The 210,082-nt window shown below is 40.0% G+C and overlaps 2 protein-coding genes and 1 pseudogene across 4 annotated transcripts; 1 reads left to right on the top strand and 2 right to left on the bottom strand.

Annotated features, from left to right (window-relative positions):
• Window positions 1–49,698: 49,698 nt before the first annotated feature.
• RAB39A (RAB39A, member RAS oncogene family) lies at window positions 49,699–84,658 on the bottom strand. The gene is made up of 2 exons (XM_061144147.1): window positions 84,305–84,658; window positions 49,699–55,009 (listed from the first exon to the last, which is right to left on the bottom strand). The coding sequence occupies exons 1-2, from the start codon at window positions 84,529–84,531 to the stop codon at window positions 54,583–54,585; spliced, it is 654 nt and encodes a 217-aa protein (XP_061000130.1). The 5' UTR covers window positions 84,532–84,658; the 3' UTR covers window positions 49,699–54,582.
• A 354-nt stretch (window positions 84,659–85,012) lies between these two features.
• SLC35F2 (solute carrier family 35 member F2) lies at window positions 85,013–206,720 on the top strand. Of its 3 annotated transcripts, none has more exons than XM_061144125.1 (8): window positions 85,013–85,342; window positions 191,781–191,956; window positions 194,517–194,644; window positions 199,591–199,750; window positions 200,598–200,754; window positions 201,314–201,366; window positions 202,415–202,569; window positions 205,740–206,720. In XM_061144125.1, the coding sequence occupies exons 1-8, from the start codon at window positions 85,335–85,337 to the stop codon at window positions 205,923–205,925; spliced, it is 1,023 nt and encodes a 340-aa protein (XP_061000108.1). In that variant the 5' UTR covers window positions 85,013–85,334; the 3' UTR covers window positions 205,926–206,720. The 3 variants fall into 3 exon arrangements, with proteins under 3 accessions (XP_061000108.1, XP_061000118.1, XP_061000098.1); XM_061144135.1 differs by lacking the exon at window positions 85,013–85,342 and adding an exon at window positions 145,173–145,504; XM_061144115.1 differs by lacking the exon at window positions 85,013–85,342 and adding an exon at window positions 145,595–145,743.
• LOC133064480 (uncharacterized protein C14orf119-like) lies at window positions 171,767–172,491 on the bottom strand (annotated as a pseudogene).
• Window positions 206,721–210,082: the final 3,362 nt, after the last annotated feature.

The following is a 210,082-nucleotide window of genomic DNA, read 5'->3' as shown; positions in this document are numbered from 1 at the left end:
TGAATCCATGCACGAACGTGTTAACTATTAATATTTGTACTCAAGAGGGCCTGGCACTGAAATAACCTCTAAGAGCTTGATCAGGTATAACAGAACATCCTATACCCTAAGACCCCTAAGCTTTATCCCTTCAGACCTCAAACCACTGGCCAAATAAAGGGAATATAATTTATATGTAGAACCTACAATATACCTAGTATTGTATTCTACACGTTTCCGAACTGTTCATTCATACATAATATGTGAGAAGTTAGAGCTATAGAGTAAAATAAAGCAGAGAAGAGGGATGCAGTTTGCGGTTTTAAACAGAGGGATCCAAGTAGGTCTCACTGAGAAGATGGCATTTGAGCAAAAAGACTTGAAAGCGGTGAGGGAGAATGCCAGGACGTATTTGGGAGGAGCGCATTCCCTATAGGGGGGAGCACAGGTGGCAAGTTGCCCAGAGTTTCAGAGGGACAGTTAGAAGGTTAGTGTGTTTAGAGCGGAGAGAGAGTAAGAAGAACAGAAGGCCTTATAGGGCCTTGTAGACCACAGCCAAGACTGGCTCTTATTCTCAGTGAGATGGGCAATCATTGCAGGTTTTTGAACAGAGGAGTGATCAGACTCCCATTTAAACGTGATTAGTGGGTTGTCTTCAACCCTAGTCCAACTCTACTGCTTTATTTGCAAAGTGTAAGTTGATTAATTTATAACTATGTACCATTAAAAAGTTAGGCAACATACTGTAATAGAGCAGTTGAATAAAGAATTCATTATTAAGTAGTTAAGTATCTAATGCCTGTTCAAGTGTCTTGTTATGTACTAAGCACTGGAAATCTAGGATTAAAGGAGACAGATAAGACCTCTGTCCTCTTGGAGCTTATAGTCTAATAAGGGAGCTAGATGTTAAGCATAGTTACATGAATCAAATGTTGCTGAAATGGAGTTGTGATAAATACCACAAGGGTAAAATACAATGTGTTGTTCCGAGCATGTTGTTTGGAAGGGACTACTATCCTGTACTATTCCTACGATCACACTCTGAATCTTATGACTACTTCTGAATTTTCAGTTTCATATATCCCACTGTCTAACAAGACATTCCTTTCTCCAAACTTGCTTGCTCTGGAATCCCCACTGCTACAGTCTGACCTCAAATGAGTTCTTCTTTCCATTGACCCCACTACTTCCTTGGTCTCTATCATTCCCTCCTTTTTCACTTTCTTCCTCACCCAATTTAGCTTCTGTAAACCATCATTATTAAAATATTTAAATATTTTATTTATTTAAATATAGAGAACACAATCACATAACATAAAATTCAGAAGGTACTAAAAGGATTACAGTTAAAAGTAAGCCTCCTTCCCTTTCCTAGCGTAATGTTCTATATTGTGGTAGGTATTTGGTTTACTCAGGTGTATTGTTATTGTGTTGTTGTTTAAGAAGTAAGCCATGTTCGACTCTTTGTGACCCCATGGTCTGTAGCCTATTAGGCTCCTCTGTCCATGGGATTTCCCAGGCAAGAATACTGGAGTGGATTGCCACTTTCTCCTCCAGGGGGTCTTCCCAACCCAGGAATCAAACCCATGTTTCCTGCTTGGCAGGCAGATTTTTACCACTGTTTATTTGTCAAAACCCAGTCAGTGTACCATTAAAATTTTTGCATCTCATTCAAAAGAAAAAGCAGAAACAGCATTTGAGTTTAGTTAATGATATTCAGGCTGAAGAATTTAGGGATAACTGAAGTTATGCTTACCATTTGCTTGGAAATGTATCAAAAAATAAGATGGATTGATGGTTGCATAGAAAAGTTGACAAAGCAATTATAGTAAAAAATGTTAATGGCAGAATCTGAGATGGATTAACTAGTGTCGTCTATGTAAAATCTTTCAGTTTGTCTATATGTTTAACATTTTTCATAATTAAATGTTGTGGGACATTTTTTTAATAGACCTCCTTTCCTCCACAGTCCCTCAGGCAACTGTTGTCCCTTACTCAGAAATAACAATTATAAATTTCTTGTGAATCCCTAGGACATTTGCTGCATATATAAACATTCATACCAGTTATACACTTAACATCTTTTTTCCCACTCAGCTATATGATATAAATCTGAAAAATATATTTGTGTTTATTTTTTTCACACTTCCTTATAGAAATCCAAGCAAGACTGGCAGACCATAAAGCACCTGTTACTACCAGGAAGTTTGGGATTGTTACTCCCAAAATAGGCTCTTGAAGTCCATTTTTAGCACAACAATAAATTCAAAGCTTTTCATTTGTAAGAAGAAAAAACAAAGCTTTGTACATATAAAGGTGGTGTATGAAGCTTAATCAACAAACTATTAGTTAAGGACTTCCCTGGTGGTCCAGTGGTGAGTCCACCTTCCCGTGCAGACAACGTGGGTTCAATCCCTAGTTGGGGAACTAAGATCGCACATGCTGCCTGGCAACTAAGCTCTCATGCTACAACTACTGAGTACACTTGCTTTGGAGCTCATGAGCCACAACTAGAGAGAAGCTCGCATGCCACAAAGAAGATCCTGCATGCCACAACTAGGCTCCAACACAGCCAAAAAGAAATAAATAATTAAAAAAACAACAACAAAAAACCTGTTGATTAAATAACTGGTAAAACACTAGATGGAGCATCAAGGGTTTTCAAGATTTTGGAATGGGAGAGAGGGGAAGATAGCCACTGGGGCTTCCTAGACCCTCTGGGTACTACATGGAGAAAAAGAAGAGTTCACCCCAAAAAACTGTATGACTGCCTGGCACCAGGAAGACCCACAAAGCCAACCCTAAACCCAACCATAAGCCTAACGGTAACTGGAATCTAACTATATTCCTTATCAATTTCTATCCTTATTCCTAAACCAGAAACTCCTTCTTTGCTGTGCCAGAGGATGCCACACATTGCCAGTGCGGACAGGTGTATTAGTTGTATTTGTTGGGGGAGACTATCTCAGAGGCAGCAGCCTTCTCCATATTGCCTGTTGGCAATCACCTGTACCTTAAGTCTGCTCAGCCCACAGGACTACTCTATTTGGATGTCTTCCTCTTCCATGGCCCCAAACACCCTGGACGAGATGGGTGGCTGGAGAATAGAGAGGTAAGGAAGTGAAATCCCTACTAGCAACTTATGAAACTGGAGAGAACCATCCTAAGATTTTCACCCATGTGACAATGGTCAGGAGTGAAATTCCCAGTCTAATTTATACATGTTAAATAGTCACTTTCTTAAAAATATCTGCAACAGCCTAGTCCCTTTTCTCCTCTGTCATACATAAGTAGTAAAAACAGAACCTTTCAATAAATCCTCTCTGTCTTCTTCATGCCTACACCCAAGTAGCTGAGCATTGCTAAAGAAGCTCAAAACTGGCTTGAGTGATTTTACTTTGGACTCAGACTCAGAACTCAAATGGGAACTTAACACTACCCAACAGTCCTGTCCTATTTTTCTCTAGTAGGCTTGCTCTTCCATTCCATTTCCTAGTACACCTGCTTTATTTTATAAGCACTTACTCCCCTTCCTCCTCCTCAGTGAATTACCTCCATCTCTACTGTGTTGCAAATATAAATGGCATCTTTCTTTTCTTCTCCCACGAAATCTTCAGTCTGAGGCAGGAGATAGATGGGCTTCGGGCAAGATGCTTAAAACTAGCCCCCTGTTTGCATTTCCTGAGACAGGAGGTAGGTGAGCTCCAGGTTAGGCATGTACAGTCAGCCTCCTATTTGCACTTTGAAATAGAAATAACAACAGAAACAGTATAAAAAACCGGGCTTTGTTTCCTTTGGACACTTTGAGATAATAGTTATGGCAGGGACAGAGAGGGGCTAATCCCTGTTTGAGTAAAAGATCAAGAGGTCACCTATTTCCCCTCCTTGAGGCAAGGGAGACATTTCACATGCCCAGGAAGGCCCCCCCATAGTAGACCTCTGGGCTGGAATCCTTCTTGGAAAAAATTTATGTGTGCATGTTGGGAAGGGTTCTTCTAAGGTGGGTCAGGTGTGGAAAAAGAAACAGACAATTGGCCAAAGGTAAACAAAGACCCAGAAGAACTGCCCTATGTAAGTGGTTTAACTGCCTGTTAGTTGCACTTCTCATTAGGGAGGATGCCCCATCCCTGCTCTTTGCCTTGCTTCTGTCTTAACTGAACTGTTTCTCTGTGTGCTTGCCCACTTGTGCTGTGTCTCTAGTAATGACTTTGTACCTACTTTTACAGTCTTGCCTCCTTGAGAAATGCATTTTTCAATGGAGACAAGGGTCAGAGGAATTTTACTTCCAGCCTCTACCCCCTGCTAGACTGGCGGTTAGGATTCCTGGTTTTTATCCAGGCTACCTAGATCCTACTCCTGGGCAGGAAAGAACTAAGATCTCACTTCAAACCACTGTTTACTGCTGTCTCTTCAAAATCAAAACTTCTGTCCTTCCAGCTTTTAAGCCCTTTCTCTTACTGTGCTATTGGCCAGGGTCCCCCTCCAGCCCAGAACTTCTACTTGTATCCGAGATCCTATCTCAAGAACCATCCATCCCTCACCTTTTCTGTATTATCACTCCCCCCGCCTCCTATATTATTTCATTCATATATATATATATATATTTAAAGTTTAGAAGCATCTTTCATCTCCAAAGAAAAGAATCCTTCCTTTAACTCCCTCATCAGTTCTAGTTGTCACTGCCCTTATTTTAATTCTCAACATCTTTTAGTGCAGTTTTCCACTTTCCCTTTCCTGAAACACTTTCCTCTCTTGACCTTCATGATACCAAACTCTCCTGTTTGGTACATTGTGGTTATGTCTCTTTCATATTGTGCCCTTGTCCTCTACTTAACCTTTATTGTTATAGTTCTTTGGAACTCTATCTTGGTCCCTCTTTTCTCTATATACAATTTCTCCTTTAGTTTCATACCAAGTCCCATAGTATTAAATATCATCTGTAACACTGAGAACTTTCAAATATGTATTTCCAGACTTGAACCTCTCCCCTGGATTCCTGACTCGTATACCCAGTCACATGCTTGTCCTCTCTACTTGGGATCTCACAAATACCAAGTATAACATGCTGACACTGTTAATCTTTACATGAGCCCTATGCTCCTAGAAAACAATGGCAGGTAATCCCCCTACCAAACTTTGTTTTCCAGAGACAGCTTACGCCAAAGAAAGACCCATCTGCATATGGCTTAGACTATCCATTCTTTCTTTTTGTTTATCTAATTATTTTTCTTTTATTTATTTATTTATTTTTGGTTGTGCTGGGTCTTTGTTGCTACACGTGGCTTTTCTCCAGTTGCAACGAGCAGGGTCTACTCCCTAGCTGTGGTGTGTGGGCTTCTCGTGTGGTGGGTTCTCTTGTTGCAGAGCATGGGCTCTAGGGTGTAGAGGCTTCAGTAATTGTGGAGCATGTGCTTAGTTGCCCTGAAGGATGTGGAATCTTCCTGGACCAGGGATTGAACTGCTACTGAGTCGCAGCTCACTCTGCTCACCATACAACAGGTCAGTGAATCAGACACAAGGTGTTGAGGCAAGGAAATATGACTTTATTTGGAAAGCTAGCAGACCTAAGAAGATGGCATGCTAGTGTTTCCAGAAAACCATCTTATCATGATCTGGATGCCAGGTTCTTTTATAGAATAGAGAGGGAGAGGAGGTGAGAAAGTAAAAAGGTCATAAGTCTTGCAAATATTTCCTGGAATGACCAGCCTTGGGGAGGGAATGTGTTAACTTTTTCCACCCTATAGCCATCTACTAGAAGACAGAGTCCTAAACCATACTTTTGTTTAACTTTAAGGGTTCCTCAAGGCAGGCCATTATGGACAGAATAGACAGTATGGACATATGTCCATATGTATGGACAATATCCTTTTAGTGAACAAAACCAATGGGAGGCAAAAGTTAAAGTAAGAGAAACATGGAGTCAGTTCTTCCCTGTAACAATTCCCCACTGTCAATGTCCATTCTACAATCTTGTGGAAAAGCAGGAGATGACCATTCTAATTGCTTCCTGTTGTATCTTGTCAGATGGATCTCTCTGGGAATGTCCCAGCATCCATGCCGGTGTTCCAAATGTTGCTTCTTTTGCTCCTATGTGGAGAGTATGTACTTTACATCTGTAGACTTTAAAAATATTCACAACCTAAAAGTTAAGAGTTATGTTTTATTCAGTGGGAATTTTTGAGGACTTCAGACCCAGGAGGCAGCATTTCAAGTTAAAGAACTTAGCACTTTTCTGTATCCCATACAGAAGCAAGTGTCAGGGATGACTGAAATCATTCCCGTGATATGCACCTCAGCTATCTAGGGGCCTGTATTCTCATATCCTGAGTTTCTTCAGAGCTCACTATACATAGTGGCTGCAGTCTGATGGCTGCTAGATGGCAGGTATTATTCTCCTTCCTGAGTTTCCTCGGGTTTCACCAGCTCACATTGGAGGGCTGCAATTGCTGATGGCTTATAGTGGCAGAAAACATTCCATTTCTCAGATCCTCCCCTCTTGATAAGGAATTTGACCAATATTTGGGAGATATTTTGTGATCAAATTTTGTCCCATGGCAGTGGGAGGCACATCCCAGATCAGGTGAAAATTCTTGATATATTAATCCAAGTGTTAATTTTTGGATTTGGAGAAGGAAATGGCAACCCACTCCAGTACTCTTGCCTGGAAAATTCCATGGATAGAGGAGCCTGGTAGGCTATAGTCCATGGGGTCGCAAAGAGTTGGACACGACTGAGCAACTTCACTTTCACCTCTGGATCCTATGTCTAATTATGACCCGGGAAACATTTTCTCTTTTTGCTTCTTCCCATACATAGAATCACACTATTACCATTATTTTATGTTATAAATGTGATCCATTTCCTCAAAATGCTTAGCTATAAAAGTTTTGTTGGAGGCCTTATTACATACTGGGTACTATAAGAGACAATGATCTCATAAATTAGGGGGATACAAGTAATGCAGCTAGTAACATTGACAAAGACAGTACAGCAGGGAGACACAAAAGCACAAACAATTTGAAAACAAAGAACAAATTAAGACAATGATTAGTATGACTAGTAGTAATCCAGTTGCAATAATCGAGTGACCAAATGAGCCATAACTGATGAAATAAGTTATCCACAGTTTCACTGTACTGGCAGTGCATACTTAGATACGTATGGCTTAATCTTTGAGGTAAGCATGTGCTACTGGCAGAATCAACCAGGTGAGGAGAAAAATATAAATGTTTCAATTGTGCTTACAAAGGTATAATTTACTCAATTACCGTTAAGTCATAATTAAAGGGGAAGGTTTTCCTTACACTTGGAAAACACAGATTTAAACCAGTAAATTTTTTTTTAGATAGAAATCATAAAGTTATACCCATATTTACCAGTTGACTAAGTGCTATGTAACTGACCCTTTTGTTAACAGCTTTATGAAGCCATCAGATTTTTCTATTAGAATTCTTCAGTTTCTTACCCAGTTCAGCATTATGATCTGAAAGTCAGAAACTTCTATTATCCAAAAGTCCTTTTTATAAATCTTCTGGAACAGGAGGCATTTTTACAAAGGCATCAAAGTGAAACCATAACTGTCTATAATGATAAAAGACTTAAGAAGTCATATTTAAATTTGATACAACACAATTGACAAAGTATTAATAACTCAGTTACTGCTGTTACATACAACACACTTCAAATATTAGTTTACTAGGGCATATCAGATTTTAGGAGCTCCATATAACCTCAAGAATAGCTAACATTTACCATACAATATAATCAAAAAAGATTTATTACTCATTTGACAACACATGGTATGTAATTTAACATACCATGTAGACCTAATTAGTTTAATATCTCCCTTTGTGGGTGTTTTAGGGGCTCTTTGAAGCATCCCAAAATTAGCTAGAGGTCAAAGGAACTTCATTATAATTTGACTTCAAAAAAATCAAAAGGGTTTTAAAACACAACAGGATGATAAGTGACTGTGAAACACTGATTGTTTACTTAGCCAAAGTGATAATAAAGATTTAAAAGGCAAATACAGAAGCAATCACTTAAAAGGAAAAGAAATTTAAAATCTGTTATCAAAGGCAGTTCAATATCTTAAGAAAACTTGTCTTTTTAACAGAGGGAAAAGCCAAATTCAAGTTTTGCACCAGTTTACTTTTAAATTTTATTTACTCAACTAAACTTATTTTAAACTTAGTCCTGATTGATCATGTACAAAACTCTTTTGTTGAGGCCCACTGTCCGTAAACTTTCCATGACTTAACTTACTTTAGTGCAATTCTAACTTTCAAGTTGTCAAATATCTGGAGAGACCCTAAAATATAATTATTTCTAAAAGTTCACCTGAATTGTTTATCTCATTTGCATTTTCTTTCATTAAAAGTTTCTTCACATCAAGTTATTTTTCTTGTGATAACTTTGTATCAATAAACAAACATTAATACCTGGTATTACATTAATATTATTTCCTAGTTCATTTAGCTTAATTTCTCTTGTGTTTAGAATTGTTTGGTTTGCAAGCAGTTACTTTTTAAAAAAAATTTATATTTTAATTGAAGGATAATGGCTTTACAGAATTGTGTTGTTTTCTGTCAAACCTCAACATGAATCAGATATACATATATCTCCTCCCCTTTGAACCTCCCTCCCATCTCCCTCCCATCTCCCTCCCAATCCCACCCATCTTGGTTGATACAGAGCCCCTGTTTGCATTTCCCGAGACATATAGAAAATTCCTGTTGGCTATCTATTTTACATATGGTAATATAAGTTTCCATGGTACTCTTTCCATACATCTCACCCACTCCTTCCCTCTCCCCATGTCCATAAGTCTATTCTCTCTGTCTGTTTTTTCATTCAGTTCAGTTCAGTTCAGTTTAGTCACTCAGTCGTGTCCGACTCTTTGCGACCCCATGAATCGCAGCACACCAGGCCTCCCTGTCCATCACCAACTCCCAGAGTTTACCCAAACCCATGTCCATCAGGTCGGTGATGCCATCCAGCCATGTCATCCTCTGTTGTCCCCTTCTCCTCCTGCCCCCAATCTCTCCCAGCATTGGGATCTTTTCCAATGAGTCAACTCTTCGCATGAGGTGGCCAAAGTATTAGAGTTTCAGCTTCAACATCAGTCCTTCCAATGAACATCCAGGACTAATCTCCTTTAGGATGGACTGGTTGGATCTCCTTGAAGTCCAAGGGACTCTCAAGAGTCTTCTCCAACACCACAGTTCAAAAGCATCAATTTTTCAGTGCTCAGCTTTCTTCACAGTCCAACTCTCATATCCATACATGAACACTGGAAAAACCATAGCCTTGACCAGATGGACCTTTGTTGGCAAAGTAATCTCTGCTTTTTACTATGCTATCCAGGTTGGTCATAACTTTCCTTCCAAGGAGTAAGCATCTTTTAATTTCATGGCTGCAGTCACCATCTGCAGTGATTTTGGAGCCTGAGAAAATAAAGTCTGACAGTTTCCACTGTTTCCCCATCTATTTCCCATGAAGTGATGGGACCAGATGCCATGATCTTAGTTTTCTGAATGTTAAGCTTTAAGCCAACTTTTTCACTCTCCTCTTTCACTTTCATCAAGAGGCTTTTTAGTTCCTCTTCACTTTTTGCCATAAGGGTGGTGTCATCTGCATATCTGAGGTTATTGATATTTCTCCTGGCAATCTTGATTCCAGTTTGTGCTTCCTCCAGCCCAGCATTTCTCATGATGTATTCTGCATATAAGTTAAATAAGTAGGGTGACAATATACAGCCTTGACGTACTCCTTTTCCTATTTGGAACCAGTCTGTTGTTCTATGTCCAATTCTAACTGTTGCTTCCTGACCTGCATATAGGTTTCTTCATTGCTGCCCTGTAAATAAATTCTTCAGTACCATTTTTCTAGATTCCATATAAATGGATTAGAATATGATATTTATCTTTCTCTTTCTGAGTTACTTTAGTCTGTATGATAGGTTCTAGGTTTATCCACCTTATTAGAACTGACTCAGATGCATTCCATTTTATTACTGAGTAATATTCCATTGTGCATATGTACCACAACTTCTTTTCCATTCATCTGTCGATGGACATTTAGGTTGCTTCTATGTTCCAGCTATTGTAAATAGTGCTGCAATGAACAGTGGGGTACATGTGTCATTTTCAATTTTGGTTTCTTCAGGATATATGCCTAGGAGTGGGATATACTGGGTATATTGCTGGGTCATATGGTGGTTTTATTCCTAGCTTTTTAAGGCATCTCCATACCATCTTCCATAGTGGCTGTATCAATTTACATTCCCACCAACAGTGCAAGAGTGTCCCCTTTTCTCCACAGCCTCGCCAACATTTATTGTTTGTGGACTTTTTGATGATGGCCATTCTGACCAGTGTGAGGTGATATCTCTTTATAGTTTTGATTTGCATTTCTCTAATAATGAGTGATGTTGAGCATCTTTTCATATGTTTGTTAGCCATCTGTATGTCTTCTTTGGAGAAATGTCTGTTTAGGTCTTTTTCCTACTTTTTGATTGGGTTGTTTGTTTTCCTGGTATTGAGTTGTATGAGCTGCTTGTATATTTTGGAAATTAATCCTTTGTCAGTTGTTTCATTTGCAATTATTTTCTCCCATTCTGAGGGTTGCCTTTTCATCCTGCTTATAGTTTCCTTAGCTGTGCAAAAACTTTTAAGTTTAATCAGGTCCCACTTGTTTACTTTTGTTTTTATTTCTGTTACTCTAGGAGGTAGGTGATAGAAGATCTTGCTTTGATTTGTTGTCGAGTGCTCTGCCTATGTCTTCTTCTAAGAATTTTATAGTTTCTGGTCTTACATTTATGTCTTTAATCCATTTTGAGTTTATCTTTGTGTATGGTGTTAGAGTGTTCAAATTTCATTCTTCTAACCTAGCTGTCCAGTTTTCCCAGCACCAGTTATTGAAGAGACTGTCTTTGCCCCATTGTATATTCTTGCCTTCTTTCTCAAAAATAAGGTACCCATAGGTGTATGGGTTTATTTCTGGGTTTTCTATCTTATTCCACTGGTCTATATTTCTGTTTTTGTGCCAGGACCATACTGTCTTGATGACTTTAGTTTTGTAGTATAATCTGAAGTCAGGCAGGTTGATTCCTCCAGCTCCATTCTTCTTTCTCAAGACTGCTTTGGCTATTTGGGGACTTTTGTGTTTTCATATGAATTGTGAAATTTTTGTTCTAGTTCTGTGAAAAATGCCATTGGTAATTTGATAGGGATCACACTGAATCTGTAGATAGCATTTTGTAATGTAGTCATTTTCACAATATTGATTCTTCCTCCCCAGGAACATGGAATATCTCTCAATCTGTTTATGTTGTCTTTGATTTCTTTCATTAGTGTCTTACAACTTTCTGTGTACAGTTCTTTTGTCTCCTTAGGTAAGTTTATTCCTAGATATTTAATTCTTTTTGTTACAATGGTGAATGGGATTGATTCCTTAATTTCTCTTTCTGGTTTTTCATTGTAGTATATAGAAATGCAAGTGGTTTATGTGTATTGATTTTGTAGTCGCAACTTTGCTAAATTCACTGATTAGCTCTAGTAATTTTCAGATACTATCTTTAGGGTTTTCTATGTACAATATCATGTGATGTGCAAACAGTGAGAGCTTTCCTTCTTTTTTTCTGATCTGGATTCCTTTTATTTCTTTTTCTCCTCTGATTGCTGTAGCTAGGACTTCCAAAACTTTGTTGAATAATAGTGGTGAGAGTGAACACCCTTGTCTTTTTCCTGATCTTAGGGGGAATGCTTTCAGTTTTTCACCGTTGAGAATAATGTTTACTGTAGGTTTATCATATATGGCTTTTACTATGTTGACATAGGTTCCTTCTATGCCCATTTTTTTGAAGAGTTTTAATCATAAGTGGGTGCTGAATTTTGTCAAAGGTTTTTTTCTGCATCTATTGAGATTATCATATGGTTTTTTATTTATTTATTTTTTATTTTTTTATTAGTTGGAGGCTAATTACTTCACAACATTTCAGTGGGTTTTGTCATACATTGATATGAATCAGCCATAGTATCATATGGTTTTTATCTTTCAGTTGGTTAATATAGTGCATCACATTGATTGATTTGCATATACTGAAGAATGCTTGCATTCCTGGAAGAAACCCAGTTTGATCATGGTGTGTGAGCTTTTTGATGTGTTGCTGAATTCTGTTTGCTAAAATTTTGTTGAGGCTTTTTGCATCTATATTCACCAATGATATTGGCCTGTAGTTCTCTTTTTGGTGTTGTCTTTGGTTTTGGTATCAGGGTAATGGTGGTCTCATAGAATGAGTTTGGAAGTGTTCCTTCCTCTGTAATTTTTGAAAGACTTTTAGAAGGATAGGCATTAACTCTTCTCTAAATGTTTGACAGAATTCTCCTGTGAAGTATCTGGTCCTGGGCTTTTGTTTTTTGGGAGATTTTTTTTTTATCACAGCTTCAATTTCAGTGCTTGTAATTGGGTTGTTTATAACTTCTATTTCTTCCTGGTTCAGTCTGGGGAGATTGATCTTTTCTAAGAATCTGTCCATTTCTTCCAGGTTATCCATTTTATTGCCATATAGTTGTTCATAATAGTCTCTTATAATCCTTTGCATTGTCTGTTGTAACTAACCTCTCCTTTTTCATTTCTAATTTTGTTGATTTGATTCTTCTCTCTTTTTTTCATGATGAGTCTGGCTAAATGTTTGTTGATTTTGTTTATCTTCTCAAAGAACCAGCTTTTAGTCTTATTAATCTTTACTATTGTTTCTTTCATTTCTTTTTCACTTATTTCTGCTCCTATCTTTATGATTTCCTTCCTTCTACTAATTTTGGGGTTTTTTTTGTTGTTGTTGTTCTTCTTTTTCCAGTTGTTTTAGGTGTAAAGTTAGGATGTCTTTTTGATGTTTTTCTTGTTTCTTGAGGCAGGGTTGTATTATTATAAACTTCCCTCTTAGAACTGCTGTTGCTGCATCCCATAGGTTTTGGGTTGTCATGTTTTCATTGTCATTTGTTTTTAGAAATTTTTAATTTCCCTTTTGATTTCTTAGTAACCTGTTGGTTATTTAGAAATGTGTTGTTTAATCTCCATGTGTTTGTGTTTTTTACAGTTTTTTTTCTTGTAATTGATATCTAGTCTCATAGCATTGTGGTCAGAGAAGATGCTTGACATGATTTCAATTTTTTTCAATTTACTGAGGTTTGATTTGTGACCCAAGATGTGGTCTATCCTGGAGAATGTTCCATGTGCACTTGAGAAGAAGGTGTATGCTTCTGCATTTGAATGGAATGTCCTAAAGATGTCAATGAGATCTATCTCATCTACTGTATCATTAAAGACTTGTGTTTCCTTATTAATTTTCTGTTTTGATGATCTGTCCATTGGTGTGAGTGGGGTGTTAAAGTCTCCTACTATTATTGTGTTACTGTCAATTTCTCCTTTTATGTCTATTAGTGTTTGTCTTACGTATTGAGGTGCTCCTATGTTGCATGCATAGATATTTATAATTGCTATGTCTTCCTCTTGGATTGATCCCTTGATCATTATGTAGTGTCCGTCTTTATCTCTTGTAATATTCTTTATTTTAAGGTCTACCTTGTCTGATATGAGGATTGCTACTCCAGCTTTCTTTGGCTTGCCATTTGCATGGAATGTATTTTTCCATTCTCTCACTTTCAGGATATATGTGTCTTTAGGTCTGAAGTGGGTTTCTTGTAGACAGCATATATATGGGTCTTGTTTTTGTATCCATTCAGCCAGTCTGTGTCTTTTGGTGCATTGGAGCATTTAATCCATTTACATTTAAAGTAAATATTGACATATATGTTCTTATTGCCATTTTCTTAATTGTTTGGGGTTGATTTTTGTAGATCGTTTTCTTCACTTTATTTCTTGACGATATAAGTCCCTTTAACATTTGTTATAAAGCTGGTTTGGTGGTACTGAATTCTCTTAACTTTTGCTCGTCTGAAAAGCTTTTTATTTCTCCATCAGTTTTGAATGAGATCCTTGCTGTACCCAGTAATCTTGGTTGTAGATTTTTCTCTTTCAGTACTCTAAATGTATCCTGTCATTCCCTTCTGACCTGCAGAGTTTCTTCTGAAAAATCAACTGTTATATGTATGGTGTTTTCCTTTATGTTACTTGTTTCTTTTTCCTTTCTGCTTTTAATATTCTTTCTTTGTGTTTAGTCTTTGTTAGTTTGATTAGTATGTGTCTTGGTGTGTTTCTCCTTGGGTTTGTCCTATATGGGACTCTTTGCACCTCTTGGACTTGATTGACTATTTCCTTTTTCATGTTTGGGAAATTTTCAACTATAATCTCTTCAAAAATTTTCTCATACTCTTTTTCTCTTCTTCTTCTGGAGCCCCTATAATTTGAATGTTGGTGCATTTGATATTGTCCCAGAGGTCTCTGAGACTATCCTCAATTCTTTTCATTCTTTTTACTTTATTCTGCCCTTCAGAACTTATATCCATCATTCTATCTTCCAGCTCACTGGTTCATTCTTCTGTTTCAGATATTCTGCTATTGATTCCTTATAGAGTATTTTTAATTTCAGTAATTGTATTGTTTGTCTCTGTGTGTTTATTCTTTAATTCTTCTAGGTCTTTGTAAATTGATTCTTGCTTTTTCTTCATTTTCAAGGATTTTGATCATCTTTACTATCATTATTCTGCATTCTTTTTCAGGTAGTTTGCCTATTTCCTCTTCATTTATTTGAACTTCTGTGTTTCTAGTTTGTTCCTTCATTTGTGTAGTATTTCTCTGCCTTTTCATGATTTTTTTTTAACTTATTGTATTTGAGGTCTCATCTTCCCAGGCTTCAAGGTTGAATTCTTTCTTCCTTTTAGTTTCTCCCCTCCTAAGGTTGGTCCAGTGGTTTGTGTAAGCTTCGTATAGGGTGAGATTTGTGCTGAGTTTTTGTTTGTTTGTTTGTTTGTTTTTCCTCAGATAGGCAAGGCTGAGTGAGGTGGTAATCCTGTCTGCTGATGACTGGGTTTATATTTTTGTTTTGTTTGTTGTTTAGATGAGGCATCCTACACAGGGTGCTACGGGTGGTTGGGTGATGCAGGGTCAAGTGGTTTCATTTGTGGGAATTCTCATTATTTGATACTCCCTAGGGTTAGTTCTCTGGTAGTCTAGGGTCTTGGAGTCAATGCTCCCACTTCAAAGTTCAGGGCTTGATCTCAGCATTTCATGCTTTAGGAGCTCCACATCAGTGGGTGTTAGGAATTCAGCCTCCCTCTAGCAAGTGCAGGAGAAGCACTCAGGTTCCATCTCTCTGGACTTGCAGCTCCGTCCACATGTGGCCGGCCTTACCCTTGCCTGGTGGGGGCTGGTCGTCCCCACATCGAGTGGCAATGACGTGACCAACCCTTCTGCTGCACATGCTGTGAGCCCCGTTTTGAGACTGAGGTTTGCCTGGGGAAGGGAGCTTGCAGAGCAGACCTCAAAGCTTTCTGGGGAAGGCGAGGGGCTGGGATGTTTTTGGCAGGGACAAGCAGGGTGGTGGGATGCTGAGGAATGGTAAAATGTGACTGGAAAGAGGAAAGAGCCCAGGGAATCATCATTCTCTGCTGGCCCCGCTGAGTTCCAGGTCCCTAGCAGGCAGTCTTCAGAAACAGTCAAGCACTTACTTTTCATTAAGCCAATTAAATAGAGCTCTTTAACAAATTATCCTCAGTGATAATATCCAAAGACAAAGACACATACTGAGCCATGCATATATCCATACAGACGTGGGAGATCTCATAGCTTCATTTTCCAAACTTAGTCATGAATTCATATAAACTCACTAGTTTATATGAAACTCACTAGTTTATAAATAACAGTTGGAATGAGAAAGCAATTTTAAGGGTTCCCCCCCCTCTTTTTATTAACATTTATGGAAAACAAGTCAAGTTTACCCTCCTTTTAAAATTTGCATTTTAAAAAGACAGACAAATAAGAGTTCCTGTGAAGACCAGATAGGACATTTGCATCTCAAAAATATGGGCAAGTTTCTCCTAGGATGACTTTGTTTCCCCTTTGTTTAATACTTACAAGCCTTTTAAGATAAACATGGAAGGTTTTGGGAGTGGTAAAAGGATTGGTGGGTTTAGGGTTATTTTGGAACCATACTTCTGGTCCTGTAAAGACTACAACTATAAAACAAGGACAGTTTTGTTTTTCTTTTTTAAAACAGAATTGAGTGGCTACCTCAGCCATATTTACCTATGTTGGAAAATTTTATTTTTCTTCATTTAGCCCATTTTGGTAAACTATTTACAAATACTTTTGAGGCAATCAGTCATTTAAAATTTTCCAAGGGGCTCCCAGGTCAGGGTGGAATCTTAGAGGAAGCACTTCCCATTTTGGCTTGAGCAGTTAGTACCAGATGTCTGTACATTACCAAAGTAACCAGATCAAACTAAAACCCCATCATCAAAAAGTCACACTCAAAGTCAAATGGCAAAAAGGCCTCAAACATGACTTCCCAGTCACATTAGTCCTGTGACCTTTGTCCAAAGTGCCGAATAGGATTTCCCTTCAGAGGAGAACTCCCCAAATTGGAACCAAAGCTCCCCAGATGGAACTGAAGTTCCCCCATATTCGAGCAAAAGTCAAAAATGCCCTGGTGGGACACTGATGTCAAACTCTTCTGGCAAAAACGTTACCTGAGCATTTAATTTACAAAGGAGAGTGGTGTCAGAGAGTCAGTCATCTTATTCCCCACTGTCAAAGTTACCCAGGGCTCCTGTGGTGAAATTAGAATCAGACACCTCATGTCTAGGGGAGACACCTGGCCTCATGCAGGATTTTAGCACAGAGAAATTGTCCTGCCATGGAAGTGGCTTCTGGTCCCAAGTGGGTGCCCTCTGACTTCTTTTCCTCCAGATGCAATAGCATAAATATTTCTATGTATGAGATCTCATTTCCTTTTCCTGTTCTTTTGCACAACACTTCTAACTGCAAGATTGCATAATAACTAATTAAGCCAGTTAGGGGCCATTGTTCTTCTGATCTTAACATCTCTAACATATGCCCCAAAGAGCTTGCCTTCAGAAGAGATGAAATATTTCCCATTTTTATAAGTTTGGTAACACCAAAATGCAAAAGACACAAACAAATTCCAATACAAAAGGCACAAATTTCAGCAGTGATGCACACAAAACCAAGACAAAAACCAATGAACTAGTCCCCAGATTGATTTTGTAAGCTTACCCTATAAAAGCCAATGAATTAGTTCCCAGTGAACTGGTTCCAATTCAGGTAGAGTCCAACAACAATTCCACTCTCCAACAGGGTGAGTGAGTGTGTGAGTGAAAGTCACTCAGTCGGCCGTGTCCAACTCTCCGTGACCCCATACAGGCCGGAATACTGGAGTGGGTAGCCTTTTCCTTCTCCAGGGAATCTTCCCAACCCAGGGATTGAACCCAGGTCTCCTGCATTGCAGGTGGACTCTTTACCAGCTGAGCCACAAGGGAAGCCTTTCCAACAGATTACTGCAACTAAATTGCCTTGTTCCATAAAGAAAAAGTCCAAACTGAGGGACGAATATGTTCCCGGTATCCACTGGAGTGACTTATGCTACAAAATTGGGTCCATTGATTCACAAACCAAGACATAACACCAACAAACTGGTTGCTGAATTGGGTAGACATACCCTACAAAATCGAGTCCATTAACTTGCCGAAGTTTGTCAGTTCTTTGCTTCAACTGCCAAGTTCTGGGGCAGACAGTGCTGCTTTAGGGAGTTTTGAAGGGGAGATACACAGGACAAATGGTCCCAGTACCTACTAGGGCCTTGTCCTAATATTCCCTGACTGGGGCTGGCTAGCCATAAGCAGCAAGTCTCCTGGTTGGCTCATCAGATTTGTTACCGATTTCAAACTTGCTCTGCTTGCTGCACGACAGGCCAGTGAATAAAAAACGAGGTGTTGTGGCAAGGAATACAACTTTATCTGGAAAGCCAGCAGTCCGAGAGAATGGCCAACTAGTGTCTCTGAAAAAACCTACCTTATTGGGGTCTGGATGCCAGATTCTTTTACAGAACAGAGAAGGGGAGGAGATGCTCCTTTGTCCATAGAATTTTCCAGGCAAGAATATTGGAGTGGGTTGCCATTTCCTTCTCCAGGGACTCTTCCTGTCCCAGGGATCGAACCCAGGTGTCTTGCACCTCCTGCACTGGCAGGCAGATTCTTTACCAGTTGAGCCACTGGTGAAGCCTCAAAAGATCATAAGTCTTGCGAATATCTCCTGGAATGACCAGCCTCAGGGAGGGAATGTGTTAATTTCCTCTGTCCTGTAGCCATCCACAGGTGGACAGGTTCCTGAACAAAGGCACTTTGGTTTAACATTCAGGCAGAGGGGCAGGGTCCTCTGAGGCAGGACATTATGTATGGACGGTATCCTTTTAGTGAACAAAAGCAATGGCGAGTAAAGGTTAAAGTAAAGGAAACAGACCCAACATGGAGTCAGATTTTGTTCTTCCCTGTAACAGAAGCCCTGTCCCCTGCATTGGCAGCGGGATTCTTAACTGCTGGACCAGCAGGGTCCATTCTTTTTTCATGACTCCCTGAAGACTCACAAGTGGCTGTCTCATTTACCTGTGATAAGGCCAGACATAGACACTCCAAGTTCACATTCTTGGTCTCATAAATGATAAGCTGAACTATTAGTCCTCTGTTGAAACTGTCTCTAGACACAGAGATAAACATTTTTTGCTTAGCTAACTAGTAGAGAGTCCCAGATTATAAAAACAACGCTAACTATAGTTACTGAATCAAACTTGGGTCTGCTCACTTGCACACAGTAAAGACGATCTACTTACACCAGGTTCTGATGAAAGAAAGAGCAGCATTTATTGGGTTGGCCAAAAAAATTCATTTGGGCTTTCCAAAAGAACTTTTTGGCCAACCCAGCATTTCAGGGCACCAAGCAAAATGTTAGGGACAGCTAGTGCTCAAAAAGCCCAAACTTCTGGATGAATTTCAGCAAAGCATTTTTTTTTTTTTAATTAATTAGTTAATTTATTTTTTCAGTGGGTTTTGTCATACATTGACATGAATCAGCAATAGATTTACACGTATTCCCCATCCCGATCCCCCCTCCCACCTCCCTCTCCACCCGATTCCTCGGGTCTTCCCAGTGCACCAGGCTCGAGCACTTGTCTCATGCATCCCACCTGGGCTGGTGACCTGTTTCACCATAGATAATATACATGCTGTTCTTTCGCAACATCCCACCCTCACCTTCTCCCACAGAGTTCAAAAGTCTGTTCTGTACTTCTGTGTCTCTTTTTCTGTTTTGCATATAGGGTTGTCGTTACCATCTTTTTAAATTCCATATATATGTATTAGTATGCTGTAATGTTCTTTATCTTTCTGGCTTACTTCACTCTGTATAATGGGCTCCAGTTTCATCCATCTCATTAGAACTGGTTCAAATGAATTCTTTTTAACGGCTGAGTAATATTCCATGGTGTATATGTACCACAGCTTCCTTATCCATTCATCTGCTGATGGGCATCTAGGTTGCTTCCATGTCCTGGCTATTATAAACAGTGCTGCGATGAACACTGGGGTGCACGTGTCTCTTTCAGATCTGGTTTCCTCAGTGTGTATGCCCAGGAGTGGTATTGCTGGGTCATATGGCAGTTCTATTTCCAGTTTTTTAAGAAATCTCCACACTGTTCTCCATAGCGGCTGTACTAGTTTGCATTCCCACCAACAGTGTAAGAGGGTTCCCTTTTCTCCACACTCTCTCCAGCATTTATTGCTTGTAGACTTTTGGATAGCAGCCATCCTGACTGGCGTGTAATGGTACCTCATTGTGGTTTTGATTTGCATTTCTCTGATAATGAGTGATGTTGAGCATCTTTTCATTTGTTTGTTAGCCATCTGTATGTCTTCTTTGGAGAAATGTCTGTTTAGTTCTTTGGCCCATTTTTTGATTGGGTCATTTATTTTTCTGGAATTGAGCTTCAAGAGTTGCTTGTATATTTTTGAGATTAATCCTTTGTCTGTTTCTTCATTTGCTATTATTTTCTCCCAATCTGAGGGCTGTCTTTTCACCTTACTTATAGTTTCCTTTGTTGTGCAAAAGCTTTTAAGTTTCATTAGGTCCCATTTGTTTAGTTTTGCTTTTATTTCCAATATTCTAGGAGGTGGGTCATAGAGGATCTTGCTGTGATTTATGTCGGAGAGTGTTAGCAAAGCATTTTTAAAGACAAAGCGAGGGAGGGGAATCCAGGGTACGTGATCAGCTTATGCACAGTTCTCTCATTGGTTGATGGTAAGGGGGTGGTGTCACAAGGGTTAATATTATCAATCCAAGCCACCAGTTGGTCTGGAGGCTACAGGCTCATAGTCCTCAAACGGTTAACTTCTTCCACGTGGTGATGGTGTAGCATCTGTTAAACAACTCAGGAAATATGCATCAGACACTATTATGGACTTACTTCAGAGAGGAGCCAAAGCAGAGGACGTGGGGGAGAGGTCTCTTCTGGGAAGGTCTGATAGGGTTCTGCTTAGTTACAAAATCACCTCACCTATAGTTTGCCTGCTCCTCCAGGCAAAATCAACCTAAGAAACTACCTTTAATCTTCGGGTTTGCAGTGCTCCCCGCATTGCAGTGGCCCCAGTAAAATCAACTACCTTACATGGTCTTTTCACCTTGACAATATGGAAAACGTAACTTCTCGTCTTCTTTCTTCTCTAAGAGCCATTACTATAACTTTTACTGGTCCATTTGTGTTTCTCTCTCATCTCCCCAAGGCTTTCCCATCTCAATGTATTTATTTTTACTTTTTTCAATTGAAGAATAACTGCTTTACAATGTTATATTGGTTTCTGTTGTACAACAACATGAATCAGCTGTAAGTATACTTATATCCATCCCACCTGCCCACCTCACTCCCCTAGGTCATCACAGAGCACCAAGCTAAGTTCCCTGTGCTATACAGCTGCTTCCTGCTAGCTATTTTACATATGGTAGCGATATATATGTCAATGTTACTCTCTCAGTTTGTCCGCTCCATCCTTCCCCTGCTGTATTCAAAAGTCCATTCTCTATGTCTGTGCCTCTATTCCTGCCCTGGAAATAGGTTCATCAGTACCATTTTTCTAGATTCCATATATAGGTGATAATATGCAATATTTGTTTTTCTCTTTCTGACTTATTTCACTCTGTAAAATAGACTCTAGGTTCATCTACCTCAGTTCAACTTACACAGATCCATTCCTTTTTATGGCTGAGTAATATTCCATTGTATATGTGTACCACAATTTCTTTATCTATTCATCTATTAATAGACACCTAGGTTGCTTCCAAATCCTAACTACTGTAAATAGTGCTGCAATGAACATTGGGGGGTACATGTGTCTTTTTTGAATTATGATTTTCCAGGTTATATACCCAGTAGTGGGATTGCTGGGTCATATGGCAGATTTATTCCTTGTTTTTTCAGGAATCTCCATACTGTTTTTCATAGTGGCATATTCCCATCAACAGTGCAAGAAGATTCCCTTTTCTCCACATCCTCATCAACATTTATTGTTTATAGATTTTTTGATGATGGGCATTTTGACTGGTATGATGTGATACCTCATTGTAGTTTGGTTTGCATTCTCTAATAATGAACAAAGTTGAGCATCTTTTCATGTGTTTGTTGGCCATCTGTATGTCTTCCTTGGAGAAATGTCTGTTTAGGTCTTCCACCCATTTCCTGATTGGATTGTTTGCTTTTCTGATATTCACCTACATGAGCTGCTTCTGTATTTTGGAGATTAATCCTTTGTCAGTTGCTCCATTTTCAATTATTTTCTCCCATTCTGAGGGTTGTCTTTTCATCTTGTTTATAGTTTCCTTCACTGTGCAAAAGCTTTTAAGTTTAATTAGGTCCTATTTGTTTATTTTTGTTTTTATTTCCATTACTCTAGAAGGTTGGTCAAAGAGGATCTTGCTGTGATTTAAGTGAAAGAATGTTCTCCTCTAAGAGTTTTATAGTGTCTGGTCTTACATTTAGGTATTTAATCCATTTTGAGTTTATTTTTGTGTATGGTGTTAGGAAGTGTTCTAATTTCATTCTTTTACATAGAGCTGTCCAGTTTTTCTAGCACCACTTACTGAAGATGCTATCTTTTTTGCATTGTATATTCTTGCCTCCTTTTTCAAAGATAAGATGCCCATGGGTGCATGGGTTTATCTTTGGGCTTTCTATCCTGTTATATTGATCTATATTTCTGTTTTTGTGTCAGTACCATAGTGTCATGATTACCGTAGCTTTGTAGTATAGTCTGAAGTCAGGAAGATTGATCCCCTAGCTCCATTTTTCTTTCTTAAGATTGCATTGGCTATTTGGGATCTCTTGTGTTTCCATTCAAATTGTAGTTTTTTTGTTCTAGTTCTGTGAAAAATGCCATTGGTAATTTGATAAGGATTGCATTGAATCTGCAGATTGCTTTGGGTAGTGAAGTCATTTTTCACAACATTGAATCTTCCAATCCAAGAACATGGTATATCTCTCAATGTTTGTGTCATCTTTATACTCTGAGAAAATGATAGTTCAAAAAGACACATGTACCCCAATGTTCATTGTAATAATTAGGACATGGAAGCAACCTAGATGTCCATCAACAAAGGAATGGATGAAGAAGTAGTATATATATATTAAAAAATTGTGTCATTTATAGTGATGTGGATGAACCTAGAGTCTATTTTACAGAGTGAAATGAGAAAGAGAAAAACAAATATGGTATATTAATACACACACACACACAGATATACGTAATCTAGGAAAATGGTACTGATGAACCTAATTCCAGGGCAGGAATGGAGGCACAGATGCAGAGAATGGACTTGTGGAATGGGTGGGATGAACTGAGAGAATAGCATTGACACCTATACACCGCCACGTGCAAAACAAGACAGCTAGTGTGAAGCTGCTTATAGCACAGGTAGCTCAGCTTGGTGCTCTGTGATGACTTAGATGGGGGGGATGTAGGGGTGGGGTGGGAAAGAGGCTCAGGAGGGAGCAGATACATGTACACATAGAGCTTATTCACTTTGTTGTACAGCCGAAACCAATAGAACATTGTAAAGCATTTATACTCTAATTAAAAATAAAATTTAAAAACTCATAGAAGGCTAATTACATGAGAAAATGCTCAAACTATACATGAAAATAGAAGATGCAAAATTCCACATATGTACTATGATTCTAACATAAAAAGAACTATAATTTTATCTCCTACTCTGAATAGGGAAAACTGTGAGAATGAATAAAACATAAAAATTATTTCAGATCTACCAAACACATCTAGATCTGAAAAAATTTTTACGTTTTATTCATTTAAAATATCTTGAAAATAACCTGCTCATTGAAGAAGATCTAATTGTTGTTGTTGTTGTTGTTCAGTAACTAAGTTGTGTCTTAACACTTTGTGACCCTGTGAACTGCAGTACTGCCAAGCTTCCCTGTCCTTCACTATTTCCTGGAGTTTGCTCAAACTCATATGTATTGAGTCAATGATGTTGTCTAACCATCTCATTCTCTGCCACCCCCTTCTCTTTTTGCCTTCAATCTTTCCCAGCATTACAGTCTTTTCCAGGGGGTTGGCACTTTGCATCAGGTGGCCAGTGTATTAACGCTTTATATTTAGCATCAGTCCTTCCAGTGAATATTCAGGGTTGATTTCCTTTAAGATTAACTGGTTTGATCTCCTTGCAGTCCAACAGACTCTTAAGAGTCTTCTCCAGTACCATGGTTCAAAAGCATCAATTATTCAATGCTCAGCTTTCTTTATGGTCCAATTCTCACATTTGTACATGACTACTGGAAAAATCATAGCTTTGACTATACAGACCTTTGTTAGCAAAATTATGTCTCTGCTTTTTGATATGCTGCCTCGGTTAGAAAGTGAAAGCTTTTTTTTTAATAATCTCCTCTCTCTCCCACCTCTTAAGAAATCAATCCACTGTCAACTTTTTGTTTTATTCTCATTTGTTTTCTGTGTATTCATTAGAGTTAACTCCTTCATATGAAGGGGTTTCTTAAATGTGGTCAATATATCAGTTACAATCAAAATAACCTAGTTCAGTTCAGTCGCTCAGTCATGTCCAACTCTTTGTGACCCAATGGACTGCAGCATGCCAGGCTTCCCTGTCCATCACCAACGCTCAGAGTTTGCTCAAACTCATGTCCGAGTCGGTGCCATCCAACCATCTCACCCTCTATCATCTCCTTCTCCTTGTGCCCTCAATCCTTCCCAGCATCAGGGTCTTTTCAAATGAGTCAGTTCTTTGCATCAGGAGGCCGAAGTACTAGAGCTTCAGCATTAGTCCTTCCAATGAATATTCAGGACTGATTTCCTTTAGGATTGACTGGTTTGATCTCCTTGCAGTTCGAGGGATTCTCAAGAGTCTTCTCCAATACTACAGTTCAGAACCATCAATTCTTCAGTGCTCAGCTTTCTTTATGGTCCAACTCTCACATCCATATATGACTACTGAAAAAACCATAGCTTTGATTATACGGGCCTTTGTCAGCAAAGTAGTCTTTGCTTTTTAACATGCTGTCTAGATTGGTCATAACTTTTCTTCCAAGAAGCAAGCATCTTTAATTAATTTCATGGCTGCAGTGCACAATCTGCAGTGATTTTGGAGCCGAAGAAAATAAAGTTTGTCACTGTTTCCATTGTTTCCCCATCTATGTGCCAAAGATGCTATGATCTTTGTTTTTTGAATGCTGAGTTTTAAGCTAGCTTTTTCACTCTCCTGTTACACTTTCATCAAGAGGTTTTTTAGTTCCTCTTTGCTTTCTACCATAAGGGTGGTGTCATCTGCATATCTGAGGTTATTGATATTTCTCCTGGCAATCTTGATTCCAGATTCATCCAGCCCGGCATTTCACATGATGTACTCTGCATATAAGTCAAATAAGCAGGGTGACAATATACAGCATTGTCATACTCCTTTCCCAGTTTGGAACCAGTCTGTTGTTCCATGTCTGGTTCTAACTTGCTTCTTGACCTGCATACAGATTTCTCAGGAGGAAGGTAAGGTCTGGTATTCCCATCTCTTGAAGAATTTTCCACAGTTTATTGTGATCCACACAGTCAAAGGCTTTGGAGTAGTCAATAAAGTAGAAGTAGATGTTTTTCTGGAATTCTCTTGCTTTTTCCAATGGATGTTGGCAATTCGATCTCTCTCTGGTTCCTCTGCCTTTTCTAAATCCAGCTTGAACATCTCAGTTCAGGAAGTTCTTAGTTCACGTATTGTTGAAACCTAGCTTGGAGAGTTATGAGCATTACTTTGCTAGCGTGTGAGATGAGTGCAATTGTGTGGTAGTTTGAACATTCTTTGGCATTGCCTTTCTTTGGGGTTGGAATGAAAACTGACCTTTTCCAGCCCTGTGGCCACTGCTGAGTTTTCCAGATTTGCTGGAAAATAACCTAGGGTGTTTATTAAAAAGGCAGACCTCCAGGCTTCATCCTGTGAAGCTTCTGATTTCATAGGCCAGGAATGAGGCCCCAAATCTGCCTATTCCAAGTATCCCAGGTGATTTTCATATGTACTAATGATGAGAACCCTCAAGAACATGTGCTTTAGAACCCAACAGGTCTGACCATATAGGAGCTGTGAGAGACTTTGGGTACATTACTAACCTTGTTGAGTCTTAGTTTCCTTATCTGTAAAATTAGGATAGAAATAGTAGCATCTGCATCATAGTTATTGCAGAGATCAAATATGATAATATGTATAAAGTATAATGTATTATAATATATTGCACATGTAAGCGCTCAATAAGTGTAATAAGACCTAATACATATATAATGCTTACTATATGTCAGACACTGCTCTGTGCACTATGCATAGATGAATACCACAGAACGGCCAAGGAATTCCCTGAAGAACAAATTTTAATAACTAGTTTGGGGCTAGTTTTCTCAAAGCAACTGGTGAATAGTCACCTGTTCTTTCAAGGTCCTTCATTAACAATTGCTAACTAATGCCTAAAGCTTATGCCTCAATTATATTCATAATTAAATAATCTGGGGTTTATCATTTTCAGCCACATGGATGGACATAGAGATCCTCACACTGACTGAAGTCAGTCAGACAGAGAAAGAGAAATATCCTATGAACTCCCTTATATGTGGAATCTAAAAAGAAATTATACAAATGAACTTGTTCACAAAACAGAAAGAGACTCACAGACTTAAGAGAACAAAATTATGGTCGCCGGGGGTGGGGTGGGGTGGGGTGGGGATGAGGGGGAAGGGATATTTAGGGAATCTGGGATGGAAAACATACACCCTTCTACATTTAAAAACCAACAAGGACCTACTGTATAGCACAGAGAATTCTGCTTAATGTTATGTGGCAGCCTGGATGGGAGGGGAGTTTGGGGGAGAATGGATACATGTGTGTGTATGACTGAGTCCCTTGGCTGTCCGCCTGAAACTATTGCAACATTGTTAATTGGCTATACTCCAACATGAAATAAAAAGTTTAAAAAATAACGTGGAGTTTATAATAGTCTCTTTATGGAACCAATATTCACCTAATGTTGAAAAAGAGCAAAAGCATACAAAGTTTAACAATATTGTTTAAAAAATACTGTAAGTCTTCACAATGATCAATTCTTGAAAAACCATCAGTCAGATATATGATTTTTAGAATCAATAGATATTTTAACCAACTTGTTCTGTTGACTAACTTGTTTGCTATGTACTTGCTTGGGGTCACATTCAGTTCAGTTCAGTTCATTTCAGTCACTCAATTGTTTCTGACTCTTTGTGACCCCATGGACTGCAGCCCGCCAGGCCTCCCTGTCCATCACCAACGCCCAGAGTTTACTCCAACTCAAGTCCATCAAGCCAGTGATGCCATCCAACCTTCTTATTGTCTGTCGTCCCCTTCTCTTCCCACCTTCAATCTTTCCCAGAATCAGGGTCTTTTCAAATGAGTCAGTTCTTCACATCAGGTGGCCAAAGTATTGGAGTTTCAGCTTCAGCATCAGTCCTTCCAATGAATATTCAGGACTGATTTTCTTCAGGATGGACTGGTTGGATCTCCTTGAAGTCCAACAGACTCTCAAGAGTCTTCTCCAATACCACAGTTCAAAAGCATCAGTTCTTCAGCTCTCAGCTTTCTTTATAGTCCAAATCTCACATCCATATGCGACTACTGGAAAAACCATAGCTTTGACTAGATGGACTTTGCCGGCAAAGTAATGTCTCTGCTTTTTTAATATGCTGTCTAGGTTGGTCATAACTTTTCTTCCAAGGAGCAAGTGTCTTTTAATTTCATGGCTTCAGTCACCATCTGCAGTGATTTTGGAACCCCCCAAAATAAAGTCTGTTACTGTTTCCATTGCTTCCCCATCTATTTGCCATGAAGTGATGGGACCAGATGCCATGATCTTAGTTTTCTGAATGTTGAGTTTTAAGCCAACTTTTTCACTGTCCTCTTTCGCTTTCATCAAGAGGCTCTTTAGTTCTTCACTTTCTGTCGTAAGGGTGGTGTCATCTATGTATCTAAGGTTATTGATATTTCCCCTGGCAATCTTGATTCCAGCTTGTGCTTCATCCAGCCTGGCATTTCACATGAACCACCAATAGCAGCTGGTTTTGTTGACTGACAGAACTGGCACTAGATCCAAGTCTTCAGATCTGTGATTTAATGTTTTTCTTGTCTGAAGGATGATTTCATTAAAAAAAAAAAAAAAAACAGACAAATACTCAAGGCATGTTTTGCTTGTCCTGTGAGGCTGAACGTTCACTCCTGGACCTGATTCTTAGCTCCTCTGCAGTTGCTTCACAGAAGGCTCGAACTCTAGTTCCTCTTTGCCTTCTGTCCACAGCAGTGACCCTCCCCTGCCCTACTCTAATGATGTACCCTAACTCTCTTCACATAGGAAACAGGGGGCTACTGCAGAGATGACTGCAAGGTTTTGAACTTTTTTGCTGGACCTGTTTTCTTATCCTCTGGACCTCTTTACTCCAGTGCACAAGTCAAGCTTATTCAATCTCTCTTATTCTCCCAATAAGTAGATGCACCAGTAGTTGCAAACTCTCCTCCATGAAACGAGAAGACAAGTCAGAGATTTTAACTCTGAGATCCTTAACCTTGCCTAACCTTGCCTTCTGGAGTCCTCCAGAAACCGCTGTTGGGCTTGTGGCAGCTGTGATGGAAAGTGTTCAAAACAGCATCTCCTGCTTCCCTGGGCTCCAGTGGTTAAGACTTTATGCTTCCAATACAGGGGTCATGTGTTCCATCCCTGGGTGGGGAACTAAGATCCCACATGCCATGTGGTGTGGCACAAACAAACAAACCTAAAAGAAACAGCATCTCACTATCTCTCCGCTAGTGGTATGTCAGCTAGCTACAGTGGCAGGAGCTGCCATAGGAGGTCACGTTAACTTTTCATCTTAAGGGATTTGTAAAAGACTGGAAGAAACACTTGGTGGCATCCCAGCACTTCTAATAGTTGTTTCATTAGACAGTTATCATTACACAGTTATTCACTTAACCAATACCGGGAAAGAACTTTATGTTGTCTAGTCAAATGCTAGGTAGAACAAAAATTAGCAGATGGTGGCCAGTTTTAACACTTTATTAATGCTATCACTTGGAGACTTAATCTAACCTGAATTGTATTTTTTAAAGTTTTATTTATTTAAAAAATGCCTTTGACCATGCCATGTGGCATGCAGAATTCTAGTTCCCTAACCAGGGATTGAAACTGTAACCTCTACACAGGAGTCTCAACCACTAGACTGCCAGGGAAGTCCCAGAATTTTATTTTTTAATTATATAATACTTTTAATTCAAGCAACTATCTTTTAAAAATCCTTATTTTTAAATTCTCAGTTTAGACAATTTACAAGATAAGAATGGACTATGAAAGTAATATTTTAGTAATCAAAATTAGAAAGTTACCTTCTACATGAAACTCAAATTTTTAATTGAATTATATATGAAGTGAATTGTCAGAGTATTTTTGCTGTGCCAAAGCAACCTAGTAATTACAGTACAATAGATGGGTCCTGCTGTATTTTTGGTTAGTAACTTATTTCTTGTAAAACTAAAATATTCCCAGGCATCACAAGTCTAAGCAGTGAGAGAACATCAACATTAATACCTAAATTTTGCCATTTCTTCCACTGGCCTTCACTTCTTCCCCCTCAGTTTTTTTTTGTTTGTTTATTTTGTTTTGGTTCAAAATGTTAGGAATCAATTCTGCTTGTGTTCTTCAGGTCCATCATTTAGTTGACTACTTACAATGTATTGGTGACTTCAGAGAATATATGTGCTTAGAAATGCTAATTAGGAACCAATTGAGAACAAATATAAGGAGACAAACATATCTTAAAATATTTAAATTATGGTGGTAAAGCTATGCTGGGAAATAAGTCTTGAAAGGAAGTTAAGTACTATATTCTCTCTCTCTCTCTCTCTCTCTCTCTTCTCTCTGAATAGAACTTGCCCACTTAGTTGTAGGTGGGGCAGTTAGAGAACTCCAGGCCTCCCTTAACTCTTGCAACTTAGAAGCGATGATGGCCCTGAATATACAAGAATCAGCTTGTACTAGCAGGGACATCCTGCTACATCTATCTTTTATGTGATTTTCCACAAGTTAATTTCTATATTCAATAAAATTATAATAAAATACATAATTTTTATAGAAACTTGACAAGCCAATTAAAATGTGTTTGAGAGATAAAAATGTGGAAGAACAACAAAAAATAATTTTAAAAAGCAAAGGAGGACTTGTCCAACTATATATCAAATGATTTGTTACTTTTTCAATGCTGGTTTTTCTTTTAAAAAAAAAACTTGTTATTAAAGAAAATTTCAGGAACTCCCCTTGTGGTTCAGTGACTAAGACTCCATGGGCCCAATGGGGGGCGGGCAGATTCAACCCTTGGTCAGGTAACTAGATCCCACATGCTGCAACTAAGAGTTTGCATGCTGCAACTAAAAGATCCTGCATGATGCAACTAAAGATTTTGTAAGTTGCAATGAAGACAGATGATCCTGTGTGCCACAACTAAGACCTGGTGCAGCCAAATAAATAGAAAATATCATAAGAGTAGGAAAAAGCACAATGAAGCTCCATGTGCATACTTTATTAGATTCCTGTTGCTGTTGTAACAAATTACCATGAATCTAGTGGCTTATAGTGGCATAAAACAATACAAATTTATTTTCTGACAGTTCTGGAGGTCAGAAGTCTAAAATCCAGGTGTTAGAAAGGCTGAATTTCTTCCAAATTTTTCAAGAAAGAAACTGTTCCTTATATTACTGAACACAAGTCTGTGTGCCTGACACACAGTGAGGCCAGTCAAAATGTCAGAGTTTGGGGCAGAGAAAGGTTCATTGCTAGGCCAAGCAAGGAGAACAGGTGGTTCATGCTCAAAAGCCCCAAACTTCCTGATGGTTTTCAGGGGTAGAGTTTTCATAGGCAAAATGTGGAGTGAAGGCTTCAGAGTGTGTGACTTTCTTCTGATTGGCTGGTGCTCCAGGAATCTTTTGCTCAGTCTGAAGTTGCCATCTTCCAACTGGATGGGGGCCTTAGTTCCTGCAAAAGAACTCAAAGACATTGTTATGTATACAGTTTTTCTTGAGGAGGAACCGAGACCTTTCCCCAAAGTTGCACTATTGTTTCTTTTTTATAAATGTCTTTTAAAAAATATTTACTTATTTTATTTACTTAGCTGTGTTGTGGTCTAGCTGCAGCATGTGGGACCTTTCATTGCAGTGTGTGGGCTTCTCTAGTTGTGGTGTGCAGGCTTAGTTGCCCTGTAGCATGTGGGATCTTCATTCCCCACCCAGGGACTGAACCTGTGTCCCCTGCAATGGAAGGTGGACTCCTAACCACTAGACCACCACTACTGTTTTTTGACCACTCTTCCCTTGATTCTGCATTCCCTCCCTTCCCTGATTAGCAACTGTTTGACTTTGCCCTTTGCTTTTTTTTGCTCTCTTTTTTGTTTTTCCTTTTATTTTTATTAGTTGGAGGCTAATGGCTCTGCCCTTTGGAACTCAGAGAAGGTCAAGGAAGCTGAATGAAGCCTATTTCTTACAATAAGAAGTGGGGGACACAGAAAGGATTTGTACCAGGGAGGTCCTACCATTTGTACCATAGGGCCTTACTCAGCTTCTCTTAGCTTTTCCATCTTCTAGTGGCTGCTCACCTTCCCTGGCTGGTGGCTCTTTGCTCAATCTTCCAAGCCAGCAACATGGCATCTTCTCCCTTTGACTCTGCTCCCTCTGCTTCCATGACCATGTGCTCTTTCTGTTTTGACTTTGACCCTCTAGCTTTCCTCTTATGACTCTTGTGATTATAATGGGGCCTTACATGGATAGTGCAGGATAATCTTTCCTTCTCAAGATCCTTAACTTAATCCTTGGCCTGCAAAATTCTGCTTGCCAAGTAAGATAGTATATTCACAGGTTCTGGAGATTGAAACCGTGCACCTCAGATTGGGACTTGAACCCATGTGCTGGGACTTGAATCTGGCCAAAACTCTGATTGGGACCTGAATCCAGTCTTGATTGGAATCACTCACCTGGTGTCTGGACTTACTGAGGTTTGGGTTCTTTATGTCTCGGTACAGAAGGAATTCAGCAAAAGGCAAAGTGATAGGCAAGAAGTAGATGTCTTAATATAGGACACGTGTGAGAGATGGGCTTCCCCGGTGGTTCAGATGGTAAATAATCTGCCTGCAATGCAGGAGACCCAGGTTTGATCCCTTGGTTGGGAAGATCTCCTGGAGAAGGAAATGGCTACCCACTCCAGCATCTTACCTGGAGAATACTGTGGATAGAGGAGCCTGGCAGGCTGCAGTCCATCAGGTTGCAGAGAGTCAGACATGACTGAGGGATGAACACACTTGTGAGAGAAGCAAGCTGACAGATGAAGGGGCTCTGCCCTGAGGATTAAGTGGGCTACAATTTTATAATCAAAGGAAAGTGGGGAAGAGGGAAAAGACCACTTTCTTTGGGTAGATGTCAGGCTTATATCACTAGCTCCTCCTTTGTATCGGGCAGGAAATTGTCTAACCCTATGAGGTCAAACTAGGATTATCACAGTGCTTATAGTAGAAGGGTGGTAACATTTTCTTTCACCTAATGACCTGGGGCATATCTTGTGCTTTTATTTATGGTTTTATAGTTAAGCAAGCCTGCTTTGTTCCACAATGTTTTGAGAGCTTTCTTGAGCAATCATAACTTACAGTGGTCTTCCAAAGTTTCTTAGGTTTCCCTCTCTATCCACAGTTCCCTACTGGGACTTCTACAATTACCTGTATACCTATCTTATTCTATCCCTATCATTTCCCCACCCCCCCCCCCCCGCCATGTTTTACCCTTTTATGCTTAAAGGGGAAAATGGGGTGATGACCATTCATTAACTACTTTCTGCTGTGACTAGACGTTGGCCTGACTAGGAAAGCAGAAAAACACTTGGCTAACTGTCCCTTCTCTTTTGGGAGGGCTGTAGGTGGCACTAGTGGTAAAGAATCCGCCTGCCAATGCAGGAGACATTAGAGATACAGGTCTGGTCCATGGGTCAGGAAGATTCCCTGGAGGACGGCATGGCAACCCACTCCAGTATTTTTGCCTGAAGAATCCCATGGACAAAGGAGCCTGGTGGGCTATAGTCCATAAGGTTGCAAAGAGTCAGATAGACTGAGGCAACTTAGCACACTCTGGCTAATGTTTTTAGCAATGTTGCTAACAAGGCAATGTTGCTCTGGTTAACATTATTTTTACAGCTATCATAGAGGTTAAATAATGTAGGATAAGTCTATAAAAAAACAGATCAAGAGAAACACAACAATGAACATCAAAGGAGTCATTAAGAGAGACTGTAATCATGATCTTGGGGACTCAAACCATTTCCCCAAAATAGTTCCTAAATCTGGGAGAGGGTCATTTAGGGCTTCTATCTGTGCATGTGACTCAGTAATTGAGATACATTAGCAGATTCATCTGGAATAAATCATCCTGGTGGAAGCCACAGCCAGATATTCCTGCCATATATTCACTGGGTGCTATTAGGAGCTATCCAGTATATTCCTGGTCTCCTCTCTCAATCTATTCCTAACCAATGTCTCTAAGGATCCAAATGTGGTGACAAGAGACCCTAGATAACCATCCCATGTTTCTAGCCCTGTTTTCCCAGAGCACTCAAGAATGGTTTCTCTGTTCCAACATAAGGGAGCACCTAGTTACTTGGTTGACCATATCCTGGAGTGAACCAAATGAATCCATCCCAAATTTGAATCAAATTGTATTCACACAGTCTTGTGTTCTTATCCTTGAGCATGGAATAAGCTATCTGATGGGCTTGGGTGACCATTTTATTATGTGAGAATTTCAAAGAATGCCCATGATTTTGTACAACAGAGGCTATATGCCAGTTAAGGGGGGTCCTGTATAGTAATTGACCTCTCCTTCAAAGTCAGGCTTGTATTTCTTTCTTCTATGATTAAATCTCTTAATCCCAGCCAATCAACCCCCTGGAATGGGAAAATCCACCATGGCAATCCAGAGGCACTGGAGAGGGGAAGTTGACCACATAGCCAACAACTGAAATTATTAATAAAATCCACATAAGCTTTACCCAAAGTCAGGAAAACAGAACATGACTTGGCCCTCGCCAAAGGAACACTGTATAAACAACCATGCACCATGGTATAGCTTTTGATATAGAAATTCTTGCTGAACACTTATCTGTTTCAAGGTGGTAACGTGGTCTCTTCTGATTCTCTTCCAGCAATTGTAATAAATCAGTATATCCAGGTAAGTGAAGGAATCACAGAGCAAGGAGCAGGAGAATCTTTCCGATCCATATTGGTATTCCAGAAGTAATCTGCATATCTTATCTAAGGCTGTCTTTGAACAAGAATTTAAAATTTTAGACAGGTTTACAAGAGTAAGCAGGTTCATTTCAAAAGAGTTACATAGTTTAACCCTTGAGATGTGAATTCAAGTGGGATGCCCCTCTATTTTCATTGTAGTGAGAGTTGATATCACTTTGTAAGAACCATGCCTTCTTGGTTCTAATTGATCATCTAGTGACCCCCCTCTTTCCAGCTTTTGATTAAAACACAATCTCCAGGGTTGTTGCTAACAGTATTTTGTTGAGTCGCTTTACCCATAATCTATGAGAGTCAGTTGTACTTGTCCTAAGTTTTCAGCATAATCTCTAATAACAGCTATTTCTTTATCTAATAAAAAGTCATTCATTAAGAAGGGTTTCCTATACATTAATTCATAGGGACTGAGTCTTAGCTTTTGTTTGGGGGCATCCCCTTATTCTCATTAGAGCAGTTGGTAGTATTTGGGCCCAGTTTTCCTGAGTCTCTTGGCATATTATTTATGGCTATAGTTTGCTTCAAAGTATCATTCATTTTTTCCACTTTCCCTGAGGACTGGGGTCTCCATGCTGCATGAAAGGAATAGTTTACGCCCAAGGTTTTAGCTACTTGAAGGGTAATTTTAGAGGTAAAGCCTGGTCTATTATCTCTTTGTATAGGTTGAGATATTCTGAAATGTGGGATTATCTCCTTAATCAAGTTCTTTGTTACCTCTTCTGTCCATGTGGGGAAAGCCTCTACCCATCCAGCAAATGTGTCTACCATTACAAATAAATATTTGTATTCTCTGGACTTGGGCATCTGTACAAAATAAATCTGCCAATTCTCCCCTGAGTAGCTTCCCTGGCATTGAATAGGTTTATCAATAGAGGAGAGAGTGGTGCTGTTTTAGGATATTTTGTAAACATGTGTCACATGATTTGGTAAACTGGGCCACAACCATTTTTATTCCTTTACCCACAAACAAACTTTGCAGTAAATTCCAAAGAGCTTCTTATTCATAGTGGATGGTTTCATGTAAAGCCTTGGTTTCTTTCTATTGCTGAGCTTGTGGAATCATAATTTTTTCTTTTAACATGTACCATCCCCTTTGATTTATTAACCCTCTGTTTTTAGCCCAATCCTCTTTTTCCTTGGTATAGCAAGGTTGTGGCATTTCCTCTATCAAGCCTGGGACTTTTAAAACCGCCTCTATTCTATCTGCTGGTATGCGAGCTGCTTTCTTTGCTTCTTGGTCAACTTGGGAATTTCTCTTTCCAATTTCAGACCCAGAATCTGAGCCTGATGTCCCCTGCAGTGAAAAAAGTGAAAGTCAAAGCTGCTCAGTTGTGTCCGACTCTTTGTGACCCCATGGACTAGTCCATGGAATTCTCTAGGCCAGATACTGGAGTGGGTAGCCTTTCCCTTCTCCAGGGGATCTTCCCAACCCAGGGATGGAACCCAGGTCTTCCACACTGCAGGCGGATTCTTTACCAACTGAACCACACAGTGAACTACAGCTATTTCTTGAGGATCTTGTCCTACCTCTAACAATTCAAGAATCTCTCTGCCAAATTTAATAGGGGAATTTTTTGAACTCAGCATACCTTTTTCTTTCCAGGTGGTGGCATGAGCATGGAGGATCAAGAAAGCATACTGAAAATCAGTATAAATTGTGGCTCATTTTATTTTGCTAGTTTAAGTGCCCTGGTCAATGCTATAAGCTCAGCCCTTTGAGCTGAAGTCCCATTGGTAGAGGTCCTGAGTCTATGGTATCATAAGCACTTATTATGGCATATCCTGCCTATCTTTTTCCTTCTCCTATGAAACTATTTCTACCTGTATTCCATTCAACATCAGGGTTTTCCAGGGGAATCTCCTTTGAGTCAGGCCTGCTAGAATATACTTGTTCGATTGCCTGTACACAATCACAAAGCAAAACTTCCTCTCCCTGATCGCCTCATACGTGCAAATTGGGCAGAAAAGTTGCAGGGTTTAAGGCTTGATATACATTCAAATCTACTTCTGGGTATCTAGAAGAAGGGCCTGATATTAGTGATGAATCCTCTGGTCATCCAGTGGTTCCCCTTTGCTTGCAAAACAGAAGCCACCTGATGGGGTGTGAGCACTGTCGTCCTTTGGCCCAGCATCAGCTTAGCAGTCCCTAATAACTGATAAGGCAGGTGCTGCCACTGCCCGTAGGCAAGGTGGCCATCTTGTTGTATGGTCCAGGCTCTTAGATAGATGTGCAACAGGCTGATATGTGGGTCCTAAATGCTGAGTTAACACACCAAGGGCCATACCCCCTCCTTCAGTCACAAAGGAAAAAAATGTTTTTTTCTAAATTAGACAATCCCAGAGCAGAGGGATCTAATAATTTTCATTTTAAGAGTTTGGAAGACCTGTTCTTCTATATCTCCCCAGTTTAGTGGTCATATAGTTTAGGAGCTCATATAATGGTTTGGCGTCTAGTCCATAACCAGCAATCCAAATCCAGCAATATTCAGTTACCCCTCAAAAAGGCCCTAAGCGGTTTTGCTGTTTTTGGTGACCTTAATCTCTGAATTAACACCATTCTATCAGCAGATATACACCTCTTCCCTGGGGTAAGCATGCATTCCAGATAATGAATCCTCTGTTTAGAAATTTGCATCTTAGACACTCCATAACCCTTTTTCCATAAATGAGTTAGAATCTTAACAGTGTTCTCATCTAATACCTTCTTTGAAAAGTTTGCTATTAAAATATCATCTACAGAACATTTATAAATTGTGAATGAATCTTATTAAGAATAGTTTACAATAAGGTATGCATTCTTTATAGTAAAGTATTACTACATTACACCTTATTTATTTTAGCAAATCAGTATATTTTCTGTATTTAATTATAAAATGTTAACTTAGTTTTTGAAGTTTATTTGCAAATACACTTTTTCCATTTGGCCTATGGTTTGTTGCCTACTTAGCTGAATATATAATGTCAGCTTATCCTAAGGCTGTCCTTAATTTACTTAAGAATTCATTGTAAGTAAAGTGCTCATGGTGTACAGGAATTCATATTTTGGAGGTGCTTGATATATCTACAAAGAAAAATTAGGAATTACTTTGTTATAGAATGCTCCTAGAAGTCTCTTCCCTAGAAGCCTTAATTGTGTTTATTTAAAAAAAAACAAAACTGTAATGTTAGACTCGTGTTCATGGAAGTAATTAAGGTACAACATTATTATAGTTTCAAAGTTGTACATGATAAGTCATATTTTGTTTTTACTCTGTGTTTTTACTGAATGATCTATTCCCCATCCCAAGGAAAGCATTAAAAAAAATTAGGTTAACTGTAGCATGTGGCATCACAGTCTATATTTCATCTATTTTATTGTATTGAATACTGTCTGGATCTTTGGTTATCCTGTTTGAAGACAAAGGACAAATAAAACACAGTCAGCAAAAAAAAAAAAAAAAATCATTTACATATTGCAGAATAACACCATCTGTTAATTTTAATTCTCTCAGGTCTTGTGCCAAGGCATTCCCCAAAATACGTGGGCTATCCCTAAATCCTTGGGGGAGTCAAGTCCAAGGATATTGTTGGGTTTCTTTTTATCTGGGTCTGTCCATTGGAGGGCAAAAAGAAACTAAGATTCTTTGGATAATCGAATGCAGAAGGCATCCTTTAAGTCTAGTGCAGTAAAATAATTGGTTTCTCCTGGGATCTAAGTCAGGACAGTATAAGGATTAGGCACAACAGGATAGAGGGGTTCCACTGCTTCATTAACAACCTTAGATCTTGTACAAATAGATATTCCTCAGTAGGTCTAAGAATGGGTAATATCAACGTATTGGGGCTTCCCAGGTGGCCAATAGGTAAAGAATTTGCCTGCCAATGCAGGAGATGAAAGAGATGTGGGTTTGATCCCTGGGTTAGGAAGATCCCCTGGAGAAGGAAATGGCAACCCATTCCAGTATTCTTGCCTTGAAAATTCCATGGATTGAGGAGCCTGGTAGGTTAGAGTCCATGGGTACAGTCCACTCAGACATGATTGAGTGACTAAGTGCATGCACACACACACAATATCAATGTATTACCTGGTGACTGACAGAGTTCCAATAAAACATGCAAAACCAGTAAACCATTCGAGGGTCTACTAAGGCTTCTAGCTCAGCTTCAGTTTCAATCTATTCCTTTCTGCTTTCTGTTAGAACAATTTGGTGATGAGGGTGGTTCCTTTGACCCTTGAGAAACAGAGTGGCCCCTAGCTTAGTTAATAAATCTTTTCCCATTAAAGAGATGGGACAATCAGGCACAAATATAAAGTAATGTAAAAACAGCTAACCATTGATGTTACACAAGAGGGGCTCCAGGAAAGTGTGCCCTTGTCTCTTGCCTGACAACCCCATTAAGTATTCCTTATGACTGCTAAAGTTTCCAATCCTTTGGGTTAAAGCTGAGAAGGTTGCACAAGGGTCTATAAGAAATTCTATTAAGTGGCCTGCCACATCGATGACCACCTGAGGCTTGACATTAGTTATGTAGATGGTATCTCTAGACAGAGCCGCTTTCAACCATAGGCCCCGTCAGTCTTCTGATTGCAAAAACATCAATGACTGTCACTCTGTGGCATCTGGGGCTTTCCCTCTGCCAATGCCCTGGCTATTTGCAAAGGGTGCGTCAATCACAATCCTCCCTCCAGTGCCCCTTTGTCCATACAGAGTACACTGGCCTTGTATAGGTACCCATGGGCCTTGTGGTCTGTCAGGGCCAGAGTGGCCTGGAAAAGCTAGCCTCCCAGTTGGTGGTCTCTGAGCAGACAAAGCCATTGCAATCATTTGGGCCTTTTGCATATTTCTTTGGGTGCATTAGACCTTTTCGGCCACATCCCTATTATTGAAAACCAAATAAGTCCATTGGAGCAAATTGTTCATTGGAATCTGAGGACCAGCAGTTGCTTTCTGAATTTTGCATCTGATGTCTGGGATAGACTGGGATATGAAATGCATAGCCAAAATGGCCTGTCCCTTGAGGGAGGAGGGATCCAGGTTTATACACTTCTTAAAAGCCTCTACTAGTCTCATTTGGAAGACTGCAGGACTTTCATCCTGTCCCTGTTGCACCTCTTCCAGCTTTTCATCATTAACAGGTTTTACTCTAAGTCTCTTCATGCTCTCTATTAAACAGATAATCATAGGTCCTGTCTATCTCTATCAATAGAACTCACCTGGTTACCCCACTGGGGATCTGCCTCAGGGACAGCATCATTTCCCACGGGACACACTACATGGTTTTATCGGGTTTGAGCTGCCAGTTGATCTGCATGGGATCTGGCCACTAGTATCACATGATGCTTTTCCTCAGGGGAGCAGCAGTGGGATAGTAAGATCTGTGAATCCTCCAAGGTGAGATCAAAAGATCTCACTAGTCAGGTAAACCCCTTTGTAAGAGGTTCAGGATCCTCAGAAAAACTTCCCAACCTGTCCTCTGCCATACTTAGAACATGCATTGAGAAAGGTACAGGGATTCTTATTGTTCCTTGATTTTCATCAGGAACTGCTCTCAGAGGCAAAACGGTAGGGGCAGTCAGTTGGTAACTTACACTGCTGCAAATGCTAGCTGGGCTAAGGATTAAGGATGGGCCTGTTGGGAAAACCAGGGTAAAAAGAAGAGGATCCTGAATATGGGGAGATATCTTTTCATTCCTAGCTGTGTCTTCCCCTGGGGAAACAGCCTCTGCTGGAGGGGGGCTCCCACCTGAGGTGTGGCCCTTGCTGGAGCCACAGCTGCTTCCGGTATAGCGGCCACCACCTGGTGATTGCGGAGTAGCTGGAGGAGCAGCGCCTCCTTGTAGAGGGTTTTATTATCTGATGGCCCTGTGGTGTAGATCAGGTAAAATGTCTTCTGTGTCCTTATTAGAATTATCACCCAAAATACATGTACCTTAAATTCCTTTTCAGTCTCAATGTCCAAATACAAGGCCATGAAAATTTGAACACTCAGAAGCTCATTTCATTTAAATTTCCTTCTACAATATGAAAGAAAGTGTGAGTTGCTCAGTCATGTCTGACTCTTTGCAACCCCACGGACTGCGGCCTGTCCATGGGATTCTCCAGGCAAGAATACGGGAGTGGGTTGCCATTTCCTTTTCCAGGGAGTCTTCCTGACCCAGGGGACCTTCCTGACCCAGGGGTTGAACCCAGGTCTCCTGCATTGCAAGCAGATTCTTTACTGTCTGAGCCACCACTGCAATACAGCGTCATAACTCAGGGACCTGTTTACTGGCCACTTTTCTTGGCTTCGTAACTCACACTGTGGCCAAACCTGATTACATAACCTCATGGACTGCAGCCTGCCAGGCTCCTCTGTCTATGGAATTCTCCAGGAGAGAATACTGGAGTGGGTAGCCATTCCCTTCTCCAGGGGATCATTCTGACCCAGGGATCAAACCTGGGTCTATCGCATTGCAGGCAGATTCTTTACCATCTGAGCCACCAGGGAAGCCTACATAACCTAATACGTTTCTTTTTTTTTTTCTTTTTAATTTCCATTGTCTGAACTTGTCCCAGTCTGGAGGATACAGCCCAGAGGGGTATTGGTTGGGGCTGATGCAGCCTGCCTCACTTCAGACCCAAACCTGAGATGATGTCTCTAACTCCCATGTTATCCAAAATTCCACTCTTAACTCAAAATCCACACAATTTGGTCAAGATTTGCACTTATGACTTTAGATTTATCCCTTCCAAAGTAGTCTCCCATCCAGGTGTTAGAGCCCAAAGAGCGCTTGTCACAGAGGAACAGCACAGCCCCGGCCGCCATCTTGGATGGCAAAACCACTTAGCTGAGGTGCTGGAGCAGCCATTCCACGGGAAGAACTCCGGTCTGAAGAGCAGGGCGTGAGGCCTCTGCAAGTGGCCCCCTGTGAGCACATTAAACCTGACTAAGCACAAAGGGGGAAAAAGGGCTTCTGGTTCAAGATGGCAGAGTAGAAAGATGTGCGCTCCTCTTCTCCTGTGAGAGCTCCAAAGTCACAACTAGGTGTTGAACAACCATCAACAGGAGGACACTGGAACCCACCAAAAAAAAACAAAAAAACAAAAAAACAAACATAGCTCCCATACAAAGACAAAAAACAAGCCGCAGCAAGATGGTAAGAGGGACACAATTACGATAAAAACAAATCCCATCCCTGCCAGGTGGGTGACCCACAAACTGGAAAACAATAATACCAAAGTTCTCCCACTGTTGTGAAGTTCTGAACCCCACATCAGGCTTCCAGCCTGGGGTTCTGACAACAGGGCTGGGAATCCCCAGGGAATCTGACCTTGAAGGCCAGAGGGATTTGATTTTAGAACTTTCACAGGACCGGGGGAAACAGAGACTCCAGTCCTGGAGGGCACAAACAAAACCTTGCATGCACCAAGACACAGGGGAAAGCAGAAGTGACCCCACGGGCGACTGAACTAAAACTACCTGCAAGTGTTGGAGGGTCTCCTGTGGAGGACTGGGTCTGCAGGGGCTCACCACAGGGATGGAGGTGCTGGCAGCAGCAGTCTGGGAAGGTCCCCCTTGGCATAAACCCTCTTGGAGGTTGACATTAATCCCACCATGGAGCTATCAGCAGATAATTGGATTAAAGCTTTACTGAGCAAGGCCCTGCCCATCAGAGCAAGATCCTGTTTTTCCCACTACCAGTCCATCCCATCAAGAAGCTTACACAAGCCTCTTAGCCTCCTCCATCAGAGGTCAGACAGAAGCAAGAAGAACCACAGCCCCATAGTGACTAAAACAAAAACCACATTACAGAGAGTTAATCAGCATGAAAAAAGAGGAAGCTATGTCCCAGATGAAGGGACAAGATAAAACCCTAGAAAAACAACTAAATGAAGAAGAGATAGGCAACCTTCCAGAGAAAAACTCAGAATAATGATAGTGAAGATGATCCAGGATCTTGGAAAAAGAATGGAGACAAAGATAGAGAAGATGCAAGAAATGTTTACCAAAGAACTAGAAGAACTAAAGAACAAACAGAGATGAATAACACACTAGAAGGAATCAATAGCAGGCAGAAGAATGAATAAATGACCTGGAGGACAAAATGGTGGAAATCACTGCTGCAGAACAAAATATAGAAAAAAGAATGAAAAGAAATGAAGACAACTGAATTTTATAATCAAAGAAAAATTGGGAAAGGGGGAAAAGATGGCCTTCCTTGAGTAGATGTTACTAGGATTATCATAGTACTTATTCAAATTAGTTGAAGGGTGGCAACATTTTTCTTTCACCTGATGACCCACAGAATATCTTGGACTTTTATTTATGGTTTTATAGTTAAACAAATCTGTTTTGTTCCACGACATTCTGATAGCTTTCTTCAGCAATCATAACTTACAGTGGTCTGCCAAATTTTCTTGTTTCCCTCTGTTCACAGTCCCCCACTGGGACTTCTACAACTACCTGTATAACTATCTTAGTCTAACCCTATCAAAGTTAGGACATGAACATCTGAGGCATTATTTTGTCTTCAGTTCACAGCAACAACTCACAGTCACTCTTGTCCCATGTATACTCCAATCCACTTCTAATCTATTACTTTGAGGCAAATTCCTGACAGCCTATTATCTCACTCATAAGCATTTTAGTATGTATCTCTAAAACATTAAGAGATCATTTAAAAACCATTATAATACTGTTGCAGGAAGGGGGACCCCTGCCCAGGGCCCAAGAGTGGGCTCTTGTCTAATATTCAGAAATTAATTGTTCGAGGAGACACCCATTCTGACAAAGCCAGAGACTTGGGAAGAGGCGCCCAGGCAGACAGCAGCAGGACAAGGAAATGCAGGAGAACTGCTCTGCCACGTGACTCACAGTCCCAGGTGTTATGGTAGTGGGGTTAGTTTCCAGTTTGTCTCTGGCCAATCATTCTGACTCAGGGTCCTACCTGCTGGTGCACGCATCTCTCAGCCAAGTTGAATTCCAGTGAGAAGGATTCTGGAAGATTGGTAGGACATATAGACTGAAGACTCCTCTCTCCTTTGGATCTTTCCCAAATTATTCTGGTTGGTGGTAGCTTGTTAGTTCCTCTTCCTTACCAGGACTTCCTATTAGAAGATAACTCATGCAAGTGGTTACTATGATGCCTGGCCAGGGTGGGTGGTTTCAGTCAGTGGTTCTACTAACAATATCATTATCACACCTAAAACTCAACATAATGTGTTAATATCACTGTTTCACATTCACCTTTGTCACAAAATGCTTCTTTACAGTTAAAACAGGTTCACATGATCAATATAACACATATGATTGATATATCCCTTAAATCTCTTTTAACTTACAAGTTTCTATGGTGGACATTGAGATATCCCATCCTGATCCCCTCTTGTGAAGGACTTATTGCACCAGCTCTGCTGTCCAACATTTCAGCAGACTACATTCAGTCATTAGTTCCCTCAGGAATTGCCTCAGTTGCAGAGCCACCTCACCCAAAGCTATACCCAAGGCCACACCTCTTCTGGAGGGCCCATCTCTGGCAACTTATCAACAAAAAGGAATAAAGGCCTCAACATCTCAGCTTAACTGTCTCACAGTCAGCTTCCTTTCTGTCTCACAGACAACTTCACCGTCATACATCCTGTGATAGTTGCTACCAGGAGGTTTTCAATAGAAGAGCAACTAAAATGAGGTTTTGAAATGGAATCACTTCTTACTAGTATGATAAGTACACCATCAAAGGTTAAAACTTTGCTGAGTGATGAATATATGCCAGAAGAGAATGCATCAGCTGGTGTGATATATAAGGCACTTGAGTAGTATGTGTTAACTATATGGGTAATTATAGTTAAGTATAAGGACAGTGGCATTGGGTGGCTATCATTTAGCACAAGAGTATGAAAATGCAAAGCTGAGAGTATTAATTGCCAATTGGAAGGTAAGTGTGAAATTAGAAGGTTCTCTGATATGTTACAAAGAGGCTTTCATCTCCTACAGTCAGATGATAGAGAAAGCCAAGACTTTAATCATTAGGGTAAATGGGCTTCAAGAGAGTTAAACTCCCTGTAAGGCAGGTCTTTTATGCCAAGGTCAGGCCCTGAATGAGAAAGAATGGACACATGGAGTGAAGTCATCTAGTTTGATGACTTAAAACGTCTTGAATTACCAGATTGCCCTGAACCTTCTGCGGCTGAGAAGTCCACACTTCCCTATTAAGAACTCACACATCTCCCTTGGCTTGTTGATGATATTGATTTTTTTTCCCTCATAAGGCAACATGTGCTGTGTTTCTTGGCCTTAACTAGGGTTAAGTCACAACATAACCTAGTCAAGAAGGTGCTGAGTCTGATAATGGAAAAAAGAGACTATATTCCAAAAAGGAACTGCAGGACTTCCAGGATGTGCTGTCAGGGTCTCAGGGATTAGACATACTATTGATGTCTAAAGGTGCTGGATCGGCAAGCCAGAATATAAGGTTGGGTGAGGAAATTTTATTGATTTGGGAACATTGTCACAGATATTGTATTTAATACTCTGGCAAACACCTCAGGAGGTGGTGCCAACTTTCTCCCAGGATGCCTTCTAGAAACAGAAAAAGTAACATCCAACACTTGCCATGGCTGATAGTAGAGAAAGGGATAAAAGTCTCAGAAAAAAGAGCATGCTGAAGTGGATATACTTTGTAAAGGGGAAAGTTCTCCGGATGAATGTCCTGGTAAGAAGGGCACCTATGTCACTAAGTTCAGTTTATAGCTCTTCTCTGTAGGCCAGGGCTTCTGGTAGGGAGGTCATTACAGAACTAGGGCTCCCAACAGGAATAGGGATGATAGCATACCACTGTTCCCCTTTGCCTGAAAAAGCAATGAAGCTGTTCTTTTCTACTTCACCCAAAACTCTGTCCCTGAGATTTGATTTGGCACAAATTCACAGAGGCAGTTTTCCACATCACACTCTGCAACATCTCAGAAAATGTACACAGTAATGGTTTCTCCATCCCTTCCTCCTCAAAACATACATCTATTTATTTGGGGGACTACGACCTGGGGAAAAGGGCATACTTATATATTTCAAGACCATTGGCCATGGGGGACGTAACATAGCAGGCCTGACTACTGTGTTTTGGAAGAGCTGCTTACAAGGTTGGCTTTGGTTAGCATCTGGAAACTTGGATTTCAGGAAGGTTCTCATTATCCCCAGAACTGATGAGTGGCTTATGATGCCAAAACTGTACAAATAAGTGGTTTATGCTGAATATGTGCCAGGCAGAGGCTGCCGATGTGATCTGCCCCAATAAAAACTCTAGGAGCTGAGTCTCAATGAGCTCCCATCATGGACATTTCGTAATTGTTGTCACAAATTTTTGCTGGGGGGATTAAGCACATGCTATGTGATTTCACCTGGAAAAGACCCTTGGAGTCTCATGACTGTTTTTCCCCAGACTTTATTCCATGCACCATTTCCCCTTGGCTGATTTTGCTTTACATCCTTTGCTATAATAAATCACAGCCATGAGTAGATTATCTGCTGAGTTCTGTGACTCTTTCTGTGAATTACTGAAACTGGGTATGGCTTTGGAGGTCCCCTTTGACAGGGACTGATCACTCATTGAAGGATAATCACACCGGACCTTTACAGTCATAAAAGGTATGGAGATTTGTCCACATCAGAATAGGTATATATTCTGGATATGGTTTCACCTTCAATGTCTGCAATGCTTTTGGTTTCATGGCCATACTTGAACACAAAAGATTCTCTTATAGCTTTGGGTCTAATCAAGGAACTAACATCATAGCAAAGGAAGTACAGAACTGGGTTCATGCTTATAGAATTATTTGGTCTCCCTGCTTACCTCATTACCCAGAAGCAGTTGGCCAAATTGAAAGGTAAAATGGCTTTACTGAAGACTCAGTTACAGAGTCATACAGTAGATAAAATCTAAAAGGATGAGGTTCAATATTAAAGAATGTAGTATATGCTTTGAATCTGTTCAGTTCAGTTGCTCAGTTGTGTCCTACTCTTTGCGACCCCATGGACTGCAGCATGCCAAATCAGGGATCATTATATGCCATAGTTTCCCTATATCCTTAGTACATGGGTCTGGGAATCACAAAATAGAAGTATGAGTGACTCCTTTCATTATACATTGAGTTTTTCTATCAATTTAATTCACAGATTTTAAAATATTTTACTACGCTATTATTCATTGTGATGCTCATATTGTCCCAGTTTTAGCCTCTTCAGATTTGTTTCTAAGTCCTTTTGCTATGTCCATAGTATTTTTTGATAGCTTTTTTACTTTCTGATGTGACAAGATACCCAGGGTCATTTTGTTTATTTCACACTCCAGACCAAGAATCAGGCATGTCCTAAAAGAGCCCTGGTTCTTTTCAGTGCAAAACAGTAACCAGAGTCTGGATGTTGGTGGATGTTGGAAGGACAGAGCAACTGATCTAGTCATTGTGACACCTATTATTTTTAAAGTTCAGTAAATGAAAATGTGGTATTAGCTCAACAATAGAACAATAATCAATGGAACTGAAGTCTGGAAACAAATTTTGTATAGACACAGACAGTGCTAAAATGTAGAAATATAAATCTATTTGATAAAGATGGCAATTCAAATGTTTGGACAAAGGAAGTAATGACATGGGAACAATGGATTTAGACTAAATATACAGAAATAAATTCCTGTGTCATACTATCATGTATAGGTAAGTTTTGATATGTAAAAGAATAAACATCAAAAGCAAAATGTAGGAGAGTATTTTATAATTTTGGGTCAGGGAAGAAATTCCTACCCAAGACAGAAATCCTAGAAAACACAAAAGAAAACAAAAATTTTACAACAAAAGATACCATAAGCAAGTAGTAACTGGTTGGAAGAAGGTAACTTCAACATACAAAACAAGGGACTTCTCTGGTGGTCCAGGATTAGGCTCTGTGCTCCCAGTGCAGGGGGTTCAGGTTCCATCCCTGGCTCAGGAACTAAGATCCCACATACTGTAGCTAAGCCCATGCCCTGCAACTAGAGAAGTCTGTGCCACAGTGAAGACCCAGAACAGCCAAAAGCAATTGAAAACAAATAATTTCCATCTGTACAATAGAAAGCTTTACTTAAAAAAGAGTAAGAAAAATTCTAAAAATCCAGTTGAAAAAGATTATCAGTAGGAAATTCACCAAAGGAAAAATCAATGATCAATAAATTTATGAAGGCTGCTCAGCCTCAGGACAGAAAAATGCAAATTAAAATCAGAAAAAAATTTTTTTCCAGCATTTAGTATTAATGAAGATGTGAAGGGAACAAATTTTTTTGGCTGTGCCATGCAGCTTGTGGGATCTTAGTTCCCCAACCAGGGACTGAACCCAGGGCCTTGCAGTGGAAATGCTGAGTCTGAACCACTGCTTCCAGGGAATTACCAACAGATGTTGTTCTATTTTCTTTTTTGAGATTGTCATTGACTTCTTTTTAAATGAAATTTGGTAAGTTACTGAAAAATGTGCAATGCCCTTTGACCCAGCAAAGACACTTTCAGGAATCTATCATATAAATTATCCACACATTTGCACCAAAATATGTTCACTAATATGTTCATTGTAACATTATTTATAGTAGAAAAATTGGAAGTAATATGAATTTCTACTATTAAGAGTAGATATGGTATTTCCCTTTATATTGTGGTACCCTATGAAGCTGTCAAAGAGAAAAATCAATGTATGTCAACAGAAAGAGATTTCCAAGATCCTTATTATGTGTAAAAAGCAAGTTACAGAATAATATAACCAAATTTCATTTATGTAGTCCCTCCTCCACTGTATGTGTGTGTACAGCATGGGTAAATACATAAGAAATGACATGAAGGATACACATAAAATTGTGAACGGTTATTTTCTCTCCAAGAATGGAACTGGCTTAGGATAAAAGGAGTCTTTCACTTTCTACTTTATGTATCTCCCTTCTTATTTTATATATATATATATGTTTCTGTTTACTAAGAAGAAATATATTAAATATTGACATAATTATTTTCAGAGGTGAGTCTAACAGTGATTTCTCCTGTCATCACTCTATTTTTCTATATTTTCCGAATTTTATACAATTAGCTAGTATTCCAGAGAAGGCAATGGCACCCCACTCCAGTACTTTTGCCTGGAAAATCCCATGGAAGGAGAAGCCTGGTAGGCTGCAGTCCATGGGGTCACTAACAGTCGGAGACGACTGAGTGACTCCACTTTCACTTTTCACTTTCATGCGTTGAAGGCAATGGCAGCCCACTCCAGTGTTCTTGCCTGGAGAATCCTAGGGACGGCGGAACCTGGTGGGCTGCCATCCATGGGGTCGCACAGAGTTGGACACGACTGAAGTGACTTAGCAACAGCAGCTAGTATCCATTACATAATGGGAACACTTCTGTTAAAATGTGTGTGTGTTTGTTGCTCAGTCAAGTCTGTCTGACTGTTTGCGACCCCATAGCCCTCCAGGCTCCTCTGTCCATGGAACTCTCCAGACAGGAATACTGGAGTGGGCTGCCATTTCCTTCTCCAGGGCATCTTCCTTACCCAGGGATCAAACCCAGGTTTCCTGCATTGCTGGCGGATTCTTTACAGTCTGAGCCATCGGGAAGCCCAAAATGATGGTACTACCTTAGAAATATTATGCTATTTGAAATAAGTCAATCATCAAAGACCACATATTACACTATTCCATTTATATGAAATGGGCAATATAGACAAACATAGGGACACAAAGTAGATTAGTGTTTGTTTAGGACTCTGATAGTGTGGGGTGGGGAGGATATTGGGAGTGACAGTTAGACAGTACAGAATTTCCTTTTTCAGGTGACACAAATGTTCTGAAACTGATTTCAGTGATGACTGCACAACTTTGAGTGTACTAAAAACCATTTAACTGTACATCTTATGTGGGTTTTGTATGCAAACTATGTCAATAAAGCTGTTGCCAAAATACCTTTTAAAAAACAATGCCGATAACCATTTTACATATAACTAAGAAGTCCAATCCTTTGACCTACAGTTCTTAGCACATAGCGCATGTGCACTAACTGTTACTGGTGACGATTTCCCAGAATTGCTATAGAGACAGGATGGCCTATGCTCATTCAAGCACCTGTCCATCTGGTCAGATGCTGCTAGGGATCGCCAATAATCCATGTTAAAGTGTTCTTCCCTGACTTCAAGAATCAGACCAGTAAGATAGCCATTATTAACAATCAGTTCCTGGCACATCACAGGGATTAAAACTGGCTTCATGGCAAGTTTGTAGTTAAAAGAATTATCCTAAAAATAAAATAAAAATTATAGATGACATTTATCAAGTGCTTACTATGTGCCAATCATTGTTGTAAATATTTTACATGTGTAACTGTTTATGCATGCTGAAGTTAAGAAAATTTTGTGTGGCTTAACAGCTCAATTCAAAATCTAGTAAGTTCCTACCATGTGTGAGGCTGAGGCATGACAAAGATGAACCAACTATAAAAAAGTCACAAATTCTGAAATATCTGTTAAAGCAAGGTAGATGATCATGTTCTCTTTTCTGCAATTCTGAAATCCAAAAAGCTCTGAAAATCTGAAATTCTTTTGATAATTCATTTGGCAGCAAAAATTTGACCTGATCTGGTTATTGATAAACTTGTCTTTTTAGTGTGAATATTCATACATTTTGCTGCATATATGTTAATGCTTGATTATACTGTTCTGCCCCACACTCCACCAAGGTATTATGTAATATATAAGAGATTTCAGATCTCGAATTCTTATTCATACCTCACTTGTGAATAAATACACACATGTATTTAGTAGTTTCTGCTTCAAAAGCACTGCTAAAGATGGCGCACTAAAAACAGATAATGTAACAATCATGTGACAATGAGTTCTCATTCTCATTCCTTTTATTCATTATTTAAAATCAAATAACATACTTCAAGAACTTTATGCCATATCTTTCTTCCATTTGCTGTCATTCTGAAAAAAACTGCAAGAGAAATTGTAGCAAAACATGTTTGTTCCTCCATGGAATATATAAACTAAAACTAAATATACGGATCCCATATTAAATAGGATTAACTCAGCATAATAATCATCAATTAATAGTCACTGATTGCCACATAGATAATGTTTTAGGCACTATTTAAAAAATGATGAAAAATTTACCGAGACATAACAACAAGGAACACCAGTTTTTTAATATCTTTAAATTTTTTCTTTTATATTTATTCTATATCATAATGATGTGAATTAGATTGTATAGTAATTGATTAGATTGTCACAGCTCATCACTCACACGTTATTAAGATTTTGGAAATACCAAGTCATGTAGCAGTTCACTCAGGTTCAGTAGAACAGTTTTTAAGTTATTTTAATCAGTTGCTTGGGAAAGTTTAGTGAGAAAACTGGAATTAAGAAAGATTTTGAAGCAGAAATGGTTGTTTATCAGCTGTGGAATATCCAAAAGTAGGTTCTGATTGGGAATGCATTCTACTATTTTAAAATACTAAGAATCTAACTTTAAAGCCTTCATAGTCTTTCACTGTTTTTTTCTTAATGATTTCCTTTGCATTTCCAACTGAATCTCTCCAGGCAGTTACAGGGCAAAAAAATGAGTTAGCTTATCAAACAGATCTTTAGTCTTTTGAATGCTTCTATGTCGTAACTAAGGAAATAGAGTACACTCTTTTAAGCTGTAGAACGACCTAAGAAAGAATTGTAGAATTTTATTTGAGCCGAATTTGAGAAATAAAACCTGGGAAGAGTATCTCAGAAAACTCTGAGAACTATTCCACCTGTTAAAGTCAAGGCACAGTTTATAAAAGTTTTTTGAGACAGAAGGCTGTACATCAAATGACTTATTAGTGACAGTTTACATAATCCAGGTCTAAGTGTCATCGTGGTGGGTTATGTGATCCTTTACAAGACCAAGAAAGAATGTTACCTTCCAAGGAGTTGTCTTTTTGATACTAGGCCAATGGTGCTCTGAATGATTGAGCAGGTATTCCTGCTGAGAGAGATTTGGTTGATGCACAGTGGGGGAGAGAGGAGGCCAAGGGGCAGAGAAGAATTCTTTTGTTTAAATATTTCTTATCTTGCCATAATTGTGAATTTTATTTCACAAAGTCAAAGGACACCGTGTTCTTCTTTTCATAATTTCATTTACGTATTTATTTTTGGCTGGCTAGGTCCTCATTACCATGCATGAAGCCTTCTCTAGTCACGGTGAGCAGGGGCTACTCTCTAGCTGCTGTGTGCAGGCTTCTCATTTTGGTGGCTTTCTTGTGGGGCACCAGCTCTAGGACGTAAGGGCTTCAGAAGTTGAGGAGCTTGTGCTCAGTGACTACGGCTCGCGGGTTCTAGAGCATGGGTTCAGTAGTTGTGGCACATGGGCTTACCTGCCCTGCGGCATGTGGGATCCTCCCCGATCAGGGATGGAACCCGTGTCCCCTGCACTGCAAGGGAGACTTTTTTTTTTTTTTTCATTTATTTTTATTAGTTGGAGGCTAATTACTTTACAATATTGTAGTGGTTTTTGTTGGAGACTTTTAACCTGACTAGACCACCGAGGAAGCCTGAAGCTTGGTTCTTAATTTAACCAATGGCAATATAAAATCTGACAAAAGCAGCACTAAGATGATTTTATTAATCCATAGATTCAGTTTTTTCATGATGTAAAGTTGGATAAAAAGACTGCCAAAGTTATCTTAACAATAATAGAAATGACTGCTTTGGTTGCTACCAAACCAAACCAACTAACCAACCAACCAAACAAACTGAAACTGCTTTGAAGCTTTGGAAAACCTAAAGTAAACTCTCAGGTTTCCAGGCTCAAAAACTCTTGTTTGCTACTACCGTGTATATAAAGGCCACATTTACACACTCCACACTCCAATTACATCATCATTTTGGCTTAAGCTTACCGTTTAATGAAACATATCACTACATGCCCTGAAAGTGTTAATAATACTCAAGATGAGCAATTTCTGTCAGGGACAAATTTGTTACATGAACGGATAGTTTTCATTTCTTTTTAATCACATCTAAAATATTTAATAATTAGCTAATTATTAAATTAGCTACATTGTTCATTTTAAAGATTTTAATTTAAGTAAGGTTTAAATTAAATATTAAATTATATAATTCTAATGTAAAATCAAGTATTTTTGATTTCTAAGAACCTTAGTCAAAATATTTTGCCTGGAGCTAATATCTTTACTACATTGGCATTATTATCCATATGCTACATAATGATGTGTAAGAAAATAGGTCAGTTACTTACATGTATAGGGAGATGGGCAGATAAATAAATAAAGGTATCTGGCTAAGGTTATAAAGATACTTGGCAATCTGGTATAAGAACTCAAAAATTTCAGCTCCTCTATAATATAATGATTTAGCCCAATTTTAGACTTTGTGGATTCAGTTAGATAACATTTCCCCTTTTATTCAACACACACACACACCCTGACACAGCATGATTACAGAAAGAATACCAACCAAGATGTAAGGATTACACTTCGATGCTTGCTTCTGCTCATGTGTGATTCTGCTAAGTGTCAGCTTTATGGGGCCCTGAATTCCCATTTGTTTCTTTTGATTCCTTAATTCGATTCTAAATCTTGGAACACATCATATCCTTTGACCAAACATGAGTGCTATCCCAACATTAGTATTACAAAGGGTATCCACTGAAAGTTAAATCACATTTTATATTTTAGCTGTTTAACTTTACGAGTAGCCACAAATAACTGTACTTTAAACTACTATTAAGTATTCACTATGTGAGTTGATGCTACTTTGAACTGATGGAAAATTATAAGACTTTAAATTGTAACAATAAAAACAGACTACTTCACATTTGGGGTGACAGTATTGTCTTATCTGGCCAGTTAAAGTTTGAACTTACTCAAGTAAAATTAATCCAAGGATATCAAGAAAACATTGTCAATATATTCAAAAAAATTATAGCGATGGTATAATTTATAGTCTCTACAGGCACTATAAAAATACTTACATTAACCTAGAAAGGTACTAGTATTTAAACAATCAAAGAGGCACAAAAACCACATTCAAACATGACTTTTGATTGAATTAAGTCTTGTGGGATTTTCTTGCCTATCATTTCCACTCTAGAAGAGTGAAGTTTCAGGGTAACAGTCTACAGAAATAAATCAAACCAAGAACTGCACCAGGTCCATGAAAGCATATACCTTCTTTGCTTCTTCTGTGTGGGAGTGAAGGAAAAGAACACGGGAAAAATTCTCATCCACTGTAAAAATTCTCATCCACTGTAAATATAATAGTATGCCCATCAGCAGTTGATATTGATCTCACATTTGTATAATTCTTTCTCCATTTACAAAGCTTTTCTACATGATTCACTGGATTCCCAAAATAATTTCATGAAATACAATTAATGAGGTCATTAGCCTTGTTTTACAGATGAGAAAACTAACAGAGGTTAAGTTACTTACTCATGTATGAATACTGGAAAGCAAAGGCAAGTTTAGAACCAGGTTTTCTGATTTCTTATTAAATATTCTTTCTACTATACAAATTTGGTTTTCAAACAAATGAAGCAACTACAGTTAAATAGTAAAGACCTTATGATTCCAAAAAGCAGTTTCTTTGTGATCAAGAATGGTTTACAGAACAGAATAGAAATGTATATTATAAAATATTTGACATTGTCATAAAAATGTCCCTTCCAGGAGGGGAATTTAATCAGCAAGTTAAAAATTAGAAAACTCAAACATTATCTTGTAGCCTTAACTCATTATTTTATTTTTACTTTTACTGATGATATTTTAAAATAAAATTTGAATGCTATTTCAAACATCTAGCCAATTTTCCTTGCCCAGAAAACTATTTTCTACACTTTCCTTGTATTGAAAATGGGGAAATTTGGAAATTCACTTGAACATAAAAAGCAATTATTAAAAATATTCTACACTTACCTATATTGATAATTTTGACAATAGCTCAAGGTAGGTTGGATTTACTTTCTTTGAAAATGTCATCAGTATATAAATTCATTTTTCTTATCTGATTAAGGACAGTATACTATAAAAACAAAACATTTGCTGACAGTGATCCTTCATTTTGATTTTTACAAATATTTATAGTGAAATATTTTGCTGAGACCCTTAGATGTCTCCATAAAACATAAAATTTTCAGGAGCAATAAATCAGAGAACAAAAATTAATATAAAACTTATGTTTTCATGTTCAGGCAAAATTAAGGGCGAATATTTTAGAGAATGCTTACAAACCTGCTACCTTAAGCAAGAAATTGTTATTTTAGGCCTACTTAATAACTCTGAGATTGTTTACTTTGTAAATGAACAGTGCACTTTTAAATCCACTTTACTATTTAATATTAATTAATAGTAGAGAATGTAATTCCTGATAAAATCTTTTCAATAGAGTATATGTGTGCATAAAACATCCATTTCAAACTATCAAGAAAGACGAGTAATATTGACATATTTGGATATTATGGTCAGTTATATGCTAACAAAATGAGAATGAAGGCAATTATGTAGACACTCCAGTTTTCAGAAAATGTTGTCTGCTTTGCTTGATAATTTAGCAAAATACCAATCTGGTAGTTTAACAAGTAAGCATATTGCTCTGAATTAAATACCTTACAAAACAGCATTAGCATGGGTTTATAACTTTTTAAAATGCTTTCATCATATCATTCTGTTGTTAATGTTGGTATTTATCCTGAAATGACACCCAATCTGTTCTTAATTCTTTGGCATGTTTGAAGTCAGCAGAAGCACTCTTTCCTGGGCTTTACTGCTTCCTCAGAAGAATGCACAGTATTTGGAACAAAACCACTTTTAACCCCTTCCCAGCCATCCTGAATACAAATCTCTCCCCTTTTAATAAGTTCATATATGTCTCTTGTCAAGATAGTGAAGGATTCCTCAACATTCGTAGCATCTTTTGCTGAGGTTTCTATATACTTCATACCACAGTCTGCTGACAGTTTTTCAGCTTCTTCCCTTGTAACTTGACGTTGTGAAGCTAAATCACATTTATGTCCCACTAGCAGAAACACAATCTGAAATGGCTGTACGTGCATTTTTGCTTCTTCCAGCCAATCTTTCACGTGTTCAAAAGACCGTCGGTTAGTAATGTCAAATACTAAAAATCCACCAACCGAGTTGCGGTAATAAGATCGAGTTATTGATCTGAAAAATAAATAGAAAAAAAGGTTGTAAAAGGACAACTTGTTCTATTTCAAGCAACGTAGCACCATAACAGAATCTGAAGATACTTTAAATGTGATTTAACTAGAGTTTATAAATCAAATACGAAGTGTCTTAAGTGCACAAAAAAATTCTATGAAACTAATATGCAAGCCAGTTTCATCCACTGACAATATTAGATATTTTCAGATAGATGAATAAGCACGTATATGTCATCTCACACTCAGGATTACTTTTATTTTTAAATGTCTGATAGGATAATTATCACATTACTGTGATTATAAGTATGTACACAGAAAGTTTTGCTTCAGGGCAGAAGTTACAATGATTTTAAGAATCTTCTCCTATCATTTAGGTCAACAAGCTACTCCTTATGTCAGTCAAGGAAGAGGAAATGAGGGCCAACTTGTCAGGTCAGTTAGAGGTTTAGTCCTGGGTTAGTTATACCTGTTCAAGAAGCAGGAAGTTGTTCAGACACGGGATATGAATATGAGATGTGTGTACTAATGATTGTTTGCCTCTGCGGATCTAGTCTCTGTTCTCCTGGCCTCAGAAAGCCAACCTTTACAGAAGCTTTCTCAAACCCCTTTGCCCTCTGGGCTGCAGTGGGGTTCAGCTAGTGGGAGGGGGGCCTGCTGGAGACTGGAGGAAAGGGAGGACAGGGTATTTACCCCTCCCTTTGTCTCTGCCAGGCTGGGATTTGGTAGTGGTTGTTTTCTTCTGCTTCTGGTTGACGTTGCTGGTGGGCAGTCCCTCTCCCAAGGCGATGCCTCTCAGCAGGTTCTGGCGGTCTCATTCCCTTTCCCTACCACTTCTGGCCAGGTCATTATAGCTTCCCACTGAATGCTTCACCATTATTTGCTGGTGCCCTTGACTTGGCCCACATTTCTGGAAATAGTCATTTTCATTAAACTCGTTTCAGTTAACCTTTCAAGTGTGCCACTTGTTTCCTGACTAAATCAAGATGCAAGATGGCAAGACCATACAATTTTATATTTTTTGCCTTTATGTATGTTGTTTTCTCTACCTAGAATGTCTTCTACACTTTTCTTTGCCTAGCAAACTCCCATTCTTCTTTAGAGAGTCAGTTAAAAAATCTTATCATATAAAAAGCCTTCCATGTCACTGTCTTCCCCTCCTCTCTTAGGTATTTCTCTTAGGTATCCTCTCTTAGGTATTTCTCTAGTAATGCCATTGAACCTTTGGCATACTGCCATTATTTATCAATTTTCATAATGTATTGATTGGATTTGGTGGTATGTCTTCAGTTTAATGAAGACATACCAACAAATATGTTCCTTCTTTAGGGCTAAACATATTCCATTTATGTATCTAACAACTGTCTGACAAGTGATGGATGTACTTTAATATTTGTTATATTGGATTAATTAATCTTATTGGAGAGGGAATGTATTAAATGTTGTATGAGTCAGAGATCACATAAGTGATCTCAGCTTCCAAGTTGTCAGTGATTTTTTTTTTCGGTCAAGCCACGTGGCTTGCAGAATCTTAGTTCCCTGGTGGTGGTGGTGGTTTAGTCGTTAAGTTGTGTGTGACTCTGCAACCCCACGGACTGTGGCCGGGCCAGGATCCTCTGTCCATGGGATTTCCCAGGCAAGAATACTGGAGTGGGTGGCCATTTCCTTCTCCAGGGGATCTTCCCGACCTAGGGATTGAGCCTGTGTCTCCTGCTTGGCAGGTAGATTCTTTACCATTGAGCCACCTGGAAAGTCCTTAGTTTCCTGACCAGGGATCAAACCTGGGACTCCTGAAGTGGAAGCATGGAGTCCTAAACACTGCACTGTTAGGCAATTACCCAAGTTGTCAGTGATCTTAAGCATTTAGATCATCCTTAAGCAAGTGTTCCTGTTACTTGCCTGAGGCACCAAAGATATTTGTGAAGGGTCAGTAACTTTACATACCTTCTTTATCCTTATTGCTGAAATCATAGCTCAGTTCAGTGTCTGGATACCACAAGTACAATTTGTTGAAGAAAGATTACCTCCCCTCTGCATATCTCCTGCCTGCCCTTCTCCTTGGAATTCCTAATAGAGAGGCTCTTAAGTGACTGCTTAAAAAAACCTCTTTCAAGGACTACCGTACCACACAGTTGGAGACAGTAAGGAAAAACTCTCCCTATCATTGTGTGAGTGCTAAGTTGCTTCAGTCACGTTCAACTCTTGCAACCCTATGGATTGCAGTCCACCTGGCTCCTCTGTCCACTGGATTCCTCAGGCAAGAATACTGGGGTAGGTTGCCATACCCTTCTCCAGGGGATCTTCCAGACTCAAGGACTGAACCTGCGACTTCTGCATTTGTAGGTGGGCTCTTTACCACTAGCGTAACCTGGGAAGCACACTCCTACTATCACTGACAGGCTATAAATAATGCAGTTCATTTAAGTTGTTGCTGTTCTTTTTTACTTTTGAGGGATAATGAATTCGTTGTTGTTTTGCTACTCATCTATATACACTGGAATTTAGGCAGATGTGCAGGGCTCCCAGGTGGCGCTAGTGGTAAAGAACCCACCTGCCAATGCAGGATACCTAAGAGAGGGTTTTGATCTCTGGGTCGGGAAGATTTCCTGGAGGAGGGAATGGTTATCCACTCCAGTACTCTTGCCTGGACAATCCCATGGACAGTGGAGCCAGGCAGGTCAAGGTCCATAGCATCACAAAGAGTCGGCCACAACTGAAGCAACTTAGCACATAGTGTCTTAAGGGAAACCTAAATAAGGCTGATATTAGACTGAAAGATTTCACTTACTCAGAACCAAGTTTGTATTACTCCCCCTTCGCCAATTAATTTACTACCAGTATAATTAAAAATAATATGCCTTTTAAAAACAATTTTATTTATTTATTTTTATTATTTACTCTTGACTCCACTGGGTTTTTGTTCCTGCATGTGGCTTTCTCTAGTTGCAGCAAGTCAGGACTGGGGCGGTGCATGGGCTCCTTGTTGTGGTGGTTTATCTTGCTGCTGAGCATGGACTCTAGGGTACGTGGGCTTCAGTAGTTGGGGCATGTGGGTTCAGAAGCTGCAGCTCTTGGGCTCCAGAGCACAGGCTCAATAGTTGTGGCATGCAGGCTTAGTTGCTTTACAGCATGTGGGATCTTCCTGGATCAGGGATCGAACCCATGTCTCCTGCATGAGCATGTGGATTCTTTGAGCCACCAGGGAAGCCCAAACCAACATGATTTTGTTGTTAAAAACTCAACACTGTTCAGGATCAGGGGACACGTGCACCTGTGGCTGATTCCTGTCAATGTATGGCAAAAACCACCACAATATTGGAAAGTAATTAGCCTCCAATTAAAAAAAAATAATTAATTAAAAAAAACTCAACACTGAAATGCTTGTCTATTAGGCAGAGGCATGTCTTACACTGTAGGAAATGCTACATATTCTAGTATCTGTATTTAATTTTGAAAACATATTTGGAATACAGTTGGCAAATCATTCTATAGAATAAAATAATAGCAAAATACATGTAACATATTCTATAAAACAGAATTATTTTAATTAGTTATTAGTTGAAACTTATTAAGTTATTAATAATTATTATAATATTAATGATAATTATTATTATTATTATTATAAGTTATTAATAATTAGTTGAAATAAAAGGCCTCAATAGGAAACCTGCCTTTTTCAATATAATAACTTGATCTCCAGTTTGTATCTGGATATTAGATTGAGAATTCTGATATAGTTAGGATTCAAACTCAGAATTAGTTGTCCTAAGAGGTAGGGTTTTCCCTAAAATAATTGAGTATCCCTGCTGTCAATTATATAGGGGGAGAGACAGGCCTCAAGATGGAAAAATAGAACTTGAGAGCCAGGTCTTACAGAGATGATGAGGGGGCATCTATCTTTCTCTGGAAGTTATTCTCTTGGGTTGAGACACCTAGGTGTTCAGAATGTCTTAAAGGTGCTTTAAGGAGGCAGGGAATAAACCCTAAAAGAACTAGGTAGATAGGTCTTCCTGTAAAGAATCCAAGAATTGCAAAGAATGAAGAGTAACTTTTTTTTTTAAGCAACAACATCTTTTGCATGTTATTTTATATCTACTTCCTTCTGGGCTTTGAAAGTCTCACTGAATGAATAAATGATTTAAAGAAAGCCTGGGGAAGGTTCCACTGGACAATTACAGGCATGACATTTTAGAATACAGACATGCCCACTTTGTCAAGAGCTATCATGCTTTTGAGAAATAGTTCTTGGCTTAAAACCTGGCTTTGATAGAGATTAACAAACAACAGCCGTCTGTGCAATCTGAGTGCTCATAAAGAGCTAGGTGTTCTGACTCATAGGCAGGAACTATGACATCAAACAGAAGTCATATACATAGGCAGGAATAGGGGTGGAACCTGAGGGGACCTGGAGCAACATGGCTCACACATCCAGCATGTCTCCTTCTGCAACCTATGGCCTCAACCTCCCTCAACCTATGGCCTCGTGTGGATTTCTCTTATAATCGAAGAGGAAAAAAATTCAAGTCTGCCTTACAGATGGCTCTAAATAATATGTTGGCATCAGTCAATTCCACTCAATAGTGGAAAGGACAAATCCTTCCATTTCTTCCAAAGGAGAAATTCCTCCATAATGAGGAACTTTTACCAGAGGAAGAGATGGAGAGATGTATGTTAAGGACCTACATGAATTCATGAGCAGAGGCTAAGGGTTATGCATGCTGGAAAAAACAAAATCAGAAGATTGATAATAAGGATGTTTGGGATGTGTGGATGGGTCTTGAGTATGCAAATACTGTATCCAATGAGAATACTTACCAAAAGCCTCCTCTGTGAAGGAGTTTCTTAATAATCGGCTAAACAAAATGTCCTGTCTTACAGTCATCAGTCAGTATTTTTATCCTATTTTGGACTCAAAGTGATCATGCTAGCAGGCTGACTAGGCTCAACATAGACTTTCTCTTATCTCAACTTCAATAGCTTAATACCCAATTTTCTAGCAGTTAATGACATCTTGAATATGGTACCTTACCTGGGAAAACCATCACAAAAGGGACACTGATATGTTCTCACTGTAAAAGACATTTAATGTGGACTCAAGCCATGCTAGCACCACCATCCAAGAACTTGTGGAATGCCTTATACACAGTCAAGATATCTCACACTTTGCTACAGACCAAAGGTTTCAGTTCACAGAGGAAGAAATGAGCTGATTCCATAAGATTCAATGATCTTATATCACTATCACCTAGAGGCATACACCTATAAAACTGGGTTATTAAGATCCAGTTATGTTAACAGATACACACACACACATATATAAAGATGTTTAGAGAAACTTCCCTGGTGGCACAGTGGATAAGAATCTGCCTGCTAATGCAGGGGACATGGGTTCCATCTCTGGTCCAGGAAGATTCCACATGACGAGGAGCAACCAAGCCCATGTGCCACAACTACTGAACCCACGTGCGGCAACTACTGAAGCCCATGTACCTACAGCCTGTGCTCGGCAACAAGAGAAGCCACTGCAATGAGGAGCCTGTGCGCCGCAGCAAAGAGTGGCCCCTGCTTGCCACAACCAGAGAAAGCCTGGGCAAAGCAACGAAGGCCCAGCACAGCCAAAAATAAATAAAACATTCAATAAACATTACAATAACCTAAGTGGAAAAGAATCTGAAAAAGAACACACACACACCGCCCCACCCACACACACACAAAAAAACTGAATCACCTTGCTGTACACCTAAAACTAACAGAACACTGTAAATCAACATTACTTCAACTAAAAAAAAGATTCAGTTATGCTCATGCCCAGGAGTTGACACCCTGTAAAATTTTGGCATGATCCTCAGGATGTATATGTTCTAAGCTAGTGAGGAATATAGTAGGTGGTGACTTTTTCCCCATAAAAAGATGCTGTGGTATGGGAAACAAAGGGTAAAAGTGGGGTGATGGTACCTTTCACAATTACACTTAATGAGTCACTAAAATTTTTTTGTTGCTTCTAATCTCTGTGACTCTGAACTCTGCTGATATAAAGGTTTTAGCATCCAAGGGAGAAACGCTTTCACTAGAGAACCTCGTGACACTTCTATTGAATTTGTAGCTGAGACTGCCAACTGTCCATTCGGGGTTTCTTATGGCAATGGGTGAAAAGGCAAAAAAAGGTCCCCATGACAGTATCATGGGGACCACACTGGCCTCCTATGGTTCTCACCCTGGGATCTCTGGGTTCATTCCAAGCCTGGTCCCCAGCTATCCTGTCAAGGCTCTGTGACTCAGACATGCTTCCAGTAGCTTTTGTTTTTTATTAAAGTCCTCAAATTGATTTGCTGCTGGCAACCAAAGATCTGATTGACAGAGCCTACAGATAATTTGTAGGAAAGAATGATGCAAAATAAAGTTATAAACATAAACTTTCAACAGTTTTATGAAGCCAAAATTCATTCATTAAAAAACAAATTGTGGTAAACATGAGATTTACTCTCTTAACAACTTTAAAGTATACAGTATTGTTAACTATAAGCACAATGTTGTACAACAGATTCTCTACAACTTTTTCATCCTGCATGACTGATACTTCCATTCTCATTGAATAGCAACGTCTTATTTCCTACCCTCTCCCCCATGCCCAGCCCCTAACAACCACCATTCTGCTTTCTGCATTTGTGAGCCTGACTTCTGCAGATACCTCATGTAAGTGGAATCATGCAGTATTTGTCGCTCTGTGACTGGCTTATTTTGCTGCAGGAAAATGGGGAGCGAGAGGACAGTCATGTCCCAGGTCTCAGGTGAGTCCCTGAGGCAGGCCACCAAGTAAGGGTCCTTGGCGGGGAAGAATTCAAGAGCAAGCCATAGTAAAGTGAAAACAAGTTTATTCTGGCAGATACACGCTACAGAGATGAAGTGTGGGCCATCTAAAAGTCAAGAGGCCCTGATAAATGGGGTGGTTAGTTTTTATGGGCTGGGTAATTACATATGCTAACAAGTAGGAGGATTATTCCAGTTCTTTCAGGGAAGGGACAAGGATTTCCAGGAGTTGGACCACTGCCCACTTTTTGGTCTTTTTATGGTCAGTTTGGGAATTTTCATGGCCCCTGTGGGTATGTCATTTAGCATGCTACTATATAACAATAAGCATATAATGAGGCTTAAAGTCTACTGGAAGTCAAATCTTCTGCAATCTTGGGCCCAGCTGGTTTCTAACCAGTTTATGTCATCTCCTCAATGACTATGTCATTTTTTTAAAGATTGTGACCTGCCCACTTCCCTCCTGTCTCAATTTCACTTATTAATACATAATGCTCCCCAGATTCATCCATGTTGTAGCATATGACAGGGTTTCTTTTTCTTTTTTATGGCTGAATGAGTTTCAATTATATGTATATACCACGTTTCCTTTATCCATTCATCTCAAAATTTATTCCTACATGTATATTTATTTTAGAATAGAAAAGGAAAAAGGTTGTCTTATTATTAAACTGTTTAATCATTCTAATTTCTTTTCCTGAAATATATATAGACAAATGAAATTGAGAGCACTGGAGTTTGCTTACATTTATAGAGTTACTTAATACACGAGCAACGCAACCAAGTGCGAATGAGATCTTACATGTTATGAACTTTATAGGATGTGCACTAACCTCTTACAAAAGCAACAAAACATAGAACACTTGCTGACTTTACTTGGGTAAAATGAGCCAGTTGTTCCATTCTGGAAATGCCCTTCCTGTGGCTTTGCCAATTGCCAAGTAGGCATTTGGAAGATGGAAGTACTTTGATGTCAAAAGGCTGTTGGCAGCAAGCAGCCTACAAATGCAATAGCTTTGGGAGTGCCTTTTTTCACCATGACATTACATTCCTATTGCCCTTCTGGGAATAGTCATTGTACTGATGCTCTATTTACCTGCTTCACTTGCCTTGTAATCCAGGCCCTTAGGACTGCTTTCAAGAGACCAAAACACATCTCCCCCACTCCTCTTACTACTACTGACTTTAATAGCCCCTGCTTTTGCCTTCTGAAATGTGTTAAGTCGCTTCAGTAGTGTCCAAATCTTTGCAATCCCATGGACTATAGTCCGCCAAGCTCCTCTGTCCATGGAATTCTCCAGGCAAGAATGCTGGAGTGGGTAGCAGGTCCCTTCTCCAGGGAATCTTCCTGACCCAGGGATCGAACCAGGGTCTCCTGCATTGTAGGAAGATTCTTTTTTTTTTTTTTTTTTAAACAAGTGAAGTCGCTCAGTCATGTCTGACTCTTTGCCACCCCATGGACTGTAGATTGCCAGGTTCCTCTGTCCATGGGATTTTTCAGGCAAGAATACTGGAGTGGGTTGCCATTTCCTTCTCCATACAGGAAGATTCTTTACCATCTGAATTATCAGGGATGACTTCTGAAACTTGGGGCTTATAACTTAGGATATCTTTTTTCATACATATAAATATTGAAATTCTCTTTCTTTGTATAATTCCAAGGTCTTTTCATCAAAAATCAAATTTGTGGTTTGGAGGCTATATGTAATATTGACAATACACAATGGCCACATTCTCTCTTTGGATATGGGAATTAATTTCCCTGTGACCATCTTTTTTTTTTTCCCTTTTACCAGAGATCATCATTTTATGATAGTGAGGCCTTCTTATCACCCTCCCCCCAAGCATGCTCTATTCACCTTGTATCCTCTATTTTCCTCTGTAGTAATTAACCCATTCTAATGTCTATATAATTTTTCCAACTTATTTGGTTATAGCCTGTCTCCCCTCATTAGAAGATAAGCTACACAGAGCAAAAATTTTTTTCATTTTTTGGTGCATTGTATCCTAGTGTCTAAAACAAAACTGGGCATGTGTGAGGCCTACTGTGAGTTGTAAATAAATAAACAACTGAATTAATAAGTTCAGACTCTGTAAGGCTATCCCTAGGCAGCATGCGAATAATAAGCAAATGGGAGACTAACAGAGGCAAATATAAAAGAGCTTATGTGCTTTTTATATTTATAGTGGGGATTCATGAAATAGGCCAAATAACAAAGAGGAGAAGAAGGCTGAATAGCAGCACACACTATAAACATATAGGTGAAATCATTCACCTTTTCTAAAGAACTACTGTATTTAAATTCAATTGTAATTCAAATTGTCCTCTGTAGTCAATTCTAGATGGCAGACATGTCATGTGAAAATCCAAATAATTTATTTAGAAATTAATGAGAATTTATGAGAGATGTTTCTAGCTTCACCATGTTTCTGTAAGGTAATAATGAAAGATGCTTATTTTCCATTTGATATGGTACCAGAAAGTGTAGAAAAGACTAGCGCTTATTCTGACACCTTCTGGCATCCTTTTGCAGAACAAAAATGAGATGATGACAGCTTCTCATGATATTTGATCTTCCATGTAATATAATGCATTATGTGATTTAATGTAAGTAAAGAACATTTTCTCTTGGGTTATAATCCTCCTACCATTTTGTGACTTCTGTTTCCATATGACTCTCTCAATATTGTTTCATTTCATGTGGCTTTGTATATCTCTCCACATTTTATAATTTATGTTGGTGTTTATCCTTTTCTCATTTCATTCTATATCTGAAATTATGCAGCTTTTATTTTCAAATTGTAATAGGTTGTTCTTTTCTATTCTTTTTCTAAATTCATGTTTTCATCAATGTTTACTGTGTACTTATAGAACATCCTTATTTTTCCCATTCCCCAAACCTGCCAATACTGTATCATTATATCATAATTGTAGAAAGGTCATTTCTTGGCATTTAGTTATTGTGACCATGTAAACTTTTCAGTGCTGAGCCCTGAAATAAACTATGATTTATTTTCCTTAGAGTTGATAATTATCTTGCATATTAGCCAAGATAGACCAGGCTATGCTACAGTAAGAAATAACCCACCTCTTGATAGGAAGAAAGTTAAAAAAAATCTGGGCTGTATTTTAAAATTATCACATGTGAGTTCTATTCAAATCCATTGGCCAGAAATAGTCATATGATTCTAAGTGCAAGAGGGAAAGGAAATATATTTCTCCCATGTGTCCAGAGGAAAAGAAGCATCAGATAATGAGTAAGCCCTCTCTACCACATTTTTTTCCCTTCCTTTTTTTTTTTTTTGCTAAGTTTTCCATGCAGTCCTCGATAATCCAACCCCAAACTCTGCCAGTTGCCATCTTTTAGAAAGTTCATACCTGTTAGCTTATCTGTCAATTTCACCTTCTTGAGGATTCTCTCCTACAATCTTCTGCCCTGCTCCAATCAATCAGGCCTGGTTGTCCTTGGTATCTGGGGCAGAGATAGCATCCTAGATCTCCCTTCACCATTTTCTAGGGCATTTCCTTTGCTTTTCTTTAGAAGTAAATCTCTTGTTCCTCGTAGCCCATGTCTTCATTCCTAGTTTATTCTTTTACATGCATGTGTGTGCTTGTCTGTGTTTATATATAGAGAGAGATATACAGCACATCTTCAAGTACCTTCCTAAAAAAGATGCATGAGGGAGACTGGCTCAAAATGGCGGAGTAGAAGGATGGGTGCTCACGTCCTCCTGTGAGTGCACCAAAATTGCAACTAGCTGTTGACCAGCCATCAACAGGAAGATGCTGGAACCCACCAAAAAAGATATCCCACGATCAAAGACAAAGGAGAAGCCACAACGAGATGGTAGGAGGGTAAAATCAAATCCCTTACCCACCAGCTGGGAAACCCACAAACTGGAGAACAATATTACCAAAGAAGTTCTGCCACTGTTGTGAAGGTTCTGAGCCCTGCGTCAGGCTTCCCAGCCTGGGTATCCAGCAAAGGGACTAGGAGTCCCCAGTGAAGCTGACTTTGAAGGCCAGCAGGGTTTGATGACAGGACTCCCACAGGACCAGGGGAAACAGAGACTCCACTCTAGGAGGGCACACACACAAAAATCCTGTGTGCCCCAGGACCCAGGGGAAAGGAGCAGTGAGCCCACAGGGGACTGAACCACGCCTACTTGTTAGTGTTTGAGGGTCTCCTGCAGAGGCGTGGATCAGCAGCGGCTCGACGCAGGGATGGGGGCACTGCAGCAGTAGTCCTAGGAGGTGCCCCTTGGTGTGACCCCCCCTTGGAGGTCGCCACCAGTCCTACTATGGCAGCTTCTCAGGTGGCGCTAGTGGTAAAGAGGCCGCCCGCCAGTGAGAGAGACATGAGAGATGTGGGTTTGATCCCTGGGTTGGGAAGATCCCCTGGAAGAGGATATGGTAACCCACTCCAGTATTCTTGCCTGGAGAACCCCATGGACAGAGGAGCCTGGCAGGCTACAGTCCATGGGGTTGCAAAGAGTAGGACATAACTGAGGCGACTTAGCAAACAGGCATGCATGCAGGGCCTTTAGACCCCAGGGCTGGGTAACCTCAGGCCAAACTAATGAGGGAGTGCAGCCCCACCCATCAGCAGATAATTGAATTAACAGCACAGCCCTGTCTACTAGAGCAGACCCAGTTCTTCCCACCATCAGTACCTCCCATCAGGAAGCCTGCACAAGCCTTAACCTCATCCATCACAGGGCAGACAGAAGAAGCAAGAAGAACCACGATCCCAGAATGGTTAGAACAAAAACCACATTACAGAAAATTAATCAGGATGAAAAAGCAGAGAGTTATGTCCCACATGAAGTAACAAAACCCCAGAAACACAACTAAACGAAGTGGAGATAAGCAATCTTTCAGAAATAGAAGTCAGAATAATGATAGTGAAGATGATCCATGATCTGAGGAAAAGAATGCAAAGGATGCAAGAAATGTTTGCCAAAAACCTAGAAGAACTAAAAAGAACAAACAGAGATGCATAATACACTAGAAGGAATCAATAGTAGAATAACTGAGGCAGAGGAACAGATAAGTGACCTGGAAGACAAAATGACAGAAATCACAGCTACAAAAGAATATTACAAAACAAACAAAACTTAAAAAAGAGACGAAGACAGCATAAGAGACCTCTGACACAACATTAAATGCACCAACATTCATATTTATAGGGGTCCCAGAAGGAGAAAGAGAGAGAAAGGACCTGAGAAAATACTTGATGAGATAATCAGCTGGAAACTCCCCCAGCATGGGAAAAGAAATAGTCAGCAAATACCAGGAAGTGCAGAGTATCAGGAAAGATAGACCTAAGAAGGAACATGCTGAGACACATAGTGATCAAACTGATAAAAATTAAAGACAAAGATAAACTATTAAAAGAAATAAGGGGAAAATGACAAATAACATATAAAGCCAACTCCCATAACTTTCAGCTGATTTTTCAACAGAAACTCTCTAAGCCAGAAAGGAATAGCATGATACATTTAAAGTGATGAAAGGGAGGAACCTACAGTCAAGAATACTCTACCCAACAAAACTCTCCTTCAGATTTGATGGAGAAATCAAAAGCTTTCCAGACAAGCAAAAGTTGAGAGAATTCAGCACCACCAAACCAGCTTTACAATAAATGCTACAGGCACTTCTCCAGGCAGGAAACACAAGAGAAGGAAAAGAAAAAATAAACTCCAAACAATTAAGAAAATGGTAATAGGATCATATATATCAATCATTACCTTAAATGTAAATGGATTAAATGCACCAACCAAAAGATACAGACTGGCTGAGTGGATACAAAAACAAGACCCTATATATGCTGTCTACAAGATACCCACCTCAGACCTAGGGTCACTTACAGACTGAAAGTAAGGGGATGGGAGAAAGTATTTCATGCAAATGGAAATCAAAAGAAAGCTAGAATAGCAATACTTCTATTAGACAAAATAGACTTTAAAACAAAGACTGTTATAGAAAAGTAGGACATTACATAATGATCAAGGGATCAATCCAAGAAGATATAACCATTATAAATATATATGCACCCAACACAGGAGCACTTCAATATGTAAGGCAAATACTAACAACCATAAAGGGAGAAATCAACAGTAATATAATAATAGTGGACCACTTTCATCAATGGACACATCATCCAGACAGAAAATTAACAGGGAAACACAGGCCTTACATGGCACTTTACACCTGATGAACTTAATTGGTATTTATAGAGAATTCCATCCAAAAATAGCATACTACACATTTTTCTCAAGTACACATGAAAGGGTCTCCAGGACTGACCATATGCTGGGCCACAAGGTGAGACTTGGTTAGTCTAAGAAAACTGAAATCACATCAGGCATCTTTTCTGATCACAATGTTATGAAATTAGAAATAGAAGGACTGATGCTAAAGCTACAATACTTTAGCCACCTATAACCAAATAATCCCACTCCTGGGCATGTATCTGGAGAAAACATGGTCCAAAAGGATACATGCACCCCAATGATCATTGCAGCATTGTTTACAATAGCCAAAACATGGAAGCAACCTAAATGCCCATCAACAGAGGAAGCGATAAAGAGGTGGTACATATAAAAAATGGAATATTGCTCAGTCATTAAAAGGAATGAAATAATGCCATTTGCAGCAACATGGATGGACCTAGAGAGTGTCATACTGAGTGAAGTGAGTCAGACAGAGAAGGAGAAATATTGTATGACATCCCTTAATGCAGAATCTAAAAAGAAATAATACAAACGAACTTACTTACAAAACGGAAACAGATTCACAGACTTAGAGAATGAACTACGGTTGCCAGAGGAAAGGATGAGGGGAAGGGATAGTTAGGGAGTTTGGGATGGACATGTACACACACTATATTTAAAATGGATTATCAATAGGGACATAGCGTACAGTACAGGGAACTCTGCTCAGTGCTATGTGGTAGCCTGGATGGGAGGGGAGTTTCGGGGAGAATGGATTCATGTATATGTGTGGCTGAGTCACTTTCCTGTTCACCTGAATCACAACAGTGTTAATCGGCTATACCCTAAAAAAAAATAAAAAGCTTTAAAAGATAAAAAAAAAAGATGCATGAGGAAAAAAAGATGCATGAGGTAATATTTTGAAGTTTTGCTTGTTTTTATTCTGTTTTCACAGTTGAATGGTCAGACACAGAATTCTTTCAGAATTTTGAAATCTTTCCATTGCCCTCGAGGTTCAACTGTTGTTTACAGGAAGTGTGAAGTCAATCTGATTCCTGATCTTTTTCACTTGACCTATTACCTATTATCCATATCCCTCCCCTGCCCTACCCCGGAAGTTTGTAGGAACTTCTCTGTGGACCCAGGGTTTAGGATTTCATGACAATGTCCCTTAGAATGTGTCTACTTTCATTTATTGTGCTGGGCTCTTCTCATCTGAAAACTCAGGTCCCTACACCTTGGAAATATTTTTTAAATTGCTTCACTGATCATTTCTTTCCTGTTTTTTCCTGTTCCATTTTTCTGGAATGCCCGTTGCGTTTTTATTGAACCTACTGGAACAGTCATCTAACTAAAGAAAAAAATATATATATATATATATATATTTTTTTTTTTTTTCCTATTTTCTAAGTCTTTGTCCTTTTGTCCTATTTTTTGAGAGACTTCCCCAACTTTATATTGAGTGTTTTACTTTTTTCTATTGTGTTTCCAAAAGCTCTTTTTTTCTCAGACTATTCTTTTGAAAAAACAGTATTTATTCTTCTTTTATGATTGCAATATTTTCCTATTTTCCCTCTGAGAAAGTTAAAGACAGGGATTTTGGCGGTGGGGAGGGGTTGTACTTCTGAAACATTCCCTTCTCCCTCATCAAATTTGTTTTTCTGGTTGCTTTTGGCTTCTGTTTATTTCAGTCTCTAGATTTCATATTTTGGATTTCCTAATATTTCTTGCAGTCTTTCATTGAGACTAAAAGCCTAACTCATAAGATGATCAGGATGGATCATTTAGTTGAGGAATTGCTAATGTTGGTATCTTAAGTCTTTCTTCTTGGCCTGGTCAAATTCTTCTGAAATGATTTCACCAATGTTCTGTTTGAAGGGTGAAGATCTGATTGTCAGCATTCTGGAAGCTAAGACAGGGAAGAAAGCTAGACAGTCTTAGCATACAACATGCACACATTCACTTAAAGTCCTTACTTTTAATAAGGGATCCCAACCTCACTTATGCCTGATCATTTCAGTAAGAGATTCTATGTTTAACTTTTTCAAAGAATAAATTTCTAGTTTTTTGCCGATGTGCGGGAAGAGGAAGTCAACTGTTGCATGGAATGGTGGAGGGGATGTGAGGACCCAATCTTTCTTAAACAGATTGACAATCAATGATCCTTATTTTAGCATCCCTAATTCAGAACTATCTGGTGTCACCATTTCCTGGGTCTTTAGAGGACTCAATGATATATACTGGTTTGGTTTTTCGCTTTTCCTACCCCCTAGCTTAGAAGCTAATTTTCTTTAAATTGCTAATTCATGTATCATTCCTCCATCTGCTTCCTTACTTCAAATTTTTTTTTTTTTTGCTGTTGTCTTGTTACCTATTCTTGCTAGGATCTATGGCTAAAAAACAAAACTATTGTTACTTTAGTGAGGTTTCAGAAAAAAAAAAAAAAAAAAAGGCATAGGTATTCAATCTGCTGTCATTACTGGAAGCCACTTCTTCCAGTCTATTGTTATTGCTTCCTATTGTTATTTCTCTTACTACTGACATATCCTTCACGTCCCAGCAGCAAGGACCACATTCTTTCGGATACATCCTCTGAAACAAGCCCTCACCCTACACACAGAAGACAATTTCTCCCTTTGTTCTGCCACCAGAACTTATTTTAGTACTTACCAGCCTTTATTCCAATTATTTATTACCTTTCTTTGCTATGAGCCTGTGAGAAAGATCTCTAATTGTCCCTCAGGGTCTATTCTCCCTGTCTTCTTTTAGTAATAGAACTCCATGAGTTTTTGCTTGTACACAGCAACTCACATAGAAACTATATTTCTCCAGTTTTCTTACAGCAAGTTTTGGCATATCACTAAGTTTGGATCAATGGAACATGGTAAATTACATGTACGGTCTGAGGTTCATCTGCTTAGAGAAGCCATTTGCCCTAGGCTGCATCTTTCTCCTTCTTGCCTGTTAGGAATGGCAGTGACTGGAAAACCCTGGAAACTGAAGCTGAGGCATAGTCACCTAGATAGTCCAGAACTGCTCATGCTGGACTATCAAGACAGGGGAGAGAGAAACAAAATTCTGTATCATTTAAGATACCATATTTGGTCAGTTTCTGGATTGCAATATAGTCTGTGCTCTATCCAGTAGAGAGACAGCAACGTGAGACTACATCTTATTTATTTTTACATCTATTTTTGTATCTAGTGCCGTGTACCCAGTTAATTTAAATAAATGCATAGATTTCCACAGGTAAATCATCATTCTGATGGATTTCAGTTTCTCTCGAAAAAAGCAGAAAGCTAGTTCATTGTACTTTTGAAATGTTAGGACACCGTAGCCAGTATTTGCTTGTAGCTTTGCTTAATACCCAGTATCTTTCCTTGCTTATCAAGGCAAAAAATGTCATATAAATTCTTCTGTTGCAGTGGGTTGGGGTCATTCCTGTTACTAAGTGTGGCTGTGCAGTCGCTGAGTACTGCATGCAGGGGAAAGTTGGTTGTCACTGCAGCCACAAGTGTTTGCTGTCAGTTATCAGCACCACTTCTATTGTGTAAAGCTATTTCTCCTTTTGTTTCTGAATAGACCAGAAAAATAATGGTTTGCGTAGACACAGTAATTAACTTGGATCTAGAGATGGGAGTGGGGTGGGGTTGTACACAAAGTATTTTTCAGGGTAGAAACCACATGGAGGTGAGGTGAAAGTCACTCACTTATGACCGATTCTTGGCGACCCATGGACTACATGGACCCATGGACTACACAGTCCACGGAATTCTCCAGGCCAGAATACTGGAGTGGGTAGCCTTTCCCTTCTCCAGGGGATCTTCTCAACCCAGGGATCGAACTGGGGTCTCCAGCATTGCAGGCGGATTCTTTACCAACTAGCTATCTGGGAAGCCGAAAAGTGAAAGTGAAAGTCGCTCAGCTGTGTCTGACTCTTTGCCACCCCATGGACTATACAGTCCATGGAATTTTCTTGGATTTTATTTTCAATTCAACTCTCACTGATTTACCTTGCCTCCAACAGTTCTCTCCTACACAATTAGTTATACCTTCTCTTCCACTTCTGATTCTCTTTTCAGAGTCTATCCTCCAGTCCTATCAAATATGTCTTAAATTTCATCTATTTGCTACACTAACTTTTGATTTCCTACTCCCATAACCTGTCTGTAGCCCTTAAAACAAGTGAGTGTACCTTTTAATTTTGAAACGGAGACCTGACGAAGTCACCTAGAAGCACCAGCAAAAGAGACAGAGGGCTTCCCTGGTGGCTCAGCATTAAAGAGTGCGCCTGTCAGTGCAAGAGACACAGGATCGATCCCTGACCCAGGAAGATGTCACATGCCGTGGAACACTAAGTCCGTGTGCCACAACTACTGAGCCTGTGCTCGAGAGTTTGGGAGCCACAACTACTGAAGTCTGCACACCCGAGACCCTGTGCCCTGCAACAAGAGAATCCACTGCAAAAGAAGCCTGTGCACCACAACTAGACAGTAGCCACTGCTCATTGCAATTAGAGAAAAACTGTGCAGCAACGAAGACCTAGCACAGTCAAAACTAAAATAATAAATAACTTTTAAAAAGAGACAGAGAATCAAATGAGAGAAGAAACCATGCGAGGTTCTCAAATACATTCTAAAATTTAGGGAATTGCCTACACTTTTTCTTTGACATGTTCTCATCTCTCTACTGATTCCCAAAATCAGTTCAGTTCAGTTCAGTCAATCAGTTGTGTCTGACTCTTTACGACCCCATGGACTGCAGCACGCCAGGCCTCACTGCCCATCACCAACTCCCCGGAGCTTACGCAAACTCATTCATGTCCATCACGTCAGTGATACCATCCAACCATCTCATCCTCTGTTGTTCCCTTCTCCTCCCGCCTTCAATCTTTCCCAGCATCACAGTCTTTTCAAATGAGTCAGTTCTTCCCATCACGTGGCCAAAGTATTGGAGTTTCAGCTTCAGCATCAGCCCTTCCAGTGAATATTCAGGACTGATTTCCTTTGGCATGGACTGGTTGTATCTCCTTGCAGTCCAAGGGACTCTCAAGAGTCTTCTCCAACACCACAGTTCAAAAGCATCAATTCTTCATTGCTCAGCTTTCTTTATGGTGCACTCTCACATCCATACATGACTACTTGAAAAAGCGCAGCATTGACTAGATGGACCTTTGGTGGCAAAGTAATGTCTCTGCTTTTTAATATGCTGTCCAGGTTGGTCATAGTTTTTCTTCCAAGGAGTAAGTGTCTTTTAATTTCATGGCTGTAATCATCATCTGCAGTGATTTTGGAGCCCAAGAAAATAAAGTCTGTCACTGCTTCCATTTTTTCTCCATCTATTTGCCATGAAGTGATGGGACCAGATGCCATGATCTTAGTTTTCTGAATGTTAAGCTTTAAGCCAACTTTTTCACTCTTCTCTTTCACTTTCATGAAGAGGCTCTTTAGTTCTTCTTCACTTTCTGCCATAAGGGTGGTGTCATCTGCATATTTGAGGTTATTGATATTTCTGCTGGCAATCTTGATTCCAGCTTGTGCTTCTTCCAGCCCAGCATTTCTCATGATGTACTCTGCATATAAGTTAAATAAGCAGGGTGACAACATACAGTCTTGATGTACTCCTTTTCCTATTTGGAACCAGTCTGTTGTCCCATGTCCAGTTCTAACTATTGCTTCTTGACCTGCATACAGATTTCTCAGGAGGCAGGTCAGGTGGTCTGGTATTCCCATCTCTTGAAGAACTTTCCACAGTTTGTTGTGACCCACACAGTCAAAAGCTTTAGTGTAGTCAATAAAGCATTAAGTAGATGTTCTTCTGGAACTCTCTTGCTTTTTCAATGATCCAGTGGATGTTGGCAATTTGATCTCTGCTTCCTCTGCCTTTTCTAAATCTAGCTTGAACATCTGGAAGTTCACGGTTCATATACTATTGAAACCTGGCTTGGAGAATTTTGAGTATTACTTTGCTAGTGTGTGAAATGAGGGTACTTGTATGATAGTTTGAACATTCTTTGGCATTGCTTTTCTTTGGGATTGGAATGAAAACTGACCTCTTCCAGTCCTGTGGCCACTGCTGAGTTTTCCAGATTTGCTGGCATATTGAGTACAGCACTTTCACAGCATCATCTTAGGATCTGAAATAGCTCAGCTGGAATTCCATCACCTCCACTAGCTTTGTTTGTAGTGACACTTCCAAAGGCTCATTTGACTTCGCATTCCAGGATGTCTGGCTCTAGGTGGGTGATCACACCATTGTGGTTATCTGGGTCATGAAGGTTTTTTTTCGTATAGTTCTGTGTATTCTTGCCACCGCTTCTTAATATCTTCTGCTTCTGTCAGGTCCATACCATTTCTATCCTTTATTGTGCTCATCATTGCATGAAATGTTCCCTTGGTGTATCTGATTTTCTTGAAGAAATCGCTAGTCTTTCTCATTCTATGTAATGGGACTCTGGGTTGGGAAACACCATGTATGTCTTGGGTGTTTACAAAGTATATTAGAAAGTTAGTATTATATTAAAGCTCGAGAAATCTTGCAAAACCCCAGCATTTTTAACAATATTTGATCAAGGAAATTTTTACTCAAATTATACCTATTACTTTGAAAAATGCTACTCTGAGGAAAAATGATAAGCAATACCTAGAATTTGAGAATCTATACTCTCTTTTTTTTAAAATGTCTTCTCTTATAGCCAAGAAGTTCATAATATACATTAACTCCCATTTGCAGTATTCTCTCTTGATCTGTCCTCAGAGAAGAGGGTTCAGTTCGGGCCACACACTATTCTTTTATATTTCTGAGGCAGATGTCTGTTATTAAGGCTGTCATTTAGCCTTATCTGTTTCAGGCCATATCACACTATGTCCTACAAAACAGAAATACATTTGGAAAGGTTGAAGAATCAGATGAAAAACCACTTTTGACACAGGAAGATAATTTAGACAAGAGATTCTGACCAATTACACAAAAAGTAGGGAAAGAAATAGGCATATGCATGCATGCTTCAGCTGTGTCCAACTCTTTGTGACCCTAGACATTGTAGCCCACCAGACTCCTCTGTCCATGGCAGCATCTCCAGATAAGAATACTGGAGTGGGTAGCCATTTCCTTCTCAAGGGGATTTTCCCAACCCAAATATTGAACCCGGGTCTATCTGTTGCAGACAGTTTCTTTATGGTCTGAGCCACAACAGAAGGATAATATTTTGCCAAGAAAAGTCACTGATAACTTTTGGGGCCTGGCTTGCTAAAGACCTTTCTCAGGTGACTCTAATGCACACATTATACCTGTGAAGTGGAAATAAACCTAAGAGAGAATTCTGTCTCTGTTACCTTACCAATTCTTTTGGCATTGTGACATTTTTGATGGTTTATTTATATCCTAGATATTGGTATGAGTGGATGGTCTTAAAGACGTACTACCAGTAAAAAAATAATTTTATTTAGCATGTTATTCCTCAATTAAAAATGAATCATTACCATAGGAAGGAAATAGAAAAAACAAAATTCAGTACATTTTAAGAATGTTTTAAAGAACACTAAGATTTTAAGCCAAAATAAACTAATATGCCACCAAGCCATCGACAGTTACTCAGTCATGCTTATATACAGAACTGCTGCTACTGCTGCTGCTAAGTCGCTTCAGTCGTGTCTGACTCTGTTCGACCCCAGAGACGGCAGCCCACCAGGCTCCTCTGTCCCTGGGATTCTCCAGGCAAGAACACTGGAGTGGGTTGCCATTTTCTTCTCCAATGCACGCATGCATGCTAAGTCACGTCAGTCATGTCTGACTCTGATATACAGAACTACTATCGCTATTTTGAAACTCTTTCACAGCTTAAACTAAAAATATACTTTTAACTTTGAAGTGTACTGGACCTCTGTTTCACATTTTTCTGGAACTCCTATAGCTCAGAATAGTACTTCATTACATGAAGTGACTCCTTTCAGAAAACAATGGGTTTTTAATGATATTTATTTCATGATAAGTGAGGTAGACTGTGTAGGGTGATAATTTTTAAATGAACTCTGAATTACATATTGTCAGAATTGATTAAAAGTTACTGACATTTGGAGGCAGATTTATTGGTATCATAAAGTATAGGCTTTGTAGGATTTCACTTCAGAAAGAATGCAAATATTTTATTAAAGTAAAATCTGATGTTCTCTGGTGTGTGTGTGTACCTTAGTATTATTTGAGTGGTTCACCTTTCTTTTCCACCACTTCACAGAACAGACTGGAGAATGCAGATTTCTTCTAACTCAGTTAGGATAAGAATAACTGGCTCTTTAAAACATCAGAATAAATAATCTCATATCATTCCAAGAAGTTGCTCTTTAAACTTTAAGTAAAATGTCTATGGAGGCTAAGTTGTTAAGAAATCTTTATATGCTATTGAAACTGACCAAGAATGGGTAGCAATTTATTCTCTCTCTGAGACTAAGCAAAGCACTTTTCTTCATAGGAAAACTTTACTGAGTGATCCATATACTGACAACATTACTAATTTTTCTTCTAGCCGTTTCCTTGAAAGCTAAATGTGGGGCCAGTGTGTCAGAATAGGTGGTCATTGATGCAGCACGATGAGAGGAAACTCCAACACCCTTCAGCCACAGATTCACAACTCCACCAACAGGGAAACATTACTTCAAAATGATACCAGGTGGTCATTCTCTTTTAGAATAGAAATACTCCTAGAAGAACCCTATTCTTTCAATATTTTTGTATCTCTTGGTCTTCCAGCTACTTCTCTCTCTGAAGCTAGGATGCAGAATTAAGGAATGGCTTTTCAACTGAGATGTGAAAGGAAAACAGAAGAGTTGGTCAAGATCTTACTATTCAAAAACAGAAGGAAAGAAAAAGTAGGAAAGCACCAAAGGCCCTAAGAATGCATTCCACTTAACTTTGCAATTTTGCCTGCTGCTGGCCTAGGCTCTTCAAACACTGAAGTACAATATTTAGTCTACTTTATTTACAATATTTAGTTACTAAAGAGGATGTATAATAACCTTCATATACCAATATGTCATTGAGGTTATGGCTACATAGGCAAAATCAATTGATTCACTGAAGAAAAAGGAAATTAAGAAAACCAATCACAGCGTTTTGAATTTAATGGCTAGCTTCTTAACTGTACTGACTATGCAATCACTCAAAATGGTCTGACTGTTCTGAATGGACAGCAAAAATAAACTTCAGCATATAAAAATATACTTGGCTACAAGGGTCATCTTTCCACATTCTGCTACACTTGTTAGAAATGATGCAGGCTTCTTTTTACATATCATTTTACTCTGAAACATGAGAAAGTATACTTTTTGGGGTGACTGTTCACTTTTTTCTTCTGTGAATTTCTCTTTCCCAAAAAGTAGACTCTTACAGATTCATTTGCTTTGTATGACTTATAAAACATATCTCGAAATTTGTATAATTCCATTGTATTTTATGTGTATATTATCTTAATAACCCAACCTTAGGGGAGCTGACTCACTGGCCAATCAAAAATCAATGATATTTTTTCTTTTAAGAATTTGAATAAGAGGCTCAGAGACTGAGACAGTTGGGCGCTGACAGCACTGGATAATGGAAATAGACTAGAGAGAAAATCCACAAACACATGTTGTTAGGACACCTGTATGTTCACTGACATTTTGCTTCTCATGAAATCAGTATCATTTGTAATTTATCCCCTATATCTAATCTAATTCGGCTTTATTTCTGTTACAACACAGATAATTTTAATCAAAACACTGTATTATCTGATCACTCAATACAAATAGAGCCCAGCTTTCTATTGTTTCTAATAACTTGGAACTACAGCAGACTGCAATGATTATAGCACTTAATTGCAGACAATCTTTGTTCCGTTACCTATGTAATTATGAGCCCACCAATCCGCTATCAGAAAATCTCCATTGACGATCATGAACCACAGTAAGGAGGGTGGAGATCAAATAAAGATTCCTTAAAAAAGAAAAACAGGACTTCCAGGGTGGTGCAGTGGTAACGAATCTGCCTGCCAATGCAGGGGACATGGGTTTGATCCCTGGTCCGGGAAGAGTCCACATGCTGCGGAGCAACTAAGCCCATGCCGCCACAACTACTGAGTCCGTGCACCCTACAGCCTGCGCGCAGCAGTTTCTGGCCTGGAGGGGTACAACTACTGAAGCCCACCGCCTAGAGCTTGTGCTCCTGCAACAAGGGAAGCCACCACAACGGGAAGCACGTGCAATGCAACGAAGAGTAGCCCCCACTTGCTGCAATGAGAGAAAGCCTGCACAAAGCAAGGAAGACCCAGTGCAGCCAAAAATAAATGATTAATTAAAAACAAAAGAAAAACCCATTTAGTTTAGAAATCTTAAATGATCTCTTAAGGAAAAACAGAAAATGTTCATGATGCTTACTCTTAAAATTATGAACAGAAAACAAATGACTTTTAAATATTTACTTCATATGAATGTTTTGAAGTGACAAAGGAGAAAACAGAGACATAAGTGAAGCAGAGGGATAAATACGGAGAAATAAGCTAAAAAGAAATGAGATAAAAAAAGACACATTAAAATGAAATGAAAGAAGATAAGGTGGGAGGAAACTATGAGTAGAAACTGACAGATGAAGAGGGTAAAGGAAAATTAAAAAATAAGGAGTTTAAGGAAGGGTAAGACACATAAGGAAGAGAAAGATACACAGTAGAAAGGAGCTAGAGGAAAAGGTTAACCAATATCTGCAGGTTTTCTGTTGCTCCAAACTTCAAAAGTTTACTTGGTTCTGCTCAAGGAATGTGACTAAAGCAATTCATCAAAGGAGTTTCCCCCAAATTATACTACTTAGAACACTACTAATCATAGATTTTCATATTTTAAGAATAGCCCTTCAAATAAATGGTGAAAATGCTAGTTTAATCAAAGGTAAATAGGTTTCTTTACTCAAGACTTCTTGGCGTCTTTGATATGAATTTTGTAAGAGAGAAATGGAATACAAGGATTTTCAAACTTATTTGATTAGAGAACCCATCCTTTAAAAAGAATCACATGGTATGAGTGTTCTGCAGAACACACTTTGAGAAGCACTGCACTAGGAGGACATTATTCTCTGAGCTTTACAATCTCTGGCTGTAATTATAATACCCCAAAGGCCAGACAACATGAAATAAAAGGCCAAGTCTGGCTTTTCAGACTTTCAGATTTTCTATCCCCACAGCTAATGTTGCTATATCTCATTTTATCTTCATATTGCCTTAAATGCTTTTCATGAGAAAAATTCAAAATTTATATTTTTACATTTGGTGCTCTCTATATATCTAGTCATATTTACACTTATTTATCCCTATTAATACTGTTAAACAATATTTTTGTTTCCTTTCCCGATAAACTTCTTCCACTATGATGATTAAAAAATAGAAGTGGTGATTGCTAGTTTCACCCAGTGCCTACAATGCCAAATCCATCTTTCCTTTCCCCCGAGCACATGGTAGCCCTGCATAAGTGTGGCCTTATAACCTATTTCTCCTCAATGAATTGAGAGCTGAAGGAATCTGCACCACACTGGCCTCGCCTGCTTAAAAGAAACATTGCTTGGTTTAGATCCTTTCTTTCCCCTCTCCCCGAACAGGCACACAGTGTGCCCACACCCAGCTTTGTCCACAGAGATGATGACAATGTTCTAGGGATGGTAGGAAAGTAAGAGAGAATGATCTCTCTCTTGAATGACGGCCTGGATAGTAAGCGAGTAAGAGAGAAGCCATCTGAATGATGATCCTGAATGATGGACCACTTACCTTGAGACTGTTAAACAAGAGAGAAATGAACTATCATTAAATAAGGCACTGTAATTATAAGTATCCTTAATACAGCAATTTAACATTTATTCTGACTAAAACACAGCGTTAATAACAAAAACTTTAGCAATTGAGTATTATGCTACGATTTACAGATGCTCACATGTTCATCATTTTTCTCAACTTTGATTTTGTTCTCTTTTTTTTTTGTGACTAGTTACTGGCTACAAGCATATTAATATATGCTCTGAACTTTAAAAACTAAGGCTTTATCAATTATTACTTTAATAAAGTTGGGTAAAAAAAAAGATGGGTAAAAAAAAGATGAAAAGTGAAAGTTGCTCAGTCCTGTTCTGACTCTTTGCAACACCATGGACTATACAGTCCATGGAATTCTTCAAGCCAGAATACTGGAGTGGGTAGCCTTTCCCTTCTCCAGGGGATCTTCCTAACCAAGGGATCGAACCCAGGTCTTCCACATTGCAGGCAGATTCTTCACCAGATGAACCATGAGGGAAGCCTGCCCCCCCCCGCCCCTCCCCCCGAAGAAAAAGATAACTTAAGGCTATTTATATCATAATCATAAGCTCACTACTTTGTTGTCCTATAACATATTTGTTTATGCTTTTAAGCTATCTCCTGAACTGTCTAAAACTGATTTGTTTTTGTTTATATCTAATCACCAACAAACCTCCAAACAGAATGTAAATGGAATGTTTCCCACAAATTCCTGATTACAGTTAAACAGTATGATTACAACTAATGACAGGACTATACATTCATGAACTAAATAGTGCCTTTCTATGAAACAAATGCACTTACTCAAAATAAGTATCTGTATTTTCTTAGAGGAAGGTACAGAATGATTTAACAATAACTGTTTAATGCAATTTTATGGAGAAATTGTTCTGCTAAATGAGAGAAAAGCAAGTATTTGGAGGCAGCCACTGATACATATATATAAATTTAGGAATACATCTTTGGTAAAAAGCCAAACAAAATATAGTATGACTCACTGTCAGTAAGTGTTCCCTAAATGTCCTTGCATTATTATGAGTGTTACTGTCTGATTTAAATGTGTGTGTGTGTGCTCAGTCATGTCTGACTCCTTGTGACCCCATGGACTTTAGCCCACCAGCCTCCTGTGTCCATGGAATTTTCCAGGCAAGAATACTGGAGTGAGTTGCCATTTCTTACTCTAGGGGAATCTTCCCTAACCAGGGATCAAACCCTTGTCTCCTGAATTCGCAGGTGGATTCTTTACCACTGGGCTACCTGGGAAGCCAGTTTAAATAGTACATATAAAATAAATGTACATTCTTCTTAAAGGCAATAAAAAACAAGGATGTATTTAGCAGAAAAGATCTTTAAAATCTAACAATTTAACCATCCCTTACAATAAGTTTAAGAGCTACTTTTATGGATTAAAGACCTAAATGGAAGACCAGAAACTATAAAACTCTTAGAGGAAAACAAGGGTAGAACACTCTTTGATGTAAATCACAAGATCCTCTATGACCCACCTCCCAGAGTAAGGGAAATAAAAACAAAAATAAACAAATGGGACCTAGTTAAACTTAAAAGCTTTTGTACAATGAAGGAAACTATAAGCAAGGTGAAAAGGCAGCCTTCAGAATGGGAGAAAATAGCAGCAAACAAAACAACTGACAAAGAATTAATCTCCAAAATATAAAAGCAGCTCATAAAGCTCAATACCAGAAAAACGACCCAATCAAAAAGTGGGCCAAAGAACTAAATAGACATTTCTCCAAAGAAGACATACAGATGGCTAACAGAAACATGAAAAGATGCTCAACATCACTCATTACTAGAAAAATGCAAATCAAAACCACAATGAGGTATCATCTCACACAGGTCAGAATGGCCGCCATCAAAAAGTCTACAAACAATAAATGCTGGAGAAGATACGGAAAAAAGGGAACCCTCTCACACTGTTGGCGGGAATGCAAAGTGGTACAGCCACTATGGAGAAACAGTGTGGAGATTCCTTAAAAAACTGAGACTAGAACTACCAAAAGACTCAGCAATCCCACTGCTGGGCATACACACTAAGGAAACCAGAATTGAAAGAGACACATGTACCCCAATGTTCATTGCAGCACCCTTTACAATAAATAAGACATGGAAGCAACGTAGATGTCCATCAGCAGATGAATGGATAAGGAAGTTATGGTACATATACACAATGGAATATTGCTCAGCTATAAAAAAAGAACGCATTTGAGTTAGTTCTAACGAGGTGGATGAAACTGGAGCCTATTATACAGAGTGAAGTAAGTCGGAAAGAGAAACACCAACACAGTATATGACAATCCTATGTGCAAGGCAGCAAAAGAGACACAGATGTAAAGAACAGACTTTTGGACTCTGTGGGAGAAGGCGGGGGTGGGACGATTTGAGAGAATAGCATTGAAACATGTATATTACCATATGTAAAATAGAGGACCAGTGCCAAGTCCAATGCATGAAGCAGGGCATGCAAAGCCGATGCTCTGGGACAACCAGAGGGATGGGGTGGGGACAGAGGTGGGAGGGAGGTTCAGGATGGGGGGACACATGTGCACCCATGACTGATTCATGTCGATGTATGGCAAAAACCACCGCAGTACTGTAAAGTAATTAGCCTCCAATTAAAATAAATTAATTAAAAAAAATATTTTTAAAAGAGTTACTTTTAAGGAAAGCATTTTAGACTCAAGAAGATTTTACTACCTATACTTCTTAACTATCAGTAGTTGCTAGACGTTTAAGGTATAAAGTAATGGTATAGAAGTTAAGGTATAAAGAACATGTTTTCACTATATTCACTTTAGTGGCTCAGAGGGTAAGGAGTCTGCCTGCAATGCGGGAGACCTGGGTTTGATCCCTAGGTTGGGAAGATCCCCTGGAGAAGGAAATGGCAACCCACTCCAGTATTCTTGCCTGGAAAATTCCATGGATGGAGGAGCCTGGCGGGCTACAGTACATGGGGTTGCAAAGAGTCAGACATGACTGAGCAACTTCACTTCACCTTAGAGGGTAGAGCAAGAGCTATAGTAAATACTTTTTACTGACCATGAAATATCTTAACGTTCATCTCTGATTGAGATCATAAGTGAATGAATTTGCTGTCAACCTTACAATGGTAAAACTGTAATGAATCTTAGAGATCATAATGACTCCATTTTATAGATGAGGAATTAAGAGTTTGGAAAATTATTTTAAAGGAGGCTTTTTCTCTTTTTCTCAGAGAAGTAGGCTGATCTCACTCAGAATGGGTGTTGGATGGGGGGAGGGGGAGCCATGTTTGGGAAGTATGGTTAAGAAGTACCTATCCCAAAAGCAGAAGACTACAAAATGTTTGCTTTAATGAGTTCCAGTTGATAATAGAACCTTGAAAGAGTCCCGAACACTATAATATATCAGATCTCTTACCTTCTTCTAAAAAAAAAGTTCTTGAATCCTAAAAATTTTAAATGTGCTTCATATCTGATTCCATCTTAAATATCTAGGAAATGCATACAATTTACATTTAGTTTTTATTTGGCAGTCACTTTTGTGAAATCCTTCTGGGTTTCAATGAGCATGTAGAATGAGACTATTTACTTGTATTCCTCCTCCATGTTGAAAAGTATTTTCTGATCTTTTATCACCCTGGAACGTTAAGTATCTATTATAAATAAAATAAAGGAAAAGTTCCTAACAAATCTCAGTATGTACATCTCTCTTTTCTCCAACAAAGCACCAGTGATGACAAACTTCTAAAGGGAACTCAATCCTTAAAAAACAATAACAATGAAACACAAAAACTCAGCTGTGTCTGTGTCCTTGGTTGCTGTACTAGACACACTCTCACGGGTCCTGGCCCTGTATTTCTGATGACCACATTCGGTGCTGTGAGATGTTCAGACCATTACCGCATTCATCTCCGTCTGCACGGTGCCCAATGAGCTCATGCTGTAATCTGGGCTGGAGCACTGCTTGCTGTGAAGCTAAACGGATCAATCACGAATCTGGGAATCCTTCTATGCAGTTCTCCGGGGCCGCATAGATGGGAAGCTGCTCGGTCAGAGGAGGAAAATTGGAGCTTGGAGAAGGGTGGCCAGGTCAGGGCGTGAGAAGCGAGGGACGCTGAGTTTGGGGAGAAGGCAGCGGGGGAGCCGAAGAGTTGGGGATAAAAATGCCAGCAGGGCCAGAGTGCTGGGTAAGAGGGGCTGGTGAGGGTGACCTGGGTTCAGGCGGGAAAGGAAAAACGGAAAGGGGGCGCAGGAAATGGGAGCCAAAGAAAGAAGTGAGAAATTGCGGAGGAGGAAGTCGTCCCTGGAAGAGGAGGGGCAAAGGGGAAGCGAGAATGGAGTGTTTGCACTTTCGAGAGGGAAGGGCCAGAGCTACTCCCGAGTCGGGCCGGTGCGGACAACGCTTAGGGAGGGGGCCCCAGGCGGACGGAGGGGGCGGTGCGGTCCCTGGGTGGGGGGGTCCCCGCGCCGGGGGTCCTACCTGAACCGCTCCTGTCCCGCCGTGTCCCAGAGCTGCAGCTTTATCCTCTTGCCGGGCTCGATCTCCAGCAGGCGGGAGAAGAAGTCCACGCCGACAGTGGGGTCGCAGGCTGGGGAGCGCAGCCCGGGGAAGCGGCCCTGAGTGAAGCGGTGCAGGAGGCACGACTTTCCCACGGTGGAGTCCCCGATGACGATGAGGCGGAACTGGTAGATCCAGATGGTCTCCATCGCTCACGTGCCCAGCGGACTCCAAGGCCGCCCCACCCTCCTACCCGCCGCCGGGCAAATAAAGCGGCGGGAACTGTCCGTTCAGCACCTCCCCGGCGCCCGCCAGCCGGCTTCCAGCATATTCCTGCGGCTGCGGCCGCCACTAGGTCCCCGCCCTCTCTGGACGGAGAGGCGGGGCCCGGCCGGGGAGGGGGCGGGGCCTCAGGCCGGGGGGCGGGGCAGGGCCGTGAGGAGGAAGCGGCGGGGCGGGCGGGGGGCGGGGGGCGCGGAATTGTCTAGCTGCTGGCGAATTCCCGCCCCCGACCTCTGTAAATCACTTTTTCCCCAAAGCTCACTGGGCGTTTTGGGTGTGGTGGAAGGACGTGACGGCAGCGATGACCAATGAAAATGAAACAAGGGCTCAACTCTGGGAGGGTCAGCCAATGAAAAGTGAAAATCATTTTCTTTTACAGGCGTCAGGGCGGGCTTGTCAGATTCCGGCTCTGATTTTTGAAAATGTGGTTTCCACCTTCGTCGGGTTTGATCAGCTCTGTGACCACTGTTGCCGAACCAGATATCTTTGCGGCTTTCTGCTCTCCATCCTTGTTGACTGCCACCTCCCGGGTGTTCTAAGGTGAAGGAGTTGAGAGCAAAGTTGAAATAAATTTGCAGAGCAAGTTCTGGATGCTTCAAGCAAGGACTTTGGCCGTTGCTCATGCCACGACCATCTCTTCATTATTGCTTTCATTACTACGGAAGAATGAGAAAATTGCCAATCGCCTCCATCGGGCCTTTCAGTTTGGGGAAGGAGAGAAGGAAAGAAAATGAAATGGTGAGATATTCATGAAAGCTCCCATTCTTCTCAGTCTCTGTTCTTCATGTCGGAAAAAATCCCATAGTGGTCTCTACTTAGCTTGTTTCTGGTCAGGAATCTAAGTAAACAAAGCAGACCTGAATTCTGGCGAGATTCTCATGCCTTTCTTCAGACTGTTTAATAATGAATGCAAGGTTTATCTTTTAAAAGTTCAGCAGTTTTAAAGTGTATTTTTGTTAAAATAGAATTTTAACAATTCAACTTCTTTCTTGTCCACATCCAAACTTATACTTTTGTTATTCAGCTTTACTTCCTTTCTTGTTTAGGAGGAATAAGTTTTGTTTTCAACGATATGTTTAATCCTCTTTTTAAAACTTTTTTTTTTGTTGTTGAAAGTAGTCTTTATTTCATGACATTTATCCCTCAAATCTCCCCCTTTCCAATTGTTTGTACTTCCAAAGGACACACTCAAATAATCACAATCCTGAAACCAAGCAAAACATCTTTCTATTGTGTCTTTTCTTTAGATTTTTGCTTTGGCTATTATTCTCCTTTTCAAATGTTAAAAAAGAGCTATCTATTCCCACTTCTCACCCACCAGTTAGTCTTCAGCCTGCTCCATGACCAATATGTACCTGACATTGGTTCTGATAAGGTTGCCAGGGACTTTGCAACTACCAAATCTACTCCTCCTCACCCTGAAATGGAGCAGGACTTTATGGTCCTTGCACCTGCTCCATCATGTCCTCTGCTTGCCTGTTGTCTGTGAAAAACTTTAGCCAAGGAATAAGTTTAATCAGAGAAGTGAAAAATGCTGAAACAAAGGAAACTAAATAATAATAATGTAGTCATTAAGAATAGTCAAAGACTGTTAGCTCTTTCTCAATGGCTATAGATAATATCATGAGTCATATCCTGTGAGCTCTCTTATAGATACTAAAACACCAGGTGGAAAAGTTAGCTACATGATGACCAGCCTGTACCCAGGACATGACCTGCCATAATTCCAAGAACTGGCCCCAAAGAAATGGGAACAAGTGAACCTGGAACTGAATATTTAGTTTAGTTCAGCTCAGTTCAGTTCAGTAGCTCAGTCATGCCCGACTCTTTGCGACCCCATGAATTGCAGCATGCCAGGCCTCCCTCTCCATCACCAACTCCCGGAGTCCACCCAAACCCATGTCCATTGAGTCAGTGATGCAATCCAGCCATCTCATTCTCTGTGGTCCCCTTCTCCTCCTGCCCCCAATCCCTCCCAGCATCAGGGTCTTTTCAAATGAGTCAGTTCTTCACATCCGGTGACCAAAGTATTGGACTTTCAGCTTCAGCATCAGTCCTTCCAATGAACACCCAGGACTGATCTTCTTCAGGATGGGCTGGTTGGATCTCCTTGCAGTCCAAGGGACTCTCAAGAGTCTTCTCCAACACCACAGTTCAAAAGCATCAATTTTTCGGTGCTCAGCTTTTTTCACAGTCCAACTCTCACATCCATACAGGACCACTGGAAAAACCATAGCCTTGACTAGACAGACCTTTGTTGTCAAAGTAATGTCTCTGCTTTTTAATATGCTGTCCAGGTTGGTCATAACTTTCCTTCCAAGGAGTAAGCGTCTTTTAATTTCATGGCTGCAATCACCATCCACAATGATTTTGGAGCCCCCAAAAAGAAAATTTGACACTGTTTCCACTGTTTCCCCATCTATTACTTTGGAGTGATGGGATCAGATGCCATTATCTTAGTTTTCTGAATGTTGAGCTTTAAGCCAACTTTTTCACTCTGCTCTTTCACTTTCATCAAGAGGCTTTTTAGTACCTCTTCACTCTCTGCCATAGGGTGGTGTCATCTGCATATCTGAGGTTATTGATATTTCTCCTGGCAATCTTGATTCCAGCTTGTGCTTCATCCAGCCCAGCATTTCTCATGATGTACTCTGCATATAAGTTAATAAGCAGGGTGACAGGCCTTGACATACTCCTTTTCCTATTTTGAACCAGTCTGTTGTTCCATGTCCAGTTCTAACTGTTGCTTCCTGACCTGCATACAGGTTTCTCAAAAGGCAAGTCAGGTGGTCTGGTATTCCCATCTCTTTCAGAATTTTCCACAGTTTATTGTGATCTACAAAGTCAAAGGCTTTGGCATAGTCAATAAAGCAGAAATAGATGTTTTTCTGGAACTCTCTTGCTTTTTCCATGATCCAGAAGATGTTGGCAATTTGATCTCTGGTTCCTCTGCATTTTCTAAAACCACCTTGAACATCTGGAAGTTCACAGTTCATATATTGCTGAAGCCTGGCTTGGAGAATTTTGAGCATTACTTTACAAGCGTGTGAAATAAGTGCGATTTTGCTGTAGTTCGAGCATTCTTTGGGATTGCCTTTCTTTGGGACTGGATTGAAAACTGACCTTTCCAGTCCTGTGGCCACTGCTGAGTTTTCCAAATTTGCTGGCATATTGAGTGTAGCACTTTCACAGCATCATCTTTCAGGATTTGAAATAGCTCAACTAGAATTCCATCACCTCCACTAGCTTTGTTTGTAGTGACGCTTTCTAAGGCCCACTTGACTTCACGTTCCAGGATGTCTGACTCTAGGTGAATGATCACACCATCATGAGTATCTGGGTCGTGAAGATCTTTTTTGTACAGTTCTTCTGTGTATTCTTGCCACCTTTTCTTAATATCTTCTGCTTCTGTTAGGCCCATACCATTTCTGTCCTTTATCGAACCCATCTTTGCCTGAAATGTTCCCTTGATATCTCTAATTTTCTTGAAGAGATCTCTAGTCTTTCCCATTCTTTCCCATTCCCGTTGTTTTCCTCTATTTCTTTGCATTGATCACTGAGGAAGGCTTTCTTATCTCTCCTGGTTATTCTCTGGAACTCTGCATTCAAATGGGACTATCTTCCCTTTTCTCCTTTATTTTTCGCTTCTCTTCTTTCACAGCTATTTGTAAGGCCTCCTCAGACAACCATTTTGCCTTTTTGCATTTCTTTTCCATGGGGATGGTCTTGATCCCTGTTTCCCGTATAATGTCATGAACCTCCGTCCATAGTTCATCAGGCTCTCTGTCTATCAGATCTAGTCCCTTAAATCTATTTCTCACTTCCACTGTATAGTCATAAGGGATTTTATTTAGGTCATACCTGAATGGTCTAGTGGTTTTCCCTACTTTCTTCAGTTTAAGTCTGAATTTGGCAACAAGGAGTTCATGATCTGAGCCACAGTCAGCTCCCGGTCTTGTTTTTGCTGACTGTATAGAGCTTCTCCATCTTTGGCTGCAAAGAATATAATCAATCTGATTTCGGTATTGACCATCTGGTGATGTCCATGTGTAGAGTCTTCTCTTGTGTTGTTGAAAGAGGGTGTTTGCTATGATCAGTGAGTTCTCTTAGCAAAACTCTATTAGCCTTTGCCCTGCTTCATTCTGTACTCCAAAGCCAAATTTGCCTGTTACTCCAGGTGTTTCTTGACTTCCTACTTTTGCATTCCAGTACCCTCTAATGAAAAGGACGTCTTTTTTGGGTGTTAGTTCTAAAACGTCTTGTACGTCTTCTTAGAACCATTCAACTTCAGCTTCTTCAGTATTACTGATTGGGGCATAGGCTTGGATTACCGTGATATTGACTGGTTTGCCTTGGAAATGAACAGAGGTCATTCTGTCATTTTTGAGATTGCATCCAAGTACTGCATTTTGGACTCTTTTGTTGACCATGATGGCTACTCCATTTCTTCTAAGGGATTCCTGCCCACACTAGTAGATATAATGGTCATCTGAGTTATTTTTTTTTTTCCATTTTTTTTAATTAGTTGGGGGCTAATTACTTTACAATATTGTAGTGGTTTTTGCCATACATTGACCTGAATCAGCCATAGATTTACATGTGTTCCCCATCCTGAACCCCCCCTCCCACCTCCATCCCCACCCATCCCTCTGGGTCTTCCCAGTGCACCAGCCCTGAGCACTTGTCTAGAGGTGACTCACTGTTTGCAGATGACATGATCCTCTACATAGAAAACCCTAAAGACTCTACCAGAAAATTACTAGAGCTAATCAGTGAATATAGTAAAGTTGCAGGATATAAAATTAACACAGAGAAATCCCTTGCATGCCTATACACTAACAAAGAGAAAATAGAAAAAGAAATTAAGGAAACAATACCATTCACCGTTGCAACAAAAAGAATAAAATACTTAGGAGTATATCTACCTAAAGAAATAAAAGACCTATACATAGAAAACTATAAAACACTGATGAAAGAAATCAAAGAGGACACAAATAGATGGAGAAATATACCGTGTTCATGGATTGGAAGAATCAATATTGTCAAAATGACTATACTACCCAAAGCAATCTATAGATTCAGTGCAATCCCTATCAAGCTACCAATGGTATTATTCTTAACAGAACTAGAACAAATAATCTCACAATTTGTATGGAAATGCAAAAAACCTCAAATAGCCAAAGCAATCTTGAGAAAGAAGAATGGGACTGGAGGAATCAACCTGCCTGACTTCAGGCTCTACTACAAAGCCACAGTCATCAAGACAGTATGATACTGGCACAAAGACAGAAATATAGATCAATGGAACAACATAGAAAGCCCAGAGATAAATCCACATACCTATGGACACCTTATCTTTGACAAAGGAGGCAAGAATATACAATGGAAAAAAGACAACCTCTTTAACAAGTGGTGCTGGGAAAACTGGTCAACCACTTGTAAAAGAATGAAACTAGAACACTGTCTAACACCATACACAAAAATAAACTCAAAATGGATTAAAGATCTAAATGTAAGGTCATCTGAGTTAAATTTACCCATTTCAGTCCATTTTAGTTCATTGATTCCTAGAATGTTGACATTCACTCTTGCCATCTCTTGTTTGACCACTTCCAATTTGCCTTGATTCATGGACTTAACATTCCAAGTTCCTATGCTTCTTCGGTTAAGGATGGCCAAATGACAGAGCTATGATCAATGAGACATAAAGCTTTTGCTTTCCTGATAATAAAACCCTTACTGGCCATCACTTTGTTGCCTTTCTTTTTCCATCCTACCTGGAAGATGTAACAGCCATGTGTGACCATAGAGGTGAAGGCTAGATGCTTAAGATGGTCATAGGAGAGAGAGCAGCAACCTGAGACCCTGATGGACTTGTTGATCTGTGGTACCAGTTCTGGACATCTTCTTGTTTGAGATAAATTAATCAGTACCTCTTTAAGCCAGTGGTGACTGAATTTTCTATAAGCATGGCCTAAATGCTTTTATTTCTTGGTTTCTACAGAAGCATTCTTTCTTAGTTTCTTGTTCCTTTGATCCATATCTCACATATTAAAGTTCATAAGAGGTCTGTCTTTCCTTTCTTTACCCTTTCCCCCTGTTTTCCTTCACTTTGAGCTGTTTCTCATGATTTAATCTACTCTAGTGACTTCAGTTACTCCCTTACCAAAATCATATGTCCTCCCCCAACCCTTGCTCTGTATTCAGATTCATCTTTCAAACTACCTCTCCTCTTAGATGTTATATAGACATTTCACAGTCGACTCTGTGTTGGTTAGGATTCTTTGAAAAAAGTTTTAGTTAGGGTGATATAAAAAGATGAGTGTGCTTATCATAAGAGTACAGAGGTATTTTCACAGAGTCCACAGGCTGGTGTGCAGCTGTTATCAGGAAGGGGTTGGAACCAGGAAAGGGAAAGATCTAAAGAATCCAGGGAGCATGTGTCCCTGTCTCTCTTATATTTCTTTCTGTTTGACATCTGCTTAATCCTTATCTCCCTGCAAATCAGCTTTTCCTGCTACTTAGTCCCTATGGAAAACTGTAGTTGCTTCAGTTTCAAAGTTAGATATTTAGACACATATGGAAACCAATTTCAATTTTTCTGTACAGACAGTCAGGTTGACCCAGTTCAGAATATGTGTTCATATCAAAGAGATGTGGTCAGGGGAAGAGGAACAACAGCACGTCAATCACTTTTTATGGGGTATGTGGGATATTAGCAGTCCTGGAGGAAGGATGGTTCAGTGCCTTCCCTTTATGTCAAAAATATATTCTCTATAATATCCAATAGTGAACTCAGTGGCTTAAAAATTTTTTTTAAATTTTTATTGGAGTATAGTTGATTTACAATGTTGTATTAGTATCAGGTGTACAGCAAAGTGAATCAGTTATACATATATATATATATATATATATATATATATACACATGTATCCACTATTTTTTTTAATATATTTTCTTTTCCCATATAGGCCATTACAGAGTACTGTTGTTGTTGCTATTCAGTTGCTCAGTCATGTCCGACTCTTTGCAAACCCATGGACTGCAGTACGACATGCTTCCCTGTCCATCACCATCTCCTGGAGTTTGCTCAAACTCATGTCCAATGACTCAGTGATTCCATCCAACCATCTCATCCTCCCTTGTCCCTTTCTCCTCTTGCCTTCAGTTTGTTCCAACATAAGGGTCTTTTCCAATGAGTCACCTCTTCATATCAGGTGGCCAAAGTATTGGCGCTTCAGCTTTAGCATTGGTCCTTCCAATGAATATTCAGGACTGGTTTCCTTTAGGATGGACTGCTTTGACCTCCTTGCAGTCCAAGGGACTCTCAAGAGTCTTCTCCAACAGCACAGTTTAAAAGTATCAATTCTTTGGCGCTCAGCTTTCTTTATGGTCCAACTCTTACATCCATACATGACTGCTGGAAAAACCATAGCTTTGACTATACAGACCTTCGTCAGCAAAGTAATGACTCTGCTTTTTAATACACTATCCAGATTGGTCACAGCTTTTCTTCCAAGGAGCAAACTTGTTTTAATTTCATGGCTTCAGTCACCATCTGTAGTGATTTTGGAGCCCAAGAAAATAAAGTCTGCCACTGTTTCCAATTTTTGCCCATTTATTTACCATGAAGTGATGGGACCAGATGCCATGATCTTAGTTATTTGAATGTTAAGTTTTAAGCCAGCACTTTCACTCTCCTCTTTCACTTTCATCAAGAGGCACTTTAGTTCTTCTTCACTTTCTGCCGTAAGGGTGGTGTCATCTGCATATCTGAGGTTATTGATATTTCTCCCAGAAATCTTGATTCCAGCTTGTGCTTCATCCAAACTGGCATTTCTCATGATGTACTCTGCATATAATTTAAATAAGCAGGTGACAATATACAGTCTTGACATACTCCATTCCAAATTTTGAACCAGTCTGTTGTTCCATGTCCAGTTCTAACTGTTGCTTCTTGACCTGTATACAGATTTCTCAAGAGGCAGATGAAGTGGTCTGGTATTCCCATCTCTTGAAGAATTTTCCATAATTTGTTGTGATCCAGACAGTCAAAGTCTTTAGTGTAGTCAATGAAGCAGAAGTAGATGTGTTTCTGGAATTCTCTTGCTTTTCCTAAGATCCAGTGGATGTTGGCAAGTTGATCTCTGGTCCCTCTGCCTTTTCTAAATCCAGCTTGAATATTTGGAAGTTCTTGGTTCATGTAGTGTTGAAACATGGTTTGGAGAATTTTGAGCACTATTTGCTAACATGTGAAATGAGCACTATTGTGTGGTAAGGCATTGCCCTTCTTTGGGATTTGGATGAAAACTGACCTTTTCCATTCCTGTGGCCACTGCTGAGTTTTCCATATTTGCTGATGAAGATGAATTCAGTGGCTTTCTTGCTGTTTTCTTTTACTGTGTATTACAATTTGGTTAATGGTGTTAGTGTCTATCCTAGCTCCTTAGACACATGAAAGCTTTTGGTACTGATTTGGGAGGCCAGGAGTTTGTGTTGCATAAAGGGGAGAGGTGAAATTGGTCTAAAGGTGGCAGAATGTAGAGCTAATTATTAGTTAATAATCTGATAGATAGTATCCAGAACAAAAGTAAAATGGAAAGGAATTTAGGCAGGCCTTAGAGTAATGGGTAGAAGGAGCAGATATATATAAGTTAACAGAATGAAAACTGGGGAATCCATCCCAAAGAAAGGTTTGTATGAGATGTCAGAATATGGCTTGGTTAGATACCACCAGTCAGAGGAAAAGCATGCGACTTTTTATAAGGTCCTCAACCTCAGGAGAGATCTAATGAGGACAGTAAGGAAATTTAGACACCACATTCAGTTGATTAAGATAGAATAAAAACTTCATCTATCTTGGAATCTTCACTCTTCTTTGTTGTATTCTACCAATCATTAAGTCTTGTTGCCTTTACTTCAACAGTATCTTATAGATTTATGACATTTCTGAACTTCCCACTATCACTGTCTGTTCATTTCATTCTCTTATCACTTTAGGCTACACTGCTCAAGGGCATCTCTGTTAGTTTCCTAGGCCTGAAGTAAAAGACTACCATAAAAGGAGTGGCTTCAAATAACAGAAGAGGAATGGCTTAAAATGCTGGACTGGATAAATCACAAGCTGGAATCAAGATTGCCAGGAGAAATATCAATAACCTCAGATATGCAGATGATGCCACTCTTATGGCAGAAAGTGAAGAGAAACTAAAGAGCTCTTGATAAAGGTGAAAGAGGAGAGTGAAAAAACTGGCTTAAAACTCAACTTTCAAAAAACGAAGATCATGGCACCGGGTCCCATCACTTCATGGCAAATAGATGGGGAGATGATGGAAACAGTGATAAACTTCATTTTCTTAGGCTCCAAAATCACTGTGGATGGTGACTGCAGCCATGAAATTAAAAGACACTTGCTCCTTGGAAGAAAAGCTATGACAAACCTACACAGCATATTAAAAAGCAGAGACATTACTTTGCCGACAAATGTCTGTATAGTCAAAGCTGTGGTTTTTCCAGTAGTCATGTATGGATGTGAGAGTTTGACTGTAAAGAAGGCTGAGTGCCGAAGAACTGATGCTTTTGAGCTGTGGTGTTGAAGAAGACTCTTGACAGTCTCTGGGACTTCAAGGAAATCAATCCAGTCAATCCTAAAGGAAATCAATCCTGAATATTCATTGGAAGGACTGATGCTGAAGCTGAAGCTCCAGATGCAAAGAGCTGGCTCATTGAAAAAGACCCTGATGCTGGGAAAGATAAAAAGCAGGAGGAGAAAGGGACGACAGAGGACGAGATGGTTGGATGGCATCATCAACTCAATGGTCATGAGTTTAAGCAAGTTCGGCAAGATGATGAATGGCAGGGAAGAGTGGGGTGCTGCAGTCCATGGGGTCGCAAAGAGTCGGACACAACTGAGCAACTGAACAACAACAATAAAATAACAGAAATTTATTGGCTTATAGTTCTAGTGCTAGAAATAAAAAATCAGGGTGTCAGTAGAATTGGTTGCTTCCTTAAAAAAATTGTATTTATTTATTTGGCTGTTTTGGGTCTTAATTGACATATGTGGGGTCTTTCATTGCAGGGAGTGGTCTTAGTAGTTGCCCCACAGCATGTGGGATCTTAATTCCCTGACCAGGGATGGAACCTAGGTCTCCTGCATTAAAAGGTGTGTTCTCAATCAATGGACACCAGGGAAGTCCCAGCCTGATTCCTTCTGAGGGCTGTGAGCAAGACTATATTCCATCCTTCTTTCTTAACTTCTGGTGGTTTACTGGTGATCTTTGTTTGGAGTTACTTGGACTATGGATGTATCACTCCAGTTCTCTACCTTCACATGTCATTTTCCCCTAGCCTCTTCACATAATCTTCCGTCTGTACATGTCTGTGTCCGTTTCCAAATTTCTCCTATTTTATAAGGACACTAGTCATATTGCATTATGACTGAATGTGTGCTGTCACTTCAGTTGTATCTGACTCTTTCTGATCCTATGGACCATACCCCACCAAGCACCTCTGTCCCTGGGATTCTCCAGGCAAGAATACTGGAGTGGGCCCTCCTCTAGGGGATCTTCCCAACCTATGGGTCAAACCTGCATTGGCAGGCAAGTTTTTCACCACTAGCACCATCTGGACTGAATGGCCTCATCTTAATTTGATCATCTGTAAAGAGGGTTTACAAATAAGATATACGTCTAAAGTACTGGAAGTTAGGACTTCAAAACAACTTAATCCATAGCAGACCCCCATTCTGTGTCTACATTGCTTCCAAAATTATTTTATTGGGGTTTCCCTGATGGCTCCATTTTATTAAACAACTCTAATGACTTATTCACCCTAGGATAAAATCTAAATACCTAATAGCATCATGTATGACAGATAATAATGTGACATCTGTAATCTAATCAGTGATTCCTCTACATGACATGCTATTTATATTATACTAGCTTTTCCCCCCATGCTGCTCTCCCTTTCCTTATCTTCTTTACCAGATGAAAATATGGTTAGCAAATTTCTATTTATCTTCCAAGGCTCCTTTGTAGTCTTTCTAAACCATCTATGCTCTTCAAGGAGAATCAATTTGTCTCTCATCTGTGTTACTAAAGCAGGTAAGCAAAGAGTACTCTGTACTTGTACAATATCTCTTATATCTTCTATAAAATATCCCACTGAATCATGGCTATGGTTTGACTATTTCTTGCTAGATTGTAAGTTCCTTAAGGCTAGAAAGTAAGTGAAAGTGAAGTCGCTCAGTCATGTCCAACTCTTTGTGACCCCGTGGACTGTAGCCTATCAGGCTCCTCTGTCCATGGGATTCTCCAGGCAAGAATACTGGAGTGGGTTGCCATTTCCTTCTCCAGAGGATCTTGCCAACACAGGGATCAAACCTGTGTCTCCCGCCTTGCAGGCAGACGCTTTAACCTCTGAGCCTCCAGGGAAGGGCTTAAGGGCTTAAAGCCAAAGGGACTTCATAATGCTTTGCTATTTCCCCAGCACACACAGAACTAACATGTAGTAGTACTCTATAAATGCTCATTGAGTGAAAATGAATTGTCAGCCATAATTATCATGAACCTGAACTTTTATACATATGCAGTGTGCACACAACACGATGAGGTTCATGATGAATTAGAACTGATTAATTTTATGATTGCTAAAATTTGTCTTTGAATAATTCATGAATAACTTTAATTTAAAGTACATTTGCCTTAAAACCCCATGAACAATATGAAAAAGCAAAAAGATATGACACTGAGAGTCAGTGATGAACTCCCCAGGTCAGTAGGTGGCCAATATGATACTAGAGAAGAGTGGAGAAACAGCTTCAAAAAGAATGAAGAGGCTGAGCCAAAGTGAAAATTACACCCAGTTGTGGATGTGACTAGTGATGGAAGTAAAGTCTGATGCTGTAAAGAACAATATTGCATGGGAACCTGGAATGTTAGGTTCATAAATCAAGGTAAATTGGAAGTGGTCAAACAGAAGATGGCAAGCCTGAACATTGATTTTTTAGGAATCAGTGAACTAAAATGAACCAGAATGGGTGAATTTAATTCAGATGACCATTATATCTACTACTATGGGCAAGAATCCCTTAGAGGAAATGGAGAAGCCCTCATAGTCAACAAAAGAGTCTGAAATGCAGTACTTGGGTGCAATCTCAAAAATGACAGAATGATCTCTGTTTCTTTCCAAGGCAAACCATTCAATATCACAGTAATCTAAATCTATGCCCCAACCAGTAATGCCAAAGAAGCTGAAGTTGAATGGTTCCATGATGACCTACAAGACCTTCTAGAACTAACATCAAAAAAAGCTGTCCTTTTCATCATAGGGGGCTGGAATGCAAAAGTAGAAAGTCAAGAGATACCTAGAGTAACAGGTACGTTTGTCCTTGGAGTACAAAATGAAGCAGGGCAAAGGCTAACAGTTTTGCCATGAGAATGCACTGGTCATCGCAAACCCCCTCTTCCAACAACATAAGAGAAGACTCTACACATGGATGTCACCGGATGGTCAATACCAAAATCAGATTGATTATATTCTTTGCAGCTGAAGAAAGCACAGATTATATTCTCTATACAGTCAGGAAAAACAAGACCAGGAGTTGACTATGGCTCAGATCATGAACTCTTTATTGCAAAATTCAGACTTAAATTGAAGAAAGCAAGAAAATTATTAGACCATTCAGGTATGACCAAAATCAAATCCCTTATGATTTACAGTGAAAGTGACAGATTCACGAGATTAGATCTGATAGAGTGCTGAAGAACTATGGACAGAGGTTTGTGACATTGTACAGAAGGTGATGATCAAGACTATCCCCAAGAAAAAGAAATGCAAAAGGCAAAATAGTTATTTGTGAGTTCATTCCTTCAAACACTTTTCTTGGAAAATGAATATACTGTGAGGATGTATTAGATATTCTGACATTTTCCCTCAATGATTAGATAGATTCTCAGTATATTTTAAAAAATGAGAATGGTAATTAATGTTTAAAATAAGTTGACTGCTGGATAAAATAACAAGCAAAAATATGCTAATCAGGAATGGTGGTGTTTGAGTCAGTAAAAACATGACAATTTACCCCTTTGTGTAGAGATCCTGGGTGTGGGTAAAAGGACCTGTGACCTTCCTCATCGTATGGCCTACAGTGTCCTTACATGGAAATTAGCATGACCAGTCAGCTTTCAAATTCCTGCGTAAAGCTGAAAAAATTGAATAACATTTAACATAGAGTAATGTTTATTCTGACATTGTACAGGAGGCGGTGATCAAAACCATGCCCAAGAAATACAAATGCAAAAAGGCAAAATCGTTGTCTGCGAAGGCCATACAAAGAAGGCCATTCAAAGAAGGCCATTCTCTTTTTCTCTGGGAAAACAAGAGAAGCAAAAGGCAAAGGAGGAAAGGAAAGATGTACCCACCCAAATGCAGAGTTCCAAAAAAATAGCAACGAGAGATAAGAAAGCCTTCCTCAGAGACCATTGCAAAGAAATAGAGGAAAACAATAGAATGGGAAAGAGTAGAGATCTCTTTAAGAAAATTAGAGATACCAAGGGAACATTTCATACAAAGATGGGCACAATAAAGGACAGAAAATGTATGGACCTAACAGAAGCAGATATTAAGAAGAAATGGCAAGAATACACAGAAGAGCTATTTAAAAAATATCTTCATGACCCAGATAACCATGATGGTGTGACCATTCACCTAGAACCAGACATCCTGGAGTATAAAGTCAAGTGGCCCTTAGGAAGCATCACTATGAACAAAGCTAGTGGAGATGATAGAATTCCAGCTAGCAATTCAGTCCTAAAAATGATGTTGTAAAAATGCTGCACTCAATATGCCAGCAAATTTGGAAAACTCAGCAATGGCCACAGGACTGGAAAAAGTCAGTTTTCACTTCAATCCCAAAGAAAGGCAATACCAAAGAATGTTCAGACTACCACACATTTGCACTCTTCTCACATGCTAGAAAAATAATGCTCAGAATTCTCCAGGCCAGGCTTCAACAGTACATGAACCATGAACTTCCAGATGTTCAAGCTGGATTTTAAAAAGGCAAATTGCCAACATCCACTGGATCATAGAAAAAGCAAGAGAATTCCAGAAACATCTACTTCTGCTTCACTGACTACGATAAAGCCATTGACTGTGTGGATGACAACAAATTGCGGAAAATTCTGAAAGAGATGGGAATACCAAACCACTTTACCTGCCTCCTAAGAAATCTGTATGCAGGTCAAGAAGCAACAGTTAGAACTGGACATGGAACAACAGACTGGTTCCAAATAGGGAAAGGAGTACGTCAAGGCTGTATATTGTCACCCTGCTTACTTAACTTATATGCAGAGTACATCATGAGAAATGCTGGGCTGGAGGAAGCACAAGCTGGAATCTAGATTGCCGGGAGAAATATCAATGACCTCAGATATGCAGATGACACCTCCCTTTTGACAGAAAGCGGAGAGGAATTAAAGAGCCTCTTGATAAAAGTGAAAGAGGAGAATGAAAAAGTTGGCTTTTAAAACTCAACATTCACAAAACTAAGATCATGACATCCAATCCCATCACTTCATGGCAAATAGATGAGGAAACAGTGGAAACAGTGGCAGACTTTATTTTGGGGGGCTCCAAAATCACTGCAGATGGTGACTGCAGCCATGAAATTAAAAGATGCTTACTCCTTGGGAGAAAAATCTGTGACCAACCTAGACAGCATATTAAAAAGCAGAGATGTTACTTTGCAAATAAAGGTCCATATAGTCAAATCTGTTTTTTCCAGTAGTCAGGCATGGATGTCAGAGTTGGACCATAAAGAAAGCTGAAGCACTGATAGTTTTGAAATGTGGTGTTGGAGAAGACTCTTGAGAATCCCTTGGACTGCAAGGAGATCAAACCAGTCAATCCTAAAGGAAATCAGTCCTGAATTTTCATTGGGAGGACTGATGCTGAAGCTGAAACTCCAATACTTTGGTCACCTGATGCGAAGAACTGACTTGTTGGAAAAGACCCTGATGCTGGGAAAGATTGGAAGCAGGAGGATAAGGGGGCCACAGAGGATGAGATGGTTAGATGGCATGACTCGATGGACATGTGTTTGAGGAGTTGGTGATGTACAGGAAAGCCTGGCATGCTGCAGTCCATGGTGTCGCAAAGAGCCAGATATGACTGAGTGGCTGAACTGAAGAAATTTGATAGGTTATATATGTATACATATTCAAAATATATCCAGATTATAACCACTTCTTGCCATCTTTACCTCTACCACCATGATCCAAGCTACCATCATATGTAGTCTGGGTTACTGTAATAGTGTCTTACTAGGCATTGCCATTGCTATTTTCAACCTAGCAGCTAGAATGACCTTGTTAAAATATAAGTCAGATCATGTGACTTCTTTGCTCAAGAACATCTAAATGGTTTCAAATCTCACAGCAAAAGTCAAAGTCCTCAGTCTTTCTTTACCTCTTAGCTCTCACCTTCTACTGTCCTTTTAATACCTCCACAACAAACATACCGGCAACAAACGTACTCAGTATTTCTCAGATACGCAAAGCAGGCTGCCACCTCAGAACCTTTCAACTTGCCATTTCCTCCGGAACAGCTCCTTGCCTTTGTTTTGCATGGCTCGCTCCTTCACTTTATTCAGTTTTCACTAAAATGTTTCCATGAGGCTTTCCTTCCCTACAATATGTAAAACTACCCCCTCTGCTTTATTTTTCTCCATAGTACTTATCAACTTGAAATAAAATATGGCATTTTTTATTTTGTCCACATCCCACATGAAAATGCTTCCCAAGTGGTACTAGTCGTACTTGCCAGTTCAGGAGACATAAGAGACACAGTTTCAATGCCTGGGTTGGGAAGATCCCTTGGAGGAGGGCATGGTAACCCATCCAGTGTTCTTGGCTGGAGAATCCCATGGTGGGCCACCATCCATAGGAACGCAAACAGTCGGACACGACTGAAGTGAGTTAGCGTGCACAAGAAAATGCAAGCTCCATGAATATGGATTTTTTGTTGTTGTTTATTCACAGCAGTATCCCAGTGCCTGGCATAATACCTGGCATATGGTAGATAGTCAATAAATATTTGTTAATAAATTTAAGGTCTCCATAAATTATGTCTAAAAGACAAAACAGGATAACTGATAGGGACCTTTAAACAGATAATGATATTTGATTTTAGACATGGAGACTGAAGACTTCAGTTGGAAATTAAAGGAAGAAAATTCTAGATATGGAGAGTAGAGACAGTGTGTTATCACTTCCAATTTTGTTTTATGAACTGTTTCATAACCTTTTCCTACCAAGGATTAAGTTGATAAATGATTAATTTTGACGTGAAAACTGGATATTTTCCTAGTGGTTTCGCCATAAAGTCATGAAATATACCATTGAGGAGTATGTATGAAGTGAGTAAGATCTTCAGTATCCTCAATTTCCTGATCACAGTCAGGGACTGATTAAACTGGAACCAAAGTTCTGATTTGAACTAGTTAATTAGTCTCATTTAAAATCTCCTTTAACTATCTAGAGACTGAATCAAATGAAGTTTTCCCAGAGTATGAATAGTGTGGATAGAAATAATTGCGTAAAAATAGAAGTCAGCTTGGAATGTATGTTCATGCCATTCTCAATACTTAAAAAAAATTTTTTTTGTCTTTACAATTCTTTACTGAATAAGACAATCCCTCCAAAGTGAAGCAGATGTCTACTTACACTTAAAAACTGTAATAAAAATTTTCTAACTTATGTCCAAAAATCACTGCAGATGGTGATGCAGCCATGAAATTAAAAGATGCTTACTCCTTGGAAGGAAAGTTATAACCAACCTAGATAGCATATTAAAAAGCAGAGACATTACTTTGCTAACAAAGGTCCGTATAGTCAAGGTTATGGTTTTACCAGTGGTCATGTATGGATGTGAGTTGGACTGTGAAGAAAGCTGTGTACCGAAGAACTGATGCTTTTGAACTGTGGTGTTGGAGAAGACTCTTGAGAGTCCCTTGGATTGCAAGGAGATCCAGCCAGTCCATCCTAAAGGACATCAGTCCTGGGTGTTCATTGGAAGGACTGATGCTGAAGCTGAAACTCCAATACTTTGGCCACCTCATGCGAAAAGTTGACTCATTGGAAAAGACCCTGATGTTGGGAGGGATTGGGGGCAGGAGGAGAAGGGGACGACGGAGGATGAGATGGTTGGATGGCATTTCCTACTCGATGGACTTGAGTTTGAGTAAACTCCGAGAGTTGATGATGGACAGGGAGGCCTGGTGTGCTGTGATTCATGGGGCCGCAGAGAGTCAGACATGACTGAGCGACTGAACGGACTGAACTGATGTAGACATTATTTTAATTTTGTTATATTTGCAGTGGGGGCGTGGGCAACTGAGGTTTAGAATTTCCTCTGTGTGCTGCTTTGTACTTAAGAGATGAGACTGCAGTCGTTAATGAAGTCCTTCACTATGTTATCTCTCAGTTGGATCAATGACCATTTCCACTCCCCATCTATGATACAAAGAGCTCATACAAGCATCCAGGAGTTTAAATGACCTGAACTAAAGTAGGAAGGGAGAAAAAAATCCTGAGTTGACAAGAGTTTAAATCTGCAGTGACTGGGGGAAAAAAAAAAACCTTAAATAACTATGTTAGGTTATTAGGTGGAATGGAGGCTTAAGATAAACACTAAGTTGAGTTGCAGAAAGATAAAGTTACTTGCATGTCTGAGGCAAGAAATTGAAGACATCTTGTCTGCTAAAACAGGAAGAACTGATCCAAATATTAACTGACAAATAATAGTGGTTTAAATAAGTGTGCATTCCCATAAACTAGGTACATTCATTCAGACAAAACATGCACGTGAATCTAAAACCTGTTGTGAGTGGTAAATATGTGAGGAGTGAAAAATCTACAACGTGAAGAACTGCTGTTTTTCATGCCATCTCTCTGAAATGGTGAGTTTGAACCTCTCATATTAGCTGGTTGTGGTCTTATAATGGAGCCTATTTGCCTCTAGCGGGGCTTCCCAGGTGGCTCAGTGGTGAAGAATCTACTTGTCAATGCAGGAAATCACAGATTCGATCCCTGGGTTGAGAAGATCCTCTGGAGAAGGAAATGGAAACCCACTCCAGTATTCTTGATAGGAAATCCCATGGACAGAGGAGCCTGACCCGCTACGGTCCATAGGGTCACAAAAGAGTAGGCACGACATAGTGACTAAAACAACAACAACAAAATTTGCCTCTAGAGCTTCAGAAGTTATTCAGGTTGATTAGACTTGGTCTATTCTTTATTGTATATATTAACTATTTTTCAAATTTGTCTCCTCTTTGCCATCCCCAGTTGCCCTGATTGTGATCCTTATATCTCACTAGAGTTGCTACAAGCTCAATTCCTCTGATCTTGTCCACTTCCAAAATGTCCATCATATCACTTAAAGAATCTTTCTAACATATACTATAATCTTATCACATTATGCCTAGCCGAAACTATTTCATATCCCCTCTATGTATACACACATACCCATACACACACACAGCTTAAAGAATAAATTTTAAATTTATTCTTATGCTAGAAAAGTTGAATTTGAAAATTGCTGGAGTTCAATGGTTCTATGAAGACCTAAAAGACCTTCTAGAACTAACACCCAAAAAAGATGTCCTTTTCATATTGGGGACTAGAATGTAAAAGTAGGAAGTCAAGAGATACTTGGAATAACAGGCAAATTTGGCCATGGAGTACAAAATGAAGCAGGACAAAGGCTAACAGAGTTTTGCTAAGAGAACTCACTGATCATAGCAAACACCCTCTTCCAATAACACAAGAGAAGACTCTACACATGGACATCACCAGATGATCAATACCGAAATCAGACTGATTATATTCTTTGAGCCGAAGATGGAGAAGCTCTTTATAGTCAGTAAAAAAAAAAGACTGAGAGCCAACTGTGGCTCAGATCATGAACTCCTTGTTGCCAAATTCAGACTTAAACTGAAGAAAGTAGGGAAAACCACTAACCATTCAGGTATGACCTAAATCAAATCCCTCACGCTTATACAGTGGAAGTGACAAATAAATTCAAAGGATTAGATCTGATAGATGGAGTGCCTGAAGAACTATGGATGGAGGTTCGTGACATCGTACAGGAGGTGATGATCAAAATCATCCCCAAGAAAAACAAATGCAAAAAGGCAAAATGGTTGTCTGAGGAGGCCTTACAAATAGCTGAGAAAAGAAGGGAACCTAAAGGCAAAGGAGAAAAGGAAAAATATACCCATTTGAATGCAGAGTTCCAAAAACTAGCAAGGAGAAATAAGAAAGCCTTCCTCAGTGTTCAATGCAAAGAAATAGAGGAAAACAATAGAATGGAAAAGACTAGAGATCTCTTCAAGAAAGTTAGAGATACCAAGGGAACATTTCAAGCAAAGATGGGCACAATAAAGGACAGAAATGGTGTGGTCCTAACTGAAGGAGAAGATATTAAGAAGAGGTGGCAAGAATACACAGAAGAACTGTACAAAAAAGAATTTCGTGATCCAGATAATCACGATGTTGTGGTCACTCACTTAGAGCCAGACATCCTGGAATGCGATGTCAATTGGGCCTTAGGAAGCATCACTACTAACAAAGCTAGTGGAGGCAATGGAATTCCAGTTAAGCTATTTCAAATCCTAAAAGATGATGCTGTGAAAGTGCTACACTCAATATGTCAGCAAATTTGGACAACTGAGCAGTGGACACAGGACTGGAAAAGGTCAGTTTTCATTCCAATCTCAAAGAAAGGCAATGCCAAAGAATGTTCAAACTACCACACATTTGCACTCATCTCACAAGCTAGCAAAATAATGCTCAAAATTCTCCAAGCCAGGCTTTAACAGTACGTGAACCCTGAACTTCCAGGTGTTCAAGCAGGATTTAGAAAAGGCAGAGGAACCAGAGATCAAATTGCCGATCTTCGAAAAAGCAAGAGAGCTCCAGAAAAATATCTACTTCTGCTTTATTGACTAAGCCAAAGTCTTTGAGCTTGTGGATCACAACAAACTGGAAAATTCTTAAAGAGATGGGAACACCAGATCACCTGACCTGCCTCCTGAGAAATATGTATGCAGGTCAAGAAGCAACAATTAGAACTGGACATGGAACAAGAGACTGGTTCCAGATGGGGAAAGGAATACATCAAGACTGTATATTGTCACCCTGCTTATTTAACTTATATGCTGAGTACATTATGTGAAATGCTGGGCTGGATGAAGCACAAACTGGAATCAAGATTTCTGGGCGAAATATCAATAACCTCAGATAAGAAGATGACACCACCCTTATGGCAGATAGTGAAGAACTAAAGAGCCTCTTGATCAAAGTGAAAGAGGAGAGTAAAAAGTTGGCTTAAAACTCAACATTCAAAAATCTAAGATCATGGCATCTGGTCCCATTACTTCATGGCAAATAGATGGGGAAACAGTGACAGACTTTATTTTCTTGGGCTTCAAAATCACTGCAGATGGTGACAGCAGCCATGAAATTAAAAGACGCTTGCTCCTTGGAATGAAAGTTATGACTAACCTAGACAGCATATTAAAAAACAGAGACATTACTTTACCAACAATGTTCTGTCTAGTCAAGGCTATGATTTATCCAGTAGTTGTGTATGGATGTGAAAGTTGGACCATATAGAAAGCTGAGCATGGAAGAACTGATGCTTTTGAGCTGTGGTGTTGGAGAAGACTCTTGAGAGTCCCTTGGAATGAAAAGAGATCCAACCAGTCCATCCTAAAGGAAATCAGTCCTGAATATTCATTGGAAGGACTAATGTTGAAGCTGAAACTCCAATACTTTGGTCACCTGATGCAAAGAACTGACTCATTGGAAAAGACCCTGATGCTGGGAAAGACTGAAGGTGGGAGGAGAAGGGAATGACAGAGGATGAGATGGTTGGATGACATCACTGACTCAATGGACATGTTTTGAGCAAGCTTCAGGAGTTGGTGATGGACAGCGAAGCCTGGCGTTCTGCAGTCCATGGGGTCTCAAAATATCAGACATGACTGAGCAACTGAACTGAACTGGACTATGATAGAAAATACATACTTTGGTCACATTTGGATTTTCCTTCACTTCCTATTTTTTTCCCTTTGTCTTTATATTTGCTTTTGCATTATTATACTATATGTGGCTCCTGAAATGCCACGGTTTATTTCAGCACCTTGTATTTTGCATGGATGAGGATTAGATTAGGTTGTGAGTGATATAAAAAAGAAAAAGATAAAACAACATTGCCTTAAATATGGTAGAAATTTATTTATCTTTGTGTAAAATAAATATGTAGTTGGATTCTCCAGAACTATTGGAGCAGTTTTACAAAGGTAAGGACCCAAACTCTGTCTCTACTGCTGTACTACCGTGCTCTGCATTTGACTTTCACCTTCACAATGGCTGCGTAAGTACCAGTCATCGTATCTAAGCTGTAGCAAGCCATAAGAGTGGGGAGTGGAATGTGCATCCTCCAAATGGCTTTCAGCGAGTTCCAGGACTTTATTGAAAGCTGTTAATAAAGAGAGTCTCTGTTTCAGTTAGATTTGGATTTTTGAAGCTAATTAGTGCAGCCTTCTTGCCATCAAAAGGAGAGATCCTGCCTGAGAGTAGAATGAATCTTGAGGAAACAGAGCCTCTTAAACCCAGAAAAGAAACAGCTCTTTTGTCTATCTCATCCCCAACATCAAGCTATAGCTAAAGCAAGATGTACCACTGGGTTTTTTAATGACACGAGTGATTATAAATCTAGGGCTTCCCTGGTGGCTCAGCTGTTAAAGAATCCACCTGCAATGTAGGAGACCCCAGTTTGATTGATGGGCTGGGAAGGTCCCCTGGAGAAGGGAAGGGCCACCTGCTCCAGTATTCTTGGGCTTCCCTGGTGGCTCAGACAGTAAAGAAACTGCCTGCAATACAGGGACCTGCGTTCAGTCCCTGGGTTGGGAAGATTCCACTGGAGAAAGGCATGGCGACCCACTCCAGTATTAGTGGGATTCCCTTGTCAAATGGGCATTAGGAAGCATCACTACAAACAAAGCTAGTGGAGGTGATGGAGTTCTAGTTGAGCTATTTCAAATCCTGAAAGATGATGCTGTGAAAGTGCTACACTCAATATGCCAGCAAATTTGGAAAACTCAGCAGTGGCCACAGGACTGGGAAAGGTCAGTTTTCATTCCAATCCCAAAGAAAGGCAATCCCAAAGAATGCTCAAACTACAGCACAATTGCACTCATCTCACATACTAGTAAAGTAATGCTCAAAATTCTCCAAGCCAGGCTTCAGCAATGCATGAACTGTGAACTTCCAGATGTTCAAGGTGGTTTTAGAAAAGGCAGAGGAACCAGAGATCAAATTGCCAACATCTGCTGGATCATCAAAAAAGCAAGAGAGTTCCAGAAAAACATCTACTTTTGCTTTATTGACTACACTAAAGCCTTTGACTGTGTGGATCACAATAAACTATGGACAGTTCTGAAAGAGATGGGAATACCAGACCATCTGACCTGCCTCTTCAGAAACCTGTATGCAGGTCAGGAAGCAACAGTTAGAACTGGACATGGAACAACAGACTGGTTCCAAATAGGGAAAGGAGTCCGTCAAGGCTGTATATTGTCACCCTGCTTATTTAACTTATATGCAGAGTACATCATGAGAAATGCTGGGCTGGAAGAAGCACAAGCTGGAATCAAGATAGCCAGGAGAAATATCAATAACTTCAGATATGCAGATGACACCACCCTTATGGCAGAAAGTGAAAAAGAACTAAAGAGCCTCTTGATGAAAGAAGAGTGAAAAAGTTGGCTTAAAGCTCGACATTCAGAAAACTAAGATCATGGCATTTGGTCCCATCACTTCATGGCAATTAGATGGGGAAACAGTGGAAACAGTGGCTGTCTTTATTTTTCTGGGCTCCAAAATCACTGCAGATGGTGATTGCAGCCATGAAATTAAAAGACGCTTACTCCTTGGAAGGAAAGGTATGACCAACTTAGACAGCATATTAAAAAGCAGAGACATTACTTTGTCAACAAAGGTCCATCTAGTCAAGGCTATGGCTTTTCCAGTAGTCGTGTATGGATGTGAGAGTTGGACCATAAAGAAAGCTGAGTGCCAAAAAATTGATGCTTTTGAACTGTGGTGCTGGAGAAGACTCTTGAGAGTCCCTTGGACTGCAAGGAGATCCAACCAGTCCATCCTAAAGGAAAGCAGTCCTGGGTGTTCATTGGTAGGACTGATGTTGAAGCTGAAACTCCAATACTTTGACCGCCTGATGCGAAGAGCTGACTCATTTGGAAAGACCATAATGCTGGGAAAGATTGAGGGCAGGAGGAGAAGGGGTTGACAGAGGATAAGATGGTTGGATGGCATCACTGACTCAATGGACATGGGTTTGGGTAAACTCCAGGAGTTGGTGATGGACAGGGAGGCCTGGCGTGTTGCGGTTCATGGGGTTGCAGAGTCGGACACGACTGAGCAACTGAACTGAACTGAACTTGTGGCTCAGGAAGTCAAGAATCTACCTGCAGTGTGGGAGGCCCTGGTTCAGTCCTGGGGTTGGGAAGATCCCTGGAGAAGAAAATGGCAACTCACTCCAGTATTCCTTCCTGGGAAATCCCAGAGAAGCCTGGTGGGCTACAGTGCATAGGGTCACAAAGAGTTGGATGTGACTGAGTGACTAACACTCTAAATTTAGGCCATGGTACCTAAGATGGTTAGTGAAGAAAGTGAAGATTAGAAAACCTTGACAGATTGAAAATTGTGGTGGTGGTGTCAAATGATAGGTGCTCTTAATGAGATGAAGAGTGTGGCAGTGTGCTACTTGAGTAAAAGAGCTGGGTGTACAGCAAGGGAATTAAGATATTTGATTTATGAATTTGGAAGCAGTACAGTTTCTTCTGTGATGACATCTAGGATGTAACTTTGGAAAGTGGGTACCTCAGTTGATTGTGTAGATGAAAAATGTCAATGCAGATGAGAAGGTCAATGAACTGAAAGGCCAGTGAGTTTAATTGTTTTATATAAATATCTCTTAGAATTAGGATAATGACATCATGTCAGAGCTTAATTCAGCAAGAATAGATGATAAGAGGTTGAGATCTAGCTCTCTTCTGGTTTGGTCTTTTCCTAAGGATAGATCTTAGCATAAACTAGAGGAATAGAGCTTCAGTCAACCTTCCATTTATATTATTTGTCTCACTTTGAGCGAGTATTGTGAATTCAATGTTGTTCTCAATACTTTCAGAATGTGTGAAGTTAGAGTCATAAATATTAATAGTCAACTGGGCTGGAAATAACACTGATAACCTCCTTTGAAGGCAGAAAAGCCTTAGAAGGCATGGAGGTAAACCAGGGGAATACTCTTGGAGCCTAGATTCTCTTCAGGAAGCGGTTTTGAATTCACTCTAGCACATAGATGAAAGAGTCTTCACGGCTACAAAGTTCAGTAATAAAGAATGACTTTAGGAAATTAACCTGAAAAAATTTTTAATCAAGTGAAACTGAATGTCTCTCTCAACCATTCAAAGTGAATATACATGGAGGCAATTCAATGAGCTAACTTGTATAAATTTACAATTGATAAGCAAGTTAAACACTGATATCTGTCTTTTAAGGGTAAGAATATATATTTAGAACACCTGACTTTTTAGAAACTTTTCTTGTCTGAAAAGAGAAGATAGAACCGTTACAGCAGAAATAGCTAAAAGTGATTCAAGTTTAAGATGAAGGTTAACTTTTTTTTGTTTCGTTTTATGGCTGAGGCCTGTAATCTACTCATTTAAGTGCAATATATCCTTAAAATAGAAATTAAAAAAAGAGAAGGACCAGAACATAGTTTGTCTACTCTACTGGAAATTGTTATCTGTTTTATCAAAAGACCAGTTCTACTAATGAATGCTGCTGCTGCTAAGTCACTTCAGTCGTGGCTGACTCTGTGCGACCCTATAGACGGCAGCCCACCAGGCTCCCCCATCCCTGGGATTCTCCAGGCAAGAACACTGGAGTGGGTTGCCATTTCCTTCTCCAGTGCATGAAAGTGGAAAGTGAAAGGTGAAAGTGAAGTCAGTTGTGTCCAACTCTTAGCGACCCCATGGACTGCAGCCTACCAGGCTCCTCCATCTGTGGGATTTTCCAGGCAAGAGTACTGGAGTGGGTTGCCCTTGCCTTCTCTGATACTAATGAATGGGTACCTTAAAAATGAAGAGATTTTTTAAAAAATGAAGAGATATAATTGGCTGTTAAGCACTGAAAAAAAAAAAAAATGCCCTGCCTCACTTATAATCAAAGAGATGCAAATTGAATCAATGATATGCAATTTTTACCTTCATATTGACAATTTTACTGAGAATGACTAACTTGATGATCAATCACTCCAGTTTTTCCTTACCTCACTTTCCCCATCACTGGAAATTAAATGATCCAAAGGTCAGGGTACAAATCATCACAAACAATTTCAAGATCATTAAAGAAAGCAATTTTGTTGGAATTTTTGAACTGTGAAAATAGAAATATATTTTGCTTTAATCCCAAACCTGAAACATTTAGAAAATTTTGCTTTATAATGCTCAGAAATCAATATTATTGAGGTAGAAGAAGGAGGAAGAATTGGCTCTCTTCCAAGTCTAAGCCTTTTCAGATGCCAGTTATTTCTGATTGGAAGTCTACCAAAGAGTGCTCAGGACCTATTCACCTCATCAGAGCTAAACGCTTGGGGGAAATGATTTAGCTTTTGCTAAATTTTCTATCAAGCAGCATTTCATTTTAGGAATAGGCAACCTGAATGTAGCCTACATTTTTCAATTATACATTCTTGGAATTACTGCAAAAGATTGCTCATTTAATTTTATTAAAAGCAGAAAACTGGTGTATTGTTAAAAAGTCACTATTATAATCCTCTCTAGAGTAAAATATATTGAACAGTATTTTCCTAACAGCCTACAAATCTCAAAATGGAGAAGGAAGTTTTCTCTTTTTCTAAACCATCTTCTTCAGGTCTCTTCAAATGATGGTGTCTATGACTGATTCATGTCAATGTATGGCAAAAACCACTACAACACTGTAAAGAAATTAGTCTCCAAATAAAATAAAGAAATTAATTTTTTAAAAATGATGGTGTCTAACCAGTAGTTCTTTCATCTTCTATTCTTATGTAGTCGTCCTTTCAGCCCCATCCTCCCAGGCTTTCAGGGAGAGTCAACAGGAAGTACTGTTGCTATACCCAACCCTGACCACATCACCCCATACCTGTCCTCCTCTTCACAATGCCACCACCATTAGCACTTCCCTCTCCTCTTCAAATATGCCTCTCACCATCCACACACAGTTTACAGAGCTGAAAGAGACCTTAAGAATTATCTAGTCTAGTAAATAGTCATTATTTTAATTTTAATTTTTTCCAAAGTGTAACAAGATACAATGGAAGTTTCAAAAGAATTTCCTGTATAACAGAGAACATATTCCAAAGTAAGTCATCAGTTCAGTTCAGTTCAGTTGCTCAGTCGAGTCTGACTCCGTGACCCCATGGCCTGAAGCATGCCAGGCCTCCCTGTCCATCTCCAACTTCCAGAGTTTACTCAAATTCATGTCCACTGAGTCAGTGATGCCATCCAACCATCTCATCCTCTGTCGTCCCCTTCTCCTCCCGCCTCCAATCTTTCCCAGCATCAGGGTCTTTTCCAGTGAGTCAACTCTTCACATCAGGTGGCCAAAGTATTGGAGTTTCAGCTTCAGCATCAGTCCTTCCAATGAATATTCAGAACTGATTTCCTTTAGGGTGGACTGGTTGGATCTTCTTGCTGTCCAAGGGACTCTAAAGAGTCTTCTCCAACACCACAGTTCAAAAGCATCAATTCTTCTATGCTCAGCTTTCTTTATGGTCCAACTCTCACATTCATACATGACTACTGGAAAAGCCATAGCTTTGACTAAACGGACCTTTGTTGGCAAACTAATGTCTCTGCTTTTCAATAAGCTGTCTAGGTTGGTCATAACTTTTCTTCCAAGGAGCAAGAGTCCTTTAATTTCATGGCTGCAGTCACCACCTGCAGTGATTTTGGAGCCCCCAAAAATAAAGTCTTCCACTGTTTCCACTGTTTCCCCATCTATTTGCCATGAAGTGATGGGACTGGATGCCATGATCTTAGTTTTCTGAATGTCGAGTTTTAAGCCAACTTTTCACTCTCCTCTTTCACTTTCATCAAGAGGCTCTTTAGTTCTTTGCTTTCTTCCATAAGGGTGGTGTCATCTGCATATCTGAAGTTATTGATATTTCTCCCAGCAATCTTGATTCCAGCTTGTGCTTCATCCCGCCTGGCTTTTCTCATGATGTACTCTGCATATAAGTTAAATAAGCAGGGTGATAGTATACAGCCTTGACGGACTCCTTTCCCTATTTGGAACCAGTCTGTTGTTCCATGTCCAGTTCTAACTGTTGCTTCCTGACCTGCATACAGATTTCTCGAGGCAGATCAGGTGATCTGATATTCCCATCTATTTAAGAATTTTCCATAGTTTGTTGTGCTCCACACAGTCAAAGGCTTTGGCATAGTCAATAAAGCAGAAGTAGATGTTTTTCTGGAATCTCTTGCTTTTTCTATGATCCAACGATGTTAGCAATTTGATCTCTGGTTCCTTTGCCCTGTCTAAATCCAGCTTGAACATCTGGATGTTCATGGTTCACATACTGTTAAAGCCTGAATTGGAGAATTTTGAGCATTGCTTTACTAGCATGTGAGATGAGTGCAATTGTGCGGTAGTTTGAACATTCTTTGGCATTGCCTTTCTTTGGGATTGGATTGAAAATGTGTGTAGTCATAACAAGTGATTTACAAATGATAGTTTTCTAGTAAGATGGGATTTCTGAAGAGCTCACAAAATCTTCCAAAGTGACAGGAAGAAAAGAATTGGTTTATGACTTTCTCTTAGACCAAAGAGCATGACATCACATCACCTTGACAGCATGGCATGAATTTTTCTGTTTCCCATTCCTCTTCCTTGTTCTCAGACCCTGGTTTGGCAAGATAAGGGAGGAAAAGGAGGTGGACTAGGTAGGGAAGAGGGCAGAAGCTACCTTTCTTTCTTTCCCAATTGCAGACTTCTCACTGCAACAAGCCGGAGCTGGGGGTTGGGGAGAAACTGCAACTTTGAATCATTGGGCAGGAGATTTTTATTATTGAATTGAATGTGTGTTAAGTGAATTGAAGTGACTAAAATGAGTCCTCATTTTCTAAGAATGGCCTGAAAAGTCCAAGCACTGGACTGAATTTTACCTAGAGTTAGGGGGGTGAAATTAGTGCCACACAGTGGATTTAAAGGGACCCAGGGAAGCACAAGGGCTTTCCTTGTGGTTGAGCTGGTAAAGAATCTGCCTGCAATGTGGGAGACCTGGGTTTGATCCCTGGGTTGTGAGAGGGTAACAGGCAGGAAGGCCAGGGGTCTCCAAACAGAGGAAATAGGCTGCAAGTGCCAGACATTTTTATCTCTTAATCGGCAGGAGGAAACAAACTAGTGGTATTTTTTTTCTTCTCTATACAAATTTAAAAGGAGGTTTCTCTTAAAATGCTGTGTTGCCATGACACCTGGTTCCACCTGAAGCTAACTATTCTCAAACCTTGAGTTAACCAATACATTTTTTTTATGTAAATGTTTGTCTTAAGATATGTTAATTTATCCCAGACTCTGTAAGTTCTGCCAAATGGCCCAACCTACTTACTCAGGTATTGTTCCCTAATCTATGTAAATGAAAACTATTTGTGTGGGAATCTGCCCTTCTACAAGATTCAAGTCAATCATTTTATGGCCTGGGATGAATTATCTGGTGCCATTCTAAATTCTAAGACATTCCTTTCTTTTCATTAACAGACTGTGACTATGTAACATACAGCTGAAGACTTGAAGGGGGGTACTCTTTTTGCCCCCCTCTGATGCCTATGTCAGAAGCTTTCTCTATCTCCTTTATACTTTAATAAAACTTTATTACACAAAAGCTATGAGCGATGCAGCCTCGTCTCTGGCCCCGGATTGAATTAGTCTCCTCCGGAGGCCAAGAATCATGGCATCTTATCGTTCAGCAACAACCTTTCAATTGGGAAGATCCCCTGGAGAAGGGAAAGGCTACCCACTCCAGTATTCTATCCTGGAGAATTCCATGGACTGTATAGTACTTCGGGTCTCAGAGAGTCAGACACAACTGAGTGACTTTCACTTTCACTTTTCAGGGAAGCAAAAAAGAACCTTAACTTCTCAGTTCTTATATTCTTTATACAAATCACACTGTGATACAGCTTTTGCTACTCGTTCCACCAAAGCTGTGCCTATGAGAGGCACTTCATTTTAGTTCACACAGGTGTTCGTTTAAGTAACATGCCATTGACTGGATTCTTAGTATCCCATCTTCTAATTGTAACGCATCCCCACTCCTTTCAAATAAATGCAGCTCACATGACCCCAGATTCTTATCCTTCAACATTGCCTACAATAATTTTGGGTACAAGTAGACAACAGAAATCACTCCAGCTATTTTAAGCAGAAAATGACTGAATGTAGGAATTCAGTGGTGAAAAAAAGCACCTAAAGGGATGGAGAAGCAGGCTCTAGGTGGGGCCTTCATGCAGTGACTCACAGAAAAAGAATGGCTACTGGTGCTGCCAATCCTGTCCTAATCAAGACACTGGTAACTCAGAAAGCCAGGTTACATCTGTGGTCTCCAGGGGCATGTCCTCTTAGCTTTGACCCAGGAATCAGGATGCTGCTACTGCAGCTGTTGGCTCCACAGTCATGTCACTTGCTCTACCCATATCAGCAAAAACAGATGCTGTGCAGGTTATATACTCATTCTCCACTCAATTCTGAATTCAGTTCTTGTGTGTATTCTTCTGATGAACAAAGCTGAAGTCAGTTTCAAGAAAATTGGGTAAATGTAGTTTTTAGCTTTCCAACCTCTATATAGCCAGAGAAACACATTAGGAAGTGGTTATAGAAGTTATTTGTGAGCCAGTCCACTGTGTCAGTCATACCATATCTCTTTCTTTCTCAATAAACTTTTTTTTCCAATTATTTTTATTAGTTAGAGGCTAATTACTTTACAATATTGTAGTGGTTTTTTGCTATACATTGACATGAATCAGCCATGGATTTACATACATTCCCCATCCTGAACCCCCCTCCCACCTCCCTCCCCATCCCATCCCTCTGGGTCATCCCAGTGCACCAGCCCCGGCAATAAATGTTTTGATTTGGTAGATCACATTCTCCAACAGTCTCCCAAAAAAGGAGGCAAAGCAAGAAAAAGTTTTGAGAACTTTCAAGTCTAAAAGTGCTTTTGTTTTACTCTCATATTTACTTAATACTTTGCCTGGATATCATATTTTATGGCTGGAAATAATTTTCCATGAGAATTTGGGAAACATTTTTGCATCATCTCCTAGATTCCAGAGTTGTGGTTGAGAAGTCTAAAGCCATTTTCATTTCTAAATGTTTGTCTTGAAACTACTTGCTTTTTTCCTGCCTGAATGCTTGTCAGATCCTTTTTTTAATGTCTGGTTTCATAAAACTTTATAATGATGTGAATTTTTCTCTCGCTGTGGGCTCTTTCATTATGAATACTCACTTTTCAATGGTAGGGTTTTTTCTGTAATTTTTTTTCTTTGTGGATTTCATTTCTTCCATTTCTTTGCTTTCTTCCTGAAATGCATTAAGATTGGATGAGAGCTCTTTTAGATACCTTCTGAATTTTCTATTATTTATCTCCTATTTTATGTATGTGTGCCTGCTAAGTCACTTCAGTTGTGTCCCTTGGTAACCCTATGGACTGTAACCTGCCAGGCTCCTCTGTCCATGGGATTCTCCAGGCAAGAATACTGGAGTGGGTTGCCATGCCCTCCTCCAAGGGATTTTCCCAGCCCAGGGATAAAACCTGCATCTCTTCTGTCTCCTGCATTGGCAGGTGGGTTCTTTACCACTAGCGCCACCTGGGAAGCCCCTCCCATTTTATATCTCTTTATGTGTTGGTTTTGCATCTTAGTAGATTTCCTCAATTTTACATTTCAATGTTTCTATTGAATTAAAAAATTTTGCTATCATACTTTTATTTCCAAGAGGCTTTTGCTGTTGTTTTCCTTTCATGGTATATTGTTCTTGTTCTATGAATATATTATTGCATTATCTTTATGATGACATTATTATTGTCGACATCATTATTTTAAATGTTTTCTTTTGGTCTCTGCTTAGTCTGTTTCCTTTGGCTTTATTTTATTTTCTCTGGTGATTTATTTTGATCTCTGACTTTCCACACTGAGGTTGCAGCTTTCTCAATTCTGTTAATTCAGTCACCACTTTTTGAAATATTTTTATCTTGCAAAATTTGGTTGGCAGCTTATCTGCTGTTGTCTTTTCTTCTGTCCTCTTTGTCCTTGTGGGTTTAAGACTTTTTGTTGTTGTTGTTAATGTCTACTATATCATTTGCTGATATTTTGAAGAGGAATAAGAATAGACATATATGTTCAGTACACTATCTTTTAAAATGACTTTAATTTGATGAGTGCTAAAAGCAGAGGAGAGAATAGCTTAACCTAAAGACCAAACACAAGTTTGTCTTCATGTTATTACCAATTTCTACTTTCCTATTCCTTTCCTCTTGCCTCTAGAACTTATAACTATCTGATATTCTTCCTATATATTATTAACAAATTTACTGATTTAGTTACTTCCCCACCCCATTTTCTTTTATTTTTTCCCACCCCATCTTCTATGCTGTTTCCACTCAATAACCGGGAAGTGTCTGACAAAGAGTAAGCACTCAGTCTTTAATTATTAAATACATTAATAAAAAGGTAGGTGACCTGTTTCCTAGATTTCTCCTTATTTAGAATTATACCTTTGGGGAAGATAAACTCTTGGTTAAGTTGATGGTTGATGAGAGGCATTCAGGTGTTTTTGATGTGGGGTCTCCTTAAGCCCTCTGTGAGCTAGCCACACCTTGCATGTTTGTAGTTTGTATTCTTATTTTCACTTGTAATGTTCTCCCTATCTCCTTGTTTGCCTACCAAGCTTTTACTTTTTAAAAAGCTATGTATGTCACTTTCTTAGTAATAATATCATTCTTGATCCCTTTTTACTCTGTTAGTGCTCTCTCTTGCCTTTCTGCATCAAGAATTTTCTCTCTGCTTCCATAATATACCTTCCATTCAAGTCTATCTTGAGACTATATACATTTACCCTTAAGAGCCTAAACTCTTGCTGGAGCCAGCAAATCTGGGTTTGTGTATATCACTTGTTAACTGTGTGATACTGGGCAATTTACATACCTCTGTAGGCCTCAGTTTCTGACACATGGTAATCACTTAATAATAATGATAAGGGTTTCCTTGGTGGCTCAGTAGTAAAAAATCTTCCTGCCAATGCAGGAGACTTGGATTCTTTCCTGGCCTGGGACGATCCCACAGGCCATGGAGCAACTAAGCCTGTGTGCTGCAAATATTGAGCCTGTGCTCTAGAGCCCAGGAACTGCAACTATTGGGCCCAGGCCCCACAGATATTGAAGCCCTCAACTCTAGAGCCTTGATCCACAAAAAGAGAAGCCCATGCACCACAACTAGAGAATAGCCCTCACTTGCTGCAACTGCAGAAAGACCCGAGCGTCAAGGAAGACCCAGCACACCCAAAGATAAATAAATGAAATTATTAAAATAACATCAAGGCAGAAAAAAAATCATAAATTTCCCCATGTGGGAAACTGTTTCTTTGACTTGCTTTTTGTTGTTTTTGTTATTACAATCATACATAATGGCCTGATTCAGAGGACCCTGCCTCTCTGCCTGACTATAAATTAAAGTACCTTTATTCAGATCAGGCTTCCCTGATGGGTCAGTTGGTAAAGAACCTGCTGTAATGCAGGAGACTCTGTTTCGATTCCTGGGTTGGGAAGATCCCTTGAAGAAGGGATAGTCTATCCACTCCAGTATTCTTGGGCTTCCCTTGTGGCTCAGCTGGTAAAGAATCCACCTGGATTTCGGGAGACCTGGTTTGATCCCTGGGTTGTGAAGATCCCCTGAAGAAGGGAAAGGCTACCCACTCCAGTATCTGGCCTAGGGAATTCCATGGACTGTGTAGTCTGTGGGGTCACAAAGAGTCAGACACGACTGAATGACTTTCACTTTCATTTTATTCAGATCATAGAGAAATAATCTGATTCTTCCCACCTGTGAATAGAAGATTAACACACCCCTTCCAAAGGCTGACCCTTCCCAAAGGTGTTTTATGAGACTGAAGGCCCCTTCACTTTACTACCCCATTCCCTCTCCCTCTCTGTTCTGACTTTTGATTTCAGTTGCTTACTGCTTCATTCTCCCTAACTCTACAGATGAATCTGATCCAACCCCCAGCAAGAAGGTTCAGTTCAGTTCAGTCGCTCAGTCATGTCTGTATCTTTGCAACCCCATGGACTGCAGCACACCAGGCTTCCCTGTCCTTCACCAACTCCCAAAGCTTGCTCAAAATCACGTCATCGAGTCAGTAATGGCATCCAACCATCTTATCCTCTGTCGTCCCCTTCTGTTCCTGCCTACAGTCTTTCCCAGCATCAGGTTCTTTTCCAATGAGTCAGTTCTTCACATCAGGTGGCCAAAGTATTAGAGCTTCCGCTTCAGCATCAGTTCTTCTAATGAATATTCAGGACTGATTTCCTTTAGGATTCACTGGTTGGATCTCCTTGCAGTCCCAGGGACTCACAAGAGTCTTCTCCAACACCACAGTTCAAAAACTCCAATACTTCCGTGTTCAGCTTTCTTTATGGTATAACTCTCACATCCATACATGAGTACTGGAAAAACCTTATCTTTGACTAGCAGGACTTTGTTGGCAAAGTAATGTCTCTGCTTTTTAATATGCTGTCCAGGTTGGTCACAGCTTTTCTTCCAAGGAGCAAATGTCTTTTAATTTCATGGCTGCTGTAACCATCTGCAGTGATTTTGGAGCCCAAGAAAATAACATCTCTCACTGTTTCCATTGTTTCCCCATCTATTTGCCATGAAGTGATGGGACCAGATGCCATGATCTTCATTTTTTGAATGTTGCATTTTAAGCCAGATTTTTCACTCTCCTCTTTCACTTTCATCAAGAGGCTCCTCAGTTCCTCTTTGCTTTCTGTCATAAGGGAGGTGTCATCTGCATATCTGAGGTTATTGATATTTCTCCCAGAACCTTGATTCCGGCTTGTGCTTCATCCAGCCTGACATTTCACATGATGTATTCTGCATACATGTTGAATCAGTAGGGTGACAATGTGCAGCCTTGGCATACTCTTTTAACAATTTGAAACCAGTCCATTGTTCCATGTCTGGTTCTAACTGTTGCTTCTTGACCTGCATATAGATTTTTCAGGAGGCAGGTCAGGTGGTCTGATATTCCCATCTCTTGAAGAATTTTCCACAGTTTGTTGTGATCCACACAATCAAAGGCTTTGGTGTAATCAATAAAGGAGAAGTAGATGCTTTTCTAGAACTCTCTTGCTGTTTCTATGATCCAAAAGATGTTAGCAATTTGGCCTCTGGTTTCTCTGCCTTTTATAAATCCAGCTTGAACATCTGGAAGTTCTTGGTTCAGATACTGCTGAAGCCTAGCTTGGAGAATTTTGAGCTCTGTTTTCCTAGCATATGAGATGAGTGCAACTGTGTGGTAGTTTGAACATTCTTTGGCATTGCCTTTTTTGGGGATTGGAATGAAAACTGACCTTTTTCAGTCCAGTGGCCAGTGCTGAGTTTTCCAAATTTGTCAGCAATTTGAATGCAGCATTTTCGCAGCATCATTTTTAGGATTTGAAATAGCTCAGGTGGAATTCCATCACCTTCACTAGCTTTCTTTGTAGTGATGCTTTCTAAGGCCCAACTGAATTCACATTCCAGGATGTCTGGCTCTAGGTGAGTGATCACACCATCATAGTTATCTGAGACATTAAGATCTTTTTTGTATGGTTCTTCTGTGTATTTTTGCCACCTATTCTTAATATCTTCTTCTGTTAGGTCCATACATTTTCTGTCCTTTATTGTGCTCATCTTTGCATGAAATGTTCCCTTGGTATCTCTAATTTTCTTGAAGAGATCTCTAGTCTTTCCCATTCTATTGTTTTCCTCTATTTGTTTGCAGTGATCACTGAGGAAGGCTTTCTTATCTCTCCTTGTTATTAGTTGGAACTCTGCCTTCAGATGGGTATATCTTTCCTTTTCTCCTTTACCTTTAGCTTCTCTTCTTTCCCCAGCTATTTGTAAGGCCTCCTCAGACAACCATTTTGCATTTTTGCATTTCTTTTCCTTGGGGGTGATCTTGATCACTGCCTCCTGTACAATGCCACGAACCTCCATCCACAGTTCTTCAGGCACTCTGTCTATCAGATCTAATCCCTTGAATCTATTGTCACTTTCACTGTATAATCATAAGGGATTTGATGTGGGTCATACCTGAACGGTCTAATGGTTTTCCCTACTTCAATTTAAGTCTGAATGTGGGCTTCCCTGGTAGCTCAGACGGTAAAGCGTCTACCTGCAATGCGGGAGACCTGGGTTTGAGCCCCGGGTCGGGAAGATCCCCTGGAGAACGAAATGGCAACCCACTCCAGTACTCTTGCCTGGAAAATTCCATGGATGGAGGAGCTTGGTGGGCTACAGTCTGTGGGATCGCAAAGAGTCAGACATGACTGAACAACTTCACTAGCACTGGTGGCAATAAGTTCATGATCTGAGCCACATTCAGCTCCTGGTCTTGTTTTTGAGGACTGTTAGAGCTTCTCCATCTTCCTTATATATAAAGAATATAATCAATCTGATTTCGGTATTGATCATCTGGTGATGTCCATGTGTAGGGTTCTCTGTCATGTTGTTGGAAAAAGGTGTTTGCTATGACTAGTGCGTTCTCTTGGCAAAACTCTGTTAGCCTTCGCCCTCTTCATTTTGTACTCCAAGGCCAAACTTGCCGGTTACTCCAGGTATCTCTTGACTTCCTACTTTTGCCTTCCAGTCCCCTGGAAATAACGAAAAGGACATCTTTTTTTGCATGTTAGTTCTAGAAGGTCTTTTAGGTCATCATAGAGCCATTCAGAAGAAGGAAATGGCAACCCTCTCCGGTACTCTTGCCTGGAGAATCCCAGGGACAGAGGAGCCTGGTGGGCTCCCATCTATGAGTCGCACAGAGTCAGACACTACTGATGCGACTTAGCAGCAGCAGAAGCAGCAGCAACAGCAGAGCCATTAAACTTCAGCTTCTTCAGATTAGTGGGTGGGGCATAGACTTGGATTACTGTGATATTGAATGGTTTGCCCTGGAAACGAACAGAGATCATTCCATCCTTTAGAGATTGCACCCAAGACCAATATATATGTATAGCACATCTGTTTGACCCCTGATTAATAAGGATAAGAGATATTATGTGATAAATATTAGTAATATAGATATCCTAGAAACTATATGGAGTTTTTAAAATTCTGATATGTTTGGGTAAAATGTTATCAGTCATAATTCTAGTTATTATCTCAAAGTATTGTCATAGTACTAACCAAGTTTCACAAAAATGCTTCCTCTTCAAGAAGCTTTATAGAAACAACTTTTGGATAAACACTAGTTTCTGAACTTGGTAAGGATTCTAATGGAAAACCTGATGAATTCACAAAATTTAACAAAAAGACTGAATGAATTGGAGAATATGCTTATAAATTGTATTGTTTCTATCTGAAAAATTACTGGTTTGAATCTGTGTTTTCCAGGTGTAAGAAAAGAACCTTGCCCTCAAACTAATTATGTAATTTGATAAAATTATATTTTATAAACAAATTAAAACATTTATCTTTTCTCTCTATCTGTGAACCCTCCAGAGATTGGAAACACTTAGTTTCCAGTAACTTAATCAGATAAGTTAAGAAAGTTATCTTTCTAGCAGGTACAGAAATCTCAAGACATTTTGGAGCCCTTGAGGAGGGAGGAATTCACTTAGATCTGTTAGGCAAAATCTGTGATAAATAAGCCTTTGACACGACTTTCCTAGCCCTCAGTCTGTGACTCTAAAAGTTTTACCATAGCAAAAAAGTCTATGATCAATTATGGCTATATAAATTATCAGGCCAAGTTTATTGAGGCCAGACATGTAAAAATGATGGTGATCTTAGAGAGAAAAAGATGTTTTAATGAATGTTAAACAGAGTTGACTTATTGGAAAAGACCCTGATGCTGGGAGGGATTGGGGGCAGGAGGAGAAGGGGATGACAGAGCATGAGGTGGCTGGATGGCATCACTGACTCGATGGACATGAGTTTGAGTAAACTCCGGGAGTTGGTGATGGACAGGGAGGCCTGGCGTGCTGCGATTCATGGGGTCGCAAAGAGCCAGACATGACTGAGTGACTGAACTGAACTGAACTGAAACTCCAGTTTATTAATGGAGGTCTGTATCTGCTAAGAATCTTTTCCTAGGTAGTTCTTTGCTATTAGGATATATTAATGTAGAATTTAATTAAATTATTAAAGGACACTCTAGATTTGTTTCTGAAGCTTATCTCAGTAATTTGTCTTTGGATGAAGATCAGATGCCTCACATACAACCTGAAACCAAGACTGGAAAAGACATAATTTAAGAAACTGTCTCCAACCTGAATGGAAGGACCTTTCTGTCAGGTACTCTTAACTGATTCATGCACAGTGAAACTGAAGGGAAATTGACTCTTGAATTAACTCCCACTTCCAAAGGCCCCTAAGCTGGACTGGTCTATAGAGAGGCCTGCCTACCTCAAATTCACCTTAAAACCTTCCTCAAAGAGGAAGTTGCAGTACACTATGATGAGAAGAAAACAACATCAGAAGTAGACAGCTTGCCAGATGCTGATCTGATTCATATGATCATTTATGCTTTCTTGATTCCTTGGACCTGTGCCTGTCAATCAAATGTTTTCTATCATGGACAGGATTCTATGCTAGTTTAAAACTCAATCCAATTGTTGGGTTGTGGCCATTTACCTGTGTCTAGTACTTCTGGGTTACCTTGGTGGAGTTCTGTCCTCCTGGGTTCTGACTGAATACCCCCTAGGAAATTTATTTTAGATAAGAGTTCAGCCCTGTTCTGTCTATTCATGATATTACTAGATGGGATCCTCTTACCTGGCTAGTTAATAATACGTGCTCTGATGCTGGCCATAGATTAAGTTTTCTCTTCAGTTCAATTCAGTTGCTCAGTTTTGTCTGACTCTTTGCAACACCATGGACTGCAGCACGCCAGGCTTCCCTGTCCATCATCAACTCCTGGAGTCTACTCAAACTCAAGTCCATCAAGTCAGTGATGCCATCTAACCGTCTCATCCTCTGTTGTCCCCTTCTCCTCCTGCCTTCACTCTGTCCCAGCATCAGCGTCTTTCAAATGAGTCAGTTCTTCTCATCAGGTGGCCAAAGTATTGGAGTTTCAGCTTCAGCATCAGTCCTTCCAATGAATATTCAGGACTGATTTCCTTTAGGATAGACTGGTTTTATCTCCTTGCAGAGTTTCCTCTTAGAGTCATTCAAACTCAATCAGCATGACAAGCTAAGTCTCAATCAAGAAACTAACCTCTCATCTATTAAAAGGAAAGCTCCCACAATTATGGGATGGATCTATATGGTTAACATGAGTCTATGTTCATTTAAGTTTAAAAGGTCCTCTATGTTTGGGAACAATTAAATCATACTAAAAATGATCAACCTGATAATATTATGAGACAAGGCTGGGTGCTTTATTAACTATGCCTATTATTGCCCTTAGAGAGAATGGTTTGTATGGAACTCAGTGAATTTGTGACACTAATTTATAGCCTTGACATCTATATTCATCTGCTGTGAATATCATCAGTGTGTGCACAGGGCAGCCCCACAAGAGGGCTCAGTGGCTAAGCTCTGAATTTTGGGCAAACAGGCCCTGGGCAGGAGAACTGAGCAGTTTATTTTCCAGTGAGAGTGCCTCCACCCTAGCGACTTCACACCATAGCTTACGTTAGATCTGGAGTGGATAAATCCTGGGAGAAGTCTGCTACAGGGGCAGCCCAGATTTGGGGGCAGCACAGCCACCTCAATTCGGGCAGTCACAATGCCCTGACCCCTAACCATAGCCTTGTGCTATATCTGGGATGAACACAAGAGGTAAAGAGATGCAAACTTGGGCTGCTTCTGAGTGGAATCACAGGTGTGTACACAGGAGGCTGATGGGTCCTCTGTGTTAACATGGACTTCACTTGCTTTAGTAATCACATCCTTTGTGGCAGGTCTTGCACTCAAACACATGGAGGCTGATAGAATCTGTGCCTCAGGGCTTCTGCTCCAAAACCTGGGGGCAAACCTTGCCACAATAGGTTGCAATAACAACAGATCAGAGAGGAAGCCCTCCCTCATTCCTGAACAGGATTTAAACCCTCTAACACAAACCATACACCCTGTCAAGGAGATAACAGCCAGCAAACTCTGCACAGCATCTGTATCAAAACCAGCCTTCACACCAAAAATACTGGACACACCTTTGCTGCAAACTTGTTAGTAGCCTGATTTTCCCTTTGGCCTCCTTGGAGCAGTCTTCTCAGAGCCACTGAGATGCTGCTTCCTGGGCTCGGAGTCCTAAACACTCTCACCAAATAAAATAATTCTCTACTTTCAGGTTGTGACTATATTTTTTGGCTGACACCTGTCAATAGATTGACTATCTCTTTAATAAGCCAGAAAATAGATTAAAAAGCAATTAAAAAATTGTAAAAAGTGATTTTTAACTATAATTAATAGTAAAAGGATAAGTACAAAGTTTTAAAATATGATATCAAAATCACAAAATATAGGAGAAAGGAGTATAAAAATGTAAATCATTTAGACTATATATATATATTTTAAATTAATTTAGACTATATTTTAAGTTGAATGACTATCAGTTAAAAAAAGTAATACAGTTATGGGTCAACATACTCGAACTCCATGGTAAGTACAAATTAAAAACATACAATAGATCCCCAAAAAAGCAAAAATGAAAGAACTCAAGCATACTGCAAAGAAAATTATCAAAACACAAAAGGAAAAATAATAACAAGAAGAGATGAACAAAGAGAACTACAAAGACATTTGGAAAGTAAAGATTTAAATGGCAATAAGTACATACCTATCAATAATTGCTTTAAATATCAATGGACTAAATTCTCCAATAAAAAGACATAGAGTGACAGATGATATAATAAAACAAAAACTTATGATATGCTGCTGTCAAGGAAAATAGTAGTCCTGTTCAGGAAGTAATCTTCTTCAGGCTTCAGAAGCAGGAAAGCAGGCCTTTCAGCTTCTTCTGATCTGCCTGAACACTGCCCAGACCATGTGCCTACTTACAAAACACACTAATTGTTACTAGCAAATCAAGTGGCACTTTAGATGAAATCATATAATTTTCTTGAGCCCCTGGAGGCCTCCTTAGGCTCCTGAAGTCTAAGAAGTCTTATGACTCACAAGGTGAAGCAAATAACATTGTTAAAGTTAAAAAAACAAAATAAAATAAAACAAAAACAGAGTTGCATTTTTGCATGCAATCTGATGATAATATCAGTTTGCAGCCTGGAATTATAAGCAGGAGCCCTCAAATCTGAGATCTGAAATATCACTCGTGGAATGGACACACTGCCCAGGACCCTTTCCCAACTGGGACTCCAGATTGCTGCCACTCAGGACTTCCTAGCACTGTTCAGTTCTGGATGTAGGTTGTGGGCCCAATTTGGTGATGTACATACTGTTAACTTCTCTCTATTGTTTCTTTCAGTGACTGTATATTGAAATTAAGTCAAATAATCCCCTATTAAACATTGAAATTTCTTATTTGTGTGTAATTAGTGGTTTATTTTGTTAACAATTTCTTCAAACCTAAAATGAAAGCAAAATTTTCAGCAAAACAGCTGCCTGTAAGAGATTCACATCAGAGTGAAAGACAGACTGAAAGCAAGGGGATGGAAAAAGATATTTCATGCAAATGGAAAAGACAAGCGAGAGGCTGTAGCAAATACTCACATCAGACAAAATAGACTTTAAAACAAAGGCCATAAAAAAAAAAGACAAAGAAAGGCATTATCTAATGATAAAGAGATCAATACAAGAAGGGGATATTCTTGTATTGTATAAAGAAGGGGATATTCTTGTACTGTATAGAGAAGGGGATATTCTTGTATTGTATAAAGGGATGCATAACATATATACATCCAATACAGAAACACCTAACTATATAAAACAAATACTAACAGGCATAAAGGAAGAAATTGATCATAATACAATAATAGTAAATTTTAACACCTTACTGACATTAATGGAGAGATCATAAGGCAACAGAGATCCTAATGACCAGTTGGACTGAATTTATATCTATATGATACTATATCCAAAAAATCAGAATACAGACTCTTTTCAAGTATGCAAGGAACATTCTCTAGGATAGAGCACATACTAGTTCACAAAACAAATTTAAAAGGATAGAAATTATTTCAAGTATTTTTTTTTCTGACTGTAATGGTTAAAGCTAGAAATTAAACACAGAAAAATGGGATCAGAACAAAACCATGGAGAGCAAACATCAATGATGAAATCAAAGAAGAAATCAGAAAATCCCTCAAGAAAATGGAAATGAAAACAAAACCTTATAAAATCTATGGGATACAGCTAAAGCAATTCTAAGAAGGAAGTTCATAATGACAGGCCTCCCTGAAGACACAAGAAAAATCTCAAATAAACAACCTAACTTACCACCTAAAAGAATTAGAAAAAGAACAAACAAAACCCAGTCAGCAGAAGGAAGGAAATAATAAAGATCAGAGAGAAAATAAATAACACAGAAATGAAAAAACAACAGAAAAGATCAATAAAAACAAGAACTGGTTATTGAAAAGATAAATAAAATCAACAAACCTCTAGCCAGGTTCACCAAAAATAAAAAAGAGGGGACCCCCTCCAAAGAAAAAACAACAAAAAAGAAATGAAATAGGAAAAAAAGCACAACTGATGCCACAGTAATACACAAAAGAATGAGACACTTCTATGAATAGTTATATGTCAACAGATAGGATTACCTAGAAAAAATGGACAAATTTCTAGAAACTTGCAGCCTGCCAAAATTGAATCAAGAAGAAATATTAATAGATATTTGAAGAGACTGATCACTAGCAGTGAAATAGAATCTGTAATTTATTAATAAAAACTCCCTGCAAACAAAAGTCCAGGACTTAACAGCTTCACCGTGGAACTGTATCAAATGTAAAAAGATAAACTTATATATCCTTTTTTGACTATTCCAAAAAATTGAAGAGGAGAAACACTTCCCAAACCATTCAGTGAAACCACTATTGCTCTGATACCAAAACTGGACAAAACACTACAAAAAACAAAAATTACAGGGTAATATCCTTGATTAATAGAGATGCAAAAATCCTCAACAAAATATTAGCAAACCAAATCCAACAATATGTAAAAAGCTCACATACCATGATCAATTTGGATTCATTTCAGGGACACAAGAATGGTTTGGCATAAGCAAACCTATCAATGTGCTACACCACATTAACCAAAGGCAAGATATAAACCACAAGATTATCTCAAAGGTTGCAAAAAAAAAAAAATTTTGGACAAAATTCAACATCCTTTCATGATAAAAACTCTCACTAAAGTGTGGATATACAGGGACTATATCTCAATTCAATAAAAGCCATTTATGGCAAACCCATAGCCAACATAATACTCAACAGTGAAAAGCTGACAGCCTTCCTGCTAAATTTAGGAACAAGACAAGGATGCCCACTTAATCATCTCTATTGAACATAGTATGGGAAGTCTTAGCCAGAGCAGTCAGATAAGAAAAAGAAATAGGAGGTATACAAATTGCAAGGGAAGAGGTAAAAATGTCACTGTTTGAAGATGACATGGTATGTCATATAGAGAACCCTAAAGTCTCCACACAATAGGTATTAGAACTAATAAATTAATTCAGCAAGATAGCAGTTAATTGATTAATATACAGAAGTCTCTGTTGCATTGTTTATAATAACAAAATATCAAAAAGAAAAAGTAAAAAAAGAAAATCCCATTTAACATTATGCCCAGAAAGCAAAACCAAATGAAACAAAAACCTAGGAATAAACTTAACCAAAAAGGTGAAAGACCTATACAGTGAAAACTATAAAACATTGATAATGGTAATTGAAGATAATTCAAAGGGATGGGAAGATATCCCATGCTCTTGGATTGGAAGAATTAATATTATTAAAATGGCCATACTATGCAAAGCAATCTGCATATTTAATGCAATCCCTATCAAAATACCTTGGATATTTTTCACAGAAAGAGAACAAATAATCCTGAAATTTATATAGAGTCACAAAAGGGCCAGAATTGTCAATGCAGTCCTGAGGAAAAAGAACAGAATGGGAGGCATAACAGGTCCAGACTTTAGACTATATTACAAAGCTCCATGAATCAAAACAGCATGATACTGACACACACAAAAAATAGATATATAGATCAATGGAACAGAACATAGAGACAGAAATAAACCCATGCACTCGTGGTCAATTAATCTATGATAAAGGAGGCAAGAATACACAATGGAAAAAAGTCTCTTCCACAGTGGTGTTGAGAAAACTGGACAGCTCCATATAAATCAATGAAATAAAAACTCTCCCTTGTAACACATACAAAAATAAGCCCGAAATAGTTTAAGACCCTAAATATAAGACATTACCCCATAAAACTTCTAGAAGAGAACATAGCCAAAACATTCTCTGACATAATTCTAGCAATATTTTCTTAGATCAGTTCCCAAAGCAAAACAAATTAAAGCAAAAACAAATGGGACCTAATCAAACTTAAAAACTTTTTCACAGCAAAAGAAATCAATGAAAGAAAAATAACCTACAGAATGGGAGAAAATATTTGCTAATTATGTGAATGACAAGAAGTTAATATAAAAAAATACAAACAGCTTGTAATCAATATAAGAAAAAATGGCTAAACAAACCAATCAAAAAGTGAGCAAGAGGCCTAAGTAGAAAATTTTCCAAAGACGTACTGATAGCCAACAGACACATGAAATGACACTCAATGTCAGTAATTACTAGAGAAATACAATCAAAATCACAATGAGATAACTCCTCACATGGGTTAGAATGTCTATCATCAATAAGTCTACAAAAATAAATGCTGGAGAAGATGTGGAGAAAAGAATATTGTCCTACTCTGTTGAGGGAACATAAATTGGTGCAGGCACTATGGAAAACAATATGGAAATTTTATACATAAAATAGATAAGCATCAAGGATTTATAGTATAGCACAGGGAATGATATTCAATATCTTGTCATAACCTACAATGGAATATAATCTGAAAAACAATTGAATTGCTTAGCTGTACACCTGAAACTAACAGAATACAGTAAATCCACTGCACTTCAATTTTTTTAGAAATGACTCTCTTCTGTCCAATTCAGTTGCTCAGCTTGTCTGACTCTTTGCAACCCCATGGACTGCAGCTCGCCAGGCCTCCCTGCCCATCACCAACTCCCAAGTTTGATCAAACTCACGTCCATCGAGTCAGTGATGCCATACAATCGTCTCACCCTCTGTTGTCACCTTCTCCTCCTGCCTTCAATCTTGCCCAGCATCAGGATCTTTTCCAGTGAGTCAGTTCTTTGCATCAGGTGGCCAAAGTCCTGGAGCTTCAGTTTCAGCATCAGTCCTTCTAATGAATGTTCAGGATTGATTTCCTTTAGATAGACTGGATGGATCTCCTTTCAGTCCTAGGGACTCTCAAGAGTCTTCTCCAACACCATAGTTCAAAAGCAGCAATTCTTCAGTGCTCAGCTTTCCTTATGGTCCAACTCTCCCATCCATACATGACTACTGGAAAGACCATAGCTTTGACTAGATGGACCTTTGTAGGCAAAGTAATATCTCTGCTTTTTAATATGCTACCTAGGTTGGTCATAGCTTTTCTTCCAAGGAGCAAGCATCTTTTAATTTCATGGCTGCAGGCACCATCTGTAGTGATTTTGGAGCCTAAGAAAATAAAGTTTCTCACTGTTTCCTCATCTATTTACCATGAATTGGTGGGACCAGGTGCCATGATCTTAGTTTTTTGAATGTAGAGTTTTAAGCCAGATTTTTTCACTCTCCTCTTTCACTTTCATCAAGAGGCTCCTCAGTTCCTCTTTGCTTTCTGCCGTAATGGTGGTGTAATCTGCATATCTGAGGTTATTGATATTTCTCCTAGCAATCTTGATTCTGTCTTGTGCTTCATCCAGCACAACATTTTGCATGATGTACTCTGAATATAAGTTAAATAAGCAGGGTGACAATATACAACCTTGATGTACTCCTTTCCCAAATTGGAACCAGTCTATTATTCCATGTTCGGTTCTAACTGTTGCTTCTTGACTTGCATACAGATTTCTCAGGAGGCAGGTCAGGTGGTCTGGTATTCCCATCTCTTGAAGAATTTTCCACAATTTGTTGTGATCCACACAGTCAAAAGTTTAGCATAGTCAATGAAGCAGAAATAGATGTTTTTCTGGAACTCTCTTGCTTTTTCTATGATCCAGCAGATGCAGGCAATTTGATCTCTGGCTCCTCTGCCTTTTCTAAATCCAGCGTGAACATCTGGAAGTTCTTGGTTCACATACTGTTGAGCCTAGCTTGGAGAACTTTGAGCATTACTTTGCCAGCAAGTGAGATAAGTAGAATTTTGCAGTAGTTTGAACATTCTTTGGCATTGTCTTTCTTTGAAACTGGAATGAAAATAGAAATTTTAAGTACTGTGACCACTGCTGAGTTTCCCAAATTTGCTGGCATATTGAGTGCAGCACTTTCACAGCATCATCTTTTAGGATTTGAAATAGCTCAGCTGGCATTCCATCATCTCCACTAGTTGTGTTCGTAGTGATGCTTCCCACTTGACTTCAGACTCCGAAATGTCTGGTTCTAGGTGAGTGATCACACCATCGGGATTATCTGGGTCATTATGATCTTTTTTGTATAGTTTTTCTTTGTAATCTTGCCAACTTTTCTTAATATCTTCTGCTTCTGTTAGGTTCATACCATTTCTGTCCTTTATTGTGCCCATCTTTGCATGAAATGTTCCCTTGGTGTCTCTAATTTTCTTGAAGAGATCTCTAGTCTTTCCCATTCTATTCTTTTCCTCTGTTTCTTTGCTTTGATCACTTAGGAAGGCTTTCTTATCTCTCCTTGTTATTCGTTGGAACTCTGCATTCAGATGGGTATATCTTTCCTTTTCTCCTTTGCCTTTAGCTTCTCTTCTTTTCTCAGCTATTTCTAAGGCCTCCTCAGACAACCATTTTGCCTTGTTGCATTTCTTTTCCTTGGAGATGGTCTTGATCAATGCCTCCTGTACAATGTCATGAGCCTCTGTCCATAATTCTTCAGGTAGTCTGTCTATCAGACCTAATCCCTTGAATCTATTTGTCACTTCCACCATATAATCATACAGGATTTGATTTAGGTCATACCTGAATGGTCTAGTAGTTTTCCCTACTTTCTTAAATTTAAGTCTGAATTTTGCAATAAGGAGTTCTTGATCTGAGCCACAGTCAGCTCCCAGTCTTTTTTTTTGAGGACTGTGTAGAGCTTCTCCATCTTTGACTGCAAAGAATATAATCAATCTGATTTTGCTGTTGACCATCTGGTGACATCCATGTATAGTCTTCTCTTGTGTTGTTGGAAGAGGAGTTTGCTATGACCAGTTTGTTCTCTTGGCAAAACTCTGTTAGCCTTTTTCCTGCTTCATTTTGTACTCCAAGGACAAATTTGCCTATTACTACAGGTATCTCTTGACTTCCTCTGTTTGCATTCCAGTCCTCTATGATGAAAAGGACACCTTTTTTTTTTTTTTTTTTTGGTATAGTTCTAAAAGGTCTTGTAGGTCATCATAGAACCATTCAACTAGAATGGTTAGAAATGACTAGTTTATCTTAAATACTGGTTCCAGTTTATGTGAGTCTTAAATGTTGATATCTGCTTTAGAATTTTTCTTCTTCTTGATACTTGTCAATAAAAAAGTTGCAGCTTATTACTATTATAGTATTTTTAATATTCAAAAATGCCTCAGAAAAGAACATAACATAAAATCATAGACACTTAGAACTACAGTCTTATGTTTTTTATTGATTACAATCATAATATGACACAAATATTCATAATGGTTTTTATTATATAATATGTTGTGTTTGCTGAGATTTAAAAGTATGTTTATTTACACTTATTTTTATAAACAGGGGAGAAAAGGTAGTGGGAAAGAGGCTCAGCATACTTGTCAGTTAAATCACAGAGGCAGCCTGGTGAGTCAGTCAAATTTTATTCTGAAAATCTTGGGCAGGTTACTTAATTTTTCTGAGCTTTGAGTTACTCACTTCAAAGACAGTGCTAATAAGATAATCAGTGTAAATAAGGAAAGCATTTGGAAGCGCTTTTGGAATTTGTAAAGCATTTGTGGCAGACTATATTTTCCAAATATATCTGCAACAATAGCTCGCATTCCATACACTCATTTTCATGTGACTTTGACACATCTCCTATAAAGAGGTGTGATAAAGTAAGACTTCCCTGATGGTCTAGTGGTTTAGACTCTGCAGTTCCAATACAGTGGGCACAGGTTTAATCCCTGGGTGAGGAATAAGATCCCACATGCCTTGTGATGTGGCCAGAATATTAAAAAAAGAAAAAGCTGGGGATTTTCTTACTTGAGCTGCCTTAAAAAATTACCATATATTGAATGCCTTAAACAATGGACATTTATTTCTTACAGTTCTGGAAGCTGCAAGTCCAAGATCAGGGTGCCAGCATGGTTGGGTTCTGGTGAGAGCCCTCTTCTTAGTTGCAGACTGCTAACTGCAACTGCTAACTTCTCACTGTGTCCTCACACAGAAGAAAAAAGCAAGCTAGCTCTCTGGTTTTCAGTCTTACTACCTAATTACCTACCTCTCAAAGGCCTCACTTTCAAATATGATAACACTGAGAATTAAATTTCAGCATATGAATTTTGGAGACACACAAACCATTCAGGTTGTAACATGGTCTATATTCACTCCCCTTGTATCTGGAGGGGTTTGTAATTATGGTGAGGGTGATGCTATGTGACTTCCAAGTTTAGGTCTTGAAAGAAGATGCTGAGAAAGAAAATAAGCAGTTTTTAACATTTGGAAGCTGGCCTGGCACTTATTGCTAGGTCATATTTTTCTCTTATTGAACATAAACAATCTCAGAGTACCGCTCTAAGACAAGACTGCTTTGAGCCCATGATAAAATGAGACAAAACAAGGCTACTTCAAAATTTTATCTAAACAAACAAAAAAGGTCTCTCACTGTGACACCCTCAACATACCAACTCTCCCCCTTTAGTCAAAATGAGTGACTGCTATTTCACTGTCAATTGTAGTTTAATCCTCACCCTAGTCTAGTTTATTGAGATACCAATCAGAATTGCATCCAATCTCACAGCATTCAATCTAGGGCAAATCAATCCCTGCTTACTCAGACCCTCCCTCAAACCACTCATACATGCATGCATGCTAAGTTGCTCAATCGTGTCCAACTCTTTGCAACCCTATGGACTGTAGCCTGCCAGACTCCTCTGTCCATGGGATTCTCCAGGCAAGAATACTGGAGTGGATTGCCATGCCCTCTTCCAGGGGATCTTCCCAACCCCAGAGTCTATTACATCTCCTGCATTGGCAGGTGGGTTCTTTCCCACTAGTGCCACCTGGAAAGCCCAAATCCTAACAAGTCCTTTCTAACATCCTCTTACCACGATATCTGATATCTGATAATTCTCCCATGGGTTTGTTCTCTCTCACTTCAAGGAGTAATAAATTCAACTTTTTAAATTACATGTATATTCATGGTAGTCTTTGGTTGGATCACTTAAACAATACTTATGGCTTTTTTATTTTTAGACACTTGCCTAGAGGGCAACCCAGCTGCTGCATAAGCAGACCAATTACTCTAAAGTCATCAGGTTGTGAGGAAGCCCAAATTAGGCCACAATAAGAGACCAGAGAGCTCAGATGGTAAAGAATCCGTCTGCAATAGGAAAGACCTGCTTTCCATCCCTGGGTTGGGAAGATCCCCTGGAGGACAGCATGGCAACCCACTCCAGTATTCTTGCCTGGAGAATCCCCATGGACAGAGGAGGCTGGAGGGCTACAGTCCATGGGTCGCAAAGAGTAGGACATGACTGAGCAACTAAGCATAGCAGTAAGAGACCACATGGATCTAAATGGAGAGAGATGCTTGTCAGCCCCTGGATGCTGTTGCCATAACACTCCCACACCCTCACCCCTTGCCTTCTAGCTTCAGCTACCTTCTGACTGCAACCACAAGAAAGATTTTAAGCCAGAACCGCCTGGCCCAGACCTTCTGAAATTTCTGATCCACAGAAACCACAAGAGATAATAAAATGATTGTTGTTTGAAGCCAGTAAGATTTGGGGTGATTTGGTACATAGCAACAGATAACTGAAACAGGATTGAAAATTACGTTAAGTATCTGGCACACAGTAGGTGCTCAATAAGTGGTAGCTCTTTTTTGGTGCTTCTAAGAAGTAAGATTGAAAAGTGAAAGTGAAAGTTACTCACTCAGTCCTGTCTGACTCTTTGCCAGCCTGCCAGGCTCCTCTATCTAGGGAATTCTCCAGGCAAAAATACTGGAGTAGCCATTTCTTTCTCCAGGGGATCTCCCTGACCCAGGGATCAAACCCAGGTCTCCTGCATTGCAGCTAGAGTCTTTACTATCTGAGCCACTAGGGAAGCCCCAGAAGTAAGATTATTATGTGCAGAATCTCCAATACCTGAACACATTTTAAAAATATTTCTTTTACAGTTTTTATCTATGTATTTGGTGTGGCAGGTCTTAGTTGTGGCATGCAAGCTCTTAGCTGTGGCATGTGGGATCTTGTTCCCTGACAGGAACGGAATCTGGGTCCCATGCATAGGGAGCGAGGAGTCTTAAGACAGAGGACCACCGGAGAAGTCTCCCCAAACAAAATATTTCAGTAAATTTCCTTTGACGAAAGCCTGTGGATTACTGTCCACAGATCCACTCAATGTATTTTAATCCTGATGCCAAAATAATGTAGACTGATTAATAATCCTCAGTAAGAGGCTGCACTCGTTTTGGAGCAAAGCTAGAGCAATACCACGAATGTTACCAAAAGGAGTGTGTGAGGGGTCCAGCTGCTCACTGCTCAAAAGGCCAGTTTGGTGGAAAGGAAAGTTTGCTTTATTTTACTTGCTGGCAACTGTGCGAGGAGGGTGGCAGACATCTGTTCAAAGGCCGACTTCCCCCCTGACAAGCAGTGGGTGACAGCATTTATAGACACAGTGGGGTGCGGGAGGATGTCTAAGGCAGAGACAGCACAGTCATCTCTAACAGTCATCTTCAAACTGGCCATCAGTGGTCTGAATGGCATCATCTTGGTGGTTTTAGGTACAGTTAATCTTCAGTTCTGGAGGGCGCTTGTTCACACTTCTTTGCAGTCAGTTCTCAGAATTGTGGCAGCTCATGTCCTGGATACAGTCTGCTCATCAACTTTTCCACCTGGGGTTTTAGTATCTATAAGACAGTTCACAGGATATGGTTCATAATATTATCTACAGATCTTGAGAAAGAACTAAAGGTCCTTGACTATGATTAATGATTACATTATTATTATTTAGTCTCCTTAGACTGTTTTCCTTTGTCTCAGCATTTCTCACTTCTCTGATTAGACTTATTCTTTGATTAAAGTTTTCCACAGACAAAAGGCAGGCAGAGGACATTGTTTGGGGGGCAAGGACCATATGGTCCAGCTCCATATCACTAGTGCTACTTTCTGAGGAAGAGTTTATGTTTAGAAAATACATATAACTTTGTCCATAAATTTGGAATCTACATCAGTGGTTGACTATGTTCCCTGAACCCCATTTTCCTGTGGGGGTAATATGTTGAGCCAAACATGACTTATTGAAAATGTCTTAATCGAATAATTTTCAAATTTCCAAGGTAGCATGTGCCCATTTAAAAAAAAACAAACAAAAATCAACCAACCAACCAAACAAACAAAATGAAGATGTATAAAACAATTCTCCCTTATTCCCCTTCTCACCCTCTCACCACCACCCTCACAACGTAAATCATTATCAATCATTATCTGATGTGTAGTCTTTCACACCCTTCTTCTTGCTCATATAAACACAGGTGAGCATAAAGATATGAATATATATATATACATACATACACACACACACACACACATAGCTGTTGCTGTTACAGTCCCTCAGTTGAGTCCGACTCTTTATGACCCCATGGACTGCAGCATGACAGGCTTTCCTGTCCTTCAAATTCATGTTCATTTTATTAGTGATGCCATCCAACCATCTCATCCTCTGTTGTCCCCTTCTCCTCCTGCCCTCATTCTTTCCCAGCATCAGGGTCTTTTCAAATGAATCAGCTCTTCACATCAGGTGGTCAAAGTATTGAAGCTTCAGCTTCAGCATCAGTCCTTCTAATGAGCATTCAGGACTGATCTCCTTTAGGATGGACTGGTTGGATCTCCTTGCAGTCCAAGGGACTCTCAAGAGTCTTCTCCAATACCACAGTTCAAAGTATCAATTCTTCAGCATTTAGCCTTCTTTATGTTCCAACTCTCACATACATACATGACTACTGGAAAAACCACAGCTTTGACTGTACAGACCTTTGTTGGCAAAGTAATGTCTCTGCTTTTTAATATGCTGTCTAGGTTGGTCATAACTTTTCTTCCAAGGATGAAGTGTCTTTTAATTTCATGGCTACAGTCACCATCTGCAGTGATTTTGGAGCCCCCCAAAATAAAGTCTCACTATTTCCATTGGTTCCCCATCTATTTGCCATGAAGTAAGGGGACCAGATGCCATGATCTTAGTTTTTGAATGTGGAGTTGAATGAATGTTTGTGTTTTTAGAATGTTTATATACACGTATATATAAAAGTACTAAATTACTTAGTTGGTGATTTTTACTAAAATGGAATCATATTATACAATTATTCTGAAACTTGCTTTTCACTTGACAGTACATCATGATCCCATACAACTTAGTGTATGTGCTATATCTGCATTTGTTTCTTACAGCTGCTGTAACAAATTACCACCAATTTAGTGGCTTAAAACAACACAAATCTATTCTCTTTTAGTTTTGGAGGTCAGAAGTCTGAAATCAGTTTTACTGGGCTATAGTTAAGGCCTAAATTGACAGAGTTACTTCCTTCTCATGGCTTTAAACTTCTAGTGGCTGCCTTTACTCCTTGGCTTGGAGATTCCTCGATCTTCAAAGCTATTACTCCAATCTGTGCTTGTGAAACAGAGAAGGGCCATGTGGGGCTCCCAGGCATGGAGAACTTTCTATCCCCCGTTTCTTGTAAGAAAGACTGCAGCCATTATGACCTTTCCTGAGTTCCAAAGGGTGGAATGGAACAGTTGCTAATTAAGGGAGAAGCAGCCAAGAAAGCACCTGAGGCAAGATTAAAGGGACCAGAGAAGCTCATCAGGATTAGGAGCCAACAACCTGAGATCCCTCACACACCAATCTTGTCAGAGACCCTCACCTTTGACTTCCTGTTATAAAAATCCTCCTCAGATTTCTTGGGGTTGAGACACACAGTTTTTTGAGACAGGATCCCTATGTGTCTCCCTTTGCCTGGCAAAACAATAAAGTTTTCCTTTTCTACTACAAAGAGCCTCTTGATGAAAGTGAAAGAGAAGAGTGAAAAAGCTGACTTAAAAGTCCACATTCAAAAACTAAGATCATGGCATCTTGTCCCATTAATTCATGCAAATAGATGGGGAAACAACGGGAAACAGTGAGAGACTTTATTTTCTTGAGCTCCAAAATCACTGCAGATGGTGACTGAAGCCATGAAATTAAAAGACACTTGCTCCTTGGAAGAAAAGTTAAGACAAAGCTGGACAGCATGTTAAAAAGCAGAGATGTTACTTTGCCAACAAAGGTCCGTCTGGTCAAAGCTATGGTTTTTCCATTACTCATGTGTGGATGTGAGAGTTGGATCATAAAGAAGGCTGAGCACTGAAGAACTGATGCTTTTGTTAGGTAGTTAGAATAGGGAAAAGGAGTCCAAAATGGTGGTGGCTGAAAGACAGGAAGGGAAAAGTCCGTGAAAATAGAGCAGAGGAAGGTCAAAGAAGGTCCGAGGACCGGAGTGAGGACTTCAGGTAGAAGAGCACTCCTGCCTAAGCCCAATTTGCATAGGACAGGCCCAGGGGGAAGGAAAAAACATAAAAAGAAGAGCCAAAGGGCTCTCTCTCTCTCTCCCACGCGTGCGTACGCTCTTTCTCTTTCTCTCTCTCTCTCCCGCGCAATGGGGCACTCTTCTCTTTGCTTCTTTGGGTCCACGTGCCCTCACGCCTCGAAAATGGATTTTCCTGCTATTATCTAAATAAATAGAGCTGTAACACTGAGCTGTAACACTGATTTTTTTAAGAGCTATAACACGGTCTGTCCAAGACCCGAGAGCCGTGACTCGCCGAGGGGGCTTTAATGTCCGTCACTCCAAATCTTTGTTGTGACGAGACAAAGAACCGAGGAGCATACACTCGCCTGACACTTTTGAACTTTGGTGTTGGAGAACACTCGTGAGAGTCCCTTAGACTGTAATGGGATCAAACCAGCCAATCCTAAAGGAAATCAATCCTGAATATTCATTGGAAGGACTGATGCTGAAGCTGAAGCTCCAATACTTTGGTCACCTGATTTGAAGAACTGACTTATTGGAAAAGACCCTGATGCTAGGAATAATTGAAGGCAGGAGGAGAAGGGGATGACAGAGAATGAGATGGCTGGATGGCACCACCGACTCGATAGGCATGAGTTTAAGTAGACTCTGGGAGTTGGTGATGGACAGAGAAGCCTGGTGTGCTGCAGTCCATGGGGTCATAAAGAGTTGGACATGATTGAACGATTGAACTGAACTGAACAGAACTTTCTATTACATCACAAACTCTGTCTCTGGGATTTGATTTTGGACCAGTGTACAGAGAGGGACTTCCCAGGTGACTCACTGGTAAAGAATTTGCCTGCTCATGCAGAAGATCTCCTAGAAAACAAAATGGAAACCTACTCCAGTATTCTTGCCTGGGAAATCCCAGGGACAGAGAAGTCTGGTGGACTACAGTCCAAGGGGTTGCAAAAAGCCGGATACAACTGAGAACGCACAAGCAGATACAGAGAGGCAAGCTTTTGGCAACACTTCCATTATCATATCACCTCTCTTCTTAAACAGTTAAAAAAATCATTTCATTCAAATTTGGGGTTTCTGTAGCTGCTAAATTTGGAGTTCCTCAAGCTACATTTCATTTTTTGAAATCTATTTTCTTTCTTAGTATCTTCTCATGGCCTGCTCCCCACTTTGGCCACCTGAACCTTGCCCCAGGAAGGACGTGATCAGGGAAAATTGGTCCCATCTCTTTTTCTCTTGTCTTTCTTATCTCCTTTCCAGAAGCAGGAGTCTACAAGACCCACCAACATCCTCATGTCAATGAATCAGGAACTTTATGACCCCAGTTCCTAGTCCCAAGGGCCTGCAGAATCATGGGAAGGCATGACCCAGGCCCAGGGCACCCTAGCTGAGTCCCAGGGGTTGGCACTCTTCTCTGACACCTCAGAGAAAATTCTGAATGTTGAAAGGCAAAATGAACACACCTGTAAGGAAGGAGACACACCTATTTCCTGCCATATCAGTAACTAAACATCTTACAACCAGCATCCCTCCAATATGAGCTGGTGGGCCGTAAGGGCAGAGGAAGGAGACCACCTGTGATCTAGCAGCCATCAGACTGCAGCCACTCCCTACTTGGACACCAAGGAAGCTCAAGAGTGAAAAAACACAGGTTACTGCCCGCAGATAGCTGAGATACATATGAAAGCAATAATTTCAATGAGGCCAGACTCTTATATCTTCCCATACATAGATAAGCCCTAAATCCCTTAACTTGGGATAATCTGGTTTTCTTTAAATAACAATAATCTTTTGATGTTCAGACTACCTCCCCTGTGCTGTAAAACTTCTGTATAATCTGGTTCCTTCCTGTGCCTCTCAGGGCAGTTCTCTCAGGGTCACTTGAGATACTGTCTCCCAGGCTTGAAGTCCTAAAAGTTTGCACCTAAAAAAACATAACTCTCAGCTTTTACATTCTGACTATTTTTTAAGTCAACAACATGCTTCCAGGATCCTTTTAAGGATAGGACACAAGATTTTACCTGTGTTTTCAGTAGAAAAAAGACACAGAACTAAAGCATCTTCAGTTCTTTTAGATGGTAAATATTTTTTATAAGTTAGTCAAAGGGAGGAAGACCAGGTCAGGGGAAGGGTTAGCTTGTCCTTTCAAGTTAGCAGAGGTCAAGCAGTAGAGGCTGTAGTGATGCTGAGCAGGGCCCTGTGGGGCTCCTGGGCATGGAGGCCTTTTTTTGTTCCTTCATTTCTTGTACGCAAGACTGCAGCTTCCAAGACCTCCCCTGAGTTTCAAACAGCAGATTCATACAGTTGCTTATCAAGGAAGTAGCAGCCTTGAAACCACCGAGACAAGATTAAAGACACCAGAGAGGCTCATCCTACATTAGGAGAGGGGCCACCTGAGAGTCTGCACACAACTTAATTTTGTCAGTTGATGTTGTTCAGTTGCTCAGTCTGACTCTGTATGACCCCACGGACTGCAGCACACCAGCTACCCTGTCCTTCACCATCTCCCAGAGCTCGCTCAAGCTCATGTCCATTGAGTCGGTGATACCATCCAGCCATCTCATTCTCTGTTGTCCCCTTCTCCTCCTGCCTTCAATCTTTCTGAACATCAGGGTCTTTTATAATATCAGCTCTTGCATCAGGTGGCAAAGTATTAGAGCTTCAGCTTCAGCATCAGTCCTTCCAATGAATATTCAGGACTGATTTCCTTTAGGATGGAATGGTTGGATCCCTTTAGCGTCCAAGGGACTCTCAAGAGTCTTCTCCAAAACCACAGTTCAAAAGCATCAGTTCTTCAGCGATCAGTCTTCTTTATGATCCAACTCTCACATCCACACATGAGTAATGGAAAAAAAACCATAGCTTTGACCAGATGGACCTTTGTTGGCAAACTGGTGTATGTGCTTTTTAATATGCTGTCCAGATTTGTCATAGTTTTTCTTAGAAGGAGCAAGCATCTTTTTAATTTCATGGCTGCAGTCACCATCTACAGTGATTTTGGAGCCCAAGAAAATAAAATCTGTTACTGTATACATTGGTTCCCCATCTTTTTGCCACGAAGTGATGGGACTGGAGGCCATGACCTCAGTTTTTTGAATGTAGAGTTTTAAGCCAGATTTTTCACTCTCCTCCTTCACCGTCATCAAGAAGCTCTTTAGTTCCTATTAACTTTCTGCCATAAGGGTGGTGTCATCTGCATATCTGAGGTTATTGATATTTCTCCCAGAAATCTTGATTCCAGTTTGTGCTTCATCCAGCCTGGCATTTCACATGATGTACCTTGCATATAAGTTAATTAAGCAGGGTGACAATATATAGCTTTGTTGTACTCCTTTCCCAATCTGGAACCAGTCCATTGTTCCATGTCTGGTTCTAACTGTTGCTTCTTGATCTGCATATAGGTTTCTCAGGAGGCACATCAGGTGGTGTGGTATTCCCATCTCTTGAAGAATTTTCCACAATTTGTTGTGATCCACACAGTCAAAGGCTTTAGTGTAATCAATGAAGCAGAATTACATGTGTTTCTGGAATTCTCTTGCTTTTTCTATGATCCAGTGGATGTTAGCAATTTGATCTCTTGTTCCTCTGCCTTTTCTAAATCCAGCTTGAATATCTGGAAGTTCTTGGTTCAGGTACTGTTGATGGCTTGCATGGAGAATTTTGAGCATTACTTTGCTAGCATGTGAAATGAGTACAATTGTATGATAGTTTGAACTTTCTTTGGCATTGCCTTCCTTTCTTTGGAATTGAAATGAAAACTGACGTTTTCTAGTCTTGTGGCCGCTGTTGAGTTTTCCAAATTTGCTGGCATATTGAGCGCAGCACTTTCACAGCATCATCTTTTAGGATTTGAAATAGCTCAGGTGGAATTCCATCACTTCCTCTAGCTTTGTTTGTAGTGATGTTTCCTAAGGCTCACTTGATTTCACACTTCAGGATATCTGGCTCTAGGTGAGTGATCACACCATCATGGTTATCTGGGTCATTAAGATCTCCATTGTATAGTTCTTCTGTGTATTCTTACCATCTCTTTTTAATACCTTTTGCTTCTGTTAGGTCCACACAGTTTCTGGCCTTTATTGTACCGATCTTTGCAGGAAATTTCCCTTGTTATTTCTAATATTTTTGAAGAGATCTCTAGTCTTTCCCATTCTATTGTCTTCTCCTATTTTTTTTCATTAATCACTTAAGAAGGCTTTCTTATCTCCCCTTGCTATTCTTTGGAATTCTGCAAATAGATGTGTACATCTTTCCTTTTCTCTTTTGCTTTTAGCTTCTCTTCTTTTCTCAGCTATTTGTAAGGCCTCTTCAGAAAACCATTTTGCCTTTCTTTTTCTTGGGGATGGTTTTGATCACCACCTATTGTACAATGTTACAAATGTCCGGCCGTAGTTCTTCAGTCACTCTATCTATCAGAGTGGTCAATACTGAAATCAGATTGATTACATTCTTTGCAGCCAAAGATGGAGAAGCTATATACAATCAGCAAAAATAAGACCGGAAGCTGACTATGGCTCAGATCATGAACTCGTTATTACCAAATTCAGACTGAAATTGAAGAAAGTAGGGAAAACCACTAGACCATTCAGGTATAACCTAAATCAAATCCCTTACGATTATACAGAGGAAGTGACAAATAGACTCAAGGGAGTAGATCTGATAAACAGTGTGCCTGAAGAACGATGGACTGAGGTTTGTGACACTGTACATGAGGCAGTGATCAAGACCGTCCCCAAGAAAAAGAAATGCAAAAAGGCAAAATGGTTGTCTGAGGAGGCCTTACAAATAGCTGAGAGAAGAAGAGAAGCTAGAGGCAAAAGAGACAAGGAAAGATATACCTATTTGAATGCAGAGTTTTAAAGAATAGCAGGGAGAGATAGGAAAGCCTTCCTCAAGGATCAGTGCAAAGAAATAGAGGAAAATAATAGGATGGGAAAGACTAGAGATCTCTTTCAAAAAATTAGAGATACCAAGGGAATATTTCATGCAAAGATGGGCACAATAAAGGACAGAAATGGCATGGACCTAACAGAAGAAGAAAATATTAAGCAGTGGCAAGAATACATAGAAGAACTATACAAAAAAGATCTTCATGACCCAGATAATCACGCTGGAGTGATCACTCACCTAGAGCCATGCATCCTGGAATGCGAAGTCAAACGGGCCTTAGGAAGCATCGCTATGAGCAAAGTTAGTGAAGGTGATGGAATTCCAGTTGAGCTATTTCCAATCCTAAAAGATGATGCTATGAAAGTGCTGCACTCAATATGCCAGCAAATTTGGAAAACTCAGCAGTGGCCACAGGACTGGAAAAGGTCAATTTTCATTCCAATCCCAAAGAAAGGCAATGCCAAAGAATGTTCAAATTATCACACAATTGCACTCATCTCACATGCTAGTAAAGTAATGCTCAAAATTCTCCAAGTCAGGCTTCAACAGTGCATGAACCGTGAACTTCCAGATGTTCAAGCTGGATTTAGAAAAGGTAGAGGAACCAGAGATTAAATTGCCAATATCTGTTGGATCGTAGAAAAAGCAAGAGAGTTCCAGATAAACATCTGCTTCTGCTTTATTGACTATGTCAAAGACTTTGACTCTGGATCAGAACAAACTGGAAAATTCTGAAAGAGATGGGAATACCAGACCACCTGACCTGTCTCCTGAGAAATCTGTATGCAGGTCAAGAAGCAGCAGAACTGGAAATGGAACAACAGACCAGTTTCAAATTGGGAAAGGAGCACATCAAGACTGATTGTCATCTGGCTTATTTAACTTGTATGCAGAGTACATAATGCAAAATGCTGGGCTGGATGAAGCATAACGTGGAATCAAGATTGCTGGGAGAAATATCAATAACCTCAGATATGCAGATGACACCACACTTACGGAAGAAAGCCAAGAACAACTAAAGAAACTCTTGATGAAATTTAAGAAGGAGAGTGAAAGTTGACTTAAAACTCAACATTCAGAAAAACTAAGATCATGGCATCCAGTCCCATCACTTTGTTGCAAATAGATGGGGAAACAATGGAAACAGTGAGAGATTTTATTTTCTTGAGCTCCAAAATCACTGCAGATGGTGACTGCAGCCATGAAATTAAAAGACTCTTACTCCTTGGAAGAAAAGTTAAGACAAACCTGGACAGTGTATTAAAAAGCAGAGAGAGAAAAACAAAAAAAAAAGCAGAGAGGCTACTTTGCCAACAAAGGTCTGTCTGGTCAAAGCTATGGTTTTTCCAGTTAGTCATGTATGGATGTGAGAGTTCGACTATAAAGAAAGCTGAGCACTGAAGAATTGATGCTTTTGAACTGTGGTGTTGGAGAAGACTCTTGAGAGTCCCTTGGACTGCAAGGAGAGCCAACCAGTCGATCTTAAAGGAGATCAGTCCTGGGTGTTCATTGGAAGGACTGATGCTGAACCTGAAAGTCCAATACTTTGGTCACCTGATGTGAAGAACTGACTCATTGGAAAAGACGCTGATGCTGGGAAAGATTGAAGGTGGGAGGAGAAGGGGATGACAGAGGATAAGATGGTTGGATGGCATCACCATCTCAATGGACCTGAATTTTAGCAAACTCCAGGAGTTGGTGATGGACAGGGAAGTTTGGTGTGCTTCAGTCCATGGGCTGGCAAACAGTAGCACACAACGGAGCAACTGAACTGATAGTCTATCACATCTAATCCCTTGAATCTTTTTGTCACTTCTACTGTATAATGGTAAGGAATTTGATTTAGGTCATACCTGAATGGCCTAGTGGTTTTCCCTACTTTTTTCATTTTAAGTCTGAATTTTGCAATAAGGGGTTCATGATTTAAGCCACAGTCAGCTCCCGGTCTTGTTTTTGCTGACTGTGTGGAGTTTCTCCATGTTCAGCTGCAAAGAATAATCAATCTGATTTTGGTATTGACCATCTGGTGGTGAGCATATGTAGATTTGTCTCCTGTTGTTGGAAGAGGGTGTTTCCTATGGCCTGTACTCTTGGCAAAACTTGGTTAACCTTTGCCCGTCTTCATTTTGTACTCCAACGGTAAACTTGGACTCTACACACACCTTAATCTTGCCAGTAACCCCACCCTTTAAAAACTTTGCAGAAGAAAGCAAGAGTTTTACTGCCTTGAGCCTTATCACATCCCCCTGCCAGACTATATAACCTTTACTTATTCACCAGGGACGGGGGCATTGTTCTAGAAACGCTAGCCTTCTGGATTCCCCGTTTGCCTGGTAAAGAAAGCAAGCCATTCTTTCCTTCTCTATGGTTCTGTCTCCCTATTTCTGTTTGTGATTGGTACATAGAGAGTCAAGCTTTTGGCGGCAGTAGCTAAATGACTGCTTCTTAGGTTAGCACGCTGGCATAACCTCGATTCACCTCATTTGCTGATTTTAAATAAAGGACCATAAGAACTTGAAAGGCATACTGGGTGTCGCCCAGCAGTGAAGCTCCGCTGCCAAGGCGGGAAAAAAAAAAAGCGCCCTTTCTCCTGCTGTTGCTTGCTCTCGGAGGTGCCAGACCGTCATCTGCTGATGGATCGTCTGGCCCCAGGGCCTTGACCGTTAATGATTTGCCGCAGAACGAGTCCACCCGGCAGAGGTGAGAGAGGGACGCCGGCGAGAGCGAGAGCGCGGACCCACGGGCCGGGCCGAGCCCCCGCCGGCCGCACAAGCGCCGCCTCCCGTCTTCCGGGACCCGGCACTTCTAGGGGTTCCGGGCGCCGGAGACCGCGGGGCTCCCATGGAGGCCGCCTCGCCGGCGGGACCTGGCGGCCGGGAGCCGCACGCGCCGGGCTCGGCCAGCCTGCTGCTCTGGATCAAGGGCAAACTCTTTACCTGGTGAGTGGAGGGCAGTGCTCCGCGGCCGGCTGGGCTGCGGGCGCCGCAGGGAGCACCCCTGCTCGGACTCGGCGTCCGCGTGCGTTGGGGGAACTGGTTTAGGCGGCTCAACACGTGCCGCAGGGGTTTTCCTCCTTACTGGTTTTATGAACGCTTGGGGTCCCTCCCCGGGCTCCCTCTTAGAAATCGGGGGGATGTGTTTCAGAGGATTTGATGGGAAATTAACTCTTCGGGCATCGTTAGGTCTGTCCCCGGTGGCCTCCCAGCCTGCAGGAGACGGGGCCCCCAGGGATGCTGTGAAGGAGGGGTCCCCACCCTCGGGCTTGGTAGGTGGGCGAGCTCCTCTCCCTGGAGCCTGTGTCCACATTACTCTGCTGCGGAGCCTAGTCCACTAACAGTTGAGTTCACCCAAGTGAAAAATCGGGGTTGAGTTTTCTGGTGCCTCCTGGAGGTAGTCGAGAGCCAGCTCCTTCCTTGGGCTGAGATGAGAGGCGACGCAGCCACCTTTGGGTCCAGGGTCCAGAGAAGCTGTTTCTGTTGTCACCATGCTCTGTAGAAAATAGAAGTGTGTTTAAGGGATTGGGAGAGACTCTGGGTCGGGGAAAGCATTTGTGTGGTCAGTGGCCGACTTGTATCCTGGAAATAGAGATAACTCAGGATTTAAATAATGAAAGCCAGCATTCATGGAGCATTCACAGTCAAGTACTGTGCTTAGGAATTTTTATGGATAATATTATTTAATCCTTACCACTTTATGAGATGGCACTGTTGTTATCCCTACTTTGCCGATGGAGAAACAAAGAAAGCTAAACCAATTTCGCAAGGCCATGCAAGGACCTGTAAGGAATGATGCCTGTCCACTCCAGCCTAAACTGACCTTAAGTGCTCCTGGCCACTGGCTCATTATGACACAGGCATTTTTTTTTTTTTTTCTTTTTCAGATTAACAAATCGAATTTTTCATAAAAGGTTGTGAAAACTATGTCTTGAAAAGTCATACCATTTTCAAAACTAGATTAGTAATGGTGTATATCTTTTTGTCATGTAAATAAGAATGGTTTTAAATAGCAGTATATGCTTAAAGGGGAAAGGTGGCCAAAAATCACCTTGCATTATCCAGCAATATATGGTATGCCTGATAATTTAGCCAGAAGTTCTCAGCTGGGAGGCAGTGTCTAAGAGTACATGTCTTAGAGTAATGTCTAAGAGCACAGACTCAAATTCTGTTTGTGCCACTTACCAGCTGACTGATTGTGGATGAGTCATTTAACTTCTCTGTGCCCCAGTTTTCTCACTTGTAGAATGGGGATGATAGCAGTACCTATTTTGTTGTGATATTGTGGAGATTAAGTGGCTGACTACACAGGAGTGGCAGACAGCTTGGTTCATGGTACTATTCATGGGTTAGTTCTATTCATCATCAGCCCCCAATTCTTGGGTAATAGGAAGGTGTGGTGTTGCTTTAGGAGATAATAGCAACCCTGAAACAAGACAGACTATACAGCAGATTAGTTTAGCAAGACATAAGAAAGATGAGCAGTATTTTTTCCCCCTAATGTTCTAATATTTTCAAAATCTGTTCTATTTTATTAATACCAGGAATATCTCATAGCTTCCTAGACATGAGATTTCTTCTCTCTCTAAACACACTTTTTTTTGTGTCTCCCTTATTGATTTTCATTTTCTTCCCTGTGTGATAGCTATTTGTATGCATCTTACATTCCTGATGCACAAAGTCCTTGACAGCAGAAATTCAGATCACCCCCCCCCCCCAAATCCCACAAATGAATGAATGAATAAGGGATGACTAGAGTGCTATTGATCTTTATTCTGAGGGTCTTGGGCTGGAGCTTTTTTTTTTTTTTTTTTGGCAGAGCTCTTTTGTTCATTAAGATTTTCAGTCCTACCTCTGGCAACTGTCCAAACATAAATTCTGATTTGCAGTTTTTCCTTGTCTAACCCAGCAATCAGAAAAATGCATTTTGCCCAATATCCAGTACTTCTTATATTTAGTATTTTAAACTCTTAGTGTTAAAACTCATCACTTCTACTAGACTTGAAGAGGTGAAGTAGCTCATTACCTTAGGAGCTTGAGGGAGCTGGGTGGAGGAATGGCTCCGGGCTAGAAAGTCTGAACCTTTTTAACTTCTCAGCATGCAGGAAGTTGTTACAGGGATGGGCAGTAATGCAGCATAGGGAAGAGGTAAGGGTGGACTTTAAAAGCCTTCCACGTGGCCTCTGGCTGTTCTCTGCCCCAGGATATATTCCGCTCCTTCCCCGCCCCACCCCCCAACAGTTCTAGGAATAGCCCATAGATTATTCCTGCTTATCTCTGCTCCTTTCTTCAGGTTTATTTGCAGGAATATGAGATGGCTGCCAGTGCTTATTTCTCTTCTTGACAGCACTTCCAGAAAGTATCCCAGAAAGTATCTGGAGTTCACCTCCCCCTCCAATCCCTATTGTCTTACTTAAGTTTAGACCTTTATCATTACTTGCACTTTTGTCATAGCTTCCATTCATGCCTTCAGTTCAGTTCAGTTGCTCAGTCATGTCCGACTCTTTGCGACCCCATGAATCGCAGCACGCCAGGCCTCCATGTCCATCACCAACTCCCGGAGTTTACTCAAACTCCTGCCCATCAAGTTGGTGATGCCATCCAGCCATCTCATCTTCTCTCGTACCCTTCTCCTGCCCCCAATCCCTCCCAGCATCAGGGTCTTTTCCAATGAGTCAACTCTTCGCGTGAGGTGGCCAAAGTACTGGAGTTTCAGCTTCAGCATCAGTCCTTCCAATGAAAACCCAGGACTGATCTCCTTTAGGATGGACTGGTTGGATCTCCTTGCAGTCCAAGGGACTCTCAAGAGTCTTCTCCAATACCACAGTTGAAAAGAATCAATTTTTCGGCGCTCAGCTTTCTTCACAGTCCAACTCTCACATCCGTACATGACCACTGGAAAAATCATAGCCTTGACTAGCGGACCTTTGTTGGCAAAGTAATGTCTCTGCTTTTTACTATGCTATCCAGGTTGGTCATAACTTTCCTTCCAAGGAGTAAGCGTCTTTTAATTTCATGGGTGCAGTCACCATCTGCAGTGATTTTGGAGCCCCCAAAATAAAGTCTGACCCTGTTACCCAATCTATTTCCCATGAAGTGATGGAACCAGATGCCATGATCTTAGTTTTCTGAATGTTGAGGTTTAAGCCAACTTTTTAAGCCAACTAAAGGAAACAGTGTCAGACTCTTTTTTGGGCTCCAAAGGTTTAAGCCAACTAGTTTAAGCCAACTAAAAGAGGCTTTTTAGTTCCTCTTTACTTTCTGTCATTAGTTCCTCTTCATTTTCATGCCTTCACCTACCCTGAATCATCTCATTACAGAGGAACCAGAGTAATGCCAAATAACACTGAAGGGCACCAATAACTGCCATCAAATGAGAATTTTATCCCCAATAAAGTGTCCTTCAAGCTTCCCTTATAGCTCAGTTGGTAAAGAATCCGTCTGCAATGCAGGAGACCCTGATTCAATTCTTGGGTTGGGACGATCGGCTGGAGAAGGGATAGGCTTCTAACTAACATTTCATAAGCCCTTATAAAAAGGTTTTTTAGTCCCTTTGATAGCAGGTTGGACTTCCCTGGTGGGCAGACGGTAAAGCGTCTCCCTACAATGCAGGAGACCCTGGTTCCATCCCTGGGTAGGGAAGATTCCCTGGAGAAGGAAATGGCAACCCACTCCAGTACTCTTGCCTGGAAAATCCATGCATGGAGGAGCATGGTAGGCTATAGTCCATGGGGTTGCCAAGAGTCGGACATGACTGAGAGACTTCACTTCGCTTCGATAGCAGGTAAGTAATTTGCCTGAGGGCAGATTGCTGTTGATGATCTCACAGAGGCAGCTGTGAGCAGGGGCCTCAGATCTTAATTCCCTGCCCAGGAATTGAACCTGGGTAGTGCAGTGGTAAAGAATCCTTCTGCCATTGTAGGAGATACAAGAGACTCGGGTTTGATCCCTGTGTCAGGAAGAGCCCGTGGAGAAGGGAATGGCTACCCACTCCAGTATTCTTGCCTGGAGAATTTCATGGACAGAGGAGCCTGGGGGGCTACAGTGCATGGGGTTGCAAAGAGTCAGACATGTGTCTCACTTAGCAAACAGGAGACTGGTTGTAAGTGTCTGGCATGAAGCCCATCTTTTTCTTGCTCTAAGAAATATAAACAGGTGGCCAGTTGTAAGTGCCTAATTGTGGCCCAACTGTCTCCTGCCTCAGGGAGAGGCAAAGATGAGATAGTTTCATTTGATTCATATTGTTGTTCAGTTGCCAAGTGGTGTCCGACTCTTCGCAGCCCCATGGACTGTAGAATCATTTGATTCTAAACTAACCTGTTTTGCAGTACTATTTCAGAAATCTCACTGCATCGTGTTGAGGGTGAAACTTTTAGGCTTCCTCCCATTACTTGCACAGCGGTTTGCAATTTGGGGAAGCTCTTGGAGGGGGCACTGAAGTTTCCTCTGGGTCCATTATGGGGGCAAGATGGGAAATAGAAGCTGGTGGGCTCCTGGGCTGGCCTTTGGCCCCCACTTGGTTTGTGGCTTTGCCTGTTTTACAGTTGAACTTTTGTGTAAGACGTTTGAAGACAGGGTTCTGCAGTTAAAACAAGGCTGAGAGCCGCTGGTTACTGAATGGAGCTCAAGCTGTGGCTGTGGGTACTGCTTCTGGCCGCTGTTCCCCCTCTTCTTTCCTCCCCCACCCCTTCCTCCCTCCTTTGTCTTCTTCTTACCTGAACACAGTTATTATATTTTTAGAGATTTTTATTATGATAAAATATGTATAACATAAAGTTTGCCATTTTAACCATTTTAAGTGTCTAATTCAGTGACATTACGTATATTCACAATGTCGTGCATCCATCACCACTCTCCATTTCCAGAACTTGTTAATTATTCCAAACAGAAAACCTGAACCTGTTGCACCCTAACTCCACATCCCTTTCTCCCCACAGCCCCTGGAAACCACCATTCTACATTCTGTCTCTACAAATTTGACTATTCTAGATCCCTTTTATAAGTGGACTCATGCAATATTTTTCCTTTTTTTGAGAACTCAGAGTTCTTGACATGAACTGTAAGGCTCTCTACCATTGGCCCGCTTTGCTCTCCAGGCTCAGTTCCCAGGACGTCCATCTCTCACGTGGGCCAGCAACACCGGCATGCCTCTGAGGCCCTTGCTGCCACACGTCATAGTCCATGTCTTTATACTTATACCTCCCTCCTGGAATGCTTTCCTGTCTGACCTCGTGGCTGCTTAAAGACTCTTTGTAGACAGCACTGAGTTAGGCAGTCTTCTTCCTTGACTCCTTGCTGTCTCTCTGTTGGGTGCCCTTCCTCTATGCTCTTCTGTACCTGTTTCCTAACTCATTACGTTACCATACTGTAATAAAAAAGTAGTTTTCACAAGCTACAGCTATGGAAGAAGCAAATTGCCTCTCAAGGTAACTGCTTTTCTGTACATTAGTTTGGTAAGTTTGTTAAAAAGTTATAAAGCTTCCTTATATTATTATTTACTGAGGAACATCGGAGAAAATGAAATATTTCATGCAGGTGAATTTTACAGGTAACTTTTGACTCACTTTTTAAAAAATATTAAGACTTACTTTTAAACCCCATCAAAGGGGCACTGTTTTTGTAATGGATTACTCACTTCTGTTGTCATAATTTTGGGCAACAGTTCTTCACCATTTAATTGGTTTGTATCAAACAACTGTCTTGGTTAGGCCAACCCACTGAATTACTTAGTGAGTCCATTTGCAACTAATTCTGGAGATTTTACCAAGGAAAAAGTCCATCATTTAGAAGTCTTAATGGTATATTTAAAATGCAAATGAGACTACTTGCCTTTTAATAAACAAAGTGCATTCAAAATAGTACCTTTTCTTAATGATTCAGGATCATCATTATGATGATTATGATAATTAAAATTATTCTGCTGAGTAGTCATAATATGCTAAGAGGCCATTTGAGTTAATATTTTGTCTTATTTTTTTCAGACTTCTTTCTTATAGTTGTCACATATGATTTTTTTCTGTATTGAGCATATCTAAAAGTCTACATTTTTCTAGATTATGACTTCTAACCTATTACTGCTGTAGAAACTAGAAAACCCATTTCTTAGAATTGCTCATAGTCAAAGTATAAATAGGCCCTGTATAAAGATTTAAGTGGTTTTTATTTTAATAAATTATAAAAACTTTAAGTCTACAGATTGTGGGACTTCTTTTTAGATGGTTACAGGGGTCTGTGTTAATTAAAGTCATCAGATAAGTCATATGTCATGAAAACTTGGTTATTCATGCCAATGATGCAGAGAAAGATTCCATCAAAAACCACCTTTGAATCTCAGAATTCTTTCTAGTCGTTTCTTGGAAATCAGAGTATTTAAGGAACGTATTGACTTGGTTTCTTCAGCCCAGCAAATCCTACTGAGAGCTTGAGACTGGTATTACTATGCTATGTGACTTAGAGCTTCCCAGAGCAGTGCTCTGCAAAAGGGGACTACAGAATATTTTTTCTTTTTGAGTTTTTATTTTATGATGGAGTATAGTTGACTGATAATGTTGTGATAGTTTCGGGTATATAGCAAAGCTACTCAGCCATATGTAGACATGTATCAGTTGCAGGAAGGGGGATCCCTTCCAGGGTCCAAGAGAACTGTTGTCTAACACTCGGAAATGAATTGTCCAAGGAGACATACATGCTGACAAAGCACGAGATTTTACTGGGGAAGGGCGCCAGTGCAGAGGGCAGTAGGATAAGGGAACCTAGGAGAACCACTCTGCCATGTGACTTGCAGTCTGAGGGTTTATGGTGATGGGATTAATTTCTCGGTTGTCTTTGGCCAACCATTCTGACTCAGAGTCCTTCCTGGTGGTGCACACATTGGTCAACCAAGTCGGATGCCCGTGAGAAGGATTCTGGGAAGTGGTCTGACACGTGGTGTCTCCTTTTGACCTTTGCTGAACTGGTTGGTGGTGGCTTATTAGTTCCATGTTCCTTACTAGGACTTCCTGTTGTAAAATAACTCATGCAAATGGTTACTCTGGTGCCTGGCCAGGGTAGGCGGTTTCAGTAAGTGTGCTTCCCCTAACATATCCATTAGGAGAATATTTCTTACACTTTTCACTGTGGTGTCAAGTCAGAGATAAATACTGTTAAAAGTCAATCTTTGCTGAGTGAACTTTACCTAGTATACCTAGAGCAACCTCACTATTCCAGGACGTCATGTGGATTAACTCATGTAATCCTTACAGTAATCCTCTGCAGTGTTATGCTGGCATTGCCAGTCCCCTAGACACATTTGGAAGCTGAGGCACTGATAGGTTAAGTCTTATTCCTCAACGGGATTAGTCACACAGCAGTAAGGAAAGCAGCTGGGTTTCATCTCCTCCAAGTCAGTCTGGTCCCAGCGCCTGGACTGCTACCACTGTAGTGACCCTGCCTCCTCTGAGCTGGGCACCAAACAGAAAATTCAAGCCCGGGACAATTTTGCCCCCTAGAATTTTTCCTCTGGGCTGTTCGTATCCCCTTGGGGTGCCAGGGAGAATATAAAGTCATAGGATAAATATAATTCTCTTCCTGGAGCATCATTTATTTTTTAGATTCCAGTTGCATGGAAGTGTATTAATCATAATCCCTGGCACATGACATGCTTTCATAGTTGGCCCATGAATGACTAATTTTTTTTGCATGCAATATGTTCTTACATACCTACTACCAGCCCTAAAACTGGAATTGTGATGGTAATTTCCATCCACCTCTTTCAAACTGTTGACTAAAAAATTAGTCACATCCTGAAAGTAGAGAATATTTCACTCGGTGGGAAGGTTTGGGACTCCTAGCCCAGGAGACAGCATCTCAGGGGCCCTGAAAAACTGCTCTGAGGAGGCAGGAGAGGGAGTCAGGCAATATACAAATTTGCAACAAAGGGGTCAGGCAGTCTGACCATCAAAGATTATTGTTAAGTAAGGGAAACCAGGTATCAAGGAATTTAACACCTTTCTGTGTATGGGAAGATGCAAGACTCTGGGATTATTGAAGTCTTTTCTTTCCTATGCATTTCAGCTATCTGGGGCCAGCATCCTGCATTTTACGAAAGTATTCTTTTCTCTCTTGAATTCCCTTATGGCTCACCAGCTCATACTGGAGGACTGTAATCGCTGATGACTGTAGCCTCCTTAAGTTCCTTGGGTAGAGAGTGGTGCCACTTGTTGGCAGGACTCAGAGATTCACATTTGGAGGGCTGGAATTGCAGATAGCAATGACATTTCTTGCTAGCTGATATGGCAGGAAATATTTCATTTCACACTATCCCTTCTTTCCCAACCAAAGATAATCACCATCCTAAATCCTTCTTTCACCATTTCCTTGCTCTCATTTTGGTATAGTTTTGTACTTGTATATGTTTCTAAAACTTATATTTTATTATCTTAAAAAAAAACTGTTTAAAAAGGGTATGTTATGAATAATCTGTTGGGATTTATTTACACCCCCCATATCACATTGCTAAGATTCAACTGTATTGTTGCCTGATGCTGCAAATCAGTCCCTTTTGCTTCATATAATATTCTTTCCTGTGAGTATACCACATTTTATGTCCTCATTCCATTGAAGGGCATTTGGGCTTTTTTCTATGTGTTTTGGAATAGTGAACAGGACTTTCAGGAACATTCTTCTACTGTCTCCTATTGATCACTTGTCAGAGCTTCTTTAATATGTACACATGCACACACACATACACTTATGAGAGGAATTGCTGGATTAGAGGTTATGTGATTGTTCAACTTTATAAAATAAATGCCAAACTTTTTCCAAAGTGTTTATATGAGCTTATACTCCCACTAGCTGAATATGAGAAATCCTGTGAAACAAATATCCTAACATTTGATGTTATCATACTTTAAGATTTTTACAATCAAGTGAATGTAAAAGAGTATCTTAATTTGTGTATCCCTGATCAATAATGAAGCTGGGTCTCTTTGTATGTTTATTGGCTTTGTTTCCAGTTTTGAGAAATACTCATATTATCTGTGAAATACCCATCTTTTGCTATTACTTTTATATCAAATGGTGTCTCTATGGGCTTCTTTTATGGCTCAGCTGGTAAAGAATCCGCCTGCAATGTGGGAGACCTGGGTTCGATCCCTGGGTTAAGAAGATGCCCTGGAGAAGGGAGAAGCTACCTACTCCAGTATTCTGGCCTGGAGAATTCCATGGCCTGTATAGTTCATGGGGTCGCAAAGACCCAACTGAGTGACTTTCACAAACACACACACAATGCAATTTACATAGATTTTAAAGATGCCACCTGAGAGCTTAAAAAGTTGGGGCTTGTATCAGGTTCCCCACTAATGCTCATTGCTTCTCCTTGCCTGATGCTGGCAGTTCCAGTTGAAAAGGCTGAGAGTAGTTCAGAGCTGGCAGGCATAAATTAGGAGCAAATGAAGCAGACTCCGGAGGGGAGTGAGTTTTTCTGGTTTAAGGCCTGTGGAATGTTGAAAGACTATCATGACTCACTCCTTTACACCTCCCTTCCCCTCCCAGACCCAGTCCTCAGGAACTTTCAGGCTTAGACTCCTGTTTTCTTTTGGTGTCTGGTTGGTGTTTGAATAGTGTATTAATTTGATTGTTAGCAGAGAAATCTAGCTGACCACTATTGTAGGTAAAAAGGAAAATTTATGACTTCGCAGAATTCAAGGAGGGTTTAAGTGCCAAACCACACAGAGAGCAGAGAAGCAGATGGAGCCAGGAACCCAAACCACAGTGGGATTCTCTGCCTGTCTCTTAGCTTTGCTGTCGCTGTTGATTTCATTCTTCTAAATGCAGACCAGTTGCTTTTCTTCATTTGAGGATTACATCTTACTATTTAAAACACACAAAACAGACAAAACAACAAAACCCTCAAGTTTTGAAATCCGTATTTTTGTTTTGATAATCCACAAGGGATGTACATTTAGATTTTCCAATGGTTAAAAAGAACAGTTCTTCAAAACTTCATATTCAGCCTCAGCCTCAGTGGGTAGGCAATATTAGGAATTTCAATTTTATGGGTGGTGGCTTCTTGATTGCTCATCGAGAACAGGGTTAGTCTGTTTTCTTCCTTGCCTTTGCCAGACTGGGCTGAGTAGAGATATTCTTGTACATCTGTCACAGGATTTTAAAACTCTAGCCGTCTAGACGCTTGAAACTGCAGTGCACTAATTACCCAGTACTAATCCCATCCTTCTGAATTTACCCTTCCCCCATCCCTGTCCCCAACTTGCCAGCTATCCTGGAGCTCCTCTTCCTGACCTTGGAGGGTGTTTCACATGCGTTGCCCCTTCTGGGATTCTCACACAGGAGTCTGGGGAGAGGGAGAATCAAAGAGGTAGAGGCCACATCCTCTGCATATTGCCCACAGCTTCTCCAGCGCCCCCTTGTTCGCTTCGCTAGTGGCTCAGCAGGTAAGGAATCCGCCTGCAATGCAGGAGACCCGGCTTCGACCCCTGGGTGGGGAAGATCCCCTGCAGAAGGGAATGGCAACCCACTCCAGTGTTCTTGCCTGCAGAATCCCTTGGACAGAGGAGCCTGGTAGGCTACAGTCCATGGGGTTGCAAAGAGTCACACACGACTGAGCGACTAACACTTTCACTTTAACCTCCCCCTTGTAGGCCGTAGGACTCGTTTCTCTGACCTGTGTCCAAAGAGAATAGGTGAATTGAATATGTGTTTCAGACTTTCTCTTTTCAGCCAATCAAAATTGGAGGGCAGAGGGAGGATACCATAAATAGATTTTATGTCTTTCTTAATTTCATTAGAACACCCCTTATTAAAATAATTAATTGTGGAACATATCATCAAATGGATGTGTTAATGCTCATTGTTAGAGATTCAAGGTAATTTGTATCAGTTGATCTCCTTGCATGGTATCATAATTCTCAATGTTGTATACTTTATTTTTGTTATTATCAGAGCAGTAATATGTAGGATGGGAAAGTACAAACTCAGAACGGCTGAAACTCAGTTTCTTGCCTATTCAGTTGTAATCCTTTTCTCACAAAAGCTTTTATGGGATTAAATGAAACAACATATACGCACTTAGTATGACACCTGACACAGTTGTTTTTATTGTCTCCTCAATCTTGCTAGGATAATAAGAAAGCTATTTTGAGTCCCTAATAAATGCTGGTTTATTTTTGGTTGTCCTTGGTTTCAGTTACACATGGTCAACTGAGGCCTGAAAACATTAAATGGAAAATTCCAGAAATAGTTCATAAGTTCTGATGTGTGCTGCTCTGAGTAGTGTGGTGAAATCCTGTGCTGTCTGCTGCATCCACCTGGGATTTGGTTCATCCCTTTGTTCTGCTGTCCTGCCCATCAGTCACTTGTGGCATCTCGATTATCAGATCGACTGTTTTTGTGTTCATGTCACCATTATATTATATATTATTAAATTATATATTATTATAATTATATATATTATATATTATTAAAAATGGCCCACAAATGCAAGAGTAGTGATGCTGGCAGGTTTGATACACCACAGAGAAGCCATCAGGTGTTTTCTTTAATTAAAATTGTGAAAGTTTTCTGTTTAATGAGGAAAAACACTTGTCTGCTGAAGTTGCTAAGATGTATGGTAAGAATGAATCTTCTGTGAAACTGTGAAGAAGGAAAAAGAAATGTGTGTTTGTTTTGCTGTTGGACCTCAAACTGCAAAAGTTACAGCCACAGGGATTTCCCTGGTGGTCCAGTGATTAAGAATGCGCCTTGCAATGCAGGGAATGTATGTTTGATCCCTGATTGGGGAACTAAGATCCCACATGCTGCAGAGCAACTAAGCCCATGTGCCACAGTTACTGAGCCAGAACCTGTTCACCACAATTGGAGAGCGCACTTGTAGCAAATTCTGAGCCCACAACTAGAGTCCCTGTGCTGCAACAAAGATCCCACATGCTGCAACTAAGATCCGATGCACCCAAATAGAGCAAAATAAAATAAAAGTTACAGCCACAGTGTGTGATAAATGCTTAGTTAAGATTAAGATGGAAAACACATTAAATCTGTACTGTAAAATATTCTGAGACCTCACATTCACACAACTTTTATTGCAATATATTGTTATAATTGCTCTATTCTGTTATTAGTTACTGTTTGTTAATCTCTTCCTTCATGTATATATTAGCTTTATCATGAGTATGTATGTATAGGAAAAAACATGGCGTGTGTAGGGTTCAGTACTATATACATTTTCAGTCTTCCACTGGGATTCTTGGAATGTATCCTCCATAGATAAAGAAGAGAGGGCTACAGTACCTCGGGTACTGTACAGTTATTATAAGTCACATTGCTTGGGCTGCTCCCCAGGTTCTACTGTTTCCTAGCTGTATAGTATTGGGCAAGTTGCTTAATGTCTTGTGCTTCAGTTTCTTTATCTATAAATAGCAAAAAAATATTACCTACCTTATAGGATTGTTGGGAGGATTACATGAATTAGAACTACAAAATTGTCAGAACAGCACTTGGTAAAAAATGTGCACTCATCAAGTGTCAGATATTGTTACTGTAAATGGCAATAATAGTAATGGTAACAATACTAACAGTAGTACTAAAAATACTAACAATAGTAACAGTACTGGATATTATATGAATATAAGAGGAAGGCACAAAAGTCCCCATGATACACTTTCTGCATTTATAATCTAGTAAAACAAACGAAACAGAAAGAGAAGACAGTACAGACGTAATGTTGAAAATGGGAAGGAGAGTTACAGTGCAAATGCTGTAGGAATTGAGGGATAATTATTCTAGAACTGTGCACCCTTCTTACTATCTTTCTTCCCACAATTATTTCATTTTCTTAGCATAGCAGAATGGAAGGAATACAGGCTTTAGAATCTTATTTGAATTTTAATCTAGTGTTACTGCAAGGCTTCCCTGGTGGCTCATATGGTAAAGAATCTGCCTGTAATGCAGGAGACCCGAGCTTTATTCCTGGGTCAGGAAGTTCCCCCAGAGAAGGAAATGGCAACCCACTCTGGTATTCTTGCTTGGAGAATTCCATGGACAGGGGAGCCTGGTGGGCTACAGTGCATGGGGTTGCAAAGAGTTGGACACGACTGAGCGACTTTCACTTTCCTAGTGTTACTATTTATTGGTCATAACTTGGTTAAAGGACTTTGAACTTTGGCAAAATAATACCTACATTTTAGGTTTGTATGAAAATCCATTAAGTTAATATATGCAAAAGCTCAGTACAGTGATTGGCACTTGTCTCCCTTTTATTGTATAGAGGGTGAATATTAATATGTTTCCCTGTATTCCTGACTATCTTAGAGTCATGCAGGACCTGATATGTAAGAGGAAATCTCTGGATTTCCAACTGTACTTTTGTTCATGTACATAAAACTAGTTCAGTAGTTTCTGGTTTGATGGCATGGTTTCACTTTCTTCCCAGCAAATGATGAAAGTGTTTTAATCCAGGATGGCTCCTGATCAACTTTGTTTGCAGTTACTTAATAGGCTTTTTACTTGATGTGATTATCTTGTTACTAAGGCCATTCATTGGGTTGGATGTAAAGAGTTAAATATCATTATGATTCAAATATTTTTTTAAGTGTCATATGCGACTAAGTTGACTTGGTGCCCTAGTTTTCTATTCCTGTTATAACAGATTACTACAAATTTAGTGACTGAAAGCAACAGATTTATTATCTTACAGTTCCTTAGGGCAGAAATCTGACACAGGTCTCACTGGGCTAAAAAGCAAGACATCAGCTGGGTTGTGTTCTTCTCTGGAGGCTCTAGGGAGAGTGGATAGCCTTGCCTTTTCACTTTCTGGAGGGTGCCTGCATTCCTTGGTTTTGGCCCCTTCCCCCATCTTCAAAACCAGAAACTTTGCTTCTCTTGGACTCTTTTCATGTAGTCATACCTCCCTCAACCACAAATGGAAAAGGGTCTTCCTTTTAAGGACTCATCTCAAGGTACTTAACCATAACTACATCTGCAAAGTCCCTTTTGCCTAAGGAAAAAACTCTATTTTCCTAACTCAATATTTCTGACACCACATGTGGGGGTGGTGGTTGTGGTTTTCTCACATCAACAAATTTACCAGCTCTTCAGACACAAACTGGCTGTACTACAATTTAGTATGATACTATTTGGAGTTTGTGCAGACTCCACAGGCACTTCTCAGGTGGCTCAGTGGTAAAGAATGCTCCTGCCAAGCAAGAACATGGTTCAGTCCCTAGTTTGGGCAATCCCTGGAGAAGGAAATGGCAGCCCACTTTAGTATTCTTGCTTGGAAAATCCCGTGGATAGAGGAGCCTGGCAGGCTACATTCCATGGGGTTGGTTGCAAAAGAGTTGGACATGACATAACGTCTAAACAGCAGCAGCCCTCAAGCTTGCCCTGTTTTGTAGAAAGTTTTCTTTTCATTTTAGGTTCGAAGGATTCATTAACAGAAGAAACCACTCATAGTTACACACAAATGAACATCTTAAGTATTTAATACAGGATTATTATTTAACTTGATTTCGATATGTTGTTCCTAAGTTGTGTATGACTCTTTGACACTCCATTTACTGCAGCACGCCAGGCTCCCCTATCTTTCACTGTATCCCGGAGTTTGCTCACATTCTTCCCAGCAAATGATGAAAGTGTTTTAATCCAGGATGGCTGCTGATCAACTTTGTCTGCAATCCAGTGTCCATTGCATTGGTGATGCTAGCTAACCATTTTATCCTCTGCCACCCCCTTCTTCTTTTGCCTTCAATCTTTCCCAGCATCAGGGACTTTTCCAATGAGTCAGTTCTTTGCATCAGGTGGCCAAAGTATTGGAGCTTCAGCTTCAGCATCAGTCCTTCCAATGAATATTCAGGATTGATTTCCTTTAGAATGGACTGGTTTGATCTCTTGCTGACCAAGGGACTCTCAAGAGTCTTCTTCAGCACCACAGTTCGAAAGCATCAACTCTTTGGCTCTCAGCCTTCATTATGGCCCAACTCTCACATCTGTACATGAATACTGGAAAATCCATAGCTTTGACTAGACAGACCTTTGTTGACAAAGTGATGTCTCTACTTTTTAACACGCTGGCTAGATTTGTCGTAGCTTTCCTTTCAACGAGCAAGTGTCTTGTAATTTCATGCCTGCAGTCACCGTCTACAGTGATTTTTGGAGCCCAAGAAAATAAAATCTGCCACTGCTTCCACTTTTTCCTTCTTTTTGCTATGAAGTGATGGGACCAGATGCCATTATCTTAGTTTTTTGAACATTGACTTTTAAGCCAGCTTTTTTTACTCTCTTTCACCCTCATCAAGAGGCTCATTAGTTCCTCTCCGCTTTCTGCCACAAGGGTGGTGTCCTCTGCATATCTGAGGTTGTTGATATTGCTCCCAGAATTCTTGATTCCAACTTGTGATTCATCCAGCTTGGCATTTCCCATGATAGACTCTGCATAGAACTTAAATAGGCAAGTTGACAATGTGCAGGCTTGTTGTATTCCTTTCTCAATTTTGAACGAGTTCATTGTCCTATGTCCAGTTCTAACTGTTGCTTCTCGACCCGCATATAAGTTTCTCAGGTGATAGGTAAAGTGGTCTGATATTTCCATCTCCTTAAGAATTTTCCACAGTTTATTGTGATCCACACAGTTAAAGGCTTTAGGATAGTCAATGAGGCAGAAATAGATGCTTTTTCTGGCTTTCCCTTGCTTTCTCTGTGTTCCAGTGAATGCTGGTGATTTGGTCTCTGATTCCTCTGCCTTTTCTAAATCCAGCTTATACAACTGCAAGTTCCCGGTTCATGTACTGCTGAAGTCTAGCTTAAAGGATTTTGAACATAACCTTACTAGCGTGTATAACGAGCGCAATAGTATGGTAGTTTGAACATTTTTTGGCATTACCCTTCTTTGGGATTGGAATGAAAACTGACCTTTTCCAGTTCTGTGGTCACTGCTGAGTTTTCCAAATTTGCTGGCATATTGAGTACAACACTTTAACAGCATCATCTTTTAGGATTTTAAATACCTCAGCTGGAATTCTATCACCTCCATTAGCTTTGTGGTAATGCTTCCTGAGGCCCACTTGATTTCACGCTCCAGAATGTCTGGCTCTAGGTGAGTTACCACACCACTGTGGTTATCTGGGTCATTAAGACTTTTTTTGTATAGTTCTTCTGTGTTTTCTTGCTATCTCTTTTTAATATCTTCTGCTTCTGTTAGGTTCATACCATTTCTGTCCTTTATTGTGCCCATCCTTACATGAAATTTTCTCTTGGTAGCTCCAATTTTCTTGAAGAGATGTCTAGTATTTCCCATTGTATTGTTTTCCTCTATTTCTTTGCATTGTTCATTTAAGAAGGCCTTCTTATCTCTCTTTCCTCTGCATTCAGCTGGGGATATCTTTCCCTTTTTCCCTTGCCTCTTAAATTTCAGTATTTAATAAAGGGTTATTTAACTTAATTTCAATATTCAATCATTAAAAGGAAAGAGAAATAGAAACAATAGAGAAGATTAACAGCATATATATCACCAAATTGTGCTGACCAACATCCAGACTTAAATGGCATGCTGGGAAGTCCCTCATTAACAGCAATGTGGGGTCCCAGTGGGGGAAGGACCTCGGGTGATTCATCTGCTCCATGTGTGAGACTTCAGATTGCAGTTTTGGGGGCTACCATTTATAATCCCAGGTTGCAAACTGACATCATCGTCAGTTTGCATGCAAAAATGCAGCTCTGGTTTTACATTAATCTTTCCTTTTTTAAAAAAAATTTATTTATTTGTTTTTGTCTGTGCTGGGTCTTTGTTTCTGTGCACAGACTTTCTGGCTTCGCTTAGGTTCTAGAAGGCACAGGCTTCAGTACTTGTGGCACACAGGCTTAGTTGCCCAATGGGATGTGGGATCTTCCCAGAGCAGGTATTAAAGCCATGTCTCCTGCATTGGCAGGCAGATTCTTAACCAGTATCGCACCAGGGAAGTCCCATTATTTTAATTTTTTTACAATGCTGTTTGTTTGTTTGTGACTATTTCACTAGATCCCAGGGAGTTGGCCAGATCTCTAGGGGCTCAAGAATTCCAAGACCCATTCCTGGAATGGGTCTTATCTAAAGTGCCTCCTGACTTGCTTTGCTTGCAGGCAGGCACAGAATTCCAGCAGTGTCCAGGCAGGTCAGAAGCCGATCAGAGGCCTGCTCTCCTGCTTCTGAAGCCTGAACAAAACTTCCTCCGTTTTAATTTCCCTAACATGCCCCCACCTCCCAACCTTCCATTTCAGACATCAGTCGTGAGTCCCAGGTTGTCACCTTGTATTTCTGCTGATCAACCAGAGGTTAATGAATGTTTTCATTGGTGACCCTGTGGACTGTAGCCCATCAGGCTCCTCAGTCCATTAAATTCTCCAAGCAAGAATACTGGAGTGGATAGCTATTCTGTTCTTCAGGTGATCTTCCCAACCCAGGGATGGAATCCGGGTCTCCTGCAGTTGCTACAGATTCTTTACAGCTTTAGCCACCAGGGAAGCCCCCATTATGTAGCAGAGTGATTAATTCATTGGTTGTTAATGATTAACTCAACCTCCAGCCCCTCTCCCCTTCCTTGGGAGTGGAGCTGAAAGTTCCAGCCATCTAATTACTGGCCGGTTCCCCCTGGCAACCAGTCCTCTACCCTTAGGGGCTTTCTTAAAGTCATATTATTAACATAAACTCTGTCATGGTTTAAAGGGCCTGTTACAAATAACAAAAGATGATTCTTTCTCCTTTATTACTCTGGAGCTATTTCAGGATCTGGAGACCAACAAACAAAAAAAGGTGGTCCTTTCACTTTCTCTCTCTCCAAAATCACTGTAGATGGTGACTGCAGCCATGAAATTAAAATTTTACGCTTGCACCTTGGAAGAAAAGCCATGACAAACCTAGACAGCATATTAACAAGCAGAGACATTACTTTGCTGACAATAGTCAAAGCTATGGTTTTTCCAGTAGTTATGTGTGGATGTGAGAGTTGGACTATAAAGAAGGTTGAGTATCAAAGAATCGATGCTTTTGACTGTGGTGTTAGGGAAGACTCTTGAGAGTCCCTTGGACTGCAAGGAGATCCAACCAGTCCATCCTAAAGGAAATCAATCCTGAGTATTCATTGTAGGGACTGATAATGAAGCAGAAGCGCCAATACTTTGGCCACCTGATGCAGGAAGCTGACTCATTAGAAAAGACCCTGATGCTGGGAGAGATCAAAGCCAGAAGAAAGGGACGACAGAGGATGAGATGGTTGGATGGCATCACTAACTCAATGGACACGAGTTTGAGCAGGCTCCAGGAGATGGTGAAGGTCAGGGAAGCCTGGCGTGCTGCAGTCCATAGGGTCACAACGAGTCGGAAATGACTGAGCGACTGAACAACTCTCTTTTTTTAAAAAATTAGTTAATTAATTAGGCTGCCTCGGGTCTTAGTTGCAGCATGCTGGATCTTCAATTGTTATCACAGCATGTGAAATTTTGCTTTAGTTGAGGGCATGTGGGATCTAGTTCCCTGACCTGGGATGGAACCCAGGCCTCATACACTGGGAATGCAGAGTCTTTGCTACTGTACCACTGGGGAAGTTCCCTTCCCCAGTCTTATCGTTTAGGAAATTATAAGGGCTTTAGGATTTGGCCAGGAACCAAGACTTAAATATGTATTTCTTATATCATAATATTGTACCATGTAAGATGAACTATTCTTAGGTTCCAGGGTACTAGGGCATGGAGATGTTTTGGGAGACATTATTCTGTCTAGTACATTTGGTGATAGAGTCTAAAATTGGTTCCAGTTAAAGAAACATAACTTGAGAGCACAGAGACCATCTGGACACTGGTACAAATGTAAGCAATAATTCATAGAATATCAAGAAAACATTTCTCAACTCATCTAACCCACAGCTTTTGCACATGGTCTGTGTTTGAAATAATCAACCAATAATTGGTTTTCTTTTTAGGTTGTTCCACAGGTTTGAAAGAGATTTTGTAGCTGCTAATTTCTTTGGATGAGTTGCATCTCTAGGCTCCAGGCATGCTGGAGAATTCATAATACCATTGTCTGCTGGGACCTATAAGCAGATAAGGCAGAGGGTTCCTGGAGAAAGAGAACCAGGCATGGTTTTCCTGACATTAGAGCAAGGCCTAAGCTGTTTTGTGATCTAAGCCTGACCACAATCCTTGATCAGGTCTCAGTATTTAATGATCTTAAGGACAAAAGAACAAATGTGTTCTTAGGCAAGAAAAGTAACAATAGCTAAGGAATAAATCAGTTATAAAGACTCCCAGTTATGTTTCAGTGGTAAAGATAGCCAGCATGTGGGTTCTTGGTCGGTTTTGTGGAACTGACCCCTCCTCCGACCACATACTCAACCATCAGATCTACTGGAATCTAAGGAATGATGATGTTGACCTTTTCTGACCCTGGAGATTTCAGTCAACTAAAGCTTGGACTTTGTCAACCTTAGTCCCAATTCAGTGCTGAATTCTTCTCTGCTCAAGTCCCTTCATGAATATATGTGAACCCTTAGCTTCAAACTTCTCCAGCTTTGTTGTTGGCAAGACACTGCTTTGGGAAAGATACCTGTTGTTCTTATTCGCTGCAAGTAGTAGCAAGTAAGGCTCTTGAGCTTTTGGCTGTGTCTTTTGGCTTAATACCCATTAAGAAGTGATCCCAGTTTTCAGGTAATAGAACAGGAGTTCCTATTCCCTTTCTCTTAACCTGGGCAGCTTGACAAAGTCAGGGAATAGGAATAGGAAAGGGAATAGGAACTCCTGTTCTGTTATGTGAAAACTGGGATCACTTCTTAATGGGTGTAAAGCCAAAGTAAGTAAGTAAGTGTTAGTCGCTCAGTTGTGCCCAACTCTTTGCGACCCCATGGACTGCAGCCCACCAGGCTCCTCTGTCCATGAGATTTTCCAGGCAAGGATACTGCAGTGGGTTGCCATTTCCTTCTCCAGGGGATCTTCCCAACTCAGGGATCGAACCCGGGTCTCCTGCAATGCAGGCAGATTCTTTACTGACTGAGCTACAAGTTAAGCCAAAAGACACAGCCCAAAGCCCTAGAGTGGGAGAAGGAAGGATTAGGAAATAGCAATCCACTCCAGTATTCTTGCCTGGAGAATTCCATGGACAGAGGAGCCTGGCAGGCTACAGTTCATAGGGTCACAAAGAGTCAGACATGACTAAGTGACTGTCACTCACTCACTCACTCACTCGTTTCTTTACTGTTTTTCTTCACTGTTGTATTGTGGATTTCATGAAGGCAGGCTCTCTATTATTTTTCTATATTCCAAGAGTCTGATATAGTATCAGGAACTAAAACAATATTTGCTGAATTGAAAAGGGTACTAATAAGAAGGTGGTAATAAAGGTGACCGTGGGTTGTAGCAATTACCTGCCAGGTTGGACTGTTTTCACTAAGCAGCCTCTAGGTAGGAGTAGTATACTACTGCAAAGCCTAGCCCACTCCTGAAAAAAAGACCCAGGTATAAACTTCATTAGATCATCACTGAAGAATTGATGCTTTTGAACTGTGGTGTTGGAGAAGACTCTTGAGAGTCCCTTGGACTGCAAGGAGGTCAAAGCAGTCCATCCTAAAGGAAACCAGTCCTGAATATTCATTGGAAGGACTGATGCTGAAGCTGAAACTCCAATACTTTGGCCACCTGATGCAAAGAACTGACTCTTTGGGAAAGACCCTGATGCTGGGAAAGATTGGAGGCAGGAGGAGAAGGGGTTGACAGAGGATGAGATGGTTGAATGGCACCACTGACTCTATGGACATGAGTTTGAGCAAGCTCTGGGAGATGGTGAAGGACAGGGAAACATGTCATGCTGCAGTCCATGGGGTTGCAGAGTCAGACATGACTGAGCAACTGAACTGAACTGAGACAGATCAGCTCCCTTGAACAAGCCTCAGCTTTCTATTATAGGTGCAGTTACTGAAAAATACCTCAAGTGGCTGTTTTCTTCATCCACGCTTCTCTATTTGTGTGAGGATGTGTGTGTGTGTGTGTGTGTGTGTATCTTTCTGTTTTTGCTTAACTCTAATTTTCTACAGAACTTAATGTTGGTATCCTTCTCATATTGGCTATGGGATGATATTGCAATGATTAGAGTTGCCAGGTATTGCCAAAATTTTCATACTTCAGTATTGTGCACAGTAATTATTAAATTGCTTGCTGTGTGTTAAGATATATTTGCAAATAAAATTCTGAGAAATATGTAAACTAATTATAATTCTATAATAACTGATTTAATTCTATGCTATCTGAGTCTACAGTTATTATGGAATATTTTATCTAATATAAAATATATGGGAAAATATAATATTGAAGTCATATTCAATGATTAGATAAGAAGTCAGGCATTTATAGAAAGAGATGGCATTAGTATTATCCAATTTGTATTTTTGCCACCTTATCCATTTTTGTCAGATATTTGGTTAGAGAAAAAAAAGAAGAGATGAATCCTCTACTTTAAGTTGTTTTAACAGACTCACGTAGGAGGGAACATAGTGGGCTAGCAGAAACACTCTATTTAGTGCTGGGGCCTTGTATTTTGTACCTAATTCTGCTACTTTTGAACCAATATCAGTTAGGTGACCCATTTCATCACTCTCAGCCTCAGTTTCTTCATCTGTAACTCCACAGCACTGTCAAATGGATCAAAAATCAAAGAAGGTAGAAGTTTTTGTATCTTGCAAGGCACTATAAAACATAAAGTATGGTATTTTAATGGGGTTCTTTAGCGTGAATGTAATAAAATAATACTTGATGGTGACGGATGAGTCCATCTTAGCACAAGGATTCAAAATGAAGAGTCAAAGAAGTCTTCTAACCTTAGTCTGCATGGTCTCTTCTGGTCCCTTCAGACTCTACAGGTTTTTAAAGAAAGAACATAGATTTTAAAAAATAGATTTCTCATTGTTAGAAAACTTGCTATGTACAAATTTGATAAAGAAGAAAACAACCAAAGTCCTATGATCCCACCCAAATGCTCTGTTAATTTTAAGGTTCAGTCAGGTAACTTGATCCATCTACCAAATCTAGTCATTGATTTCTTACCCCTTTTACTAGTATCCTTTGGCTCTAGGCCTGTTCATGTTTCTGCAGAGTCAGAATGAAATGAGAGTTTCAGGAACTAGAAGAGAGTTGTTAAGGCTCAGAAGTTGAAGTTAATTTTGGTTGAATATATCTTGAGTTACAACTAAAGAGACTGGATGTAATTCTGGTCCTTGCGGGACCTACACCCATCCTAAGTTTGTTCTTCTCCAAACCTCGTTGTATTGTCACAGAGTACCACAAAACTGGTTAGCTTTCCCCCTCCCCCTCTAGTGTAAGAAGTTCACTTTGACATATGGTGATCGTAAGTAGAGAGAAATGTTTTGCTAATTTCGAAGTGCCTTACTCTATTATTCTGTTTAATAGTAATAAATAGAAGAAAATATAATAGGTGCTATGATTTATGGGGCAACTTTTGGACACACTTGCTTCATTACTTCATTAAATGATAGACTGTGGTTATGGCAAGATTTTATGAACATCCTTCTAGCATTGTAGATAAGAAAGCTGATAGCTGAATTTCTGAATTCCTGTTCCTTGGGGGAATTTTCCACTTCTGTATATCTGGAACATCATGGTCAGTTCATTTGGGGGTGATTGGGCTCTAGATAAAGTGGGGCTCTTGCTGTTGAAACTTACATTTATACTTGAAAATAAATGTATTAATTTATAATGGGGGCTTTCCTAGTGGCTGAGATGGTAAAGAATCCACCTGCAATGCAGGAGACCCGGGTTTGATCCCTGGCTCTGGGAGATCCCCTGGAGAAGGGAACTATACACTTATCAGTATTCTTGCCTGGAGATTCTTAAGGATGGAGGAGCCTGGTGGGTTATAGTCCATAGGGTCTCAAAGAGTTGGACAGGACTGAGTGACTAAGCACGACAATTTATAATGGGAATTGTCACTGTTATATTTGACAGCTGGTTACAGTGAAATCATCCCAACTGAAAAATCTACTTAGGAGTTACAAGATCTGATGTTGTTTGGTGAATCGAGGACAAAGACAAAAGAGTCTCCCCTTACTTCACTACGCCTTTTCTTCTACTCTTGGTACCTAACTTCCAAGCAGTTAGGATTGATTGTCAATGGACCCTTGCTCCTGTATAGGACTAGAGAAATTGTAATAATTTGGCAAGAGCCTACAAACTAGTTCAGTTCAGTCGCTCAGTCATGTCCGACTCTTTGCAACCCCATGGACTGCAGCACTCCAGGCTTCCCTGTCCATCACCAACTCCTGGAGCTTGCTCAGACTCATGTCTATCTTGTTGGTGATGCCATCCAACCACCTGGTCCTCTGTTGTCCCTTTCTCCTGCCTTCTATCTTGCCCAGCATCAAGGTCTTTTCCAATGAGTCAGTTCTTTGCATCAGGTGGCCAAAGTATTGGAGTTTCAGCTTCAGCATCAGTCCTTCCAGTGAATATTCAGGATACTGATTTTCTTCAGGATGGACTGGTTGGATCTCCTTGCAGTCCAAGGGACTCTTCAGGAGTCTTCTCCAACTCCACAGTTCAAAAGCATCAATTCTTCGGCACTCAGCTTTCTTTATAGTCCAACTCTCACATCCATATATGACTGCTGGTAAAGCCTTGGCTTTGACTAGACAGACCTTTGTCGGCAAAGTAATGTCTCTGCTTTTTAATATGCTGTCTAGGTTTGTCATAGCTTTTCTTCTAAGGAGCAAGTGACTTTTAATTTCATGGCTGCAGTCACCACCTGCAGTGATTTTGGAGCCCAAGAAAATAAAGTCTTTCACTGTTTCCATTGTTTTCCCATCTATTTGCCATGAAGTGATGGGACTGGATGCCAACATCTTAGTTTTTTGAATGTAGAGTTTTAAGCCAGCTGTTTCACTCTCCTCTTTTACTTTCATGAAGAGGTTCTTTAGTTCTTCACTTTCTACCATAAGGGTGGTGTCATCTGCATATCTGAGGTTATTGATATTTCTCCTGGCAATCTTGATATAGCTTGTATTTCATCCAGCCCGGCATTTTGCATGATGTACTCTGCATATAAATAAAATAAACAAGGTGACAGTATACAACTTTGATGTACTCCTTTCCCAATTTGGAACCAGTCCTTTGTTCCATGCCCAGTTCTAACTGTTGCTTCTTGATCTGCATACAGATTTCTCAGGAGACAGGTAAGGTGGTGTGTTATGCCCATCTCTTGAAGAATTTTCAACAATTTCTTGTGAGCCACACAGTCAAAGGCTTTACTATAGTCAATAAAGCAGAAGTAGATGTTTTTCTGGAATTCTGTTGCTTTTTCTATGATCCAGTAGATGTTGGCAATTTGATCTCTGGGTTCCTCTGCCTTTTCTAAATCCAGCTTGAACATTTGGATGTTCTCAATTCAGGTACTGTTGAAGTCTAGCTTGGAAAATTTTGAGTATTACTTGGCTAGTGTGTGAGATGAATGCAAACATACAGTAGTTTGAACATTCTTTGGCATTGCCTTTCTTAGGGATTGGAATGAAAACTGATCTTTTCCAGTCCTGTGGCCACTGCTGAGTTTTCCGGATTTGCTAGCATATTGAGTGCAGCACTTTAACAGCATCATCTTTTAGGATTTGAAATAGCTCAGCTGAATTTCAATCACCTTCACTAGCTTTGTTTGTAGTGATGCTTCCTAAGGCCCACTTGATTTCGCACTACAACCTATCTGGGGAGCCAAATACATACTAAATAGAATACTATATGAGAAATTTTATTAGATCAACAATCTAGGTTTTCCTCCATTATAAACCTGTTTTCATTACTTCTCTCCCCAGAATTTTATATTTTGAAACTTGTCTAAATTGTATTTGTTAAATAATAATGAGTTTATTTTTTTCTCTCTCTCTTGTAACTAATCAGACACTAAAGCTTCTGATTAGTAAGAAAAAATGAGTGTTCCCACATTTGGTTTGTATAACTGAAAGTAAGTAAATGTGATATTTGGGTTTGTCTGAATAGTCTTATCATGGCTAAATGTGAGGTTTCTGTTAAGCTTAAAAAAATTATGGGAACATTTAAATAAAAGTAGAGACTATTACCTGCTGTGATATACAGGTCAACCAATAATTATCAGCTCATTTCTTTCATACTTCTCCACTTCACCCCTCCTAGATTATCCTAAAGTAAATCTCAAGCATCATATAATTTCATGCATAAATATTTCAGTATTAATCTCAAAATGTAAGATGAGGACTTAAGAAACATAGTCATAGTACTATTATTCCACCTAAAAATTAGCAATAATTCCTTACTATCATCTAGCTAGTCTCTGTTCAAGTTTCTCCAATTATAACTTAATTTTTAAAACAGTTTGTTTATATAAAGATGCACATAAGTACCATGCATTTCAATAAGTTGTTATATCTACATCTCTTTCTTCTTTCTTCTATATGTTTCCTCTTCCTCTTGGCTCTTTTCTATTGTCTTTTTCTTTTCTTGGCTCTTTTATTCTTGCAGTTTATTTATTTTTTTAGTTCTGAAAATTAATTCTTTATTTTGATATAAAAAATAAGCCCTTCAACTTGTAAAGAGTGTCACTTGTTTTCATATTGTTTATTGTTATAGAGCAAACTTATAGAATAAGACTATCTGCTGCCAGCTCCAAGGATGTCACATATATTTTAGAAGCAAAGTCATTGTTACTTAGACTCAGATAAGCGTCAGTGTGGAGAAAGGAGTAACTAATCTGATTTTTTTCATACTTTTACTAAATCATAACTAGAAAAGCTAGTAGTTGGGATGTCAGATAATTATGCTAGAATTTGGTAGTGGTGGTGAAACCAGGTATCTGAACCCTGCTAAATTATAAAAACATGACCTTATTTTGCCATTCTTCCATTTCTGGAGTTCAAGAGCTGTGTTTGATACCCCTGTGGACTGACAATAGGCTTGAGTTATAATGTGTAGATTCTTTTGATTATAGTTGCAAAAGAAATGTTTAAATTCTTGAGCGTTTGACTTCTCTTGGAAAGAAGTAAGTTAGGAGGCAGACTGCTGATCTGGATTTGCTTAAATGGAAAACATGTACACTAGGAGTCCAGCTGATAGGCTGTTGAAATCACCAGGCCTGTACTGGTCAGCGAGTTCCATCAGCTGATCGGGACACCATCTCCAGATCTTTAAGTGACATGTTTGAAGTTCTCACGGTAAAGTTGTGGCCTTGACTCCGTTCGCTCTGGTTATCATCTTTGATTTTTAATGCCTAGCATTCTTCAGCTGTAGCAGCCACAGCTTGGTAAAATTTTGCCACAAAGCCTGGCTTACTGACCTCCAGCTGCCTGACAAATTTGTTGTGCTGTTGCTCAGCCCAACCTCAGAACCATTTATCCCGAAGGTGCAGCTGGCACTCAGAGGTACCAGGTAGTATCTCCAGTATTTGCTCCAGACTTTCAAGCAGTGGCTGTGATTTTCCCAGTACTGTCTTAGCTACCAGGTCCTTTTGGAAAGGTTCACACTGAGAACCCAGCCAGCTGGCAAACCAGTGAAGAGTACACTTCATCTCCTGGGAAGTGATGTAAGACATGGCGGAGGGGAAGAGTTAGAAATGTCTGAGACAGAGGATAAGGGAGAAGGGAAGGGGAGCGGCATCGAAGAGGAAGATGATTCCAGGGGCGCCCTCCCCTCTCCTCTCACAGGGCACCTGGAGACCATCACGAGTGCTTGGATCCAACTACTGCTGCTTCTGTTTCCTGAAAACCCTAAGGAGGGCCAGTCAGGAAGCCCAGGCACGTCTGGTCTCTAGCAGTTTATTTTTAAAGAAATAGTTCATATGTCCTGGAGAGTTTTCCACGCTCTGGGTTTTGCTGACTGTATCTTTCTGTTGGGTTTACAGTATTTCCTTCTCAGAATAATGTTTTTAAATGCAAAAAATAAAATACATAGGCTTATAGAGGAAACCCATTCTATCTATTTAGGTATTAAATTATTAAAAACACAATATGATGTTAATATATGTGCTCTCTTTAAAAAAAATACGTTAGATTAAAGATCTCACAATGGGTCTTTAACTACCATCATTTTGGAGTAGTAATGATATTTTGAAATTCCAGCCAACAGTTGTCATATGATATGAAAATTTCTGTAAAATCTTTAGTGGCAAAGTCATGAGTGAGTGAAGTTGCTCAGTCATGTCTGACTCTTTGCGACCCCGTGGACTGTAGCCTACCAGGCTCCTCCCTCCATGGGATTCTCCAGGCAAGAATACTGGAGTGGGTTGCCATTTCCTTCTCCAGGGGATCTTCCCGACTCCGGGGTCGAACCCGGGTCTCCTGCATTGCAGGCAGACGCTTTAACCTCTGAGCCACCAGGGAAGCCTGGCGGCAAAGTCATAGGCACCACTAATAGTAATACCTCTCTAATTTGTTACCTATGTTTGCAGTCGAAGGGAATTTAAACTACAGTTTAATGTTACTGAAGATCAGGATGTATTTTTATTCATCCAAGCTCATATATTTCCCAGAATATTTTCATGGGCCTGATTCATCAGTTCAGTTCAGTCGCTCAGTCGTGTCTGACTATTTGCGACCCCATGAATCGCAGCACGCCAGGCCTCCCTGTCCATCACCAGCTCCCGGAGTTTACTCAAACTCATGCCCATCGAGCATCCACCATAGATGACCAATTGTGGGCAGATTGGTTGGGGGGTTCCCAGAGAAGGAGAACCAGGAATGATTTTCCTTTTTTTTCTTAATAACAATGATTTAATTTATTCATTTATTTTTGGCTGTGCTGTGTCTGTTGCCGCACACTCAGGCTTTCTCTAGTTGCAGCGAGTGGGGCCTGCTCTTGGTTGCGGTGCACAGGCTCTAGGTGTGCAGGCCTCAGTAGTTGCAGCTCACAGGCCCAGTAGTTGTGGTGCTTGGGCTTAGTTGCCCTGTGGCATGTGGAATTTTCCCAGACCAGGGGTCTAACCGGTGTCCCTGCATTGGCAGGCAGATTCTTTACCACTGCACCATCAGGAAAGCCCTACTTCACGAATTCAAACATACTGGAGTCATTTCAATCCAGTGTAGTTGTTCTTATTGATGCCTCGAAGGTCTTTTTGTCATGACTTCACTAAAGTTTCTTGCCATTTGGTGTGACTGGGGTTCCAGTCTTTTTCCTGTACCAGAAATCAATACATTAATATACTTCCTTACTTGTTTTATTCCACAATATGCATACATACAGTTTCAAGATAATATCTACACCACCTCTCAAGGTGTTCAAGGTTTTACAGTTCTTATTGTTCCTATGGTGTATTCTATTAAGAATGTACTATCAAATTAGTGTATTTTTAAAAATTTTATTTATTTCTAATTGAAGGATAATTGCTTTACAATGTTGTGTTGGTTTCTGCCATACTTCAGCATGATCAGCCATAGGTATACATTTGTCCCCTCCCTCTTGAAACTTCTTCCCATCTCCCACCCCAGCCCACCATTCTAGATTGTCACAAATTAGTATGTTTTAAAGTCATTTGAAATAATTCCTGTTTGGCTTTGCCACCAACTTAAGACATCCTTTTAAGTTCATGTAACATGTTGTTTTTAATTTTATATGTAGCTTATTTTAAAATTAAAGTTTTGTTTTATGGTTATGTAAAATGGTTCCTAATACAAATCTATAAACCAAGGCATATTCAGACATAATATATCTTACTTTTTCTCTCTTCTGACCTATAGGTAACTTTAAAAGCAGTTACCTGTTTTCACTTAAAAATATTAAAAAATATAGGTAAATGTTTGCATTCCATACCCATTTTCCTCCACGCTTATTTTTTAGTATATCTTGGCAGTCATTTTATAGAGTGTATAGAGATATTTACTTTGCTTTTTATAGCTACACAGTACTCTTTTGTATTTATTAAGCTAGTTCCCTGAGACAGGAAGGCAGTGGGACATAACCTTTAAAAGAACGACAGTCCTTGAGGACAGGACATAAACTGGTTAGAACCAACTAGGTCTAAGATGGCAGATGATTGACTTCCACTAGACCTTAAGACTCAGTATACACTCACTGTAATATATCAGCTAACTGACATGACAGTTCTGAGATTGGACCATAAAAGACTAAAAAGTGGGCAGTGGCCCAGTTCCTGGAAATCCCCATCACTTCCCCAAAATAATTGGAATAATCTTCCCACTCATTAGCCTATGAGATTACCCACCCTTATAAAAACCAACAACCCTGTACCCTGAAGCTTCTCATCTTCTGAGGTGGCCCATACTCAGTCTGTGGGGTGTTTTGCCCTGAGTAAACCTTTTTTCACTTTACTGTGGTTAGCTCTTGAATTCTTCCCTTTGCGAAGCCAAGAACCCATGCTTGGCAGCCATTCCAGACACTCGACAGAAACCTAGGATGTGACCATCCTCTCAGGCCCACTTTCTTTCCTGCAAAACTATTGTTAAACATAGGATTTTCTCTTTAGACTTTATAAACAGTGCTGCAGTGAATAGCCTGTATGTACACCTTTTGTATTTTTCCTAGATTATCTTTGGGGAATTTTCTTAGAAATAAAATTGCTAGAAATTGTACCTCTCCATACCATAAATAATGTATCATTTTTGCATTCTTGCCAGCAAGTGTCAGAGGTGCTGTTAAGCTTTTTGAAGTGTCAAAAATAGCTCCTAAATAGCCTATGTATTGCTGCCACTAGTTCCATGGATTCAGGGTTGAGAGATCTCAGAACTGGAAACACTATGGTAGAGCCTTGGACTGGAACAACAGACTGGTTCAAATTGGGAAAGGAATATGTTAAGGCTGTATATTGTCACCCTGCTTATTTAACTTATATATAGAGTACATCATGCAAAATGCCAGACTGGATGAAGCACAAGCTGGAATCAAGACTGCCAGGAGAACTAGCACTAACCTCAAATATGCAGATGACACCACCCTAATGGCAGAAAGCGAAGAGGAACTAAAGAGCTTCTTGATGAAGGTGAAAGAGGAGAATGAAAAAGCTGGCTTAAAAGTCTACATTCAGAAAACTAAGATCTTGGCATCTGGTCCCATCACTTCATGTCAAATAGATGGGGAAACAATGGAAACAGTGAAAGACTGTATTTTCTTGGGCTTCAAAATCACTGCAGATGGTGACTGCAGCCATGAAATTAAAAGATTCTTGCTCCTTGAAAGAAAAGCTGTGACAAACCTAGACAGTGTATTAAAATCAGAGAAATTATTTTGCTGACAAAGGCCCGTATAGTCAAAGCTATGGTTTTCCCAGTAGTCATGTATGGATATGAGAGTAGGACCATGAAGAAGGCTGAGCCCCGAAGAATCGATACTTTCGAACTGTGGTGTTGGAGAAGACTCTAGAGAGTCCCTTGGACTGCAAGGAGATCAAACCAGTCAACCCTAAAGGAAATCAGTCCTGAATATTCATTGGAAGGACTGATGCTGAAGCTGAAGCTCCAATACTTTGGCTACCTGATGTGAAGAGCTGACTCAGTGGAAAAGATCCTGATGCTGGGAAAGATAGAAAGCAGGAGGAGAAGGGACGACAGAGGATAAGATGGTTGGATGGCACCACTGACTCAATGGACATGAGTTTGAGCAAGCTCCAGGAGTTGGTGATGGACAGGGAAGCCTGACGTGCTGCAGTCCATGGGGTCGCAGAGTCAGACATGACTGAGCAACTGAACAACAACTGTAGAGGCTTACAGCTCAAAATGGGGTCCAGGGACAAGCATCATAGGCATCCTCTGAGAGTGTTTGAAGTGCAGAGTCTCAGACTTCTCTCCAAATCTACTAAATCAGAGCATGTAATTTAGCAAGATTCTCAGGTGATTCATACCAGGTTTCCCCAGTGGCTCAGACAGTAAAGAGTCTGCCTGCAATGCAGGAGACCAAGGTTTGATCCCTGTTTTGGGAACATCCCCTGGAGAAGGGAATGGCCACCCTCTCCAGTATTCTTGCCTGGAGAATCCCCATGGACTCAGGAGCTTGGCAGGCTACAGTGCACGGGATCACAAAGAGTCGGACACGACTAAGCAACTAACACTTCAAGATTTGAGAAGCTCTGGTCTAGAGTTGTGCTTTTTAGTATTTATAACCACCAGGTACAGGGGGCTATTTAAATTAAAATGAATTTCAATGAAATAAATAAAAAATTCAGTTCCTCATTTACCCTACTAGCCACATTTCAAGTGCTCAATAGCCACTTTTTTAGCATTTACATTATTAGTAACTTCTATTGCACAACGCTGGTCTGTGGCTACACTGTTCAGTATAGTAGCCTCTAGCCACACATGGCTATTTTAATTTAAATCACAATTGCATAGCATTAAAATTTAGTTCCTCATTCACAGTAACCACATTTCAAATGTTTAACTGCTACATGTGGCGGAAGGCTACTGTATTGGGTGGTGGTTATAGAGAACATTTCTATCATCACAAAAAGTTCACTATACAGCTCCAGTCAAGAGGTTTCCAGAAGTCTGGGTGAGCCAGAAGAAAGAAGGAAAGAAGATTCATTGAGTGTCTATGGTTGTAGATACTTTTATATAGGTTATATCTATTAATCCATAAACTCATATGGTTGTATCACACCCATTAAAAAGAAAAAAAGAAAGTTTTGAGAGACTAACTTATTCAACTTCATAACACTGAGAGAAAGTCTAAAGTTTTTTCCACCACGTTTAGAGGAGCACTCCTTTCCTGAAAGCTCTATCTGGGGTGCAGTCTGTACCAGCCGTTTACAAAACCAAACCAAACCAAAACAAAACCCACTATTTCTCACTTGCTTGCACCTGCTTTTCTATTCTTTCATGTTTCAGATTTAAATCCAAACCCCAGTTTTATCTAACTGAGCTCATATTCCTTTTACTGTAACACTCCTTGAGTTCACTTCAAAGGGTTTCTTACCTACAGTCTTTGTCTACCTTGCTTTTTAACATTATGGCATCTCAACAGTTAATTGCAGCGTTTATTCATTAATTTAGTAAACATTTACTGAGCATCTCCTGTGAGTGAGACATAGTCCAGTGGAGGGAAAAGAAAATTACTTTTCCTTGTCTTCCTTTTAAGGTAACTATACACACACACACACACACACACACACACTACCTTTTCTATTCTTTGAAATTTGGCTTACTTGGCCACTTTGAAAATGCCTTAATTACATCAGAATGTTGGTTTCTCAAAACTGCTAGCTACTTATGCTTATTATAATTAGATGGCTAAATTTCTGAATCATAGAAATGTAGATATGGAAAAAATATAACAGGTCATCTAGGCTGCTACAATGTAAAGAAAATCTATCATTTACTTTTTAGCTTCCTTCCAATCTAATTTAAAATGCTCTACTAATATACACTGGTTAATCTATGATTTTTATAGAAGTGCTCAGGTTATTATTGTATCCCAGGTATTTACAGACGGCAGGTATGATAGATTAAAAATCTCCCCAAGAAGATGGCTCCATAGAAATCTTTAAGCTTTAATTCTAAATCTTTAGCTGATAACGTGCAACTTAACAGCATGGATCTGAGACATAACATTGTGTTTCTATAATATTCCTGTCCTCCGGGAGCTTACAGTCTTAGAAGAAGAACCACAAGCAGCATGGTGGGTTCTAGGATAGAGGCATGTGGTGTGTTTTTCAAGGCACACAGCAAGAGCCTGCTAATCTGCTCTTTAGAGAAGAAGGCCTGGGACCATGAAATACGTGGGCCTTTAAAGTTCTAAATTCTTCATGTATGGTACATATTGGGGGACTTCCTTGGTGTCTCAGAAGGTAAAGAATCTGCCTGCAATGCAGGAAATGTGGGTTTGATCCCCAGGTCCGGAAGATCCCCCAGAGAAGAGAATGGCTACCCACTCCAATATTCTTGCCTGGAGAATTCCATGAACATTGGAGCCTGGCGGCCTGTAGTCCACGGGGTCACAAAGAGTTGGACGCCACTGAGCAACGAACATGCTGCTGCTGCTGAGTCACCTCAGTCGTGTCCGACTTTGCGACCCCACAGATGGCAGCCCACCAGGCTCCCCGTCCCTGGGATTCTCCAGGCAAGAACACTGGAGTGGGCTGCCATTTCCTTCTCCAGTGCATGAAAGTGAAAAGTGAAAGTGAAGTCGCTCAGTCGTGTCTGTTAGCAACCCCATGGACTGCAGCCTACCAGGCTCCTCCGTCCATGGGATTTTCCAGGCAAGAGTACTGGAGTGGGGTGCCATTGCCTTCTCCGGCAACTAACACACTCACAAGCAAATAGTAGCACATATTAGGCAGCCAAGAAACTTTAGTAAGTTCTTAACCAAAGAGTTTACTGACTGAATAAATGAATAAGAGAAATTATAGTTTCATTGGAAAGCATATGCATAAGTATGAGTTTTAGAATGGACAGGATATTAAAATACATACCTCAGGTTTTCTGGAAGAAAGAAGGGAGGAAATAAAATGGTTTACAATCTTTCCTTCCTTTCTTCCTTAAATTCTTAAATTCGTACAATATATCCAATGAGTAATGTGGTCAGAATGAGTAATGTGGTTAGTTTCATTTCTACCTGTTCCCCGCCCCCCATCCCTGCTGATCCATGACTTATTTGTTCTGCTTCATGCTGTGTGGCCCAGCTCTCACAGCGTGAAGCTGCCTCGGAAATACGTCTTGGAGCTGGATCATATCCTGTCATTGAAGTTCACTTCAGTGGAGGTTCCGTTTGAAAAACAGTGACAGGATACATCCCATGGTTAGATGCACGTTGCTTCTGGCAACTTCCCTTAAAGAGGACAGGCTTTATTACGGTATAGAGAGAGTCCCTGTGTTTAACTTTGAATTCATATGAACTAGGAATTTGTGAAATTCAAGTGCTTACATATGAAGCCATAAGTAACAAAAGTTGTTTTGTGGCCTTTGGTATCTCTCTGTACACGTCTGAGTCGTTTCTTCTTTCTCCCTTGTGCAGCCTCCAGCCCCTTCAGCTCCTCTTTCTGTCTCTCTCTCTCTCACTTTTGTTCTTGCTCTCTCCTCTTCCATTATAGATGAGGTCATTATGATTTGGAGCCAGGAGAAGTGCATTGCTGTAACTTTAATCTCCATACTCAATTCATGACTCTTATTTTTTTTTAGGAGGTAGGTATACTTTATAGTGGGAGGATAAATTTCTTAAGTGTGCTATTTTAGAATGTAAATGGATCTCACCTGGTTGGCTTAGACGGTAAAGAATCTGCCTGCAGTGCAGGAGACCTGAATATGATTCCTGGGTCTGGAAGATCCCCTTGAGAAGGGAATGGCAACCCACTACAGTATTCTTGCCTGAGAAATCTCATGGACAAAGGAGCCTGCCTACAGTCCATGGGGTTGAATAAGAATCGGACACAACCGAGTGACTAACACTTGAATGTCCTCCTTATTGCAAACTTCAGACTTAAATTGAAGAAAGTAGGGAAAATCACTAAGCCATTCGGGTATGACATAAATCAAATCCCTTATGATTTTGTAGTGGTAGTGGCAAATAGGTTCAAGGGATTAGATCTTATAGACAGAGTGCCTGAAGAACTATAGACAGAGGTTTGTAACATTGTACAGGAGGCAGACCATCCCCAAGAAAAAGAAATGCAAAAAGGTAAAATGGTTGTCTGAGGAGGCCTTACAAATAACTGAAACAGAAAAGAGAAAGGCAAAGGAGAAAAGGAGGATATACCCATCTGAATACAGAGTTCCAAAGAATAGCAAGGAGAGATAAGAAAGCCTTCCTAAGTGAACAATTCTAAGAAATAGAGGAAAACAGTAGAATGGGAAAGACTAGAGGTCTCCTTAAGAAAATCAGACATGCCAAAGAAACATTTCATGCAAAAATAGACACAATAAAGGACAAAAAATAAACAGTATAAACCTAACAGAAGGAGAAGATATTAAGAAGAGGTGGCAATAATACACAGAAGAACTATACAAAAAAGATTTTAATGATCCGGATAACCATGATGGTGTGATCACTTACCTAGAGCCAGACATCCTGAAGTGTGAAATCAAATGGGCCTTAGGAAGCATCACTACAAACAAAGCTGGTGGAGGTGATGGAATTCCAGTTGAGCTATTTCAAATCCTAAAAGATGATGCTGTGAAAGTGCTGCACTCAGTATGCCAGCAAATTTGGAAAACTCAGCAGTAACCACAGGACTAGAAAAGGTCAGTTTTCATTCCAATCCCAAAGAAAGGCAATGCTGAAGAACATTCACACTACCACACAATTGCACTCATCTCACATGCTAGCAAGGTCATGCTCAAAATCCTCCAAACCAGACTTCAACAGTATGTGAACTGAGAACTTCCAGATGTTCATGCTGGATTTAGAAAAGGCAGAGGAACCAGAGATTATATTGCCAACGTCTGTTGGATCACAGAAAAAGCAAGGGAATTCCAGAAAAACAGGTGCTTCATTGACTGCTCTAAAGCCTTTGACTTTGTGGATCACAACAAACTGTGGAAAATTCTTCAAGAGATGGGAATACTAGACCATATTACCAGCCTCCTGAGAAACCTGTATGCAGGTCAAGAAGCAACAGTTAGAACCGACATGGAACAATGGACTGGTTCAAAATTGGGAAAGGAGTGCATCAAGGCTGTATATTGTTGCCCTGTTTATTTAACTTTTATGCAGGGTACATCATGTGAAATGACAGCCTGGATGAAGCACAAGCTGGAATCAAGATTGCTGGGAGAATAGCAATAACCTCAGATATGCAGATGATGCTACCCAATTGGCAGAAAGTGAGGAAGAACTAAAGAGCTTCTTGATGAAAACGAAAGAGGAGAGTGAAAAAGCTGGCTTACAACTCAGCATTCAAAAAACTAAGATCATGGCATCTGGTCCCATCACTTCATGGTAAATGGATGGGGAAACAATGGAAGCAGTGACAGACTTTATTATCTGGGGCTCCAAAACCCCTGCAGATGGTGACAGCAGCCATGAAATTATCACACTTACTCCTTGGAAGGAAAGCTATGACCAACCTAGACAGCATAGTAAAAAGCAGAGACATTACTTTGCCAACAAAGGTCCATCTAGTCAAAGCTATGGTTTTTTTAGGAGTCATGTATGGATGTGAAAGTTGGACCATGAAGAAGGCTGAGCACCAAAGAATTGATGCTTTTGAACTGTGGTGTTGGAGAAGACTCTTGAGAGTCCCTTGGACTGCAAGGAGATTAAACCAGTCAGTCCTAAAGGAAATCAACCCTGAATAATTTGTGGGAAGAATTGATGCTGAAGCTGAAACTCCAATACTTTGGTGACCTGATATGAAGAGCCAACTCATTGGAAAAGTGCCTGATGCTGGGAGAGATAGAAGGCAGGAGGAGAAGGGGGCCACAGTGGATGAGATGGTTGGATGGCATCACTGACTCAATGGACTTGAGTTTGAGGAAGCTCTGAGAAGTTGTGAAGGACAGGGAAGCCTAGCGTGCTGCAGCCCACAGGGTTGCACAGAGTCAACACAACTGAGTGACTGAACAACAAGAATGTAAATGTGGGCTTATTAGAGGAATTTCGTCAATTCGTGAACAGGGCTTAGTTCCACATGTCTTATTCTCACGTTTCAAATTTATAGTTGCTTTTGAGCACATTATAGTGGGCCAAAAATGTTCTGAACTTAATAAAGTTATCAGCTCCTTTATTAACTTTTTGGTGCCCTGTACTTTGGACATCCAGTGCCTTCCTGACACATGGGGAAGCAGTGTTAATACTGGTAGCAGAGGAATCGGGCTAGACCCTTTCTTTCCTGACTGCAAAGTGAAGTGCACGGATCCTTTGAAGAAGGTGGCTTCTAATATAAGGTCTGTTATAAAATCATGGAGAAGTGAAGGAGGGTGGGAAAAGGGGTGTGGGGATAGGTGAGTGAGGACAAAGAGGTACAGGAATAAGAAGATAGCAGCTGTGAGAGGTGACCTCACTTCCTGTCCTAAGACCGTGTTTTCCAGTGGGCATAGCAGATGTTTAATTGTCAGAGAGCTTGCATGCCATTGGCTCCTATGTTTTCTTAGGCAATACACTCAGCTCTCTGGCCACAGTTTCCTCATTTAAAAAAAATGGAGATTAACAACGAAGTCCAGCAATTCTGAGACTTTGTCCCATGGAAGAGAGAAAGAGAAATTTAAAGAAAGGAGGAGGTCATTAAACAATGAAATACAAGAAAGTTGGAGCCATTTCCTTGTCAGGTACCCTGCCTCACATATTCCAGAGGGAAGTGTGTGGCTGGGAGCAATGACACCAACTGAATGCACTTTTTCATCCTTTGGCTTTGGCCTATACACTTGTAGGTTCCCAGTTCATCATGTGGGACCAAGTGATGAATTTCTTTTGCTTAGGATAGGACAGCATAATTTCCAGAATCAATGCAAACTTGTCTCCTTTGGAATGAAATGAGCACAAGAGAAAGAGGTAGCAACCTGCAGATCTAGTTTGCCTCATCAGCCTGTGACGAGAAGAGCATCCCTAGAGAGAACATTACTCTGTGGGAGCAAGTCCTGAACCTTCTGCTCACCTGGGTGAAAAATTCCTACAGTAGCCTAGTAAAAGGTCTTTGGATCTGAACAGTTCTTGATACCATTTCTACCTCTTGAAGGGTGGAATTTGCCTCATTTTCTTCCGTTTGAAAGTAATAAAGTAGGCTACATGGAGTAATATAACCCTTTGAAGAGAATTGTAGCAAAATAAGTAAAGCTGAAGACATGCTCTGAAATCAATTATTCTATTAAATATATCTCTAAAGCAAATGATTCCTTTAAACTTCATGACACAAATAGAAACTTATTACATTTGTAGGGTACTCTGAGTTCACTGCTTTCAGAAGATATCTAGGTGGTACCCATCAGGCCATCCTGAGCACTGAGGAGATTATACATTACACGTTAGTAACTCATTTGCACAAATTTTCTAAAACCTAGAAAAACTCTTAGCTATGCATGTTGGGAAACATACTTATGAATATTTATAGAGGCATTGTTTATAAAAGCAAAAAAAATTGGAATACAACCTAATAAGCAATAAAAGAATGGGTACATAAAGTGTGATATAATCACATAATGGAGTACTATACAGTAGTGGAAAGGAATAAACGAAAACTAGTGTATCATTATCGATGATGCAATGTTGATCAAAACAGCAAGTTTGCAAAAAGTATACATATAGTGTGATGTTGTTTATATAAAAATTTAAAACAGTCAAAACAATTGTTTATATTGTATAGGGATACTTACATAAATATGAAAATATATGGAAATACATGAAATGTTAAATTCCAAGTTATAGCAAGTACTTATCTCAGGAGAGCTAAGATATTGGGGAGAACACAAGGGGGAATGTTGATGTCACCAGTATTTTACATCTTAAGCTGCCTGGTAGATACACAAGTACATGTTAGTTATGCTTTGTACTTTGGTATATTTTAATATTCTATAAGAAATTTCAAAACTTAAAAATTAAACTGTGATGGGACTGCCCTGTTGATCCAGTGGCTAAGATGCCACGCTCCTATGCTCCCAATGCAGGGGGCCAGGTTCGATCCCTGGTCAGGGAATTAGATCCCACATGCCGCAGCTGAGAGTTTGCATGCCAAGACTAAAAGATCCAGGATGCTGCACCTAAGACCCAATGCAGCCAAATGAATAAATAAATGTTGAAAAAAAAAAAAACTTCTACATGTTCTGATTAACATGCAGAACGCTGACTCCTCTATAGTGTAGAGATTGGGTTTGTGGAGAGTAAAGAAGAAAGAACAGTTAGGAGAAATTTGCTGCAGTTCAAACTGTGGAGCACTTTTTGCTTGAAATGCCACTTACTCTTGCTTCCAGTATTTCTTGCTTGTTCTATCCCTGCATCTTTCTGGCCATGCCTTTTCATTCCCATCTCTAATTCCTCTTCCTCCTCTGCCTACTAAATGTTGCTGTTTCCCTGGGTGTTTCTTTTTTACCCTCTATTCTTTTCAATTTTTAGGTATATGTTTTAGTGATCTTATTTATATCCCAACTTCAATTACCACTTTTAGGATCATGATTCCCAAATTTATTTCTCTAGTCCAATCTTTTTATCCCAACTCCAAACTGTCTACTGGACATTTCTTCTTTTTTTTTCTTTTTTTTCAAATTTGTACACACATAAATATACACACATATATATACATATGCATATCAGTTCAGTTCAGTTCAGTTCAGTCGCTCAGTCGTGTCCGACTCTTTGCGACCCCATGAATTGCAGCACGCCAGGCCTCCCTGTCCATCACCAACTCCCAGAGTTTACTCAAACTCATGCCCATCGAGTCGATGATGCCATCCAGCCATCTCATCCTCTGTCTTCCCCTCCTCCTCCTGCCCCCAATCCCTCCAGGCATCAGGGTCTTTTCCAATGCGTCAACTCTTCGCATGAGGTGGCCAAAGTATTGGAGTTTCAGCTTTAGCATCAGTCCTTCCAATGAACACCCAGGACTGATCTCCTTTAGGATGGGCTGGTTGGATCTCCTTGCAGTCCAAGGGACTCTCAAGAGTCTTCTCCAACACCACAGTTGAAAAGCATCAATTTTTTGGTGTTCAGCTTTCTTCACAGTCCAACTCTCACATCCATACATGACCACTGGAAAAACCATAGCCTTGACCAGACGGACCTTTGTTGGCAAAGTAATGTCTCTGCTTTTTAATATGCTATCTAGGTGGGTCATAACTTTCCTTCCAAGGAGTAAGTGTCTTTTAATTTCATGGCTGCAGTCACCATCTGCAGTGATTTTGGAGCCCCCAAAAATAAAGTCTGACACTGTTTCCACTGTCTCCCCATCTATTTCCCATGAGGTGATAGGGCCAGATACCATGATCTTAGTTTTCTGAATGTTAAGCTTTAAGCCAACTTTTTCACTCTCCTCTTTCACTTTCATTAAGAGGCTTTATAGTTCCTCTTCACTCTCTGCCATAAGGGTGGTGTCATCTGCATAACTGAGGTTATTGATATTTCTCCCGGCAATCTTGATTCCAGCGTGTGCTTCTTCCAGCCCAGCGTTTCTCATGATGTACTCATTTCCTTCTCCAAGGGATCTTCCCGACCCAGGGAACACACCAGGGTTCATTTCTTGCATCTCCGGCATTGACAGGTGGATTCTTTACCACTCCACCATGATAATTCACATAAATGGTGAATTCCCAAGAAAGCTGACAGAAGCTTTCATCATTGTTAGTGAGTCCAAGCTGCCTCTGAGACGAGTTGTTCAGGCAAACGGTGAGACTGTATTCAGACTCAAGAGGACGACAGCAGAAAGTTTGTTGAGGTCAGGATGTCAGGTTCTAGAATAAAACAGATTGGACATTTCTTCTTGACTATCTCATAATTTAAACAAAATCCAGCATGTCCAAAATGGAGTTATTCTCTTTTCTAAATGTGCCTTTTCCTTTTGCCTTTGGGATCTTTATTAACCACATTGTTATCTCCCCACATGGAGTTATTCTTTTTTCTAAATGTGCCTTTTCCTTTTGCCTTTGGGATCTTGATTAACCACATTGTTATCTACCCACATGTCTGATTCAGAAAACTGCGTATTATGTTAGACAGACCTGTCTCTGACAAATTCCTCTGACAAATTGGCTTCCATGGCAGGAATTAAGAGTAAGGTTTTGGTGCTATGTGTTATGACATGTAGGGACCCAGGCATGCCCAATTTCTGCCTTGCTAGTAACTTTTCCCCCTTTTATTTAGAAGATTTCAATGAGCTTGCCACCAGCAGATAAGATACCAGCTTTAGAACTTACTTCAGATCTTTTCTTAATCTCACTTTCATTGACTTTTCCATCATCTGCTGCTGCTATTTTTCTCTCCTATCCTCTGAGCTACAGCTGTACTAACTCACTTGAAATCCTTGAATGTGCCATATTGTTTTAGAGCCCTGTGCCTTGGTACTTACTATTCCTTCTGCTTGAGATATCTTTACTTACTGTGCCTGTCTAGTGAATTCATGAAGTTTTTGTAACTAGCCTATTTTTGTGCTTGTCTGTCTGTGCCCTAGTTACCAGTTTATATGCCTACTTATCCCCAGTGGTCTCTGAGCCTCTGAGGCATAGAAAATGCCTATCAATTTTGCATTCTCATGGCCTGGCACATGATAGATGCTCTATAATTAAGGTTGTCTCACCCAGCAAGCTTCTCCTTTTTCTTTTAGCCTGTGTTGGGATTGTTTGGGGTTAATTGCAAATTACTGAAACAAAACAACAACAACAAAAAACACCCCACAACAACAAAAACCCCAAATGATAAACTATTAGAACAGATATTCTGTGTCTTCTATAGTATTGGTATTCTATTGAAATCAGTATGATGTTCATGATCTGAGCCACAGTCAGTTCCCAGTCTTGTTTTTGCTAGCTGTATAGAGCTTCTCCGTCTTTGGCTGCAATGAATATAATTCATCTGATATCAGTATCAACCATCTGGTGATGCCCATGTGTGTTGTTGTGTGTCATCTCGTGTGTTGTTGGAAGAGAGTGATTGTTATGATCAGTGCATTCTCTTGGCAAAAAATTTTGCTGCATTAATTTACTGATATTCTACCCACTCAGCCCACTGAAATCTGACTTTAGTTACTACCACTAACAAAAAGCTTCCTTTCCGAGCTAGCTAGGATCTTCCAGCTTGCCATTTCAACTGTGTCTGTTTAGCCATGGTGCCACTTTTTCTGTCTCTGCAGTTTCTGGCACTATTGTATTGTTGATATCATCTTTCTTAAAATGTTTTTGTACTCTTAGTTTCTGTATCATGGCACTTTCATAATTTGTTGTCTCTCTTTGACTATTACAGTTCACAGGACAAGTGGGAAAGTCTTATATTTGAGGTAACCATATGTTTGGGCATATCTGGTCATTTCTTTATCTGTTTACATTCACTCGACAAATATTTATTGAATGACAACAAAGTGCTAGCCCTGGATATGTAGTGGAGAGCAAAACAGATATCAATACAGTCTTTTTGAAGTTCAGAGTTTCACCTTTGTATTTTGTATTTGTTGCTACTGTATAACAAATTGCCTCAAATTTAGTGGCTTAAAACAATACACTTGTTATCTTATAGTTTTGATGGACCAGGCATCTGGGCATGGCTTAGCTCTGCTCTCTGCTTCAGATCACTCATAATGCTGCAGTCATGGTGTTGGCCAGGGATGAAGTCTCATCTGAAGCCATGACTGGGGAGAAAATGCTTCCAAGCTTGTGTTGATATTGGCGAGATTTATTTCCTTGGAGACTGGTGGACTCAGGGTCTCAGTTCCTTACTGGTTGTTGACCAGAGGCCACCATTTGTTCCTTGCCATGTGGGCCTCTTTATATAGCAGCTTGTTTGATTAGAACCAGTAAATAAGAGAATCAGTAGAGTTGGATCACAAGATGGAAGTTATAACCTCATCTAATGTATTCATGGAAGTGGAAGCCTGGGTTGTTTTTTTTTTTTTAATTGAAGTATAGTTGATGTACAATAATGGTAACCCACTCCAGTGCTCTTGCCTGGAAAATCCCATGGACGGAGGAGCCTGGTAGGCTGCAGTCCGTGGGGTTGCTAAGAGTCGGACACGACTGAGCGACTTCACTTTCCCATTTCACTTTCATGCGTTGGAGAAGGAAATGGCAACCCACTCCAGTGTTCTTGCCTGGAGAATCCCAGGGACGGGGGAGCAACTTAGCAGCAGCAGCAGTATATAAATTACAGGTGTACCATATAATGATTCACAACTTTTAAAGGTTATACTCCATTTGTAGTAATTATAAAATATTGGATGTGTTCTCTGTGTTGTACAGTCTGGTATCCTATATTTTATTTGAATTCTAATGGTTAGAGTCAAATTAAAGATCCAACTCATGTTCAAATGGAAGAGATCACCCAGAGCAGAGCTATCCGGAAACAGAGATTCACTGGTGGCCATCTTAGAGTCTGCCTGTCACAAACCTCTTAATGTTTTTTTCTTAGAAATTCTAGCCACCTCAACTTCTAGTGCTCTCAAACTGAACTCATAAAGTTTTTCCTGAAGTCATAGGTTTTTCCTAAACCTACATCTCATCCTATATTCCCTGGCTTGGTCAGCAACCTCGTATCCATCCAGTCATCTAGTCTAGAAACCCAGAGATCGTTTTTAATACCTCCTCCCTGATAGCTCAGCTGGTAAAGAATCCGCCTGCAATGCAGGAGACCCTGATTCCATTCCTGGGTCGGGAAGATCTGCTGGAGAAGGGATAGGCTACCCACTGCAGTATTCTTGGGCTTCCCTTGTGGCTCAGCTGGTAAAGAATCTGCCTGCAATGCGGGAGACCTGTGTTCCATCCCTGGGTTGGGAAGATCCCCTGGAGAAGGGCAGGGCTACCCATTCCAGTATTCTGGCCTGGAGAATCCCTTGGACTGCATAGTACATGGGGTCGCAAAGAGTTGGACATGACTGAGCAACTTTCACTTCACTCACCTGAGAAATAATGGATCACTAGGCTCTGTGAGTCTTTCATATCATTCTCTACTTAATATTCACATTGCTGTAGCTTTAGCTCTGCCATGGATCTTTATACTAACTTTCTAACCTTTGGTCCTCCTTTTGGTCACCAGAGTTACCATTTACAGCCTGGGCTCCACTTACTTTTCCAGGCTTCTTGCCCACAGCTTTTTGCCTTTGTGCCCTAGGCATAGACCGCTTCCAGAGCCCACCATTGCATGTTTGTGCCTCTACATTTGGTCCTACAGTTACTTCTTGGATTCCCTTCTCCCTACTTCTTCCTCTAGAAACCTCTTATATACAACCAAATCTAACTGAAAAATCATCTGTTCCCAAAACTTTTCTCAGTTTTCCCTCTGCCTGTTACCTTCCTCATTCAGAATTAACCTGTGTGCTCTCTCAGCCCTTTTTCACTTGTACCACTGTTATAAGATTGCTTAACAAAAAAAGTGGTTTGTGTGGTTTGCTTTCTGCAATTTTTAGTTGGTTGCTAAGGTACTTCTCGTTTAAAATGTGAAAGGGTAGGCTCTAGATCTTATTCTACTCTGGATCCAAAGTACATGTCTCTGAAGTGGTGATTCACAGTCTTGGCTGCTTTTGGGATTACTTGGGGAGCTCTGAACATCACTGATGCCTGGACCCACCCCTCAAGGTGACAGTATAATTGGTCTGGGGTGCAACCTGGGGTATTAACATTTTTAAAAGCTCTGTAATTCTAACATGTAGGTAACACTGAAAGTCTCTGCTTCTAGTTGGAGAAACCAAGTCTCTGGGAGAATGAAAGGATAAGAAAATGTTAAACATTTAATGAACAGAAAAACTTTAAACCAGAGTTAAAGTTGAGTTTTAAAAAATCACACACACACAATTCATATAATACATGACACAGCTAAGTAATCAGCTCAGTTCAGTCGCTCAGTCGTGTTTGACCCTTCGCGACCCCAGCAGCACACCAGGCCTCCCCGTCCATCACCAACTCCCAGAGTTTACCCAAACTCATGTCTATTGAGTTGGTGATGCCATCCAACCATCTCATCCTCTGTCGTCCCCTTCTCCTCCTGCCCTCAATCTTTCCCAGCATCAGGGTCTTTTCCAGTGAGTTGGCTCTTTGCATCATGTGGCCAAAGTATTGGAGCTTCAGCTTCAGCATCAGTCCTTCCAATGAATACCCAGGACTGATTTCCTTTAGGATGGACTGGTTGGATCTCCTTGCAGTCCAAGGGACTCTCAAGAGTCTTCTCCAGCACCACAGTTCAAAAGCATCAATTCTTCAGTGCTCAACCTTCTTTATAGTCCAACTCTCACAACCATATATGACTACTGGAAAAACCATAGCCTTGACTAGACGGACCTTTGTTGACAAAGTGTTTCTGCTTTTTAATATGCTATCTAGGTTGGTCATAACTTTCCTGCCATGGAGCAAGCATTAAATTTCATGATTGCAGTCACCATCTGCAGTGATTTTGGAGCCCAAAAATATAAAGTCTGTCACTATTTCCACTGTTTGCCCATCTATTTGCCATGAAGTGATGAGACTGGATGCCATGACCTCAGTTTTCTGAATGTTGAGCTTTAAGCCAACTTTTTCACTCTCCTCTTTCACTTTCATCAAGAGGCTTTTTAGTTCCTCTTCACTTTCTGCCATAAGGGTGGTGTCATCTGCATATCTGAGGTTATTGATATTTCTCCTGACAATCTTGATTCCAGCTTGTGCTTCTTCCAGCCCAGCGTTTCTCATGATGTACTCTGCTTATAAGTTAAATAAGCAGGGTGGCAATATACAGCCCTGACGTACTCCTTTTCCTATTTGGAACCAGTCTGTCGTTCCATGTCCAGTTCTAACTTTTGCTTCCTGACCTGCATATAGGTTTCTCAAGAGGCAGGTCAGGTGGTCTGGTATTCCCATCTCTTTCAGAATTTTCCAGTTTATTGTGATCCATGCAGTCAAAGGCTTTGGCATAGCCAATAAAGCAGAAATAGATGATTTTCTGGAACGTTCTTGCTTTTTCAATGATCCAACGGATGTTGGCAATTTGATCTGTGGTTCCTCTGCCTTTTCTAAAACCAGCTTGAACATCTGGAAGTTCACGGTGCACATATTGCTGAAGCCTGGCTTGGAGAATTTTGAGCATTACTTTACTAGCGTGAGAGATGAGTGCAATTGTGCGGTAGTTTGAGCATTCTTTGGCATTGCCTTTCTTAGGGATTGGAATGAAAACTGACCTTTTCCAGTCCTGTGGCCACTGCTACTAAGTAACAAAGGTGATCTCTAAATAGATCACCAGTGAACTGGGGGAATATGTATTTTTGTGGGAGAAGTTATAAAAGAGAATAAAATTGTAGTCACTCAAAATCCAACACTTTAATTTTTGTGTGTATGAAATAAGTGATAAAATGAAATAAAGAGCCACCTGGAATTATTAGCATTATCCTTTTTGTTTAGCCCTAAAGTGTGTGTGTGTGTGTGTGCGTGAAATACATAAATTGTTTACCAGTTAATCTTATTTTCTCCTTTATTTTCCAGGAATATTTTGAAAACAATTGCCTTAGGTCAGATGTTATCCTTGTGTATATGTGGGACAGCCATCACCAGCCAGTATTTGGCAGAAAGATATAAAGTGAATACCCCCATGCTTCAGAGCTTTATCAACTATTGCTTGCTGTTTCTAATTTACACAGTGATGCTGGCATTTCGATCAGGTATGTCAAATTACCTTTTTAACAAACTATCTTCATAAAAATGTTTGGCTCTATACATTCAAAAAACAAAAGATGAGCCCAAACCAAAACCAAGAACAGGAAACTACTGCTGTTTTTATAAAAGTCACTAGAAAGGCATGACACCTCTGAATTCTGTGAAGTTAGTGACTAGAGATTTATGTATAGCTCTCTGAAATTGTTGATTAAAATGATTAGTATCAAAGTGTAACATAGGATTTGTCCAAATAAAAGAAAGTGTAAATGCCATTATAAGTTACACCTCCCCCCACCCCCCCCCTCCGTGGTTGACAAACTTAAGAGACAGTATTAAAAACACTTAAAAAGTCAAAAACCTCACTTTCCAAAATATGTATTGCCAGCTAAGTGGAGAATGCTAAATAGAGCACCACTGCATGTAAATGTGAGAGAAACAAAACAAGGAATTAACATCTTATCCAAGATTGATTTCAAGAGTGTAAAGACATGGGTAACCCAAACGGGGAGGGTGCTGTACTACCATTTTCATCGCATTTAAAGCATATGATAGAATTACCGGTGTGGTGGTTGCTCACCTCTGATTAAGATCCTCTTTTAATATGAACATTAATACCTCAATGGTATTCCTATACATCAGGATAAATAACTTACTTTTGAAAGAAAGTGGAAGTCAATTATGAGAAGGGGAAAATATCCTAAGCAGAATGCACCAAATTTGACAAGAACTGTAGGAGGTGGAAATAGAACTGGTGTGTCGTGGTTAATAGCCCCAGAATTTGCTCCTTTCTGTAAGAACTGGCCTTTAGGAAGTCAGTATGATTTGTAAATGTATCAGTGAAGTCCCTCTAAGGGATGGTTATTATTGTGTTTAGTTGCTAAGTCATGTCTGACTTTGTGACCCCATGGACTTTAGCCCACCAGGCTCCTCTGTCCATGGGATTTCTCAGGCGAGAATACTGGAGTGGTTTGCCATTTCCTTCTCCAGGGGTTCTTCCTCACCCAGAGACTGAACCCCCGTCTCCTGCATTGCTGGCAGATTCTTTACCACTAAAAAAATTATTCATAAATAAATCAGTGAAATCCCCCAAGGGATGGTTATTATTAATAGATGCCTTCCATGCTATCTCATGTTAGGAAGACTATGTTTTCAGGATATTCCTGCTCATAGGGATTTAATGATAATTATTGTGGACGGTGACTGCAGTCATGAAATTAAAAGACACTTGCTCCTTGGAAGAAAAGCTATGACCAACCTAGACAGCATATTAAAAAGCAGAGACATTACTTTGCTGACAAAGGTTCATATAGTCAAAGCTATGGTTTCTCCAGTAGTCATGTATGGATGTGAGAGTTGGACTATAAAGAAAGCTGAGCGCTGAAGAATTGATGCTTTTGAACTATGGTATTGGAGAAGACTCTTGAGAGTCCCTTGGACTGCAAGGAGATCCAACCAGTCCATCCTAAAGGAAATCAGTCTTGGGTATTCATTGGAAGGACTGATGCTGAAGCTGAAGCTCCAATACTTTGGCCACATGATGCAAAAGCTGACTCACTGGAAAAGACCCTGATGCCAGGAAAGGTTGAGGGTAGGAGGAAGAAGCGGGGAACAGAGGATGAGATGGTTGGATGGCATCATCGACTCAATGGACATGAGTTTGAGCAAACTCTGGGAGATAGTGAAGGACAGGGAAGCCTGGTGTGCTGCCGTCAATGGGGTTGTGTAGAGTCAGACACGACTGAGTGACTGAACAACAGAATCTGACTATGATTCTCACTACCTTGATTTCTTTGCAGGTTATCTTACCCATAAAGCCTTCTTGTATAGCTGCCAACTCTGTATCTCCTTGTGATCTTCAAAGAAATGATTCACAGTTAACGAATAAATAGAATTTAGGGGATAAAAGGTGTTTCTTCAATGATGCCACTAAGTCATTTTTTCAAACTTACCACTGGCTTAATTTTCAGCTGAAAGCAGATCTTTTCCAAAAGAATGACCACAGAGTTTTGGTCTGTTTGATAAATTTATAAGAAAACATTTCATTTCCTCAGATGATCTGGATGTTATATTTCTGTTGCAGTAGGAAAGGAAAAGGAATTCAATGAATTTAACCAGTCTTACTTCCTTTATCTTTGTTGTTTTCATTGAGCACTTGGTCTATGATGACACCTTAGCTTGGGCCTCATACTAGAAAAAAATCTGAGCGACTCTGCTGAGCTGTTGCAGGAGTTTGAGTTATGAGTAATGGACATTAGGAGGGACCATGTTCAATGTACATAGTGGTAAAGTATGTGTCTGTAATGCAGGAGACCTGGGTTCAGTCCCTGGGTTGGGAAGATTTCCGGGAGGAGGGCATGGCAATCCACTCCAGTATTCTTGTCTGGAGAATCCCCATGGACAGAGAAGCCTGGTAGACTACAGTCTATAGGGTCGCAAAGAGTCAGACACAGCTGAGCGACCAAGCACAGCCCAGCACAAATACTAGCTTTGACTCTTTATCTCTAGATTAACATGCACGGAATAATTTTCAAGTAACATGCCCTAATCTAGATTTCTTTCAACCAGGTAGTGATAATCTTTTATACATCTTGAAAAAGAAATGGTGGAAGTACATCCTGCTTGGACTAGCAGATGTAGAAGCCAATTACCTGATTGTCAGAGCATACCAGTACACAACTCTAACCAGTGTCCAGGTAAGAAGGAGTCCTCTGACCAGTTTGGATTTTATAACTTTAAGAGAGGATTCTGAACTCATGTGTGCTCACCTAATTTGCTTAAGAACCTGTTCACTCAGAAAAAATCTAAGAACAGTGGATGTTATCTGTTTTCCAGTGGAGCATGTGTGCTAATGAGAAAGTCTTCCTGGAATTAGTGAAAATGTGTACAAGTTAATCTGTTCCTAAACTGCTAATGCTATAGATGAATAGAACAGTTGCTACCAAATAAACATAAATATTTAGTTGGCAATTGATGCTGTGATGTTGGCAATAGTTCTGTTTTGTGTGTTGCTTAAATGGCATATAAAGTGAATATACTATTGTGTCCCAGAGAAGTTGGAGCCTTACAAGTAAAGTAGATATCTAAGACAGCTAATAGGTTGTTGTCTTTTTGTTGTCTGTTATCTAATAGGGCATTAGACATTTTGGGTAAAGGTGGTAGCCAAAAGTAAAACGTATACCTGTTCCTTTTCTAGGTTTATTCTCATTAGGTTGAAAGAAAAATGTTCCTACATAGCAGTACTCTTCAGCTTGGTGGAGTTGAGGACGACTGATTAAGTTGTCTTAACATTAGGGAGTTCCCTGGTGGCCTTAGTGGTTAGGATTCTGGACTTTCACTGCTGTGGCCAAGTTTGATCACTGGTCGGGGAACCAAGATCCAGCAAGCTATGTGACATAACCCTAAAGAAGAGTTGTCTTAATGTTAGCAAACTTGGGATGTATCATAACACTGACTCCTCATTGCTAACAATAAAATGTGTTGTAAATGGAGAAGAAAGTAAAATAGATTCCCAAGTCAGGTTTAGACTTCACAGTTTACTGAATTTATGACTTAAAAACAAATTGGTTGCGGCATGTGGTATCTCCTTTCTTTACCAGGGATCAAACCTGAGCTCCCTGTGTTGGAATCGCAGAGTCTTAGTCACTGGACCACCAGGGAGGTCCCTGAATTTATGACTTTTGAGGCACTTTTTTTTTTGGCTGTGCTGTATAGCTTGCAGAATCTTAGTTCCCCAACCAGGGAGAGGTTGGACCTGTGCTCTCAGCAGGGAAAGCACAGAGTCTCTACCACTGGACCACCAGAGAATTCCTGTTGCTTCACTTTCTCCTATGAAACAGAGATGGTCTTATCTCCAAATTTAAGAAATATGGAAAAATTGAAGATTTAAAGAGAAAGATGAATGACTAATGAAAACTCAGTATTTTTCTGATGTGAATATGCATTAAATGCTATTATTACCAGAATGCCATTTAATACTGTGCTAAGCATTGTCCTCTGGGCTTCCCAGGTGGCTCAGTGGTAAAAAGAATCTGCCTGTCAAGCAGAAGACGCGGGTTTCATCCCTGGGTCGGGAAGATCCCCTGTAGAAGGAAATGACAACCCACTCCAGTATTCTCGCCTGGAAAATCCCATGGACAGAGGAGCCTGGTGGGAAAGATAGGAAATCTTTTATAAGACAGACATCATGAGAGGCACATGAAAAACTCAGAATTTCATAGAAATTAAAACCAGGAGTTACCTAGAAGATGCATTCATCACAAATAGTATTAAGTGTACTTTTAGCAATGAATAATAAGAGTGTAAGTATATAGAAAATATACTCTATATAAAAGAGCCGACTCATTGGAAAAGACCCTGATGCTGGGGAAGATTGAGTGCAGGAGGAGAAGGGGGTGACAGAGGATGAGATGGTTGGATGGCATCACCAACTCAATGAACATGAGTTTGAGCAAACTCCGGGAAATAGTGAAGAACAGGAAAGCATGGCACGCTGCGTTCCATGGAGTCACAGAGTCAGACACAACCTAGTGCCTAAACAACAACAAATACAGAAAATGGCATTTTTCTAGTCACATTTACCTTCATGATCTCATGCACAGTTTAATTGCTTGATTATAATTCTTAGAAATTTTGATCTGTGACAGATTAGGAGTTTTGAATTGGCACAGGTCTAAACAGAGCTAAGCAAAATACTTACACTGAGGTTTTGTGACTTAAGTTCATGCCTTAAACTAATCTCAAATGACTTCTTTCATCCTAGCCTCTTAGAAAAACCTAAGCATTTGGTTGTCTAAAATTAAGTACTTATGGTCCTAGGAAGCCATATTATAAAAAGTGCATCTAACAGCTAAACTTCCTTCCATCAGAGAAGAGTGCCTGTCATTGGAATTCTTCAATCAGATTATCTCCTTGAGTAAACCTCTAGTCTGGTTAATCTGAAAGGGTGGAAATTTGCTTCTTTGTTTCTTTATGGACATACAACATGTAGGATCTTAGTTTACCAACCAAGTATGGAACCAGTGCCCCCTGCAGTGGAAGCACAGAGTCCCAACCACTGGACCACCAGGGAATTCCCCCTGAGAGGGTGGAGGTTTAAATTGGATGGTCTTTGAACCTCTTTCTTAAGGATTCCTTCAAGGATTCTGTGATTGTAAATACTAATGTAGTAGTTCATGATGTGTCCATTGACATTGCTGGCCTGTTTCTACTCATGTTACTTCTCATGTCCCTTGCCATATCTACACATTCCCTACCCACAGCCAGCTTCTCTCTCTTATGTTGCTCTATTATTTCTAGAATGCATCCTTTTCAAAGCCCCTTCTCAAAGGCCTAATTGAATTTCATTTTCTTCTCTATAGAGTATACTCCATTGTATCACTAACAAAGTCTGATTCATGTTTATATCCATCCTTCCCCCTCATTCCAGGTTCTTACTTCCTGTGTCTATATAATAATTTTTTTTAAAGCAAAGATGAATATTTTTAATAATAAAAGGAGCAATTCAGAAAGAACATAGACATCAGAAACCATTAAATACCTTATCAACAAAGAAACAAAGATACATAAAGGAAAAATCAGAAGAAATATAAAGGAAAAGAAAAAAACATATAATCATAGTGAGACATATTAACATTTCTCTGAGAATATTTTATCAAGTGCAGAAAAAATAAGAATAAGAGCATCTTGAATGATGTCATTAATAATTTAAATATAGATTTATATTTAGTTTATATTAATCTTATCATACACAAATATATTTAAAATTTTGTATCTCATATGTTGTTATTAGATGTCCATAGGACATTTAGAAAACCTGGCAAAAAGATAAACATTACTTAATTTCAAAAAGTAGAATTTTCTTGTGTGTATGATTTAGTTATACACACATGTTATTTTTGAAATTATTTTCCATTATAGATTATTACAAGATATTGACTATAGTTCCCTGTGCCACACAGTAAACCTTTGTTGCTTGTTGCATATCTATTTTTTTAAATCAGAAATCTAGCCAATAATTTTTAAAGATTAAATTAAATAGACGGCTCTTAGAACTAAAAGCATCAAGCAGAATGCATCTGTCACCAGGAATACATTTTGAAAAGATTCAGTTTAGATAAATGACTGACTGTGATAGATACCAGATTAGAAGTCATGAAACTTTAGAGTGGCCAGGTATCTTGAGATCATTTGGTCTAACTTCTTGATTTCAGATTTTGACTCAAGAGTTGACTAGCTGGAGATCACACAGCTGGTCAATGGCAGGGCTGGAGCCTCAGGCCTTGGGAGCTCTTACCAAGATGTGGGTGCCTCCCTTATATGGCCAGTCATGGCCTGCCAAAAATGGTTAAAAATAGAGCAGGTTTAAGTTTGATTTTAAGACACAATTTGAGGATAGGGAGTCTTCTGTGATAGTTTTTAGAGTGATTTTTGTCTACTTTTTTTGTTTAAGGAATAGAGTTTCGATTCTATTACTTCACTATGGCTAGATTCTTTTGGTGTCTTCCAGGACAAGCTATTATCATTTGCATCGTTTAATGGTTTGTTATTCAGGCAGGCTCAATAAAGCACTTAAGAGATTAGAGTTCTCTAGATGGAATAAATAACAGAAGGCAAAGTGCCCGTTCCTATACTTGACATTGCAATGAAAGGCAATCAGTAAACAACTGTGGACAGGATCAAACAAGCTGCTGAGATTTAGGGGCCTGCCTTGTCCAAGACTAAATAGATACAGAGCACATCAGGGACAAGGTTAAAAAAAGAACAGGATGAGCAGTCACATAGCAACATCAGGAACACTATTAGTAAAAGGAATATATTTTATCCTTGAACGTACTCTACAAATGTGTGCTTTTGAGAATCGAATGAATGAAATCTCTTTTTCCTTTATCTTGCAAAGATTTTGGATTTACTATAATTTTGGCACTCTTAGTCCCCCTGCCTTTCAGACTGGCAATATCAGGGGTGTAGAAAGTATTTTCTGGACCCAGGATCAACAGGTGGTGGAGGAGTATATGATGAAGATGAGCGAGAGTATTTGCTGGGAGCAAGTATCTGTCTTATATGGTGGGGTTGGACACTTTGTCAGGGAGATGGTGTCTGTTCGCTTTCTCATAATAACCTGTTCTTTTTGTAGTTCTTAAGCCCAATTGCAATTAAACATTGGCTATGCGATTTTTCTCTGTCTAGGGTTCTAAATACTCCACATTGTGCCTTTCTTGTTCTCTACATTCCACCTCCTCCATTAGTGTCTCCCACATATCATGTACTTAAATATTTATTGACTGAATGGGTACATGTCTACTGGACTTAAGGATAAACACAAGTGAGAGTGTAGAAGTAAATTGCATAGGCTGTTGGGCAGAATTCCGGGGTTCGTCAACTGACTCCCAAACTTTTAACTGTGTGATTTTGGGCAGCTCATTTAACCTCTCTGTGACTTTGGTTTCCTCATGGGTAAAATGGAGGTTGAAGTTCCAGTTTCATAGAGTTGTTGTGAGGATTAAATGAGTTCATCCAGATAAAGCATTTAGTACAGGGCTGGCAATAATAAATGCTTAATAAACACTGATTTCTGTTATTACTTGGTCATCTTTTCACTAATGAGAGATATTTTCAGGTATTTATTTCTCTTTTCATGCAGCTTTTGGATTGCTTTGGGATTCCTGTGCTGATGGCTCTTTCGTGGTTTATTCTTTATGCAAGATACAGAGTGATCCACTTCATTGCTGTGGCTGTCTGTCTGTTGGGTGTAGGAACTATGGTTGGTGCAGACATCTTAGCAGGGAGGGAAGACAATGCAGGTGAGACTGTGTTACTTGTTTTCTGGTTTAGTCACAGAAGACATTTTGCTTATGCCTTTACTTTTATTTTGCAAAGATAAAGTAAAAAGCAGAGAACATGTCCTGATTACCTATCTTAAAATTTTTATTTTTAGATTTGCTTGCTTCTGGTACTATGACCACTTCAACATAGCAGTCTATGTTCCTACCTGCCCAGAGTCCTTGCTTTTTGTCATACTCATTTGTTTTGTGTCCTGAGAGAGAAGTTTCTTTATATATTTGCAGTAATCTTCTTTTGGCCCATACATTTAGATTAGTTGCCGGAAACCCTACTGTAGATTTTGTTTCCCTCAAAAAGGAGACTTTGTGTTCACAGAATGACCTCTATTTCAGTTACTCTGTAGATGAGAACATTTTGATACTCTTTATGTCACGGTTGAGATAGTTCATAGTATAAAATCTAAATAAGGTCTATGAATTTCCCCAATCTGCAAACAACTTCAGTGTCTCCTTTGATTGAGGAAATTACCTTGCTTACCTAGCTTCCTTCCCTGTAGTTTTCAATGAATTCCCATTAATAAATTCCATTAATTTCCCATGTCATAGAATCATTTTCTGGGGCCTTACATTATGGTATACACTACCATCTTCCAATCTGTTAGTCTCCTGAAGATCCAAAATAAGAAAAATGAAAGCAGAATTGTGCCAGAAAGTGAGAAAAGTAAGAGTCTTTAAACTTTAAAAATCAGGGTTTCTTCTTCTGTAAAATCTTTTTTAGATGATTATGAGCCAGATAAACTTATGGAAGCAAGCTGGAGAGTTTTCCCTAGTGACAATGTATTCCTTTTTATGGCTTATCTCTCTATAGGTAATAATGTACTGATTGGTGACATCTTGGTCCTTCTTGGAGCTTCCCTCTATGCTGTTTCTAATGTGTGTGAAGAATACATCGTGAAGAAGCTGAGTAGACAGGAGTTTTTAGGAATGGTGGGCTTGTTTGGAACAATTATCAGTGGCATACAGCTGTAAGATTCTAAACATATCCTTAAAAACAAAATCAGCAAATATGTCATAGATGATTAGTTTCTGGCTACTAACATTCATTGTTTATTTGGCCTAAATTCATATTTAAAATCAGTAACTTGCTAAATATCTATTAGAAGATTGTTGAAATGTCATTATGCCTCATTTTTTTTACACATGTTTGATGCTTAAGATTCCTGCTTATAATATCATTAGACTTTATATTACCAGTGAACACTTTCTTTTTCGGTTATTCCTAGAAAATATTAACTTCCTATTCATAATATCATGTTTCCCTCCTGTAGCTGACTACCACTAAACAGTGCTTCTAAGGGTGTCAAACATGTGTTTATGGACTCCTTTGAGTTTTATTCTTTGTCATTTAATTAAAGATAGTTTTTTTTTAAATATTCTATGAAAACCAAAAGTCAACATAATTCACCATCTTAAGAGCTGAAGCACTTAAAGTGAAGTACTTAAAGTTTTGAAGCAACTTACTTGTTTATAAAACAGTGAAAATTTATATAAAGATCTCTCTGTGACCTCTTGTTTTAATCACAGATTGATTGTGGAATATAAGGATATTGCCAGCATTCATTGGGACTGGAAAATTGGTATGTATATATATAATAATTATTTTTAGTCTTTCCCCTGACACACACCAAGAAATAAATATTTTAATAATACTATTTAGGCATTTTTATATAAAACCACAGAGTAATTTAGTACACAGAAAACTATAGTGGTTTATGTCAAGTTTCTCTGAGAACTTGTAAATGAACCCCCGTAAAAGTTAATCCTTAATCTTTACCTTCAAGAATAACCTTTCTTTACTAGGAATTCTGAATAAGACTGACCTTTGGTCACACTAGCTTTCAACTAGATCTGTATTTCGTGTCTTCAGACTGCTTGTAAAGATTGCCTGCTTGATATAATCAGTGAAGTATTAACTTAAATAATCTGATGGTGTGTAATCACTACCATCTTGCATTGCCTGTCTCATCTGATAGTCTTAAGCATCTGTACAGATGAGCAACAGAAGAAAGCAGTAGTGGGACAGTCAGGAAAGATTTGAACCTTATGGATGGAAAAAAGTAGCACATGAGTTTCATTGAATTGAAATTCATCTACTGTGCTTGGATGATTTCATTCAAGTAAATAGCTTAGATTTCCTGTGTGTGTACTGTGTGTGTGTTGAGTGAGGTTGGAGAAGCAGTTGTGAAGCAGAGATACTAAGTAGTCAGCACCCACATGACTAGCTCCCTTTTGGGATGAACAAAAGATAAAACCCTAACAACTGTCTTTGATGCCCTAACAGTACTTTATTCTGAATTCAACCACACAAATCCTGTCCAACCATGATGCCTTTTATCATTGGCATCTCTCTGGGCAGGTGTGGATAGCATGGAGCAAAAAAAGCCATTAACTTACGCCATATGCAAGATTCTATGGCCTTGATCATCTAACACTCTGTTGGGTTTTTTTAAGTTCTTCATCTACATCCAGTGAGAACTTTGTATGTCTCATTTGTAATGCTTACTGTTAATGAGGGACTTTGTGGATGGTATGTTAAAGGATCAGGGAATTTTACGTCAGGCAAGCTTTATCCTTTATCTTTTGATTTCTTCCTTTAACATTAGATATTCCATTTTTTCCCCACAGCCCTGCTATTTGTAGCATTTGCCCTCTGCATGTTTTGCCTATACAGCTTCATGCCACTGGTGATCAAAGTCACCAGTGCCACTTCTGTCAACCTGGGCATCCTGACAGCTGACCTCTACAGTCTTTTTTTTGGACTTTTTCTGTTTGGCTATAAGGTGAGCAAATAGATCTTGTTCAAATAAGAACACTTGTTTGGTATAAAAGAAGTAGTGGGTTTCTTTAAAGTTTTAGATCCCAAAATAAAACCTTCTCATCTCCTTAGCAAGAATTTCTTACTGCCTTAGAAATCTATCTTTCCATAGTTTAAAGCTTGTTGACCTGCCTGCTATTACAATCATTTGAACAAATAGAATGTCAGCTGTTGCTTGCTAACATTACGTTTAGCTGGGTATAGCAACTGTATTTCTTTATCCTTATAAAGTTTTAGATGTGGGTGGAAATTACTTGGTATTGATTGACACTATTCCCAGGAGTTGACCATGAACTCAGAATGCCTACTTCACTGTGTTCCCAGACATTTCTGCTTAAGAAGCATAAACCAGTTTTGCTTTTCAAGATTATGTCATAGGAACTAGCTGTTATCGTTGCAAAAACCCTGCTGGTTATGGTATTCATGAACTAAGCCTGAAGAAGTATTTATAGCTGTTTGGTGGCATCATTAGAAAGTGACCGATGTCAGAGTGAATCAGACAGTGATCCTGATAGGCTTAGGTTCTTTCCTGTGGTAACAATCATTAAGGTGTACAAAGCAAGCCTTTCAAGTGTGTTAGCTGTTTCGTGCTGGTGTTATTGCATTTCACGTGGCCTCCACTAGAGGACCATGGTGATTTTATTCTGCAGTTCAAGGCCAGGTGATGGCTACCAGAGAAAGCTTGAAAGCTCTGCAGTATAACTTGTGGCCTGGCTCACCTGTGCTTTTTTTTTAAAACTAAACATATTGAGATAGCATTAGTAGTTTAACATTTACTTCTCCCTCGTAAGTAAAATGATGTCCAAGGAGGAAGTAAGCTTAAAGAAACAAAAGCTTCAAAGTGAAAATACACTTGTCGCTACCTATTATAAGCTCCCTAAATGTAGATATTTGCTCTTTAACTGCGATTAACTTTAATGAGAAAAAGACTTTTTGTGTGTCATTGTTTTGCCCAAATGATTTACACTATTGTTTTCAAAATGGAACATGCAAACGATAAATTCCTTTGCAGTTCTTTTGCTTTGTGTTTCTTTGTCCCTGCATGTCTAGCAGCTCACTTTTAACTCAGATCAGATTTTATTCTTTTTGGTCAAAGGCTATTTCAAGACTTGTAAAAGAAAGAGGAGGTCTGCTGTGATCTTCAGAGTAAATTACAGACGTTGGAAATCATATAGAACATAAAGAAGATACCTAGGATTTTAGAAGAAAATTTTAAGTGAAGAATCACAGCTCAATATATCACCAATTTAAAAAAGTGTAGCATCTAAGATAACTTGGGCTCTGATATTTTGAAACAGTTGAAGAAGATGTTAAAAATTTCCACCTTCATTGGTGTCAGACTCCACACCCCCAGATTGATCTTTAGTAAATACTCACTGAACAGAGTAGCCACAGAAACTTCCTATATAGATCCAGACACAAAGGGTAGAATTGAAAATTGAAAAAATTGAAAATTCAGGAGACTTACTATCTTACTCCCTCAGAGTCTCTCTCTTCTAATAAAGGTGCCTCCATTTAATCACCTGGTGGCTCAGATGTTAAAGAATCTGCATACAGTATGGGAGACCTGGGTTCGATCCCTGGATCAGGAAGATCCTCTGGAGAAGGGAATGGCTACCCACTCCAGTATTCTTGCCTGGAGAATTCCATGGACAGAGGAGCCTGGTGGACTACAGTCCATGGGGTTGCAAAGAGTCAGACATGATCGGGCAACTAATACTTCTTAAGAGGAACAAGACTTTTTCTTATAAACATTTAAAACCTCCAAATCAAGCAGAACATGTTTTGAATAAGTTACTGTGTTTCTTCACAGTTAAAAACGAACATTCTATGGGAAAGCACAATTGACTTTTATGATACTGACTTCAAAAGTTTCAGTTCAGTTCAGTTCAGTTCAGTCACTCAGTCATGTCCGACCCCATGAATCGCAACATGCCAGGCCTCCCTGTTCATCACCAACTCCCGGGGTTGACTCAAATTCAAGTTCATCGAGTCGGTGATGCCATCCAGCCATCTTATCCTCTGTCGTCCCCTTCTCCTCCTGCCCCCAATCCCTCCCAGAATCAGGATCTTTTCCAAGGAGTCAACTCTTCGCATGAGGTGGCCAAAGTATTGGAGTTTCAGCTTCAGCATCAGTCTTTCCAATGAACACCCAGGACTGATCTCCTTTAGGATCAACTGGTTGGATCTCCTTGCAGTCCAAGGGACTCTCAAGAGTCTTCTCCAACACCACAGTTCAAAAGCATCAATTTTTCAGTGCTCAGCTTTCTTCACAGTTCAAAAGTTTAGGGTACTCTAAATAGCTTTAACTCCTCCTTAATCTTCTCTGAATCACTCCCCCCCGCCCCCCCCCCCCCCCCAAGTAAAACACATTTATTCAATACTAGCTATGTGCTGGGTGCTGTGCTGAGATTGGATCCAAGAATGAAACCCATGGAGGAAATTAGTTTGGCTCCTGCTCTGCTTGAAATTATCACTGGCTTTGCATCATCACTGAATCCATTGGAGGCCCTCCCTCTTTGGGGAGGGCTCTGGCTATTCCAGGCTTCTCAGAGTTTAAGGTTAAGAAGTAATTGAGCATCTATGAAACATTAATGTGTTAAAACCAATGGTGGCCTGTAGAAGCCCACAGCTGGAGGTGACCAGCAATCTATGTAATACTCATTTCAAAACCTATTTTGTTTCTCCTTCTACCTTTGGGAATGGGTCTCACTTTTTCTTCTCTTTCATTTTATTTCTCTTGTCCTTCTCCAACCCATTCTGTTTTCTTATTGTTTCATGCCATTGTTATATGTTGTGTCTAAATTTGGGTCTTTCCTTTAAGCCTTTCCACTAAGTAAGTGGGACTAGTTGTGAGGTGGGATGTAGCTGTATTATTGCAGAGAAAGGCAAGAGTCCGTTTCCTAGAGATCTAAGATTTTTTGCCCAGTTGACTGATGTGCTGGGTAATGGTGGCAGAAATCACACATTCACGAGTACACACGCTTGGGACAGTTTTGGTCCTTCGTATCTCCTTGGACAACTTTCAGATAAAAAGATTATGAGAAGGTAACTCTCCAAACTCAGTGGACAAAAGGCAGCCGCAAAGATGTGTCTGTGAGAGAGTACTATCCATAGCCTGTCCTCTCCTCCTAGTTTTCAGGACTCTACATCCTGTCCTTCACCGTCATCATGGTAGGTTTCATCCTGTACTGCTCCACCCCAACGCGCACGGCAGAGCCAGCTGAAAGCAGTGTGCCGCCAGTCACCAGCATTGGAATTGACAACCTGGGGCTGAAGCTTGAGGAGAGCCTGCAGGAGACCCACTCTGCCATCCTGTAGCTGGAGAAGAAGGCATACATGTCCACATGAGGTTTCCTGGGGAGCTGGGAGCTGTCACCTGGATAAAGCAGAGCCTACTGCTTTGGGACACTTGAAAACTTATCAGAGTGAACACTCTGTAGCATTGGGTTTGATCCAGTTGGATTTTAAAAGGAATATTAAAATCATGTATCAAAAGTGGAAATGCCAAAATAGAGCAGAAGCCGAGGCTAGGATTGTGTTTCTGTATGTTTCGGGCCCAATACCTGTTAGTGTCAGGGAGACAAGGTATGGGGCGCACCCTGGGCTGTTAGATGCACAAGTGGGAAAGCAGGATTGGGCAGATACGTGGGTGTGAGCCAGACTCAGGCTGTCCAGGCTGGGCTAGGCAGTCAGGAGGAGGGGCAGCCCAGGGTGGTTGGGAGTAGGTTTTCTCATTTGGAGGCATCTGAGTTTTGTCTTGCTGAGCCAATTATTGTCCACAAACCTTGTGGCCTTTTAGGAAAGGGAAAATGGGTGGGGCAGCACTTGAGAAATCCTGAGATACAACGTGAGTACCATAGAAGCCTTCAAGTGGAGTACAGTAAACCTAGGAACCTTCTCCCAATTGTTACTATGCTACTTCTTAGCAAATAACGTGCCATGCGATTTTTATGATACCTCTTCAATACAGAGTGTTAATATGCAGCAGCATTATGATATCAACTGCCAATATACCACTTTGTAAAACCTCTGTATGTGAACTTTTTGGGGTGAAAAATAATAATGAAACTGAGGGTAAATTCATATTATTAAAAGATTTTGATTTCATGGAAATATATGTACTGTGTGGTTTCTTTGATTACCTAATTCCCCTTGTGGATTTTAAATGACAGTACATTCAAGATTTCCTCATATACAACTTTTTAGAATCATGTCTTCTTCAGGTGGGGCAGCCTTCTCTATTTGGGGCTATGTCAGAATGGAGGGGAAATCAGAGCGAGCTCCCAAGTTATTTGCTGGGATAAACATTTAAAACTTTTGAATTACCTTAATTAATTTTTTAAGAAAACTTTTAAAGTGAAATAATGTTTCATTTCCTGCAGCCAGTTAAAACTGATGTTTTACTCTTTACCATTAACAACTGTCAGTGAGTGGAAAAAGGCTATGTTAAAATGTTTGACTCTTTGGAGAAGACTTCCAGTTTGATTAACACACTGATTATTTCTTAAAATACCTTGATTAACAATAAACCTGTATCTATAGGGATAGTGGTGAAGTAGCCCCGATGGCTCAAGTGGTAAAGAATCCACCTGCTACACAGGAGACACAAGAGGCTTGGGTTCCCTCCCTGGGTCGGGAAGATCCCCTGGAGTAGGAAATGGCAACCCACTCCAGTATTCTTACCTGGAAAACCCCATGGATGGAGGAGCGTGACAGGCTACAGTCCATAGGGTCGCAAAGAGTTGGACACGACTGAGCAGGTAAACAGAGACAGATAGGCGGAGAATCTCAGGTGACAATATCCCACTGGATACGTATCCAGTGTTCTGAGTCTGAGCGCAAATGAATCTGAGCTACTATGAAGCCTTTTTTAGGCTATCTAAGCTGGGTCTCCCCCTCCTTGATGTTCCCAGGGGCCCTTGTTTATTCACATCTTCCTTATAACACTTACTGAATTGAGGTGCTTGTCATTTACTTGTCCCTTTTCACCACAGGTTGAGCTCTTCCATGTCAACAGTTTTTTATCATTTTTCTGTCCTTTGGTCATCTCACTTCTTCTTGAGTGAAGTGAGATTAATGAACTTTGTCTTTGGTCCCAGTTCAGAACATTTAAGGAGAGTCTGATCTAAAGTAAGCCCTTTTATGCAGATACATGTCTGTTGTTCAGTTGCTAAGTTGCATCAAACTCTTGGTGATCCCATGGACTGCAGCATACCAGGCTTCCCGGTCCTTCCACATCTCCTAAAGTTTGCTCAAACTCATGTCCACTGAGTTGGTGATACCACCCAACCATCTCACTCGAGGTTGACATCGTCTTCTCCTCCCCTCAATCTTTCCCATCTTTTCCAAAGAGTCAGCTCTTCACATCAGGTGGCCAAAGCATTGGAGCTTCAGCTTCAGCATCAGTCTTTCCAATGAGTATTCAGAGTTGCTTTCCTTTAGGATTGACTGGTTTGATCTCCTTGCAGTCCAAGGGACGAGAGTCTTTTCCAGCACCATAATTTGAAAGCCAATTCTTTGGCCGCTCAGCCTTGTTTATGGTCCAACTCTCATATCCGTACACAACTACTGGAAAGCCATAGCTTTGACTATATGGACCTTTGTCAGCAAAATGGTATCTCTGTTTTTTAATGCGCTGTCTACATTTGTCATAGCTTTTCTTCCAAGGAGCAAGTGTCTTTTAATTTCATGGCTGCAGTCACCATCTGCAGTGATTTTGGAGCCCAAGAAAATAAAATCTGCCACCGTTTTCACTTTTCCCCCATCTATTTGCCATGAAGTGATGGGTCTGGATGCCATGATCTTAGTTTTTTGAATATTGAGCTTTAAGCTAGGTTTTTCACTCTCCTCTTTCACCCTTATCAAGAGGCTCTTGATGTCTGTAGGGAGTAAATTATCCTACCCTGCTCTTTTTTTACCTATTGCCCTTAATTCTGGTGTTCCTCCTTGCTTGCTCCCTTTGGAAAGGGGCAGAGGAGTTCCGGTCTAGGCATCTCAAATTAAAATTCAGAATTCGGGGTTCCAAAGGAGCAATGGTATGAATGACATTCAGAAACTAAATAATAATACTGCAAGGCTGTGCCTATAAGCAGGGGCTTCTCTGGTGGCTCAGCAGTAAAGAATCGCCTGCAGTACAGGAGCCTCAAGAGACACGGGTTCGATCCCTGGGTCGGGAAGATCCCCTGGGGGAGGGCATGGCCACCGACTCCAGTATTCTTGCCTGGAGAATTCCATGGACAGAGGAGCCTGGTGGTCTACAGTCCATGGGGTCGCAAAGAGTCGGACACTACTGAAGTGACTTCACACACACACAAGGCTGTGCATCCTGGTTTAAGTAAGTTGTGAAGACTGTCACTTTACCTAACCTGCATAATGCCACTTTCATGGAAGATGTGTTATCAAATATCTGGCTTACACACAAGCTTTTGAAACACAACACATTATTAAGCTGAGAACTTCCTATAAATTCTTTCTCAGTCTATTAAAGCAATATTGATTTTTCTATATTTTTTGTAGATATTCATGTCATTAAAAAAAATCCTGATGAATAGTATAATAGAGTTTCTAGGTCTTTCTCTCGTGTTGTATAGAGGTAATGTGCAATTGGACTGTGGTAACACTGTCAGAAGAGAGGGCTTTGCTGGTACCATTTTCATTATTTGCCTTTTGAATTTAGAATCTCTTGTTTGGATGTGCTGTGCTCAGTCACGTCAGTCGTGTCTGACTCTTTGCAACCCAATAGACTGTAGCCCGCCAGGCTCCTCTGTCCATGGGATTCTCCAGGCAAGAATACTGGAGTGGGTTGCCATGACCTTCTCCAGGGGATCTTCCCGATCCAGGTTTCAAACCCGAGTTTCCTGCTCTTCTGCAGGCAGATTCTTCACCCACTAAACCACCTGGGAAGTCCCTTTTGTGGATGAGCACTTAACATTTCTTACCTTTCTGATGTGTTTCAGAGTATTAGGATGTAATATCAGTATTTCCAACAGGTGGCGCTTTACCGATTAGAAAAAAGACCTGTGACATTAAACAATCTTTTGTAGCACGCCATCATGTTCTGTTAAATCAAAGTGTTTTAAAAGGATCTTGATGTCTGTCCTCAGCAAGGATTGCCTTTGATTAACAGTTGAAGAATGCACATCTCAGAAAAGTTGAAATATCCTTCATGGGTCACATATTTTGGTGGCTAAAGTGAAAACAGTTTCCTTTCAGTTTCACTGAAATTCTTACTACTTGAAATAGGGAATTCTGAGGGGGCTGTGTGTGGTTCCTGTGGAACTGCTGAGCCAGTGAATGTGAATGCATCTCAAATGGGAGGAACCAGAGAGATTTTCCTCTAAAAACTAGCTTGATGGTGCAGTTTTCTATGTGGCTCTGGAGCCTGCCCTTTTAAGAAGCTGTCAACATGCATTTCTGTGAGGTCTTCTGTATGCCTAGTCACGATTCTTTTTTCTGTCATTATTATGGTGATGTAT

Source organism: Dama dama, chromosome 1 (assembly GCF_033118175.1).
Source record: "Dama dama isolate Ldn47 chromosome 1, ASM3311817v1, whole genome shotgun sequence".
In the NCBI taxonomy this organism is placed as follows: Eukaryota; Metazoa; Chordata; class Mammalia; order Artiodactyla; family Cervidae; genus Dama; species Dama dama.
This window is presented reverse-complemented; position numbering and strand designations above follow the sequence as displayed.

What these genes read in the sequence shown, in the direction of transcription:
- RAB39A (XM_061144147.1), bottom strand. Translation starts at nt 84,531, where the DNA reads ATGGAGACCATCTGGATCTACCAGTTCCGCCTCATCGTCATCGGGGAC. An exon ending in GCGGGACAGGAGCGGTTCAG is followed by an intron (nt 55,010 to 84,304) that starts GTAGGACCCCCG and finishes TTTATTTTTCAG; the next exon opens with ATCAATAACTCGATCTTATT.
- SLC35F2 (XM_061144115.1), top strand. Translation starts at nt 145,646, where the DNA reads ATGGAGGCCGCCTCGCCGGCGGGACCTGGCGGCCGGGAGCCGCACGCG. An exon ending in TCATTGGGACTGGAAAATTG is followed by an intron (nt 201,367 to 202,414) that starts GTATGTATATAT and finishes TTTTCCCCACAG; the next exon opens with CCCTGCTATTTGTAGCATTT. An exon ending in TTTTTCTGTTTGGCTATAAG is followed by an intron (nt 202,570 to 205,739) that starts GTGAGCAAATAG and finishes CTCTCCTCCTAG; the next exon opens with TTTTCAGGACTCTACATCCT.